Source organism: Hermetia illucens, chromosome 1 (genome assembly GCF_905115235.1).
Source record: "Hermetia illucens chromosome 1, iHerIll2.2.curated.20191125, whole genome shotgun sequence".
In the NCBI taxonomy this organism is placed as follows: domain Eukaryota; kingdom Metazoa; phylum Arthropoda; class Insecta; order Diptera; family Stratiomyidae; genus Hermetia; species Hermetia illucens.
Genome location: NC_051849.1, coordinates 52,828,570 through 53,116,927, shown reverse-complemented (window position 1 = coordinate 53,116,927; position 288,358 = coordinate 52,828,570). Strand labels below are relative to the sequence as shown.

At 41.8% G+C, this 288,358-nt stretch overlaps 4 protein-coding genes across 13 annotated transcripts; 1 reads left to right on the top strand and 3 right to left on the bottom strand.

Annotated features, from left to right (window-relative positions):
• Positions 1 to 66,482: 66,482 nt before the first annotated feature.
• LOC119647053 (cell growth-regulating nucleolar protein) lies at positions 66,483 to 67,830 on the top strand. The gene has a single exon (XM_038047811.1). The coding sequence runs from the start codon at positions 66,604 to 66,606 to the stop codon at positions 67,792 to 67,794; it is 1,191 nt and encodes a 396-aa protein (XP_037903739.1). The 5' UTR covers positions 66,483 to 66,603; the 3' UTR covers positions 67,795 to 67,830.
• Positions 67,831 to 71,762: 3,932 nt separating this feature from the next.
• LOC119646142 (probable hydroxyacid-oxoacid transhydrogenase, mitochondrial) lies at positions 71,763 to 73,908 on the bottom strand. The gene is made up of 8 exons (XM_038046499.1): positions 73,746 to 73,908; positions 73,602 to 73,674; positions 73,317 to 73,525; positions 72,993 to 73,158; positions 72,796 to 72,937; positions 72,211 to 72,728; positions 72,011 to 72,151; positions 71,763 to 71,953 (listed from the first exon to the last, which is right to left on the bottom strand). Exons 1-8 carry the CDS (start codon positions 73,796 to 73,798, stop codon positions 71,870 to 71,872), a joined length of 1,386 nt encoding a protein of 461 aa, XP_037902427.1. The 5' UTR covers positions 73,799 to 73,908; the 3' UTR covers positions 71,763 to 71,869.
• A 14,939-nt stretch (positions 73,909 to 88,847) lies between these two features.
• LOC119647924 lies at positions 88,848 to 215,054 on the bottom strand. 7 transcript variants are annotated; one of them, XM_038049275.1, is made up of 10 exons: positions 214,978 to 215,054; positions 214,571 to 214,764; positions 170,967 to 170,990; positions 116,074 to 116,094; positions 102,442 to 102,693; positions 98,342 to 98,576; positions 98,096 to 98,247; positions 97,689 to 98,034; positions 90,396 to 91,977; positions 88,848 to 90,244 (listed from the first exon to the last, which is right to left on the bottom strand). In XM_038049275.1, coding segments are annotated over exons 4-10 (2,874 nt in total). In that variant the 5' UTR covers positions 116,076 to 116,094; positions 170,967 to 170,990; positions 214,571 to 214,764; positions 214,978 to 215,054; the 3' UTR covers positions 88,848 to 89,939. The 7 variants fall into 7 exon arrangements, with proteins under 7 accessions (XP_037905203.1, XP_037905193.1, XP_037905212.1 ...); XM_038049265.1 differs by having other exon boundaries at positions 214,925 to 214,983; XM_038049284.1 differs by lacking the exon at positions 214,978 to 215,054 and having other exon boundaries at positions 214,567 to 214,918.
• A 33,724-nt stretch (positions 215,055 to 248,778) lies between these two features.
• Positions 248,779 to 270,513, bottom strand: LOC119646906 (cytochrome P450 6B7-like). Of its 4 annotated transcripts, none has more exons than XM_038047574.1 (12): positions 270,244 to 270,511; positions 269,974 to 270,177; positions 260,563 to 260,756; positions 260,249 to 260,486; positions 253,999 to 254,103; positions 253,785 to 253,939; positions 253,575 to 253,699; positions 253,429 to 253,517; positions 253,234 to 253,360; positions 249,228 to 249,375; positions 249,040 to 249,161; positions 248,779 to 248,960 (listed from the first exon to the last, which is right to left on the bottom strand). In XM_038047574.1, the coding sequence occupies exons 3-12, from the start codon at positions 260,745 to 260,747 to the stop codon at positions 248,791 to 248,793; spliced, it is 1,464 nt and encodes a 487-aa protein (XP_037903502.1). In that variant the 5' UTR covers positions 260,748 to 260,756; positions 269,974 to 270,177; positions 270,244 to 270,511; the 3' UTR covers positions 248,779 to 248,790. The 4 variants fall into 4 exon arrangements, with proteins under 4 accessions (XP_037903502.1, XP_037903503.1, XP_037903505.1 ...); XM_038047575.1 differs by lacking the exons at positions 269,974 to 270,177; positions 270,244 to 270,511 and adding exons at positions 269,363 to 269,523; positions 269,591 to 269,819; XM_038047577.1 differs by lacking the exon at positions 269,974 to 270,177 and having other exon boundaries at positions 270,244 to 270,513.
• Positions 270,514 to 288,358: the final 17,845 nt, after the last annotated feature.

Here is a 288,358-nt window from a genome sequence, read left to right as displayed (position 1 = left end):
TTAGGCAGGGTCTGCCTCATCTTCTTTTTCTACCATAGATATTGCCCTTATAGACTTTTCGGGCTGGATCATCCCATCCATACGGATCAAGTGACCCGCCCACCGCAACCTGTTGAGCCAGATTTTATCCACAACCAGACGGTCATGGTATCGCTCATAGATTTCGTCCTTATGCAGGCTACGGAATTGTCCATGCTCATGTAGAGGTCAAAAAACCTTCGGAGGATTCTTCTATCGAACGCGGACAAGAGTTCGCAATTTTTCTTACTAAGAACCCAAATCTCCGAGGAATACATAAGGACTGGCAAGATCATAGTCTTGTACAGTTAGAGATTTGACCCTATGGTGAGACGTTTCGAGCGGAACAGTTTTGTGTGATGTGTGTCTCGAGAATGATCCTGCTGCTTTTATCTGGCCTCGCACATTGGTCAGGGTCAACCTAGTTAGTCTTATCAATTTCGTTGGGATACCGAATTCTCTCATGGCTGTGTACAGTTTTATCCTGGCTATGCTGTCATAAACGGCTTTAAAATCGATGAAAAGATGGTGTAACTGATGGCCATATTCTAACAGTTTTCCATCGCTTGCCGCACAAAGAAAATCTGATCTGAAGAGAATATCGTACAGATGATACTCAGTAACGTGATAATTGCTGCATTCCGTGATGTCCCCCTTTTTATGTATGAGACAGATAATGCCTCTTTGCCAGTCGTCAGACATCGATTCGCTGTCTCATACTTTGAGCATCAGTTGGTGTAATTGGTCGCCTCCATATTTACCAATTTGGCTGTAATTCCGTCGGCTCCTGGCGACTTATGATTTGAATTGCACGGACTGTTTCTTCCATGCTTGGTGGATGGTAACTCCAACTCGCCGATATTTCATGGCTAGCTTATATTCATCGTCGAACCTGCCGTTCCGGCTTTTCTTGCAGCTGGGGCAAAATATGTTTGTGGCTGTATTAATGATATGGCGCTTCAAGTGGTTGTGAATATCATTTGTTCATGCTTCATCTCCAAGACACTTTCCATCTTATTGCGGCATCCATTTCCCCTTTATAAGTGTTCCGGAGGGTTGTGTTGTGGATGGCTTTAGTACTCGCTCCCACCGTATTGTAGTACTGCTTCTTCCTTTTCCTTAGCCTTTGTCCCGTTCACAAACGGGGACGCCTAGTTGTGATCAGTTTCGCCATTTGGTTCTATCAAATGCCTAATCTGGATGAAATCGCGACGCTTTCAAATCCCTATCCAGCGTATCAGGCCACCGTTGTTTCGGTCGGCCTTTTGGTCGTTTACCATCGACTTCGATGTTCAGATCAATCTTGGCAAACAAGTTCTCGTTAGCGCGAATCACATGACTATACCATCAAAGATATCTCTCTCGCAATTTCTCCACGATTGGTACAATCCCATATCTATCGCGGATAACCTTATTTCAGATGTGATCAAAACGTGACACGCCACTAGTCCAACGTAACATCATCGTTTCCATTACCGCAAGACGCATAGCCTTTCGTTTATGCTTTGAAAGCCGGTATTAGCAGGCTTCACTTTTTGGCTGACTAGGAAACCTACTCCGAGCACCTGGTTTACTGGGGGACCAATATAATATATTGTGTAGTGGCTCTTCTCCAAGAAACCGGTCGCTGTACGCAGCATCTCTTGAAACGCTGTTACATCAGCCTTATATTGGGACGGGGTATCGGCTAGGTACTGAGCAGCATTCGGTCTGTACAGGGAGCGCACGTTCCATGAGAAAATGCGCAAATCGCGATTTTCCGTTTTCATTGCAGGTGTACGGTTGTCAGCCCTACCCAACCTCCAACCTGAAAGACCAGTTGGTACAATTTGTCCCGTTGTTAGGAGTGAGAGACTCGCCTTCATCCTTCTCCGTTTACAGTTTTTCATTAAGAAAGAACTCCCAGCGATCACCACTGGAGGTGGTGGTAGGGTTTAGTAGTAGAGCTGTTGATGATGTTTCGGCAGGCGTTTCCCAGGTTTTATACTTCATCGGACTTATTTGGCCGCCGCCTTGTGTGTGTGTGTATGTGTGTGTATGGTGGGGGAGAAGCTACAGCTTCTGAGCACTCAGGCCGTATTGGCCCATTGTACTCGCCTCCCCCGTCTAACGGAATATTCCGGATTTGTTAACTTATCGCAGGATGTCCGTTAGCGAATGTGATGCTACCCGTCGCAATTGGAGAACATCGGCACCAAAGATCTGATGCCTAATGCGACCATAGGCGGGGTATTCACATAGGAGATGCTCCAATGCTCCGTGGATTCCGGTTCTTCATTACCGGAGGGACACGTATCATCTTCGGTAATTCCTATTCTGAACATATGCTCAGCTAGTGAATTATGGCCTGTCAGAATTCCCATAATACACCTGCAAGTCCTCCTGCGTTTCGACAGGATAAACTTTGCGGTACGTATGTTCGGTTTTGGCAGGAAAAGGTTGGTGTGTCGAGCAGCATTTAGGCTCTACCACCTGTCATTATGGGAAGCTTATTCCCAGTTGTTGAAAACAGACTTAGCCAATGCTACTGATACTCTAACTGCTGGTTACAGTCCCGGCATAGGGGAGATTGACCCCTCTTTCGCTAAAGCGTCCGAGATTTCGTTTCCTCTCTACGTGACCAGGTACCCGGAGTAGTTCCACCGTATTGAATCTAGACAACGGTTTCTGCATTCCTGAACGATTTTCGAGGTGATCAGAAGACTGCTCAATGCCCTCAATGCAGCTTGACTGTCACTGCAGATTGCGATACGCCTGCCCTTCAACCGCTCATCAATCACCTAGTTTGCCACCCTTAGGATGGCATAAACTTCGGCTTGAAAAACCGTTGCATATTGTCCCAAAGGAAAGCCCACTTCTCGTTTTTATTCAAGAGGTAGACTCCGGCTCCAGAACCCTCTTCCGTTTTTGAGCATCGGTGTAGAAGACTTCCGTATATCCCACCACGCATTCCTCTGGTTCTTCCCAGTCCTCTCTACCCGCTTTGTGTAAAACAATACCTTATTTGAATCAGTTCAGTATCTGCCTGCCTATCACAAACACTTTCCTCAGAAGCAGTTTCACCGATTGACACGGAATTTGGTGGAAAGGTGGGAACTGTAGACGTCTGCAGTGGAGTATATCGTTCTACGTTGAGTTTAAGGTGTGGGGTACCAAAAGAAAAGTCTCGATTAGTACTCTCATAAGCCGATGCTCCCTAACATAGACCACGTACATATAAGATCATTTTCAGGCTTCATTGTTTTTATGTCAACCTCTGATACTATAACCAGTGAGAAAACTGTCATGGTCATAAAAAGTTTAAGTAGATAATCAAGCTACAGATAAAACGCAAACACATGGAGACACTAACGGTAACATATGCGCTTTCAGTACTGAGAAATTCAGGTGAGGCAGTGTCGGTCTATTGGCAATCTACCATCCTTCAAACTCCCAGTGAGTCACACCTTCACAAAAGACGAGTACAAAGCAAGTAAAGATACTCTCAAATTTAATACACCAAATAATACAAGCAGTTTCTATTAACCGAATAATTTTTCACTCAACTCAAGTAAAGGAGACAAAAACTTCCAAGAGGTGCTCATCAAAGTTTTTACCCTACTCATCGCCGAAACGTATAATCAAACACTTGTACATACTTAATTATGCACCCTATTTCTTACCTGTTACTAATGCTAGACGACTTCATGGCCAATCTGCATACCAAATTAAGATTACATTCCGAAAAGCTGTCAAGTTACACTAATTTCAATGGCTATCGAAACAAAACCCAAATTGGCATGGAAATTCTTTGAGAGTGCGTTACTCATCCGAATGGGCACTTCAATGAATTAATTTGCTATTGAAGGAGAGGAAAAACCTTTCACTTTTCGGATAATTGAAGATCTATTTATTGCCTCATTGAATACAGTGCCGAGAAGGTAAACAGCGCCGTGGATCACTTTTGCTCATGGCTTAACAATATTTTAACAATAATTGCCTTATTATGTGCGGTGCCCAATTTTTAGCGGATTCAGTGTTTCTTCTTCACTACGGAGGTTGAAGAAATTTGAATATCGACGTTGACTTTCTTGGTTTCAATTTGTCGTGGCTGATGGCCCCGCGGCTGTTGAGGTACCACATAAACTGGCTGATGCTGCGGCGGAGGGTGACGAGGAGGTGGGGGAGGATGATAAGCCGGGGGTTGATGAACAGGAGGTTGGTAAACAGGAGGATGATAAACAGGAACCGCCTGACCTCGTTTCTTGTGACCGTAACTCCCTTGGACAGCACAACTTACAAATAGAGTAAAAACAATCAAACTAACGTAACGAAGCACTGCAACCCGATAGATCCCCATTCTGAGGCAAACAATACTTCCCAGTAGACTCTAAATGTGATTGATGGAAAAAATCCAAGCAAGGTCTTATAAGTATTCTGGTATTACATTGAACACGATCCTAGGCACATAATTATAAGCTTGCAGTGCAATAATTAGATCTTGCAATCACGATGCGAATAAGATGCTTTACACTCGTTGCAATAGATGATGCCAGCGTGTTCAGGAATCCCCCTTTTCACAATTGAATTGGCCTCTGACCTTGGCTAAAATTGGATTTATCAGAAATACCTTTGTATTCTGAGCGTTTAACAGATTAGATAATTGACTTTTAATCCAATCTTTTCCGCTTATTTAGTTTTGAAAATGAGCAGCGATTTGACCTATATTTTCCTTCGAGTATTTAATATATCCAGTTCGAGGATTTTAATTTACTCATCTGATCTTCAAGATTTGAAACGGTGATTAATACGAGTAATATTACCTTCAAACTGTTTGTACTTACAGTTGGACGAAAAAAGTTTTATTTATACCCGAAATGGAGGCGATCGATTGTGTTGACATAAGAAAATATCAATTAATCCATGAAGAAAGGCCCAAAGCAAATAGAAAAAATGTACAAATACAAAAACCATGTGGGTCACCGGTCCGCAGTTAGCTCTTAATAAGTCTTAAACTAAATTTTGTTCCTTGGGCGGTTTTAAATGAACAAAAATACAAATCTTCTTGTCCCTGAAGTGCATCAAAGAAAGAGTTCTCGTTTGGTTTTTTTCCATCTAATGATGATTTCAATTGCCGTGCCTTGCTTGGAAAAGGTCCAAATTTTTATTGAGAAGCTTCCGTACTGCCCTTCCTGCTTTCCATTGAAACATATTTCCTGCCGCTCCCGGATTTGTGTTCAGCCCAACTACTTTGATTTCAATCAAATACCGGACTAAATTAGATAATGCTAAAAATCTTAGAAGATAACGTACGCATTATTTGCAAAATTAAAGCATCTTGCAAGTACTATTTTGACAACAATCTTTTAACTTTGATCCGACCTTTTGGGAGGGCATAGCGTGGAAATATTCGGCATCGAAACGTGCTGATTCGAAATCTGCTCAACTAAAGAAACAAACAATTAAAATGCATTTTGCGAAATCTAGAATTGCGTGAAAAATTCTGCCCAAACCAACCAACCAAAAAAATTTATCTATGGAACAAACTTTGAAATGACCAGCAACGGCACACTCCTCACTTCCTGACCTAACAGAAAACCTGAGCCTGGGCAGGATATTGAATCTTCTAAAGGATTAATGGGCACTATAACCCAATCCCATCATCCATCACCAAAAAGAATAGAATTTTTCCAAACACGAAATTGGCGCAAGAGAAGTCTGCAAAATAACACGCAGTTCGTATCCCTAGTCAGGAATTCTACAGGTTACCTTTGAAATGCAAGCGTGGCTGACGGCCCCCAGAGGAAATAGGATCCTCATCCTTCCTGCGATCAGCCCCCTTGTGGCCTGGTCTCTACTCTTCCTATAGCAAACCATTTTTTTTCAAATGCAAGCTAAACAAGTCGGAATACCGGAAGCTCGCGCTTCGGGTATAAAGGTTTTGTGTTCATTTTATCTAAGAAATTTCAATGCACATTTTTCTATCCGTATATAGCTACAAATCCAACATACTAATTCATATTTTTCCAAACTACGAGACATACGTCCATATTACAGGCATAGATATTACGCTCACCCTAAACAAACAAACTACCTATTTCCGAATACTGCACATATATGTATATGTACGAATATAAATTGATCGTACCCATATTTCTGATTTACTTCTTATATCTATTTGAATTAGGCACTACCCGCAAAGTTCATTAGCACGCATATATTATATATATATTATTATATACCTACATGCGGCAACCCCAGCTGTGCGAGACTATCAAATCGGTAATTACCGGGGATAGGATCGGCTGGGCTATAAACAGCTTCTCCGCATACAAATCTCCAGGCCCAGATGGCATAATGCCAGTCATGCTACAGAAACAGCAGGAAAGAGTTGTGCCGTGGCTTGTTGAGATTTACCGGAGCTGCATCACTTTAGGATACGTACCGCAGTCCTGGAGGCGCGCACGGGTGGTTTTCATACCGAAAGCGGGCAGGCGCGGTCATGAGTCCGCGAAGGACTTTCGGCCAATCAGCCTGACCTCTTTCGTGCTGAAGACCCTAGAACGCGTCCTGGACATTCACTTAAGGACGATTATGGAGAGAACGCCTTTCTCTAAGTCCCAGCATGCCTACCTCAAAGGAAAATCCACAGAAACCGCCCTCCACGAGGTAATTGGCACGGTAGAGTGCACGAAATTCACAAAAAATTGTAAAGTTTCACCTCCTATAACTTTGTTAATAATATTTGGATTTTCTTCAAACGAAACTATGCATTGTGTTCTTCATTATACGCATGCCAAATTTTGTACTTCTGGGATGAACACAAGGCGGCTGCCGGGTTAATCTCTAAAATGTGGAAACATACTATTATTAACTTTATTTGTGCAGATATCGGAACCGGATATATTTTGAGGCCTAGATTTCGTAGAGATGCACTACTGCGATTTTTTTTCAGATTTTTCGGTTGGATAGGTTCTGAGAACGAGACCTGTTACAATTTTCGGGGGTCACATTTTGAGCCCTCACTCCCCTATGTTTCACCTAATATCAAATATTGAACCAGTTTCGAAAAGTACTAATTGAGACCTTTCATTTGATATCCCACATGGCTACATTCTGTGAAAAAAAATGTTGCACCCTCCTTTCACATGTATGGGGAGCCCCCCTTAGACTTAACACAAAATGACGTCAGTTGCTGCATGTAAAGGGAACGGCAGATCACACACTGCTACCAATTTTCATGACAATCGGTCCAGCCGTTTCTGAATAAATCGGCTGTGACAGACAGACAGACAGACGGACAGACAGACAGACCCGTGAGGAGTTGCCAGATCTCCCATCAGGCGCGACCCCAGGTGGCGGATAGGGGCATACCTATTGATGTGTAAATATGTGTTCATGCACTTTTCTTTTCTGACTGTGTATGGGCTAGTGTTTGCTCATCTCTGGTGCGTGCACCAAAATGGCTATGGGAAGGATACCCAGAACATAAAACCACCATGGAAGACGAGAGAAGGAGTAAACTTACGGTGCAGGGGCTCGGAATCCCAGTACCGGCGGCTTTTGGGAGTGAGCAAGCGGGCTCCCGGTCGTCGATATCCCTCGACCGCAGTGCCTCGGTGGTGGACAACTTGGCCACCTTGACATATAATGTTACAAGTGATTTGGATCTGGAGAAGGAAGTGTTCAAGCGAAGTACGACCTTACCGAGAACACCAGTAGCAAGAACAACCAAGGATGAACTGAAGATGGATCGTTGGACGACAAAAACTGTAACAACACCCACAGCATATGTTCAAGATGCGCGACAGCAAGAGGTGCTCCAGGAACAAGATAAGGATCCATTCAAAAGAAGCTCATCAACTTTGAGATCTCCACCAATGCTAAAGGCGATGAAGGAAAAAGTACAGGCAAGATCAATAACTGGCCAAAGTGAAACAGCGTATAAAAGGAGTAACCCTGTCGGGGCTTATAAGGAGCGAAGTCCCGATCCGGAGGAATTACCATTTATCCAGCTTGGGGCAAAAATAGTTGAGCTGTCCGAGTTCATCAAGGACAAGCACAACGTGCACCAAGCCATAAAGAATATGGTGAGGGCTATTATTATAATATTATAATAGATCGCAGATGGAGGAAAAGAATACTAAGGATATGCCGAACCCCGCTGCACCAACAGTGTCACAAGCGACCCAAGTGACACCTAACCGTACTACCATCGAAACACGGCGAAATAAACGAGTACGGGAAAAAGAGGGGGATCCTTCAAATAATCAGCAGGCACCTAAGAGAAAAAACGGCGGGCAGGAAACTCTGAAAACCAGCACTAATAGCTCTGAAGGAGGAAAGCGTATAGCGAATGTAGAAAAGTCGACCAGCGTTGCGAAGCCCAAGACGAACGGAAACGATGGATGGACTAAGGTTACGAGCAAAAAAGCGAAAGGAAAAGCAAAATTGCGAACCCGTCCAGATGCAATTGTTATCTCCAGTAAGGGAAATCTGTCCTACGCGGAGATACTCAAAAAGGTCAAAGCGGATCCCGACCTAAAAGATCTGAGCGGAAATGTGAATCGAATCCGAAGAACTCAGAAAGGGGATCTCATGTTCGAGCTAAAAAGATCTAGCGTGGGCAAGACTGATGACTTTCGCACTCGGGTGAAGGACTCACTTGGGGAGAATGCCGCAGTGCGTGCCCAAAAACATGTGATCTACATACAATGTAAGGATCTCGATGAAATAACATCAAAAGCAGAAATTTGTATTGCTCTGAAGGAGCAATTCAAGTTGGAAGACCTTACAGAGGAGTCTGTTGTAAGTTTACGAAAAGCCTATGGCGGTACTCAAACGGCCACAATACGAGTACCAGCGGAGGCAGCGCAGATGTTGTTGGCTGCCGGAAAAGTTCGGATTGGATGGGTTGTCTGCCGTTTAAGAGAACAGACTTGACTAAAGAGGTGCTTTAAATGCCTCATGTTTGGGCACTTCGCCAAGGTATGCACCAGCAGCATTGATCGATCCGATCGATGCAGAAGGTGTGGGGAGAAGGGCCATATTCCCAGGGAGTGCAATAGGGACCCCAAATGCCTATTGTGCGAGGTGAAAGAGGGACAAGATAACCGGCATATTGCCGGAAGTAGCAAATGTCCTGAATTTAGGAAGGCGCTCACTGCAATAAGAAAATGAGGTTTATTCAGATAAACCTCAATCATTGCAGGGTCGCTCAGGATTTACTTGAGCAGACCACGTTCGAATCAGAGATGGAAATCGCCATCATAAGTGAGCCGTACAGAAGCCGTCACGGTGGCGTATGGGTCACAGATTCGACTGGTGGAGGGGCGATATGGGCTTGCGGTCGACAAGCCATACAATGTACTGCAAGTCAGGCAGCCAGTGGCTTTGTGTGGACGAAAATAAGTGGTGTATATGTATACAGCTGCTACGCCCCACCAAGTTTAACACTGTCTGAATTCGAGCAAATGCTTGATAATCTTGTTCTCGACGCAAGGGGACGAAGTCCAAAGGTGATTGCTGGTGATTTCAATGCTTGGGCCCTAGAGTGGGGTAGCAGAGAATCAAATGCTAGGGGGCGCAGTTTAATAGAAGCTTTCGCGCAGATGGACATGGTTTTGGCTAACGAAGGTGCTGTAAACACCTTCCAGAAAGGGGGGTCAGGCTCAGTTGTAGACCTGACCTTCGTCAGCCCTTCGCTGGCGCGTGGTATGTCCTGGTGCGTCAAAGAACGCTACACTCTCAGCAATCACCAGGCAGTTTTCTATGAGACATGTGTCGAACCTCAGGGCAAAGAGCTACCATGCCCGAAACCAAAAAAGATTTCAGGCTGGTCTGCAAAATCTTTGGATGAGCAGAGCTTCTTAGAGGTGTAGTTAGATCAACCAGATATAGCAGGCGCCTCTACGGAAAGAGCCGTCCATCTGGCTCAATGCATCGCCAAAGCATGTGACGCGTCCATGCCTAGGAGGTGCGCATTCCCCCGTAAAAGACCAAACTACTGGTGGAATGATGAACTGACCGGCCTTCGATCAGCCTGCCACCGAGCCAGAAGAGCGGCTCAGAGGGCGGTAGGTAGAGTCGATCAAGGGCAGAAAGAGTGCGCCTACAAGGCACCCCGCAAAACCCTCAAGCTCGCCATCCAGTGAAGCAAGAGGAAATACTTTAGGGAGCTCTGCTCAGAAGCGGACGCAAATCCGTGGGGGGAGAGCTTATGAAATCGTGATGGGACGATTTAGAGGCCGTTCGTCTCCGCAGATCACGTGCCCCGCCCTCTTGTTGAAAATCATCCAGGGGTTATTCCGCCAGCAAGAGGAGAACACCGACACATTCCAACCACCTCTGAATGTGACGGCAATCCCGCCAGTCACCAGAGACGAGCTCCTGGAGATCTGCAGCAGAATAGGAGACAATAAAGCACCGGGTCTGGACGGAGTACCGAATAAGGCCCTTAAGCTTGAGTTGTTCGAAGCGTGCATGTCCGAGGGAATATTTCCAGCGGTATGGAAGCGGCAGAAGTTGGTGCTTCTGCCTAAGCCTGGTAAACCTCCAGGTGAACCATCCTCATACCGACCCATATGTCTTTTGGACACGGTGGGGAAAATGCTAGAGCGGGTAATCTATAATAGATTACTCCCGGTAGTTGAGAGCCAAGGCGGCCTTTCAGATCGGCAGTATGGGTTCCGTAAAGCCAGATCAACCATTGATGCCATCAAATTGGTTACTGGCTTGGCCGAAGATGCAATCCACGGAAAGGGTAGTACCAGCAAATATTGCGTGGTAGTAACCCTGGACGTGAAAAATGCATTCAATTCGGCCAATTGGAATCTAATCCGAAAATCCCTAGCGAAGGTTGGTATTCCCGCCTATCTCGCCGCAATTGCCGATAGTTATTTAACTGAAAGGAGGCTCTGGAACGACACTGATGACGGACCGCAGGAGTACGTCGTTTCCGCGGGCGTCCCGCAGGGCTCCGTATTGGGCCCACTACTGTGGAACATCATGTACAACGATGTACTTAATCTTCCCCTCCCGGAGGAAGCCACAGTGGTGGGTTACGCTGACGACATTGCACTGGTTGTTCTCGCAAAGCATCTCGAAGATGCTGAGTTATACTCAAGCGGGGCAATCAGTGCTGTCAAATGCTGGTTAGAGAGCTCTGGTCTGACGCTTGCGGAGGAAAAAACGGAAGCGGTCTTCATCACGAAGTGCCGGAAGAGAAATTACGCCTGTGTTAGAGTCGGGAATCATATCATCACTTCCAAGCCGACCATCAAATACTTGGGGGTGGTAATAGACAGGAAGCTCAGCTATAAGCAGCACGTACAGTATGTTTGTGATAAATCATCCAAAGCTAGTATGGCCCTGGCGAGGATGATGCCGAACGTGGGAGGGCCACGGCATACCTCTAGGTTGCTTATAGCCAGGGTGGTGACCTCAATTATGCTCTATGCGACCCCAGTTTGGAGCGAGGCGTTGCGGATGTCAGTTAACACTAGCAAACTGAATGCAGTTTACAAGAGGACAGCTCTGAGGGTATGCTCTGCCTTCAGGACTGTCTCAGATGATGCAGCATTCGTCATCTCTGGAATGATGCCGATTGACATCTTGGCAGATGAGATGGCGAATATATACCATGAGAAGCCAATCTCTCCCTTATTGCAGACGAAGAAGGCTGAGAGGGAGAGATCCATAAATAGATGGCAAGAGCGGTGGAAACGCTCGGGAAAGGGTCGGTGGACTCACAGGCTCATTCCTGCCATCAAGGAGTGGTTGGAGAGACGACACGGTGAGATTAATTATAATCTCACCCAGTTTCTCACGGGACATGGAGGATATCTCCAATACCTTCACAGGTTTAAATTGGAGACCTCACCCGACTGTCCAAATTGCGATGGAGTCCCAGAGGACCCAGAGCATGTATTCTTCGACTGTCCGAGATTTGTGGAAGAAAGGAGGAACCTAGAGGAGATTCTAGGAGAGGTGCTGGTACCAGAAAATCTGGTGCCGAAAATGCTAGCACATCAACAGAATTGGGATGCGGTCAACTCCATGATCACATCAATTCAAGATAAATTGCGAAAGGCAGAGGAAAGGAGAAAAACGCGGTCACGTGCGCCGCGTATAGAAGAAAGGTGGCAAAGCTAGAGTGAGCTGACTCCGCCCCGTGATGTATAATAATACCTTATGGTGGTTCCGCGGGGCAGGGAGGGAGTCGGGGGTGGTTTTAGTGGGTAAAAATCCCACACGCTGGTGTGTCCAGACCAGTGTCTTTTGAAGATTTCCACCTCCTCAAAAAAAAAAAAAAAAAGACAGACAGACATACACAAAACCTTAAAAATGTACTTCTTTTAGCACGTAAACAGCCCCCAAGTCTAAGTTGACCAATGAAACGTTCGAAAAATTTTTCAGCACTCGATGGATCATATTTCTCGCCGCTGGTGACGCTATAACACCTATAAAAGAGTAATGGATGCCGCAATAATGACAGTCAGCAGACGTCCTGGGTATGAAGCATCGACAAATTATCTTCACAACCACCTGAAAAACGTTATCATTCCCACACCCACCAACATACTTGGTCCAGACGCAAAAAAAGTCGAAACGACTGCTTCGAGGACGAATGGAAGCTAGCAACCAAACGCAAGAATGCAGACAGCGCGGGACGGAGCACTCACTCTGTCAATGCAAACAGGAAAATCTGACTTCTGACTGTTTGGGCACATTGGAGCGATGTCTTTAGAACTTTGATGAGCTGGTTAACAACCAATATATCGACAAGATGTAGGTAATGGCAACTGAAAACGACGGACAAATACTACCACCACCAAGGATAGATAAGAGGAATTCATCGGCTTAAAAATCCTAAGTCGCCAGGAGCCAACGAAATGACAGCCAAACTGGTTGCATATATAGTGGCGACCAATTATACCAAGCGGTCTATCAACTTATCAATGCGTTATGACTAGCAAAGAGGCATTATCTGTCCCATTCGTAAAAGGAGAGATATCACACAGTGCAGCCATTTTAAGGGTTGTCACGTTGCTGAGTACTGTCTATAAGATATTCTCCTCTACCTTTCTAGGCTGAATAGCCCCATTCACCCAGGACATCATTAGTCTATACCAAAGAGGCAAATCAGCAACAGATCAAATTTCCTCTCTTTGGAAAGCGATGGAAAACTGTTGGAATATGGTTATCAGTTGCACCATGTTTTCATCGACTTCAAGGCCGCCTACGATAGCAGTAGTCATAGTCGCTGTACACCGCCATGAGAAAATTTGGTATCCCGACTGAATTGATAAGATTCAAACAAATACTACACTTTGATCCTAACCATAATGCCGAGAATCTACGAGAAGGGATACTGAAGTGCCTTATATGTCACCACAAGCGATGGCGCGTAGTTATGGTTGACGAGCTATACCCCACCAAGGCGTGAATGGCAATCGTAAAAGGAGGCTGTGTCCGGATAGCTCAAGCGGTTAGAGCGCTGGTCGGTCGTAGCGGAGGGTGGCGGTTAAAATCTCACTGATAGTAAAGGAATTTGTTTTATGACTGGATGTCGTATACCAGCCGACTCAGCTGTAAATGAGTACCTGAGTCCAATCAGGGTAATAATCTCGAGCAAAGACAATGCTGACCACATTACCTCCTACAGTGTGCTGTAATGAACCGTTCCAATATGGATTGTTGCGCCAACGATTATTATTACTATTAAGAGGAAGCTGACTCTGACCAATGTGTGAGGCTAGGTGAAAGCAGCAGGATCATTCTTAAGATGGATCATCACCAATAAGGGTTAAGACAAGGGGATGCCCTATAATGCATTCTTTTAATCCTGGCCCTGGATAAGGTGATCCGTGATGAAAATGTAAATGTGAGAAGCACCATTCCCTTTAACTTAACTCAACTACAGGCGTATGCTAACGATATCGACATTATGGGAAGGACAACCCGATATTCCTTCATCTAGAAGATCTCTCGCCACCAGAAGAAATACATACAGCGTCAAAAACGACAACACTGGACAATTGCCAAAAACTAAAGACAGGAGAATTCAACTACTGGTCATATGATAGTAAGGATCATAGGGCGGCACCGTGATCTGGAGATTAAGCGAAGCACTATCAACGCTTTCTCGAAAAATATCAATGTGTCCAGGAACACAGGATACAGCCTCAGAATGAACATATCAAACGGCACCAACTTCGGCACAACTTGTGTGTCTTGAAATGTGCAACCCTTTTTTGAACGGCTGCACTGCGAAAGTCCCCCCAAGAAGTATTTCGTAACAACATTAGCATCTTCGCGCTCCAAGAAACGAAATAGCTTGGGAGTGAAGTAAATGATTACAGACCTTACATAAATTTTTAACAGCGGCAAAGACCGAAGAGGCAGAAAATTTGGTGTCGCCTTTGCCATAAACAACCCGTTTAGGCAGCTGGTAACTGATTTCAAACGGCTTAATAAACGAATCTGTTTAATCCGCTTCAAGGTGAAATTTCTCAATGTGTGCTGTAACAACTGCCACCAACAAAAGGCAAAGATAATGTCATTAAAGACAAATTCCACACCTGACTGGACAGAATTTTGGATAGGTTACCCTCCAATGACATCATATTGGGAGACTTCATCGCTAAAATTGGCAACGAACTGTTCCATAGAGACATAACAGGAGGGCAAAGCTTCCATAACGAAACAAATATGTCCACATGCTGATCCTGAGGAAAGTAGTGACAAAATATGGCGAAAAATTAGAAATGCTATCCAGAATAGTGCTGAAAACACCCTTGGGCATGGTAAACGGAGGAATCGTAAGGAATTGTTCAATGATGCGTGCCTGAAAGGCAAACTCGACCCGGAGAGGAGAAGCATCACAAACTAAGTCGATACTCTAAGAAGATCTTCAGACGAGGACACCGAAGGTTCACTAAAACAAAATTTTAACACTTGACTTAACAGAAGAACGGTGATTTCTTAAGCCACAGCACTAAGATGGAAAATCTTATGGGCTTCCTAATTACTCAGAGTAAGGATCTCCCTAAGCGATTGTGGAGGGTGTTCAGAAGCAAGGAGGAGGCCAAGGGTGGGCACGATCAGTGGAGGCGATCAAACGTCGAAGTTCCAATGTCAACTATAAATTTGGCAACATACCTGTGCACTTGCACAGGGAAAAGCCGAAAGATCGGGTGGAAAACCTACCAAGGTTCCCGAAGTTTTCCACCACTTGCCGCAGATAGAAAATCTGATCTCTTGCTGATATTTTGGGCGCATGAGGCTATCCGACCCAGCAAGATAGATTAGAATTTTAATTACTGCACTATGTAGTATCTCCCTTTTTATATACGGGGCCGATAATGCAATCTTGCCAGTTATCAGGCATTGATTCACTGCCCCACACCTTGGGCATAAGTTGATGAACCGCTTGGTGTAAATGGTCGCTCCATCTTCAACCAATTCGACTATAATTCCATCGACTCCTGGCGATTTATGGTTTTTAAATTGATGAATTGCACCGACTGTTTCTTCTATACTTGCTGGTGGCAGTATTTGTCCGTCGTCTTTAGTTGGCGAGAACTCCAACTCGCCGATATTGTGATTGTTGAGCAGTTCATCAAAATACTCAACCCATCGTTCCAATATGGCCCATTCTTTTGGAAATCAAATTTCCCTCTTTGTCTCGGATGAGCATCGAGGCGTGTAAGGCATCACCCTGTTGGTAAAACTTCCGCGCCTGGTTCGATTGCTTCCTGTACGTTTCAAGTTCACAGACTTGTTGGTTCTCTCAGGCTTCCTTTTTCCATCTTTGAAATCGCTCGCTGCTCGCCGAAATTCGTGATTAGTCTCTACCCGCGCTCACCTCCTTTGAGAATGCAACATTACTCGGTATGCAGCATTCTTTCGTTCAGTTGCTAGCTTACATTCATGGTCCAACCAGCAGTACCGATTCCTTCTGTGGCGTGGGCCAAGTATTTTTGTGGCTGTATTTATGATAACGTTCTTCGCTCATTTGTTGGTGCTTCATCTCCAGGATCTCTGTTAACTGAAGTTACTGGGGCATCCATTTCTCGTTTATGGGTTTTGCGGAGGGCTGTGTTGTGAATGACTTCAGTGTTCACTCTCACCTGATTGTCAAAGGGGGATTCTGGGTGGTGTTGTTATTCGAGCTCGGAGCACATGCCAACGAGACAGTGATCCGTGTCTATATTGGCCCCCTATATATTCTGACATCCATTAAGGCTGAGAGGTGGCGACGTTCGATCAACACGTGGTCAATTTGGTTGAAAGTGGCTCAGTTTGGAGAGGGCCACGTATGTTAATGGACCGCTTTCCGCGCAAACCAGGTACTTCCAACAACCACTTCGTGCGATACTGCTAGTTAAGTAATCCACAGTTATCATTTGCATTTTGATATAAGCTGTAGAAGCCAACGTATCGCCTGATTACGGGATCCGTCCCTACTTGGCTGTTGAAATCCTTCAAATATGAGTTTCATTTTTTGGCTGACTAAGAAACCTACTCCGAGCACATGGTTTACCGGATGACTACTGTTATATATGGTGCAGTGACTCTTCTCTTGCAGCGTTGTTACATCAACCCTACATTGGGATAGGGTATCGGCTAGCTGCTTCATAACTCCATCCGTGTACAGGAAGCGCATTTTATTCCGTTGTCGTTGCCGAGTTCATCAACCTGGAGGGCCCATTGGTAGAATTTGTCCCGATTTTAGCCGAGAGGACTCGCCTTCATCCTTCTCCGTCTGCAGCTTTTGGTTGAGAAAGAGCTCCCAGGGGTTACCTCGTGAAGGTGGAGATATGGTTTGGTAGTAGAGCTGTTGGTGTTGGTACAGGATGCGTTTCCCAGGTTTTATGCTTCATCGTGGATAACAATCCATGTTTCGCCCTGGGACTTATACTACTCTTTGACCACCGAGGTCATTGGTCCAAGGAAAATATACTTGATACCAATGGGTAAGCACACTAGCATATTCCCCGGGAATATACGGCATAGACAGATATGCCTCCTTCAAAGGGACTACAGAGGGCAGAACACTGCGTTTCTGACCGACTGCCAAGCAGCGATGAAAGCACTTAGATCCAACCAGATGAACTCTAAGCTGGTATGGAAATGCCTAAACACACTGAATACGCTCGGCGTGCACAATAAGTTCTGGATACTCTTGGTTCCACGCTATGTTGGGTTGGAAGGTAATAAGGCAGGAGACGAACTGGCCAGAAAGGGAGCAGAGACGCTTCTAAGGTATACGAGGCTGATTCCTTCTATGAATCATAAACGAGTTCATGGCTGTAACCTTAAAAATTAAGATGAGCTGTTATTGGGTTGCTTGATATACTACAGTTAATAGGTACCCTATAACCATTAAAAGGAACAAAATAGTTCTTTAAGGACGCAGTGCAACTTCCCTTAACAGAATAATAATAATATCTAAGGTAAGTGGAAGTTGATCCTAATTCAAGACACATACAAGTAGTAACAGCAGGGTCTCGAGAAACCACCGGGCGAATCACTAAATATCCCCCATACGTATTCGAGCATATGAAATCTCCATGTGGGCTTTATGAACAGACTTCGGCGAATGCAAATAAGGTGGACCCTTGCACTACCTTAGTAGGGGAACGTAGAAGAAGTCAACATTGAGCAGGTCGTATGTCATCTTAGGAAATTGCTCTCTTTCTGGAGATAGCGCCCGAGTGTTTTGTGCAAAACCTTGAGAGTGTGGTTGGAACCCAAAGTGCATGCTGTGTACTGACAAAGAAGGCCTGGATAGCAGGCACACTGTAAATACAATGGAAAAATTACTTTCAGTCAATGAAGGTTAAGAATTGCTTACATGGATCAACTAAGGATTACAGTGAAGTCCTCGGTGTTTAACGTAGGTACCTGTCTTGAGACTTAATCCTACGGCCCTCTTCAGGCACGGATTGATTTTGTGACCACAATCAGCACCCCGCTGAGACAAGCCCAACGGTACCAGTCTATACCAAGTGCATGGCTTAGCATTCATACTGGTGGATTCAAGAATTACCTAAATCTCTACCGAACTGTGGAGTACGGCACCCGTGTTGATACGCAACACCACGTCGAGGCCCGAAGGTCTCTTCTCGCTCGAGCACAACCACAGCCTCCATGAAACTCCCACAAGGGGGCCAACCGCAACCAACCGAGCTGTACTCAGATACGACAGTAATTCTCCTGAAGTATAAGAGTCCAGGGGCTACCTCGGTTCCGATGGTACCAGTATACCCCTGGTAAGGTTTCGTGACCGAAGCCACTTCAGATGAGACCCCATGCTGTCTCGGGTCTGATCGCCCTTGCTAGGCCTTGGAGTATTCGCCTACTGCATCACGGCCGGCTGCGATACAGCGGTTTCCGGTGCCACCACGTGGAGGTTCTCCTCAGCCACTTGGTTTTGGTTCAGACGACAGGGTTGCCGCCCCGTCTTCCTTCCCGCCACCTCAGAGCATCACCTAAGGGTTACAGATGGACATTGTCATAATAGGTTAACTCCACAGTAACCTTAACAAAAATGTATAGATTCGACAGGCGAACCAGTATTGTAGATGAGCGCTAAGTGAGCCTGAGAAGAATATATGAATTACCCCCAATTGGCTTCTTGTGGACCAAAACAAACTGGATATGCATCTATCAAATGGTACACCTCTCGAAGACTCATGTTGGCGAAATTTGAGGGTACATTGACTACCTTGGTCTTAGACACAAGAAAATGAAGCCCAAAACTTCTTGCAGCTAAATATGGGCCATGGAAGAAAGAAAGTCCCATACAAATGCAAGAGAGCTTTGTGAAAGTGATGCAGTCATCCGCAATATATGTATGTACTTGGTAATTTAGTAAACATTAAACCCGCATTTCTGATCAGTCAATCCTCTTCAACTTGAAAAACACCCCAAGGCCTACGCGAATTCACAGCCAAGAGTAAGGACATGCCCCCAGATTTGGCTGGACCAAAATAGTATACCAGGCAGGAGAAAGTCCTTGATAAAACAGAAGATGCATCGGATTCTTAAATGCTCCGGGCACTGACTGGTGACAAACTATTTTCGTTTGTATATTTTTGCCTAAATTAATTTTGTTGATGGACAACACCAAATTTTCCTCTAAACTTTAAGAAAATTACTTAAATATGTTAATGACTTTCCTTTTTGATAGGAAAAGTTATTATGAAAGTGAAATATCATAAAAGATAGAAAAAAATCAAAAAGAATGGCCCAATTATGTTATTATCTACAAAAAACTTGTGTGGCTCATAGTACGTATGTGAAAATTTATTATTAACTGAAAAATCTCCAGAAGTCTAGTTCCCCTAATCTTTCAACCAAGTTCAGACTGTCTGAACATCCCAAAAAAATTAAAATAAATTTAATAGCAATCAATCTTCGCTTGAGATTACAATTAAATGGTTACACACACAAAATTTCCGCAAATACCTTCTTTTTCTCTGCGGAAGTTGAAAAAAGTGAAAATAACTTCCGAAAAAATATTTCTTTACCGTAAAATTAATTTAATTAATTTTCTTTGGATGCTCTGATGGGGAAAACAATATGCTTGCGCTTTTACCGGTTTGTAGTGAAGAAGCGAAAAATCCGCATTGATAATAGACAATCATTGCAAGATTGTGTGGTGCCATCCTTTCTAGCAATTATTCGTTTCGTAATATCTATTGGGAGCGTTAAAACTGTAGATCTATAATATTGAATAATTACAAGTAGTTTTTCAAATACTTTCGTTAGTATCAGCTGTTATATCCTCGTTATTTTTTCCGTAATGAAAAGCTGGTTTCGCTTATAGATATATTGTGATTATGTAGGTGGCAAAATTTTCTAGATAAGTTTTCGGAAGTGGAAAACCCAGAGGTATGTATGGTTTTTTGAACGTATTTAGAATATTTTAATTTATCTGAATACGACCTAATGAAATCATTAAAAACGCATGGGGTCTCTTAACTACCAAAGTGAAGGCTTTTCAGCAACATATATGAATACAGCTCCAAAACATAGTTCCAATGAAGTAAGGAAGATGACCATACTTAATCAAATGAGGTCAAAGCGCGCTGATGCTTTTCAAGGTAACAACATCCCCGCCTCATAGTTACTGTTAAATTCAATCTAACTTCATTTCAATAAAATAATTTAAAAATCGTTGGTTCGAAACAAGTTTTCATTTACTCATATCAATGCTGTCCACGCAGGTCATGCGTAGGGTCGTAGAGAGAAAATCCAGGCCCCTATCCATCTAAGAGCAAAATTGTATGGGCCCCCTATTATTCCTTTTTCTCATTGAAATTTCTTCTCCGGACCTCAAGAAAACGCCGTCCCCGCGGGGAATTTCCACCTTTCCACCCCCCTCTCGTCAGGGCTGATGAGTGATGAGTGATGTCTGGTGAATACAACGCAAGTTCTTCTTGAGTTTGGCTCGAGTTTTCCCCAAATAACACCTCTAATTCTTCGTTTTGGTGTTTTTTTCGATTTCTCGATCGGTGCAAAGTAAGGACAATGGGAATTCAGGAAACTAAGTACGTCGTCCCTAATCTTAGCGACCTTATCTTCCATTGCGAAATTCACCGATATGACAACTTTTGGCATGACGACTTTGAAACGCGAATAATCAGTATCATCAGCTGCTCAACGAATTCGTACCCATTACGCTTCCTGCTGACACAAAGGAGTTATGACTCAAAACGTTTGTCATCATACTCTAACAAAAGGGCCACCAATTGCCGAAAGAATAAAACGGCTTTCGAGTGCAGTTATATGCTTCAGCAGGGCATATGCCAGCTATAAAATAACCCATTGGCATTGCTTGTTGTAAAAGGCGAGATAGAACCATGCAAATTTCGAAACTTTATTGCTACCGAAATGTCAACAACGCCTCGGGTAGGGACTAATCTCACTCGAAATACTTTTAATTGTCAAAAACGGATTATGATTGGTTTCTGGAATGCGTGCATGGTCTTCGACAACGGTAGGGAGAGGCCCCAGAATGCTCTTACTCGAACAAGCATTCCAAAGATATACGATGGACATGCTGGGCCTAAGCAAAGTAAATTGATTGGACTCTGGCGATTATTACGCTCCCTCTTGCCACGCTAATGCCAGTGTGCTTTGGTATCCTGGAAAGGCAAGTGGTAGCAGGCGGGAATCCGAAGTTCGGTTGTTTCTGAAAGCTACCTCAAAGCGCGCCCTCTTGACCTAGGAGCCGCTATGTAGTGGACTTCTGACTGTAAGATTTCGGTCCAGGTAAAGGAGTATCACAATTTTCTAGTGAAATACACCAACAGGCGATCAAAGGGTAGTATATGTCCCAGGGCGAAATGTGGATTAGGACCCACGAAAGTTTTACCAACAAGTCAGCAGAATAAAGCCTTATACACCTCGATGCTCATCCTTACGAGACAAAGGGGCAAAGTATTTTGCTGAACTGCTCAACAACCAAAATATCGTCGAGTTGGAGGTTCCGCCAACTGAACACGAGGGACAAATGGTGCCACCACCAAGCATGGAAGAAACAGTCCGTGCAATCTATCGGCTTAAAAACCATAAGTCCCCAGGAACCGATGGAATTACAGCCGAATTGGTTAAATATGGAGGCAACCAACTGGATCAAGTGTTTCATCAACTGATGTTCAAAATGTGAGACAGCGAATCAATGCCTGACGAGTGGCAAAGAGGCATTGTCTATGTCATACATAAAAAGGGGGATATCACGCAATACAACAATTATAGAGATATCATGTTGTTGAGTACCATTTATAAGATATTCTCCGCTATCTTGCTAGGTCGTATAGCCCCATACGCCCAGAACATTATTGGCCCATACTTAAGAGGCTTCACTCCAGGCAAATCAGCAGCAGATCAGATTTTCTCTCTGCGGCAAACGATACGAACGGGGGGGCCTTGGGTGTTTACACAAAACCTTAAAAAACTGTCGGAATATGGACATCAGTTGCACCATCTTTTCATCGACTTTAAGGCTGCCTGTGATAGCATAGTCAGGGTAAAACTGTACACGACCATGAGAGAATTCGGTATCCCGGTCGAATTAATAAAACTGACTAGGCTGGCCCTGACCAATGTGCAAAGCCAAATAAAAGCAGCAGAATCACCCTCGAGATCATCCAACATCAACAACGGTCTAAGATAAAGGGATGCCCTATCTTGCGTCCTCTTTAACCTGCCCTTGGAAAAAGTGATTCGCATGCCGATGTGAATGTGAGAGGCACCATCTTCTCCAAGTTCACCCAACTACTTGCCTACGCTGACGACATCATGGGAAGAACAACCCGAGATGTACAGTCTACCTTCATTCAGATCGGAAAGATGGCACCAGATCTTGGGCTGCACATCAATGATGGCAAGACGAAGTACATGATGGCAACTTCAGCGCAAAAACCAAAAGAACGAACAACATGGAATCGCACTGGTCAAACGAAAACAATGAAGATAGGAGACTACAACTTTGAGACCGTTGAAAATTTCTCCTATTTAGGGTCGAAAATCCCGACCGATAACAGCTACGATGATGAAATCCGCGCACAGTTGTTGGCTGCCAACGGAGCCTATTTCAGATTACAAAAATTGTTTCGCTCGATATGGTCAAAGCTCTTACTGTACAAGACTATGATCTTGCCAGTCCTCATGTATTCCTCGGTTCTTTGCAAAAAAAAACTGCGAACTCTTAGCTGCGTTCGAATGAAGAATTCTACGAAGAACTTTTGGCCCCTACATGAAGATGGACGATTCCGTAACCTACATAAGGACGAAATCTATGAGCGATACCATGACCACCAGGTTGTGGATAAAATCCGGCTCTGCAGGTTGCGGTGAGCGGGTCACTTAATGCGTATGGATGAGGCTAATCTTGCCACCAAGTCTATAAGGGCAAGATCTATGGTAGAAAAAGAAGGCGAGGCAGACCCTGCCTGAGATGGAGCGATGGCGTAGGTCAGGACGCCAGACAGCTTTTAGGGATATCGAATAGATGGACCTCGGCTCAAAACCGGGGTGTCTGGAGTTCCTTATTAAGGCAGGCGGTTGTTGCGCCATTGATGATGGTGTTCCGTACCGGACCTTAAGTTCCTCATTCTCCTCATTTTCGGATTTGCATGTTATACCTAACTGCCAACTGTGGTGATAGCTCTTTCAGTGAGTAGTGTGCAAGACCACAGAGTTTCTGCACTTTCCTCACCTACCCCCTGAGACGCTGCATTGGCGTAAAGCCATTCAGACTGAAGCTACCCATCCCTCCTCCTTTCACAACCAGGATTGGGCGTTTTATATTTTACATTTATTTTTTTTATTATTTTATATTTCCGAGTTATTACAATCTCGGCAGATGCCGGATTTTACCTAATACTAGCACTAAGTACCAAGCATTTAGGCTCGGACGATCCTAGCTACTTAAAAACTAAAGGGGCGCTGGTGGTGCTGGCCGGTGGTAAGTTAATGGGAAAATCCTGCGAGAACTCGGTTGGAACCAGACTATGCGAAAGTCCCAGGACCTCAAGGGAAGCCGTCAGGGATTTGGGTACAATACCTGTAACTGGCAATATTATGGGAACTACAACTACCCGCTCGAGACGCCAAATTTCTTTAATTTCCCGAGCCAGTGGTTCATAGTTCACCTTCTTCTCCATGTATCATATTTCCATTCGATGTTGTATACGCGGAGCAACCCGTCTTGTCAACTAGCAGTACGTCAGTCTTGTTATGTAGAGTATGGCGATCAGTCAGAACTTGCCGATCCCAATACATGCTGTAAGCAGAACTACCCATTACTGCTAACGGTTCATATCGGTAAACCGAACATGTTCCCATGATCAGCCCATGCTTGTATGCAAGGTTTTGATGGATAACCTTATATACAGCATTATGCCTGGTGATGTATTGCACTGGTGCCATAACTGTACAGCCAGAAATGAGATGGTCCAAATTTCTAACGCCGAACCACACATTCTGCACTGGTCGTTCTCCACCCGTTCTTTCATGATAAGTTTTTATAAACTCGAGTGGCAACCACGCCCCCCCGAATGGCACACATGAACCCCTCCGTCTCAGCAAAGAGTTCCCAAGCACACAGTCATCTGTTCGACAAATGCAGATTGACAAATAGCTGCCAAAGATAATTCACGTGTTAATTGCCTTCGACTTCTATTCATCGATCCGCTCTTGGTCTGATTTCACCCCCTTAGAGGATTGAAAGATCGATTCTTCAAATTAAGGGCAGTCAGTCCACAGTCTGCCTTACAGACAGCCGCATGCAAGGCACTCGCCTGCTCTTTGCTGTAAAAATAAGGGCGCAGCAAGTCGACTTGGCGATGATGTTGTGCCGCCACGTCAACCACGCCCCTACCTCCGCTGCCGCGAGGTAGGTTCATCCGCTCCGCAGCAGACTTGGGATGATGCATGCGGAATTTGGACATAGTTGTCCGTATCCGCCGCTGGACGTTTTCCAGATCGGTCTTCGTCCACGGCAATATTCCGAATGCATAAGCCAGTGAAGGGATAGCGAATATATTCAACGCGCTTATTTTATTCTTCCCCGAGAGATGCGATTTCAGTACCAGCTTGACACGTCTGAGGAATTCGGACAGCAGAGTATCCTTCAGATCGTAAACTCGAGTATGGGTTCCTTGCAGAATTGCTAGGTACTTGTAGAGGTCTCTCTCGGTCATAGCTTTGATGTAAAGGTCACCAATGCTATGTCCGGCATGCGGCTCGCTTGTCCAATCCAAACTCCATCCGAATATCATGGCTGAACATGTCTATTATTCGCAGCAGACTTCTAAGATGGTCGTCAGTTCCAGCATACAGCTTGATATCATCTAAGTACATCAAGTGTATCAATTCCCACTTAGCAGTAGGCCATACTTTATTGCAAAACCAAACCACCTCTAGCATCATTCAGTAGCCATGAAAGGGGGTTCAGTGCCATACAAAAGCAAAGGGGACTCAACGAATCCCCTTGGAAGATGCCCTTCCGTATACGGATGGGCTCTGAGTTATTGGCACCCTCAGATGTACGCACTGATAAGGTGGTATGCCACGCTTCCATAACTGACGCCAAAAACTTTATTAGTTTCCGATCAATGCGATACACATGTAGGATATCGATAAGCTAGGCATGCGGAAGGCATAATCGATATAGCAACTAAAGAGGTTTCTTTGGCCTCTGGTTGCTTGTCCTACAACTAACGAGTCGATAATGAGTTGCTCTTTGCAAACCCTTGACCCAACTCAGCAGCGCTTCTGCTCCTCAGACAGAGTGTTGTTGGCTCGAAGTGCGCCATGATCCTTCCACTAATAATGGACGTGATGAATTTGTAGAGGGTTGGTAAGCAAGTGATCGGTCTTGTGTCTGCGGGGTCCTGCACCGTGTCCTTCTTAGGGACAAGGTAGGTAATCCCCGCAGTGAGGAAAGGTGGAAATTCCTCCGGCCGACTCATGACCTCATTTATACTGCGTGCCAACCGACTGTGTACGCTGGTAAATTTCTTATACCAGAAATTCTGCACCCGATCCAGACCTGGGCTTCTCCAGTTCTTTGAGATGTTTATGGCTCGTCGAACTTCCTCGTCGGTAACATCCGCAAAATTCATGCCAGGTGTATTGGCATGGCGGGTGCCTTCGGCGGTAATCCACTCAGCATGCTGGGCAGGTAACCCCCAAAGTCCACCCCAATACTCTTTCGCTTCCGTTACCGAGAACTGTATTGTCTGGGCGCTCTGTTGGGATTCATTGAGAGATCTGAAAAAGCTCCGCTGGTTCCTCGCGTATGTTGCATTCTGGACACGTCTGGAATAACTTCGCCATACCGTCGTAACCGACTGCATATGACAGAAAGTTTCTGTTTTAGTGTGTCCAGAATTTCAACTACCGGTGTCTCACAGGGGATGGCATAGTTCCGGTAAACCCTCTGCACTTGATTTCTCACCCGTCGGCTGGCGCTGCCAGTGCTGATCTGAATCAGTCTAGCAATGTCCTGCCTTAGTGAGTCCCGCCGACGTTCCAGACGAATTTTCCATGGTGGATCTCTTTGGCCACTCAAACTAATAACACGAAAGCGAAACTTCTGACCGTGCAATCTGATAGCCGCAATTGCACCACGATACACAAGTAGTTGTAGTTGCAGCAGTGACATGTTAGCACACAGCTGAGATGCAATCTCATCATTGATTTGAGATAGAATTCCCAAAGTTGCTAGAGATGCATTGAGCCTTGGAATACCGGGTCTATGCAAAGGATCCACATCCGAGAATTCTATATACGCTCTTTGGAATTCGTCCCGAACATCAGCGGAAACCTCAGCTGGGCGGTGGAGAAGAGTGCTTCGGCGAGTACTGAAACTGTTGCCTGCAGTGCGGCGTGGTGTTGTTGATGCCGCCGCCTCTGTCCCCATCGACTCTCGGTCACCAGTTTCCACGATGACCTCAAGTCGAACACGCTCTCTGATGGTGGCCGGCATTGTGTTGCTGCGAGTAATAAAGCGGTACTGGCCTGCACCCGCTGCAGAGTTACGTGCGCGAATTGCGGAAAACGCTCGACGAATCTCTGGTGCAACAAGGGGCGGTAAGATGTTGTACCCGCCCCCGCCGTTATTTCGTAGTAGGAGCGGATGATGAAGAGGTTTATTTCTTCAGTCCATTTCATCCGCTGCCTACCCGAACCTGCTGAAATGGTCGCCACAGATTGTGGCGAAACAGCTGCAGCAGCAGAGCTGTGCTCCTGGTCGTCGTTCCTACAATTTCCTCACCTACCCCCTGAGACGCTGCGGTGGCGTACAGCCATTCAGAGTGAAGCTATCCATCCCTCCTCCTTTCACAACCGGGCTTGGGACCGGCTACGGCGGAGTTTGGTAGCAGAGTGTGGTTTTATTATCATTTACTCCTTATTATTTTTACGTTTTTTGATTTGCAATATACTGCATTAAGAATTTTTACTAAATCTCCCTTTGACTTAAGGAGGGGAACTCCTCCTCTTTGACCCCGCAAAACTGCCTTTATGAAAAGGCGTGCTTCATTAGGCCTCAGCATACTAAGGTAGAATGGGAACCTTCAAAGGCACGCCGCATAGCAACTCTGAGGCAACAGAGACATCGATTGAGGATTGGATTCGTCGTGGATCTTCCCTTTCAATCACAGCACTCTGATCCCGCGGTCAAGATGTTATTTTTATTTATTTTCTTTTCAAGTTTGGCTCGCGTGAATTTTTGCATAATGACACGTAAGCGATTGAAATACTCAAAAACCCCCACATTCCCTAGCATAAAGAAATTTAAGGACGTATCGACGGACCGTTTCGATGGAGTTTCAATATTAGTAGGCAGATCTTTACACTAAATTTCGCTATATTTTTTTTCTTTTTAGATGTTTGGGATAACTCCCTGTTGGTCGCCTCCGGGCACCATCGCGCTCCACATTTTGTCGTTGCAAGTGCAATAGCATATTGGTCTAGACTCTCACCACTTAACCCCACTTAACGCCAAAATGTTCACCCTATAGAGCATTGTGGCGGCCCTTGGTAGTGTTGTCGAAGGAAGTATGCACATTGCGATAGGCTGCGATCATAAACGATAAGTCCATGTTCATCTAAAGCGTGAATAGCCTTTTTTAAGCAAAAAAATAATTGAAATTTGCGGGTTTCCCCACAAATTTCTATTTCTGTCCACTGAAATAGAGTACCCAACTCGTATTAGTAGTCCCTGTGACAGGAGTTTAGAAAGTCTTAGATTTTCACAAAACGATTACCTGCGCAGTTCTGAAGTCTCGACATTAACATAATAGTTTCAAAAAATTTTAGCTTAAATCATGTAAGAAAGATTTAACCAAAAATTTGAAATTGGGTATCGTGCAAATTTTGAATTTTCCTCGATTTCAGCGAGGCCCTCCAACGGCCGATTTTCTGCAATATCTCGCATTCCGGATGTTGTAGCGTGGAAATTCTTAGGTTTCCTGAATTTGGGGCGTCTACCCATTCGAAAAAGGTATCTTGCGTGCGAATCTGACGATTTTGCATTTTTGGCCATTTTTCCGACCTGGGTATCGTGGAAATTTCGAATTTTCCTCGAATTCGGGCAAGCCCTGCAGCAGCCGATTTTCTCCAATATCTTACGTTCTCGATGTCGTAGGATGGAAATTCTTGGATTTCCTAAATGTGAGGCGCCTCACCGTTCGCAAGGGGTATCTTGCATGTGAATCCGACGATTTTGCATTTTTGGCCACTTTTCCGACCCAGGTCTTTGAAGTCATCCCTCAAATGATTTTCCGATAAGTCTCGACTTAATTAAAATATTATATATTCTAAATATAAGAACCGTGGCTTATCTCCCTATAATTTTGCCCTGATTATTGTGGAACGAACTTATACCATAAATCTTGTTGATTTTACTCTGCGGATCAACAGCTTTCTGACTGAAATTGGCATCGTTTCCTATCCAACCCTTACATAACATCTGTTAGAAAGAAAAGGAGCCAAACAAAAAACTAAAAGAGTTGCTACGATTTTATGTTAAATTTGTGAACGCAATTCAGTAATTTGCCAAGTAATCCCATGCAACATGATCCCAAGTTGTTACGAATTCCTTCTGCTAAGCCCATCACTTGCACTTCACTACTTCATTCATACAGTGAAAGTACTCTAACGTTCTGCAACCCGACATAATGGCAACAATTTTTGCGTAAAATCCCAACTATGCACGTCAGTTTTCAACTCGAAAACATAAAATAAGACAATCTACACTTTTGAGGGGCTGACTAGCTTCAAGCACAACAAATAAATTACATTGCCTGGTATCAATTGGAAAATTACAAGCAGATTCTTTTCCAGCACCAAAGCGTACCAAAGTGCTTTGGTTTTGCTGCGGGCGTATCTGCAGCCTTTCTTTCCTTACAATTGCCATACAAAAATCAACAAAGCCAATAATTTCAGCCGCGGTGAGGTCCGGACTCCGTAACAGAAAAAACTGGATACAAGTAATTGTATGGATCAAACATCTGCTCAGACAATAACAACCATTTCAGGAACCGAATCCAGATAATAATTTCGAATGTTACTTAACCAGTTACGAGTAATTAGATTACGACTTCAGGCCCGGAATGGGCGGACCCCTTTCTAGACAAAGAAGACTTTTGAGGCTTAGTTATGGCGTACAAGTAGCCATAACTAAGCCTCATATGGGTGGCATAGGCAAACATGGGTCATAGTTCATTACCTTTTAGTAGTGCTACCAGTTTTTGGTTAACTATCTTGAAAATAGGTTTTGGACACATTTATCTATTGTTCTAAGACCAAAAATAAGGTGTCTAAATCCGCTACGTTGTTATTTTTTTGGCCGAGATCATCGTGAAAGCATCTATTGTTTATGCGTATCTAGTCCAAGATTGTGTAATTTATATGTAAGAGTTTGATTTTATTTATTTAATTTCCGGTGAAAAAAGTAGATCGGAAGTCAAATCTTTTATATATAGTTATATAACTGAAGCCGCTAAATCTTTTTACAAGAAAATTAAATTTTACCGATTTTTTTGATAGGGTGAGCACCGCAAGAGCAAGAGTATAATAATTATAAATTAATTTACTTGGTGCCTTCAAACTGGTGGGTGTGATCATTCAACATTGAGGGGATGAATTGCTTAGATTCAGAACCAACTTTCAAGTCGGTATTCTAATAATCTTATTCAATGAAAACTGGTTTCCTTCTGGATTTGTAAATAAAGCATTTTTAAATAATAAATACAGACCTCGGAATTTGAAAAAATACTAAACCTTAGCAACTAACTTAATCTACAAACGGTCAAATTCATTGAACTTGGAATGCTGCATACAGATACAGTAGGAAAAATCACATTTTCTAATTTTTTTAAAGAACATATAAAAAACTGTTAGCAACATCGATTAAAACATATTATGGGGTACTCCTCAGTACAATATATTGTATTATCTAGTCTTTGAATGAAAGATTCGTCAAAATGCTAGTTACTTTTCCAAGGTGTCAAATTTTCAATTTTTCGACTTAAAGCAATATTTAAAAAAAAAAATTGAAAATCTTTCTCTCGGTGACAAATATCATGGTAAATATATATGTGTACATATTGTTAAAAAAAAACCCCAAGCCTTCTTCCCACCCAACCGGGCCGAGGAGCAACCAGCCAAGCCCACCATCCATGCACAGTTCAGTCTGTCAGTTACGACTGAAGAGTCTGCATTTGACTGGCAACCGTTACGTGGATGGGAAGCAATTGGAGTGTCAGTTTTGACTGGTCCTCAAAGAATGCTTTACCAAGTGTCGGTATCATGGCTCTAGTTAGACCTAGCCAATCGCAAAAGAAATGCCCTCTCCGCAGTTTTGGCAATGCAAATTGTAGGGTATGCTGAGCCTGACGGCATGATCCCCTATAGGCCAGTGCCCCGTGCAGGATGCCATAACCTTGTATATATTTACACGCATGTAGCACAAGAGCTCTCACTACCACGTTCTATTATAGGCGGGCCAAATCCTCTTTGACTTGGAACAGTACGAATAGATTCCACCGCTGACCATCACCAACGGGACACACACTATACCCACTGGCTGGCAAGATCAGAGCCTCGGCTGGTCAGTCCGTCAACCCGGTCATTCCCCTCTATGTTACTACAACCAGGAACCCAGAGTAGGTTGACCTTGAGCGTGCTGCCAAGACTCTTCAGCGAGTTTCTGCACTAATACAAGGCTTAAATGGCCGCTCGTATGTCGGTCAGAATGGCTATGTTGCGCTTAGGGCTTGGATCATGCCTCAGCCATCGACAAGCTTCCAATATTGCCAGTACTTCCGCTTAGAATACACTGGCGAAGCCTGGGAGACTGTACGATTGGGATATACTGTGTGTATCCGAAACCCCCAAAGACCATCTTTGATCCGTCTAGTAGAGTAGGTGAATGCGTTGACGGGCAGAGTGTGGGACTCCTGCAACAGTATGCCATCGGACTACCAATTAAACAGCTCGTGTCGTCAGAGAACAAGCCTGGAACCATTTGAAACGGGCTAGCTCTCCCGGTTTTAGGAGCCTTCAAGTCAAGGAATTCCTGTCATCAACGAGAGCGGAGGGGAGGAACGGAGTTGCTTGTTTAGGGAACCCTTTCCCATCCGGTCCCTGCGTCGGTGGAGCTCAATGTTCTTCGCAATAAGAAGAGCCCGAACATAATACGAAACACGACTCCATCTGCCAGCGCTCTTCAGCATCTCTCTGGCAATGTTGTCTGGAGAGAGCTTCCCAGTGTCTGCATTAAACTGCTGACGAAAACCGTCCCACCTTTCAGAAGAGAAACAGGTGCGTTAAACGACGTCCGCCACTCCATTGCAGAACACACAATTAGGAGACCGCGGCTTTCAGCTCTTGTGCAGGAAAGACAGAAAACCTCCGTGCCCACTTTAAAGTTTCGGAAAGGAAGTAATCAATCTCACTATGCGTTATGTTCAGTCACGAATCTAAATTGTCGATGTGCCGCGCAGTCCATCTCCCTTTTGGCTCATTTTGCCAAGAAATTTGACACCCGATAAAGGTGCGTTGATGTTCTTCACGGGCAACCACCTCTCTTAAATTGTCAGCTGGAGTTAAATTTACACTCGTTAGAAACGAGGACAACGGGATCACTCCCGCGATCACAATCATGGCCCGTTCTAAAACAATGCGATAAACAAACGCCACTCTCAAAGCTCCCGGTCTCTGAACTTAAGCGCTCTGTCTAGAAACCCCTTCAATTCAATACTGGTTATGGCTTCCTTGATTAGCATTGGTACTAACGTTGTTGAATGCTCTGGCTATATCCAGGAAAGCATTTAGGGTATACTGCTTGTATTTTTGTGACCACTCATCCCTGCCAATTACATCGTGGAAAGCGATTTCTGTGGATTTGCATTTGAGGTAGGCGTACTGGAACTTTGAGAAAAGCGTTCTCTCCATAATCGTCCTTATGTGGATATCCAGGACGCGCTCTAGAGTCTTCAACACGAAAGAGGTGAGACTGATTGGTGGAAAGCCCTCCGCGGACTCATGGCCAAGCCTGCCCGCTTTCTTTATGAAAACCACTGGTGCGCGTCTTCAAAACTGTGGTATGGAACCCTAAAAGATACAGCTCCGGTAAATTTACACAACACCTCAAAAAAGGACGGGGCCCTATGTTTCTTGGACTGAACCTTTCTAAGTCTCGCAAATTCGCTGACCCTTTCAATATTCCAACAATAGTCTAACCAGGACCGCCTCTAGGTAGTCTTGATCGACTCGTACTTCTTCAGGCAGTCCTTCTATTGATACCAATACTTGTGGTTATAGCAAACCTTGAAGATCTCCCTGGTTACCTTCCTGAGGCTGAACAGATGTTCATTCTTCCACAGTGGTAATGTCTTCTTGCTGTATTTAGTGGGAGGCGAAACTTTAAATGCGATTTCCAGAGCCCCGACCTTTGACTCCAGTTAGTCTGCCATACCAATCTCAACAGTTTGCGCACCGGGCATTTTGTTCTCGATAACTTGACCACAATTCTTCCAGTCGATCATCCTGTGGTCTCTGAAATGTTTGAGTCGCGAGATCTAGACTGAAAAGTATCTACCTATGATCTGAGATAGGAGAGATAGCAGATAGGATACATCAGCATCAGCAGTCCACTGCTGATATCAACTTCACTAATGATATTGTAGTTTGGCCGTTTGCTTATAAATTATCATCAAAGCGGCAAAGCCCGGAGTTTTGGCAGTAACAAATAGCTAACTCTTCGAGGTATTCGATTCAGACAGTGTAATAACAATAGCAGAAATTGAAACTACTTCAAATTGATGTTACATAAAGCTAAAACTTAGTTATAACATTCATAATAGAGTTGAATGAGTTACGACCTGCAGTTCATCCAGGGTTAATTAAACGTATTTGCAGTCCATAGCTGTAATAAATAAGTTATAGAGAATACATTGGCGGATATGCAAAAATTATTTAATGCTTCCATGAACAAAGCATGATCAGATACAAGAATAAACCTCTCACTGAGGGTGTGGCAATATTATGGACTTTGCATAATCAATAAATTTTTCTAATTAGTAAAGAAATTAAATGAACAGTACATCGATCATTTTCCATTATAATTTATTTGATTCCAACCGTTAGGCTGATCAATGTGGAAAACCATACTTTTCGCAATTCTTCCCTCTCACCTCTTTACAACGTAGTGGGCGTTCATAATTAGCAAGAAATATTAGTCGATGGCATAAACAAATTACCATATCAAAGGTTCATTGTCTATTCTTCCGAAAACGTGACCATTTCTTCCCAGCACTATGTCATAATTCACTACAATGCAGCAACTATGGCAATAGCATAATTATTTCCATTTCCTGACCATCTTTCTTTGGCGTTTTGTTGTTAAACTTTGCGGACTGTGACTGGCATTAGATGATTGTTTCATTCATAATAGCAGACTTTGTGTGCTCAAGATTCTCTTACATAATTGCGAATGAAGACGCAAAAGTCACCGTCGACGTGCCCCTGAATAACTTTTGCTTTTCTTTTCGGAAATCGGAAAGAACGAATATTACTATTAATTTCTGAGATATTTTCCCCTGGTAATGTCAGTTCGGAAACATGCAATAATTTCTGAGTAACCATGTGGTTGTGCCTTTGGGGACGATATACTTTCATTTTTTCATCTGGAAATCGTCGCCTGCTGAGCTACATTACTTTCCATTTAGTATGTTATAAAATGTTACAAAACCGTGCAAACGTTTGTTCTCAACAAGGAGACTTTCGCATTCAGTCGGAAGATGATGAATCAATTTAGTTTAACACAGTCCACATCAGTGTATAAAGCACCGAAGATGATATTCAACAATTTCTTTAGTTCCACAAAACGAAAGATTTAAGCCAGAAACTTGATTAATAATCCCACTTTTGATTTCGTTGGCTTCAAACGCGAAAACAGGCATAATGAAGTCGACGATTGAATCATATTTCTCATTTCTCCCCTGAGTATTTAAAAAGACATAAAAATTGCAGTGATGCGAAATTCGTTTCGCGATATGGGGCACAGTTAAATGATAATTTTTTCAATATCAAACAGAGGCGGCTCGACTCCGGCTTACTCAACATATTTGCAAAAAACAATTAGACCTGACTACATGGGAAAAACATCAAATTCGAAAATCCCTTTCCATTTTTTATTACGGATGAACTTTGGCATCATCATGAAGGAAAGTTGTGCAGTTTATCGGCATCCATTCCCTTCTTTACGCGTTTAAAATGGATTTACCGCTCTTTCAAATTAGCTAAAAATAATAAATGCCTAATGGTCTAATAGTCGTGAAAAAATAGTCTATAAACCATTAAAAACGTTGAATTACGCCACACATCACACATGGTGGCTAATATGAAGCGTTTTGTTTCAATTTTCCTGCACTTTTTATGCAATCATCAAAGTCATCTTCGTGCGGTCGATCAGAAGCGTTTTTGTGGTGCCTTGAAAACTAGTTGCATGTGCAACAGCTCAGATGAGTTACGAGATTCCACGGTTTACTAAAAAGTTTCTCAAAAATCGTTGCTAAGTATGAGAAAATTCTGGCAGAGTTTACATAATCCGCGGATTTTTGAAATGCACAAATGATTGATACATTTAAAATGCTACTGTGTTCGCGGGAAACCGCAAAGTTGGAAAATGATTTATGTACGAGTTTGTTAAGAGATAAGTTATTACTGTCCACGGGCGGTATCTTTAGATTAATATAAATTTATTGTTTTACGTAGATAGTACAGCTTGAAATAGCATTTTCCGTCTATAATTGGAACAATATTACCTTTCATCAGAGGCCAGATTAATTTCCGTCGATTAGCTACGGTACACATATTAGTCAAGACAGCCATTAAACGGTTAGTACTGGATCGCGATGACTATAAATGTAAGTGAGATTGAGAACAATATAAGGTATGTATGTATATACGGTCTGCTTAATCACTTCTGCAAAGTAAAGTAGGGCAATGACCTACTGTAATTTATGTCCGAATAAAGTGTTAGATGACAGGGCGAAATTCGTTCCCAATGATTGCACTGACAACTGTGCCCCTAACCTACCTGGTTTACTTCAACTTATGCTGAACCGTCGACAGTCCGACTTTCTTGACATACAGGCATTTATCCCACTAACCATTCCATATTATTTGCATAACATCTTACCCCAATTCCAGTTTAACGAGGAGAGTTTAGAGCAATGTAGTTAGCGCTGATATCAAGGAGTTAAATAAAGTATTATATAATTGGCGCTACTCCATCAATCTAAATCTAGCCTGATCCCTCTTGATGACCAGTCCTACGACAGCCCGACGAAGATGCATTTAACGGCTACAGTGCAGCAAGATGGGGCTACGAGATGGTCGAGAAATGATCAAGGGTTCTTGACACCTGAAGGGTATCAGCACATAAGAAATTGCTGTCACAAATTGCTTTTCGATGTCATGGCCACAGCAATTCGCAATTGCTCGCTCCTCCACAACACTCTACCTCCAGTTACGGCTACAGCTCCCTCAGCTCGGCTGCGCAAGTCAAAATGGACGGACCGTTCAACTAATAGGTCTTCTCCTTTTAGAAATAAAAAAAATTGATGATTTAATTCACAATTGTTTGCCAATTGTCGCAAGTTCTCCCCGTATACCAGCTCCGCGGGACTTGTGGCATTCTTCTCGATTGGAACGAGTGGCAGGACCTGGAACCAAGAAGGGTCGTCTTAGGCCCCATCCCATTGGAATACTGGTGGTAAGCGAATGTCCGGTAGCGCTTGAAGCCGATGAGATTGCCCAACTCTGAGAAAAGAAAGGACTCATACTGCATTCCCTGGTCAGTCATTATCATTGCCGGCACACCAAAGCGTCGAATCTATTCTCGACAGTGCGCCTCAGTACAAGATTACACAGTAATGTTTATCAAAAGTATCGCCTTAAGTCACCACGTGAACCTATTGATGATCTCGGGACAATACCTAAAACCTTGTAAGTCTCGCAAAGGGCCAATGATGTCAAGGTGGATTATGTAGAAACCCTTGGTGGACCGAGGGGACATTCCTACCTCTTTCCTCACATGCTTTGCTCTTCTGGCATGCGATGCACTGTCTGGTCCAAAAATTAATGTCCTTCTTCATGGACGGCCAAAAGTACTTCGCGGTGACTAACCGATTTATTGTCCGAAAACCTGGGTGCGTCAGATCCTGAACAGCCGGAATATATGGCCTTGGTCTCTCGTCTAAGGTCTTGCAGCACATACTGGATATTGAACCGAAGATAAGAAACTCCCTAAATGTGTATTTGGAGCTAGTTCTCAAGCTCTGAAGAACTACATCGTTCTTCTCCGCCTCGGCGATTGCCCGAAAATCGACGATAACGGGATTTTGACCTCTACAATACATGGCAAAACGTCAGTAACCACGTTATTTTTTCCAGACACGTGTTGAATGTCGGAAAACTCCGCCATGCTATTAACATAGTATGCTGGTCCCAAGCCCAGGTAAAGGAGGAGGGTTTGAGGCAACGTACTCTGTACTATCCTCAGTAAAACAAAAATAAAATGCGCACATCAGGGAAAGAGATAAATAGAGTATAGTTGGAGTTATTCTACTATGCTAAATCCTACCTGATCTCTCTTGGTGACAGGCCCCGCGACAGGTCGACCAAGAAAATGCATAGAATGTCGTTACAAACATGATGATCGGATTAAGTCACAGGCCTCGGAGAAATGCTAGGGCGTCCACCTCAGTCGACGCGGCAGGACGGGCCCCGGTCCTGTCGAGAAATGGGCAAGGGTTCTTGACGCATGGACGGCGTCAGGACGTAAGCAAGTTAGTCCGCACACAACGAACAAAACAAATACGTGTCTGCAAGCTAAATGTTGGTACCCTAACTGGAAAGACGGAGGAACTCGCAAGAGCCCTTCGGAAAAGGTGCATTGACATCTGCGCTCTGCAAGAAACCTGATGGTCTGGTTCCAAAAGCTGCGACATTGAACGGGAACGCGGTAAAAATGGCTACAAACTTCTCTATTTTGGTAACCCACACACTCAATATGGTGTTGGCATTGCCATCTCAGAGGGTTTCCGTGATGCCATTAAAGAAGTCGAACGATTTGATGATCGGCTGATGAAGCTCACCATTATATCAGCTGATCGCACTATTCACTTCTTCACCGCGTATGCACCACAGACAGGCCGACCAGATGCCGAGAAAGATGCCTTCTGGCAACTTCTCAATGAAAAGATTGTCACGTGCCTGCTGACGATTACATAATCATTGCCGGCGACCTTAATGGTCATATGGGTGAAAAGGCAGACGGTAACAGGTGCCATGGGGGAAAGGGGTTCGGAGCGCGCAATGAAGGTGGCGAGCGTATAATCGATTTTGCGGACACCCATGACCTTGTACTTATGAATACATGGTTCATCAACCGATTGTCTCATCTTCCCACATTTTATAGTGGGAACAATAAAACACAAATCGACGATATTCTCATAAGACGCCAACAATTTACCACTGTCACTGATTGCAAAGTCGTTCCCTATGAGACCATCGCACCTCAGCATCGGCCGTTGATTGCTGTCCTGCGAATTAAGCCACCGATAAAACGGCGTGAGGAACGCACTGGCCCGCCGCGCATTAAATGGTGGCGATTTGGTGAGAAGAAGGAAGAAACGGTCTCACTCATACGATTGCCAACCATTACGAATGTGAAAGAATCATGGAACCAAATGAAAGACACGATCCACAAAGCGGCCTCTGCAACCCTCGGGGTCACCAAGCCGGGTAAGCGGTACATCAACCGAGATACTTGGCTTTGGAATGATGATGTTGAAGTGAAGGTCCGTGAAAAGAAACGCCTCTACTGCAAATTTCTCGACGATAAAACGCCTGCTAATTGGCAAATTTATAAGAATGCCAACCGGGAAGCAAAGAAAGCGGTCGCTGTCACCCAAGCGAACCATTTCAAAAATCTTTACGATAAACTGGACACTCGGGATGGCGAGAGAGATCTGTATCGACTTGCTAAAAGCCGTGATGAACGCACACAGGATATCGAACGCTTCTGTTGTGTTAATGACAAGAACAGTACTTTGCTTACCAACCGTCGAGCCGCGACGGACAGATGGCGAGAATACTTCGAGCAGATTTCAACTGAAGAATTTGCTCATCCTCCACTTCCACAATCATTGCCGACATTTGGAGCAGTTCCACCAGTCAGCGCAACTGAAGTCGAGGAGGCAATAAAACAAATGAAATCGGGGAAAGCAACAGGACCTGACGACATCGCATCTGAACTCTGGAAAGCGAAGAGCTGGGACCCAACACTGTGGCTCAGTGAATTCTTTAACCGGGTTATTCAGGAAGGAAGAACACCATCTGACTGGCAAGAAAGTACCACTGTTCCAATATGGAAAAAGAGAGGTAGCCCAGCAGAATGTTCAAATTACCGTCCGATCCGGTTACTTTCCCATACCATGAAGATTTTTGAACGCATTCTTGACAACCGTATTCGTGAAATCGTTGAAATAACCGTGAATCAAGCCGGATTTGTCAAGAACTGCGGAACTACTGACGCAATACACGCTGCGCGGTTACTCATGGAGAAACACCGTGAGAAGCATCGCCCTCTTTACATTGCCTTTCTGGATCTAGAGAAAGCGTTTGACCGTGTACCACACGAACTCATCTGGTATGCTTTACGACAACACTTCGTGCCAGAAGAACTCGTGCGCTGGGTTCAATTGCTCTACCACGATCCGAAAAGTAAAGTTCGAAGTATGGCGGGTGTATCAAAACCGCTTCGTGTCTCTGTTGGAGTTCATCAAGGAAGTGCCCTCTCACCACTCCTCTTTGTCCTTGTTATGGACACCGTCACACGGGATATCCAACGTCCAGCGCCCTACACACTGCTTTATGCAGATGATGTTTTCCTAGCATCTGATAGCAAAAATGATCTCGAGCAACTTGTTCAAAAATGGAATGATCGCCTCATGCAACACGGTCTCAGATTGAATTTAAACAAAACTGAATTTTTGACGACCGATCCCCATGAAACAGGCACAATCACTGTCAGCGGCAGTGATCTGCCCAGATCTGAGCGATTTAAATACCTCGGGTCAACGCTATCAGCCAATGGAGAACTGCGTTATGAAATTGCTTCACGCATTAACGCAACCTGGATGAAGTGGCGTTCCACAACTGGTGTCCTTTGTGATCGACGTATCAACGAACGTCTCAAATCTAAAATTTACCGCAATGTTGTCCGTCCAGTCGCTCTCTATGGTTCTGAGTGTTGGCCGACCATAAAAGACAATGAACGGCGTCTCGCGGTAATGGAGACGAAGATGCTACGTTGGACTAGTGGCGTCACACGTTTAGATCACATCCGAAATGAGGATATCCGCGATCGTTATGGGGTTGCACCGATCGTGGAAAAGGTGCGAGAGAGGCGTCTTCGATGGTATGGTCACGCAATTCGTGCAAACGAGAATTCACTTGCAAAGATTGGTCTGAACATCGAAGTCGATGGTAAACGACCAAAAGGCAGACCTAAGAAACGGTGGCTTGATACGCTGGATGGGGATTTGAAAGCCTCGAGATTGCACCCAGATCAGGCATTCGATAGAGCCAAATGGCGAAGCCGATCACGACGAGCCGACCCCGCTTGTGAACGGGACAAAAGCTGAAGAAAAAGAAGAAGACGTGTTGAATGTCGGAAGTGCACTGGCTGATAAAGCTTAAGTGCCAAGGTTGGCAAGGGGACACTTTGTTGGGCATTTGTTTCAAAGCAAAATTGAGTGGCTTATGGTCCGTGGACATTGTCAAAAGCCTGCCTTCAAGGAAATAACTGAAATATTTAATTGGGAAGTACGCGGCTAATAACTCCCAATCATAGGTGCTGTAGTTTCTATGAACGGGATTCCGCCGTTTGAAGAAGAAGCCCAACGACTGCCAGATTTGATTCACTTTTTGATAAAGAGCAGTATCTACCGCAATTTCTGAGGCATCAACGAATACGGCTAGAGCTACACCTTGCTGAGGGAATGCCAGAAGTATCGCATCCACCAGCTCATATTCCTACATTTTACGATAGGAACAGTAAAACGCATATCGACCATATTACCATTTCTTCAATGTCGTCATCACTACCAAGGGTAACAGCAACAACCGGTATCCGCTCTAGGAACTACAAACATTCCTGTTTTGCGCCGAAGTCCACCAATTCAATCCTTAACCCGGCGAGCCGTTTCGAGCGGAACAGTTTTTGTAAGCTGAAATAGGTTCTGTTTGTTGCCAACAACCGTGGGCGGATTTCACCGTCGTAGCTATTATCGGTTGTGATTTTCGAGCTTAGATAGGAGAAATTATTAACTGTCTCAAAGTTATGTTTTCCTATCTTTATTGTTCTTATTTGAGAAGTGCGATTTGATGTTGCGTTTTTTGTTCTTTGGTGCTGACGTTGCCACCATGCACTTCCTGTTGTCTTCATTAATTTGCAGCCCAAGATCTTGCTCCGCCTGCTCGATTAAAACACTTTCGGCGAACTACCTCAAACCAGCGTACCTTGCCCACAGACAGCTCCATTTCAACCTGCCTCAGCAACATCAACTTCAACCGGCACCCATTCGCCAACCTCGACTTTGGCCCTGGATCGACCAAATCAGCTTCAAACTCAATGTCAACCCAACCTTTGAAGACTAAAACCCTTCAGTACTCAGATCGAAGAAGATCATCGCATCTAGCTATTTCGCAATCGAAACCAGCGCCTTCGCTCCCGAGATGGAAAACACTAGCTACTTTTTCACAACCCTGGGTGCTTCCGCCATGCTCCAAACCGCTCATTCTAAAGGATCAGCTTTGGAGGCACTTAACTCGCTGTCGTGGCCGTTGATAAGAAGTTACTGTTGAAAATAAATTTTAAGGACTTTTTTCGTAAAACCTCTACCTTGAAAAAAATTATTGAAATGCGATTATTCAAAATATTATCCGTCATTAGTTACTATTGTTTCCCATACCCCACGAATTTTGCGTGAAAATAACTCCTCGATTTTTTATGTAATCCGGTTAACCAGGACTTACGTCATTGATTGGAGAAGGTATCTTCAACGCTTGACTCAAATTCATCAGTTGTTGTTGGTAACTCTCTCCCATAATTGTTTCATTCGGATGGAGTGCATAAATCAATAAATTTTAGCTTAGCTTTAACACAAAGAGTAAAGCTTCCCGCAAATTTCATTGGCATAAAATTTAACATGTTTGGAGCACGAAAATATGATGTTTACACTAGAATGAAATGACATCTACTGAGAGCAACCGTCTGATGATGACACTTTGTCAGGAAGTTACTTACAGAACGAAAAAGGGCAGAGGCAACTCATCAGACGCTGCTTCACCTCTGCCCTGGGAGCAGCGTAACCGAAAGTAACAACAGATGGTAACCGCTCCACTTAAATAGAATCGCAAACACGTAATGGGTACGAATTATATTCAAATGACATCCACCGTAAGTCCAGACCTAAACCAGGCCGAAGTAAATTTTTTGTTGAGGATGCTGGGAGTCCTGAGTCCGCACCCACTTGGTGACGGACCGGACCACTTAGGTATTTAACCCAAAAAGAGGAGTCCGTGGACTAAAAAAGAGAAAGTAAGTTGCTTCCCAATTGGTCCGCTCCGTCACCAAGTGGGTGCGGACTCAGGACTCCCAGCATCTTCAACAAAAAAAAAGTTAGTTACAGTATAGCTTGGCGTGATTTAACAACATGAACGCCATCTTTTGTAAAATCCTAAAAATTAATGTTCATACTTAATTTATGTTTTCGTTGTATGCTTGCAGGTTCCAACTAGCCTTATACCTCCATAAACAGGCTCTCCTCTATTTTGATCATTACTTCAACCGGTTTTCCTAGAGAATTCTCCATCTTCCAGTGGATTTTTTCCCCTGTCTTGTCGGAAAACTTCTTTGGCTTCAGCTACATATTCCCTTTTTGAAAACATCTGTTGCAATTGTGGTTGTCTCCGGGATTAGTCAACTCCTAATTGCATTTGGCTTTCGGGAGGAGATCACGCCACTCTTTTGAAGATTATGATCACCTGTTTCTTTGATCCTGCCTTATTATATGCTTCCCATTGAGGCTGCTGTTGCCGTTTGCATGTCTCTGGCTACTCTATTTGCCTACCCTGTTTCTATTACTCTTTCTGACTTTGACGCCCAATTCAACTCGTCATCTATTTGACTTTTCTGCTTTCTACGGCATGTTTGATCCCTCCCCCATTACAAAGAAACAACATTTTGAATTTGTCCTTTATGAATTCTACAACGCAATTTTTTTGCTTCTGAGCGGGGTAAACTTGATCAAATCGACGATTTATCCTTGCTCCTCTGATTCGTTTTTTGTTTGGATGACATTTTTAAGAATTTGTTTAAAACAAAAATTTATTAAAATTGGTTCACTGTCTGTCTGCCTTCCTGTCCGTCTATCTGCCTTTTTTTGTTGATGGAAGGTGGAAAGCTTCAAAAGCCATCGTTGGCTCCTGCCTGACGCTTATGCGGGACTCTTACCCAGTAAAACCGCCTCCTTTTCCTTCCACTCTTCCCACGAAACTCCATACGGTATTACGTTGCGAGGCTGGATCAAAAATTGTCCTGCCCCCGTGCTCACATTCGTGCTTCTCTGTCGTTCATTCATCACGCTGACTTTTTCCTGCCTAAGTTTTATATGGATGGCTGTTATTACCTTTTCGACTTCATCGCCTTCAACTTCAACATATAATGCCTGATTTTTTTAGCTGCTTCCGGCGAATCTTGGACAGTGAAATAGAATGTGTTCTGCGTCCTTCCCGATATTCGGGCACTTTGGGCAATATGGTGAATCGTCATGCTCAAATCGATAGAGATATGCTTGGTAACCTCCATGTCCGCTCAAAAGTTGTGTTAGGTCAAAAGCTACTTCGCCGTGTGGTTGCCCAATCCATTTCCACTTGGTAATAAGTACTACTTCCATGTTCTACCAGCAATAGATCAGCACAAAAGTCTATCAACTAAAAAGTCAGCGACGGTACGCACCAGGTACTTCGACCCGCCTAAGGGGGACTCAAGTATTCCACTCCATCTTGTGTAATTAAAGGAATCTTGTGTAATTAAAGGAAAGCACAGCATTTAATTTAGCCTCGTCAAGCGCGTTTCTGCGTTTCCTTCGAGCATTAAATTTTTCTGCAAAACTTCTTTGTGAATCTCTGCGTTAAACTTATTGGCTTCCCGTCTCAGTCGTCTTCTTAGACCAATAAATTTTTATTCGCTATATTATTTCAAAAATGATGGCCTGGTGGTCACTATACGCGTACTCTTCGCTGACATACCACTGAAAATCCTTAGCTAAAATATCGCTAACAACTATGACATCTATCATTGACCCCATTTCTTCGGTGTTCACGTATCCAAGTACAAGATTCAGACGAGAAAGAACTTTGAGTAGTATAACTCCTCTTGCGTTCGTGTTTTGGCTGCCTTATTCATCAGCCCATGCGTTGAAATCGCATGAACTGACTAACGTTGAGATTATGTTGGGGTGTAACATTTTTTTCACCGAATATAGCCGTGTGGGGTATCAAATAAAAGGCCTCGATTAGTGCTTTTCGAAGCAAATATTAGTTAATTTTGCAGGAAGATGGACTTTAATAGGGAGCATCATACAACAAAGTTTAGCGGAAATGCTACTAGTATTAAAAACGTTATGGTAGGTCTTGCCCTGTCGCGTCAAATTGCTACTCCCTAAGAGACAAAATGTCACTACCACGTCCAATTGAATATCGGGTGTATTCAATCTATATATAAATGGCACCATCGTGTATCCAAATATTCTTAAATAAAAAATCAGTGAAACCGTTCATATCTGAAGTACTGAAGTTCCGGTTTCCCAACTTGTTTATCAATTCCTCCATATTTAGAGGATTTCTCGGTACTCTTTTTCCTACCATCGGGGGAGATTGCCAGACTGGGTAGCTGCTCCTAAATGTATCTACTTCTAATCCCTACAACATCTCCTGCCCAGGTGGACCTTCCGCGCCCTGGTTCTGGGAGTCCTCGGGAGTGACGTATTCCTTTTAAACATCCTTTGCTCCAGACTGATTGTAGTATGTATTGGGTACAACTTTTGTGAAATAACCTGATATTCTGTGCGTTCTGTGATTTATAAGCACTTGCTCATAAACACTCTCCAACGAATATATATACATATATTCATACATTGACTCACACAGTACCTGCATATAACCTGGCGTACCAGGTTTATCCTCACCTGAGTTGCAAACGCAGAGCTGCATGCGACCAGGCGCGTGTCATGGGTTGCGGATAATGACATGACCCACCGGGTCAGCTACGAATATCGCAAGTTAATCTTGTTAATAAGTAGCCGCGGACAAGCAGAACGTTTCCCTTTGTGTTCGTCCTCCCTTACCGATTCTTCCCGTTCAGGGGGAGTAAACCTCCTTAACAAATCCGTAATCCGGGGTGAAGGGGTCGACGCGCCTATCGGATGAATTGCAGTGACGTTACACTGTATTTCAGCGGCTCCCCTCCAAATACCTTCCCTACCTTTGGAGGTAACCATGGGGCATTGCAACATTGGGGCTCTGTTGCAGGGCTGACTGGTTCCCCATTACTCGTGGGAATAAAATTGGGGACTTTGGTTTAAATTCTTTAAATGGGACCCCAGGGACACGAAGACAGTACCCAACACGGTTAAGGGTCGTTCAACAACATCAGAGCGGCTCTTCGCCCTTGGATGTTTTGGCGGTTATGCCGTTAACCACCAGGGGCGGGAGACCTAGGCGTCGTATGGTTTGGACGAACCAACTTAACGAATTTATCGTCCGCGCCTATTACCGTGTCACGGATTTGGAACGGAATCCATCAGGGTACAGACATCGACTACATGACGCGTTCATAACCCGATTTTCGGAGCTAAGTCATGTTCCGGAACAGAACGTCGTCAACCAGTACCGAGTGATCGTGAATAACAACCGAGTTGCCTTACCAACTAGGCAACAAATCTTCCAAGAGGTTTCACTTGAGCTCGGGCTGGAGTCATCAAATTACCGGACTAGTCAAAGGAGTAACACAAGTACTCCACCTGTAAGGCACTCCATGAATCCAGTAGTCAGGAGAAGCTTAGTAACTGGGGATTCCAGGTCGCATTCACAGAGTATGCTGAGATTCTCCCAGACGCTAGGCCAAGGATCCCAAAACTGAAGTTTACTTCGGCAACTACTAACATCATTGCTGCCGTTGACAGAATTTTGGCTGATCGTTTGGCTAGCGAGATTACTGCTACAGAGGTTCACAGCCTGATCTACGTTGCAGCTGCCACGGTTATTCGTCTCCATAACCAACATCTTAGAGCGAATAACAGAGGTATGCGCAGAAGGACTTTACCGTTCTGGGTGTTTCGACTCAACAAAAGAGTCGAAAAGTTGAGAAAGGAGATTGGTCGTGTGACGCAAGCACTCCTTGGAAATCCATCACCAAGAGTGCACAGATGCGTTGCGAACATCATTGGAAACTACCATCTGTCCAATGAGATGCCAATCGAAGAAATCCTCGAGGTGCTGAAGCAGAAACTTGCGGTATGCTCCAACCGCATCCGTAGGTATCAGAAAAGCTTTCAGCGAAGGACAGACAACACCTTGTTCTTCCAGAACCAACGAGGATTCTACAAAAATCTCATCAACTCAGGTAGGGAAAGTAACCTCAATCTGGATCAGGCAGAAGACTTCTGGAGAAGTGTTTGGAGCGAATCCAGTCGTTGCAATTTAGAAGCAGCGTGGCTCCCACACCTTATGCGTTCATGCGAGGCCCTCCCCGAAATGACCATGCCTGACGTAACTGAAGTCGACGTTAAAGCAGTCCTTGACAAGGCAGGTAACTGGAAGGCGCCAGGAGTTGACAAAATTCACAACTTCTGGCTGAAGCGGTTCAAGAGCACTTACAGGATATTGGCAAATCAATTTAATCAGATGATTGCCGATCCTGATTTAGTTCCACCATTTTTCACCAAGGGGATAACTTTCCTCATCCCCAAGGAACAGGGTGTCTCTTGTCCTTCAAAATGTCGACCAATTACTTGTCTTCCTACCATCTACAAGGTCTTCACTTCAGTTCTGTGCGCGAACATCTCAAAACATCTTGATGTTCATAAATTGATAGCTGAGGAGCAAAAAGGATGCGCAAAAGGCTCCCGAGGCTGCAAAGAACAGCTTATAATCGATACGGTAGCTGTAAAGCAGGCTGTCCACCAAAAACGAAACATCTCGACAGCCTACATCGATTATAAATCAGCCTTTGACTCCATATCACATTCGTGGTTACTACAAGTGTTACGCTTGTATAAAATCAACCCGAATGTTGTTCTTCTTCTGAGAACAGTAATGAAGAATTGGAGCACGAAGCTATCGGTATCTTCGCAAACATCAGGAGAGATACCAATCAGGCGTGGCATTTTCCAAGGCGACTCTCTAAGCCCACTGTGGTTTTGTTTGGCTTTGAATCCGCTATCCCATCTTTTGCATGAAAGCAAATACGGGTTCCAAGTCAAGCATGGCATATTGTCGAAATGTACAATAAGCCATTTAATGTACATTGACGACATCAAATTGTATGCCAAAGACGAGAACCAACTTCGCTCCTTGCTGGACATCACCATCCAGTTCAGCAGGGATATCGGCATGCAGTTGGGTTTGGAGAAATGTCGCATAAAAACAATTGTTCGGGGAAAACACACCGACAACGAAGGATACAGCCAAAATAACATCCGAATTGAGGGCATGGATTCCGACGACGTCTACAAATACCTCGGCATATTGCAAGCAACAACACCTGCTGTGGCAATAATTAAATCTAAGTTGCTGGGGGAATTTGAACGGCGTCTGGATCTTGTCCTTAAAACTGAGCTGTACGGGAAAAATAAAATCATGGCAATCAACACCTTTGCCATTCCCGTCCTTCTATACACTTTCGGTGTGATACAGTGGAGTAATACTGATTTAGAATCTGTCAATAGACGGGTAAGGGTAGTTCTTGCAAACAACAACATGCACAATAGAGCTGCCGAAAAATTGAGGATCACTATCCCACGTCATCAGGGAGGAAGGGGGGTACTTGATTTAAAAACGTTGCACTACAATCAAGTGCATTCTCTTCGTGAGTTTTTCTATGAGAAACAATCCTCTAGCCAAATACATCAGGCTACCGTCATGGCAGATAATAAATTATCTCCTTTGAACTTGAGAAGCAGAGAATGGGATCCCATGTCGAATGTTACTTCAGTCCAACAGAAGATCGACATGTGGAAAGAGAAACCCATTCACGGAGGTCATATAAAAAATTTGTTGTTGTCAGGCATTGACATCGAAGCCTCCAACAAATGGTTGACAAATGGTGTACTTTTCTATGAGACCGAAGCATTCCTAACTTCAATTCAGGATGCTTCGCTCCCAACAAAAAATTATAAACGGTACATTCTTCACGACTCCTCAATCACCAACTCCAGTTGTAGGTTATGCAACTGTGAAGAGGAGACCATCCAGCACATAACATCTGCGTGCAGGATGTTGAGCGGTACCGAGTACACCAATCGTCATAACTCCGTCTGCAAGATTCTCCATCAAAACCTTGCGTTGAAGTATAACTTAGTGGCAACCTACCATCCTTACTATAAGTATACTCCGCAGAGAATCTTGGAAAATGATCGGGTCAAATTACTGTGGGACCACACTATCGCCACCGACCACAGTGTTAATCATAACAGACCCGATCTAGTTCTGCTTCTGAAGGAAGAACGAGCGTGCTTTATAATCGATGTAGCCGTACCGTTGGACCGGAACACTGTTGAAAAACAGCACGAAAAAATCCGGAACTACGGCCCCTTGGCAGATGATATGAAGCAGACTTGGAGACTACAAAAGATCCAAGTAGTCCCAGTAATAATTTCAGCGACGGGATTAGTCCCGCAGAACTTACATAAAGCGCTGAAAACGCTCGATCTTAGGGCTGGACTATACATGGAGATGCAAAAAGCAGTTATCCTTGCAACCTGTGCTATAGTCCGAAGAGTCCTGTCCGGTAACAATCTGACCTAATGGGTTTCAGTCTTGATCCGCACTGTCTTCAATATAAGATCCATGTCTCTGTAGTGTAGGACCTCCGCGTCATTGGCTGAAGTGTTTGCGACAATCGAGATGTAGCAACACACTTTGCGTTAAAACGCATCATCGCTGTGATGCGGGCCTTTGGATGTTGCCTTCAGCCCATCCTTAGGTTGGTCGCCCCTCGGTCCGGTTGGGCGGGAAGAGGGTCCGTGGGCTTTTTGAACTATACATATATTCGTCGGTTACTCCAATTAGCAAAAATATTTTCATCTATTCTGCACGGGAACCATTATTGAGCGATATTAATGGCCTAAAACCTTTGCCATTTTGCGATATAAACAGTCAAACTATACACGAATGTATATTGACGACCCCCAATACTTGAAATACATCTAGGAGTTAACACCGCCGGCTTGAACAATTCTTTAGGTGATTTGAGTCTTCTTTGATGAAAAATTGTTTACCGCAAGATCCCCCTTTGCTTATATAATAGTTCTTTTAACAATGAGAGACCCCCTTAAGCTACAGATTTATTTTTTGGAGCGATCGTTAATAAAATAAACAACTGGATCCAGTCGGAATATTTTGAATCAATCTGTGATGCATTGTTCCAATGTTTGCGATCTTTTTTCAGATCAAAGTCATCGACTGCATCGATTTTAAAGTGCACTACACATAAAAGTAAAAGTAGTACATGAAATACGTATGTAATATGCATAGTTTGGAGGAATGATTGGGCAAACAATTAAGTTTCTATCATCGCCATAAATGCAAATCATTCCAGAACTCCACACAGTGTGTTTGTGAAGCCTCTAGGCTGTGTTATCTGGGGCACAACCAACCTCACCAGCTCCAATGCAGCAGAAACAATCATAGCGTGGTTGCATTCCACACTTCTGCCCCGTCATACAAATATAAATGAGGAACATGCAAAATTATGTCATATTTATTATCCACTTCCGACTAGACAAGTATTCGTTCAATATGTGCACTGCATCCCGGACCCAGCAAGGTATACAATGTGCTTCTCCGTTACAACTTTATGCAACGTTCACGATAATGGCTGAAATCACTTGTTTATGTTATTGGCCAAAAATATCCATTAATCTATTTCCAAGACTCTTCGGCACGTACCACGAGGGTACTCGCAATCAGTGCTCTTGAGCATAATGTAAAACCATAATTTACCTAACTGACTTCCTAAAACCCGTGGCTCTTTCAAAATCCGTTTGGAGCTGCTTCTGCTGGGTTACACCACGGTCCAATGGTTGGTGCTATCAGTTTTTCTGGTGAAAGAGATCTTTGTGTTGCCTTACTCCGTGGTAGGTTTATCAAAAAAGTGTATGAAAATGAACGTGCACATACTTCTGGTTTGGCTGCTTGAAGCTGATGATGGTACTCGTCGCCTATTCTGGCCATTGGTATGCTGGGAACGAATTGGCGTCCATAACCTTATGTAACATTCTCCGAAAGAAATTGACTTTCCTGCATACTTAACAATATATCATTACATTGACTAATACACATATCGATACCCTCCAACGCGACCAGCAGACCCTAGTGATGGCTATAATTTTAACACCATTAATGAAGTACTTTGTCTTGGATGGCGTTTTTAAGTCTTCGACAATTAGCTTTTTGTTGCTGAAAAGTTTTGAGTAAATTTTCGTGAGATCCGCTTTTTGTTTCAACCCGGCTGAAGCATAATGGAGCGTTTTGTGCATAGTTTAATTATAAACTAGTTAGCATTAGCTGGCTAATGGTGATCAAGAGGGACGTTATGTAAAAACACGAAATTTATTTGAGAAAACCAAGAGAAGTACGAAAGAATGTTGCAAAAGGCTTCATTCAAGAGCAGAATTGGGTAGACAAGTACTGTCCGTGCAACAATGAAAACTTGTTGACTCACAGATTAGCCATTGTTGGATTGTTTCGAATTTGGAACTGGAGCGAAAGAAGTGGATTTCAATCCGGTGAAGGCCAGCTGACAAATCAAATGTTATTAATAGTTTCCGCCACATTTACAGTGAAATGTAAGGCATGAAAGTAGACACTGTAATCACCGAAATCAGGACCGTAGTGAGAAAATCCGGGCCCGCGGTGAAAATTATATGAGGCTGTGATGTAAATTAGAGGCAGGAATCCTCCTTTTCCACCCCTTTCTTTAGGGGCCTGACCGGAATAGTTTCCACAGCGTTTCTTCTTCATTCGCTACAAATAAAAATAGAATTAATAGTTATCTAGGTACTCTAATCTACATAGGAGTCAAGCAGTGTACTGCAGGCTAGACTAATACGAAATCACTCTCCTATGATCAATATACATATGTTAACTCTTGTCATTACAAAAGGCATTGATCCAAAAACTATCCTGAGTTGCCCCGAGACGACCAAGAGGGGAGAACTATCCCAAAAACCTAAAAAGATCGTGGAATTGACCGTGAAGGTCCACCCGCAAATGTTAAAGCTTCATCGAAGTGCTAGCCAGGCCCGGGAATCTGAAGGGATCCTTTGAGCGCTTCGATCCTCCACATGCCATTATACAAAAATTTACGTGTCCACACCGAATCCTGAGAAATAAACCAAACCCAGAGATTCGAGCTAAGCCTGAAAATCAAATGAAATAAAAATAAAGTCGGAATACCGGAAGCCGGACGCATAGGATATGAAGGTTTTGTGTTCATTTTGTGTGAGAAATTTCCTAGTCACGTTATCCCATTCGCATATACCCCCAATTCAAAATATACATAAGTATGTATTTCCAAACTCCAACTCTGCCGTTCATATGAGTTCGCTTTTCACTTCATCATTATCATCAATGGCGCAACAACCGGTATCCGGTTTAGGCCTGCCTTAATAAAGAACTCCAGCCTCCCCGGTTTTGCGCGAGGTCCACCAATTCGATATTCCTAAAAGCTGTCTGGCGTCCTGACCTATGCCATCGCTACATCTCAGGCAGCATCTGCTTCGTCTTCTTGTTCTATCATAGATATTGCCCTTATAGAGTTTCCGGGCTGGATCATCCTCATCCATACGGATTAAGTGACCCGCCCACCGCAACCTGTTGAGCCGGCTTTTATCCGCAAACAGAAGGTCATGGTATCGTTCATAGATTTCGTCATTATGTAGGCTACGGAATTGTCCACCCTCATGTAGGGGGCCAAAAATTTTTCGAAGGATTCTTCGCTCGAACGCGGACAGGAGTTCGCAGTTTTTTTTGCTAAGAACCCAAGCTTCCGAGCAATACATAAGGACTGGCAAGATCATAGTCTTGTACAGTAAGAGCTTTGGTGAGACGTTTCGAGCGAAATAGTCTTAGGCTCTGTTGGCTGCGAACAACCGTGCGCGGATTTCATTATCGTAGCTGTTATCGGTTCTGATTTTCGACCCTAGATAGGAGAAATTTTCAACGGTCTCAAAGTTGTCTCCTATCTGCATTGTTTTCGTTTCACCAGTGCGATTCAATATTGTTCGTTCTTTTGGTTTTGGCGCTGACGTTGCCACCATCTACTTCGTCTTGCCTTCATTAATGTGCAGCCCAATATCTCACGCCGCCTGCTCGATCCGGATGAAGATAGACTGTACATCTCGGGTTGTTTTTCCCAGGATGTCGATATCGTGAGAATGAGCCAGTAATTGGGTGGACTTAGAGAGGATGGTGCCTCTCGCATTTACATCGGCATCGCGAATCAGTTTCTCCAGGGCCAGGTTGAAGAGGACGCATGATTGGGCATCCACTTGTCGTAGACCGTTGTTGATGTTGAGTGGTCTCGAGAGTGATCCTGCTGCTTTTATCTGGCCTCGCATATTGGTGAAGGTCAGCCTAGTCAGTCTTATCAATTTCGTTGGGGTAACGAATGCTCTCATGGCTATGTACAGTTTTACCCTGACTACGCTGTCATAGGTGGCCTTAAAAAAAATGGTGCAACTGATGTCCATATTCCAACAGTTCAGGCGTTGGTTCGCTGTCCCATACCTTGAGCACAAGTTGATGAACCACTTGGTGTAACTGGTCGCTTCCATATTTAACTAATTCGGCTGTAATTCCATCGGCTCGTGGCGACTTATGATTTTTAAGCCGATGAATTGCACGGACTGTTTCTTCTATGCTTGGTGGTGGCACGATTTGTCCGTCGTCTTCAGTTGGCGAGGCATCAAAGTCGCCGATATTTTGGTTGTTGAGCAGTTCATCAAAATACTCAACCCAGCGCTCCAATATGCCCATTCTGTCGCAAATGAGATTTCCAGCTTTGCCTCGGCAGGATGAGCATCGAGGTGTATAAGGCTTCATCCTTGTTGGTAAAACTTCCGCGCTTGTTGCGGTTGCTCAATGCACTTTTCTAGTTCACAGACTTGTCAGTTCTCCCAGGATTCCTTTTTTCCGTCTGTGAAGTTGCTTCTCCGCTCGACGGAGTTCGTGATAAGTCTCTGCGCGTGCCCGCGTTCTTTGAGAATGCAACATTACTCGGTATGCAGCATTCTTTCATTCATTGTCAAACCAGCCGTTACGACTTGTCTTGCGGCTGGGGCCAAGTATCTTTGTGACCGTATGAATGACAACGCTCTTCAGGTGGTTGTGACGATCATTTGTTGATGCTTCATCTCCAAGATCTCTGTTGACTGCGACATCCATTTCGCCCTTATAAGAGAGGCGGAGGGCTGTGCTGTGAATGTCTTTGCTATTCACTCTCACCTGATTTTCATTTTTCACTTAGAGGGCGATAAATTCACGTGAAGTGTACAATTTTAAGTCTATAACTTCATTAATAATAGTTGGGTTTTTGTCATACTATCCAAAATTATACATTATGTCATTGCTTGGAACTGTACCGAATTTTGTACTTCTAGGATGAACTTAAGGTGAAACCCCCCTAAATTTTTAAAACGTGGTAATACACTATTATTAACTTTATTTAAGTTGATATTGAAATGGGATGTATTCTTTGAGGCCTAGATTTCGTCTTGATACACTATTATGGTACTTTTCATATTTTTCGATTGGATAGGTTCTGAGAACGAGACCTGCAACACTTTTTGGGGTGCAGACTTTGAGCCCTCACTCCCTATGTTTCACCCAGCATCAAAAATGTCATCAGTTTCGAAAAGTACTAACTCTTTCATTTGATACCCCACACGACCATATTCGGTGAAAAAAAATGGACACCCCAAACTCAACATAAAATAGCTCACTTGCTATATGTAAAAGGATTCACGGACCACACTTTCTCATCAAATTTCATGACATTTGCTTTAGCTGTTTTCGAGTAAGCCGGGTGTGACAGGCAGACAGACAGCGAATCAATTCTAATTAGGTATCGTTTTACACAAAACCTTAAAAAGGAACGACCCGACTGCGCGCTTGGAGCCGTATAAATCCGGACCCGAGTGACGCGGTCGAAAAGAAGGATTCGATCAATGTTCCTCCTGCCTCAGAGGCATTGTGAGGTGCGATCTTTGAGGTTTCCACCCTGCTTTCAAATCCTCAAGCCCGTGATTTTGGAGAATCTCCCCTTTTTGTAGATGAGCTTTGCGGGGCTAGAGTGGAGTTGGGAAAAAGGAAGTCGTCAAATCAGAACTAATAATAATCATTGACGCAACAATCCATGGTGGATCAGGGCCTTGAAGTGTGTTAGAGCACTCCGTTCAAGACCGTAACGGTATACAACAGTACACTGTAGAAGGCAATGTGGTCAGCATTGCGCTCCCCCCAGATTATGACCTTGATTTGACTCAGCTACCCATTCACTGCTACGTCCACTGGTATGCGACATCCACTTAGGATAACAAATTCCTCTGCCATCAGTAAGATTTGAACCACGATCTTCCACTACGACAGACCAGCGCTCTAACCACTTGAGCCATCTGGACACAAACCAGAAGTGTCTAGATATAATTCCTTATAAGGTATATTTCTCTAGTAATCATGCCGAAATTACTCAATTAAACCGAGGAGAAAAAACAGAATCGTAGAGAAATGAAAAACAATCATCATCATCAACCTGGCAACAACCGGTATCCAGTCTACTCCTGCTTAATAAGGAACTCCAGACATCCCGGTTTTGCGCCGAGGTCCACCAATTGGGCGCAGCAGCTCAAAGCTCTTACTGTACAAGACTATGATCTTGCCAATCCTTGTGTATTCCTCGGAAACCTGGGTTCTTAGCAATAAAAATTGCGAACTCTTGGCTGGATTCGAGAGAAGAATCCTCCGAGGAATTTTTGGCCCCCTACATGAGGATGGACAATTCCGTAGCCTACATAACGACGAAATCTATGAGCGATAGCATGACCGTCTGTTTGTGGATAAAATCCGGATCAACAGGTTACGGTGAGCGGGTTACTTATTCCGTATGGATGAGGATGATCCAGTCCGGAAAGTCTATAAGTGCAATATCTATGGTAGAAAAAGAAAATGACACAGACCCTGCCTGATATTGAAAGTAGGTCAGGACGCCAGACAGCTTTTATCGAATTAGTGGACCTCGGCACAAAAGCACGATGTCTGGAGTTCCTTATTAAGGCAGGCCTAGACCGGATATCGGTTGTTGCGCCGTTGATGCTGATGATGAAAATAATAATTATAAATGTAAGTTGTAAAAAGAAATAAATGTGGAAATAACACTGTTCATCCATTCTATCCCGAATTGGAGGTGCAATTTTTAAATTGGTAACCCCGACACCGAACGCGATCAGTGTGTCAAAAAAAACATGTCCGCGCATCCCAGTGCACGCAGCGCCCACAGTTGAGTTCCGCAATCGAAACCTGCGTGAAACCCCATTTCCACTTCCACCTGGCGACCGCTGGGAGCTCTTTGTTAACAAAAAGGAATGGAAAAGGATGAAGGCGAGTCTCCCGCGCCTAAAAACGGGACAAATTGTAGCAACTGGTCCTCCAGGTTGGGGGTTGGGAGAGGATGGGCTTTACAACGACGCATCCGGCAACGACAACGGAATAACGATTTGCACATTTTCTCATGCTGCCAAGTAGCTAGCTGGCACCCTGTCCCAATATAGGGCTGATGTAACAGCGTTGCAGGAAATGCGTTGGATCGGTTTCATGGAGAAGAGCCATTACATCATATATTATAGCGGCCATCCAGTAAACCATGTGCTCGGAGTAGGTTTCTTAGACAACCAAAAAGTGAAACCTACTGTTATCGACTTGAAAATATAAGCGAAAGGCTATGCACTCTACGCTTGCGAGGCAAGTTTAGAAATATAAGCGTCATAAACGTTCACGCCCCTACAGAGGAGAGCCGGAGAAGGATACCTTCCACGAAGCAGTTGAGTGGACCCTCGAAGCCTGTCCCAAGTATGATATTAAAATCATACTTGAAGATTTCAACAGTCAAGTTGGGACGGAACCAGTACTCAGGCGATACGTCGGCTTCACATCTTACATAGGGATACCGATGATAACGCACGAAATGGTTGTTGGAAGTACCTGGTTTACACGGAAAGCAGTTCACAAACATACGGTGGTCTCTGCAGACGGGGCCACTTTCAATCAAATTGATGATGATACTGACATTAAGGGAAGAACAACCCGAGATGTAGAGGCAATGTCAGCGCCAAAAACAAAGAACGAACCATATCGAATCGAAAATCACAACCGCTAACAGCTACGACGATGAAATCCACGCATGGTCGTTGGCAGCCAACAGAACCTATTTTAGCTTACAAAAACTGTTTCGCATGGAACGTCTCACCATAGGGTTAAAGCTCAAGAGACTATGATCTTGCCAGTCCTTATGCGAACTCTTGAATCCTCTGAAGAATTTTTGGCCCCCTACATGAGGATGGACGATTCCGTAGCCTACATAATGACGAAATCTATGAGCGATACAATGACCGTCAAATTGTGGATAAAACCCGGCTCAATAGGTTACGGTGGGCGGGTCACTTTATCCGTATGGATGAGGATGACCCAGCCGGAAAATCTATAAGGGCAATATCTATGGTAGAAAAAGAAGACGAGGCAGATCTTACCTGAGATGGAGAGATGGCGTAGGTCAGGACACCAGACAGCTTCTAGGGATATCGAATTGGTGGACCTCGGCGCAAAACCGAGGAGGCTGGAGTTCTTTATTAAGGCAGGCCTAGACCGGATGCCGGTTGTTGCGCCGTCGTAGGTATGCGCAGTCCAATATACTCGTATTTCAATACGACCAACCCCAGAGAAAGATAGGAGAACTTAATCGAAGCAAATAGCAAATCGTTTCTATGGCTTTCATATACGACAAGCTGGTACTTACACCGGAACAGCTGGGGGAGATTTATTGAAGAGGACAAGGTTCCGTATGGTCTGAGGCGCCATCGCACAAATATCAAACCTTCAATCTTAATTTGTAATTTTTTATAAAAATGTTTTGGTAATCGATCTTTCCGGCAAAAGCGCGCAAAAATAATATGATGGCAATGATAATAAAAATAATAAATTCAATAATTGATAAAAATAGAAAAATTGCGCAACTGCTTTCACCTGCAATGACCTTGCCGAAAGTATTTATGAATCTCGCAACAATCGAACAATTTGATCAAAAATTACTTAAACATTTTTCGATGGTTGTTTGGATTAAAATTTTGTGCCATTGATTTCAAAGAGCGCCATTGCTGCGAGTGTTTGCGGACTGTAGCAAACAATGAGGCGCATTAGTTGTAACAAGTAATTAATTCAAGTCTGAGGCCGAATAATTTGTTCAAGTGCTTTACATTGTAAACAGTAATGTAGCCTATTACATACTTTCACTGCAAATCATTTTCGCACACGCCAAATTCGGCAGATTTTTTGTATTTTTCGGAAAGCGCTTCTTGCGAAAGAGACGCCTTTAGGCTGATCACTAACTTCAGATTGCTCGAAGGTAACGCTTCAGATTTTAATTGAATGGAAGTATCTTTTTGAAGATATAAATATATCCGGTCGTAAGTAATATTGTTATAATGTTGCTCGTGGTGTTAACTCTTAATGGGTTTATTTTATTTTGGGGCTTAATCGCCAAAGCGCCAGCACAGGCGTTACCGCGATCGAATTTGCTTCAATTTTTATAATTAAATGGTATATTTTATGGTCAATTTTCTACATTGAAAATGAGAAATTTTTTTATAATTAAATACCAAAATGTTGTGGGTTACTATCAATCTGTCGGTGGATAAAACTTCTTATCGCAGTTCCTTTTACTATCGGATTCCTTACCACTTTCGCCTTCCTGAGATCAAACTATTCACTACATTTGAATCTCAATACAATTTTTCACAGTAAATGATGACAAGCAGAGCTGACGAAACTTTGCACTTTGAAACTTAGGGCACTACCTACCTTGTTATGGGAAGGAGCTCAGCGAGGAAGACCTTTTGAGGATCCAGTGGTGACACCTGCAGCTAAGCGATTATCAGAGCACCAAAGCATAATATGATTACCATACCGAGGGCTGAATGGTCACAAAGACTAAGATGTGGCTATGGACGGTGAGCTCTAGGTACAAGTCGACCCCTTGTTTCAATTATCCTTGTTTTGACAGTAAAACAATGGCCATGGGAACTAAGAAGTTTCTAAAAACATGAATCCAAAATCAAAACTAAATTCCAACCGTGAGTGAGGAAGAACCCTGAGCTCATCGGCGGAGGACCTGATTCTAGACTCTGATTCCCCACTCATTCAATTGGGTACCAGGTACCAACCTGGTCACTAGCGGACGCGCTGAAGCAGTCTCCTCCTGTCAACACTCCTGACCTGGAGTTCCAGTCAGCGCCACCCGCCAAAGTTAAAGTCTTACCCACAGGTAAGCATGCGTCGTTGGGCGAAAGACACTCACCCCGCAACCTGCATTCGGCCAAACCGTAAATTTCTAAGGCTAAAGAGAAAGGATCAGCAAAAATATGCAGCTAAGAGTAAACCGAAGCAGCGGTGGTTCTCTGATCATCCCAACAGAGCAAAGTGGGAGTGCCCGGCAACGGCTCCGTCTTCATTTGCAACTAAGACTACCGTAGAAGATAGACAGGTTTTATATGACGACAACGCATCCGGTTACGATAGTGAGCGGTACAGTGCATTCTTGCACGACATTAAGCGTTGCTTTGAGTCGATAGGAGCATGGGAAGCAGTGGCCGCTCCTAAGAGCCCAATTAACGCTGTAACTCACTGTTTCGATACCACGAACTTCTAACACTATGACTGCTGTTATGAGAGCAGAGAGGGAGAGTCCAGCTCAGATCCTTAAAGCCAACCAGTAGCATTCACGAAAGAAAGAAACCCTCCCACCCTGTAGCATAAAATCTCTCTGAGGTCCCCAAAGAATAGTTTACCCAGTGTACGTAGCCTGACTCTAGCTAGAACTGGACAATCGCAAAGGAAGTTAGTGAGTGTTTTCCTCTCTTCTCCGCAGCTTCAGCAATGCGAATTAAAGGGCATGCCGAGCCCGGTGGCATAATCCCGATGGGCCAGTGCCCCGTGCAGACCGCATTAATCTTGTATGCATTTGCACGCGTCTGGCAGAAGCTCTCGTAATCAGGTTTTGCTATGAGCGGACCAAACCCTCCTTGACTTGGCACAAGTGGTGAGCATTCGCCACCTGAGGTCCCCGGCTGCTAAGTAGTGTGAATAGATTCCACCCTTGACAGTCGCCAAAGGGACACCGCCAAAGGACTGCCAAGAGCAGAGCCCCACCTGACCAATCCGTCAACCCGCTCATTTCCCCACCCAGAGGAAGGTGACCTTAAGCGTGCCGCGCAGATTGTTTAGCGCGTGTCTGCACTACCCCACCAGCTTGTCGTCCCTGAGTAAAAGGCCTTAATGGGCGCTTGGCTATCGATCACAATGGCTATGTTATTCTTAGGCTTCGGATCATTCCCCAGCCATCGACAGACTTCCAGTATCGTTTGAAATACACAGACGAAACCTGAGAGACCATACCAATCGGATAGACTATGTGTATCCGAGAAAACCCCAGCCCCGACTCCACAGACAATGTTTGATCCGTCGGTGAAGAATACCGTATCACAGCCTTGCTACCAGTCCCCAGAAAAGTTTCTCGTGAAGTTGCATGTGGCATAGTCGGTGGAGAATGCCCGAGGAGGTACTTCGTCAAGGATGTTACTATGGCCATAAGGTTTCGCTGTTCAGTATCCGAACTCGCATAGTCTGATGACACTGCACGCTACAACGTATTCAATGCGGAGGCCTAGGGAGAGGAGATGCTGGAGTACATTAAGAGCATCTGCCGGACAGGACTGCAGAGCTCCAGTAGCACCTGCACACGCGACTCTTTGAATCCTATTAAGCTTCATTCTATTGTACATTTTGCTCAAAGCCTGCCACCATACAATAGAGCCGTACGTTAGAATTGGCTGGACCACAGCTGTGTAAATTCAGAGAACCATCTTCAGCCGGAGACCCCATTTCTTTACAAAAGTTCTCTCGCAGGTACAGAAAGCTATATAAGCCTTTTTAACACTCAGTTCTATCTATCTCCAACTTAGATTTGGATTCAGGATTACTTTATATTGAAGGAAAGAACCAATCTTTAGTCATTCCGCCGCGATAGAAGAATTCAGGTACTCTTGCATTGATGGTGAATAGTATCAGTTCCGTTTTGGTTGGGTTTATGCTGAGTCCGCATCTTGTGGTCCACATGCACACCTTTTTCAACCCTCCCTCCATGGTGTCGTTCATAATGGACGGAAACATCCCTGACCCTAATATCACCAAGTCGTCGGCATACGTCACTACCTTCACCCCGCTTTTGTCCAATATACGCAAAATTTCGTCCGCTACTATTAAGAGCACCCGAGAGATGGAGCCACCCTGGGGCGTGCCTCTATTCACAGCTATGGTCAAGTGGATGGCTCCCAGATTTGAATGGGTTCTCCTGGTTCTTAGCATGGATATAATACAATTCGCAAGATACCCCCCAATCCAGTACTGGTCAAGCCTTCCTTGATGGTGTTGATATTAGCGTTATTGAATACTCCCTCTATATCCAAGAAGGCAGCTAGGGTATACTGCTTGTACTGCAGTGACCGTTAAACCGTGCCAATTGCTTCGGAAAGAGCGGTTTCTGTGATTTTGACTTATAGGTAGGCATGCTGGCACTTAGGCGTTCTCTCCATAATCGCCCTTAAGTTGAGCTCCAGGACGCGCTCTACAATCTTCAACACGAAACAGGTGAGGTTGATTAGTCGAAAGTCCTTCGCAGACACATGGCCACGCCTGCCCGCTTTTGATATGATGATATGACTGTGGTACGTATCCTAAAGAGATACGGCTCCGGTAAATCTCGACAAGCCATTACGCAACACTTTCCTGCTTCTTCTGTAGCATGACTGGCATTATGCCATCTGGACCCGGAGATTTATATGCGGAAAAGCTATTGCTATATAGCCCAGCCGATCTTATCCTCGGTAATTCGCAATTTAATAGTCTCGCATGGCTGGGGATCTTACTCACAATTCTCCTCGCTACCGTGAAAGTGCGACTGAACCAGCAGCTCAAATTTTTCCCCAGAAGATTCCATCCAGAAGTCTTCCGACTTTTTAAGAACGGTTGGGCTCCTATGTTTCTTGGACAGAATCTTACTGAGCCTTGCGGATTTACAGATGCTTTCCATGTTCTGACAGTAGTCCAACGAAGACTGCCGATAGAAAGAATAATTATGGCCGTCTTAATTTCCATGGTCAGCTTCCTGAGGCTGGAGGGATCTTCATTCCACCGCAGTGGTAGTGTATTCTTACTGTATTTAGCAGGGCACGAGACTTTAAAAGCGATATCGAATGCCTTTTACAGAGTCGCGACCTTTGACTCCAGTTCGTCTGTCGTGCCAATCTTTCCGCACCGGAGAATTTGTTGTTGATCACTTGACCCTCCAGTCTATCCTCCTGGAGTCTCTGAAGGATTTGTAAGTCTCTGCGGGAAGATCAAGACTGAAAAATTATCCAACTATGATCTGAGAAGAATGTCTGGTCAGATACTCTTCAGTTTTCCACCCCATTGACAGTTTTCCGAGCTGGAGTTATGGAAGATTGGTGTATTAATAATAAAATCAAAGAATGACTCACCTCTTTCGTTGATTTCCCAGCTGCCCCCAAAGCGTATACCTTGCATTGGCGTCGCAGCCTATCAACAGGTTTGCCTTCTTTGTTGCTATGGTGTCAGGTAAATGCTGTAGTTCTTCTGGCGGAGCTGATCGGTCGTGAGCCATGTAAGGTGAGGAAATATACACGGTCTCTGCCCTCACCTGCTCCAGTTGGACTACGACGTCGTTGGAACTCAAGTCCGGACATAGAAAAGCGTCCAGACTCTCCCTCACGAGAAAACATGCTCTAGGTCTGCCCTGATCAGCGTTTTCTTTGCTGTGGAATAAATTATAATATTTGCTTTGGAGCCCATTAATGGTTCGGTCGCTTCCGACCCAAGGCTCCTGATTTTAGCGACGCATGAACCGAGAAAGTCCCTAGAGAATTGATCCTCGCATGTTAAAGCTACCCACGAACCACCTGAGAGGAATCAAAGCCAGGGATGGATCAATGACCTTCTCCGACAGCCTGGCCTCAACACTAGTCCACACCTCCGGCGCTAATTTGTCGCTAGCGGAATTGTCATCCACCCGCGCCACACGTAACGTATCCTGGACACGTTGCTGAAGGGTTTCGCAGTTCGTGGCTCGTCAGGTAGCTGTTGCTGCTTACTTTTCTCTAGAGGCTGCTTAGCCTCCGAGCTCTTGCCCACTCTGTTCCGCTTGTGTTTTTGTTCGACTTCGTCTTGATTGCCGATTGCGTTTGAGAACGGTGGGCTTCGCCTTCTGTTCGTCTTTGCTTTTGCTATTATATTCCTCAACAATCGTCTGGTATTCAGCGAGGTCCTTTTCATCCCGCTCGCCAACAGTACCAGCCTCCTTATTCTCAGCAATCTTCCTGAGAATGTGCATGGCTATGGAGCAGCACGCGGACCTTCGCTTCTTAGCCAGTTTCCGATGACAACGTTGGGGGTTTCGAGTTAGGAGTACTACGTTTGGTACTCGCTACACTCCGCTTGACGGCGTGAACCATAAAGATCCCAAAGTTAGCATTTAATATTTATTTATTAAACGGACAATAAATAGAAAAAAATTCCAAATACATATTGCCCTCAGAAGAAGGAAAAAGCAATGATCACAGTTTACACTTAAAACTAAAGTGCGAAAAGGAGTCCACAGAACAAAGCTGCAGTGGATTATAACTCCGACATAGTCTCGGGATCGGGGAATGAAAATAGACTTCGAGCTCCCCGAAGAGCACACCGAAAATGTCAGCGTTACGCGTGTTGTATGACGCGTTACGAAGAACGATATCACCAGAGGCGGAGCAGTCCATTAGGTCGGTAGAGAGTTTGAAGGGGGTGCAAAATCGAAGAAGTTGGAAGTAAGGGAGACGAAAAGTACTGAGGCGGGCGAAATAGTCAACACGGGACATCTTGAAGAAGAGCGAGCGGGTGAATTTGCACTCTAGAGCAAGACAAACGCAATTACAGAAGAGGGGCCAAATCACGAGACAATACTTAAGGATACTTCTCACGAGGGAGTTAAAAAGCATTATGGAGGGTTGGACCGAGGTGAAATCAATACTGGATGAAACCTGGCATTTTTGAAGCACGGTTGGAGATATCGAAGTAGTGGCGGTCAAAACGGAACTTATCGTCGAGGGTTACGCCCAGGTCGACGACTGAATTCAGATAGGCCAGAGAGCAAGTAGGAGAGTAGGAGAAAGGGGTGGGAGAGGTTTCAAGCAAATAACACATCGAATGGCATTTGCTGACATTAAGAGCCACCTTATTAACTGTGCACCAATGGACCAAGGAATCCAGATTTGCCTGCAGGGAATCGATTGTGGACGGAAAAGAGAAAAACAGCTTGAGGTCATCGGTGTATAACAACCAAGGACAAGTGTGGATAGAGGGGAAGTCATTAATAAAGAATAAAAAAAAGAGGTCCTAAAATGGATCCTTGTGGCAGACCAGAGAAAGGGGAAAAGGGCTAGAAATGCGACCATCAAAGGAAACGCTACAGGATCGGAAAGAGAATTAGGAATTAAGCCACGTAATAAGTGATGGAGGAATGTTGAGAGAGGCGAGTTTGGACAATAGTATCTGTATAGTAATGATTAACTGAATCGAAGGCCTTAGAAAAGTCCAGTGGATCGACGTTTTATAAAGCCGTGCCGTAGCTGTAAGGTTGCTGAAGTGGGTGGTAAACTAGTGATTGACGTATTTCTCGAGGAACTTGGAGCAGGATGAGAGGAGCAATAATTCTCAGCAAGAGCCTTTGTGTATGGGAAAAATTAGAGCTTCTTTCCACAGGCTGGGAACATGACACCCTTCGAGGCTCACATTGGAAATAATGCAGAGAAGAAAGGCAATTAACTTAGTTGTTTTAATCAGGAAGAGGTTGGGAAGACCATCGAAGCCGGGCCGACGTTGGCATCAAGGTTATCAATGAGGCACTCCACCAAAAGGGAGTAAGGAGGGAATGACAGGAGATTCAGAGGAACCTGTACTCAGAAGGAGGGAGAGATGAAGGAGACGGAGAGGAGTTATCAACCGAGGAGAAGTAACTGCAAAGTAAATCATAGGATAGCTGAGGAAAGCAGCAGTGGAGCCAGAGAATTTGATGAAAGTGGGACTTCACGTTACCATGCGCCAATTCAACTTCAAAATTTTCTAAATAATCCTTCCTAGATTTAACTATCAGCGACTTAACTGAAAATGGCAGAGCGCTGAAACCGCCGAAGCCTGCACGGCTTCCGGTGGATAAAAAATGTTTCCTCGCAGTTTGCTTCAGATGAAGCTTTTTATGGATTTCAATGGTGAACCATAATGGGTAGGAGCTCAGGGATTTGAGCAAGAAAGGAACGTAACTAAGAAGGAGGTCTGACAGAATGGAATAAAAGGAGAGAAGGGCTTGATCGCAGGTTAATGGTGAAAGAATGGGAGCCCAGTTGATTGACGCCAGACCTAACTTCAAACCCTCAAAGTTGTCCTTACGAAAGTTGAGCTTAGACGGCTTGCGCATAGTATGGGGGTTGAGGCGCGTCAGTTGCACCTCAAACTCAAGAGCAGGATGATGGGCATCAGGAGCAACATATGGAAAAGCAAGAGAATATTGAGAAAGAAGCCGTTCTGGGATGTTGGAGAGGACTAGATAAAGAGTGCGATTTAGTTGATTTGTGGTGCGGTTGAACTGAAGAGCAGCGCAGGCGCTCATGAAAGTGGATAAAGGGAGAGGCAGATGAGGGAAATAAATTGGAAATTATGGCGGGCCGGGAATGTTAGGCCAGGAGAACAAAGGGTAGTTAAAGTCACCAAAGACAATGGAAGGGGAGAGGGGAAAGTTACAGTAAGGACTTGTGAAAGACGTACAGATAGGAGGAACTGAGGCAAAGGAAGTATTCGCAACATATAATAAAAGGACTGGCGTTAGAAGAGAAATCACGTAAGGTGAAACAATCATCGGGGGTAGGAGATGAAGAAAGGATGTATTCGGCTCGTAGGGGGACTTAACCGCGATCAAGGCACCTCTACCAGCTGACTTACCTGAAACTACGCGATCTCTGTCGCAGCAAAAGACAAAAAACCCCTCGACGAGCTCAGAGTTTAAAATCCTATCATCCAACCACGTTTCAGTGATACAGTTCAGATGGTGTTAGAAAGCCAGGGCAGAAAGATTGAAACACGACAGCTTACATTTTGATAATAAAGCTACTTGACAAGATGTTTATGCTGGTAAGGGTTAGTGAATACTCCTTACAGCCAAAAGGAGGGTTGGGCGACGGCATCGAAGTCATGTGGATACGTCGCTTTGAAGGATGCAATTACCCGGTCGGAGGAGCCATTCTTCGTCAGTTTCACGCACAGAAGAGGCGACGAAGATAAACCAGCTTTACTTCTGATGTAATTAGGAACTTCATCAGAAGAAGTAGAATCGGCAAGTCTGGTAAGGAAAAGTTGCCTAGGCGATGAAGCGACTTGCAGCAGAGGGCCACCCGAGTGCGTTGGAAGGAGCTCGGAATGAAAGCGGCTGATATCTGGTGCACTGCAGCGGAAGGCACTGATAATCCCATGGAGAGATAGCGCGGTGAAGATATATTAGCTGCTACTGGAAGAGCTATGGAGCTACCAAGTACTCCTAACGGCAAAGGGGAACAGCAGCCTCTCCTGATGAAGCATGTTCGACGGGCGAAGTTTATGCTGGACAGTTCGCCGGGAAGGTCGAAGCTATCGGAACCACATCAAAACAGTGCGAAGCAACTTTTGCGGGCATGTGAACAGAAGCGCGTAACGGGGATGATCCAGTGCCCGGTGATATATTGACGCTAGAGAAAGCACCGGATAGCGGAAGTGAGCCCGGGGATGCACCTGGTGGCTGCAGATTGGAGTTGGCCGTTTCAACGCCACTGAGTGCTGAAGCAGAAGCTGGATCGCATCAGAGGCCGTAGTGTCACAACAACTGTGACAGCGGTAGGATACATTCGAAGCAAACTTTCCACGAATGTCGAGGAAGGCGGCGAAAATACCAAGACATTTAGTGTGATAAGATTTACCGCAGAACCCATCGCAGTCAACGAATTTTGAGCGGGTTGATTCAGACTCATTACAAATAGCGGAGCAAATGCTGTAGATTGGCGTAGACGACGCCATAGTACTAATGATGAAACATAAAGATCCGTAGGTAAAGAAAGTGCAGAAATAAATGGCCTTAAATATATTGTAAAACCACTCTGCGGAATAGACTGAAATACACTGAAATAATAAAAACTTGTTGTTGTTTTTTTCGTTGGTGTGAATATTTATTCTTGCAAATTTCAATATCTCGGGAACCACTTGTTCCCTTCATCAGTGCTAACAAGAAACTTTTTAGCACTGATGAAGGGAGCAAATGGTTCCCGAAACATCGATATTTGCAAGAATAAATATTCACACAATCGACAAAAAAAACTAGTTTTTATTATTTCAGATAATTAATCGTTGGAAACACCGCATAATTTCACTCAGATGAAATACACTTTCCACACGCTTTCAGAATTGACCCAGTTTTCAAAAAGTGAGAAAAGAAGTACACAACCCAACATTTACGTTCATTATTTGCTCCAATTGTTTCTGTATTATTATTATATAAATGCAATTTTTCTATTCGATATTCAATACAATAAATCCTTCCAACAAATCGTTGACCACAACCATAACGCTCTCAGACCGACCATACCTATAAGCGTGCCACCTATACGTCACAAGGAGAATCATATTGACAATTCTCGCGTTCCTCGAGCACGTGTTGACGGCGGCATTCCTACGTCAGATTTGCATGGTGAAGACCGTCCCGCGTTTCGTGTTTGGCAGTAATTTGCTAAAAGTTCAAGTTTTGCTTCCAAACAACAATCGAAAATGGTGTTTTTCACTTGCAACCACTGTGGCGAATCCGCGAAAAAACCAGCAGTGGCGAAGCACTACCAATTCAAGTGTCGAAATGTGGAAATCTTCGTCTCGTGCATGGATTGCCAGAAGGACTTCAGAGGCCAAGAATACGTTGCTCATACCTCCTGCATCTCGGAAGCGGAAAAGTATTCAGGAAAGGATTACGTTCCAAAAGCGTCAAAGAACACGGGGCAGAAGAAGCAAGAAAGCTGGATTGAGATCGTACGCTCGGTTCTGAGTGGAGGCGACGTGAATGTGTCGACCCAAAATCGCAGGCTCCTCCAGAGGTTGCTCGAATTCGATAATGTCCCCAGGAAGAAGCCTAAATTCGTGAACTTCGTTGTGAATTCACTGAGAATAAATAAACCGGACGCTCTTGCTGTTTGGGAGGTGATAGAGCCAGCTCTCGACAAGTTCAAAGCAACTCGTCCGGGAGCCCAGAAAGCAGAAAACGAACAAAAAAGTGATGAAAAGGTTGCCGATGGGGACTGCAATGGTACAGAAGCAAAGCCAGAAATAAATGGGTCGGAGACTGAGGGCAAAAGTGAAAAGAAAAAGAGGAAGAAACGAGATAGTGACGAGCCAGCAAACGGTGTCGAGGAAAGCGCTCCAGTTAGCAACGATGTGGATCCTGAAAGTGCTTCTCCTAAAAAGAAGAAGAAAAAGTCAAAACATCCCGCAGACGACCAAGAAAACACACCCCACAATGGACATGTTGCAGAAAATGGAACTTCACCCACCGACGACACCGAAACCCCCAAGAAAAAGAGCAAGAAACGATCGAAAGAGGCGGACGAGGAAACATCAGTCACTACCACTTCACAGGAGACGAACGAAACCAACGGTTACCTCTCACCTAAAAAGAAGAAGAAAAAGACTTCGGAAAGCGAACAGAACACGGGAGACTCAACCAACGGAGGGTTGGATGAAACCGTCCCGGGGCCCCCAGGCAAGTTCGATTGGACCAACGAAATTTTCAATGTCGTGGAGAAAAACAATAACGAAATCGACCTAGAGAAGCTCAGGAAGAAGGTTCTGAAGAAATACCAGAAATTGTATCAAGTGGACGAGATCCCGTGGAAGGTTCAGAAAACATTCAATAAGAAGCTGAAAAAGTCAGGACTCAAAGTTGAGGGCAATTTAGTTAAGACTAGTATTTAGGTAGAACGTTTTAATAAATCAATTTTTTAAAATTAATTTCTGATCTTTCATTATCAGCTTCTCCCAGTGGTTGTGGGATTAAAAGTTCGGCAATTGTACTCGCAAGGCGTCAAAACTAAGGTTTTCAGTCTGACGGGTTATCGCATTCACCCTATTCGCATCAATTTGTATTTCTAGGAAGCGTGGTTTCTGCCGATAGTGGAACCAAACTGAATGTTGCTGACACATTAACAGCGCTAGATCCGCTTTCGGAAACTAAAAATCTGTCTAAAATAAGTAATCAGCGCTTCGAAACCGCACCACGGCTTGGACCCAGTCGGTGTCACCAACGAACTCTTGGACTAAGTGAAGATCGTTGGCCTAACGGAGACCGACGACGATCCCCCTATAAAAACAGCTCATGCTGAGGATAGCCCAGGTAAATCTGCAGCTCTTGAAGAACACCTCAGCATACCTGCTCGTTTATCTCCAGAAGGAAGACATTGACATCGCAGTAATACAGGAGCCTTGTATCGCAGAAGGCCGAATCATCAAAGGACTCCAAAGAAAATACTAAGTTATTCCATAACACAAGAGACAAGACAGACTCACTAGGAAGAACTTACAAGCCTGTCTATATCCGAACCAAGATTCTGATCAAGTATTATGGGAGCACATGCTTTCTCAACAAATCGGTGGGTTCCTGCACGAAATTTTTTGTTGACACTTTGGAGCTAATAGCTCAGATGCACACCCCCGTCAGCAAGGGCTATTGGCAGTTCTTCCTCAAGCTAATCTCCGAGCCCAGCCAGTATACTGCTAATCATGCTCAGGAAATAGCAAAAAGGGATACACCGAGAAATCTATTTTCATGTTATATCGATGACCGAGGCTTTTGACAGCGTCCTGCACCCCTGTTCCTGTCTGTATTGCACTCATCTGAAACTAATAAAGTTTTTGGGGACAGTCGTGGAAGAGTGGCATACCACCATTTCAGCGCGTGCAGCTGTGTGATCCGTGCCCATCCGCAAACGGAGAGGCATCTTTTAGAGAGATTCATTGAGTTCCCTTTGGTTTTGTATGGCGTTGAACTCTTTGCGTGACTACTGAATGATGCTAGAGTGAATGGCTAAACTGGCGTACCTGATGTACTTATATGAGATCAAGTCGTATACTGATTCTGATAATCATCTTAGAAGTCTATTGCGCACAGTTGACACGCTCAGCCGTGATATTCGAAAGCAATTTGGTTTAGAAAAGTGTCAATTTAAGCCATACGCAAAGGGCATTACGAGTCGCATGTCGGACTTAGTATTCGCGACCTTCATATTCATATATCACATTTTTCGTGGATGAATAAAATAAGTCCACAAAATGTGGCCTATGTATTCGGATTATCGGCGTGAACGAAGACCAATCTGAAAAACGTTCAGCGGAAGATATGGACTATTATGTCCAAGTCCGCGCAATTCATCGGTTTAAAAATCATAAGTCGCCAGGAGCCGATGGAATTACAGTCGAATTAGTTAAATATGGAGGCGAGCAGTTACACCAAGTGGTTCATCAACTTGTGGTCAAGGTATGGGACAGCGAATCAATGCCTGACGATTGGCAACGAGGCATTATCTGTCTCATACATAAAAAGGGAGATATCACACAGTGCAGCAATTATAGAGGTACCATCTATAAGATATTCTCCGCTATCTTGCTAGGCCGGATAGTCCCATACGCTCAGAACATCATTGGCCTATACCAAAGAGGCTTCACTCCAGGAAAATCAGCAACAAATCAGATTTTCTCTCTGCGGCAAGCGATGGAAAAACTGTTGGAATATGGACACCAGTTGCACCATCTATTCATCGACTTTAAAGCTGGCTATGATAGCATAGCCAGGGTAAAAGTGTACACGGCCATAAGAGAATTCGGTATCCCGACGAAACTGATATAACTAGGCTGACCCTGATCAATGCGCGAGGCCAGATAAAAGCAGCAGGATAACTTTCAAGACCATTTAACATCAACAAGGGTCTACGACAAGAGGATACCCTATCATGCGTCCTCTTTAACCTGGCCCTCGAGAAAGTGATCCGTGATGCGGAGGTAAATGCGAGGGTTATGATAATCTTTAAGTCCACCCAAAAACTGGCCAATGCTGACGATATCGACATCATGGGAAGAACCACCCGAGACGTACAAACTGCCTTCATCCAGATCGAGCAGGCGGTGATTGGCGCAAGATCTTGGACTGCACATCAATGAAGGCAAGACAAAATATATGGTGGCAACGTTAGCATCGAAAACCAACCAACCAACAACATCAAATTGCACTGGTCAAACGGGAAGAATAAAGATAGGAGAATACAACTTTGAGACCGTTGATAATTTCTCCTATCTAGGGTCGAAAATCACAACCGATAACAGCTACTATGATGAAATCCGCGCACGGTTGTTGTCAGCCAACAGAGCATATTTCAGCTTACAAAAACTGTTCCGCTCCAAACGTCTCACCATTGGGTCAAAGCTCTTACTGTACAAGACAATGATCTTGTCAGTCCTCATGTATTCCTCGGAGACTTGGGTTCTTAGCAAGAAGAATTGCGAAATCTGGGCCGCATTCGAAAGAAGAATGACGTAAATCCTTCCTGAGATGGAGCGATGGCGCCAGATAGCTTTTAGGGATATCGAATCGGAGGACCTCGGCGCAAAACCGGGATGTCTGGAGTTCCTTATTAAGGCAGGCCTAGACCGGATACGGGTTGTTGCGCCGTTGATGCTGATGGCCAAATCCGGAATAATAACAATCCATATTGGATCAGGGCCTTGAAGTTTCACGATAGCAAATCCCTCTGCCACCAGTGAGATTTGAACGATAACGACAGCCCAGCGCTCTAACTATTTGAGTTGTCCGGACAAATAGTGTTTTCTGTTCACTTCTTGGCGGAGTAAAGGGCATCCATACAGTCAGATTGTACTTCAGTTTGATTATCGTCACACTTAACGTTGCGCAAGTAATAATTTCACAGCAGCGAGACAAACACAAACACCTATGACGACTGGGATTCGAATCCAGAGCAACGAGATTGGGAGACTGACTCTCTATCCCCTCAACAATCGTGCCGTTATCTGGACAAATGCATTACCCAAATTCTGAAACGAAATGAATTAACTTGCCTCGTGACATCGGAGGCATTGCTTTGGTTGACGTTACGGTACAACAATCAACGCCAAGTCGGCTAGCTACGTACTTATTTTTACAGCAAGGATCAGGTTAGTTCCGTATATATGATCGTTTGTGAGGCAGCTTGCTGGCTGACTCCATTTAACTTAAAGGATTGATCTATCAATCCTCTGAGTGGGATGAAGCCGTACCGTTGTGTGTGCTGATAATGAAAGAGCGGATGGAGAACGACCAATGGAGAATGTGTGGTTCGGCCATAGAAACGTTGGATCATTTGATTTTCGGCTACACTGTTCACTGTTATGGCGCCGATCTAATACACCGGCACAATGCTGAATAGAAGGGGGGAGGGGAGGTGCACGGGAACATGTCCGGTTTATTGAAATGAGCCGTGGGCTGAACTTGAAACTTCTGCTGGCCGCACATATTGGCGGAAGGTGAATTAGGAGCCACCTGCTCGAAAAATCAAAGACATTTGGCGTTTCGAGATAGCAAGTGTAGCTCCCATAATACTTTTAGCTACAGATACTTTACTTCAATCCCTTCCGACTTCCTTTGATGTACTGGAATTCTCACACAATCTGGTCCAAACCATGCAAGACTAAACTATTCTGCGCACGTGTCCGATATCGGGGGGATATCTTGGCGGATTCTCCCACTAATCTACCACTGGTCACAACTACCAAAGCTCCTATATATTTTTTAGTAGGTAGGATCGTTGGGGCCTAAATGCTTGGCACCTAAGGCTAGTATTAAGCAAAATCCGGGATCTGCCGAGATTGTGATAACTCGAAAATAAAAACAGTTTGTCTTTAAGAATAGCTTTCAACCCATCATCTATTTCCACATGTAACATCAATATATAAAATGAATTATAAACAGTATGAGTGCAAAGAGGTCCTTCGTATTACATCTAATCTAATATATCTCTAAAGAGTTCTCGAATAGCATCTGCAAGTCTTCCTCGGTTTGAGGCTTTGGAGCTAGTTTAGTTATTCGTTCCTGTAAAAAGCAGATTTTATGCATTGTTCAGATTTAATTGCCCAAAATTGTACTAACCTGAGGCAAAGTCCCTTTGACTAATGCAGGAATGTCGCTGGAGTCAAATCCAAGAGCTTTTAGCCCATTATCAATGTGAAGTTTATTCATATATTCCCTTACAGTGTCAGCTAATATCTTTCCAGCGTCTGATTTCTTAGCCTGGAAATAAGTGAAGCGACATTTAGTAATTTAACTCTTAGTTAAATGTTTTCTCCTACATTAGTCGTGTCCTTTCCTAGAAGCTGTGCCGCTTCCAAGTGACGTTCTGGACAAGCTGGGGCTGTAAATTCAAACACAGCTGGAGCACTGATAACAACTGAAAGCCCATGAGGTATGAGTGCATGGTCATCGCCATATCCTGGCGGCAGGAACTTCTTAACGTTTCCAGATATTGGGTAGGACAGTCCATGGCACAAATGCACTCCAGCATTTCCAAAACCAACTCCAGCCATTGTGGATGCCAAGTGCATATTTGAACGCGATTTCAAATCGTCTGGGTGATTCACTGCAGATACAAAGTTTTCCTTTATTGTTGTTAGGGCATACCGGGCCCAAACGTCCGAAATGGGATTACACCCTTGGTATGGTGGTCGCAATCGAGGATTTTTCGGAGCTGGCCCCCTTTCTGTGTATGGAATCGCCGTGAAACTTTCCAAAGCGTGGCAGAATACATCAAAACCACTGTAGGTGATCACTCGGTCAGGTAAAGACAATGTGTGAAGGGGATCAATGAGACCTGTTTGCAGGACATAATTTGGAAATATAATAATGCCTTCAAATTGAAACTGATTTAAAAATATTACCCAACTGCGGTCTCAGGTATTTCCCTGATATCCCTGTTTTCACGGACATCTTCTTGTAATCGAAAATGGCCACGCCTGTTGTTTCAGAGCCTGTGCCTGATGTCGTCGGTAGGGCAATCATCGGTTTAAGCGGCTTGGCTGCCTATCAAAGGAAAATACAAATCAACATATAGGTTCCTTAGCTATAGCTGCCGAACCTGTTTGGCTTTCCCGATCGGTGCATTGACATAGTCTAAAAACTCAGAATCCTCGTTACTTGAGTATAGATTTGCTGCCTTACAGGTGTCGATTGCTGAGCCTCCTCCAATGGCCACGAATGCATCGAACTGCTTGGATCGGGCAAATTTAACTGCGTCCCAAAAACTGAACGATAGGGAATACACACCCAATCATGCAGGATGCAGTGCATAATATACAAGAACAGAAAAATAAGAAATGATCAATTAATTATTCTTGAAGGTCATTGGAGGTATCCTTGCAGTACAGACTTTAGGGCTTCCCCCCGGAAAGACAACATTTACCTCACATCAGTTGGCTCCACTCGGCTCTTATCGTACACCTCAAAATTGATTTTCTCAGCCGCCAGTGAGTCGAATGCAGCCTTGACACTGTCCAATTGAACGACGTTCGGGTCAGTAACAATGCACACATTTTTGGCTCGCAGATTGGCTAAATCGCTACCCAATTCTGCCGAAACGCCTGGACCAAACCGCACAGTAGATGAGGACATCTATAAAATAAATTGGAATAAATTAGTTATAACAAAGTCCCAGTGGACCAGAAACCTTCCGGGGTTCAAAGTTTACCTCGAATGCATATTCTTTTTTCGTTTGAAGGCTGACTGAGCCGTAGTTGTGGGAATGCGCTGGACACTTGCATCTTAAGACAGATTTTATAGATTTAGTTAATTATTTGATTAAGATAGTTATCCGAAATGCTTTAGTACTTACGATGAACTGGCGATTGCAGCCATCAAATTCACGACGTTTCTACGGGCGATCATCTTGCTGTTGACACTCACTATCAATGCCGCTCTGCAAAGTAGATTCTAGTTTTATAGGTGATAACAGCGAGCAGATACTAAACCGGTGCGCGAGAAGCCACTGGCGTTCCAAGCTCTCAGAGGCTAGAATAAATATAGCATGCGAAAAGATATCTCTTCAAGCTTTTCGAGATTGTTTTGGGTGATCGACTAAGAGAATCTGACTGTTTTCTACTTAATTCCAGAGCTTGCTAACTATTTCTGAAGAAGATTTGATAGGTGGATAAGTTAACGATGCTTAGAATTGGTGAACGTTTACGCAACCAGCTTTTTCTTGATTTATCAAATAACATGACTTTATTGTTATTTTATTTATTATAGCTTCTAGTATCCCCTTCGTTGAGATGAAGTTGGATTCCATGATGAAAAACATTTTTCTGAGCAAATCGAGCATTTTTTAAGTTCCATTATCACAACAATCAAACTTTGCTTGTAGACTGTAGAGGATAGAGTATCCGCACAGTCTCGTTTTCATATTGTTTTTTTTCAATTTTTGGTTTTCAATGAGACTGTGATTACCATGACACTCGCTGGGGTATAATGCGCCTTCAGTTTCACCAGGACTTGCCAAGACGCTCGCATTCGTCCTCTACTGTTCTGCACCAAGTGCTCATGGGACGACCCATTCTTCCGACATCTTTGGAAAGTGGGTTCCACTGTATGGCGTAGTTAGCAACAGAAATTAATGTGTAACCTATCCTCCGCCATTTCCGCCTTCTGGTCACGTCGCCTACGAATGACAGGTCTTTGTCCCAACCAAGTTCTTCGTTTGAAATTGTATCAGGCGAGCGTATAGGAAGGTGTTCACGAAGATAACTGCATTTCCAGATTTCAGACCGGACAGTAAAAGCGAATCTAGCGCTCTTAATGCCTCGGGAACATCCATTTCGGTGCCACCATCGAATGAAGCCACGCGTTCGTCCCGTCGGACTGAAAACCTTGATTTTGTTGGTCATGTCATTAGTGTAGTACAGGTGTTTGGGGAAAGATGTCATTTGTGACAAGGTAGCATGAAGAATCAATATAAGTAATAACAAGAAGAAACAATATAAGTGACAAAACCCAATCCTGGGAGACTCCACTTTCAACCTAAAGTTCGTATAAGTTTCCCTTGGTGCAGCAAAGACAGTTTGCTTCATCATATGTCGCCTTGATAAAAGCTATTGATTACTCCGAAACGCTCCCTCTGCATATAGTACTTCAGATATACTCGTTGTTCATGGTGTTCAAAAACTTGCCGAAATCGATGACAAGCGGGTAAAGATTCAAACTCCACGCACTGGTCCAAAATGACTCGCAGGGTGTTGATGTGGTCAGCCAGATCCAGGGTGAAAACCAGTCTGCCCTCTGTCGATCACGCTTTCGAAATGTTCTTTGATGCATTCCAATATTATTTTAACAATTATTTTTGCGTCGCTAGGGAGCACGCATATACCTCTCCAATTATTACACTTAAAAGAGAATCCCTTCTTTGGAATCTTAATGGTTAACTCCTTCCTCCTTCCTTCTCTGGGAAAGCTTCCGGATTCCTAATATTTCCATATGAGCGGAAGCTGCGGATCTGCCGAATCTATAATAATTTTGTGGGCAGACTGTCGAGTCCAGCTTTACTCCGTTTGAGTGCATTGATGACCGAAATGATTTATCTTTTGCTTGGAGAAACAACCGGTATCCGCATATTACGATGACTAACTATATCGTCCACAAGAAGCGGAACTTCACCAAATGTGAAACAGCTAAGAACCGTGGTGAAGTATTTTTTCCCGTCTCTTCAGTTGCTCATCGTCGTGGAGGAAGTGTCGATCGTTAACGTCCTTCATAGAACCATCTGAATATTTGTGACCACATGCAACTTCTTTCGTCGTAGTGCACACTTATAAAACCACTGCTATCTGCGACAACTTCTGCTTTCCTGAGGAGCGTAATTACAAATCCCCTTTTGTCAAAACGCGGACTATGTTGAGCTTCCCGGGCTTTCGCCTTACTCACAGCCGTCAATAAAGCCCATCCGTTCATCAATCCGCTTCCATTTTATGAGGCCCCAATGCTTATCGATATTTTCAGGGGCGTTCTTCATGGTAGCTACCTCCAATCAGTAAGAAAGCTCTCGCACTGAGGAGCGACAATTGGATCATATAAGCTGTGGATGTCGAACTTTGGGGTCGCAACTCTCCAACCGAGAAGTGCCGGACGCAACAAGCAAGCAAGACAAACGAACATTAAATGGTGCCCACTTTCGAGACCTATTTCGGCGGCTTGTTTGTTTCGGACATCCAGAAGACAACTCCTAATCTAATGGTCAATACGATTGCTTGTATCTTGTCGGTAGGTGAATCCCAGCTGATTTTGTGCCGCCAATGAGGAGATGGAGGAAGCCGCAAAAACCCACAATCTTCCCACCATTATCGCTACGATCAACGAAACCTTGTTTCCCCATCACATGTCCGAGTTAGGTTCTGTCAAAGCCCACTTTGACAAAAAAATATCAGGCAATGACGGCTTTGCAGTTTCTTACCACCTCTGCCCTGGGAGTAGCGTGACCGAAGCGGCTCGCAGATCTTAAGTGCTTCTTTATATAATTCGCAGAACACAACAAGCCTACGAATTATATTGAGCGCAAATCCGCCAATTCTATTGACCAAAGCTTTGCCTGAGCTGAAAATATTTTTTGAGAATTGTGGGGTACTAAGTCCGCATCAACTTAATTCTGATCACGCTGCTCCCAGGGCAGAGGTGAGGCAGCGTCTGGCGATTTGCCTCTGTCCTGATAAGAAACAGTAAAGCCGTCATCGCCTGACATTTTTTTAAAGTTTGGGTGCTAAGCCCTAAATGAGCGGTGCGTGGACCAAAAAAAGAGTGGGTAAATTGCTCCCCATTTGGTCTGGTCCGGCATCAAGTTGATGCGGACTTAGGACCCCACAATTCTCAAAAAGTATTTTCCACTTTGACACCTTTTGGAAACCACTCCTAAACTGCGGAATTATGATCCTTACCTTGGACCGAAATCTTCCAGTCAGAATCCTGTTAGCAACCGGCTTCCAGGGCACGGGTTTGCATCTGCTACCACTTCCGACTTTCCAGAGCACAAAAGCGCAGTGCCGCAACAGGAATATTCCCCGGATTCCAACCATCTCATTTCGCTAAGGCTCAGAATATCCAGCTTATCTCGCCGGAATTCTCGTTCGAGTGGGAGAAACCGAGCACGCTGAGGACTCTCGACACCGTTGCCGAGGAGTGTATACATATTCCAGACGCCAGTCATTAACTATTTTCGATAACCATAGGTTGTAGCCGTGAGATCAGTTTCTATCTGAGGCGTTGTTGATGTTGCGGAACTTGCAAGTTGCTAGTCCACAAATTTCTATCCCTTAAGAGTAGCTGTTTATGGTAAGCAGGGATTACTTTGAGTGCATTTTTAAACATAAACCCGCGAAGTCCTAAGAAGACGTCAAAAAATAAAGCTCATGACAGCTCAATAAATGCTAAAGGTGAAGCCAGACCTGACGATAGGAGGTTTGAAAAGAAAACTCTCACCGACCTGGAGTCTTCTTGGGGTTGCGGGTAGAAATTCAATAAAAAATAAGTTGGAAACTGGAAGGTCGGCGCTCCAGATATGAAACGTTTTGTTGGTTTTTATGTAAGAATATACGTTTAATATATCCGATATTCAATTCGATGTGGTACTGAGATTTTATCTCGTCGGGAGTAGTAATTTGAGATGAAAAGGACAACTTTGACTTATTATAACTTCGTTAATAATAATAGGATTTGCACCAAACGTTCCAGTATGATGCTTTCTACTTAACTGAAAAATTTCACGAATCTAGTATGAATTCAAGGAGAACTCACAGCAAATTTTTGAACTATAATAGCATATTTCGTATGCATGATCTTTTTTTCAAATTTTTAGGTTGGATAGTTTCCGAGAACGGGTTCTCGAAATAATTGACTCCCTCCCCTTGCAACAAATGTCAAAACTGATATCTTCTTAGAAATCGAGACTTTCCCTTCAAACATAACGTAGATCGATGCTACTCACTGTATGTAAGTAGATTCATCGTTCCCACATTTACACCAAATTTCATATCAATAGGAGTAACTGTTTCCGAGGAAATGGGTGTGGCAGACAGTCAGTAAACCGATTTTAGGTTTATTGAAAGTAGAAAAGCGATAATAGGGGGCGCGCAATTTTCAATCCAGTGTAATTTTCACCCCGGACCCTGATTTTTTCTCTACGGTCCTGGGTAAAACCGTGCGTAGCAGGAATAATCCCAACAATCATAAGAAACCCAGCCGTGATTCGGAAGAGTTGAACTTCATACAGCTCCATGCTAAATTAGTTCAGCCGTCAAAGTTTATCAAAAACAAGCACAACGAGCACCAAGCCATTAAAAGCGTGATAAGGGCTCTTAGGGTCCTTTATAATAAGTTGCAGGAGGAAGGGATTTATCCCAAAAAGTCTGAAATTTGCTGTCCCAACAGTGCTATACTGTTCTTCACCGACGGATCAAAAATGGCTTGTGAAGTCATTGCGGGAGTTTTTCTGGGCACACACAGTGTAGCCAAGCCGTACGGTCTCCCAGGATTCGCCATTTACAATTCACATTGCCGAAGCTGCTGAGAAGAGGGAGAAACCGATTGCCCAACTCTAGCTAAAAAAACAGGCTACGGACACTAGGTGAACCATTCTTTGAGGACATCAGAGAAATCTCTAGCTGCGGGTGGGGAGGGCACCTTTTTTTGTGACTGCTACGGGTTGGCTTTGAAGGGAATATGTGGCATCAAAATGGTACATCACAGTGCAAATGGGGTCTCTTCAGAGCAGCTAATGATGCCTACATACCTACCTGAACCTTAATCATTGCAGGATCGCTCAGGATTTGTTTGCGCAGACCATTTACAAACATTGCAAATCAGCAACAGATAATATTTTCTCTCTGCGGCAAATGATGGAAAAACTGTTGGAATATGGCCATAAGTTGTACCATCTTTTGATTGACTTTAAGGCCTCCTATGATAGCATAGCCAAACTAAAACTGCACTCGGCTATGAGATCGATCAGGCAAGCAAGACGTAATATAATACATTGTGGCAACGTCAGCACCAAAAACCAAAAAACCAACAAAATCAGGCAGGTTAGGCAGGTTACCTAATCCATATCGGTGAGATAATCCAGCCCGGAAAGTATATAAGGGCAATATCTGTGATAGAAAAAGAAGATGGGCAGACCCTGCCTCAGATGAAGCGATGGCGTAGGTTAGGACGTCAAACAGCTCGCTATCGTCGAAGATGATGATGACTTACGAATCCGAGACTAGTCGCTTTGCGTGGCGAAAAATAAGTGATGTATAGCTGCTACGCCCCCACTTCTCTAAGTCTCACATTGTGTGAATTTGAAGACTTGCTAGACAACTTTATTCTTGACGCAAGGGCTTGGAGACTAAAGGTGATTGTCGCTGACTCTAATGCTTGGGCCCTCGATTCGGGGAGCGAAGAGATTATCTCAAGGGAGCGCAGTTTATTAGAAGCTTTTGTTCAGTTACACATAGTTTTGACAAACAAAGGTGATGTAAACATCTATTGGAAAGTCAGGTTGAATTGTAGACTCTTGTCAATCTTGTGCTGGCGCGTCATATGTCCTCGGAAGTTAGCGAAGAATCATCTACAGTCCCCACAAGGTGACACTTTTGAACTACAATCATCCAGTAGTTACTCCCGCAGCAAAAGTAACCTCTGAATTCAACAGAAATTGCGGTAGAATAAGAGACGGTAAAACCCCGGACCTGGATCTTTCAGAGCCAGAAGCTGGTACTGCTGCCTAAGGTTGGTAAACATCCAGGTTAACAATCCTTCTATAGACCCCCCGTATAGGCGGGGTGGTTGAAGTCCGGAGTGGTTTTAGTGGGTAAATATCCCACAAGCAATAAACCGATAAGGTTTTGTTTTACACAAAGGCGTCCTCCAAAGATGTTGGATCGTCAGATTGTTACCGAAATTCTTTTATATATATTTATAAGTGAATGAATGCACCAAGATGCAATGAATTGTGTGACACAAACGGTGTTTTGGCTTAGAGGGCAAAATTCCGTCTTAAGGTATTGTAAAGCTTTGATGTCAATTTTTTTGTGGTTTGCATACTGACTATGAAGTGAATTTTTAGTCTGTGTCTCAGTGGGGACCACAGAATCGGAACTGCAATCCTCAACAAATACCTGCGTAACGCAGGCTGATTTAACACTTAAAGCCCTTCACTCAAATATAACCCTCACCTTCATATCGGTATTCCCTCGACAATGTAAAGCAGTAGATGAGAATGTGTCGAAGGTGGGTTTTCAACGTAAACCAGAGATTGGGGGCTGTATAACAGGTTGGCAACCTGTCCACAGCATAATACTGTGTTAGAAACTGAAATTGAGGTTGGGACCACAACAGAAATACATCGACGGCTACGGCAGTGGAAATAGAACTAACCGTTTTGAGCTAGGAACGTGGAGTTATTGCTCGGAACTGGTGCTCTTTGACCACTTATTGGAAACGTCGGAAAGTACAAGGCAGATGTCTTGGAGGTGAAGGAAATGCAATTATTAAGCAGTGGGTATTTGATCCTTTCAAAAGCAGAAATGCGGCATTTCTTTTTTCGTCCGTAAGAAATTCGACCCCAACCCTTCCAACCAATCAAAGAAAGAATTGGTGAATTTCGAGTGAAAACTTAATTTTTCAACATTTGGCTAGTCAACGTACGTGCTTCAATTAAAGAAGAGGACGACTCAGTAAGAGATTAATTCTGCAATCGCCTTGAGTCAATATTTGATTGATTGCACTACCCTGCCTGAACGCAAAGATGGGAAAACAACTGATCGCCGGCGAACCTACTGCGGGCTATAGTCCCTACGATATAACTTATGAGAATGGAAAGTAGGCTCATCAGATTTGCTTACAGGAGAAAGATGGCATGGTCTCATCGACATGTTTCCCTCACCCCAGTATCTACAGAGCATGGGCCTTACTAGATAGGACGTTGTTCAACCAGATTGACTACGTCTTACGAGAGTCTACTGGTATCCGACGTCGAGTCACGATGCAAATCCCACTGCCACCAGTTAGATTTGAACTGTGACCACTCCGGAAAAGGAATGAATGGTTTGACAAAAAGTGCCATCAGGCATTCGATGATGAAAGATCAGGAGCAACCTACAGGAGCCAAAAGAGACAAATACATAGAATTAAGACCGCGAATAAAACCTGCAGAAAGAAGAATAAAAGCATATACATAAGTGATGAGGTCTGTAGAGATGAAGTACCTGAGGAACTACTAAAAACAAGAATTGTGGGGTCACCCATGAGCTTCATGAGCTCATAAACGCCATTTAGTTTGACAAAACTTCTCTCATTGGTACCAGATCAATTGGACTTTCCTCTCGGACACACGTGGTGTATTATTCTGTAGTAGTCCACCACTACGTTAAGCGTATCCAAAATATGAATATGGAAACTAAAGATTTGTTTTCTCTGGGTGATGCGGGCTTGAGCAATTAAGTCGCGCCTCGGATTTGTAGTCTTTGCCAAATTCATGTCCTCCGACGGGGAAATTTGAGAGGACATGTTCTCGACTAGTGGTTTCATCCAGAGCGTAGGCAACTTTTCAGACCTGCTCTGGGATCAGCGTGACCGAGGTGGTTACTAGATATTATTTATACCCTTAAACAGATTTACAAACACGACGTTGGTACTGAATGAATGAAAATTAGCATTGAGGGAGTTCTGAGTCCGGAGTCCACTTGATGATGGAGCGGACCAATTGGAAAGAAGCTTTCCCGCCTTTTTGGACCATGGACACCTTTGTTTCTTAATTCTATTTGGATTTGTGCATAAACTAATAAGCATTTTAAATTTCCGTCTTAATTGCTGCAAAGTAACTCTTCATCTTTTTAGATTGCCAGCAGACCCGGAAATCCACACAACTCCACGAATCTGAAAATCTTTTTCTGGCCTTCTGAACCGATATCTAAAAGTCTCCACACGGCCAAGAAATTAGCTCTCTCCCGCCAAAACTGCCAGATGATAATTTTCCAAAAGAAAGGTAGGATGAAACCGAAAGCATTTACCAATATCATGAACACATCCCTAAAAATTCAGATGAATCCCGCGTAAACCATTCATTTACTGTCCTTAGTCCTCTCCTAGTGTCTTAAACCCTTCACAATTGTTGACAAAAGTTACCTCTAGAACAGTTTTAAGATTTCAAATCAAATACGTCGTACGTCGAATAAAGAATAAACTAATATAATACACTTGTGGAAAGCGCGTGAACACTATTTACAGATGTCATCCACATACGCTGAAAAGATACTACGCATATCGTTTGATGATTTTGCTGGACTTTCGTACAACAGGAGCAAGAAATACGCATCCTTTATGAATCTTCCCAACCTAAAGCTCCAAATGCCATCTTTCTGCGAGACTATCTACTTACAGCGAGGATACTCAATGGATGAATTAAAGTGAGTGAGTGTTCCAAGCTGGTTCAGAAAAGGATGAGGTCACTCGTTTTGCTTTTGTTTAAGAATTAAAGAGATCCTGAGTCCGAACCCACTTGGCGGATTGGATTAATTTGAGCGATTTTTTTGGTACATGAACACCTCTTTTGCGCTAAGCACCCTACATTCTTGCACTCCTAGGGCAACGATGAGGAACGAATTGTCAGACGTCGTTGGAAGAAGGCCTTCTATGACACGCTGAATGCAGTCCCGGAGAGGCTTAATAAGGGTTTCATTCTGATTGTGATGAGAGATATGAATGTTACGCCGGATTTGTGGAAATGACGGAACAATAGGGGTTTGAAGACCGTAATGTCGGAGTACAAAGTTTGCATTGAGGATAATGTCATCATCATCATCAACGGCGCAACAACCGGTATCCGGTCTAGGCCTGCCTTAATAAGGAACTCCAGACATCCCGGTTTTGCGATGAGGTCCGATATCCTAAAAGCTGTCTGGCGTTCTGACTTACGCCATCGATCCATCTCAGGCAGGATTTGCCTCGTCTTCTTTTTCTACCATAGATATTGCCCTTATAAACTTTCCGGACGGGATCATCCTCATCCATACGGATTAAGTGACCCGCCCACTGTAACCTATTGAGTCGGATTTTATCCACAAACGGACGGTCATGGTATCGCTCATAGATTTCGTCATTGTGTAGGCTACGGAATCGTCCATCCTCATGTAAGGGGCCAAAAATTCTTCGGAGATTCTTCTCTCAAACGCGGCCAAGAGTTTGCAACTTTCCTTGCTAAGAACCCAAGTTTCCGAGGAATACATGAGGACTGGCAAGATCATAGTCTTGTACAGTAAGAGCTTTGAACCTATGGTGGGGCGTTTCGAGCGGAAGAGTCTTTGTAAGCTGAAATAGGCTCTGTTGGCTGACAACAACCGTGCGCGGATTTCATCATCGTAGCTGTTATCGGTTGTGATTTTCGACCCTAGATAGGAGAAATTGTCAACGGTCTCAAAGTTGTATTCTCCTATCCTTATTCTTCTTCGTGTTTGACCAGTGCGGTTTGATGTTGCTGGTTGATTCGTCTTCGGTGCTGACGTTGCCACCATATATTTTGTCTTGCCTTCATTGATGTGCAGCCCAATATCTCGCGTCGCCTGCTCGATCTGGATGAAGGCAGTTTGTATGTTTCGGGTGGTTCTTCCCATGATGTCGATATCGTCAGCATAGGCCCGTAGTTGGGTGGACTTGAAGAGGATCGTACCTCTTGCATTTAGCTCAGCATCACGGATCACTTTCTCGAGGGCCAGGTTGAAGAGGACGCATAATAGGGCATCCCTTTGTCGTAGACCCTTGTTGATGTCGAATGGTCTTGAGAGTGATCCTGCTGCTTTTATATGGCCTCGCACATTGGTCAGGGTCAGCCTAGTCAGTCTTATTAATTTCGTTGGGATACCAAATTCTCTCAAGGCCGTGTACAGTTTTACCCTGGCTATACTATCATAGGCGGCTTTAAAGTCGATGAACATATGGTGCAACTGTTGTCCATATGCCAACAGTTTTTCCATCGCTAGCCGCAGAGAGAAAATCTGATCTGTCGCTGATTTGCCTAGAGTGAAGCCTCCTTGGTATGGGCCAATGATGTTCTGGGCATATGGGGCTATCCGGAGAATATCTTATAGATGGTACTCAGCAACGTGGTACCTCTATAATTGCTGCACTGTGTGATATCTCCCTTTTTATGTATGAGACAGATAATGCCTCGTTGCCAATCGTCAGGCATTGACTCGCTGTCCCATACCTTGAGCACAAGTTGATGAACCACTTGGTGTAATTGGTCGCCTCCATATTTAATCAATTCGGCTGTAATTCCATCGGCTCCTGGCGACTTATGATTTTTAAGCCGATGAATTGCACGAATTGTTTCTCCTAAACTTGGTGGTTGCAGTACCAGTCCGTCGTCCACAGTTGGCGGGACCTCCAACTTGTCGATGTTCTGGTTGTTCAGTAGCTCATCAAAGTACTCAACCCATCGCTCTAATATGCCCATTCTGTCGGAAATCAGATTTCCCCCTTTGTCTCGGCAGGATGAGCATCGAGGTGTATAAGGTTTCATCCTGTTGACTTGTTGGTAAAACTTCCGCGCCTGGTGCGGTTGCTGCCTATACTTTTCTAGTTCACAGACTTGTTGGTTCTCCCAGGCTACCTTTTTCCGTCTGTGAAGTTTCTTCTCCGCTCGGCGGAGTTCGTGATAAGTCTCTGCGCGTGCCCGCGTTCTTTGAGAATGCAACATTACTCGGTATGCGGCATTCTTCCGTTCCGTTGCTAGCCTACATTCATCGTCAAACCAGCCGTTCCGACTCCTTTTGCAGCTGGGGCCCAGTGTGTTTGTGGCCGTATCCATGATAACGTTCTTCAGGTGATTGTGAAGATTATTTGTTGATGCTTCATCTCCAGGTCCTCTGTTGACTGCGGTTATTGCGGCATCCATTTCCCTCTTATAGGTGTCGCGGATGGTTGTGTTGTGGATGGCTTGAGTGTTCACTCTCACCTGATTGTCAGAGGGGATTGTAGGTGGTATTTTTATTCGAGCTCGGAGCACCATGCCAACGAGATAGAGATCCGAGTCTATATTGGCCCCCCTATATGTTCTGACATTCAAAGCTGAGAGGTGGCGGCGTTCGATCAACACGTGGTCGATTTGGTTGAAAGTGGTCCCGTCTGAAGAGGCCCACATATGTTTGTGGACCGCTTTCCGCGCAAACCAGGTACTTCCAACAACCATTCCGTGTGACCCTGCTAATTAAATAATCCGCAGTCCGTTATCATTTGTATTTTCGTGTAAGCTATGGGAGCCAACGTATCGCCTGAATACGGGCTCCTTCCCTACCTGGTTGTTAAAATCCCCAAGTATGATTTTTACATCATATCTGGGACAGGTTTCGAGGGTTCGTTCTACTGCCTCGTAGAAGGTATCCTTCTCCGACTCTGCAGTCTCCTCTGTAGGGGCGTGAACGTTAATGAGGCTTATATTTCTAAATTTCCCTCCCAAACGCAGAGTGCACAGCTATTCGCTTATGTTTTCATTTTTTGGTTGACTATGAAACCTACTCCGAGCACATGGTTTACTGGATGACCGCTATAATATATGGTGTAGTGGTTCTTCTCCAGGAAACCGGTCCCTGTCCATCACATCTCTTGTAACGCTGTTATATCAGCCCTATATTGGGACAGGGTATCGGCTAGCTGCTCATCAGCTTCGTCTCTGTACAGGGAGCGCGCGTTCAATGAGAAAATGCGCAAATCGTTATTCCGTTATCGTTGGCGGGTTCGTCGTTGTATAATCCGTCCAGTCCGAGGCTCCTGTTGTGGCTTCGTAACAAGTTGTTTTCCGTGTAGGGTTTCCAGCCCTACCCAACCCCCAACCTGGAGGACCAGCACAATTTGTCCCGTTTTTAGGCGCGGGAGACTCGCCTTCATCCTTCTCCGTCTGCAGCTTTTCGTTAAGAAAGAGCTCCCAGCGGGCACCACGTGGAGGTTTAGATAGGGTTTGGTAGTAGAGCTGTTGGTGTTGATTCAACAGGCATTTCCCAGGTTTTATGCTCCATCGTGGGTACCAATCCACTTTTCGCACTGGGACCTATACTACCCCTACCCCTATACCCCCCCCCCCCCTTTCATCGGCTAAAAAATCATAAGTCGCCAGGAGCCGATCGAAATACAGCCGAATTGGTTAAATATGGAGGCGACCAGTTACACCAAGTGGTTCATCAACTTGTGCTCAAAGTATGGGACAGCGAATCAATGTCTGACGATTAGCAACGAGGCATTATCTGTCTCATACATAAAAAGGGAGATATCACACAGTGCAGCAATTATAGAGGTACCACATTGCTGAGTACCATCAACAAGATATTCTCCGCTATCTTGCTAGGCCGGATAGCCCCATGCGCCCAGAACATCATGGGCCCATACCAAAGAGGCTTCACTCCACGCAAATCAGTAACAGATCAGCTTTTCTCTCTGCGGCAAGCGATGGAAAAACTGTTGGAATATGGACAATAGTTGCACCATCTATTCATCGGTAGAATTCGGTATCCCGACGAAACTAATAAGACTGACTAGGCTGACCCTGACCAATGTGCGAGGCCATATAAAAGCAGCAGGATCACTCTCAAGACCATTCGAAATCAACAGCGGTCTACGACAAGGGGATGCGCTATCATGCGTTCTCCTTTTCTCTTTAACCTGACCCTCGAGAAAGTAATCCATGATGCTGAGGTAAATGTAAGGGGTACGATCGTCTTTAAATCCACCCAACTACTGCCCTATGCTGACGATATCGACATCATGGGAAGAACCACCCGAGGCCTAGACCGGATATCGGTTGTTGCGCCGTTGATGATGAATATACTATTAGTAAGTTTATTTGAGCAGATATCGAAATGGGACATATTTTGAGGCCTCGATTTCATCTAGGCGGACCATCCTGATTTTTCCTCGGATTTTTGGGTTGGGTAGTTTCCGAAAATGAGTCCAGTCTCACTTTAAGTGCGTACATTTTGACTCCTTACTCGCGCAATTTACAATTTACGCCAAAACTAAAAGCAGTTTCGGAAACGAAATCGGAACCTTTCATTTGATACCCTACACATCACATCCAGCGATTTTTTTTTTAATTCCCCCCTTTCCATGCATGGGTAGCCCCTCTTTAAACTCCATCTAAATTTATGTCACTCGCTGTATGCGGGGAATTTCATAGTTCCCATCTTTCCCAATTTCGTTCGGATAGGTTTAGCTGTTTCGGAGAAAAGTGCGTGTGACAAACAGACAGTGAATCGATTTTAATAAGGTTTTGTTTTACACAAAAATCTTGAAAATAATGATGCAGAAATTTAGTATTTTCTTTCATTTATATGATACAGTCATTTTGTATTCAAAAATTTAATTTTTGGAGTTTTCCCTGAGCAATGAAAAAAAAAATGTTGTTCATCACCCCCTTCACCATACATACATCCCTTTCTGAGATGTACTGCTATAATATTATACAGGGTGCCACAGCATAACTTTCTTTTTTAAAATGCGCGCCACTCAGTTAGTTGATGTCATAGCGGAGCGCTAGTGGTCTCGTTCAAGAGGGAATACTGTAAAGTTTTGTCCCGACACGGTTCAGTCGCCATCATGCGTTGGAATAGTGAGGAGCGTGCCTTTGCCGTTGAGGTTTACTTTTCAAGCGGATGTTCGGTTATTGCAACACAGCGTGCATTTCGGAATCGCTTTAATTTAGCCCCGTTGGCTCCCGTCCCAGACCGCAAATCAATTGTTACATGGGTCATTACATTCAGACAAACTGCAAGTGCGACAAAAGGAAGAACTGGTGTCCCTCGATCCGTTAGATCACCTCAGTACATTGAAGCAGTGAGAGCGTCAATGTTGCGATCGCCATGGCGTTCTGTGCGCAAACACGCATCTGCCCTTGGACTATCCGATTGTTCTGTGAGAAGAACTCTTCGTGATGATCTTTATTTTCATCCCTATAAGTGATGAAGCCCATTTTCATTTGTGTGGGTCGGTTAACAAACAAAACATGCGCTACTGGGCTGACACCAACCCTCGAGAATTGCATCAAAAGCCTTTGCATTCACCCAAAGTGGAATTATTGGTCCCTGGTTTTTTGAGGAAAATGAGGTTACAGTGACAGTGAATTCGGACCGGTATGTAAACATGCTACAGAATTTTTTTTTCCCATGGCTAGAAAATTTGGATTTGGGGGACACATGGTTCCAACAAGACGGTGCAACAGCACACACTTCAAGAGCATCGATGGCTATTTTGAGGGAACACTTTCCAGAGCGCCTTATCTCAATTAGAGGCAATTGGAATGGCCGGCACGCTCTCCCGATCTGTCCCCTTGTGATTTTATTCTATGGGGTTTTTTGAAATCCCGTGTTTATGTGAACCGTCCAAGAACCCTACAAGATTTGAAGACCAACATCCAAGAAGAAATTGCCAACATAACACCTGCTATGCTAACAAGAGTCATGACAAACGCCAGAAATCGGTTTACGCAATGTATGGAGACGTCACCTAACAGATTTGATCTTCAAAACAATGTAAATAAAAACTTTAGACATGTACCTACATTATAAAAAATAAATAAATATTTTCCGATGCATACAATAGTTTTTATTGAGTTTTGAAAAAAGGAAGTTATGCTGCCGCACCCTGTATATATATTTTTTATGAATATATTAGTTTTCATACTGAAAATTGTATTCAAATAAAAACTTTATGTAAAGCCTTGTAAGAGCAATCTCTGATTGGATTCGATAAAATGATAGATTGCCAAAAGATATGGATTGGTGAATCTGACTCAGCTTAGTTTGAAAAGAGAGAGGCTTGTAAAACTCCTTTACCCTGCGTCCATGCTAAGAAAATGTCGACTTTTCACTGATTACCTTTAAATGATTTCCATCGCAATAGTTCCTATTTTCCTGCCGAATAAAACTTCTCCTTCTGGCTTCTACCTGACCAATTTATTTTCAATAATGGCACTACAACAGAGAACAAAAGGACTGAAAATGGAAACAGAATTTCGCGCATTCACGTGTGTCTGCATAAGGAGCTTCCAAAGGCACCGTGGGTCATCTAAAAAATGTTTAATTTGACTTTGTTACCATATGTATATGTATTTGATTACTTCCTAAATACTACACATATGCATCTTTTGTTTATTCTTATGAATAGGTACAATAATAATATAATTATATAATAAGTAAAAACATTTACAAAAAAACAGACAAAGATATTGTTCGAAAAAATCATGATATTTCCAGAATTTTACAAAAATCAAAATATGTAAACGGGAATCGAAATAAATGTGTTACGTGCTATCTGTTGATGCACATTTACTCCAAGAAAGTCCAGCGACTTGGCTGCTTGCTATCTGCTCAAGGATATGTTCAGGTTAGTGCGTGATTTGAATTCGTTACCGGAAATATGTACGTACGCGTTTTAGAATATCTGTTACTGCGATGGAATGTTAGGTGCGATTATTCTTTAACTCTCTAAATAGAAAAAGTCTGCTCTAACTTAGGCCTCAAGAGAAGGCTTCCAATGATGCACTTCGGCTGTTCACCCAATTTACGAGAATAAAAATGATATTAAAGTAATGGAATGCTTGCAAATGCAACAAAAGCTCATTTGATTTGGAGACTTGGAAAAGAGGTGGAATACACGTAATTGAAACAAACAAAGAAAATACATCCCAATGGGTTGGAAAATAAATGAAGAATTTGGAATTTGGCTGGCATACCCCATGATCCGCTCAGGCAAAGTACTCTGCGGCTCTGCTTCCCCACACTCTTTCCCGGATAAAAACTAAAAACAGTGCAACAAAAAATGTGCGAACGACAAGCTAAGTACCAAAACACAACTTCATAGATAATAATCCTTTGGATTTCCTACACAGAACTATGGTTTTAAGTACAGCACAGTAAATCTCTTGATTAGTACAATTTTCACTTTCATTGTTAGTATGGAACATAGTGGTCCAGCCTTAATATTCTTCATAATAAAAACTGTTATATTTTAAGCTTAGTCTTATTTAAACTTGATTAATGGGGGCATATCGATGGACTTTTGGAGTTTGCGGAGTGACAATGTCCTCCGATAATTTCTTGTAGACGAAATTATTCTTTGATGCAAGGATAGCCTGTCGGTAGCGTTCACCACGTTTTCGCATCACACAGGATACGACCTTGCCGACGACAATCAGGATGATAATTGCAGTGGAGACCATGATCAAAATCGGCCAGAAGAAGGAGTAGTCCGAGTAGTAGATAGTGCCGCGCTCGATGACGATCTCTTCCTTGTTCAGCAATTTATCTGAAGTATTGTGAGTAAAGACGGCTTTATTAAACATTAAAATATGTCTAAATAGCAAAGGCTTTTCGAAAGGTAGGCAAACACTCAAGTGCGAAAAATAACTAGTAACTAATATGAACAAAATAAATTAACCTTGAGTTTTCACCTACCATTATCACTTGCTCCTTCATCTTACCTCGCAAAATCTTATCCTCAGTCTCCTTAATCACGTTGATTTCATCAGCAATAAATCCTTTATCGGTGATGATAGGCTTCTTGTCCTTAGCATCTTGGTCAACATTCTCGTCATCATCTTCATCGTAGTCATATTCACTGTCATCTTCTTCGTTCTCATCATCATCGTCCTCATCATCAGCCTCGTCCTCATCATCTTCGTCTTCATCAGCATCGTCTTCATTGAACTCAGTGTCATTCTTCTTCGCATCCTCGGTTTCCTTCTTATCATTCTTCTGTGGTTGTTCAACAGGAGTTTCAACCTTTACTTCAGGCACTTCCTTCCTTGGTTGAATTTCTGGATGACTCTCGTGTTTGCATACTTCCTTTGCCAATTGATCCCAGGTCTGGGCAGCATCAGATGCAATGGCAAATGAATCGTCAAGTGATTCACTCATACGAACCTTTCCAGAAACGATACCCTTCTTGCCTAACCAAGTCATCAAGTCCAGGAAGTCTTCATTGCATTTCAATGGATTGAATGTGATGTCAAAGGATTTGAGGCTCTTGAACCATTTCACATCGTTTCGGGAAATCCTCCTGATGCTATTGCTGGATGCATTGAACGATCGAAGAGTTGAGAAGAATCTGAAGTTCTTGAAGGCTTCGTAGTTTGGATCGCTGAGCAATTGGCTTAATTCGCATTCGCTGACGTCGAGCTCTTGGAGCTTGTTGATGGTGGAGAAGTGCATGGCACTGATCCTCCTGATAGGATTGCCCGCAAGGTTAATAGACGAAAGTTCGTGGTTTCTGGAGAAGATAAGTTCGTCAAGCTTGATGATTAAGTTGTTGCTCAGATCTAATTTGACCAATCGGCTCAATGCGGTAAAGGTGCCACGATCCAGGTTGTTGATGTTATTCCATGCCATCTTCAAAGTGACTAATTCAGGCATTGTTGAGAATGTGTTATGACCAATGGCTCCAATGGCGCAGTTCGAGACATCAAAGTATTCCACCTTGTTGAAGTGCTTGGTGTATACCTGGAATCCATCTGGAGGAAGTTGGCTCAATCTTGGGTTGTCATTCAATTTAATCTTCTCAAGCTCTGAATTCTTAAAGAACATAAGACTCGAAACTTGTTCCAAGTCATTGAATGAAAGGTCAATGTGAGCCAGCTGCCTCATGGAAATGAATGCTTCGGGTTGGATCTTGCGGATGGAGTTACCCTTCAACTTAAGGTCAATCAATCCGTCCATTTTGCTGAACATCATGTTATTAATATGCTTAATTGAGCAGTAGCTCAAATCCAGTCGTTCCAAATCTGGAGTTCCGAAACTCAAATCGTTGGAAATTTCATTGTACATAAGGTTCAGTATAGCCAAGGCAGTTCGGTTGAAGATATACGGGGGCAGGAAGCTAATCGAATTAAATGACAAATCCAACTCTTCAATGGTTTCCACCGAATCGAAAAGACCTTCAGGCAAAGCTTTAAGGAAATTGTGAGCCAAATTGATGAAGACCACATTTTCGAGTTGAGTGAATGCTGTTGGGAGCAATTCACGCAAATTGTTATTGGACAGATCTAATTCTTCTACACTTGGCGCCTGGAAATAAAAGAAAAATATTGCTTAATTTTCATTTGAAGAAATCATGATATTATTTAGTATAGAATTTTTGTATAAAAGCAACCCCCCCCCCCCCCCCCCCCATGCAAAAAGCATCCCTTTCGCTCCAGCTATTTCAAATCAATTGGCCTAACATTCATCCTACACAAAACAGTAAGAAGGATAGAGCCCGGAAACTATTTTGATGATACTCCTGCATGAGTGGCAGGATACCCTATGTGATAGAGTCGGACCTGCGTTGAGGATCACTCGCAGCTGGAACAGAAGGGCTGGGCTCAACATTAGTTCAGCGAAGATTCTTAGAGTACCGTGCACAAGAAAGCATAAGCTAGGGAGCATGAGTGTTAGACAACACAGTTAAGTAGAAAACAGAGGTCAAATCCTTGCGAATCACTCTAAACCAAAAATTACTCTGGAAGACACACGTCGCTAACATATATATGTAGGAAAGTTGACAGAGTTTTGATGATTTTGATGATAGCAGGGAAGAATGTACCTCAAGAATACTGCAATGTGATGTGCTAATGAAGAAACGGACCGGACATTGTACACTTACAAGACTCCCAGCTGACGGCAGAGAAGGCGAAACTTCATGGGAATCGGAACATGGGCGTTACTACACTGGCAGGAGAAATCGGACGTTAGGAAACAAAACGTTCGGTGGAGAGTGGGGACCCAAATGAAAGTTACGTTGGACGTGGCAGGTTCCTAAGTCAGTAACAAGGCGTATAAAATGTGTAAGACCAACACACTAGCTACGGTTATCAATTTGAAGAGCTCTACTCCCTACTTTTACGGTTTCTGTGGGGGTTAGGACCCGTATCCTAGGAGGGGATCCAATCAACGAGAGAGACATCAATAAAGCTGATCCCTCCCATTGAGCATTAACATGAAAGTAAGGAAGGAAACGACGGATAAGCAAGTGACAACCTACCACTGTGGTGGGGGTTTCCTCTAAGGATGGTCAAATATATGAGGAGCAATGTACCATACAGTGCGAAGGTTTATAAAAAAAATATAGTAGCCTGGAGTGAACCTAAGGTTTTCAGGATGCGCTTCTCGAGTTCACTGCTGCGACTATCTTCAAATTTCTCTAGCAGACAATCCCAACAATGAGCTACAGCGGCCGACCTGAGTTTACCGCATGGACCATGTCATTAATAAAAGGCAGGAAACTTCTTTTTTTTCTTCAGCCTTTGCCCCGTTCACAAGCGGGGTCGGCTGTGAAAGACAGGAAACTTAACCCATATACTGGATAAATAGAATCCGGGCATACATTTCAAATGCTGGATGGTAAAATTCATGGATGTCAGGAAAGGGAGATCCAATCAATCAGCAATCATGGGGTTTGACTCAGAAAACCAGAGTTAATAACATTTTGAGTATGTATTTAGCCAGGATTACTAGAAGCCCTGTATAAGGGTGGCACCAGCGAATGACTTACAGGCTAAATCCCGCTAAACCTCTTCTACTGACAGCAATGTTGACAAAGACTGCAATGATATTTTGTAGGGTACAAGAGAAGTGGGTTCGTTTCCATCAACTTGGTGATATTCGATTGGTCAAGGAGATTAGGATTTTTTACGATAAACGATCTATAAGGTCGATAGCCGGTGTTCTGGTATGAAATTTGTTATATGTGGTTGCCATTCACCCCTTGGTGGAGTGTAGCGTATTAGCTATAACTAGCCGCCATCAGGCCTTGATGATACGTGACAAATTTCCATATAGCAACACAGAAAGAACACTTGCATAGAACAGTTTCAACTTGATCTTCGTGTTGAGATAACTACATTTCCAGATTTTAGGCTATTTAGTGCTTATAATGCATCAGGCAGCATCCAATTCGGTGCAATCGTCGGCAGAAACCACGTTTCCTAGGTAGACAAATTGGTGAATGCCTTCGATGCTTTGCCCATTAATGTAGATGGGGAGAGTGGGATGACCCATTAGATTGAGAACTTTGGTTTTGTTAGTGTTTATCTTCAGTCCAACTTTACTTACCACTCTTTCCAAATCAAGGCGTTTAAGGAAAGACGTCATATGGATTCAATTCCTCCACGTCCTCCGAACAAGGCAGCATTAAGAACATCACCGATAACAAGAAGAAATAATATCGATGGCAGGATGCAACCATGGGCGGACACTTCTTTGGACCCCAAAATCCTTGGATATTTTACATCAGTGCAGCACGTAACATTTTGCCCTATCATATGTCGCTGTGATAATGGCTATTAGTTTTTCTGGAATGGCCCTCCTGCATAGAACATGCCAGGTACACTCCCTGTTCATACTATTGCAAGTTTTCGCGAAATCGATGAAGAGCAGGTAAAGCAAAAATCGAAACTGCACACACTGTTCCAAAATGATCCGCAGAGAACGCACGAAGATCCGAAGCGGAAACCAGGTTACTCTCTTTCGAGGTGTGCTTTGATGCGTTCCAGGATTATATTAGCTATTATTTTTGCGACGGCAGCGGTCATGCAGATACCCGTGTAATTATCACTTTTTGGAATCCTAACGATCATTTTCTTGTTCCATTCTCTGAAAAAGGTCTCGGATTCCCAAAAATTCGGCAGGAGTGGTAGTAGCAGATCTGCGATGACTGCAGGTGGAGTGATTAATGACTCAGCTTTGTTCCATTTGAATGGAATGATTGCCGAAATAATTTCCCTTCTGGAGGAACATTTCATCCAGAAGAGGAGGAACTTCACCAGATATGATACAATTAACAACCGTGGTGAGGTGTTCTTTTTACCTCTTCAGTTGTTCATCATCGTAGATGAGAAGTCAACCGATAATGTCCTTGACAGAAGCGCGAAATTTGCGCAATAGTGCATTCATTTTTGTTACGGTGCTCATTCTATTGAATTTTCCGGAATTTCACTAGGTATCGGAGTTCGAGGGAGTTACACTCGCCATCGCCAGCAGCGGTCAACAAAGCCTTCAATTTCCAGAAGGCAGCCAGATCTTGTGACGCCCGTCCGTAACATGCGACGCTTGCGTAGCACCCGAGAAAAGAGCACTTTTGACGGCGTGTCAATGCTCATCGATATTCTTAGGCGGGTTACACAGGGCATCCGCCGTCCGACCAGCAAGGTAACAGTTCCACTATGGAGCGACAGCTGGAACGTACAAGTGGTTGATGTTGAACTTGGGAAGTAGCAGCTCACTAACACTGCGAGAAGTGGCGGACACAACATGCAAGTAGCGTGAGCGACCATCAGGTTGCGATCCCTTCTGAGGGCAATGTAACGCACATCCAGGAGACAACTCCAAAATATACTGTTAATTGCGATGTGGGCGATTTTATTGCTCGTACGGTGTCGATTAGTTGGAACCTAAACAATGTGCCACCAATGACGAGGCGGTAAAAGTTGTAGAAATCTACAAATCTCCCGTCATTGTCTTTACGGTCGCCAAGACTGTGTTTCATCATATGCCCGAGCCAAGTGTTGTCAAAATCCACCTTTGGCATTCAAATCACTCATCATGATCAAGTGTCACCTTTAGGAAGCCTCCCCTGAACCATTATATCGGAAACGTCCGTTCATGCATGGTAGTATATAATTATCATGTTCCTTATCCTGAACCGAAATCTTGCAATCGAAATCCTGTCCTCCTAGGTCAAAAGAGCGCATCTTGCGTCTGCCACCACTTGGCTTTCTAGAGTTCAAAGAAACAATGCCATAAGTGTGGAAAGGAATACTCTTCAAAGTCTAATCATCTTACTTGGCTTAGTCCCAAAATGTCCAGCTTATATCGTTGGAATTCACGCTCCGGTTTGACGAAGCGAGCATTTTGGGGCCCTTGGTATCATTGTCGTGTAGTGTGCATATATTGCAAACCAATCATAGTCTGTTTTTGATAACCAAAGGTCTTGAAGGTCAGTCCCTGTCCGAAGCGTTATTGACGTTTCAAAAATTTTCTGATTGCTAGCCTATAGATTTCTATTCCTTGTGGTTTCCTTTTACGGCAAGCAGAGAAGACGTCGAGTACAAAGTATCACTATTGCCTGCGTGCTCAAGGACTGAGTCACAGACCTACACATTACACATTTCATTTCATTTAAGTGCACAAATACCACGGACGTTAGGTCACCTGATTATTCAGGTCGTCCACAAGAGTGTTGGTTAGTTCGGTGTAGTAGTTAATTCGTCCCCGGTCACTTTCGAAGTGAACCCTATAATGATGTCTGCTTTACAGATTAGACTGGAGAAGGGGAGGCATAGATCATAGTTAATTTTTGTGAAATTGTAGGTAATACTGGCCGACGATGTGGAAGGATCTAGAAAATTGGCGCTGCTCTGATGCATAGGACCTTAATGGGGGTTATTCCCATGGCGACCATCACACAACTTTTTTCAAGCTAGAGAAGAAGTCTGCAGGATATCTGCAGTGACAAAAATTAGAAAAGCTTCAAGCTGATTATCTAAACCGATGGACGAGCAAGACGTATATTTAAAGCAAGTACCAGTAGACAACATGCATTACAGTACCAGTACCAGTAGGGAACAAGCATATGGTTACTATCAAGCCAAAGGGTATAGGTAAGGCTGATTAAGGAAGAGATGAAATGTGCTTGAAGGGTCTCTGCTCAGAGGCAAAAATATATATGAATTGGTGATGGGTCTCTAGTAGACTCGGGACACTCAACAGCCATATGTTAGTCAGCGAAGAAAAAAACAGATCTTCCATCAGACGATAATAATAGGAATCGTGGTCATCAGAAAAGAGTTCCTGGAAATTACCGGCTTTGCTGATAATGTGTGGATCTCAGAAATACATAAAATTCTGCCCACTAGAAGTAAATTGGAAGGTTCCGGATTTTCTCCCTACGGCCCTGGCAGAGCTGCAACGTGCGTACCCGCTCCTCTGTTTCTGCGGACGGTTAATTTTTTAAGATTTATAAATTCTCTCCGGCAGGAAAAGGTAGACGAATGCTTTCCTTAAGGCGAAGAAAGCACTTTAGCAAAAGAAAAAAAATGTTTAACAGTAACCAAATTCTAAATTATACTTCCAAGTAATCCAAGTAAAAGTATCAAGATAAGATAGAACCCTGCCTGTTCAGCGACAATTATTATGCGTCCACTTTAATATTTATAATTTACACTTGCTTGGAAATCTACAAGTATTTAATAGCTAAGTGTGACGTATTTTTCCTAAATATAATTAGTTATCACAATTTGAGCTTCTGCGTCACAGCCCCATGCATTTGGATTTTACTGGCGTATGCAAATAAACAAAGTACTTGACACAATTATACCTTCTTCAGATGTTGATGTCTCACGACAGTCTCGTTCTACAGTTTCATAGTTTTTTTTTCGAGATACAATTCAAAGGTTATTCACTGTCATTTAAGAAAAATATATATTTGTGAATTGATGGTGTCTTCTAGCATAGTTCTGCAGAATGTAATAATCTTGGGAAATACCTAAGGAGCTTATGGGATAGGTACTAAAAATTTCCGGGAACTATTAGGTAACCGGTAATGCCAGTTTTTTTATATGCTAGTCTCTGAACGATGCACATATGTTTATATAACCATTCCAAGATAGTGTCTTTTCGAGTTAGACAGATCCAAACAACATAAACAGCTAACATAGAACCTTTTCAGAATTATTTAACAAGAATGTTTACTTATTGCATAACACTGAATGGTAAAAAATGATTAGTGGTCTAAAACTTACCTTTAGCATGTAGCGGCCGTAAGGTGTGTCTTTCTTGGTCATAAAGTTCAAATCATTTCCAGAAATCGTCAGTAAACGAAGACCCTTATTGGTAGCAAAAGTGTCAGGATGCAAGTTAGTTAGACCGACATTGGTCAGATTGACTGAGTACAGTTCATTCAATCCTTGGAATGCAGTTGGATGGATATATTCCACGGTGCAGTTAACGATTTTGACGGATGACACATGCTTCAAACCAACTTTAACAAAGAAGTCTGGTCCCAATATGATCGGGAATTTCGGGCGGACATCAACAACGACGAGGTCAGTAATATCGGAACCGAATTTCTGAATATCAGCGTCGAGCCTGTAGGCATATATTTGGATGAAATCAGAAAGTCTAGATTAGAATGACAAGGAAAAGTTACCTGTTACATGTTGCAACCAAGTAGCTGTTCAAGTTGCGGTTGCATACGCAATCACGAGGGCAAGGAACATTTTCACTGAAGATAACGTCCTCTTTTTCGTCTACGTCTTCGATGTGATTCTCGCTCTTAATTGGAACTTCCTCCACATCGTCCTGAAAGACAAAATAAAATCATAGATTCTTCGCTGTTTAGGTTTGTTTGGTTGGTTTTTTTTTTGTTGTCCATGACTATGGACTATTCACGCACCATTTCGTTTCCTTTAATCAAATGGAGTTCTCCTTTCGTTTTCGTTTTCTTGTTAGTATTAGCTGTGCTAGGAGCTGGTGTCGTGCTGTTAACTTCGTTACTTTCGTCGTATTCGTAATAATCTTCGTCGTATAGCTCATCATCATCCTCAGCATAGTTGTATGCAGTATCAAAGTTTGTTGTTTTTGAGGTATCAGGAGCTTTTGTAGCATTTACTCTGATGATTTTCTGAATTCTGTAAAATGAAAGAGATTAAGGAAAATTAAGTCTAATACATTATAAACGGCAAAACTCAGATGCTAGCACTGGATCACATAGTGTGAAGCTTTCTTCCCTAAAAGTACCGAAGCGGAGGAGCAAATAGCCGTGACAATGATTCTACCTCTTTCGTGTAGAAGACCCTAAAGCGCGTCCTTAAGGGTAATTATGAATTCCAGTATGTCTACCTCAAAAAGGCAAATACATAAAAACGGCTTTTCACAAAGTATATGGTACGGTTGGGCGGTTAATGCAGTATAAGCAATACACTCTAGCCGCCTTCTTGGATATAAAGCGAGCATTCAACAACGTTAGTACCAATACCATCATGGAAACCTTGACTAGTATTGGATTGGAAGGGTGCCTTTCGCATTGGATAATATCCATCATAAGAACCAAGATAATTCAGTCGGTTCTGGGAGGTAGCTACTTGACTAGAGCCATTAGCAGAAGCACACCCCAAGGTGGCGCCATCTCTCCAGTGCTCTGGTTGATATTAATGGACGAAATTTTACGGATATTGGGCAGCAGACGAGTTAAGGTGGTGTCTTATGTCAAAGTTTTCCTCCATTATGAGTGACTTCATAAAAGGAGGCGTTGGAAAAGGTGTGCCTGTGGGCCACAAGATGCGGACTTGGCATAAATTCAACCAAAACGGAACTGATGCTATGGGTACCTGGTCATAGAAACATAGAGGGGAATGAGCGGGCCGACGGACTGGCCAGGCGGGGCTGTGTTCTTGACAGTCCTTCGGCGGGTACAGTCTGTATCCTGCTGACGGTTCTGGAAGGTGAAAGCTACTCGTACTACTTAGCATCTGCGGACCTCAGATGGTGAAGGCTCACCATCTGTGCCTTCATACTGCGATTTTTCACTTCCTCGGTACGCTACTTTCTGAGCGCTTTCCTTTTGTTATTCGTTCACCTCCTTTTCATTAAATATTTCTTCAAACCGTTGCTTCAATTTTCCCATAAATTTGGCTTGTCGTCTTGCCAACCCTTGTATAAATTTTGCTTGACGTTTTACTCATTCCTTATGTCATCTTCTAGATTTTTCCTGTTGCTCTCCAGATTCTTCTTCCATTCTATATATAGCTTGTATTCGAACTGCTATGCTGTTGTTGTTTATCGTGGACGTTCCAGCTGCTTCCTCGCGACCTTCGATAGACTGGAATTCACGTTTCTCGACATTAATAGCTAGCGACTCCAAAACTTCGCGAAGTCTCCGCTGTAATTCTGCTTTAGTTTCCGTCGTAGGGAGCTTTAACGCTGACAGCTCCCTTTTAAGCTGCTCCACTTTCAAGCTCTCGAATTAAAACATTTCGACTTACGCAATCCCACCGCTGTCACCAATTACTCCGTTCTTGCTTTACGTTTCTTGCTTTCCATAGATTCGCAGCACTGGATTGCGTAACACTAGACAAAAACCCGTTCTATAATTTTAATGTAAGCGTTTATTTTGTATTAACTTGTATAATCGTAATGCACAATTAATTATAGAACAATTTTTTCAACTGGTACAATTCGAGGCGTATTCATAACCGACGCGACCTGTTCTAATTCTAGAACTAGACTGACTCTGTGGGCAGACATCCGGCCCTTTATACCCTGCGGAACATTCCAGAAAGGCATGCAACAACTTTGCTAGATAACTACTTGGCGCCTTTGGCAAGGTCTCCTCACTGGCATTAGAGTCATCTATTAACAATTATCCTAAGTATTAGCCCTACTGTTATAAAATTTTGGCGTCCTGGATAATTGTCATACATAATTTTTCCATAATATGTATCTAGAAGTGACACAGTGGAGAGGCATTCAAAATATAAGTACGTCAACATGGCACTTTAAAAATATGGGTGGGCCAAATTCTGCTAGAGAATGCTTAGAGCTGCAATGAAGCAATCCACAACGCTATGTGCGGTGCTCATTAGGCGATTCTGAAGTTTTATACTCCTAATAGACCTGGTGACCAGCCTCCTAAGCCAAGTGAGTAGGTGATACTCGATTCTAAAATGTATATGGAACGACTCGGGACCAACGTGTAACAAATGAATCAAAAAGAATTGAGAAATCCATGTCCGGATTATAATTTTAGTGATCGAGGCAGAAAGTTGAGCAGGGTTCGTTGCATTTTGAAGGGCATTTGGTCTTATTTTGCCTTCTAAAATTAACAAAATTTATCTTCGCTTTTCTGTTAGTTTAGGTACCATTTGGTAGGGATCCTTCTTTATAGTTATTTCAACCGGAATATTTTGGAATATGCTGATAGGTGGGAACTACAGAGATATTTTCCAGTTATGCATACCTCGTGATAGTTTAACAAGAACCGTCAAATTAGATTCAATTGTTTTTATTCACCAATAACGCAGCTACTGTTATAAAGTACAATTCACAATGGAATAGATTTTTATAATAAAGCAGCTTGCAAAGTGCTACGAATTCAATATATGTAAGCGCTTAACAAGGAAAGGGGACTTTTCCAGAAACAAGAATATGAACTTGGATCTTCTTGATCTAACTGTTGAATATCCTTTTCGAATATGATCATTAGACCGCCCAAAATTGTTCCTTACTATAAATTTAAACTATGTTTACGTCGCATTGATAACTTTCTATAAATTGTATGGTTTATCTGCTGTACCAGTGAAATATTCCCCAGCTTAATAACGAATTACTTCAGGCCGCATTCGTCAATGGTATCATGGTTCTTCAAGATTTCTTATTGGGACCTCTTACAGAACCTGATGTACAGTAGAGAACTCGACCCTCAGAGGAAACAATAATGATCCCCTTTACAATTCAAGGGAAGGGGGGGGCGGGAAGATGTGTGTAGTCATGTATTCATCAAGTGAAACTGTGCACCACTAATTTGCACACAGTACACTTCTACCAAAGATTAAAAAAATCAATTGCAGATTCCATTTCCATCATTTTTTGGTTTCCCAAATATGAATATTTCGCGAGCAGCCTGTTCGCTTCCTCAGTGTAAGGCGGCCTCACGTCAGTAGAGTTCAACTTGGCAACAGCAGAAAATTCCCTTTACCTATGGTCGAAAATCACGACCAATAATATGTACGAAATCCGGGCACGGTTGTTGGCGACCAACAGAACCTCTTTCAGTTTCTTAAAATTGTTTCGCCCGACCGTCTCATCATAGGGTCAAAGCTCTAATTGCCAATTCCCACGTATTCATCGAACATTTTAACTGTGTTCGAGAGAAGAACCCGAAGTTCTAGCTCCCTAAAGGACGATGACCAATTCCGTTTCTTATAAATGATGACATTTATAAGCTGCGACGGGGATGCCACCTAATCCGTATGGATGAGTTTGATCCAGCCTCGAAAAGTTTATAGGGTTAATAGATATATATATGTAAAGAATAAAGACGTGGTTGACCCTGCCTCAGATGCAGCGATGGCGTAAGCCAGGATGTGAGACAACTGTTAAGGTTAGGAAATTGGTGATCCTCGGCTCAAAACCGGTTCGAAATTAAGTTAAAAAACCTTGCTATGATCCTCATTTTTCCATAATGTAATCTTGGTCACCTTGACCAATTCTCATGATAAAGAGGCTCATTTATGAACGTTGAAATTAATTAATTAAAGATAAGTTCCATAAAACACAGAAGTCGTTACCAATTTTGGTGGAAAAATGTGAATATACTTGTGTATGTAATACGTATTTACCAAAAATTATTCCATTCGCGAAATTCAAGAAATTGAGTGTAATTTCCCCCCAAGATTACATAATACCATGCTCAACTTATGGACTTTAAATATTATATTTTCCACTTTGGTGTTAATGACTTAACGTCCTTGAAATATAATAATAATTTTTACTCACTTCGGTTCCTCAATTTTCGAGGGTACTTTGGTTGTCGCCTTAATTTCACTTGTTGGTGGTGCTGTTTCCGTCATTGGCTTCTCCGTTTCCAATCCTAATTTATGGAGTGGCAACATTTTATTGTACATTGGATTAAATGCCATTGGCTTCGACCTATCAATTTCGTCATCGTCGATTTTGTTTGTGTTCTGTGCGATGACTAATGCAAAACTTACACCTAATAAAAATAGCCATAAATGGCTACCCATTTTCCTGAAATTGAAAAAGAAAGAAAGAAGCGTAAATATGGGATTTCTAAAATCTGAGGTTAATATGAGGAGAAAAAATAAATTTGATCGAATATAATGAATGATTTGCGATTTCATAAGTCAGAAGAATTTGGTAAGATTAACACCAAATATTACAAATATTATCTTATTGTATTTCAATAATTCATCTGATCTCCTTTCGGATGCGGATTTTAGTCTTATACTCAGCCAATTGGATGGGCGAAAACTTCTTCCTTTTTCAACAACCTGTTCTCCTCCAAGCCTGGTTGAACGACGGCATTTTCAGCGCAAAAGCTAACGCAGCCATCATTCAACAAAGCAAATATCGTTATCCTACCCTGAATCATGGTCCTGCGGCTCTCAGCTGCTCAGGATGTGGGCTCCTGCTGAGGAAGAGGGACCCAACCAAAACGAAGAGGAAATAGTTTATCTCTTTGTTGTAGATCACGCCTTCTCACAAGAAATGACTCTTTTTCGAAATCCAGGAATTTCGCAGAAAACTATTACGACCACTCTTCGTTGCAATATCAAAGTAAAGCGTATCTGGCTTTGCTAATTAGAATTGGCAAAAGTCGAGGTTCACCAATTACCTCCAGGGCCTGGGCCTAGCGGATTCAAAAATGTTGTTATACCCGCAGATGGTGATTCAATTAACATTGCTGCAGCTCTCTTTGTCAAGAGGTACTATGCACTGCAGGCATGGAGGTGGATACATGGACTAACAACCATCCGTAACTTCAGCTCTCATTCGACTGGTCGTCCTTGAAAGTTAAAGACAAGAATTAGAGAAAAGAATAAGGTATAAACGCTTGGTGTGTTGAAGGTGCGTTGATCTCGAATGTCGCTTCTACCCACTGACACTGAAAGACATAAAACATACTACTTGCGGGTTGCATGTGTGATTCCAAAAGACTGGGCAATCCATGACCCATCTGAATGAGCCAACTTATTATTTCAGACACTCTAGTTATTGGCACTCAATTGGGACCTGTCTGTAGCTTTTGAGCCGACCAGTACTTCGCAAAATTATCAGTAAATAACAAAATTTCAAAATCCATCCATGTTTCGGCTCGTCATAAACCATCAAATGGGCAAGCATATTTGCAGTTATATACTATGTCGTGGTCTTCAACACCATTCCGTACCATTCAACCTTAGTAAATTTTGAGGTAGCCCTTTGAAATTATAAGCATACCGAACTTCAGGTTCTACACTGCGATTTTACTTGCTCGACTAGCTTCCCGCTTCCTACCGGAACTAGATGCCCAACGCCAGCAGACTTTCTACCATTCTAGCTCAAAGATCATCCTAGCTTGGTTGCAATTTCAGTACAGTAGAAAATTTACATTTCCAATAGAATCAGTGATGCCACATGAAGGTAAATCCGATCTGAATAGAATTCTACGGATTTGGTTACTCGAAGCTGCTAATCTTCTTGACTCTAGAATACTCCTTTGTGGTTAAATGGGCAACCTTAGTTTCCACTAGGGGTTAAGCATTCGTCGAACCGCTCAGAGGAGAATCTGCAGCGCGTGAGGCTCTCTAAGAAAGCCAGAAGCACCAGTATCTTATATTTCCATTGAACAAATTTGGTTTATGGAAATTCTCACCGTTAGATAAGTATGTCACTATTTTATTTTATCTTTTTAGCGAACTAGTGCAGTGCTTTAGACATAACTAAATACTCGATACTTTCTGGCAGCCTTATAACTCGCACTAGAAAAAAACTATGTCATTAAGGCTCCTTTAAACTCTCCCAACTAAGTTGCAGAAACTCACTGCTGGGAAGATCGTGAAGTTATCCGGGGGCAACAGGGTCTTCATACTCCCCTTTTCTTAGGACGCCAGAGTTCTACGACCTATTAATTGAAGATTTCTCATCAACCTCCTGTTAGCCGCTGGTTCCTCATGTCAGATTAGTGTTTAGGCTTTAGATTCATGTTATGTGTCGCAAAATAAAAATATTTTTTTTGTTTCTTTATATTTGTATGAACAATGATCGTTGCAGTATAGGAACAGCTTCAAGTACTTAAATTTCATATATCAAACCTTTTGTACTATCTCTAAATATCTATTCAAGCTGCTTCCTGATTGAAACCCTTGCAGAGTTTTGCGAATTTGAGGACCTCTGCTAAAGGCAAAAGTTGCATAGACTACACGATGAAAAAGTTGAATGGTTGCATATGAAATGCAGGGCCGCCTTATTATAATAATAATAATAATCATTGGCGCAACAATCCAACTGGATCAGGGCCTTGAAGTGTGTAAGAGCACTTCATTCAAGACCGTACTGCAGGATTACAGAACCTTGTAAGAGGCAATGTGGTCCGCATTGCGCTCACCCGAGATTATTACCCTGATTTGACTCAGGTACTCAATCACAGCTGAGTCGATTGGTATCCGACGTCAAATCACGATACAAATCCTATTGCCACCAGCCTTGTGTTCTATCCCCTCAGCTGGCTTGTTGTGCTCCACTCTTACAAGCAGATGAGCAGCGTATGATATTGTGATTGTGATGACGATAGAGCACAAACCTGGGGAATGTCAGATCATCAAAACGCTAGTAGCAATGCTATTCCACCTCCACGCGGTGATCGCACAAAACGATGGACCCCGCAAAGAAGCTGCATTGAAGCTGCACTCCCTGAATATATCGAAATTTGCCTTCACTTGGCTTCACTTGCAAAAAAGTGGGAACGACTGGTTCGATGATCATTATAAGCTAGCAACGGAACGGAAGACCGCTGTATATTGGGCAATGCGGCAATCTGACAGAACGCGGAGACACGCAAAAACCAAGAAAACCAACGAGGATTCGACGAAGATCGTCTTAAGCATTTTTTGCAAGAGGACAGTCATCCAACAAGTCATAAATGTGTTCAACCATCTTTATTCGATAAAATTTGCAGAAAAGCAGGAGACATGGATACCTCAAAAACTAAAAGAAAAGAGCAAAGGAAAGTATCTTCAAACTAACTCTGAGCGACACCTGTACATAAGCCACGTTTCTTGTGCCGAATCATAATGGGAGAAGAATGGATGGCTCCAAGAGAAACAACGAAGGCAAAGTCAAACTGAACCACTTCCCCAAAAAAATTTTGATTTGCGTCTTTTGGGACTGGAAGGGTATAGTGCTTTGGGAGATCATTGAAAAACAGAACACAATCAACAAGAAGCCAAGTTAAATCGTGCAAATGAAGCAATTCAGCCGAAGAGACGCGAGCGACAAGGAAAAACGATACTGCTCCATGGCAACGCTAGGCTCCTTATTGTATAAGTCAAATCGCAAGATATTCAATGTACGTTCTTCAGCATCCACCATACTCGCCGGCCAACAGAGTTCCATCTTTTCCGCTCCCTGTGAAACCATATATGGGCTATTACCTTTGACCATGAAGAAGACTTCAAAAATTGGCTTGGGTTCAAAGAAAATTCATAGGAAAACACACAATAAAAGACAAATCTGTAAATCATATGATCCTGATCCTAAGTACACGATATTTACCCAGGAACTTTCAAATGGATACAAGGTCCTACAATTGGTCCTATTTTCACGCAGCAATAATATTAAGCTTGTGTGCGCCATTAGCTGGTTTCCATTTTACATCTTAGTTAATAGGAGGTAGATTTAGTATAGCTTCCAGCGTCCTGGATGATTTTGTTCTCACCGTTCATCTCGGGCAGACTCTGGGCAACACTCGCAATAGCCTTTTCCCACTTTCTTCAAGTTTGCGGGCTCTTTTGCTGACTTACTGCAATGATTGTGCAATTGGTTTTCGTGGGTGCGTAAATACTCTCCTTTTACTTCCTCCCTAACCCGATTGGGTCGGCTTGCCCGCAATACTTACTCCCTCCAGTCTCAATCAGTATATCATTGGTGACCTTGGCGTAGATTTTAGTCATGGTCCTCCCCCGCCCTTTCTGTGTAACTTTTAACAAACCACATTTTTCAAGAATGTATAAAGGCGTCCTCATTATCCATATACATAAAAGTGGTGATCACACATTCGCCGAGGGTTAACGTCCTATTTTCCCTTTTTGCCAATCACATCATAGATGTGTTAACGACTGGTTGACTGCTCACTTTGGCAACCTTATAACTAAATACCAACATGTCTTTGTGAAACAGGGGTCCGTGTTTAAATTCACACCAGTTGGCTTGCGTTCATCGAAAACCCAGAAGTAATTTTCGATGATGAGCTCCGTTTTGACAGACACTGCCTGATATCAGCAATCGCGCTTTCAAAATGAGTACTTTTTCTGAATTTGATTCGATCCAATTCTCGCTTACACTTCGTACGAAGCATTCACAGTTTTTGCGAACTTGCCGAGAATTACCACGGCCAGATCGTTTGCACTTGCCTCTCGTCCTTTAGAAGTTGTGACAAGGAACAAAGTAGGGGAAACTCTATATTATATGCACTATTCAACTATTCTTTTCAACTTTTATCTTTGGCAAAGATGAATATGTGACCCATTATGGAAGTTCCCACTGTTCATTTGATTTACGATAGTCAACTTGGATTTTCGTTCTCAGCATCCACAAACTTCCTGTTCATTACAAAGTGAAGGGTGTATTGCTATTGCCTGCATACAGAAACTCACCACTTCCCCTCTCTTCTCTATAGGTAGATAACATGTATGAAAAAGTAGACTTGTCTAGAGATTCACAAACAAGTCGGGTACTTCCAAGCTGAAAGGTTCAGGTATGAAAGGCTTTGTCTATTGCTTATATAAGCATATTCGAATGGGTCATTTTTCTCATTTGTAAGCTCATAATGTTTGTGCATTTATAATAGTTTATCAGACCATTCACTTTAGTATGACACTGACATTCAAAGTCTTAGAGTGCAAGAAATTTGCACAAAAGTAACAACTTTGATCTATTATAGCTCTGTTAATAATAGTGCGATTTCCACCAAACTGGCAGTATCATGCTTAGTATAGCTTATATTACTGAAAAAGTTGATATTTCTAGGATAAACTTAAGGGGTTCCCAGGCATTTTCCAGAAAAATATAGTTACAATAAATATAGTAATATATAATTATTAAAATCATTTAAACAGGTATCGGTATGGAGATTATTTTAAGGCCTAGATACTACGTGGATGGACCAACATATTTCTTTTCAGATATTTAGGTCGGGTAGTTTCTGAGAAGGGGTTAATGTGACTAACCCTTTTCGGACCCCGGCACTCTCCCCGTAAACTCAACTAAACTAATAGCTGCTTCGGAAAGTACTAACGGAGGCCTTTTATTTGATATCCTACACGGCCACATTCAGTGAAAAAAAAATTATTCAGCTCTTTTTTTGCATGTATGAAAACCCCCCTTAAACTCAACGTGGTTGCTTTCTATCAAATTTCGTATCAATAGGAGTAACCGTTTCTGAGTATAAGGTGTGACGGACAGACAGACAGACAGTAAACCGATTTTAATAAGACTTTGTTTTACACAAAACCTTAAAAATGGGCTATCTAATTTTTTTCTATAGGAGTGGGATGGCACGAAAGATACAATCTAAATTCTGTTATGTCGCTCTTAACTTTGTAAAGCTAACGAAGCTTGATTTTCTTATTTCGGCTATATCTCTTTCTCCACAAATAGGTTTTGACGAAAACAAATTTGTACTACAGCGGAAGATAAACATAATTCACTTTGATTTATATCAGTGTTCTTGCTTGCAGTCGGTCAATATGTAAGGAACTTCGTATCTAACATATGCGTAAACATGCAGATATGTGCATGTGATCTGCATTCAAGGTATGGAGGCAATAACCTCTCCATTCTCCAATCCCATAAACACCATAAATTCATCCCACACTCTCTATTTACATTCCTCCTTCCGAGATACAGCGCTTTTTTTTTTTTATGGCCAGCATGGAGTGCAGGGAGAATTAACAATAACAATAATAAGATGTTGGCAAGTACCGTGCATGTACTTTACACAACTCCTAAAGCTTCGAAAGATGTTAAGTATCTCGTCTTTGGAATGATTGATGAATATTTTTATTATTTTATGCACCAGATGGGTTTTTTCCTGGCCATTATTAGGCTCAGTAAGTACTATTTGAAGTTTTTAACATATTTTCACGGAAATGTTTTTCTCTTCATGAAGTGACATTAATTTGTAGACAGATAAGATTGAAGCAAAGTACAGGGCTAAGATGTGGTAGGGTCAAAGTGCAAGTGAAGTTTTTTGATTGGATGTCAGATACTTCATTAGATTTTTACAATCTGGTCAAAGTTTGTTGAGTGTTTATTCCGTACTGGCGCACAAAACAACTTGACAACCTTTCTCATGGTTATACTATCTTAAATTTTATGTATATTTAGTTATGTTTGCTGGATTCTAGAAGGAGGTAAAAATATTCGTAAGGAACGAAAATATATGGTAAATAATACAATCAGCAAACTTTTTATCAAATCTAACAAGAAATGGAAGTGGGTAGGGATATACTATCATATAAAGAATGCTCAACCTTCTTATTCCCTGGGAGAAAGTCGTAAAAATTATGTTCGATTTAAATCGAAGAAACTACGGCCAATTTGTCTATCAAACTCCACTCTCATCGCAAAAAATATGGGAATGCAGTCACGGCATTATATTCTCAACTTCCTTTGAGGACACTTCTTCAAACTATTTAACAAGTCAGAAACCAGAAGCTGGTCGTTTCAAATATGAATGGTCTTGCGTTTTTCATGTAAGAAGCTATAGGTACACAGCGTTTTCATAATCACGTAGTCAGAACCGTACGTGTTTGATATCACATCAAAATCTGGCTTGCTTTATTCGCTGGTTTTCATGAATTTTAACTTTTCTAGATTTTTCTAGTTTATAGAGCAACTCAAATTTTTAGACCACAATGTTTTCACGATGTGAGGACACTTCAAGGATATTCATAATTGCATACGAAACTGGGGTGAATGACGAACAGAGTAGTTCGGTCCTACTCATGCGATTGATCCGTTGTTAAGACTTAGTGAAAAACTCAAAATCTTATCACAAATCTAAATTTTTTTCTTAGTTCATATCTAAATTTATTCACTGTTTATTATACATCACGCAAAAAATGCACCGCCATAAAATTAAGTGACAGCATGTGATCAGGTTCACGAAATTCTTTATCCACAGTAGAGCAAAAGGAAGACGTACAATTTTCTTTTGTAAAATGTTCGCTTGGGTCTTGAGATGAAAGGTCAATTAGTCCTCTTGTAACGGTTGCCGCGAATAAAAAGACATTCTTGCTGCTTTAAATGCAACAAGTGTCATTTAAAAACCAATCGTAATGAAAAATCTATTAAATGTGTAAATATCTAATATATGCCCTATCGCTATTTGCAGAACATATATATATGCTAATACCTAGTCGTCAATACATCTTTACCCAAAGTCTCCAAAAATGAAATTAACAATGAAACCGCCTCGAGCTCGTTTTATGTTATTTTGGACTGAGGTGTCCTAGGTTCGCATCTACTTAATTACAGACCGGACCAATTGGAAAAAAACTTCCCTCCATTGTTTACCCACGAATCATCATCATCAACGGCGCAATCCGGTCTAGGCTTGTCTTAAGGAACTCCAGACATCCTAGTTTTGCGCCGAGGTCCACCAATTCGATATTCCTAAAAGCTCTCTGGCGTCCTGACCTACGCCATCGCTCCATCTTAGGCAGGGTCTGCCTCGTCTTCTTTTTCTACCATCGATATTGCCCTTATAGACTTTCCGGGTGGGATCATCCTCATCAATACGGATTAACTGACCCGCCTACCGTAACCTATTGAGCCGGATTTTATCCACAACCGGACGATCATGGTGTCGCTCAAAGATTTCGTCGCCATGTGAGCTACTCAAGTTTCTGAGGAATACATCAGGATTGACAAGATCAGTGTCTTGTACAGTAAGAGCTTTGACCCTATGGTGAGACGTTTCGAACGGAACAGTTTTTGTAAGCTGAAATAGGCTCTGTTGGCTGACAACAACCATGCGCGGACTTCATCATCGTAGCTGTTATCGGTTGTGATTTAATGATTAGATAAGAGAAATTATCAACGGTCTCAAAGTTGTATTCTCCTATCCTTATTCTTCCTGTTTGACTAGTGCAGTTTGATGACGAATCCCTCTTTAAAAAATAACGACTAAAATTTCACGGTAGAAGCATCTAATCAGACGTTGGCTCGCTTAAAGTGTATTCTTCTATTATATCAATATATATGTATATGCCACAATACTGGAAAATTTCCGGTAGACTGTTTTTATTATAATTCTATTATTAACAAAGTTGAGCTGAAGATCTAGAATTCATTAAAAGTATTCCTTTCGTTTTGTGGAAGGATGCTTTTCTGCTCTAGTAAGCCTAGTAAGTCTAGTATACACCAATCTGGTGTGGGACTTAAGTTGATAGCTACCCCAAGGAGCGCTCTCATGAGGGAGAAAGATGCTTTCTTTGAGCAACTGCATACAATTCACGAAAGACCTTCTAAAAGTGACAATTTGGTCGTGATGGGCATTCTAAATATGCACATACTGAGGTGGGAGGTAGCTAAACTTGGTGTAGACATTTGGGGGCAGGTGGCTTGTGGACTTCTACTTTCCACCGCCTTCTTATTGGCGGCAAACTGTTCGGACACAAGACGAGCAGTATAAGCCAAAGTGCCAATATCAGTTTCGATGTCTCCCCTTATCCTGCCACAAAGCCTATAGACTAGGCTCCCAAAATTTGACAAGAACCATTTCCTCGACCCTGCTGTGTTCAGCCACACGATATCTTTCTTGCTGTAGAAATGACCGACATTTTATGATGAAACTAAGCTGCCATCAAAAGAGCTGTGATTTTCAGTTCGAGCAAGTTTTCGCAAGTAAAAAGGACGTCACAAGCCCTGCTGCTTAAATAGCAATGGTTTCGCTATGCCGATGACCTTGAATTCCCACTCGCTGAACTGTTTCTTGCAATGATTGCAGTTTCTGCAGAATTACTGCTGCCATTTACTCGCAAATCCTAGGATTCTGTGATTTGTAGAGTATTTGCGTGCTTCCTGTAATAGTTAAAATTATTCTGAAATCCCTCAAAAAAAAAATGCCGCGAGCTCAATCGATAGAGCACAAGCGGGTTGTGACCTTGATTCCACTGAATCGACCACATCAACATTGTGAAGCAGCAGCCTTCAATTACTCACTCTCTCTCGTTATTGGTAAAACAATGCCTAAGCTTGAAGACGTGGAGGGACTCAATGAACCACCCTACTTTTCGTCAACCTTGAAACTGATGGCATCTGCCTACTCTCTCAAGGAGCCATGAACCTTAGCCAAATGGCTCTAGATTTTCGGAAGGAGTCAATAAGAACCGGAATAAAAATAAACACCAGCAAAATCAAGGTCCTCACCGTGATTAATCATCGCACCCTTTCTGTTTGCATTAAGAGGTATCCATGATAAGGTCACTGAATTTACATATTTTGGTATTATATCCCCGAGCTTGACGTCGCTGAACCCATTATTAGCAGTAATTCTCTTTTCGCCGCTCTGTCTAAAATCTGAAAGCGCTGTCACTTCAAAACCAAAGTCAAGGTAAGGCTTCTTCGACCTAACGTTCTCTCTAGAGGAATAACAGGTGAAAAATGGACACCAGTCTTACCCGAGGGCTGCAAGTTCTCATTAACTCATGCGCCATTACGGTTCACCTAAGCCTACATGGCGTAGAATTATAGAGGAAGAATGCAAGTTTCCCAAAAAGTCTTGAGAGACCTGGGGAACATTTCCAGGAAACGATGGCACTACAGAATTATAAAACGTGTGGTTGGCGAAGTATGTACAAGAATTTAAGGTAATTATTCATAAATAGATACATATATATTGTATATACTGCCTAACGCGATTTTTTTACAATTTTAAAAATAAAACTAAATTTGCAATACCGAATTTGGTTAAAATTTTGCATTATAATGACAAAAACTGCAGAGACACCGTTAGGTCTTAACATGGGATCTTCGGTTAGCTGTGGGTGTCCGAACTATGCAATCTAAGACACCGATTTGTCTTGTGCTTCGATCGCGTGGCCCTCACTTCTTCCGTTGTACGCTCTTCCTTCATAGAAAGGGTATAAACAACCTCGCTGACAATCAGTGACTAAGTCGGTTACATCACGCACAAGGATGAAAATGTGGCTGAATTTTATATCTACACTAAGAGGTCTGCCCCCTAGGGAGGTTCTTAGGCTTTAACAAGGTGTTTCAGAACAGACACCGAGTTAGCCAAAATTATGGTGTGGGCCCAATATTACTTAACATCGTTCAGGACTTCTTTCTCAGAAACGTTGCAGCAGAATTATCAGCCCAGATAGTGGGTGATGCGAATAAAGTAAATGTTCTGATAAGATCGCAAGTAAGCAGTGAAGCAACCACGGCAAAATCGACAGGTATTCATCAAATGAAACAATATGTGGTCATCTATCAACCAAGAGCAAGGTAAACCAATCTCGTGGCATTAACAGCCCTTCGGCTGGACGTTTCTGGTATGAAAGGTCTTGTAAAAACATTTAAGTAATACCTAGCACGTAATGTATTGCATATATTGTGCCAGAATATTCAAAGTCTTACAATTTGAACAAAAGAGAGAAGAGAAATAATTTTGACCTATTATAACTTTGTTAGTAATAGTTCAATTTCCGCCAAACTTCACAGGATCATCATTTATATTATACTCTATATTATATTACACCCTATACTACTGGCGCCCTAAGGGGGGTTTTGCAATCAATTGCTTATTAATTATTAATTATTATTAAGTGCCAAGCATTTAGGCTCGGACAATCCTAGCGACATAAAAGATAATGGGAGAATTCGTCGTATACAGAATGTTGTAGTTCTGAACCAGAGTGGGTGAGAGTTGCACGACATCAAGGGAAGTTGTGAAGGATTTAGGTACATTACCTATAGCCAAAAATAGTATGGGAACTACAACCACCCGCTCAAGACTTGACTTCTTTGATTTCCCGAGCCAGTGGTTCATAGCTCACCTTCTTCTTCACGTAATTCTGTTCAATGTTGCTATTATTGGGAATAGCAACATTAATAATATACGCGGAGAGACCCGTCTTGTCTACTAACAGCAGACAGTTAGAACTTGCCTGTCCCAATACATCCTGTAAATAAAACTATCAAGTACCAGGGCCCCAATCCGGAGGAGATATCGTTCACCACGATTGGAGCAAAAATAGCTGAATGGCGGAGCGAGTTGCTTCTCAAATTAATGCAGCTCGCAATCTACTAATAGCTAATGGAACCGCTCTAACCACTTGAGCCTATGATTTTTTCAAACTTTTCGGTTGTATACGTTCTGAGAACGAGACGTGTTTAACTTTACGGGGCAGAAATTTTGAGTCCTCATTGCCCTGTGTTTCACCTAGCATAAGAAAGAAGATCCTTTTCGAAAATTACTAATTGAACCATGTCGTTTGATACCCAAAACGACTATATTCGGTGAAAAAAATGTACACCCCCCTTCTGCAAGTATGAAGTCCGCCCCCTTAAACTCAACACAGGAAGATGTAACTTACTGAATATGTGGGCGTTCACGTTTCCCATCTTCTCAACCTCTGTCGTGTCAATTGGTATAGCCGTTTGTGAGAAGGGTGCTTGTGACAGTCAGGCAGACAGATGAGAAGGTCAGTTATAGGCAACAAGTGGAGTATGGTATGTGTGCAACAAAGCATCCGCTGCAAGTATGGCCCTGGCAAAGATGATTTCAAACGTGAACGGGTCACAATATACCTCTAGGTTGCTTATAGCCAGGGTGGTAAGCTCAATCATGCTCTATCCGACCCCAGTTAGTGCAGAGGCGTTTCAGATGTAAGTTAATGTTAATAAACTGAGCGCAATTTACAGGAGGGGGAGGGCCTTAAGGGTGTGCTCTGCCTTCAGGACTGTCTTAGATGATGCAGCGTTCGTCGTCTCGGGAAAGATGCTAATTGACATCTTAGCAGATGAGATGACGAACATAAACAATGCGATGCCAATCTCTCCTTTATCGCAAACGCAGAATGAAAGAGTCAGTGGACTCTCGAGCTCATCCCTGCCATCAAGATGTGGTTGGAAAGATGACACGGTGAAATCAACTATAATGTTGCCTAGTTTCAGACGGTTTAATTTGGGGACTTCACCCGACTGCCTAAACAATGATAGAGTCCCAAAGGACGGAGCACATATTCTTCCACTGTCCAAGATATGTGGAAGAAAGGTGCTCGTGCCCGAGTATTGCACCGGTACGATTACACTGCAACCAGAAATGAGATGTTCCAACGTCTCCAACCGAACCATACATTCTGTACTGGTCGTTCTCCAGTCCATCTTTCGTTATGAGCTTTTTATAAGTTCGGGTGGCAACCACACCGTCCTTTTTATTTATATTTTTTTAGTCCTTTTTTATATTTCTTAGGAATTTTTACACCCTCTCCATATTCCCGAACCTAATTAGTACAGAGATATGCAAGCACGTGTCCACGGACCACTTCGATGGAGCTTCAATATTTGCGGGCGAACCTTCACAGTCAATTTCGCCATCTTTTTAGGTTTTTGGGATAGCTTTCCTCTCTTGGTCGTCTCCGACCACTTAGGATGGTCGTTCGACTATCGGTAATCACATTTTTGAAACTCTGTTCCTCCTGTATTGTTACGATCTTGAATGATCACGTTTCAAGGCCCTGATTCAATTGGACTGTCGCGCCAATGATTATTATTATTATGTTTGTTGTAGTTTTCGATTCAGATCAAGTTTTTGTGTTTTTAGTCCCTTTTTTTTGCGATTCAGGGGCAAGAGGATTAAGGACACGCTATATTTTTGTAAATGATATGTAATCATTTATTTGAAGTGCCCATACATTTTCAAACTACTCAGTCTCACCCATGTTGGCAGGCAGTTTTATACAGGGAGTCCCACTTACACTTTCACGTAGATCCAGCTGTAGCTCTGTTCTCGTAGTTCATAAAAGTAAGCCTGGGATAGTAGTTTAACCATTTCCAATACCCCCACTCTTCTTGATCCTAATAAGTGTTTCACCAAAACAATAACTTGAATGCGAATCCTCTATTTCTTGGTATCGATTTTTGCTAGCTTTCTCGCTATTTATTTTCCGAGATCAAAGATCTATGACTTAGTGAGATGGCTTGAGAATATTATTTCTGTGAAGCTAGCATTAATCTAGCAATGTTTGCGGCGTCAAAGTGTATATTGTACATCATTATTCACTAAACAAAACATATCGTTGATAGCCTTTAATTTTTGCTACAAATTACCATTGCACGTTTTCATCAACTACATCCTTTTCTAGTATCTCATGAAGTAATCAAATTGGAACTACTTACATTGTTTTTGCCCTTTCCGCTCTGAAATTAAAAGAAAGAAAAATAAATTAGCAAAAGTAATTGAAAAATTTAAATTTCTGTGATAGTTTTCCTAAAGTCAATTGAGGAGTAAACTGAAAATTAATAACTGTATGTGGAATTGATTCATCAAGCTCCTTTTAAGGGGCTTTTGGAGGTAATTAGTTGAACACATTAGTTTTTCTATAAATTTATTCATGAAAAAAAAACTCTGCTGAATAAGTAATTCTGAAAGCGAAAATATTTTTAACTCAACCCATTAAAAGTTATACTTTAGGCGTGAATGTCACCGATATTTCGACGTGGCAAAGGTTATACATGGTACTGCGAGGTGCCGGGGTTTCCTACAAAAAATCATTCTTCCACACAGATTAGAACAATACTCTTTTGGTTCCTGGATGAGATGTTAGGATATTCCTGGGATTACGTGTGGCTGAAAATTGATTGTGGGATCATCCCTATCACCATAATAACAAATTTGGGGACTTTTTCATTACCCAAATTTATTTGAACAGATGCACATACATGCTCTTCCGAGAACGTAGATGACTACATTCTTAATTATCCGATTATACCATTAATTCTAGCCAAATGCTAGAATCTTCCATCAGAGTTTTTATAATGAGATTTTTTAGGCGCAAGCGATTTTTTAGCTGGGAAATTTTGAGTTCCTAATTTTAACTGGTTTAAAATTCTACTGATATATCGACTTAAGATTAATTGATAAGATCCTGGTTCCGGCTACATTATTAAAACAATGAAAACTGATTTCGCTGAACAAGATGGTTCGGGGATTTTTTGAGTTTTCGCGGATAAATAATGCATCAGACGATATTGACTAAGATTTGGTTTGACAAACCAACGTACACGTATTTTAATTTTTAATTTACATAAAATTATGTAACGCACAAAGTTGTATATTTGCACAATGTGTGAATTAATTATGCCAACTTCTTGTAATGGAGTTTCAGGTTTTGAGTTTGTCTAAATTCAAGGTGTTACACCTTTGAGCTAAAAACTGTTTATACATACACTTACGGTCACTTTTGGGTACAGTCGAGAATTTACCAATTGGTTATAAGAAGATTGAATACTTCTGATAGTTTCAGATACATTTTTTTCCAGTAAAGGCCGACCCACGATTAAATTATTTGCCACTAAGTATATATCCACGAACGATACAGGTCACATGACCACATGGCCACGTTGTAAGACGTTTCCTCATTCTGTTCCGCATTAATGATTTAACTTTGCCTTGGGGAATTCAGACAACTGGAATTTTTGGGGATTTCACTATTTTTTTTTTTTTTAATTTTAGTTGAAAATATTAATAAAATTCTAAATAAGATAACATTATATAAGTTGATGCTTAAAAAGTCTTCACTACCGGAAATGTCAAATCCAACCATAACCAACCACAATGACACATTAAAATGGGTTCATAACTTACTTTCCTCGGCCTACACGCCACAGCGAAAATGACTGACACGCTGCACCTCTTCACCTTTCGACTAATAAAGTGGCGAACTAGAAAGTTACTAGAATTGTGTCGTTATCTTATAATTGAACCCACATTTGATTCGGTTTGTCTGCTAACGAGAGATAGCGCGGAAATGATCGTCGAACGTTTCATACTGACTTTCATAAACCTCTCAGTTTGGAAAATTTATGGGGAACATGCGGATACTCGTCTGAGAGATAAATAAGATACGAAAAATAAAATCAAAGTGACTTGAGAACATCTGGTTTTTGCTTCTGGTAACTGAGAATATAATGAACTTATTGTTTACCAAATAAGATTGTAGAATATGCATATATATAGTATTTGGAATGAGTGCAAAAACAAACTTCCCCCATGTTGAAATCTAGATATCTCGGGTGGTTGGGGTATCCCGAATAACCACCATTTTTTTTGATAAGCTAAAATAATTTTTTTTAAGTAGAAATACTATAATATATAACTACATATGATTATTGCTCCGTTTATGGTTTCCATCATACACGCTCTTCGTCAACGTTACCTATACTTGCCTACTCGCTTCAACAATCGTTATAATCGGCAGGGAAGTTTATACTCCTTATGCGGTTTAGTCCATAAACCGCATAAGGAGTATAAACTATATAGTCTAGGATAGTCCATCCAATGCAATATTGGTAAAGATCATTACATGGCTAGAACGAATCTAGAATCTTTCTGAATACGCTCTTCAGTCAATCCGACAACAACTTGACCTATGTGCCGAGATGCATCAACCAGTAAGATTGAACACGTTGCCTTTATTTTCATTAAGCTTCAGTTTGAACCTAATTTTAAAAGCATCTGAGAATTTATCTGGAAGCAACACAGAGCATTAATCGCCGACATATATGTAAAATTCTAATAGAAAAAGATGGAGATGGAAAGGGGGAACAACAAGGTAGCTGAGACTCCCTGATCCACAGGCTGGTTGTTCCTAAATTTAATAGGTGTTGCGCGATGCATATACTAAACGATTCCAGGTTGGTGTTCTTGAGCCAACGGTAGGGCCTTTTAGGAACAAAGGACTCGCATTCTGTGCGTAAGTACATTTCATCTTAATTCACGAAAAGATGTAGGCGTAGTTTTTAATAGATGTTTAGCAAAGGGCCGGCTCTATGAATTGTTTCACTATGAACTATTTCGAGAACTTGCTAATATGATCAATATAGAATAATCTGGATCAAAAAAAGGAATAGTCACCAATTTTTCTACCTGCTTTCGCAAAAGTAACAGGGCGGATATTAGGATCAGGGCACTTCGTAAACGAATGGCTTTTTTATTTTCGTATATGTGTATATATGCTAAGTAGGTTGTTTTTTAAGCTTTTTAAAAAGGGGAAAAGAAAAAGTTCAGAACAAAGTGTTTTATCGCTATTCGGAATAATCCTCTTTATACGATCAAGCTATTTCTGGCGACATTTTCTCCACTTTAAACGTGATATCAATTTGTAATTGTTCAGTAGCTTATTGAAGCGTTTGACAGCGACGAATAACAAAAAAAAACATTAGGCAATAAATCTGTTGAATGTGAGCTACAAATATTCAGATGTTTGAGGTGCTCTTTCGGAGCTGGCATTGTGGTGATGAAAAATATATGGTTGCAATTTAACCCTTTTTGGGGTATAACGCGTTAGCCATATCGTTCGTTGTTAGTTGAAATGCGCTCCCCAAGGACTTTCGGAGATGTCGGCACTCCTTTTTAGTCTCTGCGTCTTTGCGACAGATGCAGTCTATCATTTACCTTTTCCAGAGGCAATCTAAAAGGGAAATGCATCTTCTAATACATAAAACTCCCCCTTTTCCTCCATTTGAATACCCCTTACCTTTCTCAGTATACTTCTCCCAATTTCCTTTTTCCCCTGACCGCAATTCATTTACATCAACCTTTTAAAATTTTGAAAATCAATAATTGCCATTCTATTTATCACAACCTACCACCGGTAACCTCTCCCTAAAAATTCTAAAACTCATTTACATATATATTTATATACAATTAGGCAATTTGTACATAATAACAATGTTCAAACATCATGACCGGTCAAAAGGAACATTGACATTGCATTTAAACTTGACCGGTTCACATATTTCGAAATGCAAGTCTAAAGTTTGATCTGGCCGAGGCGAGTAAAAATGCATTTTCCATGAAAATTAAGGGGCCAGAACCGGCTGATCGATTGACAGCGGGACAGCTGGTTGATGGCGTATCTTTAAGTAAGACAGACGTTAACACGAATTTTTATAAAATATCGCGGTGGTGGTGAATTCATTAAATATAAACCTCGGAATTTTCAAATGTTATTGAGGAGTAAGTTGTCTTTTCGTTTCCACATCTGTAGAAAGCAAGAATTAATGAGTTCGGAAAAAAAATTATTTAGTGCCCTCTGATTTGACTGTATGACAATTGTATTTTTTATTCGTAAACGTATTCTTTTACGCGCCGAGGTTGCCCTCTTTTTCTTCGTGAGAGTTGTTATTCCACCGACATCGGCGTCATTGGGGTCCTTATACGAGAGACACCGGACATGGCGGGACCTTCAGTATCCAGAGTGGCACCGGATCAGCGGGGTCCAGTGGGTGTTTCAAGGATAGCGCAGTGCAAGCAATCGCAAACAGATTTTGCACAAATCGGATCTTTAGAGGACAACCTACGATTTTAGTGTGCTGCTATTCTTCTGCGTCGTTCGAGGCTGCCAGGGAAATCTAATGAATCCTTTCTTGTCAGATTGATGGGAATTTAGTCAGCGTGAGAGTTTCGGACGGGTCAGAAGCTAGAGTGCACATGAATAAGTGGAAGGAATGGGCAATACTCGAAATTTTAACATTTCGTTGCTAATTTGAGGACCTTCTTTTCCCCTCTCTAACCCCGCAAAACCGTTAAAGAAGGGACCCAATATAGTGCTTGGGGATGTCAAGGCATGGTAGGAACCTCAGAGGCCGCGCCTCGCAGAACGTCTGAGGCAGAAGAGTCAGTCGAGACGTCTTTCATTAGTCAATTAGTTTAATTTCCAGGTTTGGCTCAAGTGCTGCTTATTTCGATAGGTAGATGCGAATCCCCGTGTTAGTGTTTATTTTTGCAGGATCGAAGCACTCAAGAGACTCCCCCCCCCCCTCCCTCCTCACTACATCTCTAAGCCTGGCTAGCACAGAGATGTACGAAGCACTTCGATGGAGCTTCAATATTTGCAGGTGGACCTCCACAATCAATTTAGCCATCTTCCAGGTTTTTGAGTTAGCTCTCCCTTCTTGGTCGTCTCCGGCAATTAAGTATCACCTTTTGACCATCGACTATCCTATTCAGTCATTACACATCCTCTACTCTTCCGTGCCAAGTGCCCTTGGAGCGTCCCACCCGTCGGCCATCTTGGGAGAGTGGATTAAGCTGAAGAGTGCAAGCAGGAATGAAATTGTCGCTCTCCCTTAATGTATGACCTACCCACTGCCACTTCTGACTTCCAATCACAGTGCGTTCGAGTGCCAGGCCTGTATGCCGGCCAAGTTATTTGTTCGAAGCGGTATCAAGCGAACCGACTCCGGTGATACTATGCAGGCAGGTGGTGCCTAAGGCTTCTACTTTTGAGGAACAGTCATGACCACCCTCCATGTGCTACTTCCATAGAGCAATACAGAAAAAATACTAGCACAGAACCGCCTCAACTTGATCTCTATGCAGAGATATCTGCATTGGCAGATTTTGGACAAGGCAGCAAAAGCAGATCTAGCGCTGTTAACGCGTCGGGAAACATCCAGTTCGGTGCCACCGTCGGTAAAAACCACGTTTCCGAGATACATCCATTGATCGATGCTTTTGATACTCTGCCCATTAATGCAGGTAGAGAGCGTGTGCGTTTTTGGGCGTTCATCTTTAGTCTGACTCGACATGCCTTCTTTTCTAAATCCAGAGCCATTTGGCTAGGATCCAAAACCCGATGAAAAAGCAATCAGATGTTATCAGCGTAGTCGAAGTGTTTAAGGTAAAATGTCATCACCTATTAAACTCCTCGACATCCTCCGGACAAGGTAAAATGAAGACCACTATCATCCCCGATAACAGGAAAAAATAATATTGGTTAGAAGATGCAATACTGGTGGACTCCGCTTTCGATCTCAAATTCCTCACCTCGATGCAGTACATGATATTTTGCACCATCATATGTCGCTCTGATAATACCTATTTGAAAAAAAAAAAAAACAAGAAAGGTGACTATCGGTTTCGTCTATTACAGAGAAGACTCATCAGACGCTTACTCAACTCTACTGGAACCCACAGATGGAAACCACTCCTTTTCAATCGCAAAAACAGCCAGGGTGCGAATAACATCCAATTTAAAACCGCCAGTACTTGCAGCCTAAGTCAGGCCAAAGCTAATTTTTTTGTTTTGGGATATGAGGGAACATAAGCTCACATCTACTTGATATTAGACCGCACCAAATGGAGAGCAACTTATTATCATTTTTTTGACCCAATATTGAAAAAAGAACAAGAAACACGATAGCTATAATATTTTTTTTTTCCCGGAAGCTATACTCCCCATTAACGCTGTCCAAAGCTTTCTCGAAATTGATGAAGAGCAAGTGCCCTATTTTTCAAAATGGTCAAAACTGACTGACCAGCGCAACATCAAATTCTCTTTTGTAGCAACGCACACCACATCGAATTTCCGACCGATTTTGCTCGTTACCAGAGTTCGAGTGCGTCACACCCGCCACAACTTGCAGCGGTCAATAGAGTCTTCAACCCCTTCCGTTCATCGACCCGCTTTCACAATTCCATAGTCATAGATCTTACGACGCCCCTTCGCATCCGAGAAGGGAGAATTTTCCATGGCGGTCCAATGCTCATCGATATTTCCTAAAGGTTATTCAAGGTATTTGCCGTCCAATCAGCAAGATAGCTAATCCCCAACCCGAGCGACAGCTGGATCATACAAGAGGTCGATATTAAACAGGGGGGTAGGGGGGCTGCAGCTCTCCAACGCCGCGAGAAGTGACAGACGTAGAACGCAAGCGAAGACAAGTGACCCTTTGCAGACCAATGTTATGCACATCCAGAAAGCTTTTCTGAACTGCGTGTACTACATCGAAAATCACACTAACTGGACCGAAATCTTGCAGTCAGAAGACTGTTAGAAACTGGTTCCCAGGTCGATAGAACTTGCCTTGCGGTAACCCGACACCGGGTTCGCGTTTGCTATCAACGCGTTTGCTGAGCACAAAAACACATCACCATTAGTGTGTCAAGAGGAAGAGGAGAATTCTCCAGAGTCCCATCATCTTAAATTACTTAAGCGCAGAATGCACAGCATATATGGTTGGAATTCCCGCTCAAGTTGGAGTGAGAATTTTGAGGACCCTCGATACCGTTGTCGAGGAGCGTGTGCTTACTGCAGAAATCAACCATGGTTCCTTTTCACCAGCCAAAGGTCTTCGACGTGATGTCAGCCCCTATTGATTTTTAGCATCAAATTTCAAAATTTGCAGGGTGCTAGCCCTCGAATTTCTATCCCTTTTATTCGACTCTTAGACCAGGCAAGGAAGACTTTAAGTATATGCATAAGCCCTGACTGACAGGGCAGTGTTGGAATAACTCCTTCCTCCACATATCTAAATATCCCATGGCAATTCTCTCAATTGCGAGGGACGAATTCATTGGGATACAACGGCCCAAACAAAATCCTTTGTCCAGATGGAAAAATATGACTATGTACAGTTGATTTGTCGGCTCATATAAGGCGATATTTTGCAAGAAATAAAAGTCAATGTGTGTAAAGCGCGGAAACTACCAAATAAACCAAAAAATCTTTCAGATACCGCTCTAACTATGTATTCGTATACTAAATAGTCCCCATTACTGAGGTTCCTAACGGCCTACTATATGAGCAGGATGGCTCACACCTTACTAAACAACTGTTGAAGCTTCAGGACCATTTTGGCTACTAATTTTAAATTCATTTTCAGCAGCGCCGATTTGTAGGAGAAATCGTAGTTTGCTTATTTCTGGTTGCAAATATTATAAAAGCCCAGAGAAAACACTGGAGATAAGAGTACTGGCAAGTTTAAATGACCATTCAGGACCAAATTTTCTAAAGAAAATGCCGAAAAACGCTCAAGGGTATTTTGATATTCAAGACGCTGATATGACTGTAAAGGGAGAAATAGTTATGGAGAGAAGTGTGGGAAAGATTATTAAAAAGGGAAAAATGTAATCACTTGAATACATAAATTTATAAAAACAGCATAAAGGAAACGAACTTTAATTAAGGTGGTAACGTTGTCCGGCATACCCAATAACGAATGGAATTGAGTTTGATCTTTTCTTATTCTGAGAGAAAGATCTCATACCAAGCTCTTCTTTCGAGAAAAGCAAACTATGAACGTATAAATACTTCTATATACGAATATATGAAGAAAATTAAATTTTTACAAGTTTAGATCCTACCTTGTAGCAATTAAGCTTTACTTACTGCTTTGTGTGGTAATAATAACTATACTAATTGCTTTTTTCAAAAGTGACGCTTCATTTAGTAGTTTTTCATGCATATTAAATAATCGCACGTATGTAAGGAAGGCCAAAGTTTATTTTTTACATTCGTTTTTAAGGTTTTGTGTAAAACAAAACCTTATTAAAATCGTCTGTCTGTCTGTCCGTCCGTCCGTCTGTCTGTCACACCTATCATTTCAGAAACGGTTACCCCTATTGATATGAAATTTGATGGAAAGGTGGGACCTGTGAATTGCACTGCATTCAGTGAATAACATAGTTCTATGTTGAGTTCAAGGGGGGGTTACGCGCATATTTTTCATTTTCATCGAGTATAGTCGTGGGCAGTATCAAACATTGCGAGCTAGGTACAAATGGGGCAACTGCCCACTCAAAAAGCTTGTATGAGCAATACACAAAACCTTTCATACCTGAAGCGTTCAGGTTCCGGTTTCCCGACTTGTTTTTGTTGGGGTATAGTTTTTTAGATATTATATGCACTTCTACGTACATAAGTCTACTTTAAATAAAACTTCTGGAAGCACTGTATTATTTTCTTGCGACGAATATATATTGCCACTCCTAGACTCATCCCAAAGCCTTTATCAAACATAATTCCTTTGATAATGATATTTGCGCTTATTCCACCTTTTTAATAAAACATTACGTCGCGAATAAAAAAAAACAGTGCTTCCGGATTTGAAATAAACTATGTACTGTGAAGCTTATTATGAAATGCCTGGATCTAGTTTTAAAAATCTTTAAATATCATGATAATATCTTTAAAAGCAGAAACTTCCTCCTATCCAGTTTCTAAAAATATTTATCAAATCGTGCATCATTGTCTGCGAAATAGATTCACAAGATATTCGTAACAACAACAACCGATAACTTCCCTTTAATATCAATAAATAAATATCAAAATACTTGTCGTCGTAGAAAATTAATTGCACAAAGACGAATTAACTATCTAAAACCGCTTTGTACTTCTATCTTCGCACGTATTGTTGATAAAATAATTAAAAAGATCTTAACGACTTTGATTTAATGCCACTTTGACTACGCATGCTACTCGTAAAATGGATAGATCATCAGATAAACCTGACATTTGCAGTTATTGCAATTATCATTTTATATGACTTTTGACGACTATGCACTTTAGCCTGAAATTAATTGGGTTAATAATAGATAAATGTTGTTTAATCAGATTTGAAATACGTGAAGCGATTAGAGGTGGTTGATAAATGGCGCTTTTGTCAATGGATTATTTATAGAAGGGATTACAATTCGTCTCCTAATGGAATTAAGCCCAAATTTGTTCAGAAAATAGTATATATGTTGGTTTGGTAGACAGTAGACGTTTTATGTATTGTTGGACTGACAACAATAACAATTTATTACTGCACAGATACGTTCGGCTTGAGCTTTTTCATTAAAGTTTTTTTGAAAAATTACCCGGTGGGCAGCTTAGAAAGATACGTCTGAGGCAGATTACCGTGATGTGTGAGACTCTCACCAACTAAAGCCACCCTCTTCCGAAAGTTAAGCAATACTTCACAACGATTGCTATCCTTGAAGGAACTTAGCCTTCCGCTCTTCCTTTACGAGATAAATCACAGACAGAGAGAAGAATATTAAATTTCCGCTACCTCACCTGAGATTGCCCTGAAGGCTCCGACTATCTGGCCTCCAATGTTGGACATCATTCGTAATAACGACACGTTGGTGTTTGCCGGTTTCTTACAGACATGGTCAGTCAGACAAAATCGAGTTTACAGGTAGAAAAGGATATGGCTCTACTCTTCCTAGATCTGAATATCGTCGACTCTAACGGGAAGCTTAAGTTCGAGATATACCGTTAGCCTACAGCAACGCAGAAAACGATACCACCAACTTCACACCATACATTTCCCAAAAAATGGCAGCCTATAATTGCATGATTCACTGATCACATACCCTCTTTCGGAATACGGCTTCAATAAGGACCGACAGCATATTATTGACACCGCTATTAAGAATAGGTATAATCCTCAGACTATTGAGAAGCTGATTGTAATGAAAATCAAGCAACACAATAGGCATGCCTATACAAAACTATTCTCGCAGAATAAGGAGGCAACCACGAGACGGATAAGTATTCCGCATTCCTACCTATTTAACAACATCAGGATTTGGTAGGTTCGAGTCGATAGTCCACCTTGCGGAATTTACTGGGAATCGTGAAGGATTCTTTGGTAGCGGAGGAAAAAAGAGGGATCTACCGAAAAATCTGGAAAGTTTAGAAATTTTGACGCCGTTATTGAACACAGATTAGGGTAACTGCCCCTCCAAATTAATAAAACTCCCCCCGAAAATTAGCAGGTAATTAGGTTGATAGTTTAAAAAAATTTTAAAAATAATTTAAGTAATTAGAGAATAAGGATAAAAGAACCTTATAATTAAATTCTTTTAGTAGTTTTGTACCGGTGAAAGGGGTAAGTCGCTCCGGAAATGTATATTTACATTTAAAACTAAAATCTGTAGTTTGGAGGAACCTACCCCTTGTCTATTAATTTTAGGCTAGCCTACAAGTAGAAGACAAAAATCTAACCTCATAATCCAGGTGTTCCTTAAAATTGATCTTCACATCAATTGTCACCCCTAGGTGTTTGGTAAGTGGCTTTGAAGGGTGGCCACCAACTATACTAATACTAATCATACTCCTTGCCCTACGGTCGGTAATTAAAGCCATCTTTTAATCCGCTAAGTTAAGCTCGACCATCTGGGGCTTCATTTTATGGCCCTGGTTGGTTTCATTAGCGTATACTTCAACATCTTCAGGTTGTTTCGCGATAACAATCACAGCTAAATCATTCGTAAAACGGATCACCGTAGCCTTCTTCGTTATGGGAAGGACGCGGACATTATTGTACATTGCTTACTACGGAAGGGAACTCACTACTCATGCGCTATGGTATTCCTACCTTAACGGTGTACTGCTTATGTCCTTATGTCAGGTAACTGAGGACATCCATTTCGGCCAATGAAGTTTTTATCAATTCCCAGCTATCTGATTGAAGGTTTTTTTTAAATCTAATATCATCACGGTACAGCATCTATTGGAAGACATCGCGTCGATCATAGAATAAGCTTTAAGAAAACCAAAGTGTCTCTCCGTTAGCCCATATTTATGTTCCATGACAGGCAAAAATCTATCTATCTTGCTTGCAGCCCACAACCATGTGATTCCTTCATTTCAAAAATAGTTTGACCCTTTATTGGTGAGGATTCGCCACCTCGGCACGGTAGCATCCCATGCCCTCGCTATGCATTTGGTTATTTGCGCTAACATTTCTGAAGCGACACCATCGCATTGTATCCCTTTCAAATGCTTTTATGTCAGTATTGGTCCTTAATTTCCAGCTTCTCATCAGCGAAAACGCATATTGCAACACCTATTATTATCTGGAGGAAAATTGCTTGCCATTTGTTATGAATACAGTACTCACTAATAAACCAGATTATTTTCCTCGCTAATATGGTACTAGCATATGAATGGTATATGAAATTTACTATTAAGCCCAAGCCAATCCCTCGAAAACTAGGTGCACTTCCGGTGTTTGCAAGTACTAATTCTAGCGCCGTGAAAGCCTCGAGCATAACAGCGCAACTTGGCATCAATAGTTCGACTGCCACCATCCACTGCACACGGCCTTAAATTACCCAAAATCAACACACTCTGTTCTTCCTCGCATTGTACTACTACCGCACTAAGTGAAGCATCACATTTTTGGGCAGCTTCATTTCCACACGCCTTACCTGTTACATATATCACTGTTTTAGGAGACGCGGATGCGGCTTCAACTCGCCTCTTCAGTTCTTCATACTGCCGTTTTCGGTATGCCTCCAGCCGACGTCCTCTTTTTCCTTGCAGATCACACATTCACCATCAGCTTTGTACTTCTTCCACCTTTGTTACCTCTCGTAGTCACTAATGCATGTTATCGCTATATGGTTGAATTCCAGACCTATATGCTCTGAGCCAGCCTATTTTACCAACTGCCAGCAGTTTGATCCCTCCTCCACTAGGCAAACCGAACTGATAGTTGCCGTTCGCTTGTCTCCGTACACTTCTCTGAGCCCCTTGATTGCGAATTCCTGCAAACCGAGTGGTTTTCCTTGAGTCATGCGAACACGAAGGATCATCGTAACTTCATCCATATGTGTTCATTGTATGAAACTCTCATGGCTTATGGCGTGTACTTGAACCTTTTATCCTAAAGACTTCTTGCCGACGAAATTTTCAGCTGTGTTTCGCATTAAATCACCTTTTTGGGAACGTCTGATAGTTTTCTCAAGGTAAATCAGCTCCGATTCGGATTTGACCGTCGTGAGAATATTGGGGAATGTCATATTACTTTTTTGGATAAACAATTCAAGCCCTATTCTTCTTTGCTTGTCGCTTTGCACCACCCGTAACCCATGCTTCCACAGTTTCTTTTTGGGGCTTTCTCTTTCTGATGAGAGGCCTTTTTGAATTTTAACGTCCTGCAAGTGCTCCTTTCTCTGTCTCTGCTCCTCTTTTCGAGTTTACAATCCTTCGAAATTTGAATAGACGTCACATGGGCCACATGAGTGTCGACTGCGTTGTATTTTTTCGTGCATGGCACTGGCATACAGAGGACCCTAATAGCTCTAGCCATGTTTTCAATGGCGGGGTAGACATTATGTTTGTCCTTTATCATTTTTGACAATTTTAATGTTTTCCTATCTGTGCATTTTAGTATTAAATAGTTTTCCCGGAGCTCCCCTGACTTCCACTGCAAGATCATTGAGCTTCTCTAAAGTGGGTAAGAGTAGTTGCTGCGGTATCTTCCGACCAGAGGCAGTCTTCCACTGTGAGTTGATGAATGCTCAGTCTGTCAGGTATCTCTCCTTTCCTTACAATGCGTGCTTGCGATACTCATGAGAGACACTTCTTTCTGCAGACAATTTGTAGTATTGCCGCCGGCACTGGAGTCTCGAGTCTCTGCAGCGTAATTTTCATTTTCTTTTCTCTTTTCATATTGGTTTCTTGTTCCGGATGTTCTTCCCACAGTGATTTTTGTCCCGGATAGGTGTTCATTTTTCACCTACCTGACATTTAGGAACTAATTAGTCAGATGTGAGAGAAATGAAGAAAACTTCTGAATCAATTCAAAAAAAGGGTGAGGAGGGATTTTTTTGAGGTGCATTGTCTTAGGTAGATACATTAACACCTTTCGGATTAAAAACTGCGGCTTATTATTGCTAGTTGTTGGAACGAAGGTCGTCTACCGAAGGGAAATAAGAGGTATGTCTATCACAAACCACTATTTTTGACAAGAAACAGATCAAACAGCGACTGCCTATGGCTTTCACTGTATATGACTTGGGAGCAGCATTCCATTCATTCATTCTTCGAATGTAGTGAATCACCCTTCCTCACTTTTCATCTGCAGTTGGTGGCGTCATTGACTGAGTTTCTCTAAAACTCGAAAATGATCGGTATATTTTTAAGGGATTTTATTCTGACAAGTGATTTATTTAGATTCTTATTTCCGGGGAATCGTTTGTGGTAGAGTTTCTCGGAGAATATATGCAGAAACTGCATTTATCCAAGAAATTGTTACAAAAATAGTACAATGGGCCATTTAACAACTCTAAATGGAAACCTTTTCCTAATGAATGCCACAATCCAAGCGACATTCCTCTGGTCAAACCTCAATAAAACATCTTTCTTAAAAATTCATTTTGTAAAATCGTTGATACTCTGACTCACCGTTGAATATGAATATTAATTTGGTATCCGCGGCGTTAATCTCAACCCAGACAACGCTGCGTTTAACAATGACTAGTTGGCCTAAATATGGTTTAAAAGTCACGAAGTCATCCATCATCAATAGTACGACACTACATGGTTCCACAAAGCTAGTCTGACCTAATCCATTCACCAGAGATACGAGATTTGAATTAAGATTTCCACTGAATGGACCGGTCCATAGGTGAATGTTGATGGGAAGACAAGAACAGAAATGTCTGTTTCGAAGTTTTCTATGTCAGTAGAGTTAGTTTTTGAAGTGTGCGGTCTTCAGGTAGTCAAATTGTCGGTGAGTCTTCCAACCGTGAGGAGTCCAGTGACATTGGCCATTTGATTGGATATCAGAGTTACGAAAACTTTTCCGTGGAATTTGAATTGGATTTTGATTGATATATGGTTGCTAATGGGTATCGATTGAGGTTTCAGAGGTTGAAGATTGACTTGGGAGGGATTGAGATATTTTAAAAATCTGAAGGGTTACCCGCTCTAGCTAATTTATGTGCAAACATGGTGACCCAAGATAAAAATTTTTATTGTTTTATCGGATCATCCGGGAGAGTCAACGAAACTTTAGAATAAAAGTAGCCAAAGTTAAATTACCAGGAAAGCAATTTGGTCTTGCTAGAAAATTACATGTAATCTTTTATATATTTCATCTCTTTTTTAGCATAACTTAGTAGAACGTATTCCAATGGCGAGGTCTGTAGGGTAGAGATTCTTATTCGAACGCAACCTTCGAGGAGTTTTTATTGGTGACCTTTACCGGTCTTTTTTGTATCGTCTTGTCCATCTGTATTCCAAGATCAATATCAATACACCAATAGAAAGATCCATTCCGAAAAAGAGTTAAGTACTTTCGACAACGATGCAGAAACATGAATCCCTAAACGTTCTCAGAACGAAGATTGCATTTGCTTTCCCCTATAAGTCCCCTTAATCCATTGTTACTAAATTTGGTGGAAGTATGTAATCTGCGAAACCCTTTACGTGAAGCGAGTGGCACCATTTAATATTGAATTTAAGAGTGCTCTTCCTATAGGTACATGCAAAAATAGAGCGTAAATGATCCTTTCTCAGAACTCGGTCAAGTTGGGTATCAGATAGAAGTAGTAATCTTCGGAACTGGACTAACCAATTTATCTTTTATGTTCAAATTAAGGCGCTCAAGACATCATTAGCGCTATCAGCTCCTTGTTAATGGTATTGTCTAGAAAATTGTGGAATCGGTGTGGATGCCTCCATAGAAATCTTTGCCAATGAAGGCTGCCGTCTCCAGAACAAAACGTATGCAATCGATTAATCTAATCGAGGCAGCTAGCATGATGGGAATCTATCGCAGAATGGCAAAAGAGATGAGACAAATCGCAAATTTATCATTTTACAAACCACGTCATTTCAAACATTCGAAGATGGATTGAATGAAACCATGAGCAATTAAACAACAATTGGACATGGAAGTTATCATACTTATATATTAATCATTTGGTAAGTCATTATGCTGCCCAAGATGCAGTAACACGGCCGAGAATTAAGAGTATTTCATATTTGAATGTCGCAGTTCTACCGCGCACCGAACAAGATTGGAAAAATATTGTGGAGTTCATACTGGAATCAACGGAGGCTTGCATCCAGGTTGTAAAGGAACTGGAAACTATTCATGAGGAGCTTAGGCAGGAAGAATTGCGAAGGAAACAAGAAAGAAGAAAAACCATAAAGCGCCGCAGTTAAAAACTAATTCTACTCCGCGACGCAATAGTTTAAAGTGGTTCCGTTTTCTCCTCCTCGGACAACACCTCATCGTGTTGGGGGAATCTGTGATAGTTTACTACTACGCTAAGGATGTCCAAAAACACATGAAGATAAAAGCAATGTATTGTAACTCTTCAAGTGATAAGGAGTCACAGACTTCAAATCCACCCGCGACTTTGAGAAAGCTGGTCGCGGCCGAGGCACAAATTTTGGAGGCCTCATCGGAATCATGTTCACACAGGAAGAAATCTGTGCAAGACAAACTCTCAACTTCAGTCGAAAACCTGCGCCCAGTGTTTACGGCGCGGTTGACCAAAAAAGATAGTACAGCAACTCCCTAAATGAGAGAAACTGCCAACCTGACTACGGCCACCCTGTCGGTGACACTGTCGCCTAACTCTTCCAGAAAAGGGGAAACAAACGCTCACAGAAGGAAACTTCGGCCGCAAAGGTGATGGGACTACAGGCTCGCCTGTCAGAACCTTCTAATCCACCTCTACTAGGAAGAGCAGCAGGAAGGAAAAAGGCGAAGTTTTTTGGGAATGAGGACATGAGCGTTGCTACACCGCCGAGTATGGGGATATCCAGATAAATCGACGCACGAAAGTGTAACTTTTGGCGGATGGTGAAGACAAGTTGCTAGCTCCGATAAGATCCACGGACGCAGTAGACTTTTCAGTTAGCGGTGGTTTTCACATTAGACTACACTTATATCTACAAACATAAAAGTCAGTGAAATCAATCTGCAGCATGCCAAAGCCGCTTCCTATCTATTGGCAGCGAGGCTGCAAAATTTCCGGACCCTGCTTATATATTTCTGGATATAAGAGCCATCGGTTCGGTTTAGCAAAATTTATGGTATTGGATCAGTAAAGGGGGTTAGGATTTTCTTCGATGAGAGACCCCCAGAGACCAAGAGCCTGCGTCCTAACGTCAAAATTGTTAGAGACAACAATACTGAAACCATTCTGTTTCCAGTCGCCCCTGCTTACTTACTCTATGATTCTTTCTGTCCTCCACCGATGCAAGAACTAAAACTGTCGAGTGCTAGATGAACTCTCACTCTCAGATCACCGGTACATAGAATTTTGTCTGACTATTGCAGGGGAACACTATTGACTATTGCAGTGTAATACAAAGACGGAATCTTAGGCAGACGGATTGTACAAAGTTCAATGAACAAAGTGGAACTCCCTAGGCGACTAAAAACTCCTTTGGTAATAGAAGATCAATTGGAAACTTTGAATCGCACACTTTTAGAGAGCTTTGAAGAAGCTTGTTCTATTTACCGAGGCGAAAGTGGTAAAACAGTTCCATGGTGGAACCAAGAACTGCAAAGTGTAGTGGCCGCGGGTTCGTGACGGAGGCGGAATTTCATTCGCTTTTTCGGGATTGATTTGCTTAAATAATATATTTTGCAATGACTAATAATCCTTTTACCGTGGCGTTCTTTCTTTACCCGTGTAATTGCCCCATCTATCCTTTATTATTACATAATTCCCGTCCTGTCTTTCACCTTTATAAATTAAATTTCTTCCCCCTTTGGTTTAAACAATTCTCTCCCTGTGGTATATTTCGCTACATATTGCACATTATTGAATGCATTCAGGCAAGTTGATCGTGACAGAGGGGAATGATCTGCTGCATTCGTCAACGCTACTGCATATGGTGCTAGCAACATGAACTCCGAAGTTCAAGGCCGATTTTAGCGGGACCGAGGAGTTAACCGATGTACAGCTGATGAGAGGACGGTGGATCGGGGACGGGATTGACGAGAGGGTGTTTTAGAGCGAGGAAGCGCGTGAGGAGAGCCAGGGTATAGAGTCTCGGGGGAGGGTGGGGATAGTTTGAAGAGGAGACGCGAAAAGGTCGGATGGTGTGGAGTCGGCCGAGAGATGGGAGACCGAGGCGATTCAGGAGGGGATACGTTATCTTCTTGAGTGTGTGATTGTTTGTGTGATAGATGCACGTTTGATGTGATATTGATAGGGAAAGTGTGTAGTTCCGAAGCTAAGTCAACTGTGCGGGTTCAGTTTTGGCACGAGTACAAAATTTCCGATAAGTTTCCAGAAACTGCGAGAAAGAAGTTGGCGCTAGAAACAAAGAAAGTGGGCAGTAGCGTACAAGGAGTGTGTGAACAATTTGATATTTGGGAACTGGCTGGTTAATGCGAAAAAGGAACATGCGACCGTTAAGTGGCGGAGGCGTTACAGTCGCAGCGCAGAGCCCGTTTGGGGACAGAATCGAATAACGAGTCTAGCTGCTTGACTCCATTACACGTCAATCCTAACGACTGACAGGAAATAAAACCGGGCCAATGGCTGGAAAAATTGTTCAGGAATGTAGGAATCGAGTGAACTCTGTTTGTAGATTCAATACGGTGGAGCTACTCTGGCTTGCGGTCATTATGGTGTAGAGGGAAATTAAATCCCGGATGCTTTAGCAAAAGAGGGTTTAATTTCCCCCGTATATGCACCGGAACCAGCAATTTGAGTGTCAGTAGCATTGGTTAATGCTATTAACAAAAACTGGGAACAAGCTTCCAATAATGACAGATGGCTGAGCCTTAAACTGCTAAATACACCGGCACTCTTAACAGAACCAAAAACACCAAAGTTTACTCTGTCGAAAAGGGGAAAAACTTGCGGGTATTGGGGGGAATCTAACTGGCCATAGTTCACTAGCTGGGCTGGGCTATGTTCAGAATAGGAATTCTCCAAGATGATACGTGTCCATCCTGTAATGAGCAAGCGAGATCCACGGAACATTTTCTGTGTGAGTGCCCCGCATATGGAAGTACTCCAACTGCAGTGGGTAGTATGACCATCCACTAACAGAAATCCTGCGGTACATAAACGAATCCGGGGTATTTCTTTAGACGGGGGAATCAAGTACAATGGACAGTAGGGTCTGGCAGCTCAGAGGCTTTGCTTCTTCCCCACCTCATATATACACACAGTTCCGTGGGAAGAGTGGAAGAAGGACAAGTTGGCCTTAGTGAATAAGCGTCTCACATAACCGCATGGCACGAGCCAGCAGTAGATTTTGAACCTTTCCACCTTGTAATGGTGAAAAAAAAAACGAAAACAATGGAATGATTTCAATAAGGTTTCGTTTTAGAAAAACGGCTCGACCGAATGTACTCATATAAGTATAGACGATACTGTATTTTGCGCGCATCTTTTTGGCTTTCAACAACGAAAGCCGACTCACAACCAATTATTGAATTAGACTTCGTAAAATGCTACGAACAGCAGATTGAAAAAGATATCCTATTTATATCAAACATAAACGTTCAGTGATGTCCCATAAAAGGTATCCACGTCACATAATTTCCCAACCATCTTTGCTCCGTTCGGCTATGTCCAAATAACAAGCCTCTGCTGCAGACTTCTCAGGTATTACCAAGGCAAAAACTAATATCATCTTTGTACCTGAAGTATGTGCGCAAGACTCTCTATAAGTAGATGATGACAACTACACTATTAGTAACTATATGTGGTTTCTTCAAGGTGAAGTATCTCGGTTGGGTATCTAACTTGTACGAGAAATGAGAGTTCAGATGAATGTAATCACTTTGGCATAAAATTAAAATAATTCAATTGCTTCCAGTGTAACTGCGATTTTGAATTTTTCATTGAGTGCTCAGCGATATTAAAAGCTATCTCACACAAAGCAGCGCCTCTTACTATTCGTATCTGGAATCTTCATTAACAGTACGAGCGTGCCTTTATCGAGAATTCATTAATGATCATTTCAAGATGGAATCACGTCTAATGTATGCAAATGGAAATGGCATTCCTACGCATTCATAAAGTTACATGTGTACGTTTTGAGATATTTTTAAATTCAAATCGGAGGATAGCCCGCCACGGGTGCGTCAGGTTGACTTGTAAGGTGAACTGTAGAGGATGATGACAGAGAGGGATCTGCGCTATTGAAGAAGTATCTGCAAATATACATAGCTGCAATTTGATCGCTTCAAGTTGTTATTTTCCGCAATGTAAGATATTTGGTTGTTCTGAGGAAGCGTCTTTGTTTTAGTCACGTTCGCAAACGTACAGTCGCGTTAGTAATTTGTAAATACTAATTCTAATAAAACTTCCTCAACCCAACACCTATCACGTGTTGGGTCAGACTTTGAATCCGCCGAAGGTGTTATCTTGAAGGGTCTTATCAATGTAAATAAAATTGTTTTATTTGAGCTCGTGCACCATTTCAGCCAAGTGACGAGCAAAGGTGAGAAGGAGAAAACTCACCGACATTTCTCTGTGACCCGTAAGCAAGTATTATAGATGCAGTATCTGATCCCAATACGTTCGAGTGTGCAAAATTCATTTAAAATTCATTTATGCATGTGACATTCTGACATGAATTCATTAAAATTTTCAAAACAGCAAAAACTGCCCGCCAATGAACTCGTACTGCTCGTACCATTGCCCACTACAACATGATTTTCTCGGACAGTTTGATGACTTTTGTGGTTCCCCTGGTGATTCTTTTAGAGGCCACCATGTTATTTGAGGCGAGGCACATGTGTGCTGCGCTGTGCACTTTCAGCATAAAAAGAAAACATAATGCCGAGCATAATAAGGCATCATCCTCTAAAAATGATAGGCTCATAAAAAAGGAGCAATACGACCTGCAACTGGTGTTTTTTCTGCTTCCTTTCTTCAGGAGGCTCATCCTGTAGCATATGCGCAACGCCTGCCGACAGCGTAAGGTGTAGTTTCAGAAGCAACAGGAACATATGCAACATGTGCACATGTCATCCGCATGAAACATGTTTAATGCGAGAATAATAAGCGGAAAATAAGAATGCGAGAGGTGCAGCATGCAAGTTGCACTACCTTCACCTGAACACGCAGAGGTTAATGTGCTCAGGAATGTTGGCTGGGTCTTGTGCGGTAACTGCAAATTTGTATTGCATTCCTAACCAATCGCTCTGCATTAGCCTTTGTGCAAGTTGAACTCCATGGAAGATAGTGATAGTCTGCGAATAACTGACTTTGATGTTGCATCCACATACGAGTGTGTAGCGTGTAATCATATGCATATTAAGGGCTGAGATCGTATGTGGTATTAGCAATTTATTCAAAGATTTGAATCATAAAGTAGTCAATGTTTTGTGGCTTCTAGATGGCAAATAGGAAAACATAAAATTTTAATAACCACTCATGCCTTGGTATCCAGAGAAAAGCGCTACGAACGGTTTTATTCAGATCACCTTGAAATTTAATGGAATATAATATGAAAATAACAAAATCGGTAAGTCCCCTGGCTCCACATGTGTGTGTGCAACAATGGTCACCTTTCATCGTCACATAAATGCATATGTGTAAATGAATGACAAGCAACTGATGCAATTGCACATACAGTTTCATGTACGGGAATGACATCATTTTGAAAATTTCTGTCAGACACTAACATTGCACCCCTTACATCAGGCACGAATCAATATTATTGATAATGCATTGTTGAGAGTAGTTTGCTTAGAATTGCAACGATTTGCATGTTCTCCTTCACATTTTCCCTTTCCTCTGAAAAGAAGAGTTTTCTACAAACTCACCCTTCAGCTCGACTCATCCATTGCATACTGATTTTTGCGACTATGGAAAGAGGATTTCAGGTAAACTGTTGGAATAAGATATGTTGCCTCAGTGCTAGACATTATGTATACCCTTCCCTATCATCGGGAGGACGGTAATCGGCGCAAAGTTTCGAGGCAGGGGCGGTCAACTGAAAGGATTGTATAACCAATTTTGGACTGTAATTTGAGTACATCAAAAATTTATTGTCTGATGAGTCCATAGGCGAGGCACTGACATAGAAATTGGTCCGTGGATTCCATCATCTTCTAAGACTCCTATTATGAACATACGCCCAGCTGGTGAATTGTAGTCAATCAGAATACACAATATATTCTACAAGCCTTCCTGCTTTTCGACAGTATAAACTTTGCAGTATGCTTGCTTGGTTCGGATAGGCTGTGCCAATTGTTCTTATGGAAAATTTGTTCCCAATTTTTGACAACTGCATTAGCCAATGTTACTGATGCTCTAACTGTTGATTCCAGTCGTGGCAGGAGAGAAATTAAATCCTTCTTTTCCAAGCCGTTTGAGATTTTATTTCCCTCTACGCCACAGTGACCAGGTACCCAAGGCAGTTCCAGTGAGTTGGAACGATTCCTGCAAGATTGTTGAGATGACCAAAGGACTGCTCAACGTCATTTAGACAGCTTGACTATCGCTGTGTCTGTCTTTCAATAGCTCCTCAGTTACCTTTTTTGCGCCACATGCACTGCAACCTGAAAACCCGTTGTACATTGTTTTTCTAGTTTTTATCTGGAAGTGCTCTTGCTCCAGGACCTTGTTGTTTAACCATCGATGTAAAAAATCTCAGTATAACTGGTTCGTATCAGTTTTCTCTGTGTTTGCAGATAGCTGTATATCTTTTGCCAAACAGATGTCTGGAGATCCAAGAATCAGATGGCATTCGAAAAATTGGATTTACTTCTCCCAATATACACCACATCTGCTGTTTTCCCATAGACCTAAGCGAATTACTCTGTGAGCTGCTCGTAACTACACCGTGTATCCTGAGCTGTACCGGATAGCGTGCTCATGGTACCGGTAATACCAAAACATGCAGCTGCATGGCAAATAGCTATTTGCCGTGAAGCGAACTTGCAGCGAAATCCCTCTTGCTTCACCTTAACCCACCTTACTACAGACGCATAAGCGAACATCGACCTATTAATAGAAAGATTACTACATGAGGTCTAAATTCCCATGTTGTGGCAAAGTTCCGCCTGTAAGCAGCTTATAAACTCTGAGGGCATGTTTTATCTTTGCTTTGACGTGTTTATTCCAAACAACCTTCTTATCTAAAGTAGCTCCTAGATATTTCATTTTTTTGGAGAGTTTAAGGAATATTTGAATAGTCGTCTGGTGGTGTGAATACCAGCTTAACCTTCAGCCGAGAAGTGGACACGTAGGTTGGAACAAGACATGTCTGATAGTCACTTCAGACATATTACTCTATACTCAAGCATTTTCTGGATATATACCACCCATATCAAGCACTTTGAAGTGCTCATAGAATAATAGAGCAGTTTCTGCTTTTTCACTAGTAACCACCGCTCTCGCGGGGTTCTGTTTCTATTGCAGCACTTTTATTTTGGAAGGTTCGTGGTGGCTGTTCCACTACTTTTGACTGTTTTCATGGATGATGTACTTTCAAGAGAGTCTGAACTGACTCAACTCTAGAATTTGCAAAAGTACCATCTGATTTTCTAAGAGAGTCCAATTTGGCCAACTAATCCCTTTGAGAGGCACTGCACAGTCTTGAAGTCCCATCTCCGTTTTCACAGTATGTTCTAAGAGAGTCTGGCTTTGGACTGCTATTGGGATAGAATATGCGATACACACTCAAACGCTTAAACTGCTTTTCAAACGAATGATGAGATATCAAATCCAGGAAACAGACTCCTTGCTCTTTGATGCTATAAAGCTACAGCACAGCCTTGACGAGGAGGGAGGAAGTTACGGGTTGGAATGGGGACGGGATTTGAGCGCGAAGGAAGTGGCGATGCACTCCTTGTCTAAACAACTGAATGTTGTAGTCAGATGGGAAGACAGAAGATGGTGATCTGTTCCACATTCATGTAGTTCGAGATAAGAAGAATTCGTGGTATTTCACGGTGCGACTACCACTGACCTAGGTGTTGCGTTTGGGAAAGGCTCTACAAGAGATAAGACATCATCTTTCATGGGAGCAGTGACCGTTATATAATTCCGTATATTGTATATAATAAAATTTAAAGTTGTCATCTCCATCTCCAAAAAAGGTGCTTTTCTCTTGCCACGCTAAAGGGCGCTGCGGCTTCAATTCTTGGCCCTTTATTGAAGTCATTCGAACGTCATTCGGACCGATAAATTCGCGCTTTATTACGGCGATCGACATAAATCTATTATATATTACGTATTTAACACCCTAATTTCCGAACGTCTCCAAATATCAAAAAATCACTTTGCCGCTATATTCCACACTATATATAAATACAATTGATGAAAAAAAAATTCGATTCCGCGGACTCTTCTTCCCCTTGCAGACAGTGCAGTTATTCCTGCACCCGCCCAAATGTGAGAGTTATATTCGAGTCTAGGTCTAACGTGAGTCTTGTAGATTCAGAAACTCCCAACATTTCATCGCATTTTTCGCAATGGCGAAGATATGGTCGGTCCAGCTGAGTTTACCAGAGGTGTGTATACCCAGTATGTCGAGTGACGATGAGTCGGGAATATTCCTACCACATAGTTTATTCGGAATGCGACAGCACTGGGTTTTTGAAGCATTGAACTAAACACGATTTGCTTTGCTCCAAGCAATAATAGACGATATGTCCTCATTCAATGACTCAAACATGCGCTTCCGGTTGACACGCAATGTACTACGACGAAAGTCAGCCAGTGAATCAAACGAATAAGCGAAGTCATCAGCAAAGCTGTGAATTGGATTGAAAGTGCTAGTTAAGAAGTCATTAATGAAGATGAGAAAGAGGGTAAGTGACAGAACAGTACCTTGAGGTACCCCGACATTTTGAGTATGAAAGTCTGATTCAACACGGTCAAATGCAACTCGAATGAAACGGTCATTGAGGAAGCTTGCAATCCATTTGACGAGCTTGTCAACAAGACCAAATGCACGAAGTTTGGCTAGAAGGGCAGGATGCCATACTCTGTCAAAAACCTTCGGAATATCAAGGGCCAAAACTTTGGCCTCACTGTGATTATGAAGACAATAATTCCATTTTTCGGTGAGAAGTCACCGTTCGAGCGCATAAAACGAAATCTGTTTTGCTTGTCGTTGATAAGGTGGTCTGAGTCACGATATTCAAAAATTTTTGACAGAATTGAAGTTAATGCTATTGGTCGGTAGTTAGAGGGATCATGAGTCTCTCCTTTTATAGGTATGGGCTGGAGATGAGCAATTTCCCAAGCCCATGGAAAAATACCCTGAGCGTAATACAGATGAAAACTTTGCACAGAGATCTAGCCAAAGAAAAGGCGCAGCTTTTCAGGGCTATGGGCGAGATACTATCAGGACTGGCCGATTTGGACACATCAAGCTTGGCTAGCAATTTCAAGACTTCCCTTGTGCGAAAGTGCAGGGGTCCTTGATGAGAATCGCAATAGCACTTACTAACCTCGTTCCTACCCGAAAGATGCACAATGAGATTTCGTACCACTTTGCCGCTAAAGTTGCTCTTCCTGTGTGTAGTCTTCTTGTCTAAAAGTCACTTCAAGGTCCTGCTCCATTTGGATTGGCGCGGTAACGCAGCAGTGCAATAACCATGAGTTCAATAATTTTATGAGACAACACCTTCAAACCAAAACTGAAAAATAGTAATGAATGCGGATGGTCCACGTCCGTCCCCCCGGCTAACCACGAGAAAAAAATGGCGACTATTGATCTGTCGGATCCGCCCTGTTAATTAGCAAGACTGAATTCGGGATGGACGTTGGATCACCCCCAAACACCCATTCCCACTACAAAATATTGTCTCTCGCTAATTCCTCTTCCAAGGTTGAATTATCGAATTTCAATGTGGCCTTGTCTTTAGCCAAAGCCCGCATCGAAATTTTGTTTTTTGACTCTTCGATATGTCAACTCATAAACACTTGGTTCTAATTTCCATTAGAGAGCCTTTAAGTTCTCTCTCATTGAGTGGGAATTTTTCCTTCAACTTTTAAAATTTTACTCACATGCCATTTGTTCCCTGCGACCTTTTTATGCAGTTGCATATAACTGCGAATGAACTAGAACACATTAAAACTCAACACCGCTTCCGTCGCTAGTAGTGTATACACCCGGCACTGAAGGAGGGGACAAGCTGTTCTTGAAATATCGATATATGTCGAATAAAAAATCACTACTAGCGACGGAGACCATGTTGAGTTTTAATTCGTAAAAACTTTTTGCTAGAAACACCGCGAACAGCATTGATTGTAGAACACATTGTATTCGGTCTGGAAAAAAAATTAATCCCCCTCAAATTTTAATACTTCTTTTCATATCTTTTCAATTAAAAAAACAAAATTAAAAATTGTTCCGGTACCCGTAGCTGCAATTGATTCCATAGCTACCTGTAGAACCTTATCAATATCTACTGAACATGGTCCTCTTCCTTCCCAAGAATTAAAAAAATTCTAGCATTGCTAACTACTTTCAGACACTTACCCGGATCAAGAAAACTGGGAACCCTCTTTGAAAAATTGTGAATTTGAATTGCAAAACTATTAATTTGACTTGCAAAACCCATATGTTCGCAAGAATTGCGGTTGGAATTCACCTATAACTCTCTCATATTGCGATATCTTTGCTCAGTTGGAAAGCACACGAGTGTATTTTGCCCGGTTAGGAGCATGCCCCAGCTCAATTCCGCAATGGTAATCCGTGTCACTGAGCATTTTTCGGATGGCTTCGCAATAATGGGAGGGTTTGCCTACATGCGCTAATCCCGCATCGAAATACGTTAAGGAATTGCTCCCATGAGCCATACTATCAAATTGTTCAAAATTAGATAGATTCAGCCAGAGAGAACATTTTAGCTTGAACCGAGGCTCCGTAGTAACAAAGGCATGATGAAACCTCCGCTATGTTGCTACAAAATTTGAAATGTAGATAGGTAGGAGCACTGAAGAGCCAAACTTGTGATGTGGCTGATACTTTCTAGAAAAGTTGATGGGTTAGGGCTACAAAGCTAACGCAACAGTTAAGAAACGAACATCTTTCAGTTTTCCGCACTTTTCATTGCAATCTAGGGACATCTCCAGAGGATGGCCAAGATATCATCGTCTGAGAAAGGAAGAGTTAATTGCATATGAAATTCAGGCTCGTTTCCTCCCTTTTCTCATATCCGGTTTCAGTAGCACATCTCCAAGGTTAAAATATGAAGAGCAATACTTCGTTGGAAGCCTACTTAAGATTTTTCTACTATCGAAGCAAGTCTGGTAAACTTCTTGCATGATGTATTGTTTTGTTTACTTCTTATGTCAAGAACTCTACTCGCGACTGCTGTAATTAACGTAGCTGAAAATTCGATTCCATATTATTTGACCGTTTATGACATTGTTAATAATAGTAGGTTTCCACAGAACTTTGTAGTATCCATCCTACTATATGTTATGAGTCTATTTTCGAATTAATTAAAAAAGAAAAAAATATGAATGTGAAAAGAATGTGATCTGACGCGATTTAATATTGTATATCATTAAGTCGTTTCTATACGTCCTTTTTGGCAATTATTCTATTGTTTAATAAATTAACTTGATTTCATGAGGACCTCAGAGAGATTTTCCAGTAACTCAGCTAGCAAAAATACAATTGTAATATATGCATATATGTGCATACATAGTACGTATAAATGGGCTTTCAGTATGTTAGACTATTGACTTCAAGGTGAAACCAACATTCTCGGGCGACTTGAGATGCAGTAAATCCGCACGATAAAAGCTTGAAAAGCATCGCTTATATAATAGAATAATTGAGCCCTCTTTGTCTGACGTATCACATAACTGTATTCAAAAAAAAAAAATCCTTCAAATGTATGGCGGCTCCCCTTCAACACAAAATCGTAACCCCTTCGCCGTTTGTCAACGGTTTTATAGACCACACATTCCCACCAAATTTCATGATAATAGGTTCGGCCGTTTCCACCTAAATTGGCTGCGACAAACAGTTCGGCAGATAAATAGACATTAAATGGTTTTACAAAAATGTTGACTGACGGTTTCATCCAGGGCAGAGGCAACGCTGCCTCACCTCTGCCCTGGGAGCAGCGTGACCGAAAGTAACGACAGGTGGTAATCGCTCCATTTATATATAATTGCACACACGAAATTTGTCCTATGTTCAAACGTAGACCAGGCCGAGCTGAATTTTTTTGTTGAGGATGCTGGGAGTCCTGAGGCCGGATCCACTTGATGACGGACCAGATCACTTGGGAAGCAACTTACTCGCTGGCCTGGAGAAGCCGTCAGTCATGATTTTTGTAAAGCTTGGGTGTTTAACCCAAAAAGAGGAGTCCGTGGACCACAATAGAGGAAGTAATTTGCTTTCCAAGTGATCCGGTCAGTCATCAAGTGGTTGCGGATTCAGGACTCCCAGCATCCTCAACAAAAAAAAATAAATGGTTTTCAATAAGGTTTTATTTTACATATAGTATTGGGGACGCAGGAACGCATGAATGTATTTTTAAAGAATTAATCCAAGAATGGATCTACATATATCAATTTATTTAGCTTCTTCTTACCACGTTACCCAACTATATGTTGTTTATTGTCTTGGCTTTATCTGATCTAAATTCTGAATAATTCATCGTTACTTCAAAAGGAATCCACGTTTCTCTTCCGCTTTCAATTTAAATTTGACTGATTGGTTATCTTAGTCCAGAAAAATTACACAACTTACAAGTTTATCGCATTTTTGAGAAATCCAGCTTAATCTACTTTAAATTGACTTCAATGTCATAATTTGATCAAAGGCAATTATGACGCATCACATTGAATCAGAACTTTGGATAGGCGGTTGAAAGAGCAAATAAAAACTCTAACGGCGACGATATATGTATAATAATTGAAGCCACATAACCTGAAGAGCTATGACATAATGGAAGTATTAGGTCAGCGCATCGAAAATGTGAGAATCGAGACATTTTGGATTAAATTGTTACGAAAAAGATACACATACATATCACCCGTAGTACATGCATATATTACGAAGGTTATCTATTTTCATGAAATTACTCAACTGAACTGCTAACCACGAATGCAAACGTGCCAGAACTTTTTATTTACTAAATTATTCAATGAATATGGGGACTCAGTATTACGACTATTCGCATTGACGTATTTCCCTTTTCATTCCCATGCGGACCGTGTGCAGATTTGACCAAGGTCACCTGCCACTACAATTTTGAGGAACCTATTGAACTGCCTGGAAATTACTTTGCTTTCGGGGATAATTGCCATGTGATTGAAATTTCACACTTAATATTCTTCCCCACTTGTTGATGTTAATTGCTTGAATTCTGAATCCCCACTGATGTCATCTCCAAATTTCAAGGTAACTACGTCATAAGATCAACAAATGGAGTGTTGGAGACAATTTTTAATCTTCAATCTGAAAGTGTAAAGCCCCCAGGATTACTTAGCATTTCGCAATGGGAAGAACTATTACACAATGTGCCGAAAAGATAATGGAAATTATTAAATTCCGCGTGCTTTATTGTTTTCGTGCACATATTCCCAACGTATGTTATATGTATGTGTATGAAAAGTTGAGCAAGGGTGAAAATCATTATGAAAATTCAATGAATCTCTACCATATATATGATGAGTGTCATCGTTCACTGTTTACTGAAAGGCGTTTCAACTGCCTCTAGAACTTCTCAGGAGCTACACTCTGGCTCCACCGCCGCAGTAGGTTTCATTGCATGAGCAATCCAATTCTCGTTCTTCCCCCTTCTTCTCCTGTTACCTATCCACTGCCACTTCTGAATTCTCATCAACACGTCTACGGGTAAATGGCCTATTCTTCGTTCGAAGTTTAATCAGGCCAGAATACCCTAATGAAATGAAGAAGACAAGTTTTAACGACGCCTTGGTGCTTTCGAGCGGTCACTCTCCATGTTCTACTCTCATCTTGCAACATACGAAGAACACTACCAGCGAACAGTCCCAACTTGACTTTGGAATTGAGATAACTGCATTGCCAGATTTCAGACAGCTAAGTAACAGCTGTTTGTCTTCAGTCAAATCCTATTTGCGTCCTTTTCCAGATACAGAACAAACTGGCAAAGCTCCATGACTCGATGAGAAAACAAGCAGATATTATCAGCGTAGTCGATGGGAAGATAATATTGTCCATGGAAATCCTCTACGTCCTCCAGCCAACGCAACATGAAGGATAAGAAGGAGAAGTAATATTGGTGACAAGATTGTTCTGAGATTTTACTTTGATGTAGAATGTGATATTTAACGCCATCAGATGTTCCTCTAATAACAGCGGTGGTGGAAGTTGCAGAAATCCAAAAACCTCCCACCATTATTGTTACGGTCGGCAAGTCCGTGTTTTCCCCATCACATATCTGAGCAGAGTGTTGTCAAAGGCCAGCTTGGTATCCATCACGAGCATTTTGAAAGCCTCTTCTGAACTGCGTGTAACTGCTCATAGAAAGTATCCTTCTCTACTATATCAAAAGTTTTCGTTCATGCATATTACAATTGTGATGCTGCAACAGAACCTTGCAGTTAAGGTTCTGTCTTGGTTCTCAGCTAAAAAGAGTATCCCTTGCGGTAGTTGTCCGTATTACTCCGACATCGGATTCACGTTTGTTATGGCTTGACATTCTAGAGTGCAAACTCACATTGCCGCGAGGGGGATGAATATTCTCCAGAGTCCCACCATCTTAGTCCGTTTGTGTCTAGAATGTCCAACTTAGATCGCTTGAATTTTCGCTCGAGTTGGAGAAAGTGAGCATTCTAGGGATCCTCCATGTCGAGGAGCGTATACACATTCCAGAAACCAACTATAGTTTGTTTTGGATAGCCAAATATGGTAGCTGTAAGTCAATAAGTAAGGCATTGTTGACGTTTCCACACATCACATCAGAACTAATTTCAGAACTTCCCCAGTTAATTTCAAAATTTTCCAAACCAATTTGAAAATTTTTCGCTTGAAGTTCAGAATTTTTAAGGTTTTGTGTGAAACAAAACCTTATTAGAATGGTGACGGTGTCTGTCTGTCCGTCTGTCCGTCTGTCCGTCTGTCTGTCTGTCTGTCTGTCTGTCTGTCTGTCACACCCGATTTATTCGGAAACGGCTAGACCGATTGTCACGAAAATTGGTGAGAGTATGTAATCTGGTGATCCCTTTACATGCAGTAAGTGGCGCCATCTTGCGTTAAGTTTAAGGGGAGCTCTCCGTACATGTGAATGGAGGGTGCAAATTTTTTTTTGACAGAATATAGCCAAGTAGGGTATCAAATGAAAGGTCTCAATTAGTACTTTTCGAATCTAGTTCAATATTTGATATTAGATGAAACATAGGGGAGTAAGGGTTGAAAATATGACCCACAAAAAGTGTAACAGGTCTCGTTCTCAGAACCTATCCAACCGAAAAATCTGGAAAAAATCACAGTGGTGCATCTCTACGAAATCTAGACCTCAAAATATATCCGGTTCCGATATCTGCACAAATAAAGTTAATAATAGTATATTTCCACATTTTAGAAATTTACCCGGCACCCCCCCTTATGTTCATCCCAGAAATACAAAATTTGGCATGAGTGTAACGAAGAATATAATGCACAGTTTGGTCAAGTTTGAAGAAAATCCAACTATTATTAACAAAGTTATTGGGGGTGAAACTTTACAATTTTTTGTGAATTTCGTGGACTCTACAACCCGCATGACGTCATCATCACATATCAATTCGTCAATACCACAACGAAATGAATTCTTATGAATTGGGTCGCAGACAATTATTTTGTTTTAGTTTTTTAGTTATTTGTCAACCAGACATGTGTATATGTAGGTATATAATATATGCGTGCTAATGAACTTTGCGGCTAGTGCCTAATTCAGATAGATATAAGACGTAAATCGGAAATATGGGTACGATAAATTTAGATACGTGCATATATGTGTACAGCAGGTAATAGGCAGTTTGTTTGTTTAGGGTGAGTGTGATATCTATGGCTCTAATATGTACGTATGTCTCGTAGTTTGGAAAAATATGAAGGATTATGTTGGATTTGTAGCTATATACGGACAGAGAAATGTGCGTCTCTTACATAAGATGAACACAAAACCTTTATACCCGAAGCGCGAGCTTCCGGTATTCCGACTTGTTGTATTTTACATCTCTTCTATATTTTATTATAGAGTTTTATACGAACTTTTTTCCACTGGTTAATGATGGAACTGGGATTCTCTGAAAAAAAGTGTAACCACTTTCGGTATTTTTGTTTAATGGAACATTGTATTATGTATACAAAAAAATATATTCCCTCTCAAACTTCCCTGTTTCTTATGACCTCTATATTCAAGATCTAGAATAAAAACGGCTTCCATGCTTATGGCTGCAATTGATTTCACAACCCCCTGTTGAACCTTGTCAATACCCACTGATTATCGTCCTCTTGCTCTCCAAAAAATAAAAAAAAAATTGTGGATGTGCTAATTACTCTCCAGGAAGAAAAGTAAGAAGCACCCTAACTACTTTAATTACTTTACTTTTCTATGAAAGTGATACTTCCCCTAAAAGTTACCTGACGTTTTTATTGAGTAACCACTCTTACAATTGAGTAACTTGTCAGAAGGAAGATCACTAGAAGGTTCCATTAAAAGAAATAAAGAAACAAAATCCTTAAATTTTCTTCTAAAACTCCTGGTAAAAAGTTGGTCTAAAATGATACAAGAAAACATTGAAAAAATCTTGAATTTCAAATGGAAAATTCTGATTATGACACAGAAATTTCTGAATTCGAAGTGTAAAATTCTAATATTGGTTAGGAAGTATTGGAATTTGATTTGGAAAATTCTGAATTCGACTCCAAAAAACCTATATTTACCCTTAAGATACCAATACCGCCGAAAGGCTTGCGATCACCTCCAAGCCCTTTTACGATGCGGTATACAGTGGTGAAATCGTTGCTTCACTCACCAACGAAATAGTTAGGTTTATATTTTTACGGCGCACACTATGCTGCCCCTCTTTTTTCATGATACCGGAATTCCAACACGTGACGCTCACACCTTTGTGGCCGTATTATAGGCCTTTTGTTTGAACAGTGTGCCACCAATAGCGATGATGACAAGGCGGTGAATGCAAAAGTCTACAAACTCTCTATCATTGTTGTTGGGCCATTAAGATCATACCCCCCGCCCCCCCCCCCCTTCACATGCTTTCTTATGAGAGTTCCCTTTGCCATCGAGATCATTCATAACGACCAAAATGTTACTTTTAGGCAGCCTTTCTTGAGTTCTGTGTAGTTGCCCATAGAAAGCATTCTTATCCATTATATCAAAAACCTTAACCTAGATCGGATCCTTGGAGTGAGAATCATGTCAGAAACCGATTCCCAGGTCAAGAAAGCACGCCGTGCCGTAGCCGTCAGAACAACCCGTCACCGCAGTCCGACTTGTCCAATTTATTTTCCAGGAATTCTCCCGTTGTCAAAGAGAGTGCGCGCATTCCAGAAACCACGGTGAGGTGAGTCCCTCAATAGCGATGCAAAAAATTGTTTCAGATTTTTCAGGTCGAGAATATTTGAGTTTTAAACCGAATCTAGGCATCCGACGATAAGACCGAGCTCCATGATGAAGAAAGTGTTCTTTATGGATTACACATATTCTTATCGAGACATAAAGTTCAAATTTTTCCCGAAGTCAATGGCCTTATTTGCCATTTCAAGTTCAAAATAAGTTGCTAAATTTATGCATTGTTTTATGAATGCAAATCCATTCAAAGTGGATTTCACATCCGAGTTCCTGATGCTGAAAGCTCCTCTTGATTGCAGCTTCCAACAAGAAAAGCATTGAAGGACTAGCTTAATATAATTAGAATATAGTTGATCTCATCTATTATATAACAAGTCGAAAAGTCGGAAGCTAGACGCTTCAAATATGAAAGGTTCTGTTTGTATATTTGAGTGCAGAAATATCCCATTTGTACATAACTCGTAATGAATATGTGTTCAGTATGTTAAACTATTCACTTTAACGTGATATTTCAACCCCCTGCACTGCGTGCCTTTCCAACAATCGCCAAAACTAACACTGGTTTTCCAAAGTGCTAATCGAGACATTTCATTTGATACCCAACATGACTATATTCGGTGAAAAAAAATGTACACCCCCTTCCCTTTGCATGTATGAGGAACCCTCCTCCTTGACCACAATATAAAAAGATGACTTTTACTGCATGTGTGGGAGTTCACAGTTGCCACCTTCTCATCAAAGTTTGTATCAATCGGTATTGCCGCCTCTGAGAAAAGCACGTGTGACAGACAGACAGACAGACAGTGAATATTGAATATATAATATTGGAATGTCAAGAATGAAAATCGATCTCAATAAAACAGCATTCAACTACCATAAAGACTTCGATTAAATAATGCATATAAGTTAATAACGAGATGTCCTTATTAATCCAATGGCAGCAACAGCATATGTATGGTATGTGATATTGCACTTAGAAAGTCAGTTTTCGGGAGGAGCAAATATTGTAATATGATAATTTTATATTCACACTCAAAGTGCAGGGACAGACTATGTCCTAGTGGTTTATCGTAAATACCTGCCATTTCGACTTAACCCCACCCCTATTTTTAAGACACGAATTAAATTTGGGACGACAATCAGAGCCCCGATATGACAAGCAACAACGGTACCATACTGAGGGGATGGCTCAGCATTCATACCGGCGGATGTAAGACCTATCCAGATTTATACCGAGCTGAGGAGTATAGCACCCGAGTGGTGAGTGCAACTCTATGCTTGAGGTCCGACAGTCTCTTGTCCACTTGGACATAACTAAAACCCCCATCAAAACTCCCACTGGAGAGCAGAGGGCAAATAACCGGGCTGAAAACACATGCCCCAAGAACCCTTCTGAGTCATATGAACTCAGAGGGCTATTCCGGTTGGCTCTCGGTGGCACTACGTGGAAGTGGCGCACTTGGCTTTAATCCGGCCGACAGGGTCGCTGCCCTCCCTTCCACTTCGCCACCTTAGAGCACTAAAGTGCAGAGACAAATGTATCATCAGATTAGTTCACTTCTTCCATTATCCTAAGAAAACCCGCAGATTTTGCAACAAAAGAACGTCTGCCGATTTCTACTAGTATTATATTTATATATTAATTATTACCTGGCTTAGTCAATCCCTCCTAATTAACCTTGCTTTATTAACACCAATTGGTACCAAAGCCTCGGAAAAGAAGAGCAGAGAAAAGCTAAAAACACTGCAATACTAAACCAAAGCCTGGGTAATGCACCCTGGTTTAACACCTGCAGCCCAGCTACGAAATTCTACTTTCAAACCGACGCTGGTAACCCCTGGACAATGCAAATCAGCAGGCGAAAGTGGGTGAACGGTGAATTCTCTGCTTCCGCGGTGAGGGTTGTACAATAGGCTGACAAACTGTTCATAGTATAATATTGCCTTGAAACCAGAAACTGAACCTCAGAGTCTTGGCGGTTCAGGAAACGACATTAGGCATCAACCAACCAACAGGGTTGTAGCTATCATTGGATGGATTGAGCTTCAAAGGAAGTTTTTTCTGAACGACATCGGCGTAAATCCTCCACCGAGCTCTTTCCGGAAGATTCAATCTCAAAAGAGCGATTGACTGGATTCTCGTCTTAACTAAGGTATCGGAAAGATATCCCTCCCAATTGTCACAGATATAAGAGGGAGAGATATTATGCGGATAAACCATAAAACCTCCAATGAAATTTCTAATTATTTTTTTTATTTATTTAATACCTCTTAAAATATAGAAAAATACCAAGCGTGTAAATATATTCTAAAATAACTATGTATAGTAGATACATAAAAAGGCCTTAATGACATGTGAGTAATAATAATGAAATTGATTTCGTATACCTCACAAGAGACTGAATCGGTGACATACAACGGCATACACATGTGTACCATAACAAAGAAAAATCGGTTCTAATATAGCACTTGACAATATTCACCTTTGATGGACCATAAAAAACATAAATAATTCTAAATTTGTTAACATTAGCTCCAAAAAGCAATTGCAGTGTTTGAAAAGTTGGGGAGACTTGCTAAAACGCCCGTGCGCATTTAATTGTAGCCGTTAATGGTCGGGGGCTATTTCCCACTTCCGCTGCGGATGTTTAAGTCACGCCTGAGTGGCGATGGCGACTAAGTATCTTCTTATATCCACGGTCATGGTCAATTTGGGTAATGTATTGGAAACGATCAAAATCAGAACTTCCGTTCAGATCGCGAATCAGATTTTATATATTTATAGATTTTGAAACGTCAGCGAATAATGAAAGGTCATACCCTCAACGGAGAAAACTGGTCTGAAAATTTGACTTTATTAAACTTTTTTTCAATGGCCGTTATATAACCATTAAAATCTAAATTTAGATGAATACTTGAAAGTTAAATACTTTAGGAAGAAAACCTCATAAAAGTCAATTTCATGTTAGTTTTTCAGAAATACCAATTAAGGTACTCCTTGGACCATGACCGTTCAAGCCCCTCTATAAATTTCTCTGAGTCACTGCTGAGTTATACCACAATATTTTACCAAAAAGTAAAAAACTAAACAAAATCTCCGATTTCTCTTCCTAATTACGGCATCATTTTTGAAAAACAACTATAGAAGATGCAAATAATGATTAATATTTACATAAAGATGCAACCCAATGACTTTGGCGGCCCGTTAAGATATTCCCATCACGTGCTTGAGTGATTTTGTTAATTCTCTTTACATACGAAGATAATTCACACAAACCTAGTTCCCAGTCAAGTAGTGTGGTCTGGTGTCAATTACTCGCTGGTGATATTAACTTGAAAAATTTATTATTATTAACATTGAAATGGACGAGTGTATCTGAAACGAGTTAGCTAAATATGTACTTGAGTATTGGAACCCGTTTTCTATGGCGCGTGAATAAGAACCTGGCATCAGTCGTATATTAGATAAAATGTTGTGAATTATATGAAAAGATACTTGTGTATGAAAAGATACATTAGAGGAGAATGTAATAGTAAGGCCAAGATATAGGTTGATGTGTCATTCTATCTGGTGATATTGTCAATAGAGCTTGTAAGAGGTTGAAAGTACCAGAAAATATAAGTGCAATAAATCCATTTAGAGATAAAGTTGCATTTTATGGCTTTAGATTTACACGTCGGTTATATAAAAACAGAGACACTTATTTTATTGTTGGCAAATAGGAAATTCTGGCAGTTGACTAGGTGTCTGAGGGAAAACGATATGATTTTGCAACGGAACAAAACAAAATATTTTAGATAAAACCGTATTTTACCTTGACTTCGAAGTTAGATACTGTGACATGTATCTATGGAACTGTTCTCCGCTTCTAATTTCATTCTTAATATTGCATCTCAGAAAATTCAATTTCATTTTGTTGGTGGGTTTGGCAATCAGGTCGATTTCATTCACATGAATCATCAATAAAGTTCTCTAGGCAGTGTTATAACATATGTACATGTCGAATGCGCTGGGTAAAGCCGGCGAAATAACGCGCTTAGGTTACTTTCTTAAATTATTGTTTTCACAGATTTCAGAATTTACTCGCTATTCCTTGTTTAATAAGACTATAAACACCCGCCTAATTGCAAAAATAGATGATTACTTTTACTGTATCCAGAAATAAGAAAGATCTGGGTAGATTTGCCATTTTGACCTTCAACCGTGCCTTCCTCGTCTCCTCTACTTCACTAACCCTACATTGAATCCGCCCCACTATACGGTTATATGCTTCCTACTTTTCCCGACAGGCAAGCACTTCCCCGGTGCTACTATACTTTCCCATGTCTTCCCATGACTTTTCCACCGTATATTTAGGACAATGGAAGAAGACATGGTCTAAATCCAAGGTACCGTCGTTGCTGAGGCAGATAATCTACCTAGTTTAAGCAAATGCGGATTTTGCGGTATTCGCCGTGCCCTATGCGAAATTGCATGGCATTCTGGTTATCTCTCAGTGCCTTCTCTCCGTGCAGACCTCGCTATCGAAAATCAATTGTTACCACCTGCTCAACGGTTCTTCCCATTCCGTTTTATGTACCGATCACAGGAAGACCGGGGCCCATAACAGATGTGCATAATATCGTCGCCATCATCCCACTCGTCACATATGCCTCATCATCTGGGACGGTCTTGAAGCCAAAATATACTCTAAAACAGTCCAAGCACATAAACCGCACCCGTCTTTTGGGCATTGTATGTGGTATTGAGGGCGGCTCCCACATGATGACATTTGTCATCTACCTTGCGAAGACTATGCTGAACGCATGAAAGAAACCATGTCATAAATGTTGCTTAAAGTACAGCCTAACAATTCTCATTCATCGTCATCATCATTAACGGCGCAACAACCGGTATCCGGTCTAGGCCTGCCTTAATTAGGAACTCCAGACATCGTGATTTTGCACCAATGTCTACCGATTCGATATCCCTAAAAGCTGTCTGGCGTCCTGACCTACGCCATCGCTCCATCTCAGGTAGGGTCTGCCTCGTCTTCTTTTTCTATCATTGATATCGCCCTTATAGTCTTTCCGGGCTGGATCATCCTCATCCATATGGATTAAGTGACCCGCCCACCGTAACCTATTGAGCCGGATTTTATCCACAACCAGATGGTCGTGGTATCACTCCTACATTTCGTCGTTATGTAGGCTACGGAGTCTTCTATCCCCATGTAGGGGGCCAAAAATTCTTCGGAGGATTCTTTTCTCGAACGCTGCCAAGAGTTCGCAATTCTTCTTGCTAAGAACTGTTGGCTGCCAACAACCGTGCGCGGATTTCATCATCGTAGCTGTTATCGGTTGTGAATTTCGACCCTAGATAGGAGAAATTATCAACGGTCTCAAAGTTGTAGTCTCCTATCTTTATTCTTCTCGTTTGGTTTTCGGTGCTGACGTTGTCACCATATATTTTGTCTTGCATTCATTAATGTGCAGCCCAAGATCTGGCGTCAATCGCCGCCTGCTCGATCTGAATGAAGGCAGTCTGTACGTCTCGGGTGGTTCTTCCCATGATGTCGATATTGTCAGCATAGGCCAGTAGTTGGGTGGATTTAAAGGGGAGTGTACCTTTTTCGTTTACCTCACCATCACGGATCACTTTCTCGAGGGTCAGGTTAAAGGGGACGCATGATAGGGCATCCCCTTGTCATAGACCGTTGTTGATACCGAATTTTTTTGAGAGTGATCCTGCTGCTTTTATCTGGCCCGCACGTTGGCCAGGGTCAGCCTAGTTAGTCTTATCAATTTCGTCAGGATACCGAATTCTCTCATGACCGTGTACAGTTTTACCCTGGCTATGCTATCACAGACGGCTTGAAAGTCGATGAATAGATGGTGTAACTGATGTCCATATTCTAACAATTTTTCCATCGCTTACCGCAGGGAGAAAATCTGATCTGTTGCTGATTTGCCTGAAGTGAAGCCTCTTTGGTAACAATTCTCATTACTGACTTTAAAGTGATTATGTGATTCCCCCACTCTAATCCGAATGGTCGTCTCCCTTCGTTCTTCTGTTTTTACTCCGTGAGTGCCAAGCCTACATCCTTCAGTGAGAGCATTGATCGCATCCATCTGCCTAACATCTCGAACGTTGATGACATAATTATACGTGACGTTATTATAGTTGAGTGCTTTCGGCACGCCAAAGGTGATCACTGCGTAATACTTCCTAGAGTTACCCTTTTCGTGTATTGCATTTTCATCCAAGTCGGACTGACAGAATCAGTGGTTGATCTGGCTGACCAGAAGTGAAATTGTAGATCTGTTAAACACCCTAGACTCTCTATAACTGGGACTAATACGTCATATATTACCCGCTTCAGCTTTTTCCCCACAAAATCCAATAGTTTTACAGATCTATATTGCGATGGTTCGAGACAAGATATTTTTCAATGCACTAAAAATTCAAAAAGATTGTCAAAATTTTTTCAAAAAATCAGATCTCGCAACTGTTTCTCAGATATTCCGAAAATTCATTGAAAGTTGTCAATCAGTGTATTCAATTGGAGCCTATGCATGCATCGATGAAATGCTAGTGTCATTTCGTGGACGCTTAAATTTAAAATGTATGTGCCGGAGAGGCTATGTGAGTATGACTTAAAGGCAGTGGCTGATGCTAGGACTAGATACCTTTTTAATGCGTACATCTATTGCGATAGATAGTGAGATAGTGATAGTTACACTTTGTCAGAAGAATACCGAAAATATTTGAAACCCACCCAGACAGAAATGCGTCTTGCGAAACCAATCGTTAGAACAAATAGAAATATCACAGCAGATAATTCTCCTCAATTGAACTAGTAAAGGCACTGAAAAATGAGAAGTTGACTTATGCTGAAACCCTGTAAAAAAAGAGATCCACACGAAGTTTTTGCCGAATAAGTCAAGAGAGGTTCTTCTTTTTTATATGCCTTCATAAAGTATATTACGTTTTTGTCTCATGTTCCAAAGAAAAACAGAACTGCCATTTTGGTGTCATCTATGCATCATAACGAGGCTTTAGATGTTGACACTAGGAAGCCGAAAATAATAGCACATTATAATTTGACCAGAGGAGGAGTTGACTCAATCGATGAAAAATGCTCTCTCTATTCAAGGATCAGGAAGACCAGGCGTTGGTCTATGGGAGTATTTTTCAGGCTTATAGATAGTTTTTGTTGAAGATACTGGGAGTCCTGAGTGCGCATGTATTTGATGACGGACCGGAACACTTGCAAACCGTCAGTCAAGGTGTTTTCTTTTTTTTCTGAACTTGGCTGTTTAACCCAAAAAGAGGAGTCCGTGTACTACAAGAGAGGAAGTAAGTTTTTTCCCAAGTGGACCGGTCCGTCATCAAGTGGGTGCAGACTCAGGACCCTCAGCATCCTCAACAATAATTAACTTCGGCCTGGTGTACGTCCCAAATTCAAGGACGGATTTCACTTCAATATAATTCGCACTCATGTCGTGTTTGCGATTATATATAAATGGAGCGATTACCACCTTTCGATCACGCTGCTCCCAGGTCAGAGGTGAGGTAGCGTCTGATGAGTTGCTTCTGCCCTGCATGAAACCGTCAGCTAAGATTTTTTCTTTTCTTGTAGATATTGCTTCAGTAAACTCTTTCATTATTCATCAGTTCTTCCGGGATAATGGTGGATTGACAAGATACGACTACATAAAAAAAACTAGGCATGCAGTTGACTAAGCCTGAGTTAGAACGAAGATTTAGGAATCCAAATATAAATCATGAGGTAAGAATGTGCATAGGACGTGTCCTGAATATACGACAAGAATTTGATTGGGGTGAAGCAATAAGAAAACTTGTATTTTATGTTCTACAGAAAAAGAGAACAACAGCTTATTTTGCATGGAATGCATGTACGTTTAGAGCGCACCAGAAAGATATGCAAAAAGAGTTCCACTTGAAAGAGTATCTTCTTAAAATGAGTTGTGATTTCGCCCAAAAAATAAGTTTTTCGCTAAAATATCTTAACCCAATTTTTCACTGCTATTTATTGCTGCGTTCTTAAAAAATATTTGTTTCCTTTTGAATAAAGAATTGCGTTTTTAGTTAATTTGTGTTAAAGTATGTTTTTTCAATTTATTTCGTAGCATTCTAAAATAAATAAAGTTCGCAACTTCGCAAGTTGGCATCTTCTAACGTGGTTAACAGAAAATGTTTCAAGCATATATAAATTCAAAACTAGTCGCTCAACTCGTTTGTAAAAAGGTAAATAAATAGGGCTCTGATAGGCGCCACATCTGTTGCAAGGGGATAAGTATGTCACGTCTGTAATTAGTTAGTTAAAAGCTTTAGTCGGTATACTGCCAAAGCCCGGTGCTTAGTTACCGCCAAACTTGCATGAAATTTCCAGCAATTCTTCTACAGCTACTTCATGCGCGGTGTAAATGAGTCTTATGCATCACAATACACTTCGTGATATGGGCGGCTCTCTCCCAAGGTATACCTAATTTAGTGTTTTGCTCAGACCACACTTCTATCAATGTTTGCTCATCAATTGCCTTCGCAGAGCATCCTTACACGCTCCTGATTCTTGGACGTGCAGGCCCTCAATTGCTTGGCTTTTTCTTCATAATGCAGACCATTGCCTGGTGATCGCTGTGGGTGTATCATAGTATTTACGGACGTTCCAAGGCATATTGTGGACAAGTGAAGAACTAACGCAAGTCAGGTCCAGAAGCCAACCTAATCCTCATTTTCGGCATGTATTAACCTGACCATCGCTTTCTTTAACCCAAAGTCGCCAGCAATAACTTTTGGTCTCCACGTCAACCCTAGCAGTCAAGCAGTCAAGTCAAGCATGCATCGAATTCAACGAATTTGAGGCTTGAAGAAACAGAGGAAGTATCGACGTATGTACCATTTGTTTTTGCCCATACGAAGCCAGTTTCAGGCTGTCTCATATATTCCTGTATAGCTAGGTTGTCACATGCCTATAATAGCGGACCATTTGTTAGATTGGCTACCCTTACACTGCTGCCTAGATTTTAAGGAGTATCGCTTATTCTAGCCACTTACACCTCCGAATTGTAAGTTGGCTGTGAGAGCAAATCTTCAGCGACCCTGGTCACTTGGGGAAGAAAAACGTTACGCCAAAGAAAAACCAGCCAAAAGGTTTGCAAGGACGTTTTTAAATACATTTTCGAAAACGACCTAAACCTCAAGATATGGGACCATTAATTCAAAAAGTATTTACAATCTTTATTTTTAACCCCTTAATGATATGTGCCGGCAATTATTCAAAAGACCACTTATCAAATGCGCCGTCTATATCCGATGATTTTGCAATTTTTCAATAATCATCATCAACGTAAACAACTTAATAGATTTTGATAAAAAAAAATTAATCAGTCTTTCAAATATAAAACAATGACACCTCCCACATATTGGTTTTCGAAAACAAGCATAATCAAAAAATTGAAAAATTTAAAGTTTGGTATTTATCTTTGATAAGGAATGAGTAATTGTGAACATTAGTAATATTACTGATAAAATTTGAAGATCTCTTAACTCTTATTCACAAGAGCAGTTCATTTATATTGAAAATGAATGAGAGGAAGAAATGAATTGAAATATCAAAAATATTCAAATCTCTGAAATTAGAACATAGACAACTCAACTTTGGACTGACGGACTTGATTCTCACCGGGCGTATGTTATGTTATATGGAGACACATACGTTTTCGTTATTGGTTTGCCGGTGGAACAGTAGAATAATATTGGCTCAAATCTAGAGCCAGGAAGGAAGCATCCCTGAAGACATCCTTCAGATGCATTAATTTCAGCCCCTTTGCAGAAGCATACACCAGCCAACATGATAGATCGAAAAGTTGCAGAAAGTGCGAAGAAAATGATCATCTAATCAAGGATTATATATTACTATAACTTCCACCAAATTTGGAAGGATGCTCTATGCTTTCACAGTTCCCACCTTTCCACCAAATTTGGTGTCAATCGCTATAATCGTTTCCGAGAAAACTGGGTGTGATACGACAGCGAACCAATTTTAATAAGGTTTTGCTTTAGGCTAGTGACTCTAAGACGTTGAGTGAAGTGATAACATGTCCGTTAAGAGAGTAGGAGAAGTAAGTGGGTGAGGATTTAAGCGAGTAGCACATAGGGTGAAATTTTCTAACGTTAAAGCTAAACCATTAGCAGAGCACCAGCGAACCAGAATGTCTAGGTTTGATTGTCCATAGTCGATGGCAAGCAGCTTAAGGTCGTAGGTGTAGAGCAAATAGAGTCAAATAAGGAAAGGAAGAAGGTCGTTGATAAAAATAATAAAGGGCCCAGAATAGATCCCCATGGAGAGTCAGAGGAGAAGGAAAAGGAACGGAGTATGCAGCCATGAAAAGAAATACGGCAGGATCGGTTGGAAAGGCAAGAGGCCAACCATGAAACAGGTGGTAGTGCCTTGCCTGGTTTGTAGTGTCGAAGGCTTTAATAAAGTCAATGCAGATAGTATGCACTCCTTGCCGTGAGTCGAGCAAGTTGGAAGTAGTTTACCTGCGCTTAATAAAGCCATGTTGCTGTTTCACTACGATACGATATATATTTTCAAGATTTTGGAACAGGAGGAGAAGATCGAAATGCGAGTAATGCTCGGCAAGAGTGCGATCGCTATTTTTGTAAATAGGGATGATAAGAATCTCTTCCCACAGGCCACGAAAAAATAAATAATGGATAGGGAGGGGAGATGCACTGAGCAGTTTTAAGCAAAAAGAGATTTGGAAGACCGTCGTAACCAGGGCCGACATTGGCGTCAAGCTTGCTAAGGACAAGGACAGTGGTAAGGAGGTGAATGGTAGGCGACGCGAGGCAGACTACATCCATTAGCGGGTGGGAAGAGTAGGGAGGAGAGGGGACATAGATTGAGGGAAAGTTTTGAAAAAAATTAAGTCAGCATAGGCTCCAGAGGACAGGAATTTCCTCCTCGTTGTGTGTTTGACGAATCTTTTTGTGGACCTCAGCGGTGAACCAAATAGGGCAATATCCCAGGGACTTAAGAATGGATGGGACGTAACAGGGAAGAATATATTATAAAATGATATAGAAGGTGTTGAGCACTTGGTCATACGTTAATGGAGAGAGGAGAGAAACCCAGTTGATTGTCGTCAAGATTGAGTTCAGATCTTCGAAGTTTGCCTTACGGAAGTTTAACTTGGTAGGCTTGCGCACCACAGGGTAGTGGAGCCCGGAGATATGAGCATGAAACTCGAGACAAGGATGATGGGCAGGTCGGGAGTAATGAGCATGAAAGGATTGTGAAAGAGAACCCACAGAAAGGTTAGAGAGGACATGATCAAGAGTGCAATTTAAGTGGTTTAGTTATTGAAGAGGGAAGGAAGGCCAGGAGTAGTAGGCTAAGAGAGCATAGGAAAGCTAGAAGCGGAGGATGAATGGAGGAGAGGGGAACAAAACGATTAGGACTTCTGATAATCTGTCGAAAAAAAATCTTCGTACAGAAGATATGGTAAAGGGGCGTACGTTTGGCGGAATGACGCGTACGGTAATAGAATCCTAGGTGTAGGAGGAAGAGATGATGGTTTTGGGACTGAGAGGCTACTTAAGACGCGCTTCTACCAACAAGCGTTGATTTCAGACCTATTTTTGGGAATTAATTTAAGTAATCCTTTTTTCATTTGATCTTTACATGTTTCGAATTTTTGGAGAAATACCCATCAAATTTCTTATGTCCTTGCCTTTGAGGCACCTGAAGGGTCATTTTATCTATCCGAAATCAAAAAAATTATATTTTCAAAAAATGGCTCGAGAGAGTGAGTGAGATGTTCATTGAACAAATGAAAAAAATGCTGAATTCGATAAAAATTTATGGTGGATGTGTGCCCCAATATTTTAAAAAAATCACATTTTGGGGAAATGCGTTTAAAGGTAAAGTATGGTATAAAACATAATTGCAGAAATTTACGATTCAATCTGCAATGCCAAGGCCGTAGAGTTCTTCTTCTTCATTAAAAAAATGCTCTCGGTTGGCCGCATTTTCCTCTTTCTGTTGAATTCGCGCACTTTTTGCTGCGTCACTGACCCTACGCTAGGAATGGTCGATGCGTTTCTTGCCTCCCAAACTAATCCCCAACAAGTCCATGACTTCCAAAATGGACAAACATTTTTCGTTAAAGATCATTACTGCTAAGTGGGTAGCAATTTCAACCAACCGTGCACCCAAGTGCAATTTTTTTGTAGTCAACGTCCAAATACAGCTTTTCAGGGATTCGTTGTTATCTTGAGCAGTAGCATCATTCTAATAAACTATCTGAAGACACATTCTCGTATATCGCTTTCATCAACTGTAAAATCTGGGACCAATGGGAATTCTGTCAGGCTGAAAATGTCTGAAAGTCTTTTGGAAATACCCATGAGAGAACGTGGTTTTTACAAAATACGTTTTATGGCGTATTCTTAACGTCATCTACTTTCAAAATCGATTTGTTGAAATCACGACGATAAAAAAAAATTCCTTAACAGTTATTAGGGCATATCCGCCGGTATTCTTGCCAAGCGCAGCGCAGTTTCTGTCATAACGAAAGAAAGAGTAATCGTCGTGGAGATCAGAATCTAAAATTCTGTGATACAAACAGGTTTCAGCAATGCAGGTGACGTGATGTTGGAATGCTAAGGCAGATAACTTCAAACCTGACAGCTTGGTCAGTTCGGTGAAGTAGGCGCACGGGCCGGGAATGTCAGAAATCTGATTTCCTTGTTCGGAATGCGCAAGTAAATTGAGATGAGATATGTGGCACGCGCCAAGTACCTCCATTATCCAACCAACATTCAACACTTCCTGACAAAGATGAGAGGATTTCTATTATAATCAGCGCGTGTTCTAAGTATTTCTAGCAAAAAGTGTTTAGGAGTTAAAAATTATCACCGTCTCATTTGGCATATATCGACATTTCGGGAACAATTTTTTTCCTTCTTCAGTGACGACTATATATATGTATCTGATTTCTATTAGTACACCATAGGTGATATAAAAATAGTTATAATTTAACATATTTCCAAAAGCTCCGGAGGAGACCTCCAACTACAAAGGTCCTTGTTTCTACGGACATGCGAGAGGCAACCCTTACGAGATTTAGAATCAGAAGCGAGGAAGAAGAGGAAACTGTGCACTACGCGGGAATTTATGTGGTATAAGAACCATCTATATTATCTCTATACGGTGTTCCAAAGATGATGTTTGAACCACTTTTAGATCCCACATTGAGCGCTATTTGTAATAAGCGGAGGTTGCCGTGAAATCATAGACGACAATCAAAACGCCATTTGGCCGGTGAGGTGCAAAAAGTGTCCACATTCCCAAACTGGCTAATGGAGGGCCATAATAGACCATGTCGATGGGGGGTTTTATAGACCTGCATTTGGCCACTGGTGGGTCTCAAGAAGACTGTACAATACAGCCTTCTTGGTGTAGCTAAACAACCACTATTCATATGTGAGGTATAGTTCTTCCCGTGACGTTATTAGTAGTTAGTTGTAGTTAACTCGACTCTCATTCAACATTCCCAATTTTTCTCGTAACATCCAAAACAAACGACCGAACGAGTTACCTTGACTTGAGTCACCAAAATGAATAATTACAATTCAACACAAACATGTATAAATCATCAAACGTTTGAATTACTCTCATTCCATAGAATTGATAAAGTGAAAATAGAATATATTTCGTCTTAATGCGTTCTCTCTTTCCAGATACATATATGCGGGTGAATTTTATCAGGAAATCTAATATGGGTATTGCTTTTTCATCAAACAAACAGAAATATTAGTCAGATACATATACGGACATTGAACTGTGAACTTGATCACACTTTCATGGGGAACTTGGTGGAAGCTTGCATGATTTTCACATTTCATTTTGTTCAATCATTTCGAAACTCATTTTCAGTTAAATGCACCATATTGCTCTTAGCAGGCAGTAATTAGATGCGGTCTCACGAGCAGGGCATGGATCATTTCAAATTTCAATAATTAACAGATGGTTCGTGTTAAGACTGCTCTTACCAATGACTTGACTTTTTGAGTGAAACATGATGAAAATATGGTATCTGCGGTCTAAAATTTGAAGAGTGTGCGGAATAATTTGAGTCTCTTATAAACAAGTCAATAAACTATATTCCGTCCCCAGATTTTCAACTGGCGCTCCAGGAAAACGGAAAGAGGTATGAGTATTCGAAGGTATCTAGTTGGATATGTATAGGCCAAACGCTACGTTTGCTATTTCATTATCTCATGTTATATTTCCGATATCTTTTGGTATTTACTAGATACGCACAAATGACGATATCTTATCAATTGAACAATACAAATACCAAATGAAAATGTTACAAGGCCTAATTTATCGCGCCCAAATATATTTACGATAAATGATTCATGAACATATGACCAACTCACCTTCAGGTGAACCGCATTCGGGACGAAATGGAAATTTGACTGGGGAAAGTTTCTGAATCAGCATTTAATAAAGCAACCCATGTTCTTCAAGAATTTGCCAACTAAACAACTTTTGAGGTTGAGATTCTGGAAGCGGAACTAAAAACGACACCTCAAAGTTTAGTTGACATTGACTTGGCTTACCGCGGTCTTAACTTGCCTTTTTAGTCCGCTCACCCCTAATTCTTGTCAAACCTTTTAAACTCATTTGTCGGTCATTTTCAAGTTTTTCATTCACTAAATTCCGCACAACGTACAAAGCTATTGTTTAAGCAAATACACTTCCTCCGTTTTTATTGTCAACCCACAAGATCATGCCAATCTTACGACTAGACTTTGTCTGACATTGGATTACCCACGAGACATCAAGATCGAGACAAAGGCATAACTCTACGTGCAAATTCGTTTGAATATTCTCTTTGTCGTGGGGCTATTTATGAACACCTAACATATCGCGCTAATTCTAGTGCTAACAATTGAATCCATTAAATACGTTTCTCAATGAGCCGATGCAGGTTGCGAAATTCGGAATCCTTTAATCGATTTGTTAATTGCTTCGTGTGTTGTTTCTAAATATTCCATTGATGATTGAATACATTCTTATCATATAGATTGGGGTCTTGTTGGAGCGGTGATGGATCTTCTATGATAATTGCGATTAGCAGGGTATTATCAACTAGGTAACTAGCGTATAATATCTGTTTCCAACAGGGTGGGCTTGAATTCCCCAGGAAAAGTGTGACAACGTATTATTTTAATCTGATTGGACTTTGGTTTTAAAAAACTGGGGTATTTAGATAATTCAATAATTTAGGTAATCTCCCTAATGAAGCGAATGTTTCGTCTATTTTATCTTCTATGTGGAACTCTTAGATACATTTGCACGCTCTACGCATATGTATGAAATATATTCCTTTGTCTGGTCTATAATCCGCGTCCATTATCATATTGCGAACATTCTTTTACTCAGGCGGTTCAAGCAACACATCGCCTCGTTAGTCAGTGAAATGTTTCATATGAACTTCTTTGAGCAGAAGAGAACCTAACGAAGATTTGCTAAACCCGCACATGCAAGATACGTTACGATAACATCAAGCTTTTATGTTGGCAACAGATGGCCTTTAAATATCTTTTTGTACTTCTTGTTTCCATTCCTGACATTTTAAAACTCCCACTTACTCCCCCCTTCAGTATTCTCTACCTCCACCAAATTTTCAATGACAAGACGTCTAGACTCTTGAATAATGAAAACAGAAAAAGAAACCCTGGTTTAGCAACTAACAAGTCAGGAAACCAGAAGCTTAAAATTTGCACTGAAACGACACCTTTGACATTCTGTAACCTTGTTAACCATAGTACAATTTCCACCGAACTTGGTATCGGTATGGAGGGTATTTCGGAGCTCGATTTTTCTGAGAATGGGCCCGTAAAAGAAATGACCACTTTCAAGTCAACGCCCTCCCCCCGTGTGAATTAAATGTCAAAACTTGGACCAGTTTTGAAAAGTATTTATCGAGACCTTTCATTTGATACCCGGCAACAATATATTTGATGAAAAAACCCTTTTGCATGCACGGGGAGCCCCCTTAAATTCTACATATACTATCGGACCAAATAAAGTGCAAACACATCTATTCCAAAGTCAGTACAGTTTTCATGAATGATAACTTACCAATACACCTCTGCTACATTTTAATTGTAAAATGGGATTCGCCGAAAAGAAAATTGGTGTATAAAATTTCAAATTGTGGACTTCTTAGTAGGCTAAAAGAGGCTGGAGCAAGAAAAATAGTGAAAAATATAAATTACGCACAACGACCGAAAGTTTTAAGAAATTGGGGGACCGAAAGCGGAAGACTATTGCGGAGAATGACCGAATGATAGAAGCTGAAAAAAGGTCAAAACTCCTCAAGAGAAATAAAAGAAGCTACCAATTTGAACATTTTGTAACGTAGAGTGTAAAGAAGACTATTTGAACTCTCATTTGCAACAACAACAAATAACATGGCCGAATCGTTTTGTAATCGAATAATTTAGTCGGATGAATCAAAATTTGAGTTGAAAAAATTCCAAACAATCGTAATCGAGTTGGGTGTGAGCCTTTCCAAACCAAAAATATTGCAGCCACGGTTAAACACGGTGGCGATTCCCTAATGGTATGGGGATACTTCTCTGCCGCAGAAGCCGTTGGAAGTGGATAAAAATACCTAGAAATACCCTAAAAAATTTAGTTAGAAGTGTTCTAAAAGGACTAAAAAAGGTGATAAAAAAATAAAGGAGCACATCCCAGATATTAAATATGACGTTTTTTGACTCTTTTTTTATTTGAAGTAATTAATGAACTTATTTCTTATTATGCACTTATTCACCTTGAAATACAGGGTCCACACCGTTTATTGGTTTTTGATAAAATTGTTTGTTATTTTTGTTCTGATATGAAATAAAGAAAAAATTCTAGTTCTATTTTAAAAAGAAAATGCTTCCATTTTTGAGTTTGCCTGGCGAGAATACTTCTTGCTTTGCTTTGTACTTTATTTTGTCCGATAGTGTAGAACTATATAACGCACTGTATGTGGGAGTTTTCACAGTTTCCACTTTCCCATCAAATTTCGTGACAATACCGTTAGCCTTTTCGGAATACATCGGGTTTAGCAGACAGACAGACGGACGGGCTGTTACACTCCACCAAGTCTGAACCTGTTCGATTGCGAGAAAAAGCTGGGCAATCTTGTTGCCGACTCAAGAGGACGAAGTCCATGGGTGATTGCCGATGACTTCAATGCTTGGACCCATCAGTAGGGTAGCAGAAAAGCAAACGCGAAGCCGTGCACTCTATTAAATGCTTTTGCGCAGTTGGATATATTTCTGGCCAACGAAGGTTTTGTGAATCCCTTTAGGAAAGGGGTACGCGTTTGAAAATACTAATCGAGATGTTTCATCCGATATCTCAAATGACTATATTAGGTCAAAAACATTGTACACCCTCCTTTCGCATAAGTGGAAACCCCCCATACCTCCTTAAATTCTACGTAGAACAACAATGTAACTCATTCTAGGCGTGGGCGTTCACAGTTCCCACCTTCCGATCAAATTCAGCGTCAATCAGTTAACCTTTTCTGAGAAAAATTCGTGTGAGAGACATACAGGCAGACAAACCAAAACCCCTGGCGAGCAGCGTGTAGGGTAGTTGTGAAGAATATGAAAGGGCGAACACCAAAACTGACCTGCTTGCATCTTCTACTCGATATCGTGCTGGCGGTGGTCCCTCTCAAAAGTATAAACAAGCATTGCACGTCTACACCATACCTGTAACTGTAACTGAGGAGGATTGTCAGAAAATCGGTGATAATAGAGCTCCTAGTTTGGATGCTGTTCTCAAAAGAACTCTTAAGTTCACTGCTAATACCAGATCTGACTGGCTTATCAGCATATTTGAAGCGGTAGTCGGTAGAAGAGGCAGGCGCCCGCTAGGAAAGATGCTCGAAAGGGGCGAAAATTTCGATTTCAGCAAACAACCGTGCTGACGTTGGACCTCAAAAATGCGCTCAATTCAGCCAGCTGGTAGTGCATAAAAAGCTCATTGGCTAAAACGGGTGTCCCTAGTTACTTGACTAAGTTTTTCGGAAGTTACCCTTGGGAAAGGACACTTTGGTACGACACGGACGAGGGACTCAAGCATTACATTGTCACAACAGGAGTACCACAGGGCTCAGTATTGGGTCCTCATGTGTCCTCTCATGTGGAACGTGATGTACAACGGTGTCTTTGTCTTTCCCGTACCAGGGATGCCCCGATAATCGGTTTCACAGGTGATCTAGCCGTGACTATCGTTGCGAAACAACCAGAAAACGTTGAAGTATACGCTAAGGAAACCATTAACGTCATAAAAGTGTGGCTGGAGATGGTTCGGTTTGACCTTGTGGAACAAAAGACGGAGGCGGTCTTAATTATCAACCATAGGAATCGGAATACGATTAGTATTTGTGCTGGTGGCCAAATGATCGCTTCAAAGCTGGGTATCAAATACATGAGGGTGATGATTGATGCCAAGAACAATTTGAAGGGGACACACCAGATAGAGTCGTATATTACTTGTAGCTGGAGTGGTTTGGTCCACACTATTATACGCGACGTCAGTTTGGGACGAAGCACTAGCGTGTGAGAGTAATCGAAGGAGAGTAAACATGACTTACTGCTTAGTGGAGCTTAGGATGTGCAACACCTGCAGAACAACCTTTGGCGAGGGAGCGTGTGTTATTCGGAAAATGATCCCGATGGACATTCTAGCAAATGAGGCACGCTGTGTGTACGGCACAGTGAGATTAACTACCATCTGACCCAATTCCTGTCAGGCCATGGTGGTTACAGGAAGTATCTGCACCAATTCAGGTTGGATGATTCCCTCTTTTGTCCCTTCTGTCCTAACTGTTGTTACACGCCTGAGGACCCGGGGCATGTCATATTCTACTATCCCCGATTCTGCTTAGACAGGAGGAGCTTGGAAGACTCTCTGGAAATCGGCATAAGCTCGGCGAACATCATCCGGGAAATGCTGAAGGAAGGGATTCAGGTGGAAATTGGAGAAGCCGAGGGCACGAAGAACGGAAGGCTTGGTCGCTTAAAACGCCTCCTCCCCGCGAAGTAAAAGGGATCCACAGACCGCAACTGTTTAGCAAATTTTGTGATAATATCTTCAGCGTTTTTCGAGTAAATTGGGAGTGACAGAATCCAAGTACCAGCAGCTTTTGGGAAAGAGTAATCAAGTTTCCGGTCGTCAATATCCCTCGACTGCAGTGGCCCAGTGGTGTGTTACTTGACCACCGGTGTATCTAGAACTACGAGTAGTCTGGAGAAAGAGGTGTATCTAAGGATTATATCATCTCGGAGAAAACCCGCTGCAAGGATATGTTTTACAATCCGGGCATTCGTCATCCAGTCGAAAGTACGGAGACCCTACGATGTCAAATTTAATAATAAGTTGAAGTCAGGGGAGCTCAAATGCAGAAGTACACAAATAACTCGCAACCACATACAGACACAAAACCAACAGAGTACAAGTGTCCTGATACAATCAAATCATCTTTCGTATTTTGCAGAAACACCAGGAAGTAAGCAAACGTCATCCAAGTGATAGAAGTGGCGCGAAACTTGAAAGGAAGGGTAAAGGGGCAGCAAAAAATTCTTTTGGACCCCTGCAGGACGCTAAAAAATAAAAAAGCCTCACATCAGAAAAGGAGAGGCCCAACAAAATATCCAAAATTGTAAATATTACGCTGCTGGCTTCAGTGAACACAGGGAAGGTAAGAACCTAAAAAGGAACGCGGAAACATAGACCAAGGTTGTTGCAAAGGAAAAAGCATTACACAAAAGGATAATACGGCCCGAAATTATTATCATCTCAGCTTGAATCCGGAACTGATGAATCTTACAAAAAACAAAAAAATATCTAACGCTGGAGGTGACGAACTCTCCTGGCAATATGGGTGAAAGAGTAAAGTGGGATGTCTGAGAACTACACTGGCAAACAGAATGGTCTGCGTTATTGCCTGACACTATAATCACAGCAAGCGTCAGGCAATTTCGTTAAGATTTACAATGGGCAATGCCGTGGGATGCGTCCCCGCGGATGGGGAACTGGAAATCAGTGTTTACATTGGAATAATGACAGTAAAAAAGGAGCATTTAATTTTGACTGAGTATTGATAGGACTAGAGAATTCTCAGCTCGGACAAACATTCTTTCTAAAAGTCACATTTTTGAAAATTCAAGTTTATTACAAAACACCTAATTTCAATGCAAATTATAGGAGCAGTGAATATACCTGCGCCATAAATTATCTTTCTATTCAATTCGAATAATCCATCCTAACGAAAGTGAACTCATATGTTATCAATATGCAAGTTTGTCGTTCCTACGTTTTCAGGAATAAAAAACTTGCCTATCTGTTGTCGTTTAATTCTTCTATGTGAATAAAATGAATACGTTATAGGAGAATGGGTAATACTATCCTCTTTTTTTCACTTTATTTATTAGGAATAATTTACATAATTGTTTGTGATCCCATAAATTCTTGGGTATTATAATAAAACATCGTCAGGATAACCTCCGTGAATTATCTATGCATATAATGAAAGAATTAATACTAACTCTCAGCGGCAACAAACCGCAAAAACGTAACTTTATTCAAATTTATATCAATATTTCTATCAATATACATATGCATAAATTAAAGAATAAAAACTGCCACTTCAGAGTTATTTCTTTTTAAATGGGTCACACAAAAAATTATATCGAGTGGTACTACGAGTAAGCAAATTTTTGTAGGAGCAAGTTCTCCATTTTGACGTAAAAATGGCACAAAATCGGCAAGGAATTTGCAAATGGAGGGTAAGTTGAAGGTGAACGAGAATATTTCATTAGTAACTGCGATATTTAAGAATAAAGAATGGTCGTTTTATGTAAAAACGCTTTAATTTGACGATGCATTAGCAAACCAGATATAAAACCACCATTTATACTATATACGTGTAATATTAAAAATTTTATGTTATTCTTTAGCCTTTGTCCTGTTCATTGGCGCACCCTAGTCTATTTATGTAAAACACCCTAGGGGGCAACATTCAAATTTTACTGCAATGTAGGTCTTCAAGTAGAAAAATTATAAAATATAAACCATGTTAAATTGTTATGTTTAATCTTTTAAAGACTGCCTTTTCTGTCAATTTTTCGATTAACACCAAGATCCATTAAAAATAAATAAAATAAAGAATTTTTCCATACTTAGACGTAAAATAAAAAAATATATACAACATAAATTTTTTATTTAATTTAATTGATTTTTTTATATAATAATAACACTGCCAACAAAAAAAATGTGCAGCTGATAATAAACGCCACTTAAGCCAACAATTGTAATTCTCCGCACAATGTGGCTTCGTAGCTTTCTTGGGGATTTATAACAAAACGATAATGCGAGATTTAGTCCACATAGATTTAGATTTTCACGAATGAATGCATGGTTGGAATAATTATTCAATTTTAGTTGCTATGCTATAGACAAAAGATAGCGAATATCGATGCTTCATAAATAAAGCATGGAATTATGAGGTAACAGATTGAAATTCGATAGCATTCATTTAATATTTCTTATCATATAAGTAGGTCGAAAAAAAGAGAATATACTAAGTATTTGTTTGAAAAATGAATAAGTCAAAGACCTCTCACTTTATTTTTAGTATGAATTTGAAGTAATTGAAGAGAAAGAGCTATCATTAAAATTTGTGGTGTTTAAATGAAAAAAAAATGCATTTTCAGAGAGAAACGGTTGATAGTTTACAATCTGTTGCAGAAACGATAAAAAGAACTGTTTTGCAACATCAAATTTTTGGTAGTACAATTCTCATGATAATCATAATATTTTCGTTTTACTATTTACTATTTCTGGAACAACTATTTAAAATATACATATATATATATATATATAAAGGTTTACACAAAATTTACAGAACAGTGAAAAGTCAAAACTTACCACAAATTATATCAACTTTGTTTTCTGTAAAAAAAAAGAAAAAAGAATTAAAAATTATACAATTAGACGTTTATTTTTTTTTTTTTGTAAGCAGTTGGAGGCAAAAGTACATAATCCACCGATGTTGCTTTGCTGTAATTGTTTTTAATGAAAAACTTTGGTTATGCTTGTGAAATTTGTTTATTTAATCCATCAAGTCACGAAAATGATCAGCCAAGTGGTCACCGCCGGAGTTATTGGCCATATTGTCCTGATTTATAGCATTTTCTATCACCCTTGCCAGAACTTCGGGCGACAGGTTCTCGCATTCCTGGCGAATATTCTCCTTAAGGGCTTGAAAAGTCTGAACTTCAAAAAAAAAACCATAAAAAGAATTCTGAAACAATTAAATCAGGTGATCTGGCCAGCCATTGTAAATCACTAAAACGAGAGATTAAGCGACCCTGAAATGCTTCCTTCAGAATATCGGTTGTGGCTCGAGCAGTGTCCGCCGTTGCACCGCCCTGTTGGAACCACATGTTCTCCAGTCCCAATTCATTCAATTGAGGGTGAAAAAAATCGATAATCATGGTTCTGTAGCGCGCTATCCCCAGTCGTCATTTGGCCCGCGGCGTTCTCAAAGAAAAACCGCTCGATGACTCCTCCAGCGTAAACAGCACACCGTGCAGCAACTTTGAGGGGGTATAATGGCTCTTCGTGGGTAATACACGGATTTTCGGTGCCCCAGAAATCATTATTTTGTTTGTTCACGTAACCGCTAAAATGAAAATGGGCCTGATCGCTCATTTTCGACGAAAAATCGTCCTCTCCTCGGAGATTCAGGATGACTTGAACATAGGTTAGAGGTATTTGGGGGTCGACAGGTGACACTGTCTGCACTTTCTAAGGAAACATATTCAAATCTTCCACCAAAATTTAACGTTGGGACCGCCGGCTAATGCCCAATTGCATGGCACGTCGTCTGGTCGATTTTTTGGGCTCCTCTTCGACATCTTGGGCAACAGCAGCGATATTCTCAGCAGCAAGACCGGCCAGCCAACACAACCGACGAATTGTTGGGCAAAAGAATGAAAACAATTATCCACGTTCTTGCGGACTAAACAGCTTTTTACCGTTTTAGCGTTTTCCAATAGAGTGATTACTTTTGCCTTACCATGTAAGTCAGATTATATGATGATCAATAATCCAATAATAATCATAAAAACACAAAATTTTACATGATAGTAATTTTCAAGACTAGCGCGATATTTATGATTTTAGTGACAACTTCTAAACGTTGGCTTGTAGTCAGCACCCATGCAATACCCTGACATTTTGTTCACAATCTACCATTATAAATACAGTTTCCCATGACTGTGAAAACTTGGGTAATCCAAGTCATCATTGGAGTCTTCGTCACTCTGTCTGTGATCGACTCGGAAGAAAGTTAAACTAATTTTTCAAATATCTTTCTTCCTTACAAAAGATAATCCGCAATAAGTTTTAGCAAAGAGAAATACTGCAAATAATCTTTTTTAATAGGGATAACAATGTCGAAAGTTCTAGCAACTGTTGTAAACAAAGCATCCCCAAAAAATATTTTGCAAGGTAAATCCGTTCGATTTAGTCTAAAAATGCAATCTCCTAAAGGAGCAAAGAAGTCCCTTTTGTCATATCTTGAAGTAAAGCATTGCAGGACAACGGTCCGAAACATAAGGCCGAAATAACGATAAACTGGTTCAAAGAACAAAAAAAATCATATTTAGTTAGTGCAATCGCCGGATATCAAACCAATAAAAAATTTGTGGAAAACAGTGAAAGAAAACATTTTAATGGGAATAGGCCGAAATTGACCTCCCATTTTACAAAATTTTGAAAGTAGTATTCCAAAGCCAACACAGTTCGTAATTAAGAGGAGATATACAATTAGACGAAAAAAGAATGTATTTGTAAAATTTTTCCTTTTTAACTAGAAATTGCTATTCAAATGTTATTGTTATTCAAATAAAAACCGAAATCACCTTTCCGCATCAAATCCAATCGAGGAAACAGATTAGCAACCGGTAATCGACATCAGCACTTGATATTCACCTCGGCCGCATATACTAGAACCAACGCCATACACACATAAACCAGCAGGCGATATTCATTCACAACATTACCAATCAATTGTTTGAGCAAAGAATCTGCATCCCCATATTCACATGCATCCCAAATCATTTTCTAACCAAAGCCAATTGAAAAGCAGTTTGATACCAGCCCAAAGTCGGTCTAAAGCCAGCTTAAAGCAAGCCCAAACATCGTCCGATATTACGCGTCGGCATCGAAAACTGCCACCACTATTTGTGCTACGAAAAGCGGCAAGGCCAGGCGATATTTCGAAATATGATATTATATTATAACACAAATTTGTAATGCCGTAATGTCAGGTAATGCGGTGATATTTGGTAACGCGATAATGTTAGGCAATGCGGTAATGTTTGGTGATATTGTAATCTTTGGATCGCGCTCAGTAATGGCTATGTGATATGACACTATAAGACGCTAATATTACATATATCACCTACCCATCTCTACTTGAAAACAATTGATTTGTAGAAAAACATATGAATAAAAATCAAATGGCGAAGCTATGGCACGTAATTACTGTGGGAGTTTTAAATCGGCGTATACTCTCCCACTTGGTAGCCTTTAATCTATATATATATTTTGTTTTTTTTTTTTCAATAATTTTTTCTAAGTTAATATAATTCGTTTTGCGCAATGAAACTTCGCCAAGTTTTATTACCCTCACAAGTAATGTTTTTGCAAGTCATACGCTTTTAGCGGCGAAAAACACAATGGTGAATCGGGAATCGAACTCGAAGGAGCGCGATCATGAGGCTGACGCTTAACCAACTCAAGTTGAGCTTAAGTTTACATTATCAAAAAACCGGATAGTGTTATGAATTGCAAACATCGTTTCCATCCCTAGACAATTATTTTTTATTCCGCTATGACCAGTACTTTGGAAACAACTTGTTTCCTTCTTCAGCACAGAATGCATACAGCGACGGAAAGGTGTTTGCAATTGTATTTACTTTCGCCAGAAGCACCGAAAATACGCAGGAGCTGTAATGGACCAGTTAGCCCTGGCCTGGTCATAATCCACCTGCCAGCAATTTTTTTTAACCATAAGGGCGGAGTTAAACCATTGGTAAATAATTGCTCCAATTGATTATATAGTAAAATATACACGATTTGAACAATTGATGACGAGTTCCTTAGTAAAAACTTTAAGTCAACCTCTATTTTGTAAAAAATTGTCAATAATTTCTTACTCCTGAAGAATAGCTTAATCGGTTGTTATATTTGTTGTGATTTATAATTTAACAACATACCAACTCTTGTTAAAAAAAATTTTTTTAGGGCTGCAAACAGATATCAACCCTTAAGTATAGTTAAGGAAGCAAAGGAAACAAATTTAAAGTACTAAACAAGAAACTCATTGTCTGAACAATTGTCAGAGAGATCCTTGTTCATTTAAGTTATCAGTCAATTTTATTAATGTTGATTGATTGCGTAATAATGTCTCCGCATGTTACTATTATGTTAGGAGTTTAAATTTGGATGTAAAAATTACGAAGTTATTTGGGAAAAAATTACGAATTTGTTTAAGAAAATTATGAAATTGACTGGGAAAAATGCGCATATTTGTTCGAAAAAATTACGAAATTTGTTGAGAAAAATGTAACTTTTTTTAAGACACTACTTCTAAAAGTTCATCCCTTATTTCAACTGAATAGGTACCCGCCAACAAAAATTAACTATGGATCGTAGTATAGTATACTTATCAAATACAGATACAAAATTCAGTTGCGCTATCTAGAATACACACTTTTATCAATTTTGTTTTCTTTTTGTTATCAATATCGATCCTCACTCATAAACATAAATGACGTGCAATATCACTCAGATCATAAATTTTCTAGAATTATACCCACTAAAAATATCTTTTTTTGGAAATTTACAACCTGCGATACTGATCCCATAATAAAACAATACAGAAAAATGTATATTAACAGCTAAGCATAAAATTCGTGTAAAAATATTTTCAAAATTTCAAAAATTTTGACAGATATTGCCTTTGTATATCAGTTTGTTTCGATCAGTATTTATTTTACTCATTTTCCTGATTGCATAAATTTGATTGATATCATTATGCTAATAAAAACAGTTTATATACGAAGGTGTCAATTTCTTAATAATTTTCAGTGAAGTTCTACTTTTTCCAGAAGTTAACTAAAAGTGCTTCGGAAAATGTATCATAATATGTTGATTAACAGTACAGATTAGAAGAATGGTTGCCATAAACCTCAATATAGGATATAGTGCGTCAATTATATTTATGTGCCATCGCTGTCGGTTCCTGTAAATTTGCTGCAACTCACCTCACGATTTTCCCATCTGCCACGCAGAGGTGACCTACTCGTCAGTTATGAGATAATGAGTTCTATTGCATGGCATAACCAACCAAGATTGAATTGAGGCCATCTCCCAATGTGTGCCCTAACCACCGCCACTTTTTCTTTCAGATTAATGCCTCTACGGGCATCTAACCTGTTCTCCCTTTGGCACAGACTTCATTCATCTTAGTCCGGAATTCCCCAAATACAGGACACAGATATTAGTTGAGATCATGAAATCAGTCCCTACCCGCGGCACTGTTGACATTTCGATAGCAATAAAGTTTCAAAACTCGCAGTCTGCTAACTCTTTTAGCCACGAGTGTCTGAAACAAATTTTCGAAAACGGTCAGAACTTCAAAACGCTATCGGCTGCAGGAGGAGAAAGTCCAAAACTTTAGAAATAGTTCCTGTTCACTTCTTAATGGCCTTCCACACACCCTCTCTGTTGCTCATTTTTTGGGGAGATTAGGATTCGAACCAACAGCAATGAGATTGAGAGGCTGACGCGTTATCCCCTCAATCATCGCGCCGTCAATTTAACTTTATGAAGTAAATCAACTGGTGAAAGCTTTTCCCAGAGAAGTATCTATAATATAAATATGCACATTCGCCTTGACGTTTACGGTGTCGCCCACGTCCTGTCGCGGTGGCGATGGTAATCTTAACTGGAACTTAGGCAAGCATCTATTGTGATTAAAAACCGATAGGAAAAGAATTGAATAGAACCAAGATATCGATTAACCTCCCTTTGGCTAAGGAAAGCGCTAATAACCGCTTACTAGAAAAGTAGTATTTGGGAGTAAAGCTACGCAAGATGCATTGCAAAGAAAAACCTCCTTTCGAGCGAGAGTCGATTATCCACCAAATGTGACTAAACCCTAAAGATGATATTCAAACAACAGTCCTTAATGGACTAACACTCAAAGGGCGGTAAAGTGACAATGTCTAATGCAATGAACTAGGGGTCCGTGGGAGTGATTAAGAAGCAATTCGTATTTTCGTAGACTTTTGTCAACCAGAGAGCAGAGCTAGGACCTCACTGTGGAATTCGGCTAAAAATATATCAGCTCAGATCCACTTACACGTAAATCCTACAGCGGAAGTATTCCCCATCGAATATTTGGATGGATGGATATCATTATTTCAAAAATTCACAGGGGTCCCCCTTTTCTGATGGAATTCGCCACGATTACCGAAAACCGCAAATATGTTCTCGTGGTTGATCAAAGTCAACGATGGATTGTTGGTATTCGCTCTCTTGTTTGATACAAATAATGTCACATTTTAAGCACCGCTAGTGGTCAAAAGGCTATTACGAGATGATATTTGTCAATCAAAAGGGTAGAGTTCTTCATATAAGTGCTGGCAGACCTGCACGGTTAAAATATCAGTCTACAGCTATGTTCTCGTAGTTACTAAAAGTTAACTCAGAATGACGTTCTGACGGACCTTACATAGACAACTACACCACAATGGCTCAATCAGACAGAATTATACTATATGGTGTGTTTCATAACTATAGGATCGCCTCTTAGCAGGTTTAGCCTTTCCCTGTAATTCAAGCTAAATGAATTCCTTTGCATTTGAAGAAAGACCTTCTATAAACCTTACCAACACTACTGCATGGGATCTTATAGATAAAATAACGGAAAAGTGATAAGTATCAGAAACTCACCCGTGTTATAACTATAGGACTAATTTCAGAAACAACAAATTTTGTGATGAAAAATTGAAATCGGCAACTAATAGATATTTCCCAGTAACCTGCGAGTTCTCTGTGGCTAACAGGTTCGAAAATACGCTTTCTCACGCCACGATCGAAGTTTTCCACAGTTTAGGGTGCGGTAGTATGAACCATATAGAACATCACCGTTCTCCATTAAATTCAGGATTAGTATAATAAACAAAGGGCGTATAGCAAAATATTGATTCGTTGAGCAGTGAACCAACGGCTAGTTCATATCTTGGAGTCTTCGAAGGTGAATTATAGGAAAATGATAAATACAAGGCTTTAGACCTTTAGACAGCGTTAACGGACAATATTTTACACAAGAATGGCTTTCTGAAGTAACCAGTAGTTATTATTAGAGCGACATATGATGAACTAAAATGTCACGTACTATATCGATGTTAAATCTCAGAATTTGAAGTCCAAAGCGTATCGCTGTTACCGATATTTCTTTTTAGTTATCGGTAAGGTCCTAATTCTGCTGTGATGAAACGATACGCGATACCGACGCCAATCTCGGTACCTAGCCCGCATAAACCAATTTACTTCGGACATTCAGCATGCGTCCGCAGATGCTTTGTTCCGGATCTTAGAGATCACCATCGGCCGTAATCGCTGTGGCCTCGAAGAATGACGCTTTTCTTTAGAGGCTGCACATTCTGCGCACCCCGACATCCCTGCAAAGAGCTGTCTAGTCACTAGCAAGTATATCTGGCCTTCCATTTACAAGGACGTTAAAAATTAGACCAGAGAATACATCACGTGCCAAAAGTGTAAGATCACTAGAAATGTTCAAAAGGAAGTAGGTGTATTCCTTAGGTCAAAGAAGCGCCTCTACACCATACATCTCGAGAGTGTAGGCCCTTTCCGAAACTCGCATGATTACAAGTATTGCCTCGCGATTATTGGTCGTTTAGATGATGGCTTGAGATAATACCTCTGAAGCACATTAGAGTACAGTCATGTGCGAAGGTCCTCTGCCCAGAAAGGATCCCACGCTTTGGTCTTCCAAACGTTATAATTACAGACCAAGGAATGCAGTTCGTATCCGCTCTCTTCTTGGGAAGTTCATGTCATCAGGCAACTACAAACCGTCCGATGAAGGCCACCTTTATAGCGCACGTCCTGGTCTCCGGTCTTGAATTTCGCTTTGGTTAGCCTCCGCCCGAGGAAAAGTGTGGGGAGGCTGCTGCGGCCACCATACGAGGGCCCTTTTAATGTCCTCTAGCGTGGAGAGTAGACAAGCCCAAGACGGTCTACAATAACAGACTGCAGCCGTTCCTCTAGGAGGTTGTCGTCACTGGGAGAAAAAATAAGGGCTGCGTCCATTTTAACGTCCGCCAGTCAACCGCTGCGGCTGAGTAACCACACCATGGCTTTCTTCTTCTTCAGCCTTTGTCCCGTTCACAAACTTTGCTCGTTGAAATCCCTTGATTTCGGCAAGAGGCACAGTACCATGGTGAAGCGATACTCGACAGTCTCTGTAGACAAACATAAAAGAAGGCGAGCCGCCATGAGATCAGCCAAGAAGTAGGATTTGGTCATTCCATAAAGAACCGTCTCCAAGCACCAAACACATTAAAATTTTAATATTTATATTGGAACAAATAAAAACCTAAATAAATTAATGGTCATTAGGAGTTAAAGCGGTGAACTGCCTTGCCCGGAGGATTTGGAAAGGTTCAATGGGGGATTTTATCCTTTCTAAATCACTTTCACTACGCTGATCGCATCTATTAACTCTATCAGCGTGTCATGGATTTGGACAAGTGGCTCTAGATTTGCAACCAAAGAGGAGCCAAGCAAGTTTGGATTGAGGATAAACCGCAACGAAACCAAGATTCTCTGCCTGCATGTTCATGGTACTCTTCCTATTTACATTAATGGGTAAAACATCAAAAATGTCGAACAATTCACATATTTTGGAAGCGTTGTTTTTGCTGACGGCGGCACCGATTTTGATATGGCTAACTTATTTTCAGCGATCTTCGATGTTTTGTCCAAAATTGGGGAATTCATTCTGTGCCAATGTATTATATGGAAGTAGTACAGTGAAAGTGAAGAACAGTGACTGTTCCTCCAAGCAAAACAGAAATCACTTCAGCCATCAATGCATTTAGACGAAGTAAAGCCGCTGGGCTTAACGGTCTCCCTGGAGAGTTATGTATCGCTGCACCAGCAGTTACTCCCGCTCTGCTGGTTCCACTCGTACGAAAATTCTGGGAATCCGAGATCTTTCCAAGACAGTGGAAGAAGAGGACGATCGGTTAGATTCCAAAGAAGAGCAGCCGTTTTGAGTGTGACAATTGGAGGAGTATCTGCGTGTTTCCTGCCGTCGCAAAAATAATAGCTAAAATAATCTTGGAACGCATCAAAGAACATCCCGAAAGCTTGATCGACAGGGAGCATTTTGGTTTCTGCTCTGGATGCTCCTACATTGACTAAATCAAAATCCTACGGATAATTTTGGAACAGTGCGCGGAGTTTAGCTTTCGATAACGTTAACAGGGAGAATATCTAGAGTGCTCTACGCAGAAGGGCATTTTTTAAAAGCTAATAGTTATTATGAGATTGACATATGATAGTATAAAATTTCACATGCTGCACCGAGATAAAATCTCGAAGGTATTTGAGGTCCAACGTGGAGTCCGCAAGAAAAGCATCTTGTCACCGATATTATTTCCTCTTTTTATCGGTACCGATCTTCATGCTGCTTTGTCCCAAGGGCGTGAAGGAATTCAATGAATGATGACATCTTTCCTCAATCGCCTGGCCTACGCTGATGATGTTTGTTTGTCCTCTAACCGGGTAATGGACCTTGGCCAAATGGCTCCGAATTTGGAAAGGGAGGCAAGTATAGTTGGACTGAAAATAACGACGCGTTAACACCGTTGGGTCCGCTTTCGCTACCTTGCCTTAAATCTGGAAATGAAGTTATCTCACCAAGATCAAGTTGTCTGTACTAGTGTTCTTTCTGTGTTGCTATATATATGTAAAGTGAATTCCCCAAGGGGAGGAGGGGGGTGAAATGCTTTTTAGGTAACCAGTACGTATCGAACGATGGCATGTAGATGTGGCTGCCGCGCTATACCTCACCAAAGGGTGAATAGCAACCATATATATATCTCATCAACTAAGGTCTGCATTGTGTCATTGGGGTAACCTAAGACAATGACTAAAGAAGAACTTCAATGACGACCAGAAATCGAAAGTGGCAGGTGATAGTTTAAACCTCGAGAAAGGCCGACAAGTCGTTTCGGTATGACCAGCGAGTGGTCACCTCCAGAGCTAAGTGGCCTAGACTTATCTGAGCTTGCTTGGCTATGTGGGGGTTCCAATCAAGTAGCGATGAAAGACGACAAGTCGGAAGCATAGTCTAAGATATAACCACGAAAAGTGTTCCTAACATGCGAGATATTACAATTCTGGATAAAGAAATCAGTTTGCCTACTACAGGGCCCTACATTTAAAAGATTTCAAGGAAAGATGAGATTTGGTTGCGAATCATGGGAACGAATAAAGTCTTCAATGGACTTCCGCTGATACTGAAATTGAGGGTGGACTACAAAAAGCTCCTATAAAATTTTTGTATAACCGATGCTACTAGATGGACGAGAAACTTAACCCCCCCCCCCCCCCCCCCTCCAAAATAGGTGCCGGAAAGCTTGATCAATAGAATGAAAGAGGAGATGTACCTATAGTGAATTAATTGATCCACGAATATGGAAATATTTTCATGTTAAATTTTATAAACAGGGATGGGGATACCAAACAGGTGGCAAATAGCTGAATTCGTAAACGAGTGACACATGAGCATGCGCAAGGATACCGATCCACTAACAATGAGAGAACCCAATCGATCCAGATAGCGGCGGTACCGCCTATGCTTTTGGAATTCGAAAACTCGGTGGCTAGGCAGAAGGTCCCATGGCACTAAAGCAAAAATAAAGCTTTTCGAAAGGAAGGTTCCAAAATTAGTGTCTATTTCTGTTGTCCACAGTAGTCGGTATATGGAAGTCTTTCCGTTTATTGAGAACTTTTGATACTTCCAATCTTTCTGCTCTAAAACCATGCATTCCCATTTTCTGGATCACACTAGTTTCTAAAGTGACTATTCATAAAGTAAAAAGCACAATTCTTCCGGAATATTGAAAAACCATTCAATTCACGCCCCTAATTGTTTCCAGTACAGCTGGCGCTCAAATTTCCTGCTGTAAAACAATTCAGCACCGTCATCCATCGCAATCATTTTCAATAATTGAATATTGTCTTTACAAGTTAATTACCGAGTTGTTAAATACTCCGATAATAAGAGTGTGCTTTCATGTGTATTACAGCCTCTCATTTGAAGTGAACACTTCCATATTAACATACTTACACGCACACTCAAGTATCTTGGCATGAATAGAGAATTTTTCTTATTCAAGGAATTCTCGACTATTTTGAAGGCCACCCGCGCCGTGTGACCCCGACCACCCCAGTAAGACACATGTTGTTTTTCTTGGATTTATTTGGTAATAAATTTAAGCAAATTGAAAATGAAAATTGATTATGGCTGCACACAGTCGTGTAATATTGATTTTAGATCGAGTGTAATATCGAAGATACTCAGCATGCTAATTGTGTTAAATGGTGAAAATAAAAGATAAAAGTCTAGATGGCAAGCGTCGCGGTTGGTACTTGAACTGGTATTTGTATGGAAACGAGGTTTTGGCTTTCAGATATTGAAATGCTACAAGTGGATATTTAGTAATTCTATTAGTCTATTGCGTGATTATTCACACATGGCTGATGGAATTTATGGAGAAATCCATGCCCATTTGCGGGCGAGGGAGCACATCAAACCAGGAAACTTAAATATAAACAAAAGTTCGGCGTACAAAATATATGATATTGTAACGTTTGTATGGGACTCCTCAAAAATCTTGATACCAATGTTATCTTCACAAATGATAAATTTTCCATTGTCCCTAACAACGTCATTAATAATGTCACCTCCTATGCACCACCCGTGTGCAGCCTGTTACTTCCCTCACGTTTCAAAATTAATAATGTCAATCTTCCGTAAGAACCAGACAAGTAAGATTACATTTAAATGCAAATGCGTATCCTCCTCCAGCTTCGAAAGATACAATATACTTTGGAAAGCTCCATCTTGCTAGACCCCTTCATTTAATTTATCCCAAACACAAAAGAACAATATACACATAATGTTGAGAGTTCCATATTCAGTTTTACTGTTTTAAAGCTATTAACCGCGGCGATGTCATTCTGTGTTTGTATCTCGGTCGATGCATCATAATCTTTAAAGTTGTCATTATTGCAGGCATTTTTCTTCTTGGATGGATTGATGGAGGCGTAGGATGCCGAAATAGAAGGTCTGTTGAATGTTCAAAGAACGATCGAGAGGTTTTTGTAGATATGGTAACAGACTGGGGCTTGTTGCTTCAAAGGTTATGTTGCACAGGGCCGGATTGTGAGATACTTGTATCCGAGATTCCATTGAGTTCATATAGAAAGTTGATAGAAGGAAATACTTTAATGGTTTGAAAAGAAATTTCATAACCAGAATGCAAAAAGTTGGAAACCGGGAGCTAAGCTCTTGAGTATGGATTTTTTAGCTTTTCTTTGTAAAGTATAAATAATGACATAACGAAAAAAAATTTCGCCCATATTGTCATGACATTATGACTCTTATCTCACGCCATCCTATTGGGAAAACTTTTCGAGCTATAATTTTACGAGTATTAATAAGGACTAATCGGGCATCCAAATTTTCAATTTCGATATGTCCCATATACCAATATTTTCAACTTACAGGTGAATAGGAAGATGTGCATCATGCGTTTTGTAATGAACGAAAATGTTGGGGATGGTCAGAATGACCATTTGGAATGACTAGCAAAGCTATGTCCCTTATCCGTTACCACAAAAATGGGAAAGTTGCCCCTGCTCCTACTAACACTTAAATGCAGCTTAAGTGTCCCTTCGCCACACGATTGCACACTTCTGTGCTAGCCAGATTCGAGAAAGTGGAGGGGTGAGATGGTATTATTAGGCAGTTCAGTCCATCACACGTTATTTGCAAAAAATTGTGGTCTTTAATTTGATGCGTTGGTGTCACACCCGAATCCATAGTGCTAGGAGGTATACGAGGCAGCACCCATGTCGACTGAATCAACACGAAGTAGTCGAGGAGAATCTGTACGTGGTGACACCGCTAAACGCTGTATTCACATTAACTTGCAGGTAGTGCAGTAGGCGGACGATCCAAGGCTTAGTTAGGTGATGAGACCCGCGTCACCAGTAATACTCATCTGGAATAATTTCGGCCACCAAGCCTTACCAGAGGTTACCTGGTACCAAGGGAATCGGAATAGCCATCTGAGCTCCTATGGTCCAGATGAATTATTGGGCATGTGTTATCAACCCGGTTAACTCCATCATGTTATTTACAAAGCATGTTGGTCCCAAGCCCAGGTAAAGGAGGAGGTTTTAAGGCAAAGTAATGTGTACTATCCTCAGTAAAGTGGCAAAGAGATAAATAAAGTATAGTTGAAGTTATTCTATGTTAATTCTTACCTGATCTTTCATGCTGACAGGTCCCGCGACAGACCAACCAGGAAAATGCATACATGTCGTTAAAAACAAAATGATCATGTTGGGTCATAGGCCTCAGAAAAATGCTAGAGCGGTGAATTCAGTCGAGAAATGCATGGACGCCGTCAGTTCGTAAGTAAATTAGTCCGAGCAAATCAAATACGTGTCCGCACGCTAAATATTGGCACCCTGATTGGAAAACCGAGAAACTCATAAGGGCCCTACGCAAAAGGCGAATTGATGTCTGCGTTCTGCGAGGAAGCCGATGGCATTGCCATCTCTGAGGGTTTCCGTGATGCCATTAAAGAAGTCGAACGATCTGATGACCGGCTGATGAAGCTCACTATTATACTAGCTGATCACACTATTCACTTTTTCACCGCGTACACACCACGATTCTTGATGCACTCGATGACTATATCGGCATTGCAGGAGTCGTTAAGGAACATGTGGGTGAAAAGGCAGACGCTAACAGGTGCCATGGGAGCAAAGGTTTTGGAGCGCTCAATAAGGCTTGCGAGCGTGTAGTCGCTTTTGCGGACACCCATGACATTTTAGTTATGAATATATGGTTCATCAAACGATTGTCCCATCGTTCTACATCTTACAGTGGGAAAAGAAAAACACAAATTGAGTATATTCGCGTAAAATACCGACATTTTACCACCGTCACTGACTGCAAAATGGTTCCCTATGAGACCATCACACTTCAACATCGAGTATTCATTGCCGTCTTACTAATCAAGCCACCTATAAAACGGTGTGAGAAACGCAGTGGTCCGCCGCGCATTAAATGATGGCGATTTCGTAAGAAGACAAAAGAAGTGATCTCACGCAACTCCCAGTCATTACGAATGTGGAAGAATTACGGAACCAAATTAAAAACATGATCCACAAAGCGGCCTATGCAAACCTAGAGATCATCCAGCCAGGTAAGTGGTTTATCAACCGAAATACTCGGCTTGACGATATTGAAATGAAGGTCCGTAAAAAGAAACGCATCTACCACAAGTTTCTCGACGATAAAACGCTGGCCAATTGACAAATTTACGAGAATGCTAATCGGAAAACAAAGAAAGCGATTACTGCGAACCGAGCGGTCCATTATAACGATGTTTACAATAAACTGGACACTCGGAATGGCTAGAGAGATCAGTATCAACTTGAAAATAAGTCGGCACGAACGCACACAGTATATCGAACACTGTTGTTGCGTTAATGACAATAACGGTACTCTGCTTACCGATCGACCTGTCGCGACGGGTAGATGGTGACAATATTTTGAGCAGATTTTAACTGAAGAATTTGTTCATACCCCCCTTCCACAAGAATTGCCGACATTGAGCGCACCTGTCAGCGCCAATGAAGCCAAAGGAACAATAAAACGAATGAAATCGAGAAAGTAACAGAAACAGATGACACCACACCGAGCTCTGGTAAGCGAACAGCTGAGACCCAACACTGTGGTTTAGTGAATTCTTCAGTCGACCTATTGAGGAAGATAGAACACTATCTGACTGGCGAGAAAGTACAACATTTCCAATATGGAAAACAATGATAGTTCAACATAATGTTCAAATTACCGTCCGATTCAGTTGGTCTCCCATACTATGAAGATTTTCGAACGCATTCTTCACAACGGTATTCGCGACGTCGTTGAAATAGCCATAAATCAAGTCGGGTTTGTCAAGAATTGCGGAATTACTAACGCTGTGCGATTACTCATGAAGAAACACCGTGAAAAGTATCGCCCTCCTTACATTGCATTTCTCGATCTGGAGAAAGGGTTTGACCGTTTGCCGCACGAAATCATCTGGTATGCTCTATGACAACACCTAGTGCCAGAAGAAATCGTGCGCTGGATTCAATTGCTCTATCACGATCCGAAAAGTATAGTTCGAAATGTGGCGGGTATACCGCTTCATGTCTCCATCGGTGTTCATCAAAGAAACGCTCTCTCACCACTCCTCTTTGTTCTTGTTATGAACGCTGTCACACGGGACATCCAACGCCGAGCGCCCTATACACTGCTTGATGGAGATGATGTTTTCTTAGCGTCTAATAACAAGAGCAATCTCGACCAACTTATTCAAAAATGGAGTAATCGCCTCATGCAACATTACCTAACATTGAATCTGAATAAAACTGAGTTTTTGACAACCGATCCCCGGCACTTTCGTTGCCAGTGGCAGTAACCTAACCAGAGTAATTTAGATATCTCGGGTCAATGCTATTAGCCAATGCAAAACTCTCAAATCTAAAATTTACCGCAATGTTGTCCACTCTGCCACCCTCTATGGTTTTGAGTGTTGGCGACTATAAAAAAAATGGGCGGCGTCTTGCGATAATGGATACAAAGATATTGCGTAGGACAAGCGACGTGACCGCAGCAATTACTAGACAATATTATACAACACTTACTGGAGATTGAACAACTATCGTTATATTAAAGGATCTTTTGATCTTTATGGAAATATGCTGTTTGAGGACGATGGGAAGCCAGATTTGGTTAAAATTTCACTTTAAAATTTGAGTCTCCTAAATCTATTTTAGATTTGTGATTCCTTTGGGCCAATCAAATGTCGGGGAACGGGGAAAAAATCGACTTTAAACAAATTTTTGCCATCCCGGTAGTGCCAATGTCTAGACCGTCACCTAGCAACAAAACGAATACTTGATAGGTATAGCTTGAATTTGACGTATTTAATTAGTTAACAAATGTTAAGAACGTTACGCCGCTGTCTGATAATTGTAGCTATTTGAATAGCAACTTGGTCGGTGGTCCAAGTTACTACGCAAAGCCGTGAGTGCAATTTTTATTATTGATGGTAAAGTTCCCTTTTCTCTAAATCCTTCTGTTTCTCATGAAAAATAATTTCCATAACACCTCGACCAGTGCTAATGAAAGTGAACCATCTGCATCGAAGTAACCTATCATGAAGGGAATCCGCCGACCTGACCAGTTTACAATTTGAGAAGCTTCCACTGGACATGCGCATCCTGCACTGGACCAAGAAGAATTGAAGGTATGTATGCTTTAGTCCACCTTCATCTTTTTGAGGACTGGGAAATAATTGGAATCGTAACAGAAGTGGCCATGATAAGGTTCTAAATTTGCGACCAACATGGCATCCCTGTCGAGGAATAGCGTTAAAAGCGAATTCTGTCCGCATTAACACAGGACACCGATATCTCTCTGCAGCTGCCGTCACTTCTGATAATTAGAGATATATGGTTAACTTTCCTTTGCGGTGTGCACGCCGAAGCATTCTCTTTCCAATTTCTTATCTTTAGATTGATTGAACATTGAACATTTTCCAACTTCAAGTGTTTGAAAGGGGCGTATGGAAAGGACTAACTTTCATATCCCAGAGTACTTTGTTTTTATAGTTTATAAACACTAGGTTCTTGCACATGAGATAGCCGATTTGGCAATCAAGTGAAGTTATTTACAACTTTGCTGTATCAAACCACCACCAGTTGGCGCTGTTGGTGTCCGATAATGAAGTGTAAATACTTCTACATTTAATCAAGGAGTCATTTCAGTTTTGACCATCGTTGTGATAACAGTGAATTTAAAGAAAAAAAAAAAGGATGGAAAACGACGTGCTGTGTTTGCTCGTCCAATCCGACACAAGTCAGTCTATGAGAGACATTGGAGAGAAACACTATTCGACAGTTTCCTGGCACTTGCAATAACTTGGAAAGGTGAAAAAGCTCAACAAATGGGTTCCGTATGCCCTCACGGAGCAAAATATAGCGCTTTGAATGGAAATTTGCAGTTCTTTACTCACCCACAAGAAAAGCGATCCCTTTTTGCACAGAATAGTGACATGTGATGAAAAGTGGATATTATACGACAATCGTCGCCGATCAGCACAATGGCTAGATGCTGATGAGCCACCGAAGCATATGCCGCCACCGAGGCTCCATCCGAAGAAGGTATTGGTTTGGTACAGCTGGAGAGTACAGCTGGAGTTATCCACTATTCTTTCTTGGCACCTGGGGAAACGATAAATGCACAGGAATACTGTGCTCCACTCGAGGAAATGCACCTAAAATTGAGTACAGATAGTTGGACTTCTACGAAACTGCTCTTGAATCTCGCTGAGAGAAGTGTTTTGAATCCACTAACACCTATTTTGATTATATAAATAAATTTTTCTAAGCTTTAAAATCATTTTAAATTTTAGTACCGAAACGGCTGTTTCATTTGCAACAACCTAATAGTTCAAGCTAATTTGCTTTCATAGTTTTAAGCTATTTCCGAAATTAGTTAGAGCGCAAGGCTATCGTACGGAAGGTCGCGGTTCAAATCTCACTGGTAGCAGTGGAATTTGTATCGTGATTTGACGTCGGATACCAGTCGACTCAGCTGTGAATGAGTACCTGAGTCAAATCAGGGTAATAATCTCGAGCGAGCGCAATGCTGACCACATTGCCTCCTAGTGTACCGTTACGGTCTTGAATGAAGTGCTCTAACACACTTCAAGGCCCTGATCCAACATGGATTGTTGCGCCAACGATTATTATTATTATTATAAGAAGACTACACGCATGAGATTCGTCTCCCTGCATATTATTTGAATTTATATGGTAGAAGAAAAGCATTGCACATGTTTGATGTTCTTCGATCATTTGCACATGAAACATTTTACGCATTTACTCGGGTGTTAGTGCCGTGTATATGATGCAATGCATTGATGTGCAATCACGTATTTGCTAGCATGTGACATTGCTCAGCTGTTTATAGCTTGCCACATAGGCTGAGAAAAAACACACAAGACAACCATCTAGGCGTCATCGACACACCGGTACACCAGCATATGAACCACAAGGGCTCCAGGCCAGTTAGCTACCCCACGAATACGCAATGACGTTCCGAAGGTTGGTTTGCTCCCCCTGTTTGTACTTTTCTAGGTTCAGTGTTGAATTAATAAAACGTTAGGTAATTGGTGAACATTATGACCTGACTGACTTTTGGGCAAAATGATCGGCTCCGCCACTATAAGATATCATTTTGTTCATGTAACAACTGGATCTCAATTCAGATAGGGTTTGTATTATCCGTGATTTGTTGAAGAGCTTAAGAACTATCAATAAAACAGATAAAGTCAATGATAGTGCGGTAAACATATACGACAAAATGCATAGCTCAACGGTACTTTCTTCTTCTTTCTTAGCTAATGAAAGAAATGGGAGGCGAGACACATAAGACTCTGCGCCTAGATACACTGTCTTTCGTATCTTTCATTATTTCAAAATTGCAGATTCAAATTAACTTATTTGTCGAAATTAGTGCTATTAGCTGACGAAATAGTGCAGCAAATGGAATTGAAAATGATTTCATTTCTATCTTAATATAATAGCTATTCTTTTAGTCACCACGGCAAGAGGTATCATCTCTGAATCACAAGGCTAGTTGCCCAGTTATTTAATTTAAACCGAGAAATATATATAATTTCCGATGAAATAATTAAATACTAATAAGGTGCTGCCCCGTCATGAATGTGGGGTTGCAGTCACTTTCAATTAACACAACTTCAAACCTCACTCTTACTTTCCAAAAGAATAACTATACTTTAAATGAACGAGGAGTAGTTCCTCATAAACAACACTTGAAAAGATCAACGATCTGAAGGCAATTTCCGGCACAACTCATTAATTAGTTTCCTTTATTGTTACCATTCCTTTTTGGAGGAAACATTTCCCGTCTCTCCAGCTAACTGACTCATCGTCCCGGATCCAACCCTGACAGCATTTCAAAGCGGATTAAAATACAAAAGATTGAAAAGTTGTCGGGCGATGAAATGACGCTACAAATATGCGTTGTTGCAGTTTACGTCAGTAACAAACACTCGTACATGCAAGCATAAATGCACACGTTGGAGGCTTAACTCCGGCAACTAATGAAGACTCGGCCTGAAATGCTGAATACGCCATTCAAGAAAACTCGTTTTCGCTCCAACGTTTGAATGGAAAGTCGTTCCATCAAGAGCAACTTTTTTTCAAATTGGCTTACCATAGTCCTACGCTCAGTTTTAGGTTGTGTTCTACGTGATATTCGCATGTATCTTGCTGGATTTCACAAATTGTCTCTTCATTTTAATAATCTGCTGCCGCAGGATATTCTCTGGTGTTAAATTTCATAATTTTCTCTAAGATTGCAATATGCATGTGTACCTGAGATCCAGCTATCTAAAAGCGGACGGTAAAGTTAGTTGAATCTGCTTAGAAATAAGGAGTCAAATTTCCACTTCTGACGCACTGCGCACCGGATTTCATTATAATCTTATCGTAAATTAAACATGTGTACAAAATATGATAATTGTTTTTGAGAAGAGCCGCCTTGAAAGCAATTACCATAGTGTTACAAGTTCATTTCTGTAAAGTGGAATTTAAGATAAGTTTCGTTCCGTAAAAGATAGAAAATAATAATGTTTGCTAGGGGAGCTTACAGTTCTAAGAAGTATTACATGTCTTATGAGCAGAAACAGAAACAGTAATCTACGGGAAATTTCAAATGTGAATTCTTCATTTAATGTAAATTATCTGAATTTCAAAATTATGAAATTGCTGAAATCTTTTAGTTTGGTTTATAATTTGTAATTTCAAATGCGCAATATAGTTTTTAATATGTGTAAATCTTCTTTTTAAGGTTTTGTGTGAAACAAAACCTTATTAGAATCGAGACGGTGTCTGTCTGTCCGTCTGTCCGTCTGTCTGTCTGTCCGTCTGTCTGTCTGTCTGTCTGTCTGTCTGTCTGTCTGTCTGTCTGTCACACCCGATTTATTCGGAAACGACTAGACCGATTGTCACGAAAATTGGTGAGAGTATGTAATCTGGTGATCCCTTTACATGCAGTAAGTGGCGCCATCTTGTGTTAAGTTTAAGGGGGGCTCCCCATACATGTGAATGGAGGGTGCAAATTTTTTTTTCACAGAATGTAGCCATGTTGGGTATCAAATGAAAGGTCTCAATTAGTACTTTTCGAATCTGGTTCAATATTTGATATTAGATGAAACATAGGGGAGTGAGGGTTCAAAATATGACCCACAAAAAGTGTAACAGGTCTCGTTCTCAGAAAATATCCAACCGAAAAATCTGAAAAAAATCACAGTGTTGCATCTCCACGAAATCTAGGCCTCAAAATATATCCGGTTCCGATATCTCCACAAATAAAGTTAATAATAGTATATTTCCACATTTCAGAAATTTACCCGGCACCCCCCCTTATGTTCATCCCAGAAGTACAAAATTTGGCATGCATGTAACGAAGAACATAATGCACAGTTTGGTCAAGTTTGAAGAAAATCCAACTATTATTAACAAAGTTATAGGGGGTGAAATTTTACAATTTTTTGTGAATTTCGTGCACTCTACAACCTGCATGACGTCATCATCACATATCAATTCGTCGATACCACACGAAATGAGTTCTTATGTCACAGAGAATTATTTTGTTTTAGTTTTTTAGTTATTTGTCAGCCAGACATGTGTGTATGTAGGTATATAATATATGCGTGCTAATGAACTTTGCGGGTAGTACCTAATTCAGATAGATATAAGAAGTAAATCGGAAATATGGGTACGATCAATTTATATACGTGCATATATGTGTACAGTATTCGGTAATAGGCAGTTTGTTTAGGGTGAGCGTGATATCTATGGCTGTAATATGTACGTATGTCTCGTAGTTTGGAAAAATATGAAGGATTATGTTGGATTTGTAGCTATATACGGACAGAAAAATGTGCGTTGAAGTTTCTCACATAAGATGAACACAAAACCTTTATACCCGAAGCGCGAGCTTCCGGTATTCCGACTTGTTTTTTATTTTTCCAGGTTTTGATGTTCTGCGGATATTCAAAGGTAATTCTGAAATTAATAGACAAGGGGTAGCTTCCTCCAAACTGCAATTTTTAGTTTTAAACGTAAATATATATTATATTTCCGTAGTAACTTTCTTCTTTCTTCAGTACAATGCTAGCAAGGTAGCTGCTGACCACATTGCCTTTTATAGGGTACTATAATCCCGCAGTGTACCGTTACGGTCTTAAATGAAGTGCTCTAACACACTTCAAGGCCCTGATCCAATTGGATTGTTGCACCAACGATTACTATTTCCGAGTTATCACAATCTCCGTAGATGCCGAATTTTAACTACTAAGTGCCAAGCCTTTAGGCTCGGACGATCCTACCTACTTAAAAACTAAAGGGGCGCTGGTGGTCGTGGCCGGGGGTAGGTCAATGGGAGAATCCGTCCACGCAACATCGAGCACGTATGGAGCATGGTTTGAACCGGACTGTGCGAAAGTCCCACGACATCAAGGGAAGCCGTGAAGGATTTAGGTACAATCCCTGTAGCTGACAATATTATGGCAACTACAACCACCTGCTCCAGACGCCAAATTTCTTTGATTTCTCGAGCCAGTGGTTCATAGTTCACCCTCTTCTCCACGTATTTCCGTTCAATGTTGCTATTATGGGGAATGGTAACATTAATTATATACGCGGAGCCACCCGTTTTGTCAACTAACAGTACGTGAGGCTTGTTATGTAAAGTATGGCGATCAGTCAGAACTTGCCGGTCCCAATACATGCTGTAAGCAGAACTATCAAGTACTGCTTGCGGCTCATATCGATAAAACTTGTAGGCAAGCTTTTCATGGATAACCTTACATACAGCATTATGCCTGGTGATTTATTGCACCGGTACCATAACACTGCAGCCAGAAATGAGATGGTCCAACGTCTCTAATGCCGAACCACACATTCTGCACTGGTCGTTCTCCACCTGTTCTTTCATGATGAGCTTTTTATAAGCTCGCGTGGCGACCACGTTGTCCTGAATGGCACACATGAACCCCTCCGTCTCAGCAAAGAGCTCCCCAGCACACACTGTTCGACAAACGCAAATCGACAAATGGCTGCCAAAGACAATTCACGTGTTTACCGTGAATTGCCTTCGACTTCCATTCATCGATCCGCTCTTGGTTCGACCTCACCACATTCAGAGGATTGAAAGATCGATCCTTCAAGTAAAGTGGAGTCAGCCCACAGTCTGCCTTACAGACACCCGCATGCTAGGGACTCACCTGCTCTTTGCTGTAAAAATAAACGCGCAGCGAGTCGACTTGGCGATGATGTGCCGCCACGTCAACCGCGCCCCTACCTCCAATGTCACGAGATAGGTTCATCCGCTCCACAGACGTAGTTGTCCCTATCCGTCGTCAGTAGAACAAACCCTCGAAGCCTGTTCCAGATATGATATCAAAATTATACTTGGGGATTTTAACAGCCAAGTAGGGAAGGAGCCCATATTCAGGCGATGCGTTGGCTCCCATAGCTTACATAGGGATACCAATGATTACGGAGTATGGATTATTCAGTTAGCAGTATCACACGAAATGGTTTTTGGAAGTACCTGGTTTGCGGGGAAAGCAGTCCACAAACATTCGTGGGCCTCTCCAGACGGGATCACTTTCAACCAAATTGACCATGTGTTGATCGAACGCCGTCACCTCTCAGCCTTGATGATTGTCAGAACATATAGGTGGGCTATCTCGTTGGCATGGTGCTCTGAGCTCGAATAACAATACCATCCAGAATCCCCTCTGACAATCAGGTGAGAGTTCAGAGTTGAGCACTGAAGACATCCACAACACAGCCCTCCGCGACACCTAAAAGAGGGAAATGGATGCCGCAATAACCGCAATCAACAGAGATTCTGGAGATGAAGTATCAACAAATGATCTTCACAATCACCTGAACAACGTTATCATGGATACGGCCACAAACATACTTGGCCCCATCCGCAAAAAGATTTAGAACGGCTGGTTTGATGATGAATGTAAGCTAGCAGCGGAACGGAAGAATGTTGCATACCGAGTAACACTGCATTCTCAAAGAACGGGGGCACGCGCAGAGATATATCACAAACTCCGGAGATCGGAGAAGCGACTTCGCAGACGGAAAAAGGAAGCCTGGGAGAACCAACAGGTCTGTGAATTCGAAAAATACAGCGGGCAGCCGCACCAGGCGCGCAAGTTTTACCAACAAGTCAGCAGGATGAAGCCTTATACACCTCGATGTTCATTCTGCCAAGGCAAAGAGGGAAATATGATTTCCGACAGAATGGGCATATTCGGGCGATGGCTTGAGTTCTTTGATGAACTACTGACGACTGGCAATGAGGCATTATCTGTCTGTAAAAAGGAAGATATCACACAATGCAGCAATTATAGAAGAATCACGTTGCTAAGTACCATCTATTAGCTATTCTCCGCTATACCAGAGACGCTTCACTCCAGGCAAATAAGCAACAGATCAGATTTTCTCTCTGTGGCAAGCGATGGAAAAGCTGTTGGAATATGGACATCAGTTGCACCATCTTCTCATCGACTTTAAAGCCCTTTATGATAGCATAGCCAGGGTAAAACTGTACACGGCCGTGAGAGAATTCGGTATCCCGACGAAATTGATAAGACTGACTAGACTGACCCTGACCAATGTGCGAGGCTAGATAAAAGCAGGAGGATCACTCTGAAGACCATTCGATATCAACAACAGTCAGCCCCTCGAGAAAGTCAGCCTTGATACTAAGGTAAATGCGAGAGGTACGATCCTCTTTAAGTCCACCCAACTACTGGCCTATGCTGAGGATATCGATATCATGGGAAGAACCACCCGAGACGTACAAACTGTCTTCATTCAGATCGAGCAGGCGGCGCGAGATCTTGGGCTGCACATTAATGAAGGAAAGACAAAGTACATGGTGGCAATGTCAGCACCAAAAGTCAACCAACAGACAACATAAAACCTTGCCAGTCCTCATGTATTCCTCGGAAACTTGGGTTCTTAGCAAGAAAAATTACGAACTCTTGGCCTCGTTCGAGAGCAAAATCCTCCGAAGAATTTTTGGCCCCCTACATGAGGATGAACGATTCCGTAGCCTACATAACCACGAAATCTATGAGCGATACCATGACCGTCAAGTTGTGGATAAAATCCGACTCAATAGGTTGCAGTGGGCGGATCATTTAATCCGTATGGATGAGGATGATCCCACCCGGAAAGTCTATAAGGGCAATATCTATGGTAGAAAAAGAAGACGAGGCAGACCCTGCCTGAGATGGAGCGATGGCGTAGGTCAGGACGCCAGACAGCCTTTAGGGATATCGAATTGGTGAACCTCGGCACAAAACCGGGATGTCTGGAGTTCCTTATTAAGGCAGGCCTAGACCGGATGGCGGCTGTTGCGTCGTTGATTATGCTGATGAACTCAAGCGGTCTGCAAAAAATTTGTAATGCGCCTAAGCCTTAAAATATATACATCAGTATCACCATCTTTATAAAAGAAAAGCACAAACCCTTTCATATCTGCAGCGTCGAGCTTCCGGTCTTCTACTTGTTTTTTTATACGTGTCATAGACGTTAAACCGTATTGGAACTAACCTAGGTTATGTTTACTCATATTTGAAATAGATACGTAAATAATTACCTGACGTAAACTCGATTTATTAGAATCATCATTTGACATAAATTGAACAATTGTTTCAATAAAATATAAATTAAAAAAATTGTTTGAGCATATGGTACTTTCTATCATCTTAAGTTCCAGAAAAAATTGGCTTCAGTTTTTGTTTTCGCCTACATTTACGTAGATATATACATGAATTATGTGCCATCCATTGTATTTAATTAGCCACGAATATTTTATATTCAATACAATATGTTAATGAATATTTGAATGAATGGCATTTCCATCGAAGCAGAAAAATACAATAGTTCTGGCGATTCTAATTTTGGATGACTTATAGGCATGTTATCTCCCATTATTTTATTTATTTATTTTTTAGTACACGGAAGAGACAATTTATCTCGACCAAATCAAAGCTCAGAAAAAAGACCATCAATCAATACTTTTCAAGCAAAGTACATATTCGTCCGAGAATAATGCCTGAGAATCAGCAATTCAAAACGACCTAGTAAATTAAATCAAATAAATCTACAAAAAGTCCAAGCGATAACAATGAAATCACTTAGTTTATTATACATCCCCATTCGATTCAATAATCATCCCACCTATCTGAGAGAGGAAAAAATATCTTTTATTTATACAATTCATTGTTGATACGATTATTTAGCATCTTTTTCTACCCATATATGATTTATATAATTTCCTCGGAGAACTAGTCAAGGTGACAGACTGCTTTGTTGTTTTTATTGTTTAATATTGTCTTATTTTGACCGTAAATTTACGAGCATCCAATTGAATTTCAGATTTCGTAAGAAGACAAAGCAGCTTTCAAATCAAATATATATAAATCATTTACATATGTAAATGAATTCAAAACGTTCCATCGATTCAAAAACAAGTAAAATTCGAAATATTGGTTTGCTTTTTTCTTTATAATACGATAATGATTATTAATCTTTTTTGCAAGTTTTAGTATTATACATATTTATGCAAAGCCGGGCTTCTACCATTTTTGTGAGCCCACAGCTTCTGAACTCAATTTTCGAGAGATTACTAAAATTGTAACAAATCAAATTATAGTGGGTGAAGATTTTTGAACCCCACATGCAAAAAGTGTTTCATTGACCAACTTTTGGAATGGAAAAAACTGCTGACTACATATGATGGTTTTCTTCATCCAAGAAATCTCCATTTGCGAATTTTCAATAAATTCAAATATCTGGGGATTTTTCGGAGCTTATTGCATGTATGAGTTTTAGGATGATATATATAAGCTGAGATGTTTATTGAGTAATACTAAGCATTCATTTAATTCTAAGGTTGGCTGTATTGTGCCAGCCTATAGTGAAATTTCTAGAACCAGTAAAAGCTGCAACCAATTTTCATTAATAGTTTACGACTTTGAAATTCAATACGCAGTTTAAAATCATATTACACACGTCTATTTTCGTCCAAGTTGGATTCATATTCCAGATTTGCAACTAAAATGTGCACGTTATTAAAATATTACGATATTGTGTCGAAACCCAACATTCAGGTTTTCAAATATTTTCAAAATATCATAGGCACATCGTCATTGAATTCCATCCAGTTTCTCGTGCATGATTTATGCAATTCTTCATAATTAACACAATTCTAGGCGGATTAAATCCAAGGAAGGGAAAATTACGCAGAAAAGAAGTATTTTTAGTGTTCTGACAACATCACTTTCTTATGCAATAATAGTCTGTAGACATTTTGATAATTTATAGTAAAATGAAACAATTTTTCAATGGAAGAGCTGGAGATAGACCACTGAGAGTCAAAATGCTGTGGAAGCAAAGAGTTCAAGGACAATCATGACCTTCATCTTCGGCCTTTCATTGTCTTTTATAGTCAGCCAATACACAGAACCATAGAGGATGACAGGACGAACGATATTGCGGTGAATTTTCGATTTAAGGGGGTCATCCCATGTGTCGGGTTGGAGAAATCGACTTTTTTTTTTGCATGAATTTTACCTATATATAGTGGAGAATATGTGGGTCCTTTGCCGGGTCGTCCAGAAATTACAGCGTTAAACAGGTAAGGAGTTTGCAGCCGCGGCTAGAGTACTCGATGAGAAAGAGCATCGAATCTTTTTTTTACCTGTGCCTTATAAATTCGAACACAGGTATAAATATAAAAAGATGGAAAACTAATCAATTGTCTAAACTTATTTGCTGTTTGGAATAAAAAGGATAATCCAGTCTAGAGTGAGCACTGAAAGGCTTTCAAGCTATATTCAGTTATATTTTGTTGCAAGTATTGTGCTGTTTGTGTATTCAGTGATTTTTTTAAATGGATCGTACGAAGGGAGATCGCTTTAACGTTCAACGTCATGCTCGCACTAGAAAACGAGTATTTCATGGGAATCGATACTTATCAGAGAAGAAAAAGGACTTCGCATCAACATCAGCAAAGAAACGTTTAGCAAGCATGAACATGGATGTTCCAATTGCGGCAAGTTTTGTATATTATATATTGGATCACAAAGGCATTGGTGGAAAAGGGGCTGGAAAACTTACTGATGAGGTTATTAACGACCTCACTACATTTTTTGGGCTAGCTATTCGTCGACATGCAAATTCGATAGAAGGAATGAAGCAAGAAATTTGGGCAACTTTCTTCCATAAATGTTCTACAGCCGAAAATCCTCAGCATCAAAATTGTCCAGCAGGCGAGGACAGTTGATACAAATGGTGCAAAGCGGAAGCTAACGGAGAACTGGATAGTTTCCACCACCTTTGACTGAAGAAGTTCAAACAGTCATCAAACCAATATACGAAGATTTGTCACGAGATATTCTCTTGAACAGATGTTTAGGAGCAGAGACCCAGAATAACAATGACTCGTTAAATGCATTGATCGGGATTTTCGCTCCTAAACACCTTCATTCTGGGGCCAAGGTCGTAGATGTAGCCACTTTTCTGGCTGTAATTATTTTCAATGAAGGATTCAATGGCATTCTCAAAATCCTAGTGACAATGGGATGTCAAGTTGGTCACATATGTCAGGTTTATGCCGACCGCCGTAATGAAGCGTGAATTTGGCGGTCCGAATGAAGATCGACTGACCTCGCTAAAAGAGCCAGAATGGAAACCAGAGAGCAACAATCGGCCTTACAAGACTTTTTTGAAGAAGCGGAGGGTGCTGTCTATGGACCAAGTATAGCAGATTAATGATGAGTTAAAATTTTACTGTTGATAATCACATTTAAATTTTCAAATGCGTTTTTTGTCGAAACTGCATCTTGAAAATCGGCTGCCACCATAGCTCAAAATCTATTAAACCATATTCATTGAAATTTTCACGACTTCTTTAATACATATTTCTATGGTCCGCAAACTAGGATAATTGGAATCGGACGGATCGTTTTTTTTATTCATAAAAAAAGCCGCAAAAAAAACACCAAAATCCAAAAAATTAAGTTTGAAAGCCCACCAAAAATTTACCTTTTAATATTTTCTAATTATCCTAGTTTCCGGACCATGGAATATTGTCCACATTAAAATGCCATTTAGTTTTTTTCCTCAGATGAACACAGCGCCCTCCAACGCGGCAGCAGAAAAACACCTTTTTTTGGAGATGGGTGCATAAATGGACACGTATTCCGAAAACTAGGTACGGTATCAAGCTGATCACATATACTAGAGCTATCAATAAACACATGGTGAAAAAATCGCGTTTCTATCTTTATCCAGGACTCCAAAATAATTTTTCAAAAAAAGGCAAAAAACGCTCTTAAAGCTGGATGACCCCCTTAATACATTCGTTGACGCATCGATCACAAAAAAAACGCCAGTTGTAAAAAGTCACTTCATCCAAATTGCGCTGATACATGAAGCAACTTCATAACGCACTTCATCATTGGCTGATAACATTGATCCGGGATAGTTCAGTCTCTCAGCTCTTGGCAGATCACTGCCATTGACAATGATTTCGCCTGTTTCATTAGGGCCGGTCATAAAAAATCTGTTTTATTCAGATTCTGTCTCAGACAACCTTGAATAAGGCAATTTTCCACTTTTTGACAAGCTGCTCGAGATCATTTTTGCTATTAGACGCCAGGAAAACATCATCTGCATAAAGCAGTGTATAGGGCGCTGGAGTTAGATGCCCCGTGTGACAGTATCCGTAAGGAGAACAAAGAGTAGTGTATCTAACATTTTACATATTCGGTGTCCCAGAAACAGAAATTGATTTATATGGTGATTTGTGGCTATATATGCCTTTATCAGAATTTACAGGAAAACTTACACCACCGCAGAGAATGTCAAATGTAATCCTAGGATAACTAATTACTAGGATAGATGATTTTATTGAAATATCATATACAGCCAAACCTGCATTCCATAAAGGGAGAGAAAGAATTTGACAGAGCATTCAGCATGCAAGGCAAACTCTGTTCCGTAAGTCAATGTTTCATGTAAGTCCGGCGCGAGAGTCAAGTTTGTTGACATAGGGAGAGTACTTTGCGGCCTAGATACCATATGCTCGGATCACCATAATTTTTTTTAGATTTTCCGATTGGGGTTTTTTAGGAAGTCCTTGGGTAGAATGGGTCCTTGAAGTTCTTGCACCTTTCGGGCCCCCGAACTCCACCCTTTTGCAATGTTAAAACTAATAACTGATTCGAAAAGTTCTAAACGAGACCTTTCATCTTATACTCCTCATGACTATATTCGGTAAAAGAATATTTGGTACCCCCGCTTAAGTTTCACGCGCAGCAATGAAATTAACCGCATGCGTGAAGGTTTACAGTTCCCATCTTCCCACCAAATTGAAAATGGAAGAAAACAGAAACTATTAAACAGGAGACATATATGTACATGTAAAGCCACTTCCTCTAAAGTGTAGAATTGTTTTCAACAAATTCATTTCCCCATCTCCAGGACCTCGATTTCATGGGTTCGTTACATGTATCAGAGCATTTTCCAAGCAGGAACCATTTTTTGACACTTGTCAGTAGTGAAAAATCGTAAAAAAATGTCGTCTGTATTTCCCTGTCAAATATCTACCAAGTGCAAGTTTTTCCAGGTTTGATTAAAACATGGAGGCTACGCGGTTTTTAGTTTTGGCACATTTGATTTTGTTCGTCGGTCATTCAGTGATCATCTTCAGTTTTGTGGCTGAAAAACAACATTTGCGGCACGCATTGCTTTTTTTTATTCCATCAACAGGAAAAGACTGCTGAAAGTCGTCGTTTGTTGGTAGAAACCTATGCTGAACGCGCTTCTTGGTGATGACTTTAATGTGAAAGACAAGAAGCGCTCTAATAAATCATAAAAGTGGAAATGGGGATTGCATATTATGAACTCCTGAAACCCGTTGAAACAGCTGAAACACAACACCATCACCAACAAATTTAAACGACATAATGATCGAAAACCCACGCGAATGGGCCAGAAAACATGTGATTTTTTTTATATCCTTTTGCATTCACAGTACTTGCCATACTTGGTGCCATTTGCCTATCAGCTCTTCGGATTATCAGCGTAAGCGCTCGTAGAGCATCACTTCAGTAATTCAATAAAAAAGAGTTTGGAAAATGGTTCGGTGAATGGTTGACCACAAAAGAAAAGCAGTTTTTCTGGAATAGTATTCATAAATTACCCGATAGATAGGCGAAATCTTTAGAAGCCAGTGGCCAATATTTTAAATAAAGAAAATTGGCTTTCCTTCAAAATTACGTGTTTTTTCTTTACGTCTTTAAGTCGATGCTTTTTTAGTAAAAAAACGGTAAAAAGTTAGGCATTCCTCTATAATTTCTGGTTTAAAGTATATAAAATGGTCGAAATGTGAACAATTATTTGCTAAAATCATAATGGTTGGTTATATATATTAGGAAGACCCAAAATTCATGATGTTTTGTCAAATACGTCAGTAGCACTTGAACTTACTTTGAAATTTGCCTAATAGTAACCGTACGAATTCGCCCAAACCTAAGTGAATATCGCTACAATGATTATAATTATATCACCTCCTTTACGGCGCATAACCTGTCAATCCCATTCACGTCCCATTGCTGCCGGTTCCTTGCAATATACTTCAACTTGTTTCATGATTTTCTGAGAGATTAACAATCTTCTCCCACTGTCCTGTTCCATGTGTTCCTGGGGTGACTTAAGTCAGTCATGAATTGAAGAAAGTTTTGAGCTTGCGAATAACAATGGAGACCACCGATGTTAGTGTTAAGATTGTGGCACTCTCAGTAGAGTGACAACAAATCTCGTGCCGCCATCGGCAGAAACATGTTACCTAGATGCACAAATTGTGCGACGTGGTGACTACGGTGATCTAAACTCAGTATCCTGTTCCAAAATGATCCACACAATCTCAATGTGGTGGATACATGAGGGCCCGAAAGGGAAACTAGTCTGTTCTCAGCCGAACAAGCTCTGAGATGTTCTTTGATATTTCCTAGGACGACTTTAACCAATGTCTTCGCAACGGCAGGAAGCACGGGAATACTTCTGCAACTATCGTACTCAAGGCAGGTCCCTTTCTTCGGAATCTCAAAGAGAATACCTTTTTTCCACTGGCTAGGAAAAATCTCAAAATCGTAGAACTTACGCATGCATCTAGAGCTAAACTCCTAAACCTGGAGAACGACATCGATCTTACACCAATAGCATATTCATTTATTCTCTCTCAAACTCAGATACCATGGCGCGCAGCGTAGTCTCTTTGCAATGTATAGAATTCTACGGGGCGAGCTGCAATTCGAAGTAAACAGTGATGTAATTCAGCATAGGTGGCAATCCGGAAGGTGTCGGTTAGCCGTAATGAGATTGGAAATGATGGTAAATTACCCAAGCCAATCATTCATCAGTTTTGAGTGCCTGCTTCAAAAGCTCACAATCGAAGACGCACATCAAAAGCTCACAAGCGAAGGTGTACACTCAAAGTTCACTACCGAGGGCGCACACCAAACTGGTCTTGTTACCTCTTTCTAACACACATAGTCTTACGGAAGGGTGGATCGATTACCAGCGGCACTAAGCTGAGAGAAGCTTTTGTGCCTCTGCTGACCGATAAAGATTAGTCCCCACATCGCCTATTCCAAAGAAAATTGAAAGTATTCAAAGCCCAGATTTGTTTCTACCAAATCTGATGATAATGAATATATATAGGGGTTAGCCACCGCTTAGAACTGACCTTAAATTATTGCATCGTACATAGTAAAACCCCAAAGCTGGAGGTATAGAAACATAATAATAATAATTGTTGGCGCAACAATTCAGAAACATAGATTGCCTAAAACAGCCGAAAATGAGGACGAAAAGACTTCACGAGTGCTCTCCCTTAGCCCTGGGTTCAAAATATCGGTCTGTGTCTTGCGATCGGGTACCTATCGAGAGGATCCAACCTTGGGTTTGCTAACAATTGAATCCTGCATATTGACCACCCCCAAACGCAACCTTGAATCTTGTAATAAATAGATATATGAGATGACATGATGTGTGATCATTTTAAAATAAGTTTGTATTATAGATACATAAAATTTTGACCAAGTGGAAAATTTAAACTTGATTTAATGCCAAAAGCTAAGCAGATCAAATTAGTTAAACGTACAGACCGAGGATTAATGCTTGATGCCGCCTCGAAAGGAATTACCCGCTAACTTACAAAAACTATTTCGCTGGAAAAGTCTCACCATAGGGTCGAAAGTTTTTGATGCACAAGACTATGATCTTGCCAGTCTTCATGTATTCCCCGGAAACCTGGGTTCTTAGCAAAAAACAATTATGAATTCTTGGCCGCATTCGAGAGAAGAATTCTCCGAAGAATTGTTGGCCCCCTACATGAGGATGGACGATTCCGTTGCTTACATAGCGACGATATCTATGACCGCCAGGTTATGGATAAAGTCCAGCTCAATAGATTGCGGTGGGCGAGTCACTTAATCCGTATGGATGAGGATGATCCCGCCTATATGTCTATAAGGTCAATATCTGAGTAGAGAAAGAACCTCCCTGAGATGGAACGATGTCATAGGTCAGGACACCAGATAGCTTTTAGAGATATCGAATTGGTGGAGCTCGGCACAAAACCGGCATATCTGGAGTTCCTTATTAAGGCAGGCCTAGACCGGAGACTGGTTGCTACGCCGTTGATGATGATGAAAACATAGATGCCATGATTTTTTGGCTGGAATTAGGATTTGGAATTTTTCGGCGACAGCTTTAACCTCATTAAAAATCTCAACTCAACTCACAACAAGGTAACGGTTGACGGTGCGGATTTCGCACTTGGACGCAGATCGAATCAACCCTTTTCACAAGAGATGATTCTAGTTTAACAGTTTTCAACATGCCAGCATCGAGTTGATCTTATTTTGAAGTGGGAGGGTCAGACTATTTGCCAACTTGTCTCAAAACCATTCCCTATGACCCTGGGAACGATTCCGTACGCGAAGATAAATTGGAACAAATATCTTAAGCAAGTAGTTAGCAAAGATAATATGGTAGTTCCTAGCACAAAAAATTCGTAGGTAGAACATGAGTATTGAAAGTGAAAGTAGTGGTAAAGTCTGTGCTAACTTATGAAGCATTTTTATAGTGACCAAGGAACGCTTCAAAGACCTGCGCGTCTCTGTATCATACAGTATACCATAGAAATCTTGTGCCAGTTGGAATTAATAGTGGGGTATGACCTTAAAAGCCCCTGTTTGGCAGTGGCGTACTGGCTTTGGTTGAGATGTAATCCCGCGTCGACTGGACGTGTGAACAGGAGTTTGTGAAAGCTCAAAATGCACCAAGCATTGTACAGCGTTATGCAATCAAGTTTTGTGCCCGTCCTAGAAAATCTGAGGCATTAACGCTGGAAATAATTTGGTAAGCGTAAGGCAATGAAAGCTTATCACAAGCTAAAATTTTAAGGTGGCACAAAATGTTTAAATAAGGTCAGGAGAGCGTGGAGGATGAATTCCGGGCAAGTTGCCGGTCAACCTACAGAACTGAAGAGAAAGTACTACGTGTGGGAGATTTGTTGAAGAGGGACAGGCGTTTAGGTGTTCACATCATTTGCAAATACCATGGGAATCGATAAAATGTTTGTTCAGAAAATCATTGGTGAGGATCTTGGGATGAGAAAAATTTGGGCCGAACTCATCCCGATAGTTTTGATGGATAAACAGAAGCAAAGTCGTGAGGCCATTTCAGAAGATCTTTTAGGATGCATTGAAAAAGACCCTGCATTTCTAGGTAATGCTATTACCGGGAATGAAACTCTGAGTTTTTATTATGACCCTTAAACAAAAGCCGTCAAAAGAAGGCTGGCATTTTAAAGTCCAGAAACAAAGCAAGGTTGATTGTTTTCTTTGACAAGATAGGTGTTGTCCAGTCGGAATTTGTGCCCGAAGAACAGATAAGCAATGGGACCTTCAACGCGTAAGTGTTAAAAGCTTGAAGCGACGGGTCAACCAAGTGTGACCAGAAATTGCCGCAATTCAAAGTTCCACCATGACAATGTGCCACCTCACACCTGCTTCATTCTTGTTGATCAGCTGACAAGAAATGGCATTCGAACAATTCCCCAAACTTCCTACAGTCCGAGTTGCCTCGGAAGGCTTCTTCCTCTTCCCAATAGTGAAAGCTAATCTGAAAGTTGTCACTACCGAACTCTGAACGCTGTTAAGATGGTTTACACGCAAGCTCTGAAGGATGTTTCGGTTGCTGACTTCGAGGAAGCAGCGTGAAAACTTTGAAAACTTCTAAAGTTTTGTATCGATAACTTACAAAAATTTTGTTTTTCGGATTTATTTTCTTTACTTAAAATACACCCCCTGTAGGTCCCATGAAGAGCACACTCAGCCTACAATATGTTCCTGCAATTGCCATCCTAAGACTTCATAGTGAAGAGAAAGGTAAAGCTTGTAAAGTACAAGTTGCAGCTCAACAGCATTTGGGCGCCTGTACACAACATGGTCACTAACGTAATCAAGAACCCAATCCTGGATATGAGCAGTGATTTTCAATCAAATACTGTTTCAATTCGAATGTTGCGGCCAGGATATCCAGACAGAACTAGAATCATTGCAATGATAACCATCTGAAGAAGTATACACTATGACGCGCATCTGGATCCAACACAGAAGATGGAACTAGAGCTGGGATGCCAGGCACAACATATCACAACCCTTGGATCAACACATCTCAGTTTTCAGGTGGCGTAATGAAAAATCTACGGAGCAAAAATGAACGTGCTAAAATTTAACTTCTCTTGGACATTAAAAGTAATGACATCACTCTAAACCAGACTACATATCAGCTCGTATGGGAATGCTAGAAAAACCTCAAAACAACAGCTTCGAAAAACAAGATAACGTTTGCACTGATGGACCTAATAACCGAGCATTGTCCCTCAAGGGCATCTATATCTATACATAATGGGGATAGATAATGAAAACCCAATATAGACTTTGTAATAAAGAGGACGAAAAAAACCTCCCTGTGCTGGGTTCTCGCGATGATAGTAGCTGTGGAATAATAAGCCTTGAAGAAGGGCAAGGTGAGGGGCACATAATAGATTATCTCTTTAACTTGGTGACTAATACAGGACTAAGGATTTATTCTCTATTGAATAGGAACAATGAGTTTTTCTCGCAGCAACATAGTTAGATAGTCAAGACTGATTAGTTTGGACCATTTATGCGTTTAACGTAAACTGAAGTCTTTTGTTCGGTTTGCAAATATAAAACGTGTATCAACATTTAGAGTTTTCTACCCTTACTAACCTACATACATTCGAATGCTGATTCTTCACATCAGATAAACTTCCAAACTTAGATACACATTCATCCACTTATAACACTCGAAGCAAACAACGTTCAAAGTTTATACCTTGCGTCAAATTTTCTTGTTTATCCGTATTGACCCCGAAACCAGAGCAAAATGTTTTCGTTCTTTTAAATCACTTCAAATTATAAATATTCATGGCCACCGAGCTACAAAATCAAAACATTGTGAAAAATTGGTATCAGATGCAAATTTCTGCCAGATCGTTTAATGGAATTGTTTATCACAAAGTCATAATTTCTCTAATTATTGTTAACGACCAACTGCTGGCACTAAGTTGAATGTGGAGGTCCGATATGCACTGAATCGTAATAAATGAACTATCGCTGACCATCTTTCCGCAATTAATTTATATTAGATTTATGGATGCGCCTGATAAAAAATTGGCACCAGATATGCATACGCCAATGCGATTACTCGTTCTCAGTTAATTGAAGGAGGATAGAGCTAATTTACGCAGTCATAAATCATTAGTAGTTACATCCGGTAAATTAAGGGATTATCCGCAATAGTTTAATTCGGATAAGATAGCATTCCAGGCCAAAGTTGATTATCCGTCTGGCTTTTGGAAAAGAGGTATCGCGGCAGGTTTCGTCATATCAAAGTAATTCCCTCAGGGGTTGCAGTTGATCTTTCGGAGAATTGAAATAACTGTGTAAAACCGGAATAGCCTATCGTTTCCAGAATCAAATACGTAAGTGTAGTTCAGCTGGAGGAATATCTGTCGATGTCACCCTATTATTATCTTGGTTTCGTCATATATATTTCTATAACTTCAATTTTCGCATAATTCATTTCGAATATTCTAATATAATGAATCTATCTTTCTGCTGGAATACATACATGTTATGGGGTGTCGTGGCTGATGAGTTATGCCTTCCATAAGGGTCAACGGCAATCCGTTAATTATTACATAATTAAAATCAACAAAAATAAATTGTTTGTACAAGTCAAGGACCACAAAGTCTATGATTGCCCCACAACACATTTATTTACAACCATAAACAATCCGCCCGCTATTCCGCATTGAGAAATCAACTAATTAAAATCAAAATGTCGCTGGTAATCTGTTAAAGAATTTATTATTGTGTACAAAAATAATATTTCCTGTTTTCGTATTGTTTTATTTTGAAAAATAAAAAAAATTTCCATTTGTGATCCGGTTACAATTCTTGATTTCAATGAATACATTAAATCCAGATCTACCTGCACGTATGGATTAAAAAATCGGAAGCTGATGAATTGTGGCTGATTTCCATATTAACGGAGAATCAGGAGTATCTTTTCCTCCGTTAATTTAAAGCCAGATAAATTGGATTGAATTTATTTCGACGGTTAATTTATAGAAGCGGTTTCGTCAAACAGAAGAGAAGCTGCATACATAGATGAACTCACTGGGGAATATACGAGTACGGAGACTTGTGATAGCAAAGAAACTTGTGTGGAGGAAGATGAAATGAGGTTGAGTTCATAAAAGACCGCGAGCAAATTGGTTTTCGCGGTTTCTCAGTGGATGGATGATATTCATTTACTTGTTCGCAAGTAATAGATACAACGTGGTTACCTTTGTGTAGAGTAGATTATGAAATATATAATAGAGATGCTATATTCAGACTGGAACCTGATGTATTTGAAGGGAGGTGACAGTAGAACTTTGGGACTGGAAGTTCCTGATAGCTTCTTTATCAAGACTCAAAACTATCAGTTTACATGGACAAGTCATAAAGTGGAAAAATTTAAATTAAATGTTCATCAACAAATTCAAAGGTCCTGGCAGACTATTTATAGTTATGAAATTCGAATTTTCTGAAACCAGTGAAATATACAGCAGATAAGAAGTAAGGCATTAAAGATAAACGGTTGAATACTGACAAATCTACGGTCAAGAAATTTCCTTCCAACTGCCTTAAAATTCTCGTTACCCATATCCATACGGTGTCAAGAAAACACTCCTGATGCATCCTGATGACAACATTTCTAGTGATGATAAAATGAAGAGCCACACATCTTCAAAAACTACATTTATGATGCCCCTGATACCTAAAGATTATAGCAAAAGACTAGCTCGAGTTCGGGGTGATATCTAATATATAATTTTTAGATCTACTTGAATATACCGTAGATGAATCGGACCCTTAATAAGCTGCAATTTCAATTCAAAATTCAAAAAAATTCAAATGCAGGGGTCGTTCGCGATCCTTAGCGAGCCCTTGACGTTCACGAGTAGGCAATTCTGACCTCCTAGTTGGCATTATATGTGGGTCCTAGCTGGCATTATATGTGGGTCCTAGTTAGCAGCCATGAGAAACTTCCCCGAAGAAGAGCGAACCGCGAGTGACCGGCTCACGTCGACACATATTGAGAATCCAGAAGTCTGTCGACGTCGATCAAGGAATGTGATCTTTGTTTGCCAAGGTAGCAGTTGTGGCGTGAATCAACTGACAGTCTCCGCGCAGTCCTGGCCGAGTAGATTGCATTGAACCGGTATTAGTAGACCACGTGGCCCCGAGCGAACCTTGACCCATCCTTGAGTTCCGGCTAAGCATAGGTCAAGCTTCGGGAAATGGGGGTAGGAGCTATTTCGGTCTGCTTGCTTGCAAATGATGCACTGACATATTAAAATTAAAAAAAACTATAGGAAAAAGAAAGAATTTGCTGCGTTCGAGCGCAGTACGGAAATGCCTCGCTCTTGGCAGAGCCCAGCGAAGAACATATCAAGGGCTTAAACACTCTATGAGACGCCAGGCTACGTACGACCAAACAGCAAGGGAGCCCCGCAAAGTGGCTGCCAGTGCGGAGACAGCAACTTCAGTACTTTATAGTGCTTCTATTCCGGAAAGAAGGCAAGAGGAGATTATTGAATTTCAGCAAGTAGCTTTGTACAGGCGAGTAGGCGTTTTGTCGAGCTATTTTTGATATCAATCATAGCATATCAGGGAATACCCAACGGTTGTGATACTCATGCAGTCTACAACCCGCAGAAAAATATCAATATTGGATGGATACTGGTTTAAACCTTGCCCTTAAAAACCCAAAGTAGTTACCGCGACTGAGAAAAGAATCCTAACCCTGCTCCTATGGTGATAAACAAGATAAATGACAGCGGTTAAGTATTTTGAATTGGCACTGGACTGGAAGATAAATTTTTTCGAGCAGGCAATAACGAACAAGTCGACAGCAGAAATTTCGGCCTCAAGTCGACTTATGCTAAACCTTGGGCGTCCTACTTCTAGCGGGAGAACTTTTCTCATGAATGCAACGCAGTCCCTTCTGTTTTATAGTGTGGAGGTATGGAATCATGCCCTTAACGAGAAGGTATATATATTAATCGCCTTGCGCAAGTACAGAGATGAAAATTTTGGAGGTGCCCTTCGTACTATCTTGAATCCGACTGTATTTATGATCGGGGGAGCGATCCATGTCAAAGTGAACTCAAGGAAGGGGGGTGATCGTGAAGAATTGCGAAACACACTGAGTGGGTGATAAGGCTCCTGGGAAAATGGAAGCTTAGGTTCGTTGTGGATCAAAAGACATGATAAAACTAATTATTTCCTTGTCTTCAGTCTTACTACCACAAGATTGGTATAGCACAATTCCCTTAATTGTGTATCCTGCAATGGGGTTGTAGATGACCTCGATCAGTCCTTTTTTTGTGGGAAAATTGTCGTTAAAAACTCTATGTAGACACAGAATAATTCTCTCCGGACAGCATTCTCAGAGAGATGATAAGGAACCGTCGTAGATGAAGCCGTGTTGCGGATAACGTTCGGGGTTTTCTCGTGAAGAAGATTGAGCTCGATCGGCTAAGGAATCGGATGTCAAAGAATTCTTTAAACTGATAAATTTCTTTCCTGCTCTCCTCCGTAATACTAGAACTAGAGGACTAGCCCAAAATAATATGTCAAATGGTTCGAGCTGATTTTCTGGTGCTGGGAAGATGTGTAGTTGGTAGTCTGATGGCTTAGCGTTGCAAGTGTCGAACATTCAATGGGTAAACGCATTCATTTGGGTCTTTTGTGTGACTATTTTGATAAGACACATAATAAATAAATGATTTTGTGAATAAAGGTTTTTTCTTATTAACAACAAATCTTAGTTTCAGTATGTTTTCAAGGTCTATTTATTTTGTTCTTATTTTGTTCCCTGGCCTCACCGCCATTAGATGGGCTGAAAATAAAAACGCAAAAACGCCCATCAGCTTTCAGATTAGAATAGCCAATCGCATGAAGTGTGTGAAATTCATAACATTAGTTGTGATACCTATGTAATATGGCTATCGACGTCCCATTACAAATAGGTCCCACTCCACATCGAATTCAAAGAGCTCTACATCGTAATTTGGAATAGTAATTGCAGCCAGCACCAAGATCACACAAGGAACCAACAACAGGGAATCGGCCTGAAAGGGACTTTCGAAAAATTCACTTCTAGAAGACCAACCAGCGGGGTGCCAATTTAGCCCCATGTCTTTTCCATACATACGAAAGGGCGATGTAAGTTTTTTTTTCACCGAATGTAGTCATGTGGGGTATCAGATGAAAGGTCTCGGTTAGTACTTTCCGAACTCGGTCTTAATTTTGAGAGTTTGGTCATTTCTTTCATTGACGCATTCTCAGTAACTACCCAAACAAAAAATCTGAAAAAAATCAGGAGGCATCCGAACCTTTTTCAACTAAAAACTCAACAGTTAGTGAAGACTATACTCACAGCGACCACCAGGCAATCTGTAAATCAAGGGCTTTTGAGAGAGACACGTTCTCCACGGCGCTCAAATCCAATGTATTCCTGAATGATACGCTAAAGAAAAAGTCACCTATATCATTCAATGGGTGACGGAAGCATGCGATACTACTATGCCCAGAAGGGAATTGCTCCCCAGTAGGCAACCCAACTACTGGTGGAACAACGAAATCGCAAGTTTGCGAGCGGCATATTTCCGGACAAGGAGGCTCTACCAGAGGCTCAGGAAGAAGCCTGGTGACAACCGTCGAGAGGAGGTGCACAGGTGATTGCATAACCGCCTAAAGGAAGCCATTCGGAGGACTAAAAAGACCTGCTTCAAACAGCTGTGTTACCATGACGATATAAACCCTTGGAGCGAGACCAACAGGGTGGTAATAAAAAAGCTGCGGAGATCACCCCAAGTGACCTGTCTGCGCCTCCTCAAACAGACAGTTACTACTCTGTTCAGTGGAAAAAGCAAAAATTGGTGTTGCTTCCCAAACCTAACAAGCAACCTAGAAAATTAGTATCATATCGTCCTATCTTCCTGCTGGACACAATGAGGAAGATAATGGAAAAAGTCATCTACAACAGACCCCTACCCATCGTCGAAAACAGCAATGACTTGTCGGAGCACTAAGTTGATTTCCGGCGTGCCCACTCGACGATGGATGCAACAAGCATGGTATTGAACCTGACAAAAGACGCACTGATTTCTAGCAGCTGTTGTGCCGTGTTGGCGCTGGATCTCAAAAATAAATTCAACTCGGTCATCTGGAACAGAGTTTTGTTTGAAATATCATGTATAGTTGGGTGCTTGCTCTTCCCGTCCCAGAGGGGACTACGACTGTCGGCTTTGCAGATGACCTAGCTGTGGTTGTGACAACAAAACACCCTGAAGATGTGGAGGTCTACGTAACGGAAAAGTCCTGGTTACAAAGAGCCAAGCTGACCTTAGCGGACGCGAAAGCGGAAGCGGTCTTAATAATGAACCACAGAAAAAAAAACCGTAAAAGTGGAAGTTGGGGACATATCAAATATCTGGAGTGACAACTGAAACCGAAAAAGTATGCATACCAAAAGACAGCCAGTGTCACCGTGATACTCGCAAAAATATGGCCCAATATTGATGGGCCAAAACACTGTCCTGCTTTACCCATCATTTGTGTGGGCAAAGACGCTTGCAAGCTCTCCGAGACGGAAGCAAGTGAACTCGGTTACCTGACTGATGGCTCTGAGGGTTTGCAATACTTTTAGAACACATCAAATGAGGCAGCATTGGTGGTAGTGATCCCTGTCGATATTCCGGCAAAAGAAATGAGTGTACTGTACTCTATACAATGCGTATAAAGAGGCACACAGAACGTAGGAATGTGGCAAGGTCAGAGTCGTAAACCTAACCCGCGAAATAATACCTAAATGGTGGTCTCGCAGGGTTGCGGCAGGAGAGCCCAGACATGGTTTTTATTGGGTGCGAATCCCACATGCGCCCGCTGTAGTTCCGCATTTCTGCGGAGGGCGACAGCACCTTGAGATTCTAACTGAAAACCAAGCGGCTTTGATAAGTTCATGTCCAACCCGAGAAACTCCATGGTATGCGAATGTTTTCTTAAATCATACAAGCTTGGATAAGGAAGCGCAATAGTTCTTCACGAAGCAGCACAATTTACCTTGATCCTATTATTATTAAGCTCTGCCAATCTAGTAATTTCTTGATATCTGGCTGACTTTAACAGGGCATCCTCAAGATTGGATCTTTCTCCCCAAGCTCTCAAATATCTAGTACGACCTCCTCTTTATTCTTGTTATATTATATCGCATGTAATTCTTAACTTCAGACCTTATTTTGAGATTCATAAGGACAGTATCTTCGGTAAAGGCGTTTGTAAAAGCCTAGCTGGAGTACAATAAGCTTCAAATATTCATTTTTTTTTTTCAAAGATAATAGAATATTCGAATTTAGCCTACTACGACTCGTTCCACTAAACAAAGATATTTTCGTATACATTCTTCAAGCTCAATCACAAAATTTGGCATTTGTTCAAATTTGAGAATTAAAATGCATTAATCGATTCAAAGGCTGACGACACGCAGTCAACAAACGCTGTTCAAACTGCTCGACTGATCTCAATTTACCATAAATTCAATGCTAACGATAATCACACGGAACAGAATTTCAAATTGGCAATGTTCAATAAAAACCAAACAAAATCAAATTGAATCAATAATAAAGAGTAATGAACCAACTAGTATTATCGCCATGTATAGCACGCTGCACATTTCTGCGCCCATTGTGTCAATTTCATTAAAAATTTAATGAAATTCAAAATGGCGACCACAAATCTACTCTCTACCCAGTATCCAAACGAAGCCAGATAAGTTAGTGCAGCCAGTTAAGCCTCTGCCTGTCTATCGGCATTACCTTATGTTCGTTATCTTCTGCTTCGTGCATGGAAAATAACAGGCTTCGAGACCATACAGGAGAAAAGATGCAAATTAAATTAAATAGAAAATATCATGTGGTTTGCGCATTGGCTTTTAGGGAAATACCGATCAGACGAGGTTGGCCTTTAACGGCGGCTTAGTGGCCGATCGCTCTGGCGTCAAGAGCAAACAATAAAGGTATGCGCATACTAAGTAAGTGTCAGGAATCTAGAAGAAGCAGAAGGAGAGGCGGAGGAAGTATTTATCAAGCCGTCGTGCAAATACTAAGCGGGCTTATCTGGCGGCTAATGAAAAATCAATGATCCTCATTCAAAGTAGATAGGTACCGCGGCTTCCTGGCACCTGAGCGAGTAATCACACTTAAAGCCAGCTCAATTTTTTCTAGTGTTCCACTATCTGACCCAAAGGAGTGCTACAGAAAAAGATGGCAATAGCAATTTACCGCGATAGTCACGACTAAAGTGAAATAAACAAAGTGGCGTAGAAAAGTGAGGTCATACCTGGCTGAGGTGAGCTCACTTTTCGATCGCCCATAAAGCGATAGTGCTGAACTTCGATTTTTTTCCTTCCTAAGTTACTAACGGTACAGAATGGAAAGCTTTACTCAACTACAAGAACAGTAACAACAAGAGACTGGTCTTTTGTTCTGCAAGCATTGCAATAGCGCCTTGCTTGCAGCACCTGGATTGGGTCCAATCTTTTCTAGCTATCTGAGCAGTGGTGTTTGCTCGTACAGCAGACGAGTTAGCTGAGTGCTACAACACAACCAAATGTTCTTCCAGCTAGCACGTACGTAGACACATACCCAGTCAAATTTCTAGTAGGAAAGTTGATACCTTGTCGGTTCAACAAAGACCCCATTTAATATATAACGTCCCTTTACTCACTTAATATCCTTTCAAGGATCTCAGAAACTAACGTTGTTTATTTATATTGTATATCCTGGCTGAAAGCATTTCACCCTAGTTGATACGATTATAGAAAACTCCACAGCACATACGATGGAAACCCACCTAGACTGCATCTTTAAAATTCTTTCATCGCAGAAAACTATCCGCACTGAATTCCAACCCACCGACGAAAATCTCACAGCTATCACATTTCCCACTGGTCTCCGGCAACCACTACACGCACAAATTTACCTGTGCGACTATACAAAGGTGAATTGGTTGGCTATAAAGAAAACTCGTTTTTCAGTTCCGAATATAACTCTTTATGTCAATAATGATTTCCGTACAACACCCACAAGATACACTCGAGATTAAAGATTGAACAACCATATGACTCGCAACGAGTGTTTATCCAAGGCGAGTACCTTACAAATCACGTAATTACGAAAGAAATCAGACTCTACAGCTTCAAATTTAATACTTACATACCTAAATGCAGTAGTCACGTTTTCTTAATCCGCTTTCGTATGTTGCGTAGATATTCCGCGATAAATCCACTCAGATTGCACTTCTTTTGATTTCTTTTTAAATTTCGTATAACTCCAACACTCTCAACTATATACGAACATATGCAGACTATAGGGTTCAAAAATGCACTTAACTATGGAACAAGAATGTTTCACCTGGAAAAGATACAAATTCACACTTGTTAGTTAAAATACTTGAAAGTATCGCGTAATCAGTTTTCGGTAATTGTGATATTTCTCCCGAAGTGAGCTCGTTTCGCCAAAGGAACGATTTGTTATCAGCGCATTACGCGATACCGCCGAGTACTCTACACACCTGTTGACTCGCTAAAGTCAAAGTTAATAATTGAGGACCAAAACGAGACCTACCTTTGCTATACTGAAGATAGTCAGCGAGCTAGCCAGATCGGGCCGTTCCGAAGATTCCAGTTTCAGTGTTAATCTGACTCCGTGTGCGTAGATACATCAACACATTGTGGAATTGATCATGTATGATTCGGTTAGACGAAAAGAAACCTAAAGTCGAATAGTTTTCTTCGCAATAGATAGATTCCAACAAATCAGAAAACTGGTAGAAATAGATAGAAATATATAATATCTTCTATAGTACTAGTTAGAGTCTTCTCAGTTGCACCATGGAGAAATATTTGGAATGAAAACGAAATAGTTTTCCATATATTTTTCTTCCGAGTTATCGCAATCTGGATGCCGGATTCTACCTAATACTAGCACTAAGTGCCAAGCATTTTGGCTCGGACAATTCTATCTATCTAAAAGGTAAAGCGACGCTGGTGGTGATGACCGGTGGTAGGTTAGTGAGAGAATCCGTCGGGAACTCCCCGAAACATCGAACACGTATTATTATTATTCTGTTAAAGGAAAGTCGCACCGCGTCCTTAAAGAACTATTGTGCCCCTTTTACTGGTTATATTGTACTTATTGATCATAGTACCTCAAGCAGGCCTATAACCGTCTTTTAACTTTACATCTGGTACCGAGTGTTCTCCCAGATGCCTCCACCTACTTTGCACAAGTTCCGGACGGAGTCCCAGGACATGTATAGAGGTTTCGTCCTCCTCCTCATAAAACCTGCAGGCAGTGTCCGTAGATATCCCTAGCTTCCCTAGCTGATAGTTCAGCGGACAATGACCAGTGAGAATTCCCCGTATGATTCGGAGGTTCTTTTTGGTGAGGTTTAAGTAATCCTTTGTGCGCATGGGTTCGCATTTGCCAATAAGCACCCAGGACTGCTCCATCCCTGGTAGGTCCGCCCAGTATAGTTCCCTCAACAGTTTCTTAAAGTCATAGCCATGAAACCGCTTCTCTTCATTTCTTAGGGTCATAGCCACAGAAGGGTTCTGGTCTGTGTAAAGGCGTCCCTGCTCCCTCCTTGGCTAGTTCGTCTGCTGCCTCGTTGCCTACCAACCCACCATGGCCTGGAACCCAAAGTATCCGGACCTTGTTGTAGTTTGGAATTCACCTGGTTGGACCTAAGTGCCTTACTCGCTGCTTGGCTATCGGTGAGAATAACTATGTTCTGCCCCTTGTAGTTCCTTTACAGATTAAAGGTGGCACATTTGTCTATAGCGTATATTTTCGCCTAGAATATGCTAGTGTACCTGCCCATTGGCTCAAAGTACATTTTCCTTGGACCAATGACACCGGCACCCGCTCCCTCTGTTGTAAGGGATCCGTCAGTGTACCAAGTAATCATTTGCTGGTTTGCCTTCTTACTCCAACGTATTTCAAACTTCTTATCGAATTGAAACCTCGTTGTCATGTTACCCCTTGGTATCAGTAATTCAGGATACCGCCTAGAAAGAATATCAATCTTCCTTCGATTTAGGCAGCTCTCCGCCTCACTGATACTCCCGGCCATCCTGAATATTGCCCTCCTTGCCTGCATCTGTATGTGCAGATGGAGAGGGGTTAATCCCAGAAGGACCTCCAGGGATGCCGTTGGGCATGTCCTCATTGCCCCACTGATACATACGCAAGCCAGCCTTTGGAGCTTATGTAATTCCCAGGCTTGTGTGCTTAGTTCGGTTCTTTCTACCCAGATTACCGCTCCATAGGTAATCATTGGCCTTGCTATTGCAGTATATATCCAAAGTAGTATCTTCAGGCTGCAACCCCATTTTTTTCCTGTTATGGGTCTATAAGTCATCAGAGTCCTCCTGGCTTTCCCACATGTGCCTTCCAGAGTAATTTTTTTTGATCTAGCGTAATTCCCAAATATTTGATCTCTGTTTCTCGTTTCACCTCAATATCATGTAATCTTATGGTTCTCAGGTGATCAAGCTTACGCCTCCTAGTGAATGGTACTATAATGGTTTTGGCTGGGTTGATCCGCAATCTCACAATCCGGCACCAGGCACTAGTAACCCTTAGTCCAGTTTGGATTCTATCACATAGGGTATCTTCATATTTGCCCCTACAGATTAAAACAATGTCGTCCGCGTTACCGTGGACTTGTGTTCCAGTATTTGTTAACACGTCCAGGAGTTCAACCACTACCATAGTCCACATCAGCGGCGATAGTACTCCACCCTGGACAGCCTTGAGTGGTGTTCATGAATATTTGCCTGCTTTCTAGCATTTTGCCCATCCAGAATGTCTGGGTGTATCTTTGTGTGCGATGTGTTGTCGAATGCTCATTCGATATCCAAAAACGTGCACAGTGCAATTTCTTTTGTTTATATGACATCCCGTAGTGCCCCTGTCAGCTGATACAGAGCAGTTTCAGTTGACCGTGTTGCCCAGTAAGCGTGCTGACAGTGATGTAGAGTATTACGCTTTAGAACGTTAGTTCTAATATAGTTGTCTATGACCTTTTCCACCGTTTTGAGTACGAACGATGTTGGGCAAATTGATCTGAAAGATTTATGGTGAAAAGGATCCTTTTTACCCGCTTTCGGAATAAAGACCACTTCTGCCCGTCTTCATGCCCTTGGTATGTATCCCAATGCTATGCTGCCCCTTACCACCATCAGAAGAGACTCTAAGTTGATTCCTAGGCCTCTCTGGATTAGTGCTGGGAAAATGTCATCTACTCCGGGTGATTTCAGTGGTTTAAAAGTTCCCACTACCCACTTTAGCCTAGCTTCTGAGCATACCTCTTTTGCTAGTTTTCAGTTCTCCTTTCTTCTCCTTTTATTCGTTGTTGGGGTGTCAGGTAGAATGTTGTCGCCTGCCATCGTGGGGTAGGACCCCGGAAAATGAGTTCTAAGAAGCGAGTGTACCCTGTCCTCCTCATTCTCGGTAAATGTCCCATCTTCCTTCTTCAAACAGACAGAGGATACTCCTCCGTCTTTGACTACAGCCTTGTACAGCCTGGTTACTTCTGCGATCTGTTCGATCCCTTCACAAAATTCCCTGAAGCTGTTCCGTTTTGCTTCCCTGATCGCGTTGCTAAACGCAGTCAGTGCGTCCTTGTACCGCTGCCCGTCCTCGGTTTGTTTTGCCCGGTTGAAAAGTTTTCGTGCCTCTGTTCTCATTCTGGCCAGGTTCCTGTTCCACCATGGTATATCCCTTAATGACTTAACTGTCTTAGCCGGACCGCTGGTCTCATATGCGTCAATAACGACTGTGTTGAGGTTTTCTATCACTGTTTCTAATTCCAGTACGCTCCTGATGTCACCGCCCCCTTCAAGGTGGGCAATGTTGTTGCTCAAGTGCGCTGCGTAGGATTCCCAATCTGTTCTCCTGGGATTCCCTATTATCTATATATATAAAAGGAAGTGGTGTTAGTTACATTATTTATAACTCAAGAACGGATGAACCGATTTGGCTGAAAATTGGTGGAGAGGTAGCTTACAACCAGCAGAGGGACATAGGATACTTTTTATCCCGTTCGATCGCATTTCCGTCAAGTCACTATAAAACGTGGTATAACAAAAACGCATCTGACATGGAATAAGAAAACGTAAATGACAGCTAAACGTAATTTTGTCTTTGGTTAAGTATTGTAAAAAATTTGACAATTATAAAAATTATAGCTAAGTGTAATTGATAATATCATCAGTAATTTGTTTTCTCTTTGAATCATCATTAACAATGCCGCGACCAAAACGATCGAATCTTTCCCGACAGAGCCATAATGCGAGAAGGATAGGAAACATTGCGAATGAAATGACTGAAGAAGCACAAGGAATTGCCCGTGAAGAGCGCCGCGTTGGTATGGCTCGACTTCGTGCTTCTCAATCAAAGCGAGGCATCCCGTGAAACGGCTATATGGTGGCAACGTCAGCACCGAAGACGAATAAACCGACAACATCAAACCGCACTGGTCAAACACGAAGAAGAATAAGCATAGGAGATAACAACTTTGAGACCGTTGACAATTTCTCCTATCACAACCGATAACAACCACGATGATGAAATCCGCTGGATGTAAAAACTGCGGCTGCACCTAGAGCGCGAGAAGGCTTATTTACTTACTTATTCTAACTTAATCTAATCTAATAAATAATACTTAAATCTAATCCTTATAACTAATGTTTTTATAGCGCTCACAATTTCGCGCTTAACCTCTGTGCACTCCTACCAGGCAAGGAGTGTCGAAGAGAGAGACAAAGGCGGGTTTTAATGCAGAGCTCACAATTTGGCAAGGCCTTAAGAATGTGGCCAATAGGGTGGAGTTACCCTCCAGATAAAGTTGCCTCATGAGTGGATTGGGGTGATTCTCCGTTCTTTCGAAGAATCTTTCTAACAGGTTGAGAGCGAACTCTGAAAGAGGTTTAACTTTTGCTCGCCTGTACACTTCGGCGTTGCGGCCGCACTTCTTGGTTTTCCAATTGTACGACAAGCCGACGCAGTGTCTCAAAATTTTGCGCTCGAAGGACTCGCACTTCTTCATAGCTTTGGTCGAGCAAGAGATCCATGTAGGGGCTCCGTAGCAAAGAATCGGTCTTGTGAGGACTTTGTATAGGGTCAGTTTAGATTTAGTGCAAAGTCCTACTCTTTTACGAAGAATAGAGTAGATTTTACTTAGTGCACCGCGTGCTCTGCTAAGAACAAGATTAAGGTGGGGGTCGAATCGTAGGTGTTCATGAAATAGCATTCCCAGGTATTTCATTTGTTGTGAACTGTTTACTACGGTATTCCCGATGCATAGCTTTAAGCGTTTAGCTTTTCTGTGGATAGATCTAGATCCCAAGTATCTGGATTTTCTCCGAAGAGTAATAACCTGTGTTTTAGCCTCGTTGACTTTTATCCCCCAGGTCTGGTAGTACTTGCAGAGATCTGTGAAGTATTTCTCTATAGCATTAGCTGCCTTACCGGGTCGGAGGCTCGACGAGAAGATAAGCGTGTCGTCAGCGAACTGTAATAGTTCTGTGCCGCTCTCTGGGATTGGAGCGTCGGCCGTGAAAATGTTGTAGAGTGTAGGTCCTGAAATGGATCCTTGCGGTACTCCAGAAGTGACCGGTAGGAGATCGAAATAATCATTTCTCACGCTGACGTAAAAATGCCTATCTTCGAAGAAACTTATTATAAGTCTGATCACCGGGATAGGGAAATCAAGGCTGATTAATTTGAAGATAAGTCCGTTGACCCACACGGAATCAAATGCCTTTTCGAGGTCTAATGCCCACACTACTGTGGACTTGTTATTGACTGCTACTCACTGAATTGTGGAGGTAGCTTAGTGCGTGTTGGGTCCCGTGCTTTGTCCGGAACCCGAATTGATGGTTCGGAATAATGTTTTTCCGATCGCAATGTTGGACTAATCCCACTGTCCATACTTTTTCGAAGAGCTTGCCCAAGTTGGAGAGGAGAGAGACGGGCCTGAAGTTTTGTGGTTCGTGGGAGCCGCCTTTTTTTTTAATGGCGATTATCTTTGCTACTTTCCAAGTAGTGGGAAAGTAACCAATATTGATGCAGTTGTTGAAGACTGCAAGAAGGAACTTCATTGATGCCCTAGGGAGGTTTTTGATGACAATATTTGCTATGTCATCTGGTCCAGTTGATTTTTTGCCGTTAAGGCTTTTAATGATGGCTGCGAGCTGTGATAAGCTCAAAAAGGTTTTTGGGTCATTTGGTTTGCAGTATGGGTTAAAGGTGAAGAAGGTAGTTAGTTTGAGTGAATGCTCATGAAGAAAGTCTTTGATTGTCGTGTCTACAATCGAACTAACGGCTCGGTTGTTACTAGGTGAAGGAGAGTTTAGTTGATTTAGGAAACACTCCGCGAGTATTTGAGCTTTCCTAGCGTCCCTGCCGATGTTTTCATTGTTCTTGGTAAGAACGAAGTTTTTGGATCTGTTGCGGCCAGTTAGCCTATTTATATGTACAAACATAATAGATCCAGGTTTCACATCTGCTAGCTTGCGAGTGAGTTCCTTGCTACGGAATTGTTCCACCATTTGACGGATTAATGTACTAAGGCAGTTAATCCGCGAAATTAACACTTTATATTCCGTGTTAGTTCTGTTGCCATTTTTGTGGAAGTTTCGTTTGAGATTTCTGCGCCAGATTTTTCTGACTTTCAGGTGTTTCATTATCTCGTGCGGCAGTTTATTGAACTGAATCTCATCGATTTTGAGGAGCTTTGTGTTTCTGCGTGTAGCAGAGTTGACGGCATCAGTAGCCAAGCTGATGGCCTCATCGATTTCTTTGTCCGTTAGGTTTTGCGAGACAGTGATTTTTTTCAGGTTTAGCTGTGGTGCTAATTCTGCCCTGAATTTATCCCAGTTAGTATGGGCGAATGATCTTATTGCACTGGGTACTCGCTTTTCCAGTTGAGAGTTTAGCGAAAGTATAAGTTCAACTGCGAAGTGATCGGACATCCCTGGTAAAGTTTTGCATGTTAACACCTGCAGTGTGAGAGTGGCCTCTGCGGATATTAGAAAATAGTCAAGTATTGACTGACTTGCAGGCCTTGTGGGTGTGTCTGGCAAGATCATCTCAAGCTGGTTTAATGGACTTCGATTATGGATCCATTTTTCGAGGGCAACCCCATTTCGGTTTTTTGCCAAATCGCCCCAGGAAGTGTGCCGTGAGTTAAAGTCCCCACCAAAAATTAGGTATTTAGATTTAGACTGGAGATCGCTCAAGATTTGTAAGTCTTGGCCCAGTTGTTCAGAGGGAGAGTTACATTTTATGTAGACTGCAGCTATTAAGATGCGTCTATTGTCGTTAGTTTTAACTAAGGCCGCTGCCGCGGAGCAGGTCTGCAGGTTTTCGATGGAGACTTCCTCAAATGAATAGTCTTTTCTGACTAAAAGGGCGGAACCGCTGTTGGTGTCGTCCCGGATAATGTTATATCCGGTAAAATTAACGTTGTGCCTGCTTTTTAAATGTGTCTCCGAAACACAGAAAAAGTCTGCTTTCAGGGAATCAACCAACTCTTGTGCGGTGGCACGTTGGGCGTGTGAGACTAAGGACGCGGAGTTTGGGGGGCTGCAGCTCTAGGGAGAGTATTCCTAGCTGCTTGAGCGTAAGAAACGCCTGGTTTGGCCAAGCTTTGTGACATCTGAGTCACCGCCTGTTTGGCTTTCATGGTCTCGGCATTTATTTTCGCCCTGCCAGCTTCCCTTCTGGCAACCATGTCCTTGTATGTCGGGCATCCGCGGTAATTGGCGGGGTGTCCGGCCTGGCCGCAATTGCAGTAAGTTGGTTTGTCTGCGGTGGGGTTTGAGCATTCCCCTCGCACATGGGTTTTCGTGCACCTCACGCACCGGTGTACGATGGAGCAATTGATGGCAATATGCCCGAAGTTTTGGCAGTTGTAGCGTAGAGCGGCTTGACTTTCTCAAGCGAAATTTTCTGGTGAAGGATATATTTCACCTTAAATGCTTCGTTTAGATCTTATTCTGGCTCGAAAGTAGCTATGAACAGCCCCGATTGCGACTTCAATGGAAGCGCCGGGTTCAGGCTGTGGGCCAGTTTGTCGGCTCGTGTGACTAGATTTGAAACACTTTTCAACTTTAGGTGCGGGTACTTTTCGTTGAGTTTGCGTATTATGTCAGCCGGCTCAGTCTCTCTATGAAGACCACGGATGACCAAGGACTGAGTCCTTAAAGCCGGAGGGGTACTGGTCGTGGCATGCAGTCCCTTTTCCTTAATAAGGTTGAAGATCGCTGCATGATCCTCAAGACTTTGAGCAAAAATGAGGGTCCTATCGGCCCTCGTATTTTTTAGGGTTACTTTTAACCCTTTCTCTTTTAATATCCTCAAGAATTGAGGAACATTAATTTTCTACCCAGTGATGGGCGGAATTTTTGCCTTTTTTGGGCGGGTAGCCTGGGGGGAGGGTGCCTGAGGGTTTGCCGGAGGGGCATTAACTCTACTTACACTCACCTTTTCTTTGTTTCTCTTTTTCCTCCGCTGGACGAAGTTAAACTCATCGCCTTCCTCTTCTTGGATGACGATGCACATCTCTCCATCTTGATGATGTTGTTGATCCTTCTGTTGTTGTTCGTGTTGTTGTTGTTTATGTTGATGTTGCCGTTGTTCACGATGATGTTGTCGTTGCTGCTGCTCCGACGTTGCGATTGGCATCCTCCCTTCGAGGGATGCCAAGCGATCCTCTAGCCGCTTTATAATTTTTAGCTGACAGTCCAGCTGCTGGACCTTCGCAGCCTTTTCTTGCTTTAGCCCCTCGATTTTTTCGAGAAGGGTCGCGTTCATTGCTTGCAGCTCTGGGGAGCTGCCTTCTTCTTCCGATGACATCTCCTCGGGGTGTATCATCTTACACCTCTTGGCGGACATCCTGTCCCCAAGCCCGTATTTGCGGTTGTGCGCAGCAGCTCTAGAATGTAACAATATTTTTTTTAATTTAATGTTCTTATAATAGTTACCCTTTTTCGGACGTGAATGACAGCACTGTCCAGAACGTATACTTCCTTCTGGATTCTTGTTCAGCTCTGCTCTTAATGACCGTTCGCTTCGAGAGCTCGGAGCGAACTTAGAGTTCGCCGGGTCAGCTAGTATACATATAAATAACTTTCTTCAAACTCGTGCCAGTAGTCTGTAGTCAGCAAATTGTTCCAGGTAAAACTGTATAGCCATTTGAAGGATTAAGATCCTGAAAGACCTGATGTCAAATAGATTGTGCAAAGGTGACATGTCTCGTCTATGTTTTGTTCTTTCTTTCCCAACAACCCATAGTATCAAGAAAGTCTGGACTAGACGCAACTATAGTTAAGCGACACATCATCCATAAATTTTATAAGGGGTACTTCCCGATTTTTATGCCTCTTTTACCAAAAACGTTTACTGCCATACAACAGTACCCATACAACTCCACAAAATGTACACCGATTCGTGCATATACACATACCCTCCTGAACTACAAGAGCAATTCGTTTACCTAAGGTGTGGTGTGGGTGTACCATGCAATGGGAGTACATATGCAAGCAGTAAAACATCTTGAGATCTTTAAATGGTTCAAATCTGTTTTCTTGTTAGGATACTCAGCAATACACCTCGATCAATAGCTTCTTGTAACATCGTTCGAGTTCAGCGTATCTAAGAGATCGCCTACAAGAAGTTCCACTGAAGTCCACTCTTCAACTCAGTGGCAATTCTCTTCATGCCTAACTTGCTCATGACAGCCTAATTTTTGTAATTCTTCAATTAATTTGCCGATAACGTAAGTGAATCAGAAGTTGATGGACAAAAACAGGAAAAGTATTTCATGAATTTGTATCGTTGTTATTCTAGGAACCTTATCTGCTTGCGTACCTGGTCGCTGATAAGTGAGTAGTCACTATCAATGTTTGGGAAATGTGCGAGTATGTTTTACATTACTCCATCAGACAAGCGAGTGGAGCGCTCGGAGGGTTTAGGAAGGTTGGGAAATAATTGTGAGATATTAAGGACAATAAACTCATAATTTGAAACCATTGAAATAGGGGAGCACTCAGATTATTAGGGGAAAAAAAGGGAGTCAATAATGGTCCACGTTGTGTTTGTGTTTGATTCGATGCACTGCATCAAAACCTGAAATACGAAAGGGGAATATCACGGGAATCTAGTGAAAAATGCAATCAAAGTTAATTTTTGAAAAAAAATATATTCGAGCACTAAGACGCTTGGATGGAAAGGAAAGATCCACTACAGACCGCATCTTCAATGTAGTCTCTTCTGCCCCGAACTTTAATAAGGCGCACTTTGGGATCTCCACACTACTTTAGCATCCGCACTCTACCTTGGTACCAAAAATAAAAATTATAATATAAATTGTAATTATGATGGATACTGTAGTTTTCAGCCCACATTGGGCGCCATTTGTAATAACTATTGTATGGCGGATGGCTATCTCGCAACTCCATTAGTCATACGTTTTGATATTGAGTTATTCAAGTGGAAGAAATCGTGCGCGAGACGTTTGCGACATACCTCTTTGCCAAAAGCGTCAGCCCATACCTCTGCGCCGTAGAGTAGTGCAAACTGCGTTGAACTCATCAGGAGACGTCTCCTGCTAGGCATAGGATCCCCAATGTTTGCCATTAGCTTACTTAACGCCGAAACTCCAGCTGCAGCCTTGTTCGCTGTTGCTTTGATTTGCTCAAAAACGCCCATCCTTGAGTCAAGAGTCAACCCGAGATGACTACTTCGGTTTTTTCCAGTGCAAGGTTGAAACCATAAGTAGTCATCCATCTGCTTACCCGTCGCATCAATATGCCGAGCCTGCTTTGCGCCTGTTCGACAGTGCGTCCAGCAGCAAGCAACAAGCGCCGCGACATCATCTGCATAACCGACCAAGCGCGATTCTTCTGGCATGTCGAGTTTAAGTATACTATCATAGGTAGCGTCCCAGAGGTCCGGTCCTAGGATGGATCCCTGTGCCACCCCCCATGTGACATCCATCCTTCTCTCATCCCTCTAGTGTTTCATATAGCAGGGAGCAGTTCCTCAGATTGTCGCTCATTATTCGTAAGCAAAGTATCTCTTACGAATATTGTGAAAAGTATTGTCTAGTGTGCCTAGAATGTCTTTCTATGTTACGGAATTAAAAGCATTTCTGACGTCAAGCGTTACGAGGAGCACCATCCGTCGAGTTCGGTGGCTATGTGCCTCCGATCATCGAACGGCATCCATGGCTTGCTTGACAGCATCAACTGTGGATCTCCCTGCTCTAAAACCAAACTACCGGGGAGATAAATCTCCGACAGCGCGTATCGCTTTAGCGAGTCTACTTCTGATGAGCCTTTGAGCACTTTTCCAGCAGTGTCAAGCATACATAGTGGGCGGTATGAAGACGGCAGCTCGGGGTCGCCTTTTCATTTATGGATCAGCGCAAGCCTCGCCACCTTCCAACGAGCAGGGAAAATGCCTTCGTTCAGACAAGCGTTGAATGCGCCGAGCAGTTTGTCTGGCCGGTATTAAAATAACAGTTTGTATAACTCTGGTGGAATACCATCGGGTCCTGGCGCCTTCTTGCTTTTAATAGAAAGGACTGCTTGTTCCAACTCTCTTATAGAAAAAATGGACAGTCGTCCGCGCTCTCCGCGGCTATGTGATCATCCCATACAGGACGCGCAGGGCATAGTGCCCGTACAATGCGGTCCATCTGCTCGGCCTTAAATGAACAAGCTTCTCGCAAAGCCCCGATTTTTCGGGTTACCAGATTGTAACCGTGTTCCCACGGATTCCCATTTACCTCGTCGACCAGATCCTGTCAGAAACGAGCTTTGCTCTTGTTTATTGCGGAGGTTCCTTTTAGCTGATTTTTACTTCGTCATTATGGTTCGTGCCCCCTCCCGGTCGCTTAGACGTGGTGTTAAGCGGCGGGGCCTGTGATACGCCTTCCGATGCTCTGCAATTTCCACTGTCCACCAATACATAGAAGGTTTTCCAAGTCTCCATGCCTTCCTTTATTTACGACAGAGTCGGCTGCAGCGTGGCCCCACCTGTGCCAAGAGTTTCGACAAACCTCCCGATGTTTACTTTCGCGACGTTCCATGCATAGAAGGATAGGGTGGCGGTGCATAGGGTGGCGTACACAGAGAGTTTCTGTCCACCACTTCGAAGGCAATGTATTGATGGTAGCTTGCGGAGAAGTCCTCCAAAACTCGCCACCCGTCCACCAGCGACACCAGTGATTCCGACGCAAAGGTTACGTCTGGAATGCTTCCCTCGCAGCCCGGGCACGGGAACGTTGAGGTTGATCCGGTGTTTAGAACTACCAGTCCTGTTCTCGCCGCCATCTCCAAAATTCGTTTCCCTCTGAAGTTTAGGTGAGGCATGTCCCATTCAAGTGAGCAGATCAGATGACCAGCATTCGCCCATCTGTGACTAAGATAGCGTCCTCCAAAGTATCAAGCCTGCGTCGAAAGGCCGGCATCGTCTCATTCGACCTAAGATAGACACTAAAAAACGTTATCCCTGAACACCGAATACAAACAAAGCCGTCCCCTCGGCCTTGGGTAAGAACTCTAAGGAGGGTGTCGTCCTGAACCCAGATGGCAGCGTTATCTGACATGTCAGGGTGCCATGAAACTGGGTCCTTGTTTTAGTACTGCTCCGCAGCGAACTGCGCTAACAACTCGTGAGCGGTTGCCCTCCGGTGCATATTGGTTTGTAGGACGCGAATTATGTTGACCGCGTCCTAGCTCTTTCCTCTGAAGACTGGACACCGTCCCAAGCCCGTGGTGTGTGCAACGTTTTCGTCAGTCGCGCCATGACATGGCAGGTTGCCCTTCTGTCAAGTCCGCGACAGGTTGCAGATGTGAGCACATAATCCAAACATCTGTAACATTTGGTTGGGGCGGCCCAGATTCGTATCCTACATACTACCCAATCAATTCTTATTTTCCTACTGGTCAAAAACTTCCTCGCGTATTGCTTGCCAACTTCCACCACAGCGAGTTTTTAGCCTCCGGAGTTCACAGAGGTGATACCCATCCGGGCATTGGTTACCTCCGGACATTCGCGTTTGATGGCCTTTTCTACCTCGTTCTTCTCTGTGAGGCAGTCAAAGTCTCAAATTTCCAAAGAACACGCGGGTTCCAGGCTCGAAACCGAAGCTTTTTCTCCCAGAATCCGCTTGACTGTTTCACAGAATGTAACTTTATTTATTGTCTTCGGGCCTAGTTCGACTAGCACTCCCACACCCTTCGTTATATGAATGGAGAACACTTCTGCTCCGTTATCTTCGGGTTTAATCTTGTAACGGATTTCACTGAGGACTTCCGCAATAGTCGGCTTAATAAGCAAAGCTGTTGGTCTAACGGCACGACGTGTTGTTGTCTCTCCTTCCTCTCCGCCTCCTCTCCTTCAGATGTCCCTTTCTCCTTTCGCTTTTCCCCCGGTTCGCTCGGTACTGCGCTGTCTGCGATCCGTTTGGTACTCGTAGTGTTCTCGTTGGGAGGCGCTGGGTTGTTTCTGCTTTCTGCGGATTTTCGCTTACTCTACCCGCCTATATTATGAAATCCTATCAAGGAGCTCCTCCAGTTCCGTTAGCCCGTTTTTCACCTCTTTGCTGACGTATTTCTGGAGTACCGTCGCAGATCGCATGCGCTTCTCAACTGGCGCGCATTTCTTAATTAGCCCTTCCTCTTCAGCTTGTGTCAGTGTAGTCGACCGCCGTCCCACGAGACTTATATTCGAAACCATTTGAATCACTTTGCGAGTCCTTCTCTCCATCTGCGCGTCTCGATGTCTCGTCGGGTATTTCAACCCTTGTTGCGTCCTTCGCTGGGCGCTGGGACTGGAGGCGCATTTTCGTGCTGCGAATAAACGAGCTCCATTTTCACTATCTCCTCGTTTGATTTGTTTATGTTCGCCATTTAAGTTGTTTACCAGCGTATCGTATGCAAGAGAGTGGACCGCAATAGTCTGGAACGGGTATACCATCGGGGACAAAGCGTCTATCTCAGTTCCCTGAGCCCTAACCTACAATTAGCTGATCCCGGAACTCACGGACGGATCAGCGCTCGCTCGGAGCAAAAGCTTTCGGCTCCTCAGTATAGATCCGCAGCGTTTTGTTAATAGTAGGATCTACTCGTACAGGGTATGACTGTCACCAGACACTAACGGTTTTGATAGACGAAAAGCTTGGCTCCTGGGGAGCCACTCATCAAAACCAAAGGAGAGATAGTTTGGTTTCCAGAGAGCTATATTCCGTATCAGTCTACGCTACACTTCAATGAATTAGTAAATCCACAATCTACAAGGTTTGATTTTATAGGGGATTATTTGCATTTGTATATCCGAGATGCCATTCATATATTTTCATTTGAAACGTTTGGACATTTTTAGTAAAAATGAACCCATGTCCTTGCGTGTACACAAGCAAAAGAATGTATAAAATGTATAAAATAATTTTATTTCCTTTTTGACTTTTAAGACTTTTAAAAGAAGGTGTGGGAACTGCTTCAGATTTTATGGCGAAAGATCAAACCGCTTCCAAATAAATCGGGCAGACAGACAGATAGTAGGCTAATAGACAAACGTGCCATAGATTTACGGAACTGATACCAACTGAACAAAGTGAGACTTCAACATACTTCATTAAACCATATTTGAATTAAAAATCAAATTGAATAGGGAGAAAAACTCCATCTGCCAATTATTCCACGGAGTCACTCAAACAGATAAATATTTCTATTTTAGATCTATTTGCTATTATCATGCAGACAATGTTCTCACATTAAATATAGATAAAATCCTCGTATATCTTATTCTAGTTAAAATAGGTCTCTCGCATGTAGAATTCGCCACTTCAAGCACTGTAACTACTGATTGCATCGCCGTCTTTCGTCCCGCCTTGTATCTATGTAGCTTCATACCCGTAGTTGTTCAAACATTTTAAGATCGACTATTTTGAATGCTAATGGGATAAATATAATACTTTGTGCAATTTTTTAGGAATTCCAGTCTCATAGACTCGGTTCATAAACGGTGACGTAATCTGGTAAAATAAAAGTCAAATGGGTTATTTTGCGGCAGAAGTCGTTTAGATATTATGTTTCGTTTGCGGCATTTCGAATTGTATGAACCATCGCTATTTGAACTTTATGAGTAGAGATTTCCATAATTGTTATATAATCTGAGATTATCTCGAAGATGGTCTTATTTCTGAGAAATCTTGTTTGCGACACAAATGCGTCTATCTCAGAATCTTGCCTAACCAAGCGAAGAATTACCAAGGAACGTGCACCTGTTGGTATCCAGTGTGTACGTACCCAGTTATATCTACATACAAACCTGTAGATGGAAAGAAAAGATACTTTCAGAGACCCAAATGTTTATTAGGAAAATTCCCAAAACAACTAACTGGATATATGAAAGGAGAAAAAAAATAACGAGCTTGCTAGACTAAGAACCGATTTTTTAAACCCCCGAAAAGCCGCCTTCATTGAAATCAAATCATAGCCCCAATAGTGGTAAAGTTGACCACCCTTACTTCTAAGGCAATGTTATAAGAACTTATGGAGAAATAGAACTGGATTTTAATCGAATCTGCTTAAAAATGCTATAATTTAACGCATTCAATCAATTATAAAGCGGCACTACAGGGCTTGAAAATTGAAATTATTTGTCTGCGGGTTATAGGTTGGACAAAGAGCAGAATTATTATAACCATCATTATCATTGACGTGGTATTATAGGTATAAAATGTTTAAGTAAGAACTAAACTCAACGTAACATGATACCCTCCACCACCATCCCCGTCAAATTCCCCGCCAACAGGTATAACCTTTTCCGAAAAAATCGCATTCGATAGACGAACAGACAGACAGGACAAAGCCCAGTACATAAATATTTTATATGCTGGCAGTTTGCGCAATTGGCGGAAACTTGCACTAGCTAGCAAAGCAGATCCTATTTATTTTGCAAATGTTGAGAACTGGGTAATTTTGACAAAGTAAATCTAAATGTGAATTCTACAGAGAAAGCTCTGGAGAGTTTAACGTGAGTACCTGCCGTGTAGACATAATCCCATGGTCATCTTCCGATACGGATTGATTTAGAGACTACAATCAGAACTCTGCCATAACTGGCACATCGGTACTGGTTTATATTGAGTGCAGGCTCAACATTCATATCAACAGATGTGAAGTCTATCTAATACCCGTGTTGCATTTAAGGGGTATGGCGCCCGGATTGTACACCGAAACTCCACACTTGAGTCCACTAGCAACTCTGTCCGCGATATGGACGCAACCACAAAAACCATAGGGGTCAAACGCAAATAACCGGGTCGAGAGCAAATCCCCCAAGAGTTCTCCTAAAGCACATGCTCTCAGAGTGCGATCCATATCATGCCAAATAACCCCTGGTGAGGTTTCATGGTAAGAGCCAGTTCAGATGAATGGACAATTCCATAGAAGAGCAAAAAGTAGATACAGCGCATAGGTATATCTGAGGAAGCAGTAAATGCTCAAGGTCCAGAAAGTAAAATCTTAGTAATGAAAAACCAGGTTGGGGTGATAATCTCACAGAGCACTCCTCCACTCTGGAGAAGGGGCAATTATAGCAGTCATCCAATAAACCATATGTTAAGAGCAGTCAGTCAAAAAATGAAACCCAGCTTCATCGGCTTTAGAAATAACGAATGGCTATCTATTCTCTGCGCTTTAGAGTAAATTTCGAAAAATAACATAACGCCCCCTACAGAGGAGATTGCAGAGTCAGAGAATATATTTTACGTGGCAGTAGAACGGACCCTTGAAATCTGTCCCAGGGATGATGTCAAAATCATGCTTGGAGATTTAAACAGCCAAGTAGATGACACATCGACTCCAATAGCTTATCAAAAGTACCTGTGACAACGGACTGCGGATCATCCAACTAATAGTGTCACGCGAAATGGGCGTTGGAAGCACCTAGTTTGGGGAAAAAGATATCCACAAATATTGGTCTCTCCATACCCGAACATTTTCAACCAAATTTATGACTTTTTATTTGAACCTCTCTCAACCTCTTAGCCTTGATGAATGTCAGAACGTATTGGACGGTTAATATAGATCGGATCACAATCTCGTTGGAATGGTACTTCGGGCTCGAATAGCAACACCTCTCTGACAATCAGGTGAGAGTGAACACTGAAGTCATCCACAGCAAAGCCCTCCGTAACACCTATAAGGGGAAAATGGATGCAGCAATATCCAATAACGATATGCTGAAGATGAAGTCGTAGAAAAATTGGAATCACTGGTTTGATAATGAATGTAAACTAGTAACGGAGCGGAAGGACGCAGCAAACTCAGTCTAGTGAAAAAACGACTTCAAAGACAGAAAAAGTAAGTCTATAAGAACCAACAGGTTTTTGATGCTCATCCTCCCCAGAAAGACAGTGAAATTTGATTTTCGGCCGGATACGCATATTGGAGCGATGGGTGACGAACTACTCCACATGAAAGAATCAGTCCGTGCGATTCCTCGTTTTAAGAGTGATAAGTTGGCAGACGCCGACGAAATTACAGCCAAACTGGTTAAATATGGAGCCAAGAAACTACACCAAGCAACTCATAAACTTGTGTTAAAAGTACACCGGATCAATGCTCCACGCCTGCTATGTACCATCTATAAGATATACTCTGCTATCTTACCAGTTTTTTTTTAAAAGGTAGAAATCTTCAAAAGGGATTCACCCACAAACGAAACCGAATTTGGTGGATAAAAATCGATGATGACACCACTCAAAGACAAACATTCCCCACCGATTACTTGTCCTAAGTAGTTGAAGAACATAATTATCATTTTTTTCGGAAGGTTTGAACTTTAGCGGCATATCTGCCAGCTATGTGAGCCCCGAAGAAGTACCTGTGGAGACGATATTCCATACGAACTCAGGACCCCTCAATTCTTACATAAAAAATCCTTAAACAAGATATTCTATTCCCCGTAAAAAAACTCGCTTAAAATAAGACCTCAGGAGGACCGAGCAACTAGTGGGCCAACATAATGCTGCCGTCAAAGATAGTCAATTGGGTTCGTAGCTCCAGTATCGATAGCCATGGGTATCAAGGCAATCTGGACAATAGAAGTAGTATACTTGCTAGCAAGGGGGCTTCCATAGACACCTTGCCAAATGAAGTAATATATCCCACAATGACACAAGAAAGAATCAAAGGACATTATAGGTCCCAAAGCGAAAAGTGAATTGATACCCACGATGGACCATAAAACCTGAGAAACGCCTGTTGAACCAGCACCAACAATTCCACTACCAAAACCTATCTCCATCCCCACGTGGTGATCGTGCCTACAAACGGGACGAATTGTACTAAATGGTCCTCCAGGTTAGGGGTTGGGTAGGGCTGACAACCCTACACGGAAAACCGAAGCCACGGAAAGAGCTTCGCACAGGATGGATTTTATAACAACCAATCCGTGGACTTCCAACTAAATTGACCACGTGTTGATTGAACGCCGCCCCCTTTCAAGCTTGATGAATGTCAGAACATATAGACTCAGATTATTATATCGCTAGCATAGTGATATTTTGCATAGTGAATACTGATGCATCCACAACAAAGCCCTCCGCAGCACGCAACAGATGCCCTAGAGACGAAGTATCAACAAATGATCTTCATATCCACCTGAAGAGCATTATCATTGATACGGCCACAAACATACTTGGCCCCAACTGCAAGAAAAGTCGGAACGGCTGATTCGGCGATGAATGTATGCTAGTAAGCTACCAACGAAATGCTGCATACCGGGCAATGCTGTACTCTCAAAGAACGCGGGCACGAGCAGAAACTTATGACGAATTCCGCTGAGCGGAGAAACGACTTCACAGACGAAAGAAGGAAGCCTGGGAAAACCAAAAGATTTGTAAGCTCGAAAAGTACAGGGAGCAACCGCACTAGGAGCGGAAGTTTTACCAACAAGTCAGAAAGATAAAGCCTTATACACCTCGATACTCATCCTGCCGAGACAAAGAGGCAAATCTGATTTCTAACCGAATGGGCATATTGGAGCAAAGGGTTGAGTATTTTGATGAACTGCTCAACAACCAGCAAATTGGAGGTCCCACCAACTGAAAAGGACGGACAAATACTGCCACCAGCAAGCACAGAAGAAACAGTCCGTGCAATCCACCGGCTTAAAATCACGTAGTGCAGCAATTATAGAGGTATCACGCTGCTGAGTACCCTCTATAAGACATTCTCCACTATCTTGCTAGGATACCCTATGAGCTCTTGGTCCCTCACGTGTCATTAATACAAAATCAGCGTGTCTATACCGATGCTTGGGTCCGCACCGGATTTCTAAATAGACAACATAAGGAATTCGCGACGGCCTAACGGATAACAACCCGAACACAAGCTAAAATTGAAAAATAAAAAAAGAACTCGACCGCGCGCGTGGAGCCGTAAATCTCCGAAGATCCACGACGGATCAAAATTCCGATTATTGCCTCTTCTGCCTCAGATCGTGATTGAGGCGTTCCCACCCTTCCTTGACATCCTCAGGCCGTTTCATCATTCATCCCTTTGAAAGGTTTTGCGGGATCAAGGAGGAAGAGAAGAGAAGTCCTCAAATCAATCAAAATTCTTCAAAATTCATGATATATTACTTACTCCAACAGAAAAAAACAAATATATAAAAATAAAAGAAAAATTGGAAATAATAATATATAATAATGGAAAGGAAAAAATTAATTAAAATCAAAGAAAGAAGAAAAATGAAAAAAATAGAAGAAAAATGAACTCCAAACAAAAGAAAAATTAAAAACTTACACATGCGATCACTCCGAGCTCGGCGTGGTGTGTAACTATGATGATGCTGATGCTGTTAGCATTCATTTGTCTCTTCCAATAAAAAAAACCTTTTAGAGTTCGCGGTTGCTTCTACATATGCTGCGCGCTACGATTTTCTCAAGATCGAGCTGCGAAAACGACACTTTTTGTTTGCAGTGAGATATCCCCGGAATAATTGTAACCCCAGAATGTCCACCGGAATAACAACGGTATTGACATCAACTTTGGATGGATCCAAAATAAATTTTCAAGTAAGGACAATATCCAAACTTGAAGCACCGGAGAGACGACGAGGATAGTCCTTTCCTTTGGATTTTAGAACTTCTGCGGCAATTGATACACACTCCAATTTGTAATAATCACAATTGTCCGCAATGGCAGAAGTCAAATCGCGAACGATACCAGCATTGGTGTTAAACTAATCACTTCGAGTCCTTCTAGGTTTACGTGGCACGTCCGCTGGGATGACACTCCATCGGCGCCTTTAAAACCATCCGCAACTTTCGCTACTCCAACGTATCCTTTTTACCCTCCTGCATCTGCCGATGTCGGAAAAAGATCCCTTTCAGAGTCCCGACCGAGGTTGCTCCAGCTATCTCCTCTGCTTCAATCCCAAAAACTTCTGTCATGTCATCTGTTTCACCCGAGAACCGCTTCCCTTGCCGCCACGTTGCCTTGAACTCTGTTAAGTTCATGTTGCAGCAACATGCCCATGCGCCTTCGGATGCGGTAAATCATTCGCCTCTGTCAAGATTAATTCGCCCGAATGCATTCAATAATGTGCAATTGCACATTATGAAATGCATTATTTGAGCAAATCATTATGAAATGCATTATTTGAATAAAATTCCGCTCCCGTCGCGAAGCCGCGATCACTGCACATCATTGGCCCATACCAAAGAGGTTTCACTCCAGGCAAATCAGCAACAGATCAGATTTTCTCTCTGCGGCAAGCGATGGAAAAACTGTTGGAATATGGACATCAGTTGCACCATCTTTTCGTCGACTTCAAAGCCGCCTATGATAATATAGCCAGGGTTAAACTGTACACGGTCATGAGAGAATTCGATATTCCGATGAAATTGATAAAACTGACTAGGCTGATCCTGACCAATGAGCGAGGCCAGATAAAAGCAGTAGGATCAGTCTCGAGACTATTGAACATCAACAACGTCTAAGACAATGGGATGCCTTATCATGCGTCCTATTTAACCTGTCCCTAGAGAAAGTGATTCGCGATGCAGACGTAAATGCGAGAGGCACGATCCTCATTTAGTCTACCCAACTACTGGCTTACGCTGACGATATTGACATTATGGGAAGAAAAGGCCAAGATGTACTGTCTACCTTCATCCAGGTCGAGCAGGCGGTAATTGTCGCGAGATTTTGCTTGTGCTGCACATTAACGGAGGCAAAACGATGGTGCCAACGTCAGCGTCAAAACCAAAAGAATGAACAACATTGAATCGCACTGGTCAAAGGAAAACAATGAAGATAGGAGACTACAACTTCGAAACCGTTGATAATTACTCCTATCTAGAGTCGAAAATCACAACCGATAACAACTATGATGATGAAATCCGCGCACGGTTGTTGGCAGCCAACAGAGCCTATTTCAGCTTACAAAAACTGATCGAAACATCTCACCATAGGGTCAAAGCTCTTACTGTACAAGACTATCATCCCATCATATCAGCCCATATTGGAAACTAAAAAAGAAATGAGTAGACAGAGAGAACTTAGAAAAATAAAAACAAAAAAAAAACAGGGAATCACAACGAATCGTAAAGATTGACCAATTTCGTGATTTATTTGAAGCCTCCCAACTTCGTTGCGATGAATTCGAAACCCGGCTGGTCATGGATGCTTCTGTTAGCCTTTGTGTCATTGCCCTGCTGTAGGCTTATAATATGTACAGCCTTAAATGTGATGATGAAAATGGAACTGCAGCGCAGTCTCATTGGAAGTCAAAAAGGAAAAAAAGGTAATAACAGGAAAAAGAGCCTGTGTGAACTACTCAAGAAAGAAGCGAACATACTACCGCATTAATTTAGATACCACGATAACAGAGGTAGGAGAACGTTAAACTCTTAACAATCATCCATTAGTATTTTCGTACTTCCGAAATCCAGTAAAATTTTCCCAAGAAAGTAAACTATTATATCCAAAGGTTTTTAGGAACATACATCCACGAAAATTAGGCAAGACAGCATAGCGAAATTAGGTCCAATAGTTGCGGACTTCATCCTTCTGAGGAGAGAGGTTCTTTGAACAATAACTACCAACAGCAAGAACATAGCGATCTTCAATTTTTCTCTAACAAAACTACTCAATGGAAAAAATATAGAAACAAACGTGAATTCTAAGAGTGACGTGTGATATGATATGAGGAAGTAACAAGAACCCGCACACGTTCCTGAATTGGCAAGCAAACGCGTGGTGACAAGTGCTCCATTGAAATTGCACTTGAGTGCTTCATCACTTTTTCATTTGGTACAATAACTGCTCTTCTGATCGATAATAATTAAATTGGATGTTCGTGTCCCAAACTTACCAGTCATTACAATCCTCATATTCTATTTTAGTGAATTATGATTATCCATTGTTGATCTAAACCTGGCAGAGGAAATTTCCGATAATCATATGAACTTAAGCCTTAGATGCCTCCGGATAAGGGGTAGAACCGTTCCCTCTTGTATTTCATTTGCAACCAAACTTCTATCTGCAGTTTTAAAAATCTCACAATAGCAAGCAATATAATCGAATGTAAAAAATATAGTCAAAATTGAAAAAAACTGAATCATTTGATTTAGATGGCTTCATTTTATCATAGCTTCCCCAAATCATTTATTGTGCTAACGATGCTTTTATAATTGCCCTCATTCTTTTATATTGTGTACAATCATGGATTGGTTGTTTCGTACCTCTGGATTGCATGGCATAATTACACCAAATGTAATTACCAAAATATCCGACAATAATTTTTACAAACGTTTATTTGATAAATAAATTAACCGATCATTAACTTTACAAGGACTTCATCTTATTATATATAGTATATGAATATTCGGATACAATTGGGACGACATTTTAAGCTCTCGAAGCAGAGCTGTATTCCCACGAACCTGTGAGTAATTATTCTAATTTTGAAAATAAATAAAATAATCAACTTTATTAATAATATCTATATAATTTTATATAGTATCATGGAGCATCTTCATTCCGAATCTGGAATGGTGTAATTTTCATTTTTGTAATGTACCAACTTAGTAGATAAATATTTGACCTAGCAACATAAAATGCATACTAACTCTTCGAGTTTAAATCGTCAAATAATACTTTCTTCAACTTTCCTTCCCCACTGGATCTGTTCCCGAATTTCTTGCAATGGTCTCCTATTTCCTTCAATCCTAGCGATACTGCAAACATTTCATATTATCAGGCATCTATGAACAGCTATACCATGTACCACAGCGTAGACTTTCTGATTTGCAAAAAGTTCATTTTGGTGTAGCCCTTCTATAATACATTGAGTTTTGCTTGCCGGAGAAAAAACGCGGAATGTGTTTGTTTACAAAACAAAACAAAACCTTATTAAAATCGGTTCAATATTTATCTGTCTGTCACACGCACTTTTCTCAGAAACGGCTATACTGATTAACCCGAAATTTGGTGAAAAGGTGGAAAGCATGAACGCCCAGACATGCACTGAGTTACATCTTTCTACGTTGAGGTCTCCTCACACATACAAAAGGGGGTGTACAATTTTTTCCACCGAATATAGTCATGTTGAGTATCAAATTAGTACTTTTGATGCCAATCTTAGTTTTGACATTCCTTGGAAAGGCGGGGAGTGCGGGGTCGATTTCTTTAACGGACCAATTCTCAGAAACTACCCAATCGAAAAATCTAAAAAAATCAAGATGCTGCCTCTATACTATATCCAAGTGTCAAAATATCCTCCATATCGATATCTACTCAAATTAAGTTAATAATAGTATATTTCTACCAGGCGTACAAGCCTAAATCCGCTGTTTGCTCACAGATGGCGTCAGTGAGCGTGTTAAGCTGCTATGAGCATGCCATATTTTTTTTTTTTTAATACGACATTTGTCAAAAATTCTTAGTCCATATCATCAGCAATTTTATGCAAAAACATCTTTTTTCTCTTCAATAATCATGTCCAGTTTTGTTCCCGGAAAAAAGCATTTGCAGGAAGCTCTCCTTTTTTGCTTCAATTTGAAGAAATCAGCCGCTGAATCGCATCGAATGCTTGTGGAGGCCTATGGCGACAATGCTCTATCGGAAACCACGTGCCGAGACTGGTTCCGTCTATTCAAAGATGGCGATTTCAATCTGAGCAACAAGAAGCGTGAAAATCGGCTCATGAAAGTTAAGGATCACGAATTAGAGGCTCTTTTCGCCGAGGACGATACTCAAACGCAGAAAATGGTTGCCAAACAGTTAGGTGTTTCTCAACAAGCTGTTTCCATGTGTGTACGTGCAATGAGTAAGATTCAAAAGATCGGAAAATGGGTGCCGCATGAATTGAACGGTAGGCAGATGGAGCACGAAATTTTGCTTGATAGATACAAAAGAAAGATATTTTTGCATCGGATTATCACTGGCGACGAAAAGTGGACTTATTTCGACAATTCTAAACGAACAAAATCGTGGGTTGGTGCCGGCCAACCAGCGACATCTTCTGCAAGACCAAATCGCTTTGGACGGGAGACGATGCAGTGCGTGGTGTGGGATCAGCGGGGTATTCTCTACTATGACTTGTTGAAACCTGGTGAAACTGTCGATGCCCACCGTAATCACCAACAACTCATCAAATTGCACCGTACTCTGAATGAAAAACGGCCGGAATATCAGCAAAAACATAGAAAGCTGATTTTCCACCACGAAAAAACTTCATAACTACTTAGAAACACTCATTTGGGAGATACTACTCCACCCCATTTATTTACCAGACCTGGCAACATCTGACTATCATCTGTTCTCATGGATAGGCCATTCGCTCGCTGAGCAGGACTTCGATTCTTATATAGACATCCGAAAATGGCTTGATGAGTGGTTTGCATCGAAAGATCAATAATTTTATTGGGATGGTATCCATAAATTACCCGAGAGATGGAAAAATGTGTAGATAGCAAGGGTCAGTATTTTTAATTAAGTTTTTTTTTGGTTCCTATAAAAAAATGTGTTTTTCTTAAAAAAAAACAAACATCGGATTGAAGCTGGTACACCTGGTATATTTTTGGGGAAATTGTTATCTCCTTTGTTATCCTTATGTTTATCCTAGGATAGATAGATTATAGTATGAAGCATGTTATATCCAATTTTGATCAAAATCGTAGTATTACTAACAAAGTTACGGTAGCTCAAAATTATCTTTACCCTGTAAATTTATTGCAACTCAAATTACTAAATATCAATATCACACTAAAGTGAGTAGTCTGACGTGCCAAATACATAAACATTACAGGCTAGGTGCAAATGTGATAGTTCTCCACTCAAATATACTCACACAAGAAACAAACAAAACCTTTCATACCTGAAGCGCCGAACTTCCGATTTCCCGACTTGTTTGACTATGTCGTGCGCCTCACAAAAATCGTCCTATTTGAATATTCAGAAGAAAAAAACTATTTTGAAAAGAAGTTAAGGTGGGAAGACTTCATAAGGGAAAACAACATTAGAAGGCTTTTTTCACGTACTGTTTTGGGGTTACATTTAGCGGGAATAATGAATTGGAATTCATCAAATTTGGACATCACATTAGCCATATTTAGCACCCCTTTTGAAATTTTTTTTTTAATAATTTATGCCAAAAATAACAAAGTCACGCGGCATTATTCCTCTGGAGGTCATAATTAGAGTTTTCCAACTGCGGGACATGCAGTGACTCCCATTGTTATCTGAAACCAAAAGGGTTTCAATTTTACATTAATAACTTATTTTCTTAGAATAAATATCAATGCAGTAGTGCATTCACCTCTGAATTCTTTAAGTCAAGACCAATTGACATGAAATTTGAGGTGGGGGTAGAGGGTGGCATAAGTAACAAGGGATGTGGTACACCCCACCAAGGTGGAAATTTGTTGTTTCGAAATGACCACAGAAATCTATCTATTGTCATTTTTTCGAAAAAATGTATTTTTTTAACGCATTTTGGCAAATATAAACAAAGCATAATCAATAACTAAAATTAATGAAATTGATCTTTTTATTATTTTACAGGCATAATATGCACAGAGTTATGGCTCGTCAAACGTAAATTCGTAATGTCAAAAAAAAATTAGTACTTTCATGATCAAATAACATAAAATCAGTAACTTTAAGTGGGAATTTATCCAAAGCTCTTTTAAATTGCTTGAAAAGGCCTTTAAAATGAGGTATGATAGAAGTCAGTGGGATAATTAATAACGGAGCTATGATCAAAATAATGTAATTACCTGAATTTTCGATATAAAAGTTAATAAAAGCAAAACCTGGTTTTCTCACATAAATTGAAAGTAAGTCGAATCCTTTGAGAACCTATTGTATTTAACCCCTGGCAATAAATTCTCAAAATTTGGTGGATATGAATAGAATTTTAGTGTTTCACTCATTCTCATTGATTATGACGCCAGCATCTAATTCGTACGAAATTGATAAGTTAAAGTTTGTTTTACGCAAAACCTTAAAAAGGCATCTTTGACAATATGATATAATATAATATATAAAACCCCTCCCTATTCTTTGCAATTTTATAAAGAAAATTGCTACCAAATTTCGTAATAATTGGCGTATTGCTTATTGAATTAGAAAGCCCGAAAATGAAAAAAAAGTTACTTTGAGAAAAACCACTTTGCAAAACAAAATGTTTGAAAATACGCCTTTCGGATATAAAAACATTCCTCATTTTTAATTACAAACAAAATGCAGTTACAATAAATACAAATGCCCTCATTGAAAGGACTACACAAAGTATGTGTACAGCGACCATCTCCTGGTAGCACCCGGGAATTTAAGAGGGTATGTATCTTCACCCTATCTGAGCCAGCTGTCAACACTTTTGTACTTTTGTGCTATAAATTTGCGGACTCTATTCTTGAATAACGAATAATCCTTACGAAGAAATATATCTTTTTTGCTTTATAACCGGCTTACATTGTATTATATGCAGGTATGGTAGGTCCCTTTCCTGTAGAAATAATTTCCCAAATTGAAGAGAATAACGAAATCAAAATTTGACAATCTTGTTAAATAGTATTGATACATTACAATTTTAAGAACGTAGTTCCAATGTTTTGACAATCGTTTCGTTCACTTTTGAATTGTAGCTCAATTCATTGTAGGCTCGATCCACCACGACTAATAATCTTTTACATACTTCTAGGCATTAATGGAAAGCGCGAAGCTCAAATTTAATTGTAATAGATATATTTGTATTGTATGTAGACATTTGCGTTGAGGAACATATGCCAGTGTTTCAGACAAATTTTCAGTATAAAACTATTTCAATTTTTCATAGCACTTTACTAATGAATTGATTGCATTTCTAAAATCAGGCACGTTGTGGGACAGTGTCCGGCACTTATACAAAGTTTCATGTTCACTCCCTAGTGTAGTATAAGGCACCCGCACAATCAGACTGTTCTTCAGTTTCACTATCGTCACACTTAAACGCTGTGCAAGTGATAGGTTCAGAACAGCGAAACAAACACAAGACTAACACCCATGACGACTGGGATTTGAATCCAGAGTAACGAGATTAAGAGGCTGACGATCTATCCCCTCAACCATCGCGCCATCTATAGTTGGTAGGTACACTATCGTACGCATCGGAACTGCCCTTAACAGAATAATAATAATGAAGAAGGCGGAGCCCACGAGAGTACCCGCGAAAGTCGGTAATCTCACCATTGCAGCCACAACACCTAAAAAAGTGGAAGAAACCAACACCCGGAGGCTCGAACAATGGACTAAGGTGAGCAACAAGAGGAAAAAGGGCAAAAAGAAGCTCCGCCCGGAAATAATAATTATTTCCAAGAAGGAAAATATGTCATATGCCGACATCCTCCGAAAGGTGAAGTCAGACCCGGAATTGAAGGATTTGGGGGATAGTGTGAGCCGTATGAGGCGAACACAGAGAGGGGATCTGATGCTGGAGTTAAGTAAATCCGCCGACAAGTCGGCCGATAACTTCCGCGGGAAGGTGAAAAGTGTACTTGAAGAGGAAGCTGAGGTAAAAGCTCGGAAACAGGAGATAGTGGTTGAATGCAAGGACCTAGATGAAGTCACCTCACGGGAGGACATCTGTGCTGCGCTAAAGCAGCAGTTCAACCTTGGCGATATAGACCAGAGTGCCATAAAAAGGATGAAGAAGGCATATGGTGGCACACAGACCGCTATTATTAGTTTGCCAGCGGAATCAGCTATTAAGTTAATTACCGCTGGCAAGGTAAGAGTAGGTTGGGTCGTGTGCAGGCTCAGGGAGCAAATCTCTCTAAAGAAATGCTTCAGATGCCTCGATTTCAGCGATTTTGCGGCGGCATGCACTAGCCAGCATGATAGGTCGAGGAGTTGCAGGAAGTGTGGGGAAGAGGGCCACCTCATCAAAGATTGTACCGGAGATCCACGGTGTATGTTATGTAGTGGGAACGAGGGCGTGGACGGCCGGCATATTGCGAGAAGCAGCAGATGTCCGGTATATAGGAGGGAGCTGAACCGCACACCCAAATGAGATTGATACAAATCAATCTCAATCACTGTGAGGCAGCTCAGGACCTGCTCTCGCGAACCATTCCAGAGTCGAATGTCGATGTCGCGGTTATTTGCGAGCCGTACAGAAATTACGGCGGTGCGACTTGGGCGGTGGATGCGTCTGGCAACGCCGCAATCTGGGCGTGCGGAAGACAGGCCATTCAGGAAGTCATGCCCCCCCCCCCCCCGGGAGCCGGTTTTATAAGGACGAAGGTCAACGGTGTCCATATTTACAGCTGCTACGCTCCTCCTAGTGCAACCTTAGCACAATATGAGGAGATGTTAAACAGTCTGGTGTTGGATGCTAGTGACCGCAGCCCTAAAATCATTGCGGGCAATTTCAACGTGTGGGCCCTGGAGTGGGGAAGCCGATCGACGAACACCAGAGGTCAAATTCTGTTGGAGTCATTTGCGGAGCTGGACATCGTGCTGGCCAACGTTGGATCCGTGCCCACCTTTCGAGGAAGAGGGTCGGATTCGATCGTTGACCTGACATTTGTTAGCACTTCACTGGTGAGGGGGATGGCTTGGCAAGTGAGTGAGCACTACACCCACAGTGACCACCAGGCCATCTTCCTCCGCATTGGGAACCGGGGAAACAGTCAACGACGCTCTGGAGGTGGAAAGGCTAAGGCGGTTGGCTGGTTTATCGGAGCTTTCGACGAGGAGACATTCCTGTCCGCATTGGAGGGAGCCCCCCTAATGAAGAAGATCCGCGGGCGAAAATCACCTCAGATGACATGCCCACGGCTCTTGTTGCAAATAATTGCAACTCTTTTCCCGCAGCAGGAGCAGGACGAAAGAGAACCCCAACTGGCAGCTCAGCAGGACGTCTTCTCGATCCCTGATGTTACCGAAGAGGAACTTTGGGAAATCTGCAAACGTATTGGGGACAGCAAGGCTCCGGGATTGGACGGAATTCCGAACAAGGCTCTGAAGGTGGCGGTCAAGGCCATACCAAGGTGGTTCGCAAGCACATTCGAATCGTGCATGGCGGAAGGAGTGTTTCCCGCCCAGTGGAAGAGGCAGAAGCCCGAAAACCACCCGGCGTGCCCTCTTCATATCGCCCTATTTGTCTTTTAGACACCATGGGGAAGATGTTGGAGAGGGTGATATACAACAGGCTGCTCCCGTTCATCGAGCTTGCGGGTAGTCTTTCAGAGCGGCAATATGGGTTTCGGCGAGCCCGTTCTACGGTCGATGCAGTAGCAAAGGTCGTGGAATTGGCTCGAAATGCAATGGCCATGGGCAAATGCTGTGCTCTGGTGACGCTGGACGTCAAAAATGCTTTTAACTCAGCCAACTGGGGCTGGATTAAGGGCGCTTTGGCCAAACTGGGTGTTCCTAGCTACTTGGCTCGGCTCATCGAGAGTTACTTTTCGGACAGACTTCTCTGGTACGAGACGGACGACGGGCCGAAGGAGTACATTGTGACAGCAGGTGTGCCTCAAGGTTCTGTATTGGGACCGCTGCTGTGGAACATAATGTACGACGGAGTGCTTGGCCTTCGCGTGCCGGAGGAGACAACGCTGATTGGTTTTGCGGACGACTTGGCGGTAGTTGCAATTGCAAAGCATCCCGAGGACGTGGAGCTTTATGCAAATGAAGCCATTCATACCATCAAGTCATGGTTACGAATGGTCAAGCTGGACCTGGCGGACGAAAAGACGGAGGCGGTCCTCATTACCAACCGCAGGAAGAACAACACGGTTACCATCCAGGTTGGTAATCGTGAGGTCGTCTCAAAATCGGTTGTCAAATACCTGGGTATGATGATCGATGCCAAGCTGAGTTTCAAGGGACACTTGGAATATGCGCGAGAGAAGGCAGCAAATGCCAGCTCATCCCTTGCAAGGATGATGCCTAACGTGAGAGGGCCGAAGTATAGTCGCAGGCTACTCATCGCGGGAGTGGTGAGGTCGATCCTGCTATACGCGGCCCCTGTCTGGGCGGGAGCGTTGAATCACGCTGTCAACCGGAGGAAGATATGTTCGGCATACCTGCCAATTGCGCTAAGGGTGTGCAGCGCATTTAGGACGGCGTCGACGGAAGCAGTGTGTGTTATCGCAGGAATGATCCCTATAGATCTTCTAGCGAGCGAGGCACACTGGCTCTACGAAAAACGAAAGGCAAATCCAGCCGAGGTGAATGCGGATTTCCGAAAAGCCATCAGGAGAGAGTTGTGTGGCAAGTGGCAACAACGATGGGATAACTCCGACAAGGGCAGGTGGACCCATACATTGATCCCGTGTATCGAGAAATGGGTCAACCGAAAGCACGGAGAATTGAATTACCACCTGACACAGTTCCTTACGGGACACAGTGGCTATAGGAAGTACTTGCATCGCTTCGAGTTGGACGAGTCTCCCAACTGTCCTGAATGCGGTGCTACACTCGAGGACCCGGAGCACGTTATGTTCCATTGTCCCACATTTCTGCAGCAGAAAAGGAGGTTGAACAGCATCTTAGGGGCGGACATCGAGCCCTCCAACCTGGTGGAAAAGATGTTGAAGTCGGAGGAAAACTGGATGGCGGTAAATGAGGCAGTAGCCGTGGTGAAGACAAAACTCCTGGAGTTGGATCGAGCTCGGAAGGCGGCGCGACGGAGACGTGACATGGACGAGCTGGTATAGCGAACCAGAGCCTCCCCCGCGAAGTAATACTTCACGGTGGTCCCGCGAGGAGGAGCGGAAGAGTGGGGGTGGTTTTAGTGGGTGTGAATCCCATACACTGCTGCATTCTGGCGCAGCAGCGTCTATCTAAGATTTCCACCTCCATCCATAAAAAAAAAAAAGAATAATAATAATGAAGAAGTTGAGAGCCTCAAACTATTCGAAGAGAGTCTCACTCCACCTAAACAAATACGTTCAAATCTGAAATAATAAAAAACTTGTTATTTGTTTTTCGTTGGTGTGGATATTTATTCTTCCAACCACTTGTTCCCTTTATCAGTGCTAATTATTAATTATAAGATAATTAATCGTTGGAAACACCGCATAATTTCACTCAGATACCTTCAAATTTTTCTTAAAAGTTAGATTTTGTTTGTTATTTATCTATCAGGCACAAAATCGAAATCTTTTTTTTCACAGCAAAGCCAGCTGAGAGAGCAGATTCTCAACCGATAGCCGGCACTCGACAGTCTCCTCGGCCACTTGTACTAGAAAATATTGAAAGCCAGCCCAAAGCTGACCCAAAATCCTTCAAAAGTACAAGTAATCATGACTGCAATGGACTCGCAACCGATACTCAGCATCGACTCAGCCCTCAAGGACTGATGCCGCCAATTGTACTACGAAGAGCTGTAATCTTTGGTAATGTGATGTGACATGGGTCCTTTTTCAACGCTTTGATCCCTCACGTGTCATTAGTACAAAATTAACGTGTATATACGGATGCGTGGGTCCACACCGGATTTAAAAATAGACCACAAACTAAGACATTCGCACCCAATGATAAAAACCAGAACGCCAGCTAAAACTGGAAAATAAAAAAAAACGGCTCGACAGCGCGCGTGGAGCCGTAAGTCTTTGGACCCGAGTGCCGATCGGGAGGGAAGATCCACGACGGAACACAGTTCCGATCATCGTTTCTTCTGCCTCAGATATTTATTGAGACGCAACTCCTGAGGTTCCCTCCCATCTTTGACATCCTCAAGCCATTATTTGGAGGGTGTCCCTATTAAGGTTGTTATATTCATCCAATCCAAAAAAAGATATATAAAAGTAAAATGAAAATGAAAAGTAAAAATATATAAAAGCAAAAAAAAATGAAATTAAATCAAAGTAAAAAAAAATATATAAAAAAAAGCAAAGAAATGAGATCAAAATAAAAAAATAACACTTACACATTGTTTCACTCCGAGCTCGGCGTGGCGTGTATTTGTAGTTGTCCTAAAGTACTAATTGCATAATTTATTTATCTATTAATTCAAATATTTTTAAATTTCCTATCTATTGAGTAAGTAATCATTTATTCCTGATTTTGTCGTTTCTAGTCAGTTTTCCGTTGAAATTCTGGAAGATTTTGAAATTTAACAATTTAGATCGTCCAGTACGAATGTCGATTTTCCTCGAGACAAAATCACTTTAAGAGTTCGTGGTTTCTTCTAGGACTGGTTTTCGATGCGTCGCGTTGCATACGGTTAGCAATGAACCACGCCAACAGGTTGCCACAAAAAACGATATTTTCCTTAAATCGACTCCGATGAATGGGCTGGTGAATGGTCCGGAATAGGCTGAGGAAAGCAAGAACGATAACGATCAGCTTCAACTCTTTCAACATTGCAGTTAAACCCCGTACTGCGCTTTTATTTGCGACTTACACAACTCAGCTTTAATAAAAAGCCTCCTCACGAGTCCTTCGACTGCACTAGTACCGCATACAGTGGTATCGTTAATTGGTTACAGTACTTTCTTCGAGAAATCTGGCGATCTGAAATCGTGTTCGCTTGGCACTCCGAATCGCAAACCACTCACTTGCTAACAACAAAATCAAATTCCGCAAATTTATTTAAATTTTTATTCGCACTGGCTGTTCCGTGGAACGGGCGCAGGTGAAAATCCTTCCGTCCTCTTTTCGCTCAAGGGAAATTCCTAAATCGTTCCCCACAGTCTTGCTTTCACCGCTCTTCCAGGTACCACCCAAAACCTTCTCCTCATCCCACCGTCCGTTGATCCTCTGTCCACCCACGAACCGGTCCCCATGCCGCTACGCTCACCTTGAACTTCGGCCGCCCAAATGCATTCAATAATCTGCAATCTACAGCGAACATTAGGGTGATTGCACATTATGAATGCATTATTTGAGCAAATTAATTCAGAAAGAAGCGTATGAGATTCGACTCCTATCGCGAAGCCGCGGTCATTAAAACCTAACAATTTTTGGATTATGGGAAGTCGTCGTCAAATCGGTGTAGCGGCATCTTAAACACATTTGACACACACATTTGAAATGATGCTCCCTACGAGGAGTTCAGCGCAGTTCTGTGCAAGATGGAAACATACCCCAACTTGACGAGCCTGAAAAGCTGCGTGCCCCACAACCGTGGAAGGCAATTACAAGAAACATTTATCCACCGCACGGTAGCGTAGTAATGGACAAAAGGACAAAACCCCAAGACCGGTGAGTTAATCCTAATAAAGGAAAACCTTCCTCGACAAGATTGAGCACTGAATCGTATATTACAACTACATCCTAGAGAAGATGGTATTATTAAAATCGTATCCGGGCAAAATGAAAACGTTGCAAAAAAGCGCCCTATTGACAAACTCTGCCAGTTGCCAAAGCCAACCACTCTACCCTCACAGAGATCCCAAAAAGTCAAATCCAGAGTAGAAAAGCAGAAAGTAAACGGAAGAAGATTCATATTGCACCCTGTACCTGACATTGAAAAGTGGTAAGCTCAACGCCAATACAGAATATTGGCTAATTTTTAACTTTTCTTACCTACAGACTTTACAGACTTTGAGATATTTAATTTGGGGACAAATAACCAGCTAATTGTTCCGCAAAAAAGCGGTTCCCTCCCCCATGAGAAAGGCTTTTTCAGAAACTTCACAAATAAAAAAAATCATGTTTTTTTGATCATTTCAAGCATTTGTTCAGATATCCTTTTATAAACGAAATTTCCTGCCGGTTTGACCAACTTACCTGTAATTTTTCTGCACTATTCATATATTGACAGTAGTCAACCTGAAATTTAAATGCTCATTCGTCATCCCCTAACAAAAAAATGTATGTATATTTTTGACTTTTTTTATTAATGTCATTTATAAAGTGGATGGAAATTTAGCCAAATGCCCTCTTCATAAAACAATTTTAACGTTTTCATTGAAAAATTCAATTGTAAACTAGTTTTCGTTGAAACTCGTACTTCCTTTCTTGAGATTATTTTCGCAATTCCTACCTTCGTTTGCAGGAACGTATATATCATACCTGGAAGGCACAAAAAATAGCATTAGCACTCCATATAAATAAAACTAAATTTTCAAATATTAAATGAATCTAAACATACCTAAACAATATTGAGACTCTTTACCAAACCCTAAGAAAGGATATTTGATATCCTTTTTATCACCAAAATTCAAATACCTTTCTGGATTGAAATGATCTGGATCTTCATAATGGTACTGATCCCTGAAAATGTGGAAAATAAATCTTTTAAACTTATCTAAACCAATGTCAAGTGGTGGCTCTACTTACAGATGAATCGAGTGAATTGGAATCACTACTCGGACATCTTCATCCAATTGCACGTTCTCTGTTAAGTCATCGAATTGAGGTGGAATTTCATGTTTCCTACTGCATTTCAGATTCAAAACAAATAAATGCGAATGGAGTCGAAGAGTTTCTGAAAATTCAAGAAGATATTTTACTACCGCGTTAAACTAGTACTTTTTCTAATTTCAATTTTGTCGGTTCTATCCACGCCTTCTAAATGAATCTAAATAAAATATAATTCATTTTTTCCTGGAATGGGATGTATTATTTATTAGTATATACGTATTTCGGGCACAAGTTGTGCCCTTCTTCAGTACCTGATCAATTAAGATATTAATTCTTATGTTGCCAGGGGTCACCCTTGCCACCTCTCTCAGAAACTTCGATTGCACGTTGGCCGTGTCGTAGTTCAATATATTTCCTTCTGATTCCCTTACGATCGCCAGGCTCCCTTGCGGTCTAACTTCCTCCTGTTCCCGCGTTCCTTGATGATTTCTACGTTGTTCCATGTGATGCTATGTCTCTCTTCAATCATGTGCCGTGCTATCATTGATTTCAGAATTGTGCTCCTCCTTTTCTTTTTTCTGGCCGTTTCCGCATCCCTCTCGTGCTCTTCCCAGCGTACCGAAACTATTCTTTTAGTTTGTCCTATGTAGCATTTTTCACAACCTCATGTCATGTTTATTCCACTGGATTCATATTTTAGTTTCCTGTCCTTGGGGATCTCCGCCTGTTTTTGAGCTGGTGAATACCACCCGATGGCACCACCACCGTTCTTATCAGTTACGACGAAGCCGCAGAGTGTGTAACCCCTATTCTTCTTTTCCCTTTCAAGTTATTAACAAAGGATGTCATTGTCCTTATTTCTTGCCGTTTCGCCTTTTTCCACATGAGTCTTTCAATAATTCACCGTTGGAAGCCGTTCTTCCCTCCGGTGTCGATTATATACTCCTTTTCTTTCACAACTCTTTCAGCACTGAGAGATACGATGAACAAACGGTGGATCATGACATCTGGTATCGTTCGCCATGTATGTGTGGGCTTCCTGTAGATGTCAAAATAGACCCTCTTCTCCTCTCTAATGATCCTTAAATAAAAAAACCGGAGTTCTCCATTGACCTCCACCCCCATTGTAAATTTAAGGCTCCGATGTACCCTATTCAGGACCTCCAGCATCTCCTCCACTGTGTCTTCACGAACAATTTTGAAAATGTCATCTAGATGCCTTGACTAGATCTTTGGAATGTAGATCATTCGCAATCTTGTCCATGAATATGTCACTCAAATAGCGTGAATAGGGGTTCCCCATTGCCACCCCTCTGGTTCCTTTGTAGAACTTCCCTCCCCATGACAAAGATGTGGGACTTTTACTCAGTAGCCAGTCCTCCAGACACAAAAGCGCCCTCTTGACTGGGATGCTTGCAAACAAAGCCTATTCCCGATGGCTTTTCCAGCGAGTAGTCCCCCTAGTTCCTTAAACCTATTCGACAGCCACTTGGCGATATTTTGTGTGGGCGAGTTTGTGGCTGCTATAATTTCCCGGAATTCGTAGCCTTTATTCTTGGCAGCACGGGGTTGGACATCCAAAGTTTGGCTGGATTCTCAATAATGAGTTCCTGAGTTCAAAGTATCCTCCCACCCAATTTTTTTCGAACATAGCCACGTCATATTCCGTCTTCTTCGCTACTACGACCGCATTTCCTTTGTCCGCTTTTAAATAAAATACCGGTTTTTCTTTTATTGCCTTCATAACTTTCCTTTAACATTGGGCTATCCGTAATTCCTTGAGGGCAAGTTCATTATCATAAGGGAACCAAAAAGGAACAGATTAAACCACGACACGGGAAACGCGAAATAGAAGCTTCTGAGAGAGGTGGCAAAGGTGACACCAGGCAACATTAGTGCCTCCACGATCTCTAATTAAGTAACCGCGTAGCTATTATAAGATCTTAATGTAAAATTTCAATAATTATAGCATAGAATATGAATTAATGTTTTGGTTAATAAGACACTGAAGATGAACACAACTCGCGAGGAGGTATGCGCTATAAAGGCGGAGTATACATCAGCAAAAAGAAGAGTCCGCAGAGCGATAAATATGTAAAAGCAAAGCTCGTGGCTAGTAGAACTTAGTCAACGAGGTAAATGAGGATCCGCGTGGACTTGGCTCTAAACTTGTCACCTGGAAAATTATTATTATTCCCCAGACATTCCATACGGGTTGATATCAACAGGGCGGAAGGCAATGCGGACTACCCTCTTTTCACAATGAAAGAGTTCGAAGAAGCAATTCTCACATTGAAAAATAGGTAAGCGCCAAGTTTTTATGGTATCCCGGCAGAAGGGAGCAAACTGGTGTTCCGCCAGCGACAGATAATACTCCTTATAACGCTTGGTGTCAGAAATGTCATGGTTTCAACCTTGCGAACCGAAGTTGACCAGAAAGGGAATCCCAAACCTGAGTCACATATGGATTGGTGAGTTGACGATAAGGTCTTAGAGAGGGCTGCAGCTGAAGTCTCCGCGATGGTAGGGGCCCTATATCTACCATGAGACGACTTCTTATGGGAGCAACGCAGGCTGTTCTGCTCTATGGTGCGCAGGTATGCATATTTCATTGATAAGGAGGTGTGTCGTAAGCACCTTGCCCACGTACAGAGACGGAGAGCTTTACGAACGGCATCTGCTTATCACACTGTCTCTAAACCAGTCATGATGGTGATCGCAGGAGTGATTCCCGTTGCCCTCCTAGCTAAGGACCGTAAAGCCATCTGCAACTGCAAGAGTGAAGATTTCAGAAAGGTGGTTGCCCGTGAAGAACGTTAACACACACTTATCCAGTGGCAAACTTCTTGGCAAAGTGAGCCAAGCAGCAAATGGACTTCGCGGCTTATCTATATTTTAGATCTATGGCTGAACCGAAGGCACGGGGATTGATTATTTCCTTAGCCAACTTCCAAATGGGCATGAATGTCTTCAGTCTTTCCTGCACAAGATTGGGAAGGCACGACCTCCTCTTTTTTTGCAATGGCGGACAACGCTGAACACACCTTCATCAGCAGCAAGAAGACTATACACGAGGAAAACAACTTCAGCGGTAAAGGGGCACAGAATCTCATTGTCCCTTCGGGTGGGGACGAGGTAGGTAAGTGGTATTGGTGTATCAATGTCACCTAGATGGTTTTCTTTTGTGTGTTATTCCAGCAGAAAACGGATGCATCCAAAAGATTCATCCTGGATGCATACACTTATTTCTTCCTCACTTCCAAGGAGAGGAAACATGAATCTATTGTTGAGAATGTTACACGTGTTTCTTAAGCTTCCCATAGAGGAGTTTTAAATCGTCATTCGCTAAGTGATTCCTTTAAGATCCATTAGCATTATTCTGAAAGGAAGCCGTAAACAGTTGCACAATGCCTGTTGTTATGACAGTCGCTGCCACGTGCTCGCAGCAATTCGCAGCCAGTTGCTCGCAACCAAGTGGGCGAACGCCAATGCACTGTATGACATACACGGCACTAACACCAGCCCTTATGCGCGGATTTCGATCGCGTAACTCCCATCGCGGTCGAACTTGTGCAAGACCCCCGTCTCCATAAAATTTCAAAAAATGTGCTGCGAGTTGAATCTCCTGTGTATAGTCTTTTTGGTCAGCTTGTTCTCCCCCCCCATTTGTGAAAGGAATTTCCCGACGTAAAAGCTCCCTAAGCAGGGAGAGGGGGAGCTAGTCCGAAGTAATGTGTCAAACGGCTTCAGGGTAGTTATCAGATAAAAGGGAGCTATTTAATTGATAGTCCGACGCCGTACCGTTGCGAAACTACGATACTGTGCATAAACGCAATTACCTTCCCTACTCCAAAGAAAATTGGTGCCAGATTTAGCAATAAAAACTTTTCGGCAAAACGGAATTTCGTCTTTTGATTTGCATTAATTTTTTTAATAATTGTTAATTCTTCAAATTAAAATTTTTAAAGTTATTACGACTCACCAAATAGGACGGCATCAAGATAGTACAATTTTTCAACTACTTTCTCGGTTAGTTCACCGTTGTTCAAATACAAGTTTTCAAATATTTCGGCTCTTACTTTCCTTTGAATATCATCATGCATGGCAAGCTGTAAGTAATTATTCATAAATAGTAAATCTAAACGAATTCTTAAATATTGAAATACAATCCACGAACCTGATATAAACAGAACGCCATCAGTGAGTTGGCTGCCTCGAATGCCTCCATGAGCCCCAACAAGTAGTTAATTACAATTGCATTATTAACTGGAAAATAAATTATTAGGATATAACCAAATGCACTAACTTAAGGCTTTCACTTACCTTCGTATCCTGGCAGAATCAGCGTGTCAAAGAAACATTTCTCGGTATGAAAAGCACCTCGCCTGCTTCGGATTTCGTTTTTAACAGCGGTGCCCACTATATGACCGATATTTTTTTGAGAAATTCTATTAAATTTAATTTATTACAATTTCAATTTATCAAATTATTGAAATATAACTACATTTCATTATCTTATTCATTCATACTCACGCTTCTTTCATAAAACACATCCACAGACTTGATGAATGGTTTGTAAAGTATTTTCTGTAGAAATTCAAATAAATTGAATTTTCGTCTAGGAAGCAATTTGCTTTGATGTGAATGGCAGCCAAAATTAGAGATTCCAAAGTGAATTTTGTTGTTAACTGAAGTTATAGACAAACTAAAATTATTAGAAACGTGAATAATAATATTCTGATATTACTTCTTTTGCCTCGAAACCTTCAAAATTTGGTAGTTTCGGTGCGTCATTGATATAATCCAGAAGTTCATTGGATACTGTATGAATTTTTGAATAGTTGTCAGCAAACTGAAAGAGGAAAACATAGAATAAGCTTAAACCTTGTCTATAGATATACATATGTATATGCATATATATTTAATAAATATAAAGAATGCCTTCTCCTCCGAAATTTTTTTTTTCAAAATTAAAATTACTCTCTCAATTTTGAAGTGAAAATCTCCTATCAAGCCAATTTACAAGTGAAAGGGGGGTGTAGGGTATCAAATAAAAGGGTTCAATTGCTTTTCAGAACTGATGATATTGTTAATACAGGGCAAATAGGGGATAGGGGAGCTAGGGCTCAAAATGTATGCCCCGAAATGTGTAAGAAGTCTCGTTCTAAGAACCTATTCAACCGAAAAATATGAAAATAATCACAGTGGTGCATCCATACGAAATCTAGGCCTCAAAATACATCCCAATCTGATATCCGCTTAAAAAAAGTTAATAAGAGCATATTAAACCCCCTTAAGTTAATCCGAGCAGTACAAAATTTGGTACAATTATGAGTAATAATATATTGCATAATTTGGAACAAAAATCCAAATATTATTAACAAAGTTACAGAAGGTCAAAAATTTCCCGTGAATTCGCACTCTGTCTCTATCGCATTCTAACACGTCAACAAATAAAGTGAACTCATATAAACGGCGGAGTTGGGGGTATTCTTCAATATAATGGCCTGGGGATGTTAAGGCAGGAAGGGAACCTCAAAGGCGGCGCCTTACAATACATATGAGGCTGGGGAAACATGCAATCCGCCGTGGATCCTCCTTTTCGACCGCGGCACTCGGGTTCGGAATTTTACGATTCCGCGAGCGCCGTAGAGCCGTTATTTTTAAGGTTACCCTATTAAAATCGGTTCAATGTCTGTCTGTCTATCCGTCTGCCTGTCTGTCACAAACACTTTTCTCAGAAACGGCTGTACCGAGTAATACGAAATTTGGTGAGAAGGTGGGAACTGTGGAGCCCTGGACATGCAGTGAGTGATATCCTTCTACATTGAGATTTAGGGGGGTCCCCATACATGTAAAAGGGGGGTGTAAAATTTGTTTTCACCGAATATACTCATGTGGGGTATTAAATGAAAGGTCTCGATTAGTACTTTTCGAAACCGGTCTTAGTTTCGAGATTTATTAGAAAGGCGGGGAGTGCGAGTGGTGGAAAATGATGATTTCTTTAACAGACCCATTCTCAGAAACTACCAAACCGAAAAATCTGAAAAAAATCATGAAGCTGCCTCTATATGGTGCCCAGGCCTCAAAATACTCTCCATATTGATGTCTGTTAAAATTAAGTTAAGAATAGTGTATTACCATATTTTTGGGAAAATTGAGTAAAACCCCCCTTAAGTTTATCTCAGAGTTATGAAAGTTGGTAGTTGTATAAAATATAATATGAATCATATTATCCCCATTAAAATCACTGACTTTACCCTGTAAATCTACTGCAACAAAATATCAATATCATAGTAAAGTGGGTAGTCAGACATGCATATACATAACGGGCTACGTACAAATGGGATAGTTCTACACTCAAATATATTCACAGAAGACACAAACAAAACCTTTGATACTTGAAGCGCCCAGCTTCCGGTTTCCCGACTTGTTTTATTTTCATTCCTATTTAGCTAGGGTGATATTATTTCGGTAGGCTTGCGCGAGTCCCCTTTTTAAGGTTTTGTGTAATTCAAATCGATTTAATTTCTGTTTTTCACATGCATTTTTCTCGAAGACGGTTATAGCAATTGACACCAAATTTGGTGAGAAGGTGGGAAAGGCGAACATTCAGACTTGCAGTTACATCATTCTAAGTCGAATTTAAGGGGCAGGGTGGGGGTCCCCATATATGCAAAAGGGGGTGTAAATTTTTCTTTTACTAAATATAGTCACGTTGGGCATCAATGCAAATCTCGGCCAGTGTTTTCGGAAGCCATTCTTAGTTTTGACATTTGTTGGAAAGGTGGGGAGTGCTGAGTGCTGTTGATTATTTTTCAGAATCCGGTGCAGTCCAGCGCATCGGAAAGGACATCTGACTTTTTGTAAAACAACACGTGAGGAATCATTTTAGGTTTTTGGTACTGGTAGCTCTCCCCTCTTGGCGTTTGCGACCACTCTGAATGGTCTTTAGGCAGACATCAGTGACTAAATGAAAATCGATAGGTGAAAACTCCGATGAATAAAATAGGCGAACGAGAAATTTATACCTTGGCTCCAAATGCTTTCAAACCATCCTTTACGAATGCAGTAAGATTTCATGGTGAAAAAATGGACTACGTGCTCTTCGCAATGTTTGAACTGAGTCGAGACGAACGGAATGGAAGTTTAGCAATGCAAATGATTTCTCTCTAGGAAATATATATGGTTGCTATTTACTCCTTGGTGGGGTATAGCACGTTAACCACACCTATGCGACATCGTTGCATTTACCTGAGATGCTCTTCAGCCCCCCCCCCTCACGACTTCCCGAGACGCTCGCACTCGTTCTCTACTGTTTTGCGTCAAGTGCCCTTGGGACAACTCACTCGTGGGCGCAATGCAATTGTCGCTCTTCTTTAATATATGACCTATCCACTGCCACGCCTTCCGATCACATCGCATGCCAGTGCCAACCTTGCACGTCCTACGTTTAAGATAATGTCAGCCCAGACAAATGTTAGCGAAACCTTGGAGTTTTTGAGTAACATAGCATATAGCAACACAGAAAAAATATTTGCGCAGAACAGTCTCACCTTAATCTTGTTGTTGAAACCACTGCATCTAGAGAGTCCTAGAAACAGGGCAGCAAAAGTGGATCTAGCGTTGTTACTGCGTCGGTCAACGATCAAGTCCGGTACCGCCGTCGGAAGAAACCAAGCTTAATAGATATACAAATTCATCGGCGTCTTAGTCGCTTTATCCATTAATGCAGATAGCGAAAATGTAATTAATCGTCAGACTAAGAACCTTGGTTTTATTGGTATTTATCTTGAATCTTGACGAACATCTCCTTCTTCCACTTTTTAGGGAAGGTCTCGGATTCCCATGAATTCCGTACCAAAAACTTTGCGAAGAGACCGTCAAGCCGGTCGATGTTTAACTTGAGGAATCCTAGCCCGTCAACTCTGCGAGAACTCACGCAACACGCAAGTAAACCTAAGTGACCTCAATTGTTACGCATATCCAGAAGACAACCCCTAAATTCACTTCTGATCACAAAGTGGTCGATTTTATTGCTCGTACGGTACCAGTCACTTGAAACCCAACTGATATTATGGCAGGCTATATTTCCGAACAATGTGCCACCAATGATGAGCCGGTGGCAGTTGCAGAAATTTACGAATCTCTCACCATTATCCTTACGGTCACCAAGACCATTCTTTCCCGCCACATGTCCGACCATTGTGTTGTTAGGGTGCACATTGACATTCAGATCACTCATCACTATCACAATGTAACCTTTAAAAAACCTCCCCTGAACTGCATTTAATTGCTCGAAGAAAGCATCCTTCTCCACTATATCAGAAGTCTTTGTTGGTGCGTAGCTTTGTACAATTCTAACTTGGACCGGAATCATGTAGTTAGAAATCTTTCAGAAACCAGCTTCCAGGTCAAGAGAGCCCGATACCGAACTCGCGTTTGCTACCACTTGGCTTTCCAGAATACAAAAGAACATCGTCATTAGTGTGGCAAGAGGAAGATGAGTACTCGCCAGAGTCCCACCATTTTACTTCGCTTAAGCCCAAACTGTCCAGCTTATATCGTTGTAATTCCCGCTCAAGCTAGAGAAAGCGAGCATTCTAAGGACACTCGCTACCGTTCTCAAGGAGTATTCGCACATTTCAGAAACCAATCAAAGTTCAAAAATAGAGGAGCAGGGATGTTATTCTTGAACCCCAACTCACAGGACTTCCTTCAGGAAAACAGTAATAAAAATGCGTCGCAATTTTTCATGTTAATCAGAGAAAGACAAGTAAAGTAACAACAAAATTAATTCCGGTGAACAAATTTCGATTCTTAGTATCTCCCAAGAAGGAAGCAGTTAGCAGGCATTATGACAACGAACACCAAAGAGCAGGCATGTATACAGGTTTTGAAATTGAATGAATTTTTTGTTTCTTGGGTTCAATTCTCAAATTGCGGCCTTTTTCTTGACCCTACGTCCATTTTAATTAAGTAAGTTTTAAGGGAAAGGCAACTTCTGTAAAAAATTAAACAATAAAAGTGCTCTCGATTTCTTGCTTGGTCCAGTAAGTGTCTAAAAGTCCAGTAAGTGTCTGAAAGAAATTAGCAACGTCACACTTTAAACTTCTTAATACTAGGGAAGCACTGCTGATTGTCAGAGAAAATTAATAAGGTTCTATAGAAAACGGCAGAATTAATTAATTAAAAATTATAATAAGTGTGATGATAGTGGAACTGAAACAAAATCTGATTCTGTGAATATCCTATACTCCACCAAGTAGTGAACAGAAAACACTAATTGCGCAACAACCAGTATCCGGTCCAGCCTTGTCTTAATAAGAAGTTCCAATTTTTTTAGTTTTGAGCCGAGGTCCGTCAACTCGATATCTCTAACAACAGTCTTGTATCCTGGCCTACGCGAATCTAAGAACATCCCCCAAAGGCAGAATACGTGTAGACCTTGCTTGAAGAAAATGTTTTTGGGTAGCTTTATCTAATGTATAAGGAGTACGGAGAGCTCCATATAAAGGGCAGGACAGTCTTGTACTCTTCTTCTAATTATTTGTAGATAGTGGAGCCAACCACTTCGATTTCAGATAGTAAATCAGGGAATAGTGTTCCATTAACATCTTATGTGGATTTTTAAGGTTTTGTTTGTGAAACACTTTGATGCTGGTGATTAATTTGTGGATCCATCAACCCTCCCGTTCCCACCGTTCTTGTCACTTGCTTAACGATTCCTCCCTTACGGCATTTCTAACGTGTCGATCAGAAGAAGAAGGTCTTCATCTCGTCGGGTAAAATGTCGATCGGTAACATTCCGGCTACCGCGTAAGTCGCTTCGTCTGAGATGGTTCAAAAAACATAGCACATTCTTAAGGCGCTCTTTCCCTAAGCCGTCTTCATTTTTTCAGCATTGCATGCGGTACGCAATGCAGTTGCTCAAACTGGCGCTGCGTAGAGCAGTATAGAGCACACCACTCTGGCTATGCACGGGTGTATCGCGGGCTACCATCATTTGGCATCATCCTTTCCAGGGCCATGTGTAATAACTAAAATAAATTAAAGATCGTCAAACGATAAGTAAAGTGTAAAGTGGCCGAATAACCAAGAGAGGAGTGCTATCCCAAACACCTAAAAAGACGGCGGAAATTATCGTGAAGGTCCACCCCCAAATCTTGAAGCTCTACCGAAGCGCACCGTCGACAGGTGCTTATACGCCTCTGTGCTAGCCAGGCTCGGGAATGTGAGGGGAGGTGGGTACCCTGAGCACTTCAATCCTCCACATGTCATTGTATAAAATTTACGTGTCTGCGTTGGTCCGCACCGGATCTTGAAAAATAAAGCAAACATGGGGATTGTGGGATGAGTTAAACCTAGAAATAAAAGAAAGAAAAAACAAGTCGGGAAACCGGAAGCTAGGCGCTTCAGGTATGAAAGGTTTTGTGTATTTCTTTTATAAAGAGATTTGACTGTACGTTTGTCCCATTAGTATGTATGTATAATAGCACATAATATATGCATATATTATGTGAGAATATCCACTTTCTAGTAATATTTGCATTCGAAGTCTTGAATTTGCGCACAAGCAACAACTTTGACCTATTATAACTTTGTTAGTAATAGTGCGATTTTTACCAAATTTGGTAGGATCATGCTCTATGCTATAGCCTACATTACTGCTTCGTGATTCTATGAGGAACTCAAGGGGGGTTTTCCTGTCAATTACTAAAAATTATAGTAGTATAGTACTATTATTAACTTTATTTGAACAGGTATCGGTATGGAGGGTATTTTGGGGCCTAGGCACCATACAATGGCAGCATCTTGACCTTTTCAGTAGTTTCTGCGAATGTCCGTTAAAGAAATGATCACTTCCAAACACCCGCACCTGTCCAACAAATGTCAATACTAAGACCAGCTTCGAAAAGTACTAACCGAGACCTTTAATTTGATATCAACCAAAATAAAGTTGATAAAGCATACGCATATCCTTAATATTTACTCACTTTTTCCCGTGATAATAACTTTCGTATTTCTGGCTGAATAGATTTCTGCTTCCAAACCTTCGTATTCACCACATTTTCCTTCCATATTAGATAAATATTTTCATTAACAGTAAAGTCAGTTTCATAGTTTCGGGATAAGTCCCCACAGAGGACTCGATTGATCAGTTCGATGTCTTTTAAAACTACACATGGCATATGATACTTATAGAAAGCAACATATTTGGCTTTTGGAAAATATCTAAAGAGATAAAAAAGAAAATTTAGATTAAAAATGTTGTTTTATGTTTATATTCTATGTTTTTTCTGATATTTACCCATAAACTTCATCAATAACATCAACAAAATGTTTCTGCATAAAGAAACATTCAAAATAATTTCCAAATATAGGCAGTGGGGGTGGTCCTTGTACTCTCCTTCGAGTCCAATAACTGTATTGCCATTTGAAAATAAGACAAAGCACTAGAACGATAAGGGCTAGTGTTCCGCTTGTGTAGTCCATGTTGGGATCCTGAAAAATGGAGACGACGTTAATTCCCCATTGAAGAAGCATCTTTATGTATTGAAAATGACACCAGAATTTTAGAAAAAAACTTCCAAACTTAAATCAAAAACACACATATTTGAACGTATGTTACTAAACGTAAATATATAGTAGTTGTAAATATTCATTCATGCTACCGCATGCGGTCAATGATTTTGATAAGGTTTTATCGACCTAAAGAAGTATTTCCGACCTTCAGTTTCAAACCTTCTTACAAACGAGCAATTACTGATTGTAATGCCGAAAGTAATGTTTTCAATTGTAAAGCGGTCAAGGGGATGACATTTTTTACCATAGATTGCAAATACATTAATTAAAAAAAGTATGCTATTTGCACAGATAGGACGCATTCAATTCGCATTGCAATTTATTACCAAAAACGGGCACAGTTTTCAGAAAATTTCCCAAACAATGCAATTTGCGAATTTATCAATTATGGTATTTAAAAGGAAAGTATTAAGTAAGTGTAAAAACTTAATTGTTTATTGATTACATACATAGGTACTCTCGTCCGTACACATCCATTGTTTACTTGATTAAGTTCATAACAGAAAACGTTTTGCTTTTTTTCATAAAGCGGAATTTTATCAGTGCAGATAACGCGAAATTATATAACAACAATGCGTATCTCGCATTCATTGTGAGTTCCGAATTCGGGAGGAAAGTGACACAGTCTATTGAATGAAATCTTGCTTGCTCATTTTCAAGGACTGGTGGTAAACAGATAACATTAAAATCGACTGGGTTTCTGTCCCTCTGTCTATCACACGCAATGTACTCAGAACGGTTGAACTTTTGCCCACGAAATTTGATAGAAATGTGGGTATGTCATTACTGCATGCAATGAGTGACATAATTTTCCATTGAGTTTAACACGTTTAGTACTGGCATTAGTCAACCGTGATGATTCGGATATTTGGGCTGCTTAAGTTCAGCTCGAGATGACCGGCGGCCGTCCCGTCCCCCCCGAGCAGAACCGATTTGTAAAAATGGAAAATTTACTCTCTATGACCTTCCCCGACGATTACCTACCTTGGCTTGGTGAGCGAGCTCAGTAAGGAGGATCCTTCGGGAAATCAAACATGCCACCTGAAGCTAAGCGGTAATCAAAACCCCAAGCCAAGGTGTGACTAACGCGTCGAGGGCTGAAAGGTCACAGTGGTTAAGATATGGCCGTGAAAGATGAACTCTGGGTACCAGTGACCCCCAATTTTAACTAGCCTTGTCTCGGCAGAACGGGGCTCTAACGAAATCGACTATTTTCCCCGGTAAAACAAAAGACAACTATAAAGAAACTAGAAATTTAAAAAGCAAAAGAAATCAACAGCATTTTGATCATGACGACCAACTTTGGGGCGAAGGGGCAACCCTGAGCTCTTCGATGGAGAACCTGAGTCTAGACTCAGATTTGCCACTTATTCAAATGGGAACCAACCCTATTGGGACCCAGTCCTCAGTGGACGAACCGAAGCAGTCTCCTCCTGTCAGCATTCCTCACCCTGGGCTACAATCCGCACAACCTGCCGAGGCTTAAGTCTTACGTACCTTACCATCCATCTTCGGGCAGCAAACAGCCTTCTGGCAAAAAGCCCTCGAGCAAACAGCCTTCAGACAAAAAACAACCACTGCCAATGTTGAAGGGAAAGGAATGTCTGGGGCGTATGTGGCTAAGTGCAAACCAAATCGGCAGCGGTATTCTGACGACTTCAACTATTCGGCTCAAATGGCCGCAAAGAAGGCTCGGCCAGCATTGGCTAAATCTTCATTTGCAACCAAGGCTATTGAAGCCAGTGAACGGGTATGAGTGGATTAGGAGAAACTGTTGACTTGCTATGTGCCAATGAAAGTGATAGACCCCGTTCCTGCATGGTGGTTTCAAAAGATCTCCAAGTTACAGCACAACGATCTAATTGACCATAAAAAGCCAACAGGGAGATAAGGATATTCTATGGTGTTCTTGTTATTTCACTAATGACGTCGACGAAGTTCCCAGTGAAACATTCATCATAGCTAACCAATATACCAAAAATAAAGGCTTGGAAATAATAGTAGGATGTGATGTTTACGCCCGCCATATATGCTAGGGAAGCTCCAACATCAACACGAGAGGATGGAGACTATTGGAGTATCTGGTAGGAACCGAATTGCAGATCCTCAATTTGGGTAATGAACCCACTTTCTTCAACGTGGTCAGGCAGGCTGTCATCGACATCACGGTAGCATCCTGACATTGTGGCTCTTGTCAGGGAGTCGAGAGTATCAAACGATATCACGCTCTCGGATCACAGGCGCAGTGACTTCGTACTGGGCATGGATCCACCTCCACTCATTCTATTTTGGAAGCCAAGTAAGACAGGTTGGGCAACGTACAAAACAGAACTCACCCGAATTATGATTACTGGAAGACGCATCAAATCCATCGCTGGAATTGAAAAAACAACCCAGATGATCACAACTAGCATGAAAGGATATAACTCACTATATGCGTGAGCTTTCACAGTTCCCACCTTTCCACCAAATTTGGTGTCAATCGCTATAACCGTCTCCGAGAGAAATGGCGGACGGACAGACAGACGGACAAACAAAAGGCGATTTCAGCTTTTCGTAAATGAATTTCCAACAGCTGAATTTAAACCATTGCCACGCAGCTCAGGAACTGCTCTCTCAAAGCGTGCTTGAAAATGAAATTGACGTTGCCATTATATGCGAATATTACAAAGACTTCCACAGTGGTATCTTTATATCAGACAGAAGGGGCAATCTGGGCTTGCGGAGATCGAGAAATCGAAAATACGAGCAATAGGACGAAAGACGGATTCACACGAGCTTAAGTAGGCGGCGTTTACATATTCAGCTGCTACACAGCGCCAAGCCTCACGCTACATAATTTCGTACTGATGATGGAAAAATTAGCTTCCGAAGAAAGCCGCCACAACCCAATAATAATAGCTGGCGATTTTAACTCTGTGGCCGAAGATTAGGGTAGTCGCAAAGCAAATGCTAGAGGCCGCATATTGCTCGAAGTATTTCCACGTGTGAATGTCGTTCTGGCAAATACCAGCGGCGGAAATACTTTTCGGAGACGGGATATGGGATCGGTAGTAGACCTTACGTTTGTTAGCGATACATTATCTAAGGAACTCCAATGGCAGGTGAGCGAGGAATATACGCGCAGTGACCATCAGGCTATCATCTTCCAGATGGAGCGTACGACAGGAGAAAAGCGAATCAAGAAAACTGCAGTATCGGTTTGGACATCTAAAAAACTGGATAAAGAAATATTCGAGGAAATACTTCTGCAGGAAGCGATGCCGGTGGGAAATGCACGAGAAAGGGTAGCGCAGGTTCATGAAAAGATTCAAACAGTGTGTAACGCTTCCATGCCCGCAGCTTGGTACTCAAGAAACGAATGCCCAACTTGGTGGAATCCCGAAATCAAGGAACTTCGTAAAGTTTGCCTTAAAGCCAGAAGACACAGCCAACGTAGCAGAAACTGGACTGAGTCTGAAGAGTTGCACAACCAATATAAGAAGACGAGGAAAGAATTGCAAGCAGTCCTCTCTAGAAGTAAAACTGAACACTTCAAGAGGCTATGCAAGGAAGCGGACTTCGACCCATGAGGAGGTGCATACAAGACAGTTATGGCATCAATTAAAGGTAAGCGCTCACCGCTTACCTGATTTGCTGAGAGGCAAGATCTACTATCAATGCGATCAGCATGGTGACTGAAATTGAGGAAAAAGCAATGGGGGTCAATAAATCTTGCGCGGTAGTTACTCTCGACGTGAAGAATGCCTTCATCATCATCATCATCAACGGCGCAACAACCGGTATCCGGTCTAGGCCTGCCTTAATAAGGAACTCCAGACATCCCGGTTTTGCGAAGAAGTCCATCAATTCGATATCCCTAAAAGCTGTTTGGCGTCCTGACCTACGCCATCGCTACATCTTAGGCAGGGTGTGCCTCGTCTTCTTTTTCTACCATAGATATTGCCCATATAGACTTTCCGGGTGGGATCATCCTCATCTATACGAATAAAGTGACCGGCCCACAGTAACCTATTCAGCCGGATTTTATCCACAACTGGACGGTCATGGTATCGCTCATAGATTTCGTCATTGTGTAGGCTACGGAATCGTCCATCCTCATGTAGGGGTCCAAAAATTCTTTGGAGGATTCTTCTCTCGAACGCGACCAAGAGTTCTCAATTTTTCTTGCTAAGAACCCAAGTCTTATACAGTAAGATCTTTGACCCTATGGTGAGACGTTTCGAGCGGAACAGTTTTTGTGGGCTGACAATAACCGTGCGCTGATTTCATCATCGTACCTGTTATCGGCTGTGATTTTCGACCCTAGATAGGAGAAATTGTCAACGTCTCGAAGTTGTATTCTCCTATCCTTATTCTTCCTGTTTGACCAGTGCGGTTTGATGTTGCTGGTTGGTTCGTCTTAGGTGCTGACGTTGCCACCATATATTTTGACTTGCTTTCATTGATGTGCAGCCCAAGATCTCGCGCCAATTTCCGCCTGCTCAATCTGGATGAAGGCAGTTTGTACGTCTCGCGTGGTTCTTCCCATGATGTCAATATCGTCAGCATAGGCCAGTAGTTGGGTGGACTTAAAGAGGACCGTACCTCTTGCATTTACATCAGCATCACGGAGAAGGATACCTTCTACGAGGCAGTAGAACAAACCCTCGAAGCCTGTCCCAGATATGATATCACAATCATACTTGGGGATTTTAACAGCCAAGTAGGGAAGGAGCCCGTATTCAGGCGATACGTTGGCTCCCATAGGTTACACGAAAAAACAAATGATAACGGACTGCGGATTATTCAATTAGCAGGGTCACACGAAATGGTTGTTGGAAGTACCTGGTCGGTGGAATATGGACAGCAGTTGCACCATCTGTTCATCGACTTTAAAGCCGCCTATGATAGCATAGCCAGGGGAAAACTGGACTGTACACGGATTATTCAATTAACAGGGTCACACGAAATGGTTGTTGCAAGTACCTAGTTTGTGCGGAAAGCGGTCCACAAACATACGTGGGCCTCTCCAGACGGGACCACTTTCAACCAAATTGACCACGTGTTGATCGAACGCCGCCAACTCTCAGCCTTGATGAATGTCAGAACATATAGGGGGGGCCAATATAGGCTCGGATCATTATCTCGTTGGCATGGTGCTCCGAGCTCGAATAAAAATACCACCTAGAATCCCATCTGACAATCAGGTGAGAGTGAACACTCAAGCCATCCACAACACAACCCTCCGCGACACCTATAAGAGGGAAATGGATGCCGCAATAACCGCAGTCAACAGAGGACCTGGAGATGAAGCATCAACACATGATCTTCACAATCACCTGAAAAGCGTTATCATGGATACGGTCACAAGCATACTTAGCGCCAGCCGCAAAAGGAGTCGGAACGGCTGGTTTGACGATGAATATAAGCTAGCAACGGAACGGAAGAATGCCGCATACCGAGTAATGTTGCATTCTCAAAGAACACGGGCACGCGCAGAAACTTATCACGAACTCCGGCGAGCGAAGAAGCGACTTGACAGACGGAAAAAGGAAGCCTAGGAGAACCAACAAGTCTGTGAACTAGAAAAGTACAGGGAGCAACCGCACCAGGCGCGCAAGTTTTACCAACAAGTGAACAGGATGAAGCCTTATACACCTCGATGCTCATCCTACCGAGACAAAGAGGCAAATCTGATTTCCGAAAGAATGGGCATATTGGAGCGATGGGTTGAGTACTTTGATGAGTTACTGAACAACCAGAACATCGGCGAGTTGGAGGTCCCGCAAACTGAAGACGACGAGCAAATACTCCCACCACCAAGTTTAGGAGAAACAGTCCGTGCAATTCATCGGTTAAAAAATCATAAGTCGCCAGGGGCCGATGGAATTACAACCGAATTGGTTAAATATGGAGGCGACCAATTACACCAAGTGGTTCATCAATTTGTGCTCAAGGTATGGGACAGCGAGTCAATGCCTTACGATTGGTAACGCAGCATTTTCTGTCTCATACATAAAAAGGGAGATATCACACAGTGCAGCAATTATAGAGGTATCACGTTGATACCTAAGATAAGATATTCTCCGCTATCTAGCTAGGCCGGATAGCCCCATACGCCCAGAATATCATTGGCCCATACCAAAGAGGTTTCACTCCATGCAAATCAGCAAGACATCAGATTTTCTCTCAGCGGCAAGCGATGGAAAAACTGTTAGAATATGGACAGCATTTGCACCATCTATTCATCGACTTTAAAGCCGCCTATGAGAGCATAGCCAGGGTAAAACTGTACACGGCCATGAGAGAATTCGGTATCCCGACGAAATTGGTAAGACTGACTAGGCTGACCCTGACCAATGTGCAAAGCCAGATAAAAGCAGCAGGATCACTTTCAAGACCATTCGACATTAACAACGGTCTACGACAAGGGGATGCCCTATCATGCGTCCTCTTTAACCTGGCCCTGGAGAAAGTAATCGGTGATGCTGATGTAAATGCAAGAGGTACGATCCTCTTTAAGTCCACCTAACTACTGGCCTATACTGACGATATCGACATCATGGGAAGAACGATCAAAGACATACAAACTGCCAGATCGAGCAGGCGGCAATTGATACGAGATCTTTGGCTGCACATCAATGAAGGCAAGACAAAGTATATGGTAGCAACGTTAGCACAAAAAACCAACCAACCAACAACATCAAACCGCACTGGTCAAACAGGAAGAATAAGGATAGGAGAATACAACTTTGAGACCGTTGATAATTTCTCCTATCTAGGGTCGAAAATCACAACCGATAACAGCTACGATGATGAAATTCGCGCACGGTTGTTGTCAGCCAACAGAGCCTATTTCAGTTTACAAAAACTGTTCCGCTCGAAACGTCTCACCATAGGGTCAAAGCTTTTACTGTACAAGACTATGATCTTGCCAGTCCTCATGTATTCCTCTGAAACTTGGGTTCTTAGCAAGAAAAATTTGAGAATCCTCCAAAGAGTTTTTTGCCCCCTACATGAGGATGGACGATTAGTTGTGGATAAAAGCCGGCTCAATAGGCTACGGTGGGCGGGTCACTTAATCCGTATGGAGGAGGATGATCCCACCCGGAAAGTCTATAAGGGCAATATCTATGGTAGAAAAAGAAGACGAGGCACACCCTGCCTAAGATGGAGCGATGACGTAGCTCAGGGCGCCAGACTGCTTTTAGAGATATCGAATTGGTGGACCTAGGCGCAAAACCGGGATGTCTGGAGTTCCTTATTAAGGCAGGCCTAAACCGGATACCGGTTGTTGCGCCGTTGATGATGATGATGAATTCATGGACATCGGCGCAAAACCGATATGTCTGGAGTTCCTTACTATGACATACCGAGACCAGACACCGGTTGTTGCGCCGCTGATGATGATGATTATTAGTCCTAGAGAAATGTATGCAACAATCCCGCTGAAACGCTTAGGTGATGATGATAGTGCCTGTTCCCTACTCATCTCTCAAAGGGGCTCAATTTTGATCGTCAATTTTGAAGCCATTTTGACCACTTTAAAAAATCACCGATAATAGGATCCAAATAGCTTGATTAGCGCGGTATAGCTCCACATGGGGGCTTATAGACTTGATTATTCAGACTAAATTTACTTTTCTTCACTCGTCTCTTAAGTACGTAGACTTGGGATTTTCCTAATGGAGGTTAAACGTCCAAGCTTCTATTATCAGATCAATTTGGGCTAAGGTTATCTGACATTGAATTTTTCAAACATTGATGGAATAAAAATGCAATTACGAAAGTTTACTACTTTGGTAAACAAGTTGAAATACCCGAGAATAATTAAAACAAAAATATTCACAAAATTTGTACACGCATACGAAGAAAAGCCAGAATATTGTATATACATTGAATTCAAGCATAAACATTTGATCGAATTTGTTGATAGAATGGAGCTAGAAGCAATTTTCTAAGCTAATTGATTTTAAAAAAATCAGCACGGTTTTCATAGACAGTCATTCAGTTCAATTGAATCTTACTAATCGAAGCTTGAATGTGTTAATGGAAAAAAAACATTTAAAGCATCAGAGTGACTTCATCTAAAGTGTATATGCCGGTAGATGACATGTATCTACATCTATCTATCTACAAAACACATTCGGCAATCGAATTTCTTAGCTTGACTTTTAACTATCAATAAAACCTCGTTTAAAAGAAATATACACATATTGAAGCACCAATTGACCAAATCAAAAGCAAACAGAATTCAGCTTTTCATTTATAAACAAATACAAGTGATAACCTTCTATTTGACAAAGTAACCGGTTAGTTAGTATATGGCAACTTGAAAATAGCACAACCACCATGCGAGCTTTGCTGGGTAACGTATGCATAAATATCAAAGTTATTTGCATAACAAATTTCTACCGATTTTACAGAAGAATGACTTAAAAATAAAAAACAAGCTTATCTTGCATTCTACAAGAATTTTCACGTTTACCAACTATTTACGCAACTCTACCTGCAACGCATGTGCCCCTCACCACCCACCTCACCTTGCGACACCAAAGGAACTTCTCAAGTTGATAAATGCCGAATCCGTTAAAATTGATTATCAGCAATTATCACCACATGAATATCAGAGGCAACATGTCCAGTTGGTTTAAAAGGTTTTCCGATAGCCGATTTGTATGAAAATTAGCAAATGGTATTATGGCTGTAATGGACGAAGTAAACAATTTTTAATCCAGTCACGGAATTATTCAGTGGCAGTGACAATATACTTATTTGATGATTGAGTACTCAGCACTAAGCCCAGAAACAATGAAGTTCATTATATTGTATCTATCCAGATCGATAAAATTGCGAAAGTAATTAAAAGCAAATCAGTGCGAAGTGCATTATAAAGCGCACCGGCAGCAACTTTGCGAATCGAGGCAATCCGCAAGCTTAAGGCAATGAAGTCTTCTGATTTGCTCAAAAATCTTTTTCTTTCAGTATTCCTGCTCATTGTTTACAAAAAGATACAACGATCTTGCGAAACACCACCGTCTCCACGCAAGCACAAAACGCTTTGATAGTTTCACATTTTCCACCTCTGCCTGAATTACTATGCATGAAATCGTGTGGAATGTTATTAAATATTTACTGATATTACAGCACTCACCACTGCAACAGAAATTGTTTTTTTCGACTCGATTAATTAACTGAGTGGTTTCATTAAATTTTTATATTTTTGAATTGTTTATCACTTTTTTCACGAATTTCGAGCCGCTTCCTTAGTTTTCCGCAATATGTTTTCTTCTCCTTTATTTTCTTGTTACTTCACCGGCACGCAACACACATTGGAGCCTTCCCAGAAACGCACAAACTGTTCCGGTTCATAGACGCAATTAAAAGATCAAGTCCATAGTGTTGATCATCAAAGATAGTTCACCTGAGTTATTCTTAGTATCTGATAGGTGCGATTATTATCACGTCGGGCAAGGGTATGTGATACTCCTCTTTTTCAGCAAAGTCGTTCGGAGGCGTATTTCGCACTATACTCGTGTCGAGCACCGAAAAAAGTCAGCATCTTCCCAATCCCACTGGCAGCAGCTGTTGGTAGCTTTTATTCTATTTACTAAAGTTTGATAGGGGGCGATTGATCGCGTCGCGATTACGATGACTGCACACTACGACCTACAATCACTTCAATTTCGAGCTTTGCACACAATCTACGTACTATATTTAATCTGACTCTCCGCGAAAACTTTACGTGGGGAAAAATCGAAATTTTATCAAAATGCCGACCACTCACAATCTTTTGAGTATATATTATAGCGTAGAGCGGGAAAACTTCGATATTTTGGCATTTAAAAAAAGATATTAATTTATTTACGTAATTTGAGTGTTCAGATGATACAGTGTGCGAAATAACTATGCCATTTGTAGAGAACGGACCTGTCGACAAATGAATATTATTAATAAAAAGCATTTAAAATTTAAATTAAATTAATTACCATTTAATTACCAATTAATTAAATTAAATTAAATTTTATCAATAATATAAGAATTAATTAATAAAATATAACCCATACTCGAGTTGGTGATCTGAAGGATGCTCTGCTGTCCGAATTCCTGCGACGTGTAAAGCTGGTGCTGAAATCGCATCTCTCGGGGAAGAATAAAATAAGCGCGTTGAATATATTCGCTCGCCCTTCACTGGCTTATGTATTCGGAATATTGCCACGGGACGAAGACCGATCTGGAAAACGTCCAGCGGCGGATACGGACAACTATGTCCAAATTCCGAATGCATCATCCAAAGTCTGCCGTAGAGCGGATGAACCTGCTCTGTGATTTCGGAGCTAGGGGCGTGGTTGACGTAGCGGCACAACATCATCGCCAAGTCGGCTCGCTGCGCGCTTATTTTTACAGCAGGGAGCAGGCGAGTCTCTTGCATGCGGCTGTTTGTAAGGCAGACTGTGGACTGACTCCACTCAACTTGAAGGATCGATCTTTCAATCCTCTGAGTCGGGTGAAGTCGGACCAAGAGCGGATCGATGAATGGAAGTCGAAGGCAATGCGCGGTAAACACGTGAATTGTCTTTGGCAGCCATTTGTGGATTTGCATTTGTCGAACAGATGGCTGTATGCTGGGGAGCTATTTGCTGAGACGGAGGGGTTCATGTATTCCATTCAGGACGGCATGGTCGCCACCTGAGCTTATAAAAAGCTCATCATGATAGAACTGGTGGAGAACGACCAGTGCAGAATGTGTGGTTCAGCGTTAGAGACGTTGGACCATCTCATTTCTGGCCGTACTGTTATGGCACCGGTGGAATACATCACCAGGCATAATGCTGTATGTAAGGTTATCCATCAAAACCTTGCATACAAGCCTAACGTACTGTAAGTTGACAAGACGCTCCGCGTATATGATTGATGTTGCTATCCCCCATAATAGCAACATCGAACGGAAATACGTGGAGAAGAAGGTGAACAATGAGCCATTGACTCGGGAAATCAAAGAAATGTGGCGTCTCGAGCGGGTGGTTGTAGTTCCCATAATATTGGCAGCTACAGGTATTGTACCTAAATCCCTCACGGCTTCCCTTGATGTCCTGGGACTTTCGCACAGTCTGCTTCAAACCATGCAGAAGTACACCATTCTGCATACGTGCTCGATGTTGCGGGGAGTACTCGACGGATTCTCCCATTGACCTACCACCGGCCACTACCACCAGCGCCTCTTTAGTTTTTAAGAAGGTAGGATCGCCCGAGCCTAAATGCTTGGCACTTAGTGCTAATATTAGGCAAAATCCGGCATCGGCCGAGATTGTGATAACTGAGGAAAAAAAATTTAAAACTTGAATTAAATTTTATCAATAATATAAAAAGATATTTATATTATGAAAATGTCTCAGAAGAGGGTGCTAACCAGGCTGGTTGCAGTAGTCACAAGTGCGGCAATGATGGCCCTGAAGAGGGAAAACTGGGTGAGTTGTTAACTGATGAAAAAAATAACCCAAGTAAGACTGAAAATTTTAAAAATGGTCCGACCGGGGCCACATGTACCACCCGAAATAAATAAAAGGGGGAAAGGGTACCCCCCCCATTAACGTATGTGAATTAAGTGGTAGAGATCTAGCCACTCTACTTAATGGGATCGCGGCGCTCTCGAATTTTATTATTAAAAAGACGGGGGCCGAGAGAGTCCAAATCACAAATTTAAAAAAGTAGCGGATTACATACAAGAAAGCACGGGAGGTCCTCGAGCGAGTGAAGGCTCTTCACTTCACATACACCCCAAAGGAAGAGAAGTTGCAAAGCGTCCTTCTGAAAGGCTTGCATGCGGAGGAAGAGCCCGATGAGGTGTTTAAAATGCTCCGGCAGGCGGGAACTGAGGTCAAGTTTGTCTCAGTGTCACGTTTTAGTACGAGGAGGTCCATTTTGGAAAAACGAATTCTGCCGCACTGACTCGTGCAGATAAGCCCGGAGAGCCGGGGAAGCGATCTGATTTCAGCGCCTGCTAAGGGGCGTATTTCGCCCCTTAGCAGGCGTCCACTGCCGAAGATCCCAGCGCTATGGCCACTCTGCAGTGAACGGTCAAATGTCCTTACGATATGTAAAGTGCGGAAAAGGTCATAGCGCAACCAAATGTTCGCTGACTGAAACAGAGGGCAAGAAAAAAACCTTCTGTGTCAACTGCGAAAGCAGAGGGCATCCGATTTCCTACCGTGGATGTCTTGCATACCGCAATGTTAAGGTCACAAGATGCCAAGATCGGTACAAAGGACGAAGGGGTCAGCGGCGTTGAACGGTACCATCCCTTCGGCACCAGTTGTCCCTAGGATCACGTTTTCAAAAGTAATCTGACAAGGCGAAGCTAAGAAGCCCCAACAGGATGCAAGTGGCGGATAAACACCATCCTCAATCAAAATATTAACCATGCACAGCAGCATACACTACACGTACACAATACAAAAATAAACAGAGGAGGAAATTCATACATTCTGTCAATCTATGCAGTGGAAAACAATCGAGCCAAGTTCAAGGAAGAGTTCCATTCTCTGTTACTCGAACTGAACAGGCTGTATAATTATTATATTATAGCCGGCGACTTGAATGCTAAGCATACCTCGTGGCTAAACGCCACTAACAATCCCAGAGGGGTATTCCTCAAATCTTGGATAGAGCAATACCAGATAGAGTATAAATGCAAATTATACGGGTCAGAGAGTCCAACCTGGCAACGGGCAACTTCCTATCTGGATTTCTGCATTGCTCACGCGCGTCTTTACTTTAATTTTAGGAATTCTCAACGGAAACTACAGATTCGTCCTTGCGATAACGACCATAACGCTATTCTCATTGAGATTCTGTCTGATGGACGAAGAGTTCGCCTTAGCGTCCATAGGCTGAACTTCAAACAAACAGATTTGAAAAAATTCCAAGAGAGGTTTATTCGGAGATATCGAGAGGAATGCACACCTCTTGATGGGGAAAACGATAGTACAGTTGCGCCAGGTGACAGGAACTTGAGCAATGACGAGATACTTCAGTATCTTCTCAAGCTGAAGAACTTAACGCTGGATACAATTGAACAAGTCGTCCCTAAGATTAAACCTCGCAATATTATGGAAGGATACGAAACTGCAGCCATAAAGCAGTTGAAAAATGTAAAAAGCCTTCTGCTCACTCGGGTCAACAAAATCTATCGGAGATATGGGGACTATCATCATCCCATAATGGTTGAGTTCAAATCACTTCTTAAGATCGCACGGGATCTTATCCGTCAACATTACATAAATGAAGTGAATTCCTAATGGCGGGAGAAGTTAAGAGGTATTTCGCCAAGCGATACAGATTCCATGTTTACAAAGATAAATATATTATTCCGGAAGAAGTCATGAGTAACTGTGCCGAGAATTAAAGTCGGTGGCAGCGAGATACAACACCTTATTGACTCAGGTATAGACACGAATAGTGTAACTGCTGATGCGCAAGGCAATTACATCGTGATGGATGATGCTCTGAAACTCGAACTTATAGGGGAGCACTTTGAATCGGTGCATCGGCCCAGAGCGGACTTAGAGCCAACATGGCTTTCGAAAATTGTAGAAGGAGATGTCCACAATTTCAAATATAGCCTGAACGGCACTACAGTTCTCCAGTTTAGCTCTGCGTTGCAGGCTGATCTCATACCGAGTGATAATCTGCTTGATTACTTTGTCTCATGTGTTGAGTTAACTTCCATATTCAGAAGAGTAAACAATAAGAGATCATCCGGTATGGATGCCATTTCCAACGTGGTCCTCAGGCATTTACCAGACATTGCCATTCGTAATTATTGCATTTTGTTCAACAATTTATTGAACAATTCCTTCTTTCCAGGACAATGGAAGAAAACCCGAGTGTTTCCGATCTTGAAGAGTACTAAGTACTAAGAGCTACCGCCCAATCAGTTTGCTGCCTAACATCAGCAAGGTGTTTGAGGTTTTGGTATTGAAAGCCTTGAACGTGCATACCAAGAGGAAAGAATTATTGTAGAATGCGCAATTCGGATTTCGATCTGGACATTCGAAAATACATCAATAATGAAGGTAAAGTCAGATATTTGCTGGCGGATTAATAATGGTGAGTGCGTAGTGCGTGCCTGCCTTATGGACATGGAGAAGCCCTTTGATACCGTTTGGTTGGATGGATTGATTTTCAGGCTGCTGAAGAACAGGTTTCCCAGCCACCTCGTAGCGATGGTGTGTAGTATGCTGTATGGCAAGAGCTTTGTCATTACGGACGGAAATCTTACTACTAGTAGAGAATTTCATGTTCTCAATGGATTACAGCAAGGGACAGTGACTGCACCTACACTTTCCCAATATTTGCCGGCGAATTACTCAACTCGTTCGAGTTTAATAAATCTCCTAAAAGGTCGTTGGTTGCCTTTGCTGACGATCTGATAGCCTACACGGCACACAAGAAGGTAAGTGAGATGCAAGTTGAACTTCAGAAAATGTTCAATGATATTAAAATCTTCACGAACAGCTGACGAAAAGTGTGAAACAATTCTGTTTCGAAATTCCTTGGCGTACGCCAGCAGGAACTTGAAAAAGAATTGGAGAGATTTCCATATTGTTGCGAACGTGGATATTTCTGAGCGCATTCCTCATAAGAAGTGCGTTAGATACCTAGGCGTGCGCCTTGACGAGCGCCTCCAATTTAACGAACATGTTAAGGTTGCGCGCTGTGAATTGCTTCGAAAACTCTTTTATGCTCCATATCTTTGCCGGAAGGTTAAGATTATTTGCTATCTTACTTTGGTTAGACCGGTGCTCACCTACGGATGTCCTATCTGGTTTAATTTGAGTGCTAGTCAAATGGAGAAAATAAGGATCTTTGAAAGGAGATGTCTGTGTGCTTCCACGGGGCTTTTTCTTCCTATGGATGTTATTGTAAAAAAAAAGAAGAAAATATATAAAGCGAAAAGTAAATAGTTTTAATGGTCGCTCTCCACCCGTTCTTTCATGATGAGCTTTTTATAAGCTCGGGGGGCGACCACGCCATCCTGAATGGCACACAGGAACCCCTCCGTCTCAGCAAATAGCTCCCCAGCATACAGCCATCTGTTCGTCAGATGCAAATCGACAAATGGCTGCCAAAGACAATTCGACTTCCATTCATCGATCCGCTCCTGGTCCGACTTCACCCCACTCAGAGGATTGAAGAATCGATCCTTCAAGTTAAGTGGAGTCAGTCCACAGTCTGCCTTACAAACAGCCGCATGGAGCGCGCAGCGAGTCGACTTGGCGATGATGTTGTGCCGCCACGTCAACCACGCCCCTACCTCCGATGTCACGAGGCAGGTTCATCCGCTTCACGGCAGACTTTGGGTAATGCATTCGGAATTTGGACATAGTTGTCCGTATCCGCCGCTGGACGTTTTCCAGATCGGTCTTCGTCCACGGCAATATTCCGAATGCATAAGCCAGTGAAGGGATAGCGAATACATTCAACGCGCTTATTTTATTCTTCCCGAGAGATGCGATTTCAGCACCAGCTTTACACGTCGCAGGAATTCGGACAGCAGAGCTTCCTTCAGATCACCTACTCGAGCATGGGTTCTTTGCAGAATTCCTAGGTACTTGTAGAAGTCTGTTTCGGTCATAGCTTCGATGTGGAGGTCACCAATGCTATGTCCGGCATGCGGCTCGTGATGACCTTTGCGGATGGCTTGGATTCGACATTTGTCTAATCCAAACTCCATCCGAATATCACGGCTGAACATGTCTATTATTCGCAACAGACTTCTAAGATGGTTGTCAGTACCAGCATACAGCTTGATGTCACCTAGGTACATCAAGTGTGTCAGTTCGCACTTAGCACGTAGGCCATATTTTATTGCAAAACCATGCCCTCTAGCATTATTCATTAGCCATATTAGTTTTGGATCAATGCGATACAAATGTAGGATATCGATTAGTCAGGTATGCGGAACGCTATCAAAAGCCTTGGCATAATCGATATAGAAACTGAAGAGGTTTCTTTGGCCTCTAGTTGCTTGTCCTACAACTACCGAGTCGATAATGAGTTGCTCTTTGCAACCCCTTGACCCAACTCGGCAGCCCTTCTGCTCCTCGGACAGAATGTTGTTAGTCTCGAGGTGCGCATTGATCCTTCCACTAATAATGGAGTGATGAATTTGTAGAGGGTCGGTAAGCAAGTGATCGGTCTTGTGTCTGCGGGGTCCTGCACCGTGTCCTTCTTAGGGATAAGGTAGGTAATCCCCGCAGTGAGGAAAGGTGGAAATTCCTCCGGCCGACTCATGACCTCATTTATACTGCATGCCAACCGACTGCGTACGCTGGTAAATTTCTTATACCAGAAATTCTGCACCCGATCCAGACCTGGGCCCCTCCAGTTCTTCGAGATGTTTATGGCTCGTCGAACTTCCTCTTCGGTAACATCCGCAAAATTCATGCCAGGTGTATTAGCATGGCGGGTGCCTTCGGCGGTGATCCACTCAGCATGCTCTGCATGCTGGGTGGGTAACCCCCAAAGTCCACCCCAATACTCTTTCGCTTCCGTCACCGAGAAGTGTATTGTCTGGGCGCTCTGTTGGGATTCGTTGAGAGAACTGAAAAAGCTCCGCTGGTTCCTCGCGTATATTGCATTCTGGACACGTCTGGAATAACTTTCGCCATACCGTCTTAACCGACTGCATATGACAGAAAGTTTTTGTTTTAGTGTGTCCAGAATTTCAACAACGGGGATGGCATAGTTCCGGTAAACCCTCTGCACTTTATTTCTCACCCGTCGGCTGGCATTGGCAGTGCTGATCTGAATCAGTCTAGCAATGTCCTGCCTTAGTGACGTCGGCGGCACTCAGACTCCAGACGAATTTTCCATGGTGGATCCCTCTTGTCACTCAAACCAATAACACGAAAGCGAATCTTCTGACCGTGCACCAACTGCACCACAATACACAAGTGATTGTAGTTGCAGCAGCGACATATCAGCACACAGTCGAGATGCAATCTCATCATTGATTTGAGATAGAATTCCCGGAGTTGCTGGAGATGCATAGAGCCTGGGAATACCTGGTCTATGCAAAGGATCCATATCCGAGAATTCTATACACGCTCTTTGGAATTCATCCCGAACCTTAGCGGAAACCTCAGCTGAGAAACTGTTACCTGCAGTGCGGCGTGGTGTTGTTGATGCTGCCGCCTCTGCCCCCATCGATTCTCGCTCACCAGTTTCTCCCATGACTTAAAGTCGAACACGCTCCCTGATGATGACCGGGATTGTGTCGCTGCGCGTAATAAAGCGGTACTGGTCTGCGACTCGCTGCACAGTCACGTGCGCGAATTGCGGGAAACGCTCGACGAATCTCTGGTGCAACAAGGGGCAGTAAGATGTTGTACCTGCACCCGCCGTTATTTCGTAGTAGGAGCGGATGATGAAGAGGTTCATTTCTTCAGTCTATTTCATCCGCTTTCTACGCGAACCTGCTGCAGTGGTCACCACAGATTGTGGCGAAACAGCTGCAGCAGGCGGAGCTGTGCTCCTGGTCGTCGTGGCGCCTAGACGTCGAACCGCCCCACGACTAGCGGTTTCGACGCCTTACTGTCCATTACGAGAGCCCGACCCAGTCACCAAGTCAGACGACTCCCGCCGGTTATCCGTACCGGACCTTAAATTTCTCCTTCTTCTCATCGTTGGTGGTGCATTTTATCCCTAGCTGCCAGGTGTTGAGATAGCTTCCTTAGTGAGTAATCTGCAAGACTGCAACGTTCCTGCACTTTCCTCACCTACCCCCTGAGACGCTGCGGTGGCGTACAGCCATTCAGACTGAAGCTATCCATCCCTCCTCCTTTCACAACCGGGCTTGGGACCGGCTTCGGCGGAGTTTTCTTTGTTTGTTTTTATTATATTATTTTTCTTTATTTCCCACTAAAGTCAAGAGAATTCTGTGGGTTTTTTTTTACCATTTCCCGACAACTTATTGTAAAATTAGATTTTTATTTCTTATTGTTTCTCTTCTGTGTCTATAAATCGAGATTTTGAGAGCCCACAGTGGCCATTAGATTTAAGATAAGACAACTTGCATTAAAATCTTAACGATAATCCCCTTCTTCTACTTTTCGGTAACGGTCTCGGATTCCGGGGATTTCCATACGAGTGGAAGTAGTAGATCTGCAGAAAATACACGTGCAGCGATGAACTCTGCCGGGAGACCGTCATGCCCAGGTTTGCTCCGTTCGAGTGCATTGATATCTAAGAGGATTTCTCTTCTGCTTGGAGCAACAGTCCGTATCCACATATTACGGTGACCATGTAATCAACAATAGCTGGAACCTCACCGGATGTGATACTGCTCATCATCGTGAATGAAGAGTCTACCGTTAACGTTCTTCACAGGACCACCGAAAGGTTTGCGACCACATGCAGGTTCATTCGTGAAATGATTGCGTTCTATGACATCTTTCGCTTCCCTGATAAGCGCAATAGCAAATTCACTTTTGTCACGGCACACACTGCGTTGAACTTTCCTGAATTTCGCACGAAATCGGAGCTCAAGCACATCACGTCTGCCATCGCTCACAGCGGTCAAAAAGTCCTAAATTCCTTCAGTTCTTGGATCCGTTTCCACGATACCGGAGTCAGCCAAATTTTGTGACGACCTTCCGGGTAATAGACGACGAACAGCGAAGTATCCGACAAAGAGCAGCCCAATGCTCCTCGATATTCACAGGCGAGTTACTCATAATATCTAACTCCGATCAGCAACATAGCTCTCCCATTGTCGAGTGACTTATCATTGAAATTGGGGGGTCGCAGCTCTCCAGCCCTGCGAAAAGTGGCGGACGCAACAGTCAAGCGAACATAAGTGACAATTAGATGGTAATCCCTTTCAAAGCCGATGTCAGCGCCTCTTTTGTTGCGTACATTTAGGAGGCAACTCCCAAATCTACTGCTGATCGTAAAGTGGTCAGTATGATTGCTCGTACGGTGTCGTTCAGTTGAAATCCAACTAACTTTATAGCAGGCTCTGCGTTCCAACAATATGCCACTAATGACGAGGCAGTGGAAGCTGTAGAAATCCAGAAACCTCCCATAATTATCGTTACGGTCGCCAATACCGTGTTTCCCCATCACATGTGCGAGTAAAGTAAAGCCCACCCTGACATTCAAATCACCCATCACGATCACAATATCACTTTTAGGAAGCCTCCCCTAAACCACTTGTAATTGCTTATAGCAAGCATCCTTCTTCACTATATGGCAAGTCTCCGTTGGTGCATAGCATCGTACAATTGCGATGCTCCTTAGCCTGGAACAAAATCTTGCAACCAGAATCTTGTCAAAAGCCGGCTCCCAAACAACAGTCGGACACTGAATTCGCAGCTCTCCAGAGATCAAAAGCACATTATCTTAATGTGGCAGGAAGGATGGGAGAACTCTTCCAGAGTGGTCAGCTTATATTGTTGAAAATCTCTTTTAAATTGAAGAAAACAAGCATTCTGGCATTGTCGAATAGCATGAGGAAATTCCAGAAACTAATCATAGTCCGTCTGCGATAACCGAAAATCGGCGGCGGCGGCCCCTTTCTAAGGGGTTGTTGACATTTCTTTAGCCGCATAATTTCAAAATTTCCACGTCTCTAACCACAAATTCTTATCCTTTTTAATCGCCTTTTAAAATAAGCATGGAAGACCTTAAGTGTATTCTTAAGCCCCAAGTCACAAGGCGCATATTCGTATGTAAATGCATATAGTCAAAAAGTATATATAAGTGTGGATGGAAAAATCATGCAATACAATAAGAAGCAATGACCAAAAAAAGGAATAAGCAAGGAATATATTATGCAGAAAAAGTATTCAATAGGTTTGGCCGCATAAGCCTCTATACCAAGTATAACGTTGATCTGATCGACTGACTACCCCGAAGCTGACTTTTTTCAAATACGATTTGGAATTATTCGGAAAAGTAAAACTATACCTACCTCTTACAAGAACGCCAACTATGTCCAACAATCCCCACGCTCCCCCATAAAAACGCAACAAACTTAAACATATCATGTGAGGAATATTAGACGTTGAACGTCAGTGGTGTGGCTGCAAACCATATGTGCTACTAAACAATACTTAAAAGCCATAGAGGCACACGTTTGATATTACTTAAACCATTTGCCAGGCCATTTGCACACTATAGAACGCCGGTTTTTCCATTCAAACGCCATTACTATAGTTAGCTCACCCGATAATGAATTCACTCGGCATAGTGTGGATAAAATTATTATTATCAAAAGAAATTTACATAAAATCTGAGCGAATATCGCACGAGATTCTTAGATTAGGTTAGGTTTAAGAGTAAGGCCATTGAAAGCTGACAGAAATCTTAAACAAAATTTCTTCAATACAAAAGGATCAGGATTCATTAAAAGAAATCTTTGCTTCCTTACAAAACAAAACAAAAAATTATCTAAATCTCCCTCGATATTAAAGATATTAGAGAGAGCCTCGGTGGATTCAAAGCTAGACTGGAGAATTTAGACAGTACCTAGACAGAATCCAACGATAAGAAATTTTCTAAATAATTTTAAATGAGAGAATTATTGTCTAGAAACAATCAACGAGGTTTTCCTGCTTAATAGGAAAGTATTTTTTCCTTGTCAGTAGTTATGTAGATTTGAACTCAGCATAATGCAATGTCCTAAACAATAATGGATCGAGTCACTGCTAACTGAATTCTAACAGGTTTCCATCACTCGCATGACAAGGGCTGTCAGGAAAAGCGAAAAAAACTGTTAATACGGACAACTAATACTAGGATTTCAGTATTTCGTTAATAATTGTTTCTGGTACTATGCAATGACTTTTCGAAATATTTGGTCGACAGGGCATCACAATCTAAACTCTGTCGTTCCCAGTTACGTATCGATTTGGAACTATCAGGAACGAAACCACAATAAAAACCCTTTCTATCGAAAGATAGTAATGAATTCACTCGTTAAACTACGATAATTTTACTACTGTTTAGAGTAAACATCCCTATCAATTCACTGATTAACTTTTATATGAATTCATAAAATTTGTTATCATTTCTGATAATCTATTAGGAAGACTTCTTTAAATAGTTCAGTAACATTGCAATTCATTTTCTATCAAATTTTGAAATTTTGAAAATTGATCTTCACGTTAACTCCTTGAATCAACAACTTTTCTGCCAAGATCTTCGCAATGATATCGAATTAACTCTTCACTATTCAAAGACAGGATCGTCCTTCATCCAACACCACTCGTTAACCGCAAAAAAAACCATCCTCCATCGACTCCTCGCTCTGTCAAGCTAAGAAGGAACTCCCTGCCGAATCGGAGCTGATCAATTTCTCGACCTCATTAGCAGGCCCGGATTCCGCTAATTCCTAAAATTAGATCAAATTTTTTTAATAAAAAAATAATCATATGAAGCCTGGGCAAGTTTATATGTAAGCGAAAGGGTCAACGTGCATTCTGCCCGGTCAATTAGAAAATTGTGATTAAATACAAATTGAAATTTGTTCAAATGGAAACGGATTTTCGAGTTTTGGGAAAGGTGAGAGTAGAGGATAGCATAAGAACAGAAGTTATACAGTGCTGCTATGCGTCCCCCTCCCCCGGGGGTGTGGCGCTCATCGTCTGGGGTGGATTTTTTTCGAAATAACCACAGAAATCGATTAAATGGTCAATAAGCAGTTTTATGAAAATTTTTCGTATAAATAGTAGTTTTCGTGTTATTCAAGTTCAAACGGATCGTTTTTTTTTTCATCGAAAATAACTCGAAAACCATGCTTTTTGTGTAGAAATAGATAGATCAAAAAGTGAAATAGCACATTACCATCTTCGAGAGCGATCCAACACTACAGCATCACCTAACATTGCAGCATCACCTAAAATCACCGCACTACCTAACATCACCGCATTACCTAACATCATCACATTACCTAATATCAACGCATTACCATGACCATCGCACAAGTGGGCAGCTGTGGTCGGGACGATGCCGACATCGAATATTGCTCACGAATCTATTCTTGTTATGATTGCCTGCTCTTGGTAATGGGATTTGGGCTGACTTCAGACCTGCTTAAGACTGGCTTTGTGCTAGAAAAGGATTTCGGGTGCATATGAATATAAGAATGCAGATTCTTGGTTTTAAATAACTGAGCTGTAATTGTATCGCTTGATAATGAATTTCGGGTGCTGACTGATGTATAGAAGACGTTCATTACCGTAATATTTCTTAGTATTATACAAGTGACCGAAGCAAATTTCGAGTGCCAATCCCGACTATCGGTTGCGAATCTGTTCTCTCGGCTAGTTTTAGTGTGACAAAATGTTTTCGATTCTATGAATGGTAGGCAAATGCATGGCAAATTACTCTAAAGATAAGTAATATTTGATAATATCGGCTGACGAGTGTTAATATTTGATGTTGATGATATACCTTCATATGTACGGTTAGGGCAATTGAAGGTGATTTTTGCGATATTACTTTATAATTTAACTGCTCTAACACCACTCTGTCATTTTATTTGCACCACCAGGTAGAGGTCAGGTTTGATAAGCAAGAAACAAATAAATTTATTGGAAAATAAGGAAGAGTTACGAGAACGCAATGAAAGCTCAAGTGAAACAAGTTGAAAAATCAGGAGCTGGATGCTTCAGATATGAACGGTTTTTGTATTTTTCTTCTGTGAGGAATTTGCAATGTACATTTTCTCATTCGAGCATATGTACACATTAAAGACATAATTATGCTCAATCTAATGAAAAAAATATTACCCACTACCCCTTACTAGTAGGTACAAGCATATACATATGTATATGTACGCATCTAGATTGATCGTACGAATCTGAAGATTTTCATTTTACTGCATCGCACTGAAAATATTCATTTTCTATATAAAGTATTTATTCGAATTAGATAACACATGCAAGCTATATGTATGTCTCGCTTCGAGAAAAAGAGATAAATATGAAAATAACTAAGAAAAGCTGAAAAAGACAAAATGAGATCCTCCCACACAGCGTTCATGTACGTATGTCGGTTTTTCGTGCCTCAGTCCGTTCACATTATTGTGGCATTGGTATACATATATCGCTATACACATAGAACACATCCTACTTATTGCTTCTTCTTCTTCTTTTTCTTCAGCCTTTGTCCCGTTCACAAGCGGGGTCGGCTCGTCGTGATCGGCTTGGCCATTTGGCTCTATCGAATGCCTAATCTGGGTGCAATCTCGAGGCTTTCAAATCCCCATCTAGCAGTAAATCCGCATGAAATCGAAAATTTTGACCTATTTTAACTTTATTTGCAATCATATAATTCTCTTCAAATTTTCCATTATCATGTCCTGTTTTATCATTTATAATCATCATCAACGGCGCAACAACCGGTATCCGGTGTAGGCCTGCCTTAATAAAGAACTCCAGACAGATTACCATAGATATTGCCCTTATAGACTTTTCGGACTGCCTCATCCTCCCTCATCCATACGGATTAAGTGACCCGCCCACCGCAAGTTATTGAGCCGAATTTTGTCCAGAAACAGACGGTCATGGTATCGCTCGTAGATTCCGTCGTTAGACTACGTAACCATCCATCCTCAAGAATTCTTCGGAGGGTTTCTCTCTCGAACGCGGCCAAAGGTTCGCAATTTGTCTTGCTAAGAACCCAAGTCTCCGAGGAATACATGAGGACTGGCAAAGTCATTGTCTTGTACAGTAAGAGCTTTGACCCTATGTTGAGACGTTTCGGGCGGAACAATTTTTGTAAGCTATTTCAGGCTCTGTTGGCTGCCAATAACCGTGCGCTGATTTCATCGTCTTAGCTGTTATCAGTTGCGACTTTCGACCTCAGATAGGAGAAACTATCAACGGTCTCAAAATTTTAGTCTTCTATCTTTATTCTTCCCGTTTGACCAGTGCGGTTTGATGTTGTTGATTGGTTGGTTTTTGCCACCATATATTTTGTCTTGCCTTCATTGATGTGCTGCTCTCGCGCCAATTGCCGCCTGCTCGATCTGGATGAAGGCAGTCTGTACGTCACGGGTCGATCTTCTCATGATTCCGGTATCGTCAGCATAGGCCAGTAGTTTGGTGGACTTAAAGAGGATCACACCAATCGCTTTTACCTCAGCATCACGGATCATTTTTTCCATGACCAGGTTAAAGAGGATGCATGATAGAGCATTCCCTTGTCTTAGGCCGTTGTTGATGTTGAATGGTCTCGAGAGTGACCCTGCAGCTTTTATCTACCCTCGCCTAGCCAGTCTTATCAATTTCGTCGGGATACCGAATTCTCTCATTGCCGTATACAGTTTTACCCTGGCTATGGCATCATAGGCTGCATTAAAGTCGATAAAAAGATGCAAAAGTGCAACTGATGCCCATATTCCAATAGTTTATCTATCGCTTGCCGCACAGAAAAATCTGATCTGTTGCTGATTTGCCTAAAGTGAAGCCTCTTTGGTATGAGTTGATGTTCTGGGCGTTTGGGGTTATCCGACCTAGCAAAATAGCATCTTAAAGATGATACTCAGCAACATAATATCTCTATAGCTGATGCACTCCATGATATCTCCCTGTTTTATATATGGGACGTATAACACCTACAACTTGCCGATATCCTAATTGTTGAGCAGCTCATTCAATATGCCCATTGGGTCGGAAATCATATTTTCTTCTTTGTCTCGCCAGGACGTGCATCGAGGTGTATAAGAATTCCTCCTGCTAACTTGTTGGTAAAACTTTCGCCTTTTGTGCGAGTTCACAAACTTGTTAGTTCCCCCAGGCTTCCTTTTTCCGTCTGTGAAGTCGCTTCTCCGCTCAAAAGAGTTCGTGATAAGTCTCCGCGCGTGCCTGCGAAGATCATTTGTTGATGCTTCATCTCCAGGACCTCTGTTGACGGCGGTTATTGCAGCATCCATTTCCCCCTTATAGGTGTTACAGGGGCTCTGTTGTGAATGACTTCAGTATTCTCTCTCACCTAATTTTGAATGAAGATTCTGGGCGGTTTTATTTTTCGAGCACAAAGAACTATGCCAACGAGATAGTTGTCCGAGTCTATATTGGCTTTCCTGTACGTTCTGACATTCATCAAGGCTGAAAAATGGTTGTCAACAATTTGGTTGAAACTGGTCCCGTCCGGAGAGGCCCACCTTTGCTTGCGGATCGCTTTCCGCGCAAACCAGGTACTTCCAACAACTATTTCGGGCAACACTGCTAATTAAATAATCGGTAGTACTTTATTATTATTAGTATCCCTGTGTAAGCTATGGAAGCCAACGTATCGCCTGAATACGGGCTCCGTCAATACTAAGTTGTTAAAATTCCCAAGAATGATTTTGATACCTTACCTGAGGCAGGCTTCGAAGGTTCATTCTACTGCTTCATATAATGTACTCTTCTCTGACTCTGCAGTATCCTCTGTAGGGGCATGAACGTTAATTAGGCTTATATTCCTAAATTTGCATCGCAAGCGCAGAATGCATAGCTTTTCCCTTATATTTTCAAAGCCGATAACAGCAGGTTTCACTTGTTGACTAACTTGAGAAACCTACCCCGAGCTTATGGTTTACTGGGTGGCCACTATAATATATGGTGTAGCGACTCTTCTCCAGGAGACCGGACCCCGTCCAATGCATCTGCTGCAACGCTGTTACATCAGCCCTACATTGGGACAGTGTATCAGTTAGCTGCTTGGCAGCTCCATCTCTGTACAGGGAGTGCACGTTTCATGGGAAAATTTGCAAATCGTTATTCCGTTGTCGTTACCGGGTTCGTCGTTGTTTAGTCAATCCAGTCTGGGGCTCCTTTTATGCCTACGTAACAGGTTTTTTTCCATGTAGGGTTGTTTGTAAAATATAGTAGTATACCATTATTAACTTTATTTAAGTAGATAATGGAATGGGATGTATTTTGAGACCTAAATTTTATATAGATGCGTCTTTGTGATTATTTCCAGATTTTTCCATTGGATACGCTCTTGGGAAGCGATCTGTTACATTTTATGGTAGTTATATCTCCCTTATTTTCCAGCCGAAAACTGAGACTAGTTCCAAGTACTAATGCAGCCTTTTAATTTGATACCCTACGTGACTATATTCTAGCGAAAAAAATGTCAACATGAAATCATGCCATGTTTTCATCCAATTTCGTGACAGTAGCTTTAGATGTTTCGGAGTAAATTGGGTGCGACAGACAGACAGACAGATTGAATCTAAATTAAGGAGTAATATCGATTTGTAATTGTTTTTTACCACTTGTTTTTATCTAAGCGTAATCTTGCGGTGTTTCTTGCAATTAAACTATTTGGAATAATGATGCTGCCTCAATTATTCAAAAATTGTATCCAAAAGTATTTAACTTAAATTTTTTTAAAAAGTCCAAAAAGTCAATTTTGTAAGTGGAAGTAAATTTCAACATTTAAATCTAAACTTTATTTGGTGATTAGTAATGTGTTATGGATTATTCATCATCATCAACCCGGTTTTGCGCCGAGGTCCACCAATTCGATATCCCTAAAAGCTGTCTCGTCTCTTTTTCCGGGTGGGATCATCCTCATCCATACGGATTAAGTGACCTGCCCGCCGTAACCTATTGAGCCGGATTTTATCCACAACCGGATGGTCATAGATTTCGTCATTGTGTAGGCTACGGAATCGTCCATCCTCATGTAGGGGGCCAAAAATTCTTCAAAGGATTCTTCTCTCGAACGCGGCCAAGAGTTCGCAATTTTTCTTGCTAAGAACACCCGTTCCCTCAGCTGTGAGGGATCCGTCAGTGTACCAAGTAATCAGTTGCTGATTTAAGCCGTATGTCGCAGCCGCGCTCTACCAGTTTGCTTTGTTACTCCAACATTTTTCAAACTTCTTATCGAAGTGAAACCACGTTGTCATGTTATCCCGTGCTATCAGTAATTCGGAATAATGTCTAGAAAGAAAATCAATCAGCTCCCCGCCTCACTGAAATTCTCGGCCATCTTGAATATTGCCCCCCTGTGCAGAAGGACCCCCAGGGATGCCGATGGGCATGTCGCAAGCCAGTCTTTGGAGTTTGTGTAATTTCCTGGCTTGTGTGCTGAGTTCGGTTCTTTCTGCCCAGATTACCGCTCCATAGGTAATCATTGGCCTTACTATTGCAGTATATATCCAAACTAGTATCTTCGGGCTGCAACCCCATTTTTTTCCTGCTATGGATCTGCAAGTCATCAGAGCCCTCGTGGCTTTCCGACAAGTGTTTCCGACATGTGTCTTCCAGAGTAATTTTTGGTCTAGCGTAATTCCCAAATATTTGACCTCTGTTTCTCTTTTCACCTCCATATCATGTAATGTTATTGCTTGCAAGTGATCAAGCTTACACCTCCTAGTGAATGGTACTATGGTGGTTTTGGCTGGGTTGATCCGCAGTCCCACCTTCCTGCACCAGGCACTAGTAACCCTTAGTCCAGTTTGGATTCTAACACAAAGGGTCCTTGACGTGGTACTACAATGGCAATGGGATATTAAAATGGCATTTATT

What these genes read in the sequence shown, in the direction of transcription:
- LOC119646906 (XM_038047577.1), bottom strand. Translation starts at nt 260,747, where the DNA reads ATGGACTACACAAGCGGAACACTAGCCCTTATCGTTCTAGTGCTTTGT. An exon ending in GATTCTGCCAGGATACGAAG is followed by an intron (nt 253,518 to 253,574) that starts GTAAGTGAAAGC and finishes TTTATTTTCCAG; the next exon opens with TTAATAATGCAATTGTAATT. An exon ending in AGAGTCTCAATATTGTTTAG is followed by an intron (nt 248,961 to 249,039) that starts GTATGTTTAGAT and finishes TGTGCCTTCCAG; the next exon opens with GTATGATATATACGTTCCTG.
- LOC119647924 (XM_038049275.1), bottom strand. An exon ending in TTGGTTGCAACATGTAACAG is followed by an intron (nt 98,035 to 98,095) that starts GTAACTTTTCCT and finishes ATATGCCTACAG; the next exon opens with GCTCGACGCTGATATTCAGA. An exon ending in TGAGGATAAGATTTTGCGAG is followed by an intron (nt 90,245 to 90,395) that starts GTAAGATGAAGG and finishes TGTTTAATAAAG; the next exon opens with CCGTCTTTACTCACAATACT.
- LOC119647053 (XM_038047811.1), top strand. Translation starts at nt 66,604, where the DNA reads ATGGTGTTTTTCACTTGCAACCACTGTGGCGAATCCGCGAAAAAACCA.
- LOC119646142 (XM_038046499.1), bottom strand. Translation starts at nt 73,798, where the DNA reads ATGATCGCCCGTAGAAACGTCGTGAATTTGATGGCTGCAATCGCCAGT. An exon ending in ATACCTGAGACCGCAGTTGG is followed by an intron (nt 72,729 to 72,795) that starts GTAATATTTTTA and finishes TCCTGCAAACAG; the next exon opens with GTCTCATTGATCCCCTTCAC. An exon ending in TAGGAAAGGACACGACTAAT is followed by an intron (nt 72,152 to 72,210) that starts GTAGGAGAAAAC and finishes ACTTATTTCCAG; the next exon opens with GCTAAGAAATCAGACGCTGG.